This window comes from Aricia agestis, chromosome 16 (genome assembly GCF_905147365.1).
Source record: "Aricia agestis chromosome 16, ilAriAges1.1, whole genome shotgun sequence".
Lineage (NCBI taxonomy): Eukaryota > Metazoa > Arthropoda > Insecta > Lepidoptera > Lycaenidae > Aricia > Aricia agestis.
In genome coordinates this window covers 7,563,777-7,785,336 of record NC_056421.1, presented here as the reverse complement: position 1 = coordinate 7,785,336, position 221,560 = coordinate 7,563,777, and the positions used below count along the sequence as shown (strand labels likewise).

The following is a 221,560-nucleotide window of genomic DNA, read 5'->3' as shown; positions in this document are numbered from 1 at the left end:
TTGTCAGGTGTGGGCCGAAGCTACGCGTGCAATGACCAGGAGAGGGACCCCGTGCTCTGCTTGTTGACCGGTCGTTGTAGCCTATGGCTGCCCCGTTCAAGCCAGACACGGGTTCGACCGGCTCGGACCTCCAACGCGGCTTATAGTCGAGGCGACCCGGTTATGCTTGATGTCTGCTGACGTGGTGCGGAGGGGCGGGGAGTGTTGATGATGATTAATGTCCAGAAGGATGCGTGTTCTTGTCGGTGGTCACCAATTTAACGTTGTTAGTGGCGGCCGAAAAGGAAGATCTTCCGACCGAGCGAGATAGCATGCTCGGTCAGGCCGAAGCCCACTGACGTCATTTCAGACGTTGTATATATCTTGCCGTTCTACGAAACTTCGATAGCGCGATGCAGGAAAGTTAGGCGAATTGTGGGTACCGCCACATGGTGAATAGCCTATTTGGCACTTATCAGGAAGTGGTGAAACAGGCCCTTAGTCAAAGAGCTAACACTTTTAGCAAACAGTAATTAGACAGTGCAATTATCTGGCGTGACAGATCTCGTGACAAATCTCACGACAGATCTCCCGGGCCATACATTAATCACGGGACCTTCAAATTAGTTACATATGAATTATGCCCGCATCCCGGCGACTGGCGAGCCTGCGGTCGGATTATGGTGCTGATTGAAACCACTTGCATATCACCAGACTATACTGTGTTAATTCGAGAAGGATTGTCTTAGTTATTGAATTAAATTATGTAGTAAGAAAACGCGGGAAAGTTGTATTATAATGAATAAGTTATAAAAAGTAATAAAAAAGTAAGGTTGTAGGTAAATGCGAGAAGGACTGTCAGATTAACATAATTACATTCAATATACGTGAATAATATATACGTGAAACAAAATCTTTGGACTTACGAAAAAATGCGCAGACGAACGAATATAAGATTCCGCACACTGCATAGCTTATACCAGTAGCGCTAGCACGGCGACCAGCGGAAATGCGAAAGTATGGACAAACTGTGGAAATAAACCTAAGGTGCCGTTCCGATCTTTATTCGTTCCGAAAAATTCAATTAAAATGCCACTTTTTGACACACTATAGTATATGTCATAATGTAGGATATTATTTGAATTTTTAGAACTATAGTCTGTCATAAAGTGGCTTTTTAATTGAATTATTTGGAACTAAAAAAGATCGGAACGGCACCTTAAGTTTATCTCCACAGTTTGTGACTATAGCCTGTCATAAAGTGGCATTTTAATTGATTTTTCGGAACGAAAAAAGACCGGAACGGCACCTTAGGTTTATTTCCACAGTTTGTGAATACTTTCGCATTTCCGCTGGTCGCCGTACTAGCACTACAGTTGTAACAAAACATAGGTAGGTGTAGATATTAGTCTCCAGTATATAGAGTTCACTGTGAAAGTAGTAGCTCTGAAATAATATTTTTTTTAACATTTGTATGAGCAATGTAATATGAGCCTGGGGCGCTATATACCCATACAATTCACATAAAAAATTTTGCTCTTTTAGCGCTGCTACTTTCACATCTGTAAAAGATATAGTACATATACACATATCTATAGTAGATATCATGTTAACTATGCACAGTACCCTATATTTGCTGAATATTATGTTTAATAATATCTCCTTAAGTCTGAATGGATTCAAGACTACTAAAGGACTTGTAATAATTAGGTACTAATTACATTATTGTAAATTGTAATAAAAAAATATAACAAATACCATACGCGCGTCGTGTTAATTAAAATGCTGCTCTGCAGTCTGCTAATTAAAATTACCTGGAATAACTCTGATCATATTCTGATGAGTGCGTAAAAATCGTTTACTGTTTGTTATTTACATTGTGGTTGTAGCCGATAGTAATTACGGCGTGAACACACGCGCGGAATCCGTGCTGCGGCGGGGGATGCGTTTCAGACAGGTGGTCGGTTGCGATTGCGGTCGGTAAGCAATGTCCACCGTAACCGCAATACCGCCTTGCGGTGTTTACAGAAGGCGATACGGATACGACACGATATTTAAATAAGTTTTTTTTTTTTGAAAATTACATTAAAATGGGAGATAATCTGGAATTTGCATAAGACTAAATAATCAAAATAAGCCTTATTGGTTGTATCAAGCTAATAATAGAATTTCATAGTATTTGATACAATATAGTCAAATTTTTAAATGTATTGCTATTATTATTCGGTAATAAACGCGACGTTTTAAAAGTTAATATCGTCTCGCGCTATGCTAAAATGACTTAAAAATGTATTACATTATGTTTTGAATAAACCATAGCATTAAGTTATAATAACATTAAGCAAACTACATCAAAAATGTTTAGGTACAATCCATTAGTAAAATAAACACTTTTTATTCCACAAATTCATTTCTTCGAATCTCGTTAAAGCCGAAAAAGCAAATTACTAGATAAACAGATCTTGGAATTTACTTTTAAATAATTTTCTTCGAACTCAGTGTAATGTAAACAATCAAATTACTTGGCTTAGATATCTACCTAATTTTAAAGATATTTTATCGAATCCAAATTTTAAAATAACCTTTTCGTAAAATGTGGGCTAAAAGTCCTTATGAAAAATTAAAAAAATACCAATACCTTAAAGATTCTTAAAACAATTATAATAGCGTAAACCTTAACGTTGCTTTCCTAATTAGGAACCACATAACACCAGGCACTGTGGTGTACGTCACGGTGATACGCCTGAGTGGTGTCCTTTTTGGCCGTAGACATGACAATGCACTGCCCCTACCGTTCTTCATGATATTATTATGCTATTATTTTTGTAATTATTTTTATTTTATTTTTCTTTATGTATTGTAATGTGTTTTGTCTTATGGTAGTGTAATGTGATGTCTAATGTTAAATAAACGTTATTATTATTATTATTATTATTATTATTAATACTACAAAGTGAAATATAAGACAAAATGGCTGGCAATAATAAAACCCATATTTTTGGATGCTATTTCTATTTTACTTACAGTTAAATATAAGTAACACTAAAAGCTCCTTACGTACGAACGCGGTATTAAAAAGCATTTGGAGCTGTTTGCTAATTCCCCGGCACAAAAGAACAATCGCAGCGAGTGAGTATGTGTTGTGCATTACGCTGGCGTATGGCGCAAGGACGCGCGATTCGCGGCGCTAGTGTACAAGCTTCTTTTTTTTAATTATTAGTAGATAGGAAGTGTAACACAGTTTAAACTGAAATCTGAATGCACTTATATGCCGTAGTGAAAAAGATTTTATAAAAGTAAATTAACATATTAACTTTTCTTTTTATAGTTTCTGCTAAATCTTATAATTTAAGAACTATTCTTTAAGTTCAACATAAATTTGTTTTAAATGTCATTGAAATGCTAAAAAATAAATATCGGTTGAAATTCCAGGAAATTATGATCCACCATGCAATTGTTGTACCTATTTTCTACCATGCAGACGCCGGGTTAAGTGATACTGGTAAAAGATGCCATATTATTATATAGTATATACCTATCATACCTTATATTTTCCCGATGTTATTAAATATCAATAATTGTTTTTACGTTTTTACACAGTTTCTCATTTCTTCTTTCTCTCTAGTCTTTCTGAATGAAATAATGTGTAATACACCTTCATAAAAGACTTTTATGAAGGTGTATTACACATAATTTACTTTATATATATTAAAAGTACAGTTATTACTATAGCAGATAAATAGAGCAAATCAATACAAATCCAAATATAGCTAGAATACACAGCTGTCACATTTTATCCCATAGTAACTCATAACTCGGACCAAGCGCCGCACAATAGAGATTAGGGTGAGGAAGAGATACAAACATGAGCCAGGCTCTCCACAGCTTTGTCCATTATTAACTTCACTATACACCTGCATTTAAACATGTTTTATTCCGCGAGGCGTTTGAACGAAATATTCACTTAATCGTCTACCGAGTGCACCCGCTTGAGTATAGTTTTATTTGTGGAAAATATATTTTGAATCGTTTCGAGTAAATCTTAATCGTAAATAAGATAAATAAGGCTTAGGAATACAAAATATTACCTTTACGTCAAATTATCTGTATCAAACATCTGTAAAATTGATGGCATTAACATTAAGTGAAATAGATTGGAGTGATAATAAAAAAACTGTAGCCTGTATACTACTGTAGTGTTACCTGTAAATTGTAGTGTTAATGCTTAGGGTCAATTTAGACCGCTAACGCGACGCTTAGATGCATTTCTAAATTTGTATTAAATTGACAGACACTGTGTGAGACGTCATGCAATGCTGTCAAATATAGTATAGTGTTGACCGCATCCGGACCGCCGACCTATTGTGTGCGGACCAAGCATGTTCGAAGATGATCTTCGTTCATCTTAGGACTTTAACATCTCCAGGATTTAATGTCAATATCTATAGCTTGCACCAATATTTCACTCCAAACTTCAGAGAGATAATTAGCTACAAAAAATGGTTACTTTTCTCATTGATATCTAAAAATACCTTTGTTATTTTCGTAATTACCTTTGTTTGATAAAAAAATTATATAAAATGTATGGACCGCGAAGGTCATTTCATGTCTTAAACAAGTCTTAAAACGGACCCCGAGTGAAACTAATTGGTGACCCCTGACCTAAGGCATATGGCAATGTCAAACCAGTTTTTTAGTTTGTTAGAAATTAGAATACTGATGCGAACGGAAAAACAAAACTGCAATAATGTTGCAAGAAAATAGTATATAATCCGGGTACAGATTAATTTTATTTGAATGAATTATAAATACATATAATTGACTTGACGATAAATAAACTGATAAAATCATAAGAGCTTATCAGTTATCACAATACTGTGAGCACCAAATTGACCGCTCATAGGGTATATCCTGGATGGAGACACTTCGCGTCACATTTGCAAACGCAACCCTACCCAATCTGATGTTCGCCCACGCGATAATAGTCTATCCCCACGTTTGAAGGGAGCGTTTAAGTATTACGTAACGCAATTTTAACTTTTAAATCTAAGATGAATAATAATAATTAGTAAGAATGGTACTGCAACGAGTGCTTTCGGATGTCTTAGGCCAGCCTGATGCAATTTAAATGATAATGAATTTAAAATAAATAAATAAATAAATAAATTCTTTATTGAGAGCTACTAAGGCCCAAATTGTTAGTAACAAATATCTTAATAACTAGGTTAGTGGGTATTATTTTATTAGTTTTAAATTATATAATATTTTATTTCCTAACTAGAACCCTTAAATGGTGTTCTAGTATTGGCGAGTCATATTTTTCAGCCAGCATCTTTAGAATACTGTTGGTACTCGATCGCAGTCTGCTCAGCAAGGACCATGTCTTTTTTCTTATGATTGCATAAAAGTCATCAGTATGGTCATTTGCAAACATACCCGACGCTGAGCAGAATCGTGGCAGTCCCAACAGTATTAAAGATTTCGTTTTCAGAGAATCTTTCTTGCTGTAGGAGATCTAAAAGCTTAGTTATATTTTATTCGCTAGTTTCGACAGCAACTAAGGCCGGCCATAGTCGAGACCGACTGCAAGATGCGGTCCGTCTATGGCCAGTATAAGATGTCAAAAATGGACGTAATTTGACATAACGCGTCGCAAGCGCCATGACTCGCTGTCATGACCTCAGAATACGATATGACCAAGCACTCTCCTCACCGAGTTACGTAACACTTGAACGCTCCAAAAGTCGGAAGATCGTTTGACAAGTTCAGGAGGCAGTATCTATTTTAAGTCATTTCCGTCGTAGATGGCGAGTCAGCTCTACCGTCCCTATCCCTCAGGACCCTATCGGACATCGGACGTGGTGTCATCGCTATGTTTACAATAAGAGATAAGCATGACCAATCCAAAACTTAGTACCATAGAGCTTAAATAGGTAGATATTGCTATTGTAATAATTATTGTATTTATGAGTTTAAAATGTTAATGTTATGACAATAATGTAAAATAAAGCACCAATAGTATTTTCCAACCACGCAGCAATAAAATAGGGCGTTGTACTTAAAATTACTTTGCACAAATATATTATATTCTTGAAATACAAATCTGATTTTTATTTTTATTTAGATGTTAAAATTACTTTAAATTTTTTTTAAAAGGACTCATTTCAGCGATTCCCTTAATTTAACATACTTAATTTAAGGGAATATTCTAGGGCCTGTTTCACTACTTCCTGATAAGTGTCGGATAGGCTATTCACAACTTAGCAAACAGATGGAGTATCTTCCAGATAAGTTGTGGATAGTCTATCCAACACTTATCAGGAAGTGGTGAAACAGCCCCTAATCCTTACATGCAACAATCTACGCCTCTACGACTACTCATTTCGTCATAATGCGTTGACCTAGGTCGGTCGCGGCCATTACTCATTGAAAATTATACCGGCCTAAGTGGTGTTTCGGGTTCCCCATGGACCGAATATCCGTTATTTACCCCATGACAAGGGCAATACTCACAACTCACAGCTACAAGTTTTTTTCAAATTTTACCATTTGAAAGCCATTTGGTATTGATTTCTCATACACAACTGTGTTGTAGATATTATAGTAGCTTTTCCTTTCTGCAAAATGACTGTAGTCATGGAATATAGACCAAATAATCAATCAAATATGTTAATCTTCAGTATGAAATGTAACTAATCGCGTGGTGTCAACAATATTTTTTTTATGAAATAAGGGGGCAAACGAGCAAACGGATCACCTGATGGAAAGCAACTTCCGTCGCCCATGGACACTCGCAGCATCAGAACAGCTGCAAGTGCGTTGCCGGCCTTTTAAGAGGGAATAAGGTAATAGGGGAGGGTAGGAATGGGAAGGGAATAGGGTTGGATTGGGCCTCCGGTAAACTCACTCACTCGGCGAAACACAGCGCAAGCGCTGTTTCACGCCGGTTTTCTGTGAGAACGTGGTATTTCTCCGGTCGAGCCGGCCCATTCGTGCCGAAGCATGGCTCTCCCACATATACGATCTACCTACGCTGTTAACAGCGTAGGTAGAGATCGTACTAATTTGGTAAAATTTATTATTGAAAATCTATTGTGTCTGTGATTCCCACGATTACTGCAGATCGAGGATCTATTGTTTAAACAACGCTTTATATAATATAATTATTATTCTACTGTCTTGTACACAGAAGTGGTACAGTAAGTACATTCAATACGTCATTTTGTAGCCATCTACCAAAATGTATGATTAAATATGTAAAAAAATATTGTACTCTTATTAAAAGCCTAACCAAAACTCTCAAGTCTCAACCAAAGATGCCTTTTCTTCTCCAATACAAGAATAAATCAGACAAACAAAACGCAAATAGTTCTGTCTCTACCAATTTGTACACACATTATACACGAGGTAGGGTAAGGTAAGACGTGGCTAATCCTTCGATTCCTTCACGCAGACTTACCCCAGGGAATGCCTAATCTATTATGCCTCAAAACCCTTACCATTAGTTAGCTAACCGGCGTCATAGCTCAGAGTGTTCTGTACAAATCAAAGTCTAACTGCTAGTTTTATGGTAAATGGTAAAGTAAGTTACTTTTGAGTTTGGTTGAGTGAAAAGTGTTTAACTGAGATAATTATTTTCTATTGTTAGGGTTGCTTCAGACCGAAACGCGACGCGTAGATGCATTTCTCAATTTATATGGATTCGCAAGACGTCTCACGATCACGAAATCTGTCAAATCCATACAAATTTATGCCACGCCGCGCCTCGCCGCGCCTCGCCTCGCCTCGCCTCGTCGCGTTGCGGTCTGAATTGACCCTTATAAGGTTGGCCGCATACACCTGTTTTCCGGTAATCTATGCATATAATAAAATCGTAGGAAACTCAATTCTGTACATTGAATATTTTTGAAAAATAACACTTGGAACGTGATCTACAAAAGATATGGAAGCCAAAAATATAGTTTTTAGAATTTTTATCTGTTTGTCTGTATGTATGTCCGGGATAAACTCAGAAAGTACTGGATGGATTTACTTCAAATTTTGCACGAATGCCCCCCTACCTCCCCCCCCATCCCAATTTTTTTTCTTTTAACAAAACGATGTCGCGCAGACATATTTCTCCTTTTTTAAGAACAAAGTTAAAAACTACACTAAACATACGGTTTAAATCTATCGATAACTTCAAATGGAATCTTGAAAGTTGGAACAACAACATTGATCATACTGTATAGTGTATGAATCCTTTGAACTAAGCCCTTCGGAAATCTGGCCACGAGAGACCGATGATGTATCGAGAATTAATGAATTATGATAAATAGTTGTTGGGTTCTGAACCTATATTCTGGTTAATAATCTCACAATTATAATACAGTTGCGATGTAGTTTTTGTGTAATAATAAATAGTAATAAGACTACATAATTATTATAATACCCAGCTGACAACGACCAATCAAACAAACATAGAATGCGTTCTGATTGGTCAAAACTCCAAAAATTAATACATTACCATGAAGTTAATATACCTAGCGGAATAGAGCAACAATCTCGAGCTGTCAAACGTAACCAAAATTGGTTTTGATCTATGTGAAAAATATGTGTACGTATACACTTACACAAGCATGATTGAACATGAATTCTATGAGATTAAATTGTCAACGTGCGGCACGTGCCGACTAGACGTCAAAAAATAGTGCTGCTGTCATGTATCACACGTCTCTTTTTACCACGCAGTGTTACTGATAGTGACATCTCTCTTGCTCAGGCCTTTGTTTCTCTATTCCGCTAGGTATATTAACTTTATGTACATTACAAATGCCCAAAAATTGTTTGTTGGTTTTTGTCTCATTTCATAGTTTCGACTTTAGTACGAAATTAAATAGATCATAATATTATATCCTATAACTATTAAATCCGAAAGTTGTGTGTTTTAACAAGACTTTGTATATAGAGACGTAAGTCATGAAACTAATGATTTCCCAACTTCCATTGATCAATATTTATGGTCATGGTAGGAGTGGGGGTGCCGACTCATGGTGATTTATAAAAATATAGAACTGTTGTGGCAAATAGCCAACGATGTCAATACTGGATATAGCATACGCCATCAAATCTGTAGCAATGTTTTTGCATGCAAAATGTGTATCGAGAAAATATTGTCGTCCTTTTTATCTTACAGTAATAGCATATACTACTTTCTCTTTCACTCATTTTACGCTTTCAATTAATACGTGGGAGAGCCATGCTTCGGCACGAATGGGCCGGCTCGGCCGGAGAAATACCACGTTCTCACAGAAAACCGGCGTGAAACAGCGCTTGCGCTGTGTTTCGCCGAGTGAGTGAGTTTACCGGAGGCCCAATCCCCTACCCTATTCCCTTTCCTACCCTCCCCTATTCCCTTCCCTTCCCATCCCTACCCTCTCCTATTACCCTATTCCCTCTAAAAGGCCGGCAACGCACCTGCAGCTCTTCTGATGCTGCGAGTGTCCATGGGCGACGGAAGTTGCTTACCATCAGGTGACCCGTTTGCCCCCTTATTTCATAAAAAAAAAATATTTTACGTAATCAATGCATTAAACACGTCCGACTGTCACCGCGTCCTATGGCACACTGCTCTCAGATGAGTGAGCTCACTCATTTCGAGGATGAGACATTTTCGAGCTGACGATTGTGCCTTTTCTAAAGGTTATAATTCTATGCAAATAGCTGGCTCGTGGTCAACAAACTAAAAACTTAGATTTTGACGATACTCCGTTTGCGCAAAATACTACTACTTAGTAAAAACTAGCCTATATCCTATAACGGGACTCAAAGTATATATCATTCCAAACTAAAGCATAATTAGGTGGTTAGATGTCAGAAAACCAGACAGTCAGTCAGATAGACAGACGGAGGCACGATTTCATTACAGAAAAACGTACGGTTGCCGCAAGATGATTTCACTTCAACGCAACGAAATTGCGGGCATCATCTATGACAGCCTTTCCCAAAGTGAGCGATAACGCCCCCTTGTGGGCGCTGAAGGTCTAAAGGGGGGGATCTAGGGGTTGTGGTACCCATAAAAAATGGGGGCGTTGTGTGAGGCTTGGGGGGTGATTTATTTCATCTGGATGCTTTTTAAATTAAAACATAATTTGTTCTCAAAGTGGGCAGTAGACAAAATAAGTTTGGGAACCCCTGATCTATGACTTATAAATTAAAAAAAGCCTTTTGGAAATAAGATGCTTACAATATTAGCCATAATCATAATACTAATATAGTATTACAGCTAATGTTGTTAGCGCTAACCGAAACTATGTTACTCATGACAATGTCGTCATAATAATATTATGTGCCACATTAAATTAATGCAGCATCAAATTTATGACATCCTGTGCATACAGAATCGTTAAGATGAATACATTAGCCGATAGTATCCAATATTCAGTAACTCATAGCTTCCACGATACGATTAGGTATCAGTTATATTATCAGCTACTTATAGTCTGTCAAGAAAGTGAAGAAATTAAAAAGTGGCAACATCGTAGTGTCATTCCTTTCAAATCAATCTAAGAAAAAAGGGATGACACTACGTTGTTGCCACTTTTTAGTTTCTTCACTTTCTTGACATACTGTACAATCATGAGAAGTAGATTTACCTCTAATAGTCGAACCACACTTTTCAAAGAAATTATCTACAATGAATACTAATATTATAAATGTAAACGCTTAAACCACTGAACCGATTTTAATCCTTCGATCGTGGATTCTTGGAAAGCTATTGTTATTCTATTGTGTCTCGCTCACCGGTGAGCTTATGGGGCTTGATGGGTTAAAGAAATTTGATATGGAGTTAAAATTGAACCCCGGGAAAAGTTGTAGAATAATTTCTATCACAACAATGATGAAAAACTCAAAGCAGATATGTTAGTACCGCGCGCGTTGTGAAGATTCAAATACGGCCCAATTGGGCCGTTTGTTGTTTAGTCTGCATCGAGCGCAGTCACGAACGTGCCGCGTCTTGTCTTACCTAAATAAATTGAAAATGACGTCGTGCGTGTTTCGAAAATGTACCAATTATTACTCGAAAGTAAACAAAACACATGGAATCTCTTACCACATGTCTTGATTGCAATAAATACCTCGATTATTTACATTTTCAATTATTTTTCGAACAATCTGGAAAAAATCAAATTTTCGTCATAGCTCAGGCGAAGAAAGAGACAGCGATACGATTCGATATCTAAAAATAGAACTGTCTCTTTTATGTAAATGGTTTTTCGTATCTTTTGTTTCACTTATCTGTCAAATTTGTCAATGTTTGCAATTTTGAATTTGAAAATTGTTCGGAAGAGATTTAAGCCGGGAAATAGTATGGACGTACGTAACGTATAAGTAGAACATCATTGTATCACAACAATTTGATCCACAATTATATGTAATAATAATATACTGTATATTATATTATAAAATTTGTTTTACGTATTTTTACATGAAATAAGAAAGTTTGTACGAGTAATATCTAGCTTACTACAATAAGAACACAACTCTTGCAAAGGGAAAAACTGAGCATTTCTGCCGCTGTTCTTTTTTCAACGCTTTCAAACTTCGAACTCGAATCGTTTAGACACTTTCGACGCTCACCTGTTTTTACTTTTTTACAAAACAAGCAATGAACACGACACAAAAATGTCTCTTTGTGTCAAGATTTTCCAGTTTTACAAAAAATAAACAATATTAATTACACATGTCTAATCGATTATTTTTATAGGGACGAAGTTCCTTATCGCGTATATGTATAAGGGGGCTAGACGAAAAGTTGTAACGACACAATAGTGTCGTGTGTCGCGTCACAACTCACACACGAAAGTGTGTGTCGCGTGTTTCTCTCTCCGTCTCTCTCTCTCTTTCTCTCTCACATTGAACAGTGTGGTGTACCGGCGATTTTTTTTTTGTTGAGTGTATACACTTATACAGGTTTTTGTACATAAGAAAGAACTTCGTTCCATCCGGGTGTCCCTTGACACCTCTCGAGTATTTTTTTAATTTATTTTTATAAATAATTGTACGTCAACAACATTAAATAAAACAAAAATTTCATCACGTCTAGATTTAATTTGACAAGTTTGATAACAATACGAGGTTGCTTATCATTTTGATAAAATTGAATGCTGCTGTTACAGTGGCGCCAATATTTTGTCCGAATTCTACAATAATAATTATATCACGGTCAACAACAACTGTGGTACATTTTGATAACCATGTAACTTAACCATAAAAAATATAGTCTACTGTGTTCTTACGAATGAGTGTCCTGCACAAGCAGTTTGTCATATTATCAAGATTCTGTTATTTTAAAAAATCGGCCAAGTGTGAGTTGGACTCGCGCACGAAGGATTCCGTACCACAATAGCGCAAAAATACGCTGAAAATTGTGTTTTTTGTATGGGAGCCCCCCTTGATTATTTCATTTATTGAAATATTATTATAAATTATTAAAGTACAAATAAAACTGAGTATTTTGTGAAAATTTCAAGTGCCTATGTATTGCCGTTACTGATATCGAGCAAAAAATAGCAAAAAAATCACGTTTGTTGTATGGGAGACCCCCTTAAATATTTAATTTATTTTGTTTTAGAATTTGTTGTTATAGCGGCAACAGATATACACAATCTGTGAAAATTTCAAAAGTCTAGCTATAGCGGTTCTTGAGTTACAGCCTGGAGACACACAGACAGACAGATGAACAGACGGACAGACATCGAAGTCGAACATCGAAGAAGTTAGTAATAGAGTCCCGTTTTTACCCTTTGGGTACAGAACCCTAAAAAGGGCAGTTTATTTTTAACGTTGTTAAAAAGCATTTCTGAATTATTAATCATTAAAACTGAACTTTAATTTCGTTACAATAAATTAGACATTGAATTGGCAGACTTGCGGCCCGGGTGAGGTTGCCTGTTCCAAATTTGAATGGCTCATTTAAAAACGCATAGGTACTTATTATAGATTATTTAAACTCCTACCAACTTTGCAATGTGGGTCACAACTCGGACAGTACTTAACAACCACTACTAGAGCCTGTCAGACGCAAACTAAAACTATTCGTCCCAGATATGAATATTGAAGTTAATATGAATCACTTTGAGTCGGAGAGTGGTCGGCCAACTTCACTCCAACTGAATTAAATAGTTTCCGCAAAACTGGGTTGTCGTAAACAATTTGTTTCGCCGGTTAAGACATTAGTGCATATTGCTATGTCCGCCCGAGTTTGCGAGTTTTGACGGCTCAGTTGACTGAGTGTGAAGGGGCGTCCGTTCGAATCCGATTCGTTATTAGTCGACTAAATTAATAATTCGTGCTACTAATCGCGCCTTTGATTAGCTTATTAAGGCGCTGTGGTTGTTGCAACTACGTAAAACACGTTTTTAGTAAAGGAAATGTCATAATTTAAGTATAAAATAAGTACCGTTTTAAAATTGAGAAAATTTCCTATACGCAAAGGTATATCAGTACCTACGCAATTTGAAAAATTCTGCTCGATGGAAAAGAATCTCAAAGATGACTGTTATAACGCTGTTTTTCATAATTAAATCATTTTATGGCTAAATTACACACTTTCTAGAAAAAACAAAAAATGTAGTACATGTGTCGTAACCTAACGTAAACGATTTGATATATTTGATTTGTGTAAAGTATTACTAAAAACAATAGGTTTTTACTCCTATTTTCTATTATCAAGGCACGCGGCGAGCGCGTAACAGCCACTGTACAAGGCGCGCTGATATGAATGTTATTTTAATTTCTTTAACGTCGATATTCGTACTGACAGACATCGACCTGCTTATTTTAGGGACTACTGGGCCTTAAGTTCTTTTTGTTCTACAAAAATTTAGTTTTCTTAAACCTCACTTGAATTTAAAGGCACAAAGAGCTCCTTAACACGCAATTCCTATGGGAGAATTCCTCTCAAAATATATACTCCATTCAAATTCTAAGCGGCTTAAATGCTACCAATTCAACGTGTAAACTGCGCGATAATAGAAAAATAATGACTATTCATTGATTCATATGAATATTCATTTGGCTGGATAATATTTTTGTTTACTTTACCCCTGTTTCTTATGTTATTGACTTCACCCAAATTAATTTAGACGAAGTGACATTTCAAAATTTAAATTTCGAATGGCCAGACATTATTATTATATTATTGTTGATTTTATTGAGATTTTTATTATTATTATTGTTGGAGTAAGGTGATTTAGATGATTTTTTCTGTATTAATTGCTTTATTATACTCTTGGCATCAAAATAATCTAATTATTACATACTTACGACGCATAGTTTTTATGAAATAACCCGTTTATTAAGAGATAAAAACAGAGAATTTTGATGAAACTGTGGTCGCTTAATTAAGAAAATGAAACATAATTAGAAAAAACTAATCTGCGCATTTTGAAGATGAGAATGTTGAGCTCATTATGCGCTGAACAGATTTTTAAATTATATTATTTATTGCCATAAACTAAGCGCACAAACACAACTCGAAATGACATTGGGCACGAAGAGCTGTTTTTAACGCTTGATTTACCTAACACTATCCACATATATGAACTTAAAAAAAATAACTAGCTATTACTTATATTATACGCAATAATAATATTTAGTGTTATTTCATTAGTTAGTGTTTGTATGTCCAAAAAAAAATATACAATAATGCGCAAATAATTCGCAGCGAGTGAATTTTACAAGACTGCAGCCTGACGACAAGGACTCTTTAACATCGCGGTGTTGGCGGACTTGGTGCTCATTGGATGGCTGTTTACACTCTCATTAATTTCATTTACAATTTTCAGGGTGACGATCATTACGGCAATTTTCATAAGTAGTTTGTAGGTGGTGAGATTTAGCAGAGAAAGAGACTCAAACTAAAAAAATAGATATAGTCGTTATATCCCAGAATACGAGTTATTTACACGACTAATATCGATCGGCCTATGTATCAATTTCTCTGGTGGTAGGTACATTGATCAAAAGTAATGCAAATAATTTACATGTAAAGTAGCTTGCACTTTGCAGATCGTAAGATTTAGTATACCAAGTCTTAACTGTCTTTAATTTGAACTTATACTGATGGAAGAAAATTCTCAGATTGAAAGATTTATTGCCGTTCTAAGCCTAAACTATACATAATTTACTAAATTGCGCTATTTCAATGATATCAGAATCAAAAATGGTACTAACACTTAATTGCTCGAGTCATTCAGTATTTTTTAAAAGACTCACATTTCTACATAAAATCTTTAACGGGTATTGTATTATTTCATATGAGATTTGCAAATAATTTCCAAATCAAATCCCCACGAGAAATCCCGACGAATTCTTTAACGTATGAAAATAGAAAAGGCCGTAAATTGTAATAAGCATCACATCACGAACAAAGGATATTAAATTGTACTCGGGACATATTAATATCGAGTGAGAGGTGTCAGAGTCGTCAACAAAATGTACGGGCTGAGTCAATTACCCCGTCAGCGGCATCGGCTGCCGGTCGATAACGTCAGCACGTAGAGTTACGACAGATATGACGTCATAATAGTCATTTTGAATAAACTAAGTTAGTAGTAGTCCTTTTTTAGGGTTCCGTTGTCAACAAGGAACCCTTATAGTTTCGGTCTGTCCGTCTGTCTGTCCGAATGTCTGTCTGTCTGTGTGTCCGCGGTTTTGCTCAGAGACCATAGGACCTACAAAGCTGTAATTTGGCATGAATGCACATTTTAATAATGCCGGCAAAATGGTAGATGAAATCTTAAAAAAGAAAAAGTTTTTATGGTACCTTCGCAAAACATACTGGATCGAAAGAGGAACACAGTTGCGTTAGCATTTTAGCATCAGGGTACTTATAAACTTAAGATAATTTAAATTTTTAAACTTGCATAATAATATACTCTTATTTGTATGTTGAAAATAATCTGGACGCATTTTCAACCAATGAGTTTCTAAAATACTAGAGTAGCAATGTCTTACAAAAGATTCTCAGAAATGCGTAACCACTTTTTTGTTCAAAAGGCAATGTCAAGTCATATATTCGTTATGTCATTATGTATGTGAGATATGCCTGCAGGCATCTTCGAAGTGGCAACGCGTTGCTACCGTACACTTCCAATCTAGTTACGTTAGTAACATAGAATATCATTGTTTTCAACACACACAACCATTTAGCAAAACTATAGTAGTTTATATTTAATCAATTATACCAAGATATTTTATTGGCATGTCTGTCTGTTTCCTATGTGCTCCTTATAGTATCGAGTAGGCTAGGGTCTGCGTACCTCGGTAATCTTCGCGGGGACTACTCGGGCACGCACCCGATAATATTCAACATCATACTACTATTACATTTTCAACAATGTCTTGTTATTTATGTAAACGTAAATATAGCCAGAACTACAAAAGATCAATCAATATTCTAAAGTACAATAATTGATATTGTTATAAATAATTTACTAATATTACGTATTAGGCAGATGTCAGATATAACAGATTATGTCTGGATAAAAGATAGTAGAAACATAAGTATAATATATAAATAGCTAAAATAAAATATAAAACTCTCCCGAATCAAATTATCAAAAGCACTTCAACAAATGACAACTAATTTGAAATTGTTGCATCGAATCTAAATAAGAAAATGTAGCACTAGGTTAGATTGAGTCCCGGGTCCCAGCGCTCCGCAGTATTAAGATACAAAGTTCTAAGTTCATTACAATGTAGTTTTGTTACTTTGTTACTTCAATACTATCGACTACTTTTTCGTCATCTCTATTTACATTTTATACTTCAGTTAAAGGCTCTACGTTCGTGATGGTTAACCATGATTGTGGTGATATAGCGTAATGGCGCGACGCCGATATACACTCTATGACTCTACGTGCATTGATCCATCATGGCCCAACAATTAATTAAGTACAATAATATTAAATAATAATTAGTACACACAGACACAAAATAGTAAATTTTATTCGATTGTTGAAGTACTATTTTTTATAAGTAAAGAAGTAAGTTGCAAAAATTTTAAATATTTGCGACTGCTTTTTATACAGATTCAAGTTGCCCTTAATTTAGTGACATCCATGAACGAACGTTTTGATGAGATAAAAAGAAACTTATGTTTTAAAAAATCGGCCAAGTGCGAGTTGGACTCGCGCACGAAGGGTTCCAAACCACAATAGAGCAAAAACAGGCTGAAAATTGTGTTTTTTGTATGGGAGCGCCCTTAATTATGTAATTTATTTAAATTTTATTATAAATTATTAAATTATAAATATAACTTAGTATTTCGTGAATACTTTAAGTGCCTATGTATTGCCGTTATTGATATCGAGCAAAAATATGTTTGTTGTATGTATATATAATAAATTCAATATTTAAGAGGGTCTCCCCTTAATTCAGAAGTCTAGCTATAGCGGTTCTTGAGTTACAGCCTGGAGACACACAGACAGATCGACAGACGGACAGATATTGAAGTCATAGTAATAGGGTCCCGTTTTTACCCTTGGGGTACGGAACCCTAAAAATTGTATATTAATTTTATTATTATTGTTATCGAACCAAAATTGTATAATGCAAATGCACGAATACTTTATCGCAAATTGTTCCTGCCTGGACCCACAATATTTACACTGTGCTCATAAAATTTAACTGAAAATACTGTAATTGGTTTAATTTGCGTACACCCGGGGAAGTCCCGGGTACACCCGTGTACAACCGGGTACACCCGGTAACTCCCGCCCGCCTGCACCGATAATGGACAAGAGTTAAGTACTCTAATGGACATCCTTTTAGCACATTAATAGGTTTTTCCGCGTTAAGTGGAAGTGTGAAGTGCCCTAATGCAAATCCTTTTTAAACGCCATTATTTTTGATTTTATTTACGCAATTAATTTTATGATCTTTGTCATGATTTTAAAGTAACTGGTAGAGATGTTTTTAATACTTTATGTCTAAAGTATATGAAGGAAATATAAATACTTTGATAGGTAATTTTGCATTTATATTTTTGAATAGGTATCCTAGATACCTTTTTTTTTCCTAAAATTCCTAAAATTTCGTAAAATTCAGTTTTAGCTTGATTATTATAAGATATGCGTAGTGTATATAAATACTTTGATAGGTAATTTTGCATTAATATTTTGGAATAGGTATCCTAGATACCTTTTATTTCTTAAAATTCCTAAAATTTCGTAAAATTCAGTTTTAGCTTGATTATTATAAGATATGCGTAGTGTATATAAATACTTTGATAGGTAATATTGCATTAATATTTTTGAATAGGTATCCTAGATACCTTTTTTTTTCCTAAAATTTCGTAAAATTCAGTATTAGCTTGATTATTATAAGATATGCGTAGTGTATATAAATACTTTGATAGGTAATTTTGCATTAATATTTTTGAATAGGTATCCTAGATACCTTTTTTTCCTAAAATTCCTAAAATTTCGTAAAATTCAGTTTTAGCTTGATTATTATAAGATATGCCTAGTGTATATAAATACTTTGATAGGTATTTTGCATTAATATTTTTGAATAGGTATCCTAGATACCTTTTTTTTCCTAAAACTCCTAAAATTTCGTAAAATTCAGTATTAGCTTGATTATTATAAGATATGCGTAGTGTATTATTGACCTTCCAATAAAAGTGATTTATTTTAATCTTATCAAATACGTGTTACGATTAAATAAGATTTCATTAGGGAAAATACAATACTACAGTTGATTAACCTTTTAATTCACAAATACTTTAAGTCGTCACATTACATTAAAAAATGGAATTTATATTATGACGAGCTTTTGCCCGCGGCTTCGGTCGCGTTAAGAAGTATTATTTACTATTTTAACCCCTTGGGGTTGGAATTTATCAAAATCCTTTCTTAGCGGATGCCTACGTCATAACATCTACCTGCATGCCAAATTTCAGCTCGATCCGTCCAGTGGTTTGGGCTGTGCGTTGATAGATCACCATGTCAGTCAGTCACCTTTGAGTTTTATATATATAGAAGATATATTTAATCTTAACTTGCAACTATGTTAAACACGTTGAACGTAAGTATGAAATCGGAATCGGTGGTATTCATATACTATTTAGATATAATAGTAAAACAAAATAGATTTCAGGTCTAGATAGAACTGAAATCTATTTTGTTTCAGATCCGTCCGTCGCCAGTAACAAATAAATACCACCGATTCCGATTTCAGAGAGTAAACGGGTGGACACATTTACTACATAAAGGTTATTTACACCTGACATTACAATCGTCCGTAAATGGAGCTTGAGCTCTCGGCATTCGTGCACCAACGTTCAGCACTCCTGCTGCCCAATATATATCTGATCCTGACCCTTGACATGCATTCTCTACATCTCGAGTCGATATCGAGTATCGAGCATTCGAGTTGCAGAGAAACTCGAGAGGTAACGTGAAGTCGGGGTATTTCACACAACGCACGATAAACGCAGCGGTAGTTAAAAAGAAGATGGGCCATATCATACCCACCGCTGTATCACGATGACGCACATTTCAGATGAAAAGTCTTATAATATGCCAAAAATTGTCCTTTCTGCTTTGTAGTAATATTTTACGGCTGTACGAGCAATTACAAAGCCAACGAAACGTCAATCGGTGAGAAACGTTGTACGAGGGTAGGTTCGTAGGTTGCTACGCAGGCTACAGTAGCTTGCTACGTGCTACGCTTGCTACGACATGCTACGCACCTCTCATCAATAATATGTATTATTATAATATTATGTCATTACTTTAAACTAGGGTTGCTGAGGATTCCTCTTCCTCTTCCTCATAATGAGGAAGTTCCGCAATATTTTGGGTTCCTCAACCGTTACCGCATCCTCAAAAATAAAAATACAAAAATCCTCTTCCGCTATCGCTTCCTCAAAATTTAGGAGGAATTTATGAGGAATTTCACTGCGCATGCGCGTCGCGTATCCAATCATGGCAACGCACACGCCAGAGCGCGATGCCAGACCGAACGGGCGAGGGAGACCTCCCCTCTCGCCACCGCGCTGTTCCTTGCTTGTTTGTTTTAATTTTATTGACATAATATAGCAAGCGTTGTTTTGTTTACGCGTGTACGCAGCTACGCACGCAGTGCGATAATCTAATAATTTGAATTCTTTTATCGAAAATCGAAATGAGACCGAAGTGTAGTGCTATATCAGGGGTTCCAATACTTTTTTATCCACTGCCCACTTTGAGAACAAAATATGTTTTAGCGCCCCCATTGTTTCACCTACTTTCTTTTCCTAATTTAAATTAAGGGGCTTTTGCCACAAATTTGCCGGTATTATAAGCCCCCCCCCCTACCCTCTACAAAACGCCGCCATTTTTTCTGAGTCCCACACTGCCCCCCTTTAGACCTTCAGCGCCCACAAGGGGGCGTTATCGCCCACATTGGGACGCTGTACTATATGGACGTACTTCCTCTTCCGCTTCCTCATCCGCATCCTCTTCCTCGAAAAAATATCCTCTTCCTCATCCGCATCCTCTAAATTTGCGCGTGACAATTCCTCTTCCTCCTCCTCTTCCTCATAATCACTTCCTCAACAGCCCTACTTTAAACATAATATACTGTATATTAATTAGTAAGTATATTTATTAAAATATAATGTATGATAATAATTAATAAGAGTAGATAGTTTGAATGTTATTATTTATTTTCTGTATATAGATTATGAGATTATGAAAGTTAGTGTTATAATATTATTAAATTATACCGTATCATATTCATCGGTTTCATTTACAGAAACTTATACCTGGGTCGCACAGTGTACGGAGGAGACGTGTCAATTCGAAATAGTTTTAATGCTACGAGCTACCAAAGTTTAACGTTTTTTTGCGGCCCGGAAGGGAAAAATCCATATTTCTCCAAAACTTTTACGTAATAAATAAAATTTTGTATACCACCTAAAAGCCTATTAAATAATTCATATTTCAAGCTGTTTTCCTGATTCAAAGTATCAATATTTTACAAACAATAAAATAATTTTCATTTTTAGCTTTTTATTTTTTAATCCAAAACTAAACAAAAGATGCAATCGAAAATATCAACAAATTAAAGGTATGCAAGCATTCTATACGCACAAAAAAAATCACCCGTGAGATCCGTTTACTACCACTGCTAAATCAATTTATTTAATTTACAAACTTAATTGTCAACAGGGTTATCAAACGACGCAACGCTGTAATATTTGTAGTCTTTTCGTTTTCGCGTGACCATCGCTTAAGTTGATTTTTTTAAATAAATACTAGAAATAATTTTAATTGTTTGAAGTATTACGAACTGACATCCGATTTTTTTACCGACTTCCAAAAAAGAGGTTTTATATTTTTTCTAAGACTTATTTTTGATAATTTTAAATATACTTATTAAAAGCGTATATAACTTTCATGCTATAAATATTAATATATTATGTGACTATTTCTATTGTATTATTGACTGCCATCCATTGAAAAACGTATGGTGGCAGCCCTAGCGTAGGATTTCACGATCAAATATCTCCAGTTGTAAACGGATCTTACAGGTAGTTTTTTTTGTGCGTATAGAATGCTTGTATACCTTTAATTTTTCGATATTTTCGATTGCATATTTTGTTTGGTTTTGGATTAAAAAAATAAAAACCTAAAAATGAAAACTATTTTATTGTAGGTAAAATATCGACACCGCGGATCAGGAAAAAAGCTTGAAATATACCTTATTTAATAGGCTTTCAGGTGGAATACAAAATTTGATTTATTACGTAAAAATTTTGGAGATATATGGATTTTTCGCTTCCGGGTCGCAAAAAATCGCAAAACTTTGGTAGCTCGTAGAATAAAACTATTGCGAATTGACACGTGGGTGTTCTTCTCTTGCATTCATTATACTAATGCCCATTCAAAATTTAAGAAAAAAGAAAATTTTTCGTCTCCTCCGTACACTGTGGGTCGTTATAAAAGGGTCAAAATTAGTGCTCTTTAATATTGTAAATTCACATAATTTATTACACTTATAATTATGAAGTCTTTCGATTCAAATATAACATCTGTTGATCGCATACGCAGACTTCGGTGTGAAGTACACACTTGAATACTTGATCGCGCTACCGAAGATCGAAATTCGATTAATGTTAGAGTCGGCCACTACTCACTTCGTTACAAAGTGCCTGCGACTAATCGAATCACGATTCCACGCAATCTACAATGTTACCTTAGCGCCGGCATGCAACTGCGATTGTACACGGAATTGAAAATACTTACTTTTTTATTACCGTTAATGATGGAAAAATATGGTCTTATTTTGAATGTCAACTGTCACGAAATATAACTAAGAATATTATGAAATGAAGTCGAAAACTCGTTGTGTTTTGTGAAAGAATCACATCCATTGTCATTTTAGGCCAGCAGCTTTGACATATTCGGCCCTTGGGCCGCATGTACCCCACCGGGACTTTTTCAGTGGCCGCGTGAAGTTAAATCATTACGAAATTCACCCCCACCGGTAAAATGAATAGAATAGAATAGAATAGAATATACTTTATTGCGTTCAAGATATTGTACAAACATAAAATACATTCATCAAAGATACAAGAACGCAAAGGCGGCTTTATTGCTATTGAGCAATTTCTTCCAAGCGACCTTTGGTATCTATAGGAGTACAATAACAATTAACTTAGGGTATACTGTGCTCTAATAAAAACTATAAGCATTGAAACTTAACAACTAACTTAAATTCTAATAATATTATATAATACATATATGCCTAATAATTACATAAACATTTACATTCTAATACACAAATAATAAGTATATTATAAACTAATAAATACTCTATAATAATCAAATATTAATATACTAAAAGTAATTATTGTAATCCTCTAAACATGCCTACATGTGAGTAAAAATAAAAATAAAAAGAAGGAGAAGGATAAGTAATTTGCGATGGCTGAATTACCATTACATTCAAATAACATTACTTACGGTACATATTATTATTGTTAGGGAGTGACTCTAAATAATGTTTTTTAATTAACGATTTAAAGTTAGAAATGCTCTTAGCTTCCCTTATATTAGTTGGTAAAGAGTTCCATAAAAGTATCGACCTGACCGTGAAGGACTGTCCATAAAAATTTGTTTTGTGATTTGGGATTTCGAGAAGGAGGTTAGTCGACGAGCGCAACTGTTTAGAATCCGATGTTCGGAAGTTAAATCGATCCTTAAGGTAAGACGGTGCCCTCGGATCGTGTAGCAACGTGTACAAGGAGGATAGAACACGCATATTACGACGTAGACGTATGGGCAACCAAGAAAGCCTAGAACGGTACTCCGATATGTGGTCAAATTTACGCAGACCAAAGACAAAGCGAATTGCCATGTTTTGGAGACGCTCTAGCTTATTTAATTTTTCTTCAGTAAGGTCTACAAAACATGTATCTGCGTAATCTAATATAGACAAAAATAAGGATTCGGCTAGCAAAATTTTGGTTTTAATGGGTAATACGTTCTTAAGCCTTCCTAGTGAGTGCCACACTGCGTACACCTTACTACTGATCATTGAGATATGATCTGACCATGAAAGATGTTCATCCATGAGAACACCCAGGTTCCTTACCTTTTTACTAAAAGGAACTGGAGTACCACACACGAGCACCGGAGGGAGTTTCACCCAGTCAATCCTTGAGACTAATCCCTGGCTGCCAATGATAATGACCTGAGACTTGTTTGGATTGATAGTGAGGCCGTTACACTTACTCCACTCGCAGATTGTATTCAGGTCACTATTAAAGTCGATAACTTTACTTGGAAGATTCTCTAAGGAAGACTGAGTGTAAATCTGGAGATCATCTGCATACAAGTGAAAGAGAGAAAACTTAAGCATAACTATAATTGTGTTGATAAACAAAGCGAATAGAGCAGGAGATAACACGCCACCCTGAGGAACACCAGCAAGTCTAGTTGACCAACAAGAGAATTTGTCATTTACTCGAACACGCTGTCGACGCCCCCCAAGGTAGCTTCGGAACCAACCGAGGACTGTAGGCGAAAAATTGAGAGCCTTAAGTCTAGCTAAAAGAATATCATGGTCAACGCAATCAAAGGCACAGCTGAAGTCTAGAAGGGCAAGTAAAGTGAGCTGTTTATTGTCCATAGCAGATCTTATATCATCTGTGACCTTGACTAGTGCAGTGGCAGTGCTATGGCCTGGTCTAAAACCGGATTGGAATATGCTAAGAAGACTGTTTTTATTTATAAAAGTCAATAGCTGCTGCTGGATTGACCTTTCCAGAACTTTTGACAAGAACGGCAGAATCGAAATCGGGCGAAAATCAGTTGGCAATACGGGTTTACTTTTTTTAGGCAAAGGAATAATTTGTGCCCTTTTCCAGATAGACGGGTAAACGCCATTCTCAATGGAAAAGTTGAAAATGTGCATTATGATAGGTGCGATTTCATTTATAACTAACGTAACCATCTTTCTGCTTATGTTATCGTCACCAACTGCATTCGATGAAATGGCCATGATATTCTTTTTTATTTCTTCCACAGTAACTCGGTTGAAAAGGAAGGGAGGATAATCAGGTGTAGGCGCGGATGAGAGTAAATGTATCAATTGTGATTTAGAATTAGGATCAAGAGGTGTATTGTGGGAGGTGAATTGGCTATTTAGGACATTAATATCTATGTTGTTCAGAGTTGAGGAGGAATCATTACTTTTACCAACGCCTAGGGTCTTGAGGAATTTCCAGATTTTAGCAGGGTCACTTTTGTCAAGAGAAGTGTGAATATGGCGTCTTTGTGCATCTCTAACAGTCTTGTTGCAACGATTTCTCAACCTTAAATACCTCTCACGGTGCTCGTCTGTGCCACTTTTTTTGTATTTAGATTTTGCTAAATGTTTTTGTGCTATTAATGTTTTGATTTCTTCAGTGAGCCAAGGTGCAGGAAGGTGTTTTATTTTTAATGGCCTAATCGGAGCATGTTTGTCATAAAGTTCAACAATTTTTTCATTGAAGAGCTCAACCTTTATGTCAATATCATCAGTCTCGAACACATTGGACCAATCAATTTTTTGGGCATCCTCTAAAACTAAATCCTGATTCATCAAAATGGTGCACAGTCGTGAAAAATTTTTCATTTTTGGAAATCACTAATTTTGAAGAACGTTATTTTTTGGGCCCTAAAAATGTTTGGTGTAGCCCGCCACACCAAGACCAAAGCGTGCTTGTGGTGCGTAAAAAAAAATGTTGAGTACCACTGTTTTGGGTCGCAGAAAAAGAAGATTAAAGAAGATAAAACATGATAAAATAATTTCAGGTAAATATTGATTACAGGCAGGCTTATTCTCCAAAATAGGACACGCTGCACAGTCCACCTTTTTTAAAATAAGTTTAAATGTAAAAATTAGAGCAGATTCGAAAAGAAATTTTCTTGCCTCAAAAGGACTTAGTATTATTTTCGTTCTATTCGAACTAGTTCAAAATAACTTACGTAAAATGAACGAAAATTAAAAAAAAACCTAGTTAAAATTAGTAAATAAGTAAAAACCCCTTTTAAAGGAAAAACAGCTTTTGAGAAGTTTCGGAAAAAAATGTTGTGCAGTACTAAAATTAATAAACCTTAAAAAACAATGCTTGATAAATTATTGGACAATGCTTGGTTATAAGCAATAACCAGAATAGTAATTACTTTCTCTTTATTTAAAAGATAAATTTTGTTTAAAATCATTCGAACATTTTCAAATACTTCAGATTAAGATAATACAAAAGTAAAAACAAAATGTTTTAACATCGTTTATAATAAAGAATAGTGTACAAAGAAAATTAAAATCACTTTTTACCTTTCACCCACTTCGATAGTACCTCCTACTAAAAATCTGACTTATTATTATGCTCGAATTTACAGAGATGGTTCCAATTATGGAGGCCGGAGGAATTTTCCTCCATTGAGGCACTGCGCTCACAAAGCCTTAGGTTTGAGCCCTTTCGTTTGAGCCCTTGAGGCCGTTAAAAATAATTATCGAATAATTATTCGTAGCGTAAATTTAATTAGAGCGATAATTGGTTGAAAACCAGCTAAAGTTATTTAGAGCCTGAAAACTCTCGCCCCTTAATGTACTCGGCTATCGAGAGCTCAAACTATTCGCAGCTCAACTTCAGCTTTGATAAATGATAAGTTCAAATTTTGTTAAGATGTTAGCATATTTGTTGAATTTGCTAATCGGTTCCCGTAAGCTATTTGTAGCTTTTACTTATAACTAGGTTCTAGTAGCCCTAGCACGGCCACCAGTAGAAATGCTAAAGTATAGACAAACTGTGGACATAAACTAAAGGTGCCGTTCCGATCTTTACCGCTGCCAATCGCGATCGAAAAAAAATCTATTAAAATGCCACTTTATAACAGGCTATAGTATATGTCATAAAGTAGGATATTATTTGAATTTTTAGGACTATAGTCTGTCATAAAGTGGCATTTTAATTTAATTTTTGAGAACGAATAACGAAAAACGACGATCGCTGGAGTAAACTTACTCTGGAATGGAGACCAAGGCTGGGAAATCGGGGTGTAGGTCGACCTCCTAGTTGGGACTACGATCTCCGCTTAGTTGCAGGCCCATGTTGGATGCGAGTAGCAGGAGATGGGTCATCTTGGCGTTCACTGAGAGAGGCCTATGTCCAGCAGTGGACGACTATAGGCTGATATGATGATGATGATGATGAACGAAAAAAGATCGGAACGCTACCTTAAGTTTATCTCCACAGTTTGTCCATACTTTCGCATTTATACTGGTGGCCGTGCTAGGGCTACAGGTGTAGAGACGGCAACTTCGTTACGTAGAAATGCGTTCATGACGCTGGAATCGCATAATTCGTGACAAAAACTATCATAAACTGTTCTGTTCTAGGAATCGGACCAGTGGAGCAGGAAGAGGTAATAGAATTTTTAGCACAATACGCTGTCGAGTGCTCTTGAAAATTAGGCTTCATTATCTTTGTTCTTACCAGACTCGTCATAGATTAATGATTCTTAAAATTAGAACTAGCTGACCCGGCAAACGTTGTTTTGCCATATAAATTATTTCTAGTATTGATACTAGAAATAATTTATATTGCAAAACAATGTTTGCCGGGTCAGCTAGTTCTAATTTTAGATAAAAAGGAGATAAAAACAAAATTTCATTAAAATCAGCTGAGCCGTTTTGGAGGAGTACGCGCACAAACACTGTGACACGAGAATTTTAATATTAGAAGAAGATAGAGCATTGGCAACTCACTGAGGCCGCCGTAATAAAAGAAGAAGAAAAACAAGTTATCAATCACGATATTATTCTATTTATTTGCTAGCTAAAAACTTGATAGTTTCACAGATGGTATCGCACTATCAATGCTTTTCAAAGCAAACATAATTAGCACGACGAGGCGTGACTAAGCGTTAAATATTCATAACAAATTTTCCATTTTCCAACTAAAACGAAATTGAGTTTGTTGCACTAAATAGCTTATTGAAATTGTTAAATTAACATCTATTAAGTGCACTTAATATGTACCGTAGAAGTGTAAAAATTATATTACAAAGTATTAGTTTATGAAGTTTTTTTTTTGTATACATGTGAATAACAAAAGACCTTCTCTAATCTCTTGAATATGAGAACTGCATGAAAATTCGTTAAGTAGTTAAAAAGATGTCACATTTTTAAGTACTTAAAACTTTGAAAATTCTTTTGAAACTATTTGAAAAGAACTAATGTTGTCCAAAAAATCGGTCAAGTGCGAGTCGGACCCGCACACGAAGGGTTCCGTACCGTTATAGACCGAAAGTATGGAAAAAATAGTGTTTTTTCGTATGGGAATCCCCCTTAATTATTTATTTTATTTAAATTGTATCATTAAACATTAAAGCACACATATAATTAAGGATTTTGTGACAATTTCAAGTGTCTATAATGTATGTTGCCATTATGGATCACGAACAAAAAAGGCTAAAAAAATTACGTTTGTTGTATGGGAGCCCCTCTTAAATATGAACTTTATTTAGTTTTTCGTGTTTGTTGTTATAGCGGCACCAGAAATACACAATCTGTGAAAATTTCAGAATTCTATAGCGGTTTTTGAGATACAGCCTGGCGACAGACAGACAGACAGACGGACAGACAACGAAGTCTTAGTAATAGGGTCCCGTTTTTACCCTTTGGGTACGGAACCCTAAAAAAAGGACATAATAATATTATGTATATATAGGATAGTTCCTTTTAAATCCTCAGAGTTGTGAGAGCAAAATTTTTTTCACTGTTTAAGTTGGTTGTCAATGGTGTCAGGTGATGATGCCGCTTAATAGAATTAACGGTAGAATTCGAATCGTGAAAAATGTTTCGATCGTGCAACTCTTGAAATTCAGTCGTGCAATTGCATTGCATAATTAAAATATGAGAGCCGTATGATACGAGTGTTGCCGCCGTGTGCCGTGCTAAACGCTGTGAAGCAACGTACGTACTACGCGACACGACATGGGGGATACAAATTAAAAATATATACAGCCGAAAGGAACCTTCTTCTTTGGAAGTCGGTTAATGTTATGATATAACAAAGTCAGGAACCATGACAGGACCACAAGTATGTTCATTGTGACTCCCATATTACCATCTGTTGATGCTGTAGTAACTTACACTTACTCTCAGAACTGCCATTCACAAATACGAATAATAATTGCACGAGAACGCGAAACGACTCTGCTTTTATTAAGATACTTTTAATAAACCTTGAGCTTTATGCACAAGAAGATGCACTCATCCATTGCAAGAGAAATAGAATTTAAAGCTGCAAATAAAGTAAAAATAAAAAACATAAACTTCATGACGAGTGATAATGAGCTTGTGGTGGACTTTACAAAGCCAAAATAAACCATTTATCATTCACTTCATTTTCGCCGAAGCTGGATTTGTTGTTTAATTTTTTACTGAATTATTAAAGACTAGATGACGCCCGCAACTCCGTTGCGCCAAAATTCGTTTATCGCGCGGGAACTGTACATTTTCCGGGATAAAAAGTATCCTATGTCCTTTCCCGGGACTCAAAGTATCTCCATGCCAAATTTCAGCAAAATCGGTGCAGCGGTTTGTGCGTGAAGAGGTAACAGACAGACAGACAGACACACTTTTGCATTTATAATATTAGTATGGATTAACCACTTTTTGACGACGCGTACGCAACAGCGCGTCTTTTTGAACCTCGTAATCAGTTTAAAATCACTAAATCTCGTCACGTTTCCCGACGTATCCCAGTGTGTACTCACCTTTACAGTTTATTAAATGTCAGCAGCACGCGGCCGTTATTACCTGCTTAGAGGAAATTGGCGAACTATGTGCACAATATGTTACGTTCTGCATTTACCCCACCATATACCCCCACTCTCCCCTAGCACGTAAAAATACGACGTTCTATTGTTATATTACTACGTTATTGTGTGTTTAAGTAGAGTTCTTCATTATTTTTATTTTAATAAAAAGAAGAAAGAAAAGAAAGACGTACCATTGACTTATATATTACTATCAATGCGTTGTACCCACATATTTATTGTAGTTTTAAAATGTTTAGTCCTTGTCTGAAACAAAATTGGCTTGATGGATAAATACAAAACATTTTAACTATAATATCTGTATGGACAATTTATAGTTTAGATATTATAATTAGTAATTAATTATATTATAAGGTACCCTGTTAGTTGTTAGGGTGTTTACATACGCGCCGCAGCGTCAGCGGCACCGCTGCGGCGCCGTTTGTAAAAAGCCAAGGGGGCGACTAACCCAAAATTGACGATTTTATAATTCATTTTTATACTTGAAAATAAGCCCCGAATTGTTTTTTAACCGACTTCCAAAAAACGAGGAGATTATATATTCGGCTGTGGATATATTTTTTTTTTATTTTTGTATGTTTAACCACTACTCCGCCGTTTGTGAACCGATTTTCAAAATTTTTGTTTTATTATATTAGGTTTCACTCCAATTTGGTCCCATTTTCACAAAAGTGGTGATCTGATGATGGGATCCATGAGTAATCGAGGGAACTCCTCAAAATTTATATGGAAACATATGGTGATTTTGGTTTTATGAGAAGCATCCTAAGCATATGCTACCAAAACGCAAGATTTTGCACCAAGGTATACTATGGTTCCGAAGATACTAAGAGAACTTCGGATTCCTTATAGATACAAGTTTGGGGGTTTAGGCGTTATTTTAAGAACTGAAAGCATATTATGCTCCTATGCAAATTACATTCATCATCATCATCATCATCACTACCATGTCAGGGTCACCAATGTCACAACTCACATGGTTGTATATGGATACAATATACACACAACACCATAAAATATCATCAGTCATCACGTTATGTCCTTATTTATTTGGTACATTTCAAAGCGATTTTAATACAAAAAAATATATACTTAATGTTGTTTCAAAATACATAATATTTCAAGTACCACAAAATTGAACATAAGTTACAAATTCAACCTTTACTCCAGAGCGTAAGGCACACATTTGGGTTGAACTGAAGGAAACGGGGCACTATGGAAAAAGTACTTTTTCCACAAAATTTTAACCTTTTATAACCAATCTTTTTGAATATACTAATCGATAGGGGCGCCAAGGGGAGCAACAAAGCTCAGATAAACTTTTCTCAAAAATCAACCCCTGTCGAAAGACAGACCGAAATGTGACCCTCATTAGCACGGAGAAAATACTTAGAAAACTACTACAAAAGAAAGTCGACGGGCATCCCTTACGACCCCTTTTTCCAGTAAAAAAATAGCCTATGTCCTTTCTCAGGCTTTAGAGTGTTTAGACTATCTGTGTACAAAATTTCATTACAATCGGTTCAGTAGTTTTGGCGTAGGTGAGTTATTAATTAATAACGTGTATAACAATCGAAAGAATCGAAATGTGCAGCTTATAATGGTAACCACATTATAGAAATACATATGAGCAAGCGATAGCGCGATCTAGGCGACTCTTGGCGCCATCTGCTATGAGTTTTTGGAACTAACTTAATTTGAACAAATTTACGCATTTTCACCCCCTTACAACCCCTTTTTCAAGTTAAAAAGTAGCCTATGTCCTTTCTCAGGCATTAGACTATCTGTGTACAAAATTTCATTACAATTGGTTCAGTAGTTTTGGCGTGAAAGCGAGACAGACAGACAGACAGACAGAGATACTTTCGCATTTATAATATTTGTATATTAGTATATAGTATAGATAAATGCGAAAGTGAATATTAAAGGAATTAGTAATAAATATTGAACCGACGATAATTTTATTTATATCGTTTTTTCAATTACAATATATTATTATACATAACACAATGGTATTAATACATAAAATAACTTGCACGTGATATTTTAGAAATATTCATGCGAGATTTAGATTTAAGCATGATTAATAATCGACATGTTGATTTCGATACGTTTCCCAATTCCATCTCAGAAACGAATAAAACGTTAATTCACGAATCCGAGATTGGGATTTTTTGCACCCTACAACACAACAGTACCTCGTACCGCCCATGTTTTCCTTATTCAGAGCACTTTTTAACATTTTCAACATGTTTTAATTTTTAACTAGTAAACCGTATTTCACAGCTGATCGCACTCTGACACCCACGTGTTGCCTGAATCTGCCACTCGCCGCGCCACTAGAGATATCTAAGAGGCCTATAACAAGGTTGCTTTCAGGTATTTTTTTGTAACGTTACTTGGTCTTACCGGTCTAAGAAGAAATCTCATCAGGGAACTGATTTTGTCTTCTTGGAACATAATATTGTTACGGTACATGGTATACGGACACGTGGTGCGCAAGTACATACTCGAACCTTCTAAAAAGGTCCAATGTTTGTTTACGTGTTTACCCTTTATTTGTTAGCGTGTTTGAATTTAGACCTTATGACTGAGTCCATAAGGTCTAAATTAAATTCAACTTACTGCACTTATCGCAAGGACGGCAGTTTTATTGTGGCACATTCCCGAGCCTACTAGAAATTTCCCACGGTTGTTTACTTGTTTACGTGAAATCGGGGAATTTCTGGAATTCGTCTCGCCATATAAAAAGAGCCGCAGGTAGGCCCGGCAATTCAGTTCAATCAGAGCGATCTTCAAGGCGACATCAAGTGATCAATAGTGAGTGAACCAGTGAAACCTGCGACTTGGCTACGACCTAGGACAGTGATAGTGCTTAGTGATTGGACCTAGTGATTAGTGTTTGGACTTAGTGCTAAGTGTTGTGACCTAGTGTTTAGTGCAGTGTTAATAAAGTCTTCAAGAGAGTCACCAGGTCTTTCTCTCCAAATCCTCGAACCCTAGCACGTAACAACTGGTGTCAGAAGTGCGATTTGGAGATGCCATTGACTCCGAGAGAGGACTTCAAGGGGAGTGTCAGGACAAGGGCGCAGCGAGCTGCTGCCATTGACTCCGAGAGAGGAGTTGCGGAGACCACACCCACTGGGGGCCAAGCTCCGCCCACTGAGGGACAGGCCCCACCCACTGGCCCCACCCACCAGGCTCCGCCCACTGACCACGCCCACCAGGCTCCGCCCACTTTGGGTGACGCCCCGCCCACTGGCTCCGCCCACCGGGACCCGCCCACAGGCCACGACCCCCAGGCTCCGCCCACTTTGGGCGTGGCCACGCCCACTGGCTCCGCCCACCAGGCCACGCCCACTCTGGCCACGCCCACTGGCCCAGCCCACCGAGACACGACCACTGGCTCTACCCACCTTGACTCGCCCGTAGCTTCTGCAGCCCCTCAAATGGCTCTTCAATTGGAAAGCATAATTGAGTTGATTCAGGCTTTGCAAGAGGCACAAGACCGCAAGCTCGGTGCTTTGCAAGAGGCACAAGACCGCAACCTCGGTGCTTTGCAAGAGGCACAAGACCGCAAGCTCGGTGCTTTGCAAGAGGCACAAGACCGTAAGCTCAGCGCGTTGCAAGAGTCACAAGAGTCACATGATCGCAAGCTCGGCGCTTTGCAAGAGTTACAAGAACGCAAACTCGGCGCTTTGCAGGAGTCACAAGAGCAACAAAAGGACCTCCAAGAAAAAGCGCTTTTGGCTATAAAGGATGTTAGTGACACGGTGACTAAGCTTCGTAAAGACGTCGACGTAATGGACGAACGCGTTACCGGGTTGGGAGTGGATGTGGAAAATGTGAAAACCGGCCTCACTGAACTACAGAAAAAAGTAGTGTGCCTGGAAACCACAGGAGTCGCGACGTGTAGTGGAAATTCTGGAGTGGCACATGGACCAAGAGTTAAAGTGCCACCATACGACGGCACTACTTCTTGGAATGCTTATCGTCAGCAATTCCAGACTGTTGCTTCTGCCAACGGATGGAATGATGAACAACGCCTGACCGCTCTCACTGTTGCGCTCAGAGGGCGAGCTTTGTCGGTCCTAGAAGCGCATACAGGAAATGGGTTTCAAGACCTGATGGAGGCACTTGAATCCAGATACGGGGAGCGACACCTGGAGCACGTGTTCCGTGCCCAACTGCGTGACAGAGTCCAACGCCCAGGAGAAGGACTACAACAATGGGCGTTGGAAATTGAAAAACTCGTCAAGAAGGCACACCCAGGAGCTGACGCCAAGATGGTCGACACGAATATTGTGCAAGCATTTGTCGACGGAATCAGGGACCTGGAGGTCAGAGCTGCAGTGAGGCTACGTCACCACACCTCGCTTAAGGAAGCATTGGCGCATGCTTTAGAGGTCGAGGCTGTTCGGCGTGACATACGGCAGACATATAAGATCCGCGAGGTCTCTGAGGAAGTCAAGGAGGTTAAGGCTCCTACGAAGAGAAGTTCTGGAGCCATGTGCTACAAGTGCGGCGAGAGGGGCCATCTTCAGATTAACTGCCCGCAGAAAGAGACCCAAATGGCAAGGATGAAAATGCTCGAGGAACGTCTGGAACAAATGGAGGAGCTGCAAAAGCAAGGGGCCTCGTTCCCTGCCCGGGATCAGGGAAACGAATAAAAGCCAGGACTAAGGGGCGAGTGCTGGCTGACACGGAGAAAGCCCCGATAACTGTTATCTCCCAAGCATGCAGCGGGAACAGTCTTGTGATTCAGGGGACTATTAACAGGACGGATTGCAAAATGACTCTAGACACAGGAGCCTCTAGAACGATAGTGAACCCAAATCTGGTAAAAGCCGCAAGAAGACATGAGAGGAGAATTAACTGTCGGCTCCTTACTGCCTCCGGTCAGCCAATACCCGTCCTGGGAGAAATATCAGTTACGATTAATGTAGGGGGATCCTCATACCCTCATGACGTTATCGTGGCTGAGATTATGGATGATTGCATCTTGGGTTTGGATTTCATGAAGAAGCACAACTGCAGAATTAATGTCGCCGACGGAGTGTTCAAGTGTGGCGAAGAAGAAATTTTCATCCTTGGAGGCGCTTGCGGGAAAGTTGAATGTGTAAAGAAAGTCATAATACCTGGACGAGCGGAAGCTAGAGTGCTGGTGAAACTACCGCCAGCTGGAAAAAAGAAGTTAAATAGATGCGTGTTGATCGAAGACTTACCTACCAAGATATCAGCGCAAAAACTAATGACGGCGAGAACCCTTGTTAGTGGTAGCAGTAACGCTGTGGTCAGGGTTTTGAATCTTGGTGATCGCGAGATCTGCTTGAACAAAGGTGACGTCATTGGAAAGTGCGAGGAAGTTGTCTGGATGAGAAAATGTAGTTCGATCACAGGCTCAGACTCAGCAAACACCAGCAACTATGGAATAGTGACTGAGCTACTCGATGACTGCAAGAGTAATCTGACTTATTCGCAGAGCATGAAAGCTAAGAAGTTTTTACAACGCCACGCGAAAATCTTCTCCAGTGAGGAAGGCGACCTTGGAAGAACGTCGATGGTTCAGCACAGGATAGATACCGGAAGCGAGAACCCAATTCGTCAACGAGCAAGACGAATACCCATTGCAAAGGAAAAAGAAGTTGAAGGCCTTTTGGAGGACATGAGAAGGAATAAGATAATTGAACCATCTGCAAGTCCGTGGTGCTCACCGGTTGTATTAGTGAAGAAGAAAGATGGCAGCACAAGATTTTGTGTGGACTACAGACGTCTCAATGATGTCACTAAGAAGGACAGCTATCCATTACCTCGAATCGACGACACTCTGGATACCTTGAGTGGCATGAAATGGTTCTCGACCCTGGACCTGAAATCTGGATACTGGCAGGTGGAAATTCATCCAAAAGACAAGGAGAAGACAGCGTTCTCCACCGGTAAAGGTCTATGGCAGTTTAACGTCATGCCCCTTGGATTGTGCAACGCACCTGCCACATTTGAGCGACTCATGGAGTGTGTACTGGCAGGCTTAGTTGGAGAGGCTTGCTTAGTCTATTTGGACGACGTCATCATTGTTGGCCGCGACTTCGAGGACCATTTGCGAAACTTAGAACGAGTTTTCGCCAAAATAGAGGGGGCCAAGTTAAAGTTGAATCCGAAGAAGTGTCGTTTATTCAGGAGTAAGGTGAACTATCTCGGCCATGTTATCTCCAGTGATGGAATTCAGACGGACCCGGAGAAACTAGAAGCAGTCCAAAATTGGCCAACCCCTAAGAACAAAACCGAAGTGCGGGCATTTCTCGGCCTATGCTCCTACTACAGGCGTTTTGTTAAGGGATTCTCTGAGATAGCCAAGCCATTACATCGACTGACAGAAGATAAACGACAGTTTATTTGGGACGAGACTTCCGAAGATTCTTTTCAGAAACTAAAGAATGTGTGAAACACCAATCCTGGGGTATCCACAACCTGAAGGTCAGTTTATAGTCGACACGGACGCAAGCAACACGGCCATTGGAGGGGTGTTATCTCAAAAACAGGGTGAAAGAGAAGTTGTAATTGCATATTTCAGCAAATCTTTATCTAAGCCAGAGAGAAACTACTGTGTGACAAGAAGAGAACTCTTGGCTGTCGTAAAGACGCTACAACATTTCAGCAAGTATCTCATCGGCAGACAGTTTCTACTGCGAACTGATCACGCAGCCTTGAAGTGGCTACTACAATTCAAGAACCCAGAAGGCCAAGTAGCTCGATGGATAGAACAACTCCAGGAGTATGACTTCAAGACGGAACACCGCAGCGGAAAGTCGCATGGGAATGCCGACGCACTCTCACGAAGGCCGTGTTCAGAAGACTGCAAACATTGTGTTAAGCAGGAATCTTATGAAGTAACATTAAAGTTAACGAAAACAAGTCCTTTGGGCCCATGGGAGAATGATGCTATGAGGGAGGCTCAAGAAACAGATGACGACCTTCGGCACATCATCACATGGAAGAAACGGCGTGATGAAAAACCAATCTGGAGTGAGGTAGCACCCACTGGCGCTGTCACTAAGGCGTACTGGGCGCAATGGGACAGTCTGATACTTCAAAACGGAATACTCTACCGGAAATGGGAGAAGACCAACGGCAGAGAGTTCCATCTTCAGATAGTTGTCCCAAGAACGAGAGTACCGGATGTTCTCCGTGAAATGCATGATGGCGTATCAGGAGGTCATCTAGGAGTAAAGAGGACGTTAACAAAAGTGCGAGAACGATTCTACTGGTTGCATTGTCGAGACGATGTACAGGATTGGTGCCGCAAATGCACTACTTGCGCTGCAGTGAAGGGACCACAGACAAGGAGCCGTGGGAGCCTGCGCTTGTATAACGTTGGCGCACCGTGGGAACGAATCGCAGTTGACGTAGCTGGGCCATTTCCTGTAACGGAATCAGGAAACAAGTATTTCATGGTTGTCATGGATTACTTCACCAAATGGCCCGAAGTGTTCGCCATACCAAACCAGGAAGCTACAACAGTTGCTTCTAAGCTAGTCGAAGAAGTAATATCTCGCTTTGGTGTGCCTCTAGAAATCCATTCCGATCAGGGCAGGAATTTCGAATCGCAGGTCTTCCAGGAAGTGTGCAGAATTTTGGGAATGCATAAAACGAGGACCACCGCGTACCATCCACAGTCTGATGGAATGGTTGAGAGATTTAACCAGACCCTTGAGAGGCATTTGGCGAAATTGGTAGATGACAAACAAAAGGACTGGGACAAGTATATACCGCTCTTCCTTCTGTCGTACCGTACCGCCGAGCATGAGAGCATAAAAGCTACCCCGGCGTATGTCAATTACGGTAGAGAACTGCGAGTACCAGTAGACCTCTTGACAGGAGGATCACCGGAAGAACCAACGACCGTACCAGATTATGTCTGCGATTTAAGGGAAAAGATGCGCTATATACACGCCATGGTTCGGGAAAATGGGTTACAGTCAAGTGAGAACATGAAGACCAGATACGACCGGAAATCGAATACAAGCGGCTTCGAAGAAGGGTCACTGGTGTGGCTGCATAACCCAACTCGCCGAAAAGGCAAATCTCCAAAGTTGCAGACCAAGTGGGACGGCCCATACAAAGTGGTTACCCGATTGAACGATGTGACTTACAGGATTCAAAAGCAACCAAGAGGGACATTCAAAGTGGTACACATAGACCGTCTGGCGCGATACCATGGCAGTAACAATGATGCTCGGGACGAGCATCTCTAAGAGGGGAGTAGTGTTACGGTACATGGTATACGGACACGTGGTGCGCAAGTACATACTCGAACCTTCTAAAAAGGTCCAATGTTTGTTTACGTGTTTACCCTTTATTTGTTAGCGTGTTTGAATTTAGACCTTATGACTGAGTCCATAAGGTCTAAATTAAATTCAACTTACTGCACTTATCGCAAGGACGGCAGTTTTATTGTGGCACATTCCCGAGCCTACTAGAAATTTCCCACGGTTGTTTACTTGTTTACGTGAAATCGGGGAATTTCTGGAATTCGTCTCGCCATATAAAAAGAGCCGCAGGTAGGCCCGGCAATTCAGTTCAATCAGAGCGATCTTCAAGGCGACATCAAGTGATCAATAGTGAGTGAACCAGTGAAACCTGCGACTTGGCTACGACCTAGGACAGTGATAGTGCTTAGTGATTGGACCTAGTGATTAGTGTTTGGACTTAGTGCTAAGTGTTGTGACCTAGTGTTTAGTGCAGTGTTAATAAAGTCTTCAAGAGAGTCACCAGGTCTTTCTCTCCAAATCCTCGAACCCTAGCACGTAACAATATCTTCTTGGAATATAAACCTAGCGGAAACAGTTTATCATAAAATTTTCTCGATACAAAAAGATCACGAAGATGCACCTAATTTTCACGAATTTTTTATATATTGCCATAACCGTGCATTACTCTAGGTTAGTATTTTAACACATTGTATAAAATTCTATCATTGAGAAAGTGATCTAGCGGATTTTTAAATGTTGTATATTTATCGAGTTAAACTAACTTGGCGATGATTCCGCGTCTTCCTATTTCACCTGGCATATGAAAGACGGGCGTGAGTGTGAAGAGAGAAGGACGATGTTTGATTTTTTTAGGTTAGTCGCCCTCTTAAGAGCTGTCTATCTCGCAGTAAATATAATAAACATTATATTTACATAAAAGAAATTTATTTCCCACTAGAATATGACCCCCGCAACTGCGTTGCACCAAAATTCTCGCGGGGACCTTACATTTTTCCGGGATAAGAAGTGTCCTAATCAAAGTATCCCCATAACAAAATCAGCAAAATCTGCTCAGTGGTTTGGGCGAGAAAGAGGTAACAGACACAGAGACATACAGACAGACAGACACACTTTCGCATTTATAATATTAGTAATAATGATATGAAAGTATGTATGACATTATATAAAATCTAATGTTTGTTGTTATTTCGATTACATAATAACGTCTACGTCACAGGTAATCTCAAAGATAAAATTAAATTGTATGATAAAATAAACATTAGATTTGATGCGCGATTAAATCTAACAAACGTTTTTATAAAACAAATTTGGTATGGTATTTGTTATCAAAACATTATTATTTAGTAGCAATAATTAAGTTTTGCGATTTATACTTTTGTTATCTACATACTTACCTACACTTTAAATAAATTAAACAGCAAAATATTGTTTTCAGAAAATAAATAAATAGTGGTTAAATAAGGGTGGGTTGCACCACAAGCTGTTAGAGTTACACTTTTGGTCAAAGTTAAGGTAATAGTTAAGGTTAACTTTACTTTAACTATAACTATAACTTCTGACCACAGAATTTGACAGATGTCAGTTTCTAAAGTTAATGGGGTTGAGAGTATAAAAAATGAATTATCCATACAAATTGACAGAAAAAAATAATTTGTGATGGCAATACTGTGAGCCTTATGTCAAATTTAATTTAGCGGTTAAGGTTAAGGTTATTGTCAAATATGGCGTCCATTTTTTACTTTAACCAGAGATTTGACAATTTATTTGACATTTTGTTATAGTTTAATATAGTTAAAGTAAGTTGTTGCAACCCATCCTAAGCAATGTATTCGCTAGCTCAAGTCGGGGACCGGGCTTAATCGCTAGAAATAGAAATAATAATTTGAATTTAAGAAAATTTGAAAGATTTTAAATGAAAACTTTCATCGTTTTAAAGTATAGCAGAAAGAATGTAAAAATTAGCAAGGATAAAATTAAGAGAAATTCAACAGTCAGTCTTCGGGCAGAGGTGCAGATTTAAATTCAAGTCTCGTTTAGCCATGGACGCTTCATTAAAAATGATTTGTACCTGATTTGCTTAAACACGGACATTCAATAAAATAGATGCGGCGACCGTGCGGGCTCTTTAAAAAATCATTGAACACGACTCTGCACTCTTGCCGCATGCATTTCCGACCTAGTCTGAACCACTATTCGTACATATAACCCCAACTATTTATAATTTTATGCCGATATATATAAGGCAGAAAATAGTAAACAGCAAGGTTTTATTCCCCATGTTTGCAGCAAGAATATTAAAGTAAATGTATTTTAATTCATTTGAGTATTCTCAGTTTGAATATTATGTTACTGAATATAAACCTTGAACCTTTTAAGATGTTAAGGAGTATTCTTTTAAATCTAAGTTTAAGTAAATCTAAGTTTATTTAATAATCACCTAATCAATCTTACGGTAAACCCTCAGACTGGTGTTTATATGTATTATGTATATAATGTATAAGACTAACTTAAAATTATAACTTATATTATCACTAGAAATTTCATATCGTGTAGTTCATAGCAGAGGACCTTCAAGCATGCGAACGGTATCACGTATTGAGGTCAATTAATGAAGTGCCCGCGTCTATATTGCCTGGACGTGGTATTTGATTAGGCTATAGCTTAACGAACAGCCCTTCGAAGACAGCCACGTAGCCAATCAGGCCTCATTGTATCCGCCATAACAGATATCGAACGCATCTGTTAGCAAACATGTCACTATTACGCTATTCATACCAATAATCCTTATCGGTGTCAATCATATGCCTGAAGATGGAAGCCAGCTGAATAGGAAATAATCGTGTTTAGCTGTGGTGTTTCCTAGAATTAATTGTTAACAGATATGTTGCTAGAAATTGTTAATAGGTATGCTACCAAGAATTTTATATTGAGAGCAAAAAGTTGCATATATTTCACACCCATCGTGATCTGGAAAGACATGACAAAAGGGCAGTTTAAATGCTGCATAATATTTGATAAAATTGTGGCTCTTTCTATCAGGATTAGCGGGGGTAAATTTGCGAGATCATGTTTAAAATGACAGCGCCGAGGATCGAGTTCGGAGCGGGCGTTTGAGTGACACTCCCTCGTGTGAATAGTCTGGCTCGGGAACAATGTTTGCAGAGCCCCGGGGAGGTGCACTCGAAACAATAATAAACGCTGAACTTATGATCTGATTCAATGTCTGGTCACGTCACTCAAACGCGAAATGCGGAAAACGGATGGCACTTTAGAATAATTAGCGATTATGCTTATTACCTGACACCCCTGCATGCAATCTGTCAATGAGGATAAATTGTGCATCGTTGGTTAGCTTAAATATTATACAAAAAAAAGTTTGGAAGGATTAAATATTTTTAACTAGCCTTAAAATATACAAATCTATAAGTACTATTAGCTTCGAGCTCTATCTTAATCGATAATAAAGCGATACGAATTAATTAACGAATTATCATTGTTTTCAATCATTTTTATCATAACCCCTGGTATAAAATTGATCGTTTCCGTCAATGGCAACTTGTGTCAGTCAGCATAATGGCCAAGTTACTGATTTTAGCAGCCCTCGTCTCGTTGGCGTATGCCATCCCCTCTGCCACCGAATTATCGGCCTTCGACTACTACAATAGGTATGGAATTCCCGAAGCCGAGAGGATCCGTCAGTTTGAGGAGTCCCAGGCCTCCGTAATCCAACCTAAGATCGTGGGCGGCGAAGCTGCTGCAGTTGGACAGTTCCCTTACCAGGTATGTGTATTGATTTTTTATGTTAAACATAAGTCAGTGCTTAATTAAGTGTTCATAAGAATTAAGCTTTGTAACAACATGAAGACATCCTCACTAATATTAAGTGAGACACTTATGCGGTAAAATGCACAGTTCCCGATACATGAATTTCGACGGAATACAGTTGCAGACGTCATTTAGATTCTTATATAGTACTAGCCCTATAAAGTGTATAAATTGAAGTGACTAAATAAGTAATCTATTTTACTAAAATATCATTAAGTGTATATTGGGAGCTATGTCACAGTTTTTAACTAGTACAGCTCCCAACGCTAACCAGTAACCAATGAATTTGTATATATATTGGTACATTAAAGAGCTTATAAATAAGAATTTATAAGCTCTTTAATGTAGGTACCATCGAGGATATTGATTCTTAGGCAGTTTACGGGCCTACGTCATGTGGTCGGCTTATGTAAATTCAATGTTAGCTGTGAAGTTAGCTGTCATCGGACGGATGGGTAACGCGACCAAATTCATCTGCCTAGGAATTAACTTCTCTGATAGTATGTGATTTGAAAATAAATCAATTATTATTATGCTTCCCAGGCTGGTCTAATCGCTGACATCCTCGGCATCACTGGTCGCGGTGTGTGTGGCGGTTCCCTCATCAGCGCCAACAAGGTCCTCACAGCTGCCCACTGCTGGTGGGACGGCAACAACCGCGCCTGGAGATTCGAGGTAACGACCACCAACTCCTACACCGGTTTTGGTGACGGTGGCTGGTTTCATTGAAACCAGGCCAGTTACGCAGGAGTAATTTTATAGTGCCCAAGTGTGTGCGCAGTACACAAGAAGCACTCTCAAGATTAGATCAAAATCGATCCACTCTTTAACGGCCGTTCCCAATATTTGATCTATCTCTGGTTTTGCCCTACTATAGTTTGTGCGTTCTAAGATGATATGGGTGACAGTTTTCACGTTCCTTGCTACGGGTTTTTTTTACAAGAAAACAAAAAAAAAAACAAAATGTAATAAATTATATTCCATCTACAAAAACAAATGTTTTCTATAATTGTAAATGAATAAAAATAAAAAGATGCTAAATGCTAACTTATTATAAAAATTATAAATATTAGCTGTGAAATAGAAGTATAAAATTATTGTTACGAAAACATTTGAAAAATGTCATATGCATGAAACGGAACTTATGTCAATAGAGATTGACTCTGTTGAATCGAAATCAAATCGATAAAAAAGGGCGGCCATCTTAAATCGCCGGCACAACTGAAATGTCAGTACGAAATCGATAATTTCGATTGCAATTCCTTTACGAAGTGATTCGATATTTTTAAACTATCGATTAATTTTTGTTAGGTAACTTCCCTACTATTGTCAATTATAATGTGTCACGCATATCATCATAAAACGCACAAACTATAGAGATAGGAATAACTCACATTAGACATTAGAGACATAATATATTTTATGTCAATTCAATGTTAGCTGCGATCGGTTGTATGTCAAACCAGAGATAGATTGAATATTGGGAACGACCGTTAGATACCACGACGCCACAGACAGACACACTAAAATCTTATTTTCTTTCGAAACATTGTCAATTTTTTTTTAATTAGGTCTTTAATACACTGACACTGGGTCACCGAGTCGCTGGCAGATGACCTGGACATGTCAAGGGAACGCAGGGCACTGTCAGTCAGGGCGAATATGTTGGCTCGTAGATTTGCTAAATGCACTGCAGAGATGAAGATTACTTTGTTTCGTGCCTATTGTCAGGCTTTCTATACGTGCAGTCTATGGGTCAAACATACGCTAGCAGCTTATAGTGCCCTGCGGGTCCAATACAATAATGGGTTCCGGGCACTGATGGGGCTGCCGCGATTCTGTAGCGCGTCAGGGATGTTCGCAGACGCCGGAGTGGACGGCTTTGCAGCAGTAATGCGAAAAAGATCTGCATCCCTGATGAGAAGAGTACGCGGCAGCTCCAACAGTTACCTACAACTCATTGCGAGTCGAATGGACACTGAGTGTCCATTCATGATAAAATGGACTCTAATGCATGCACAGTCACACAGTCTCACGTGATTATTTAATGTTGTGCAGTTATTGATATAATATTATGTAATTTTTAAATTTATAATATGGACCATGTCTGAAATAAACAATTTGAATTTGAATTTGAATTTAATCATTACACCACTGAAATGCACTCATTCTTCTATGTCACGTGATATAAAATTTATTAATTTTACTAATTTATGTAACTGCGTTCTTAAAAGTGTTTTTGTTAGTGCTTAATTATTCTAATTTTAAAATAGGTCATCCTCGGCTCCACAACCCTGTTCAGCGGTGGCCACAGAGTCTACTCCAGCAGCGTTGCCACCCACAACAGATGGTTCCCTTGGCTCATCCGTAACGACGTCGCTATGATCACCCTGCCCACCGCTGTGCAGTTCTCCAGTGAGTTTGTTAAGGTTTTATAATATACTTCCCGGCAAACGTTTCTTTGCCATAATATAAAGTATTTCACCCATATTATTTTATTGAAGTGACTAAATAAGTATATCACCATGGCAACGTCCATCGCTATCCCGTCGCGCAAACAATGGTCGCCGTCAGTCTCGAGTTGTAATAATTTACTATTATTTATTCAACAAATGCACTTATCAATATAAAAAGTGCCCAGTAGCCGATTCTCAGACCCACTGAATATGCATATAAAATTTGGTGAAAATCAATAAAGCCGTTTCGGAGGAGTACGCGGCCTACATTGTGACACGAGAATTTTACATATAAGATAATATCTATGGACGCTTCACACCACGTCAGTCTCGCCCCGTGCTAAGTACCTGAAGGACTTGTGTTACGGGTACCAGACAACGGAAATATATTTAATACTTTTATACTTTAGATATATTTAAGATTTTTATAATATGATACACATATTTAATACACATCCATGACCCTGGAACTTTGAAAACTTTTTGTTCACTCGGCGGGATTCGAAACCGCGACCCCCAGCTTGAGCTACCAACAGCCCACCAACTGAGCCACAGAGGTCGTCGAATCTAGATACTAGGTAGATTCTGTATGGGTTTGGCTAATAAAACCAAAAGTGTTCCTAATTATAAGATTTTATTAACTGTCCCACATAAGTTTGATATGCTATCAAGGTGCTATGGGAGCACTTGGATGCTAATTTAGTGATTATGAACGCGTACTGACGTTATACTGTCGGTAAAAATGCATTGTGAAGTGAAAAATGCCACGGTGTGATTTAAGACACCGTACAGATTCTGCGTCATCGTTTAAGCGTTAAAAACCTATACACATAAGTCCTTTGTCCGTTTCCCGGGACTCAAGGTGTCTTACCGAGTTTTATCTAAATCGATTCAGCGGCTTAAGCTTGAAAATGGCATTTTCACATTAATTTCAATTTTAATTTTACCAGTTCGATATTTTAGATACCTAAGTCATTTTACTTTCAAAAGAAAGTAATTTTCCAACATCAAAAAATAGGCATTTAACTTTTTATATGTCTCAAGCTTGTTTTATAAAATATTTTTTTCTAATATTTCGTTCAGTTTAATTTAGGAGATTTAATTTCATTATAATAATTATAAATTGTTATATTTAGCATAAGGTACCATGGGCTTTCTGTACAAAAATCCCTTTAAAAAAAAATAAAAAAAAATCATACCATATTAACTAAATTACCATAATTTCCAGGTGTGATCGCTCCCATTGCTCTGCCGAGCGGATCTGAAGTGGAAGAGTCCTTTGCTGGCGAGACCGCTGTCGCTTCCGGATTTGGATTGACCCAAGACGGTAAGAAAACTTATATTTTTATTTGTTGATTTAGTTTATCATGATAGTTTTGATTATTATTTTAATTGATATCAATACAAACTTGAATTAGTTTTAAACTAAGTATTTTTAAAATTAAAAGTACCTACTCAACAAATTTTAGTTACAAACAAAATATCATCATGTAATCCTAATATCCTTCAAGTCCCATAAGAGCACCGGCGATAACAATAGAATACAATAGCATTTCCAAGAATCCGCGATCGAAGGAATAAATTAGGCGTAATTATTTTTGCATAATCTCATAATAATATTATCTACCTACATATAATACCTAATCACGGAATCTAATTTATAAGCAAACTATTGTTTACCTAGTGTTCGTATCTCCATTCTCCTATCTATAATACCTAAATAAGGAATCTCATTATATTCTAAGTAAACGTGTTCCTATCTGTATAATATTAATACGCGAGCGAAAAACTTTGGATCCCTTTTGACGAAAAATGCGGAAACGTAGGTGATTGAAATTTTGCACAGATAGTTTTTATACGGTGAAGGAGTGCATCGAGCTAATATTATTATTAATTGAAAATAGATTTAGTTTTTTTATTAAGCCTTAAATACTGCATTAGACAATTATTACACGGCCAGTCTGTCATCATTTGACTTTATTAATCTGAGCCTGTCGCAGGAAGTATGTCTAAAAATAATAAAGTCTTTATTTTGACAATAGAATATCCGTTGTTTGAAACTTATAATTTACTTTTTTATTTGAGGTCGATTTTCGACCATTGGGCGATCTCTAGTTAAAATAAAAGGCTACATGCTTACAAATTAAATTCCCGACAGTACAATGTACAATATCTTAAGAGGATACACCAGGGGCTAGAAAAATGAAAAAAAAGTACGTGTAATATCTATAGCTGTCTCCCTTACCTCAAGCCTATACCGCAGAACGCGATAGAGACAACTGCAGAAAATCAACGATTCGTTGTCCCCTGATTCCTTCTCCAAAACTTAACTTAAGTGACATTCACTGTAGAAATACTAGAAATAAGCACAAGCTGGATATGCCAGTGATCAGACTTAGTAAAGTCAGTAAATCTTTTAAAGGTCAATGTATACGCCTTTACAATAAAATCCCAGAAAACGTTCAAAATCTTTCCATTAATAAATTTAAAAAAGTAGTCAAAGAGCGTTTGTGTGCCAAAGCTTATTATAAGGTCAATGATTTCATAGAAGATGGCACATCTTGGGAGTAGGATGGCTTCTTGCAAGGCTGCTTCTACATTATTATAATATTATGACTTACAATTATGTATGTTGACATTGTATATAATATTAAGTTACAAAATTGTAAACTTTATTTTAAAAGAACAATTTTTCTCTCACTTTTTTGGTAAAAAGTGGGACCCGTGCGAGTTTCTTACGCCGGTTCTTCTCGCCGGGGTAGTTCCCGAACCGGTGGTAGGCATCAGGTAGACCATTCTGAAAAAATTTGATTCAAATTTACTCAGAAATAAAACATTTTTTATTTTATTTATTTTTATTTTAACCGATTTAAGTACTTTTTTCATTAAAAATTAAAGAAAGGCTTGAGCTGTGTTCCTACGTTTTATTTTTTTTGTATAATCTAGCCAAATATGTTTTCTGGATGTTTGAACACAGCGTAAAATCTGGCCATTTTTTTGGGTTTTTGAACGTTTATATCTTATTTAATAATTAAATTATGAAAAAAAAAGAAAACATAGGGCAGTATTAGTGGCAGCAGATATTCAGGAAAAAAATTATAACTCTACTAGCATTATCCAGGGAGGAACAACGTTTGTATGGAAAAAAGGCGGTGTGGACTCCTCTTAATAACGCGCTCGCAGACACGCTAACAGCTAGTTTCGTATTTTAATTCGTCTTAAGTTACAATTTCTTACCCACTTTAACAGTCCCACTGTCTCCGCTGCGTTTAAAAAGCTTTTAAAAGTTATTATCTCTTTCATAATATCTGTCTTTCCATTAAGTTTTACTTGTATTACCGTAGAATGGAGTTTTATAATTATTTTTGTTACTACGTTATTTATTAGGCTATATTGAAAATTTTAAATTGTTGCAATATTAAGTTACTGCTAAGAATAAATTAATCTGCTGATTTTGTAAAGACGTGTCGAATGTAGTCACTAGTCAGTAAAAAGCTTTTTCATCATACTCGATGATTAAATCATTCTAAAGATAGTCTTTTGCAGACAATTTAAAATGTATAATTACGATTTCTCACATTCTCAGATATATTTCTCATATTCAACGTACGTGTTCAAAAAGTGTGTGTACTGACACGCTTAGAAAACTTCGATAGCGCGATGCAGGAATGTTAGGCGAATTGTGGGTACCGCCACATGTATATTAATACCTTCTTAGGTTTTTGTACCCTAAGAGTAAAAACGGAACCCTATTACTAAGACTATACGATGTCTGCCTGACTATCTGTCACCATCTTAAGAACTGCGAGAGCTTAACTTGCCACTAATTATTATGTACCATCGAAGAAATTGATTCATAGGCAGTTGACAGGCATACGTCATTTGGTCGGATTATGTCAATTCAATATTAAGGTGCCGGTTGGCAGCGGACGACATGAAGCAACCGCAGACGACGTGTCGCGACACTACTGGTTTGTATGTATTTCTATGAAATACCCTCCGCAACTAGCGACACGAAGCTAGCGACACTTATCGACGACACGTCGACTGCTGCAACTTTATGTAATACGAGCTTTAAGTTTAAGTTAAGAAATATTATTATGTACAAACTTTCATCCCCTATTTTAACCCCTTGGAGGTAGAATTGATCAAAATCCTTTCTTAGCGGATACCTACGTCATATCATCTACCTGCATGCCAAATTTCAGCCCGATCGGTCCAGTGGTTTGGGCTGTGCGTTGATAGATTACCATGTCAGTCAGTCACCTTTGAGTTTTATATATATATATAGAATAGAGAATAGATGTCCCGCGCGGCTTCGCCCGCGTAAATTAGGAATTTTACGGAAACCGTACATTTTCCCATTAAAAATAGCTTATGTCCCTACTCCCTTCACTTGGTTTACTCTATATCTGTGCCAAATATTGCCATAAAAATTGCTCCAGTAGTTCGTAATTTCTAATATTTCCCCGTTTTTCCCACATTTTTCTGAGTTTCTTCGGTCGTATTAGTCTTAGCCTGATAATATATAGCCTTACTCGATAAATGAGCTATCTAACACTGAAATAAGTTTTTAAATCGGACCTGTAGTTCCTGAGATTAACGCGTTCAAGCAAACATACTTACTCTTCAGGTTTATAATATTAGGTAAGTATAGATTTTTTAAATTATCGCTTGACAAACTCGAGTCTCGATCTAAAAGACTATGAAAAGTACCATTAACAGGCTCATTATATGCTCATAAGTCATAACCATGGGACGATGCATGGTATAATATGGTAGTGATGATGATGATGAATGTAATTTGCATAGTAGCATATGCTTTCCGTTCTTAAAATAACGCCGAAACTCCCAAACTTGTATCTATAAAGAATCAGGAGTTCTCTCAGCACCTTCCGAACCACGGTATACCAGGTATACCTCGGTGCAAAATCTTACTTGTTGGTAGCATATTATGCTTAGAATACTTCTCACGAAACCGATGTCACCACATGTTTCCCTATAAATTTTGAGGAGTTCCCTCGATTACTTATGGATCCTTCATCAGATCACCACTTTTGTGAATATAATACCAAATTGGGATGTTACCATATAGGGTAACAAATTTTTTTTACCCTATAGGGTAACATCCCAATTTGGTATTATATTCACAAATTTGGTAAGTATATATACCAAAAGAAAAATTTTGAAAATCGGCGGAGTAATCGTTGAACATAAGAAAACGAGCATAACACCTCCCCCATTTTAAAAGTCGGTTAAAATTGTAGCCTATGTGTTATTCTGATGTACTTATAAGCTATGACATTGTAAAGTTTCATTAAAATCCGTTCAGTAGTTGCGTGAAAGAGTAACAAACATCCATACATCTATACATCCATACATCCATACATCTATACATCCATACATCCAAACAAACTTTCGCCTTTATAATATTAGTAGGATTATGTAGTTGGCTTCCAACTTGTAGCTTAAGTCATGATCATGAAGTTGGCAGAGTTTGATATAACTCTACCAAATTACGTAGGCCCGCCATCTGCCTATAAATCAACTTCTCTGATAGTAAGTACCTATTTCTGTTGCCGAAATACTTTCTAAAAATTCGACTTGGCCTTTCTTAATTTTCAGGTGGTGATCTCCAAGATAATCAGTTCCTGAGCCACGTGGAGCTCAATATTCTGGAAAACCGCGTCTGCGCGTACGCGTTCCCCTCCGTCCTCCAGGACTCCAATCTCTGCACCAGCGGCCGCGGCGGCAGAAGCACCTGCAGCGGCGACTCCGGCGGCCCCCTCGCTGTCCAGAGGAGCGGCAGACCTGTTGTGGTGAGTTCATCAGCTCTTGTATACCATGGCCACAGTAGTATCTTTCTACGGTGCAGGAGACTAATTCCTGTATATACTCGTCTCCTGGAGGTTTCCACCACTCTACTCAACCTCAATCGTCAAAAATTATGACGTTTTGTTAAATAAACGACATCAATCTTTAGCAATGAGGTTGAATTGAGTGGAGCCTGGAGGATATCTCGAGGAAACGACTACGAACGTAAAAATTATAGATAGTAAAAAAAAAGCCTGTCAGGTTTTAAGGCTGATAGTCTCGCAAATTAGGCCAGCAATTCACGCCAAAACAGAATCCACCTTCAATCAGTTTGCTAAAAGATACACCAGGGGCGAGAGAAATTGAAAATAGGTATTTGAAAATGTATTGCTGTCTCACCAATCTCAAGTCTCCCACCGCAGAGCACGATAGAGACAACACGACAAAAGTTCTAATAAAAGAACAGAAAATCTTCGATTCGTTGTCCGCTGATTCCTTCTCCAAAACTTAACCGATTTAAGTAATTTTTTCATTAAGAATTAAAGCAAGGCTTGAGCTGTGTTCCTATGTTTTATTTTTTTTGTATATTCTAGCCAGTTTTGTTTTCTGGGTGTTTGAACACAGAGGAAAATCTGGCCATTTTTTTGGGTTTTTAGACGTTCTTATCTTTTTTAATAATTAAATTATGAAAAAAAAGAAAACATAGGGACATGCTAATAGTAGCAATAGATATTCAGGAAAAAAATCATAACTCTACCGGCATTATCCAGGGAGGAAACAGGGGACAGCGTTTGTATGGAAAAACGGCGGTGTGGAATCCTCTTAAGCATAGAAACATCTGATCAATAAAATACCCAAAAACTTCTGTAAAAATAACAAACCTCACTACCTGCAATAACAACGAATCATTAGATTGATAAGCGTAATTAGAGATAAGCTATATTATCTATTTCTATCCTATTACGTCCTACTAGTGTTTGTTTGTTCGAAACATCTCAAAAGAACAGCCAACGAAAAAACATTATACCTATAGTGATGACTGATGAAAATGCACATAATCATAACATACTGCTTTACTATTTATTAATTAATTGGCAGACAATTTCCATTCTTAAGATTTTGCTCAGCGAATGGGCCATCTCCGGCGAATTTTGTACTTAGTAAAAATGTTTTTTTTTACCCGACTGCCAGGAGGGTTATGTGTTTAGCGCGTATCTTGTATGTTTGTAATATTCTTTATTACCTTGTATCTCCAGAACCGCTAAACGGATTTTCACATTTTTTCAGGTCGGAATCACATCCTTCGGTATTGCCTTCGGCTGCGAGATCGGCTGGCCGGCTGTCTTCGTCCGAGTTACATCTTACCTCGACTGGATTAACGCCAACTTGTAAATTATAAAACATAATATTGTAATATTGCCTAAGTGATAATTTACAAAATTTGTAATTAACGTTTGACACATTAAAAATTTGTACATAGTATAACTATTTATTTTGTTGTGTTGCCCGAAACCCTTGTTTTCCTATTAAAAACGCAACTTTAACTTTTATTTGAGTTGATCATCAACATTTTTATATTCAGCTGTATGATAGTATATTGATAAATAAATAAAATAAAATGTTGAGCGGTAGAATTTAATAAACAATGTTTTCTTATATTAATTACCAGCCTATCAGGTAAATATTATAAAATTGATGGGGATTAAGTCTTCTACGAAATAAACAATATCAATGTGTTGAATAATATTTTGTACGACACGTAACGTACAAAATAGCAAGTAAGTGATATCCCTATTGTGCTCCTAGTAAAGATATTGCAGGATTTAACCTTTTATAAACCTCATTACCATGTTACAATATATTATCCTGTGTCTGTCTGTCTGTCTGTCTGTTACCTCTTTACGCTCAAACCGCTGAACCGATTTTGCTGTGGCATGGAGATACTTTGAGTCCCGGGAAAGGACATAGGATAGTAATTATCCCGGAAAATGTACGGTTCCCGCGATAAACGAATTTTGGCGCAACGGAGTTGCGGGCATCATCTAAGTCTATACTTACTAATATTATATTAATATTATTATAATTGGGAAGAGTTTGTTTATTTGTTTGTTTGTTTGAACGCGCTAATCTCAGGAACTACTGGTCCGATTTGTAAAATTATTTCAGTGTTAGATAGTCCATTTCTTGAGGAAGGCTATATTTTATCACGCTAATACTAATAGGAGCGAAGAAATAGAGGAAAGTGTGGAAAAAACGGGGGGAAATTATTTGAAAGGGCTTATTTGAACGTTCTAATCTCAGAAACTACTGGTCCAATTTGAACAATTCTTTCAGTGTTAGATAGCCTATTTATCGAGGAAGGCTATAGGCTATATTTCATGGTGCTAAGACTAATAGGAACGAAGAAATAGAGGAAAGTGTGGAAAAAAACGGGGGAAATTATTTGAAAGGGCTTATTTGAACGAGCTAATCTCAGAAACAGTAATAATCGGACCAGTAGGTCCGATTTGAAAAATTATTTCAGTGTTAGATAGCCTACTTATGAATAAAGGCTATTATATAAGCTATATTTTATCACGTTAGCGAAGAAATAGAGGAAAGTGTGAAAAAAACGGGGGAAATTATTTGAAGGGGCTTATTTGAACGTACTGGAGCAAGTTTTATGTTATTTGGCACACATGAAGAATAGACCACGTGAAGGGTCATTGGTTTCTTTTTTTGCGGAAAAATGTACGGTTTCCGTGACATTCCTAAATTACGCGGGCGAAGCCGCGCGAAACATCTAGTAATATTATATTATCCCTCCCCCCGCGGACACCCCTCCCCCCGCGGACACCGAACGCTTAACATCGTCTGACGTGCGCTCCGGGATTAAAAATTATTTTCGGTGTTTTTAAATCGGTGAATTCGTGGTGAGTGTGTATAAATAGCTAGGTAACGGTGTAATCTACGTGTACTGTAAGTTTTTTAACACATTTGCTCGTTTTTTCTTGGATTTAACTCGGTAAGTAAATTATTTGTTCACTTTTTATTTAGGGAATTGTAGGTAGGTAAAATATTGTGTGTGTCGGTAGGTACCGCTCGCGCGGCGCCGGCCGGTCTTGCGATCAGCTGACTGTGATTATTAAGCTAAACTTTTGTTACGTCTAAAGTAAATTAATAAGTGTAATTGGTACATTTAAATTTTACATTAACTCACAATGTCGAGCCAAAATAATATGCCGCCTGATAAAGATACAAACCCGTTTAGTAGAAGTGACAAAACTCCTCGTTCTCCGACATACTCGTCCGGTAAACGTTTGTTGTCGGAATTATCCCCTTCCTCCTTGTCACCCGTGGAGAAGCGTCACCAACCCACTAGGGACGAGCCGCAGCTGTCCCCCGTTACGTCATTGTTAGATACAAGCCGCGCATCCGATGATGCTTGCAATTATTACGAGCTTGTCCGCGAAGCCAGCTCATACTTAGCAAAGATTAATGAGTTCGCAAACGATACCGTATCTCGTCGCAATAATTTTGCCAATAAGTCAGAAATTATGAGTATGACACAAAAAATAACTACAATCGTTTCACTCCTCGCTATTAAGAACTCGTCCATGGAAACCAAGGTAGCCAATATGGAGCGCGAATTACTGGCCGCTAAAACTAATCCCGTAATACAACCAGTCTCCGCCGCGCCTTCTGCCTCCTACTCGGACGCGCTTAAATTAAGACCAGCGTTGCCAGAATGTTACTTTTGTAACATTTTACGTTACTTTTGACCCTTGCATGTTACATTCATGTGACATGACTACAGATGTTACTTTTACGTTACTTTTGGTAATATAAAAAAAAGATGTTTAACACCAAAAATGCGAAAACGAAACGCACTAAGTTTTATTGAGTTTTGTCGTTATAGCTGACAAGGCTTTAAATGAACGTGGCGAAAAAAGGAACTAACACTGCCATCATACAAAAACGCCATTTTTGACAGTTCTCCTTTATCAGCAGCGCCCCCGCCCACGTTCATATAATTTAAGTTTTGTTTAATGACCGTCATGTAGGTAGACTTGGAGCTAAACAAAATAAAATGCCTTTGTAAAAAGAAAATATAATCGGCCAAGTGTGAGTCTGACTCGCTCATAAAGGGTTCCGTACCGTGATAGAGCAAAAATAGGCCAAAAATTGTGTTTTTTTTGTATAGAGCTTATTTTATTATATTTTCATTTTAATTTTTTTTATTAATTAATAAAGTACACATATTTAATAAAGGATTTTGTGGAGATTTCAAGTGCCTACCATTATAGATATCCAGCAAAAAATGCCAAAAATCAAGTTAGTTGTATGGGAGCCCCCTTTAACTATTATATTTTATATTTTGTTTTTAGCATTTGTGTTATAGAATACATAATCTGTGAAAACTTCATAAATCTAGCTATAGTGGTTCTTGCGATACAGCCTGGAGACAGACACACGAACAGACGGACGTACATCAAAGTCTTAATAATAGAGTCCCGTTTTACCCTTTGGGTACGGAACCCTAAAAATCACTTCATCTCTATATGTATAGTATTTTTCGTGCATTCTGGATTCTGGATCCACCCCCCGCATTTAAAATATTAAAAAAATACGAAATGTTACTTTTCCCCTCAAAATGTTACCTTTCGCATGACAAAATGTAACTTTGAAACATACATCACTGGCAACACTGATTAAGACAGTTTGCTAAGTCAGTGCCGCCAGTCGAGACGCGAAAACCACTTCCTTGCGTTATTGCCTATCCGACACAAGAAAAATCGGCGGAATTAAAATCGTCATCGGAGACTAAACAAGCTCTGATGAAAGTCTTTGATCAACCCGGCCGACGGCTTCCAATTTCACGGCGTCAAAAAAAACGCCAATTCGGGTGTGATCTTGCGACTAACTAGCGAGTCGCAAGTCAATAAATTAAAATCGGTGGAAGCACTCAAATCGGCCGGTCTGCGACTTGAGTCGCCGAAAGGATGTAACCCGCGTATTCTAGTAAAAGATGTACCGCAACATATGACGGACGATAATTTCTTACTCGCACTTTACAACCAAAATATAAACGGCGAAATTAATATGTCACAAGAACAATTTTTGCGCACAACAAAAATAGTAAGGCGTCGTATTTTAAATAAAGATTATAACAACAGGAAATGGATAGGCATTGAACTAGACCCTGTAGTGCGTAAACACCTGATCGATTCAAAAGAAAAACTTTTCATCGATTGGGCGATGTGTCGCTTCGTGGACGACGTCGAGCTCGTCCGCTGCGGCAACTGCCAACCGTATGGACACGTCGCTAAATTCTGTCCCTTTTGACGAAAAATGCGGAAACGTAGGTGAATGAAATTTTGCACAGTTATAGTTTATACTTTATATGGTGAAGGAGTGCATCGAGCTAATATTATTTTGAAATTACGCTTTTAACATGATTTTTTTTAACAAATAAAACATTACACACACTACAATGTACACACTACCTGCATTTATTTGAATGACAAGCCGTATAGGCGTTACGAATTATACTCTTTTGTTTATAGTTGAAACATGAAGTCTGTTGTCAAATTAGAAATGGATAGTGTTTCGCCGAGTGAGTGAGTTTACCGGAGGCCCAATCCCCTACCCTATTCCCTTCCCTACCCTCCCCTATTATCCTATTCCCTCTTAAAAGGCCGGCAACGCACCTGCAGCTCTTATGATGCTGCGAGTGTCCATGGGCAACGGAAGTTGCTTTCCATCAGGTGACCCGTTTGCTCGTTTGCCCCCTTATTTCATAAAAAAAAGTGAAAATAATTAACCCTAGACCTTAATTTATTTAAAAACAATCTATCAAAATTAAATTACAAGAATTGCAATAAAATATAGTAAAATATTTAATAAAAAACTGCCACGATGCAGGAATAAATTACACAATACTCGCAATTAACGCATGCGATTTATCATACTAATACCCGATTATCTCATTTATTGATAAAATGACTAATATCAGAGTTATCAAAATAATTGATTTCCGACCAGATTTAAATCTAAGAATCGCTGAGTATAAAAGGGCTGATTCTGATTCCGAATTAATCTTTCCTTATCATGAAGTCGGTTTTGATTCTGGTAGCTCTCGCGGCCGTGGCCATCGCAGACAATGTCCAGGTGGCGGAAAACTTCGTAGAAGCTCCCTCGGTCTTCGGATACTTGACCAAGTATGGTATCCCCGAAGCTGAGAGGATCAAGAAGGCTGAGGAGGCGTACGTGAAGAATCCCAGAATCGTCGGCGGACTTCCGGCCGCTCTCGGTCAATACCCCCACCAGGTAAATTCTTGTGACATTACATAAATAATTTACAGACCCTCCTTTTGGTAGGATAGCATCTGAAAAGATGTTTTAACTAACATAAAGTAATCAAGAGTGGTGCCTGTCAGGAGCGTTTCCACCGTATAAGAGCTGTGTTGCGAGGAATGTGTCTTTGAGAGCCGATGGAATCGATTCATTTGCCTGAACGCTAAGCGAAGCGATCTGCCTTGACATTATGATTTCCGTTAAATTCTATCATCAATTATAGGCTAGTTTCCATTTTTTCTCTTGTTACTAATTGAAGTAACTCTCAAAAATAGAAACATTGCTGAAGTAATGACTTTAATATGTTAAAAACTCTCCAAGATGTCACAATTTGCAAATTACATAAAAACCTTCCCAAAACGCTCCATACAAAATGTCTGCTAATCTTGGTAACATCCCTATTCCCAGGTCGGTCTAATCTCTGACATCGTAGGTCAAACTCTTCGCGGTGTGTGCGGCGGTTCCCTCATCTCCACTAGTCGCGTGCTCACTGCCGCTCACTGCTGGTTCGATGGTCAAAACCAGGCATGGAGGTTAGATCTTTTTTCTCTCAAGTATTATCGGAGAAGTTGATACATAGCTGATTGCATACCTACGTGATTTGGTCGGCCTATGATTGGCTAAGCCGTGATCTGTTGGACTTTACATAATCCAGCCAACATACACAATTTTGCCGCATGAGTAAATTTCTCTGATAGTAACTTTACATGCCTAGAGCTTAGGAACTATACTAAACGAAGAAAAAATGAAAAGTAGACCTTTAAAATTAGTATACCTACTAGAATTTCAGTTATATTTGAGTAAGAACACTGGCTGACTAATCTCAAGTAACTTTAGTTACCATTTTCCAAACATCCAGCTTCCAAACCTAATGTAATAGTGTTTTGATCAAGATGACTTATTAAACTAATCGAGCATGTTCATGAAAACAATTAATTTAATGGAACGTCACTAATATTCCAGGTTAGAGGTTGTGTTGGGCTCAGTTCTGCTGTTCTCTGGCGGCACCAGGATGCACACTAGCGCTGTAGTGATGCACTCCAACTGGATCCCAACCCTCATCCGCAATGATGTCGCCATCATCTACCTGCCTAACCCTGTGCCGACTTCAGGTAACTTTCTTATAATTATGCATATCGAATTTATAGTCATTACGTAGTGCACAGTACATGTACTATTGAAGAAATTGATTCATAGGCAGATGGTAGACCAATTTATTTTAAAATCGCCAATTCGGGTGTGATCTTGCGACTAACTAGCGAGTCGCAAGTCAATAAATTAAAATCGGTGGAAGCACTCAAATCGGCCGGTCTGCGACTTAAGTCGCCGAAAGGACGTAACCCGCGTATTCTAGTAAAAGATATACCGCAATATATGACGGACGATAATTTCTTACTCGCACTTTACAACCAAAATATAAACGGCGAAATTAATATGTCACAAGAACAATTTTTGCGCACAACAAAAATAGTAAGGCGTCGTATTTTAAATAAAGATTATAACAACAGGAAATGGATAGGCATTGAACTAGACCCTGTAGTGCGTAAACAGCTGATCGATTCAAAAGAAAAACTTTTCATCGATTGGGCGATGTGTCGCTTCGTGGACGACGTCGAGCTCGTCCGCTGCGGCAACTGCCAACAGTATGAAAACGTCGCTAAATTCTGTCGCGATCCTAATCCGTGCTGCTATCACTGCGCAGGAAAACATAGTTCGTTATCGTGCCCCAACAAAGATAAAGACAATTTTAAAACGGTTTGTGGTAGCTGCCTTCGTTATAAAAAACCCTCCGACCACTCCACGGGCTCCCCTGACTGTCCAACGTATAAGACTAAAATGGAGCAACTCATTTTAACAACTAGGTATGGATAGTTTAAATATAGGACAGTTAAACCTCCATAATAACAAGCACGCGACTTTAGAGTTAGAAAAGTTAGTTTCTGATTACAATTTGGACTTAGTACTTGTTCAAGAACAATATCAACTCGCGTCGTCTCGGTCGAAAATGATACAAATTAATAACCTAGCTCGCGCGGGTATATACACACCTCAGTTCAAATTTTCAATCACGGCCTTAACTAACCTTTCGACGTCGCACTGTGCAGTAGCCGAGGTATCGTGTCCTCGTGCGGTCCCGAGTGATACCGTAGTCAATTCTAATGACTATAAATACAATGTTAAAAACGGCGATTGGAAATTATTCCGCTCCCTCATTACCGCTCATGCCGGAGACTTCACTCGGCCGGATTTAAACGTCAATGAGTGCGCGGAAATTATGACAATTTTTTACTGTGCCGATGTAGCCTTGGTTCGTAGACCTCTTAAAAAAGATCACAACTGTAAATGGTGGAACAGTAAACTTCTTAATCTTCGTCGAGAATTTAGAAGGCCCAGGCGCAAAATTAATAATCTTCTTAAATCTGGCTTCGACCGTTCGGATGATAATTATATAATTAGTTTAAATAACCTACGCATTTCAAGGTCACGCTATCGTGCCGCCGTTACGTTAGCGAAAAATAATGTGCTGAAGAATGCCGCGAATAGACTGGATAGAGAGGGTCCCTGGTCCTCTTTATACCACGAGCTTAAACCCAGTAGTAGTAATGAGCCAAGCTTTTTCTCAAATATTAAAATTAACAACTCTTACACTTGTAGTTTAGAGGAAACGGCGAAGGCATATCTAAACGTTCTCATCCCAGACGACGAGCCCTCCTTGGATGATGAACACCAACGCGACATTAGGAGTAGAATGTTAGACCCCATTCATACACTGGTCTCAGATTTACCAACTTCGGAGGAGTTTATTAAAATAGTAAACCTTTTACCTATAAAAAAATCTGCGGGTGAGGATAAAATATCGAATATTATGATAAAGCAAGCGTGTTTAGCGGCCAATTCATCGATTCTATATGTTTACAACAGATGTATCGCAGAAGGTATATTTCCAAAAATTTGGCGTTCCGGTTGCATAAAATTAATACCTAAAGCGGGAAACAAACCTCCTGACGACCCAAAATCTTACCGTCCGATAACGTTACTGCCTTGCTTAGGTAAATTACTAGAACGTCTCATCGTACCTCGCCTGCTTCCTGGTGGCCCTAAATTTCATAGCCATCAGTTCAGTTTCACCACCGGGATATCGACTGTTGACGCGGCGTTAGAAGTAAGAAAAATAGTTAACTTGTCGGAAACTAAATATGTGGTCGCCATTTCATTAGATATTTCCGGGGCCTTCGACCATGCTTGGTGGCCGATGGTGCTATTAAAACTAAAAAATCGAGGGTGTTACTGTAATATTTATTCCATAATACATTCTTACTTTTCTAACGGTCAAACTAAGCTTCGTCTAGGACATTGTACACATGCCAAAGATTTAACTTGCGGCTGCCCGGATCAGATCAAGGATCAAGGATCGGTAATTTCGCCTAAATTATGGAACATCGGATTCGACGATTTGTTAAGTCTTCCACTTCCACCGCTTTGTATACTAGTTGGTTACGCCGATGACGGGTTTCTTATCGTTCAAGCAAACTCGCGTTCCGAAATTGAGTCTAAAGCCAACAGTAGTCTTAATTTAATATCTGACTGGGGTAAGCGTAATCGTCTGAAATTCGCCGTGCAAAAAAACTTACCAAATTCTTTTAAAAGGATCCCTTATATCTTCCCCTAGCATCAAACTTGATAATATTAACGTTAAACGCAAACAGTCACTCTGTTATCTTGGTTTTTACTTAGAAAATAAATTTACATTTTTAGAACATATAATTCAAACCGGTGAGAAAGCGAAACGCAACTTTTACTCCTTTACCAAAATATCTACGTCGACATGGGGCCTCTCATTCAAAACCTTAAAATTAATTTACACTGCTACTTACCTTGGCTGCATTTGCTACGGGGCCCCCGTGTGGGCCTACAGAGCAACTATCGGCGCAAGTTACTACAAAGCCAACGTCTTGCTCTTATATTCTTGTGCAAAGCTTACAAAACCACAAGCACCGAAGCCTTGCCCGTGCTAGCCGGAGTTTTACCCGTTGACCTTGAGATTCAGCGTCGTGCGACAATGTACTATCATAATAAAAACATTGACAACCCGTTTTTTTTTAAGAGCTCGGGATAAAATTAAAATAGCAAGATTGTTTAAACCTTTAGAAAACTATTTGCAAAGCCTAATCTCCGAATGGCAGACGCGATGGGACTGTTCCACCAAAGGGCGACATCTTTATAATTTTTTACCTAATATTCGTGAACGGCTATCCAAACATTGGATGGATATTGATCACTGCGTTTCTCAATTCCTGACCGGTCATGGAAATTTTAAGGCTTAACTCTACGGATTTAATCTAGTAGCATCACCCATGTGCGAGTGCTCGACCGAAGGCAACATGTTTGAACAAACAGCTCATCATGTTCTCTGGGAGTGCAGTCTCTGGCAGGACGAAAGAACTACAATGCTAAACAACCTACTCTGTACATCTGGAGTCGGATACTACGGTGATCTCGTGGACAGCGCTAGGAACTTCCGTGCCTTCAAGCGTTTTTGTCACAATTACTACTGGCAACAGTCTAACACAATAAATTAATTTAGCTCTAGCGTAGTAGTCACTATTATTATTAACGTTTATTCCCGTGGTGCTTCCCCCTTCCAGTTCTTTGACTTTCGGTCACTGCAACTTTGTGCTGTCTCCCGCTTTATATGGGGAGGGAATCTGGAATTCTTCCTACTCCTCCTATTTTCTTCTGATTAATTTCGTTGCGGGTCCCAAGACAGCTTTAGCATGTCCCTCGGGCTCCCTGAGATCATATCAAAGGGTTTTCGTGGTTGGATACCGCTGTCGATCCTGGCGACACAGGAGATACAGTGGGGGGAATGTGTGGTGGGCCAAAGCCCGTTAAAAAAAAAGAAAAAAAAAGATGAGAGACCAGTCTTAGTCTTCATCTGTCGTCTGCATTTGACGGTGTATCGGTATCATTCGCTTCTTATTCCTTTTAAGAGAATATTATCTTATAAATACATTAAATTTTTTTCAGCTTCCATTGCCCCCATCGCTCTTCCATCTGGAAACGAACTGAACCAAAACTTCGCTGGTGTACAAGCTATTGCCTCCGGATTCGGTGCCACAAGAGACGGTAAGATATTGCTCGTTCTTATATTAGCAAGTATGGTATTAGTCATGGTAAGGTTTAATAAATGATAAACTGCGCTACAATTTTTATTTCTTCTAACTCTGTCTAATAAAAAAAAAGATTTACAAACTTATTTTTATTAGACTGCAAGAGGTTTAGACAGTACATTCATGAAGCCCTAAGCGGCCGCATCCAGCCGCGATAACAATAGATAAGCTATTGTGTCTCGTTATTCCACGATCGATGGGTTAATTGATAGTATTACGGCGCAACACTCTCTATAGTCTATTAAAGTTGCTTTTGACTAAATTATGTTGCGCTACATTATAAATAGACATATTATACAGATCTCCCTTGGCAATAACTTTACAAAGCATAATATTTATTCCAACAGGTGTTGGTATCTCCACTAACCAGTACCTCAGCCACGTGACATTGAACGTGATAGCCAACAGCGTGTGCTCTGTGGCCTTCCCTTTCATCATCCAGGACTCCAACATCTGCACAAGTGGCATCGGCGGTACTAGCACCTGTGGTGGCGACTCTGGCGGCCCCCTGATCACCCATAGCAACGGCAGGAACATCTTGGTAATTACTTTTGTTGTAATGACTATTTGTATAAGGATTTTCATGCATCCGGATCAACGTCTGTATTCACAGAGACCCTGTCACCAACTTATTCATTGAGCGTCTATCCTGCATTTTAAAAGAATTGATTCCCAGGCAGTTGACAGACCAACGTCATTTGGTCGGATCATGTCAATTCAATTCTGTCGCCTAGGTTTGACGTAACGCGACCAAACTATGTAGGTCCCCCATCTTCCTAGGAATCAACTTCTTTGATAGTACAATACCAATTTTGATTAAAAATATTTGGCTGATAGGTAGGTAAGAGTTAAGACCAGCCAAACAGAGATCTTAGGTCATCAGTTTCTGTGTCAGAAATATCAAATATTATACTACCAGTAGGTCATTTATTATCTATTTAATTCTCGTTTTTTAGATCGGTGTAACATCCTTCGGATCTGCCATGGGTTGCGAGATCGGTTTTCCCGCTGCCTTCGCTCGCGTCACATCTTACATGAGCTTCATCAACCAGCACTTAAACTGACGAGACTGCTGTCTGGCTTGTATATATAAATAAATTTTAAGTGAAAGTCTTTTTTTTTTTCTTTCAAATTATAAATCCGTACATCGACTGCCACATTTTTAGCCCCTGACGAAAAGGATCTAGTATTTTTGTTTGTAAACTGACATGATTGAGAGTGTTCTTAGCCATAGTTCATCATCATCAGCCATGGACGTACCGAGGGGGGGGGGGGGCCTGGATCATGTTGACGTCCCTACTAAGTATCATCGAAATTGAAAATCTAGTATTTTCATAGAAACAATATCTAGAAAAAATATCTAGTACTTTCATAGAAACCTCCCTCCCCCCCAATGCAAATTACCCCCCAGAACCAGCCCACTCAGTGCTGAAAATTTTGGGTTTAACAAAGTTTAAGGTTTAAAAAAGTAATAAGCAACTTCCAGTGATTTTGTTTATTTTAAATCGGTTTAGTTATTTAATATTTTGTACCCAATATCAGCTTGCATCACATGGGTTCAAGTGGTATAAATGCTCTAAATTTGTATTGAACAAATAACTGAAAAGTTTTAGGTCTAAAAGAATGAATCTGCTTTCTCAAGTCCTTTTAATTTTCTCAAAACAAGATCTAATTTCACCGAAATTCACTATCAAAGTGCACTTCAACAGCAATATCTTAGCTTTGTAGCGTGTATTTCTCTCGAATAATATTGATGCAATAATCTTTCATATAATCTTCCAGCAGTCTCGAGTGGATTCATATTATCTCAAACGTGTTACGCAAGTCAAATACAAGTACATTTTAGGAATATTCTTGATAACTCAACAGTATCCTTTAGTAATGATGACAAAAATTATCCTCATTGTTTTTCTTTTTGGATGTGTTCCGAACATAAGTTCTGTTCCTGACAATCCTGTTTTCGGATACATTTCTAAGTATGGAATACCTGCCGCTAAGAGAGTGAAAATAGTGGAAGATAAGAATAAAATGGATGCAAGGATAGTGGGAGGTAGACCGTCTTCTCTTGGACAACAGCCTTACCAGGTCAGTTCAAATTAGGCAATACATAGTGCTTGTTAATTTTTTTTTCAAAGTGGGGGCACTTTTATGCTTTTACCAATACGAAACGAAATGAGGCGCGACGTTTGATGATGCAAAAAAGGAAAAAGAAAATATTATTTTGTTAAGTCTTGTTCTGTAATAAATTGTTGGTTTCTTTCTTAACGAAGAAAAAAACCAACAATTAAAACCGGGAAAATGTTTGAAAATTTTAAATGTATACTTACAGCATGACTGGTGAGACATGTTCAATACTCGAGGACGTGATATTTGGCTATTACATTAGATGAAAAAATAATAATATTATGAATTGATCACTGAGTAAATGTAGCTCATGGACACTGCGCGCAGGAATGCGACAGGAAGGATAGCGGCGCGGTGTTTCTTTCAGCCACGCCGGCCGCATAGTATGCCTATAACCCTACTAATATTATAAAGGAGAAAGTTTGTTTGGATGTATGGATGTATATGTGTAGATGTATGGATGTTTGTTACTCTTTCACGCAAAAACTACTGAACGGATTTTAATGAAACTTTACAATAATATAGCTTATACGTCAGAATAACACATAGGCTACAATTTTAACCGACTTTCAAAATGGGGGAGGTGTTATGTTCGTTTTCTTATGTTCAACGATTACTTCGCCGTTTGTTAACCGATTTTCAAATTTTTTCTATTGGTATATAGGGTATCATCCCAATTTGGTACTATATTCACAAAAGTGGTGATCTGATGAAGGATGCATAAGTAATCGAGGGAACTCTTCAAAATTTATATGGAAACATGCGGTGACTTCGGTTTCGTGAGCAGTATTCTAAGCATTCAACGCCTCCGTGGTCTAGTGGTTAGAGCGTCGCTCTCGACTCCGGAGGTCGTGGGTTCGAATCCCGCGTGGAAACATGTTATTTCCAAGTTTGGTTAGGACAATGCAGGCTGATCACCTGATTGTCTGACAAGTAAGATGATCCATGCGTCGGATGGGCATGTAAAAAGTCGGTCCTGCGCCTGATCTCTCGCCAGTCGTGTCGACCGTTCCGTCCCACTGGGTTATGAGAGTAAAAGGAATAGAGAGTGCTCTTGTGTACTGCGCACACACTTGGGCACTATAAAATTACTCCTGCGTACCTGGCCTGGTTTCAATGAAACCGGCCACCGTCACCGAAACCGGTGTGGGGAGTATTATTATTCTAAGCATATGCTACCAACAAGTAAGATTTTGCACCGAGATATACCTGGTATACCGTGGTTCGGAAGGTGCTGAGAGAACTCCTGATTCTTTATAGATACAAGTATGGGAGTTTCAGCGTTGTTTTAAGAACGGAAAGCATATGCTACTATGCAAATTACATTCATCATCATCATCATCACTACCATATTATACCATACATCGTCCCATGGTTATGACTTATGAGCCTATAATGACTCTGTTATTGGTACTTTTCATAGTCTTTTAGATCAAGACTCGAGTTTGTCAAGCAATTAAAAAAATCCATACTTAATATTATAAACCTAAAGAGTATGTTTGCTTGAACGCGCTAATCTCAGAAACTACTGGTCCGATTTAAAAATTTATTTCAGTGTTAGATAGCTAATTTATCGAGTAAGACTATAGGCTATATATTATCACGTTAAGACTAATACGACCGAAGAAACTTAGGAAAATGTGGGAAAAACGGGGGAAATATTAGAAATTACGAAGTACTGGAGCAATTTTTATGGCAATATTTGGCACAGATATAGAGTAAACGAAGTGAAGGGAGTAGAGACATAAAAGCTATTTTTTATGGGAAAATGTACGGTTTCTGTAAAATTCCTAATTTACGCGGGCGAAGCCGCGCGGGACATCTAGTTGCCTATATAGCTGCGTAATTTACTTAGTGTCCATGATTCCTTTATTTAAAGGGAAATTTGGTCAAAAATTAAGTACCTAATTTAATTACATAATTATAATGAGAATCGAGTACAGAGTACTCTCCTTAAGCATTGAACATGTCTCATCAGTCATGCTGTATAATTTTATAAATGCTTTTAAACTGTCTGTTAGTTATGTATTCACGCATGAGCCATAGTTGCAGTCGTACACGACAAAAAAAAACGAGGAAGTACTCTCCTTAAGTATTGAACTTATGATTGATGATGATTATTATTATTAGCTAAGACCCCATAAAATAAATACAAACAGATGATTGTGACTTTTTAGGCTGGTCTCATAGCGAGTATAATGGGGACGTCAGACAAGAGTTTATGCGGCGGATCGCTCATCACAGCTGATAGGATCCTCACTGCAGCTCACTGCTGGTACGACGGTATGACCCAGGCGTGGAAGTTCGAGGTGGTTCTTGGTTCCGTGAGGCTCTTCAGTGGGGGAACCCGAGTTAATACCAGTGCTGTTTCTGCCCATCCAGACTGGGATCCATCGCTCGTTCGAAACGATATCGCTGTAGTGTACCTACCGAATCAGGTTACATCTCCGGGTCTTGTAGGTTAGTAGTTCAGTCGTAACTTAAGTGTGTTTAAGTAAAATATAAGTATACAACTCTTTTAGCGCTGCTACTTTCATAGTAAACTTACATACAGTCTGGGCCGGATTTATATTTTATGTGTATAGGCAACTTTAATTTGCCGCCCCGTTTTTTTTTTAACATGGGGAAATGCTTTACGCATCCCCGGCAAATTGGGGATATCGGCTGGGGTGTGTGGGACTCCTGTCTACCCACTAAAACCCCATGGAACCTACCGCAACTCTACCAGCGATCATCTACAGACCCGAAACCACCCCGCTACTCTGGGGGCCGCGATGCGCAGGAACACCTTGAACATCACGGCTGTCTCTCTAGGAGCCGGTGCAATGGGCGGCGGTGTCCCCACACCACCGCCCCGAGTACCCGGCTAATGTAAGTCGCCGCAGCCACTCCGTAGCGTGCGTCTTCTCCTCGGCCGTCTCAAATTTATAAAATGTAATTTGCCGCCCCTAGATGTACGAACTCTGCCGCCACCCTAGAACGCCATAGGTCGCTGCCGACCATGGGCCATGGCCTATACTGCCTATATATAAATCCAGAGCTGTATACAGTACATTGTGCAATACATTTTATAGAGTTCACTGTGAAATTATAGCAGCGCAGTTTTTACGTAATATTTTAAATTCACGAAATAAATAATTTTAATAACGCCAGGCTTAAAAGAGTTTGTGATGAGAAGAACGTTGTCGGTTGCTTAGCATATTATGCTTCTTCTTAAAGTGACTCTAAAGTCTAATTACTTTAAGGTTAAGGCTACCTTGTTAACGTTAAAAAGTTAACTAGTTAACGTTAGCCAATAACACGTTTAAATAGATAAACTCCTATCAAAACACCTCCGTAACCCGCCATAAGTCATGCATACACATAATATAAAAAATTTCAGATGACAATTTAATATTTGTGTCTCCGAGACAGGTTCCTTTATTAAGTTAACTGGAACGATATAAAAAGAAATAAACAGAGTATAAATCAGCGCGTTCGTAATCGCAAGAGACCGGGACAATACGTTATTGCGCCAAATCTTTTTGCCCAACCCTTTGTTTCGTCCCTCGTAAATATTGAAAAAGGTAACTTGCGAACTCCTGAATTCTTTACGCTTCCCAGTCCCTTTCATTTTCTTATAGGGTTTATGACGAATAAGAAAATTTCGAATCCTCCGGGAAACTTGTATAATTCAGCAGGTGACAGGTAAAAATAACGTAAATAGATGCCGTCGAATATCATTCAGTTTTCATGGCCTGCGTGCGGACAATTTTATATTTATTCTTGCGGTTTTCTTATCTAATAAGTACATTTACTATTTAGATTCGTATGTTCCTTATCATCGGCACGCTTCTTTAAAATTATCCTTATTATTGATTCGTAATCCTTGAATTACGTTACGTTACGTTATGTCCAGCAGTGGATGACTATAGGCTGATATGAATCCTTGAATTTGCTAGTTGGAAAAATACTGTATAAGTACCTATTTTTTTTTAATTCCGCAAATAATTTACATACTTACATACTGTATTGTATTTTCAGTGACTATATCACCAATTGCCCTTCCCACTACGACCGAGTTGAAGCAGGATTTCGTAGGCACCAAGGCTGTTGCTTCAGGATTTGGGCTCACTGAAGAAGGTACGCATTAAGTCGGCACTACATATAGGCGAACGCGACGCGTTGGGCGGCGCGCTGGCCCAATGTGTAGAACGGGCGTTCGGGCGTTGGCGGTAGGTATTTCGCCCGTTCTACACATTCATGGGCCAGCGCGCCGGCGAACGCGTCGGCCAACGTGTTCGCCTATAATTATGTAGTGCCGACTATAGTCTTACCTACGTATGCTTTTAAGCATTTATAAAATAAAATTGTTGGTTACCTCTTCACGCATAAGCCACTGAAAAAAAAATATTGGTGAAAAGTATGGCCAAGTGCGAGTCGTACTCGCGCACGAAGGGTTCCGTACCGTTATAGAGCAAAATTGCCCAAAAAATTTGATTCTTGTATGGGAGTCCCTCTTCAATATTTGTTTTACTTTAATTTTATCATCAATTATTAAAGTACAAAATATATAATTAAGGATTTTGTACAAACAAGTGCCTAGCTATAGCTATTATTGATGTCGAGCAAAATATTGCAAAAAAATCACGTTTGTTGTATGGGAACCGCCTTTATTTTGTTTTTAGTATTAGTTGGTATAGCAGCAATAGAAATACACATTCTGTGAAAATATTGGAAGTCTAGCTTTAGTCGTTATTGAGATACAGCCTGGAGACAGACAGCCGGACAGACAGACACAGATATCGAAGTCTTAGTAATAGGGTCGCGTTTTTACCCTTTGGGTACGGAACCCTAAAAATCACGAAAAACTTACGATTTCTGTTTAATAACGAATTTCGGTACAACTAAGTTAAAGCGAGTGGGAAAACATAAACTATTAGTAACTATATTAGTAAGCTATTAATTTTCCCTTGCATCTAATTTTAAATAAGTTTTAGAGAATATTCTTCAGTACTTTGTCTTCTTGATTTGCAGACGCCCAAATTACCAGTGACCAGCAGCTCAACTACGCCAAATTGAAAATCATACCCAACAGTGTATGCTCTCTCTCCTACCCCTACTTCATCCACGCTTCCAACATATGCACCAGCAGCGAACAGGGTTCCACACCCTGCAGAGGGGATTCTGGTGGCCCCTTGGTAGTGAAAGTTGATGGAAGGAAAATCTTGGTAAATCGAAAAAGACTTAGTAATAAGGCCTTAATTTTGCCACGGATGGTTTCTTTTCTTTCCTCTGAAATGAATTGAAATTCAAACGGGATTTTTATAAATAAAATATAAGAAAGCCTCATTAGGAACCTGCAGTTCATATTGACTATGTATCCTAAATGAGTGGCCGCCCAGCGCGCTAAATCATACCCAATATTAATGATATTTACAATAATTATTATATAAGAGTAATCACAATAAAACAAAAGCTTTTTTTTTTTCATTAGTGAAAACGATTTCAGATTGGCGTGACATCATTTGGCTCAATGTTTGGATGCGAATCTAATTCTCCTGCCGTGTACACCCGAGTCACTTCGTATCTCAGTTTTATTTACCAACATGTATCATAAAATGGGAAATAAATGTTTGCTATCAGAAAATTATTTACTTTGCTTTAAATACTGTAAGCTTCGAACAATTCACCTACGCATGCCTATACTCGTAGTCAGTGATGCAGGACGCGAGACGCGATACGGGAGCGTCTGCAACGCGAAACTGGGCGTGCACATTTTATTATTTAAACGTAGCGTCTTATGCATAGATTTATTTTATTTATTTATTTAATTCAGGCAAGATGCCCATATTATAAATAGATAGACTAACATACATACAATTATACTGCGACGTCTGTGACGTGGGGCGCGACGTGTTCGGAAGTCATCCTCGGAACCTCCTGTAGACGACTCCAATCGGCCAGAACTCCTCCTTCTCGAAGGTCGGTAGATGGTGCGTCGGGACTCTCACCATAAAGGAGCTAAAATTCACTTTGTGGCGGGACTCCAAGCGCTCGACCCTCAAGACGAAGTGGGTCTTGCTCCTGATGTAGTCCACGACCTGCTCGACCGTCGTGGACCAGTGCAGCCTGCGTGCAGCCTTTATAGCGCGGGCTATTCGTTGCGAAGAACTAGCGCGCTATTTTTTTCAGCTATACGTTATATTAACCACCACTAGTGCCCACCACACAGGTGTGGTGTGCACTAGTGGTGGTTCTGCGCGACTACGGTGCGAATCGTCATTCGCCAAACTTCATTAATTTTGTTACTGAAGACGCGCGAGTCGCGACTATGGTGTAAATGCTAAATTGTTGTGGTAATGATATCCTCAATTCCTCATACTGATACATATCAGAGTCGGACGGGTCGGACGGATGGACATGAGGGTTGCGAGGTGCTAAGCTTGCTTTTGATTTGGAAGGTGCAGAGAAATAATACTCGTCGACAATGGTCAAGTCGAATTAATTTAGGCTCCACGTGCATGCTTGACGTTGTGCGTGTAGTTGGTAAAACGGCAGTATGCGTAAGGCCCAAAAAAAATTTAAAAAATCGTCAGTTCGCAACTGAATTCATTGAATTACTTATAAAAATCTCTGCTCGCACTGTGGAAGATCAAATCGAAAGATTATTCTGACGGGAATAAAAAATAATCGGCCAAGTGCGAGAAAAACTCGCGCATGAAGGGTTCCGTACCGGTATAAAGCAAAAATAGGCCAAAAATTGTGTTTTTTGTATGGGAGCCCCTAATTTTTTATTTTATTTAAATATTATTCTAGGCATCTATGCTCTCCAGCCTGCTCCAGAAGTTCAACATCATGAGGGCAGAGCTGGACGAGATGCGAAAACGAGAACGAGATTCATTATGTAGGTCACCCGAGCATCCGATCGACTCGATAAATATGCGTCGTGAAGCTCAACGCGACTCGCCGTTTTGCACGTCAGCAAAATCAAGTGGGTCAGCAACAGCCGCCGCCGTCAGCTCGCCGTCCGCGTCACCGCATGACGTCGACACGAAATTGAGGCCATCGACTCAAGCGAAAAACTATGCAAGCGTCGCTGCTTGCCCCGCACCACCTCCGCGGGCAAAAGCGAGGAGTGCAAAGGAGGGCCGCAAGGCTGAACATCTTCGACTCGACAGGGACGAGAGCAGGAGGTGCGATGAGGAGGGCTTCGTTCTGGTGGAGAGGAGGAAGAAGAGGAAGCCCACCGTCCGCAACCACCGCGGCACCGCACCTTATGTGCCCGAGCTGCGCCTGCGGAGCGAGGTGCCCGCGACGCCGCTCTACGTGTCGCGCCTGCACTGGTCCATGACGGTCGAAGACGTCGTAAACTACATCCGCGAGAAGACCACCTAAACCTTGAGGGTGGAGCGTCTGCACTCTCGTCACAAAGTGAATTTCAGTTCCTTTGTGGTGAGAGTGCTGACTCAAGTTTTATCCATCTTCGAGGTGGAGGAGTTCTGGCCCGCCGGTGTAGTTTACCGGAGGTTCCGGGGGAGGCTCCCGAACGAAGCGCGCATCACGTCGCCGAAAGAGACTTTTACGTGATAAAGTGTAGTGTGATTGTGTGTGTGAATGTGTAAATAATATATATTAGGATAAAATAGTTCGGCGTGCATCTGTTGTCTGATTGCCACAACACAAGTTTTTACTTAGCATGGGATTAGACGACGTAATGTACGCTACCTAGCTTTTATACTATTGTATATTATTGTATGCTTAATAAAGAATTTGAATTTGAATTATTATTAATTGTTAAAATACACACATATTTAAGCTCTTTATAAAAATGTTAGGTGCCTACCTGTTGCGATTATTGATATTGAGCAAAAACGGCCACAACAAACACGTTTGTTGTATGGGCATTGGCAGCGTCCGCCGCGCGGTAGACGCTCGCGCTTCGCAGTCGCTATGGTCGCGTAGGTTTGGCCTAAGCCTTATAGTTATAATATGGCTGAGTCAGAAAGTCCTCACAAGATTATTGATATCGCTAGATTCGTCACGCCTGGGTAATTAATCTACCCGTAGATTAAGTACCCAGTTACATTCCATATATTAAGTTTTCGATTTTAAATAATAAAGATTTTTTTTTCGATTTTTTTGTAATAAGTAAACTAGCAAATGGTTAGTACCTATCCATTTGTTATTCTAATATCTATCTACTAAACTCCTACTTAGTAATTAAGGGCCTGCCCTACGGAGATTCCGTAATTTACCGTATTTAGAGCCTTATAAACTCATAATTTGAAAGCTACAAAGTTATAATAAAAATACAGCAATAATTTTTAGTATATCAACATTCCTTTCCGCGTTTTAAATTTTCTATTTTTGTTTATTATACTCATGATATCAGCTTCCAAAGTAAAACCAATTTATTAAAATTCAAGCATACATTCAGCATCTCCTTAGTATTTACAGATTACTTTTATTTAAAACACACGCCAATAGATCGACAGTATCATAAACGACATATTCCACGTTTTAATTTTTTTTAGGTCAATTTTGAACTAAGATAAGTAATTATTAGTAAGTATAAAAATTTTTCGTCAAAATTTTGAAAATAATTTTTCCTATCTAATAGTGCCTTTTTCCGAATTCGGCTACACCTCAACTATTTCTGTACTCAATCTTCATAATTTTGAAGTCGGTGCCAGTTCCAAAAATTTCAAATATTCTGTCAGAGAACAAAAGATTTAGCTATCTGGTACCGTATTATTTAATACTTTTTAGTTCATATTATAAGGATGTTATTATTGTTTTTACCTTGGAAGTCGGTTTTAATTTTTTGTTAAAAATAATAATTTACGATGCTCGTCGTGGATTCCCACGACACGACGTCGCGTCGTGGTACGACACAAAGTCGTATCGTGTTTTTGTGTCCCGCCCCTAATTCGTGTTTGACAACCAATTTATTGTAAGTAAGTATTTTTTCCATAGTGCCCCGTTTCCTTCAGTCCAACCCAAATGTGTGCCTTACGCTCTGGAGTAAAGGTTGAATTTGTTACTTAATATGTTCAATTTTGTGGTACTTGAAATATTATGTATTTTGAAACAACATTTTTAAGTATATTTTTTATATTAAAATCGCTTTGAAATGTACCAAATAAATAAAGACATAACGAGATGACTGATGATATTTTATGGTGTTGTGTGTATATTGTATCTATATACAACCATGTGAGTTGTGACATTGGTGACCCTGACATGGTAGTGATGATGATTATGAATGTAATTTGCTTAGTAGCATATGCTTTCAGTTCTTAAAACAACGCCTAAACCCCCAAACTTGTATCTATAAGGAATCCGGAGTTCTCTTAGTATCTTCGGAACCATAGTATACCTTGGTGCAAACTCTTGCGTTTTGGTAGCATATGCTTAGGATGCTTCTCATAAAATCAAAATCACCATATGTTTCCATATAAATTTTGAGGAGTTCCCTCGATTACTCATGGATCCCATCATCAGATCACCACTTTTGTGAAAATGGGACCAAATTGGAGTGAAACCTAATATAACAAAATAAAAATTTTAAAAATCGGTTCACAAACGGAGGAGTAGTGGTCGAACATACAAAAATAAAAAAATAAATAAAAAAATATCCACAGCCGATATATAACCTCCTCGTTTTTTGGAAGTCGGTTAAAAAAATAGGGTTTTGGTGCGATCTCGGCAGCGCAGCAATTGGCAAATGTATGGTCAAGGTCGTTTGCTCGGGGGACGGCCTTAACTGTATTTTTTCCTTTAATCACACCTGCTAATTCTGTTTGATAATGTCAGTGTTTTGTTATCAACATTAATATCAAATAAATTAAACAAGTCAGTGGATTATCTGTTCTGATTGATTGTAACATAAAATATACTTGCATGCAAGTAAACAACTTGCACTGTTGGTTGGTTCACGATGAAGGTATCAGTGGTATTAGCTTGTGTTGCATTCGGTTGCGTCTGCGCAAGTCCAATCGAAGTGCAAGAGGTCGAGAGCCCAGTTTTTGGGTACATCACCAAATATGGTATTCCTCTGGCAGAGAAAATCCAGAAGGCAGAAGAGGAATATCTGAAGCCGGGATCCAGAATCGTCGGGGGAGTGCCAGCTGCCTTAGGACAGTACCCTTACCAGGTTGGTCTTCGCTTCCAAAAACATAGATTCCTATCAGCAGGATTAGGTCATAGAAATCCTTTGTTTTTACGATAGAATAGACAAAAACACGCAAAATTTTGGAAAACAAACAAAGGAAATTGTCCGTTTGTCTCTAAAATTTAGTGTTCCCATTCTTCACTACTGGCTTGGTCGAACTAATTGTAGCAGCCACCAGCAACAAAATAAACATGAGTAAGGTTGGGCACATCGGTCAAAGTTCAAAACAATATCGCCGTTAACCCATTACAGCACCTTCACATTACGTCGCAAGCAGTGCGGCAGCAGCGCTGCAGCCGCGCGACTGTCGTTTGTATAGAAGTCACGCGGCTGCAGCGCTGCTGCCGCAGTGCTTGCGACGTAATGTGAAGGCAGCCTTATCTTAATATCTTAAGTTTTTTTTCAATTGTTTGCATAACTCCTTTCTTCATTCCTAAACATTTTTCAGCTTTTCTTATAATTTATACAACTAAATCATTTCCTCATTTTTTATTGCCAATTTCAAATATCTTCCCAGGCTGGTCTTATATCAGACATCGTGGGTATATCCAGCAGAGGAGTATGCGGTGGTACTCTTATCAGCGCTTTGAGGATCCTCACAGCAGCCCACTGCTGGAACGATGGTGTAAACCAGGCCTGGAGGTTTGAGGTGGTCCTTGGCTCCGTTCTGCTGTTCAGCGGTGGCACCAGAGTCCACACTGGTGCTATAGTGATCCATCCAAACTGGAACCCAAATCTAGCTCGCAACGACGTCGGCATTACTTACTTGTCCAGTCCAATCACATTCTCAGGTAAGTGCACAACTACCAAGGACTCTAATGCCGCGGCCGCATATGTGTGGTGCTTCGCGCTATACGACGCTAACCGATACTATTGGACGATCTGCGTGTATCGTCCAATAGTATCGTCTCATAGCATAGCACGAAGCTTCGGACGATAGACGCAGGTGCGGCGGGGCCGTTAGCGTTACACCAAAATTAGACGAAACGTGTCGCAATAATTAATACCTAATACGTATTTCTGCATCGTGTTTTATTTTTGTGTGTTCTGACTGATTCTTGGGCAGAGGCAAATCTTAAAGTTATATTATGTAATCAGTAAAAAACATTTTTTTTTCGCAGCTACTATCGCACCGGTTGCTCTGCCTTCTAGCAATGAGCTGAACGACCTATACGCTGGAGCATCCGCAATTGCTATTGGGTTTGGAATAACGCGAGATGGTGAGTAACACTTCGAAAGCCTTCAATCTCTTTCTGTTGGTAATGAGTCTAAGACATATTATTATATTTTATATGCAAATGATGTGCAGGTGATGCCGAGCAGCCGGTATATAGTATACTATATACCGGCTGCTCGAATATTCCTTGCCTAAATGTCATCGAGAGCCGAAACGAACTTGTGTCTAAAATTGAGAATTCGTTAGAGAAAGTCCCTGAATGGTGTAGACTTAAATTAATCCAATTTAACCCCACCAAGACCCGAAGTTTGCGAGTTCACCACAAAAAATGTTATCAATGGTCGTATATCCTTGTTTTGAGGGCACCACTTTAACAATCTCCCAGTTCCAAATTCCATCTATAGGGTAAGGCCAAGTTAGCCTCGAAGAAGCTTGTTGTTTTTAACAGAGCGGAGCAGTAATTCAGTCCGATCCAATGCCTACAACTCTACAAGGTGCCGGTTCGGCCTTACGAATACTGTTCTCATCTGGGCAGGGAATAACCAACTTTTCCCTCTGAATCGTATCCAACGAATGGCCGCTAAGATTGTTGACTGCCATAGTCTTTCAAACAAGCTGGATCCCGTGGAATCACGCCGATATGTGGCTTCTTTGTGGCAACTTTATCTTAGATAAGTATTATTATCAATATGTCTTCGCAGGCGAGAACATCTCAACGAGCCAATCGTTGAACCATGTAAGGTTGAACGTGATCACTAACTCCATCTGCTCCCTGGGTTATCCATTCCTCATCCAGTCTTCCAACATCTGCACCAGCGGTCTGGGCGGCAGCTCCACTTGCAGCGGAGATTCTGGTGGACCTTTGGTGGTGGAGAGTGGTGGAAGAACTATTCAGGTATGAATCCGTAAGAATGATAACTTAAATAGCCACCTGCAGTCTGTGAATCCTGCTCATGTCGCGTTTCTTTAAAGGCCAGATAGTTGTGTTTACAATGCAAGCTCACCTATTTTCTAAATCATGTCTTTTAGGTATAGAAAATAACGATTTCCAACTAGGACCAAAGCGAATATTAAAAACTCCTTTCAAACAACGCAAAAATTGTCTTCTGTTATTTGATAATGAAGTAAATTCCACGAATGAAGTAAGTAAGGTCCCTTTAACGTTGAGGTTTTTTGTTTTCAGATCGGTATAACATCATTCGGTTCCACCGCTGGGTGGGTCCGGTTTACCGGCTGTTTTCGCTCGTGTAACCTCCTTCATCAACTTTATCAACCAGCACAAAGATTAAAAAATGATCAGAAAGCCATGCTTCTAAATAACTAACACATACTTCTAAATAAAAAATAACTAAAATATACTAATCGTGCCGTGTCTTCATCAGAAATTTCTCTGATTTTTCTGACTGCATATGCCACAGAACTGAGCCTACCTGCAAGATTAGCAATATGAGGACCCCACTGTAATTTACTATCAAGTGTTATACCTAAGAATACAGTGGTGTCTACCAAATTCATCTTCTCATCATTCAATAGTACATTGGTTTGGACTTGCCTAACATTGGACAAAGTGAACTTTACACATTTAGTTTTACTGGAATTTAAAAGTAATTTATTAGCATTAAACCAATGTACTATTTTTGAGAGAGCACTGTTTACCTCGTCGTAATTTGACTGTTGTCGCTTCACTTTAAAAATAAGTAAAGTGTCATCAGCAAAAAGTACTATCTCATTATCATTTTCCTTAACAAGGTAACATTTATATAGACGAGAAAAAGAAATGGGCCTAAAATAGATTCCTGTGGGACACCTAATTCTATTTTGGTTCCATTGGACCTGTTACCGTTTACTTCAACCCTTTGAGTCCTGTTTATAAGGTAAGAAGTCAAGAGGCTAAGAGCTGAGTCATTTATGCCATAGTGGCGCAATTTCCTGATCAATGTAGCATGATCCACACAATCGAAGGCTTTGGAGAGGTCGTCGCAAAAGACACCTAGAGCGTCCTGCGACTCCTCCCAAGCTTGAAATATACTACAAAGAAGACCTATATTTACCTATATTTTAGCATAATATGTATGTTTTATTATATTATATTATATATCTATCTATGTACTTATTTATAATTATATGTTTCAGTATTTAATTAATATACTTTTAGCACTATACCCGATTCCAGCATTCTAATCCTTTCGCTCAAAGGTTGCCTGAAAGAGATTGCTGCTAAGTAATAAGGCCGCCTTTGTGTGCTTTCTGCATTTATTAATATTATTTCTTTTTAAACTTTGTATTTTATGTAACTGTTTGTGCACAATAAAGTATATTTTCATTTTCATTTCATTCCTGCTCAAATACCAAAAATAAAGTATAATGTTCCAATGTCTTTATGATTTGTAGAAAAAAGGCTCATTGATGTGTAATGTGTCGAGCTAGCGAACGGTCGTGCTCCACGTTACACACGCTGCAAATATTAATTAATTAATATTTTCGCGAATCGCGCGGCATATTGCCGCTGCACGTGACTATGGCACTCGTGGCCAACGACACCATGGACGAGGTCAGCATCATGCAGATCTGCAAGTCCTCCTTCATAGGGATTGCAATCCGGATACTGCGAAATCCGAAAAATCCGGATAATCCGGATTTTTTGGGCCTCTGAAAAATCCGGGTTTTTATTTTTCAAAATCCGTATTTTCGATTTTTTCGAATAGTAGATAAAATTATGAAAAATAAGCTTTTACGTAATATAAAATTAATTTAAATGTATCCTGTAATATCTGACATACAAATTCACATTAAATTTGTTTAAAGGCGCTATCACAACTTTGTATGGTCTACACGTACCAAAGTCAGAATTTCGTATGTCTAACATTCCACTGTGTAGTTATTTGTTGGTTGTAATTAATTTCTTAACATTTTTTCATTTTATTTAAAAGAAATAACGACAATATTTTAATTTCTTATAACCTAGCTCTTATTTTACTATATGATAATATAAATGCAATGATGATAAAGGGTATGAAGATTTTTGTATGAACTGGCCGACCTACTGTCCGCCATTGTGTTTTTCCGCGTTCACAAATATTTTTTTCAAAAATGCATAGCTAACAAAAAATAATCTTGGACAAAACCGCGTAAAGTGTCACATTTCGAAGATTTGAGCTGCCAAAGTTGCTATATCTAAAATTAATAAATAATTTTAGTATATATATACTTTGTTTATACTATGTTTATAAATATTTTGTTTTTGTTCACATTGAGGTTATAATTATCCTACTACTTAATATTATAAATACGAAAGAGTGTCTGTTTCAGTCTGTATGTTACCTCTTCACGCCCAAATTATTTTAAGTCATTATTCTGTGCAATAGCCTTAATATAAATATAATATCCAACTGGTGGGCAATGGTGCCGCCCGAATCTTTCACTTATCTTGCTCCAGCGTCACCGTTTACCAGCCCAGCTGGTATGCCTCCAGTGGGGAGTTTATTCTAGCCTAAAGTCTTCGCAATCCTTGTTTCCTCATTGGTAACGTAACCACTGACGAGTTGGCAATTAAGAAAAAAAATAGAATCCTTACCAGAAGCATAACTGGACAATGAAAGCTCAACAAGCACCTTTACAGAATAGGTGTTAATAGCATTACGACCTGCAGATTCTGTGACACACCTATTCACCTTCTACTTGACTCTACTGCTCTACTACAGAGCAAAAACTCTCCTAATTTACCAAAGAGGAAAATTGTAGCACCAATCCCAATCACATCGTTAAATTTATGAGCAGCACTGGGTTGGGGATGGTACTTTAATACGAAAGATTCACAATAGATCCTCAAGGATCGTCGTTACGCCAGGATTACCTTTGGAGGAAAAAAAACACCTCCAGAGCATAACGCCTATATTTCTTAGGCCTAGATACCCACTCAGTAGATATCCAGCCTAGATTTATGCGGACAACGTGACCAGCCCAATGCCACTTAACCCGCCATCACTCGCGTGGGGTGCTGTCAGCACCCCACGCGTTTTTGAACGTAAAAATATATAATAATTTATCTGGTTACGAATTCGCGCTTCCCGATACCTTCAAGTGACCTTCAAACGTGTCGACACAAGGTGGAAGGGACAGTGTAGCGCAAGTGCTTGTAGCTTGACAAAGAGTTGAAAGTTGCGTGGGGTGGTCACGACACCCCGCGAGTGCTCGTGATATACTTTTTCAGAAGTTACATTACCATTTATGGAGCATAAACTTTTTATTTACATATTTTCTTTGTTCGTATATAACGTTTTTTTTCAGATATTTGTGTTTAGATGAGTTGGGAACAAGAGAAAGAGAAATAATGGGTGCCATTATTAGAAGAAGTAATTCTTTAGTGGAAAGCAATGCCAGAATGGATGAAGATTTTATTCAAGAATCTGATCATGATTCTTTGTCAGCACAGGATGCTTCAGCAGTTGAAGAGTCTAAAGTAGAAGAGGCTGGATTTGAGGGTCCTAGTAGTATACGTCTGACATCAATGAAAATGTTATCTACAATTGGAATATGGCGCAATCGCAAGCTAGCATGAAAAGGTCTGAGTTTGTGGAATCATTGGGTTTGAGCATTCTTCAGGGCCACCTTGAAAAAAGATATGTACAACCAGGGTTGCCCAAAGTACTCAAGATGATGTTGAATGCTCCTGGATCAAGCACCGAATGAATGTCACAATAAAAAAAGCAATGCTGTATATAAGTAAAGACACCATAACCTTGAGTCACTGTAATTTTCGCAAAAAATGTATGTGCCAAAAACATATAAAGTTAATTTTCAGTTCCTGTTCGGAAAAATAAGAAAAATTTATTTTATTTAATAAATTAGACCTTATATTTACGATTTTGAATTAGAAAATTTATGTGAAAAAGCTAGAAGTATTTGTTTTTTGTCTGTTTTCAGAAAAGATCCCAATATTACGACTAAAAAAGGCTGATACTTTAATGTTTTATAAAACAGCAATAACGTTGATTATACAATTTAAATGTTCTTATTTACATACATCAAACCAGACAAAATAATAATATGCTGGTTTAATTTCGTTGACTGATATTATATTGCATAAAAAATCACTTACAATATGTGGGGTGGCCACAATACCCCGCGAGCGCTCGCGGGGCTAAAAACCGCGCGAGTGATCGAGGGTTAAGCTTGGCCGTCTTGATTCCTACGTCTCTGATTATACTTTGGAAGCACATTATGTTTTTTTGTTTTGTTGAGATTTGAACTATATTGCTCTTTGGCAGACCCCGAGTTGGAAGTTTTGTAAATCGTAAATCGGTCAATGATAGAATTTGCGCATCGTTGGTTATGACGAGCGAAATACACGTATCAACGAGTCTAGGTAAGTCACCATTCTTCATTGACCAGTTTTTCTGCCTTTCTGTTGTCATAAGAAACTATAGGTCTACCAGGATCTGATGGCAAATTTTCAAAAAATATCCGTGATCATTGGATATTTTTTTTTATATTTCACACACAAAACAAGCCGCTATAAGGGAAAAAAGGATCAAAATGTTTTATTTCAATTACCCCGGTATTGCTAGAGTCAATTTCTTTTCTCACTTTTTGCTATCAGATCCTGGTAGACCTATAATTGGCCCAAGTACAGGTACCCGTTGACATAGTGGATTCCTTGCTCGTCTACCTCAACCCCACGTATCGTACTGTAGTTCATTGTTCGTGTCTTTGACTAATTTTTTGTCAGTTCCACCTTTAGGCTTGCAGATCTTGGAGCATAATTTGATGTTGTGCGGCTGACGGATGTAGGCGCAAAAATTACGAAGTCGTCCATAAAGCGGAGGTTGCTTAGGATTTTATTAACTAAAATTTTACATTTTTAAATAGATAATCAAATCAAGATACATTTAAGCTGTTAATAATATTTAAAGTACCAGATACTGTTATTTTAATCTCTTCCTTTTTACACCCATGTGAAAATCTCTAACGAAAACTGTTAATTTTTTAAGACGTTTTATTTTGCACTTTTAAAATTAATGTTAAATAAAGAAATAATAAGAAAATAACTCTTATTTAAAGCTGTTTATCCAAAATATTCATAAAATTACAAAAAATCCGGACTATCCGGATAATCCGAAAAAAATCCGAAAATCCGGATTTTTTTCAAAATCCGTTTTTTGCAATCCCCACTCCTTCACCAGTGAGGAGATTTTCAAGAGGAAGCAGCTGATGTATGAGACGCTTGGCCAGAGACTAAGGAGAGCCGCAAGGTGGAGTCTTCTCGGCCTGGCAAGGACGAGAGCAGGAGGTGCGATGAGGAGGGCCTCATTCTGGTGGAGAGGAGAAAGAAGAAGCCCGCCGCCCGCAACCATCGCGGCACCGCACCATATGTGCCTGAGCTGCGTCTGCAGAGCGAGGTCCCCGCGACGCCCCTGTACATATCCCGCCTGCACTGGTCCATGGAGGTCGAGGACGTCGTGGACTACATCCAGAAGAAGACGACACTGCGCCTGAGGGTCGAGCGTCTGCAGTCTCGCCATAAGGTTAACTTTAACTTCTTTGTGGTGAGTCACCACAGTTGGGATTTTGATATTCATTATTGGTAAAATATTAGCCATTAAATATCCGTTATCTTGCACAAGTACAGGTAAGATGTTGTCAAAACCAAAATGTATAATTCCTGTGACATTTGGTGTGAATATCGGTAAATAGGGCTATTTCTTCCATGAATTTTAGCTAAAACATCGTCATTTGCCACCCGGCGGTATGTCAAATCCCACCCCTGTCTGTCGCGTGCCGCCTATTATATATAGCCTATAGCTTATTCTAATTATATTAGTAATTGTAGCAATACATAAATGTTATTAGAATCGTAGAAAATCAAGTTTTAGTTAAACCTAACGGCTCGAAACCCGCGTCTGTCACGGTGCCGCCGGGCGGTATGACAGATATCAAGATGACGTCAGATTTTAATCGACAGACTAGAGGATAATAACAGCTTTATTATCCTATTCATTGGAATATTATTGCGTCTTTTTCAAATTGAAATGTATCAAGTTTTACATTATTTTGCCCAGTTTTGTAGCAATTATTGATGGTATTACCGATAGTTGTCTACCCATTCGCCATCTAGTTACTAAAATGGAAACTGTTTGACAATCAAATTAAAAAAATAGGAAAATCCCTCATTGTATGCAACAAAACTGTTTTCCCGCCATTTATAATACTTGACACTGGCCATGGTTATATAGCCGAAGTGCCATATCAAGAAGAAAAAAAAATTATGACAAATGACAGCATGACGGGACATTTTGCAATTTGTGTTTGACGTTTCGAAAATACAGCTATCGTTCTTGAAACAAAGTCATCTAATATTTCCCTAGTGAATTAATTTTATCAAAAAATGGAAGAAATAGGCATTATAATTGCAGAGAAAGTACGTAATGTCATTGAGATTTTGTTGATATTCTGTTAATGTGTAAATTCTCCTAACTTGGATGTAATTTCAGGATGAGCAAATCACTGATGCGAAAGGCGCTTCAATCGCGGGCCCCCAATCTTTTGAAGAATTGGAATCCGAAGATCTGTATACCAAATACAAAGTAAGTTTCTGATATCAGAAGAGAGACATCACTTTAGCACTTCATGTATTTGTACCCTAAGTCTGTTCTAGACTCTAGTACAATAATAGTAAATTAAAACTATTTAACGTTGTATCAATTAATTTTAATGTAAGCAAAGCACAGTATAAACTACACAGATATGCAGTACACTTTATACTAATGAATAAAAATTTTAAGAAAATGAATTTTTTAATCTCTTCAACTTCTTTTTTCAGAAACTTCAACGCATGCTAGAGTTTCTTGAAGTACAAGAAGAGTACATCAAAGATGAACAAAGGAATTTGAAAAAGGAATATCTGCATGCCCAGGAAGAGGTGAAAAGAATCCAATCAGTCCCACTTGTTATTGGACAGTTCCTAGAGGCTGTTGATCAAAACACTGGCATCGGTAAGTTTCTCATATCTATAGTTTACATTAAGGCGAGGATAAAGCCCAATTTGTTATTCCGCGACTTCCGGTTTACCTAGTTCCAATATAATAACGAGGTTTTAAAAAAATATGAGGTATAAAGCACTATATTTAAAATACCTTAAACCATAAACATTTTAATAAAACTTAATACTTTGGCTGTAATTAATTTACAAACTCACCTCCGATAAAAATCGATTTCATCGAAATATAAGTATTAACTAGGATAATTATACATTTTATTTGAATAAATTGTTAGTTTATCTATATTAAAAATTCCTTAACCGAACAATTTTGTTTCTTAATGTTTATTTCCAAAGATATTTAAAAAAAACATGAAAAATAGAGAAAATCCGCTCGAGTGATTTCAGTTTTATGCTAAGCTAAAATGAATCTTATTGCGATGAGTATACGTTTGGTCTTTGGTTGTGTGCAAAGTTATCGTTTTGGATTGAGATTAATCCCCGCCTTAAGGTAAAGTGAAGTGAAATGCAAAAAAAAACAACAATGTTCTAACTATAATCACATTAACCAATTCAAAATAAGTCTGATTATTTACTGCAAATGCAAAACAAATAATGTGCCCATATTACATTTACTTATACATCACTTTTAGCTTTAACTTTACTTTAATTGGTTTAATAAAAGTAAAGTTAATAATTATAAATGCATTGTTTCTTGTTATTATATTCTTATGTTTTTAGTAAATTTTTGCCCTAATATCTCATTAGTCACCATGGGCAGGAGTTACAAAGTAAAACTACTTACTGTTATAAATATTACATAATAACAACTTAAACTTTTCAGTTGGCAGCACCACAGGATCAAACTACTATGTACGCATTCTATCAACAATCGACAGAGAGCTGCTGAAACCATCTGCATCAGTAGCTCTTCATAAGCACTCCAATGCCCTTGTTGATGTATTGCCTCCAGAAGCTGACAGTTCCATCTCTATGTTGCAAGCTGGTAAGTTCCATGATTTTATATTAGAAGTTGATTCCAAGGCAGATTACGGACCTAAGTAATTTGGTCACGTTAAGTCAAACCCAACCAACCAATCACAGCTAACATTGAATTGACATATGCCGACCAAATGATGTAGGTCCATCAACTGCCTAGAAATCAATTTCCTTGATGGTACTTTGCGAGGAATCTTCTATGCAAGCAGGTGCCAAGTTAATTTCATGATTCATGTGTACTGCCATGCTTGACTTATGGCGCACAAACTTGGGCTCTTACAAAGAAAGAACACAAAACACTCAAAGTTTGCCAAAGTAGAATGGAAAGAAGTATTCTGAACATCAAGCTAATGGACACAAATAAACTAACAGAAATTAGAAAGAAAACAAAACTCATTGATGTCACATACACTGTAAAGAAACTTAAATGGAGCTGGGCAGGTCATATTATGATAAGAAACAAGAGAAACAAATGGTCAAAAGATATAACAATGTGGTATCCTCGGGATAAGAAAGAAAGGACACCCAAGAAAGAGATGGGAAGATGACTTTTAAAAAATGGCGGGAGCATTGTGGCAGAGGACGGCCACAGACAGACAAATGTGGCGAAGTCTAGGGGAGGCCTTTGCCAAAGGGCAAACTGACACCAATGTCTAATCATAATCTGAAATATTATTATTCTATGTAAAAATGGTATCAGTAAATAAAGGCTTTATTATTATTATTATGTAAACAAAAAGATCTTATTCTAGCTTTAAATGCTAACATCAGTTAGGTACTTTCCTTTTAGAAATTTTCTATTTTTCAAATCCAGTCCCAATGTGCACTTTGTTTTTGTTTAGTGGCATTAGGTATGATATATCTGAAAAATGAGTAGCTTTATTTACTATGCATATACCTGTGCATAGTAAATAAAGCTACTCATTTTTCAAATATAATCATCCAATCAAAGCTACAAAATTGTGCAAAAGTATCATTTTTATTTTAACAGATGAGAAACCTGATGTTCAGTACTCGGATATCGGAGGCATGGATACTCAGAAACAGGAGATCAGGGAGGCTGTAGAGCTGCCGTTGACACATGTGGAGCTGTATCGCCAAATTGGTATTGAACCTCCTCGAGGTGTGCTCATGTACGGACCACCGGGGTGCGGCAAAACTATGCTCGCTAAGGCTGTCGCTCATCATACTACAGGTTTGTACAAGTATTTAGAAGATGTCGGTTGATCATTTAAGCCATGCTTTTTCTGGTTTAAAAATCGAAAATGTCATGTTTGTTTTTTTTTTTTTAACATTGTAATTGAACATTTACTAACATGGTTTTTATATCAATACATGTAAGTAAAGGTCTAGTGACACTGATTATGCAAAAAATAAGCTTTATAACATTAAATATTGTATTACTAATACTTAATCTAAAACTGGAACATCTACTTCTAAACATAATCATTCTTTTGTAGAGCTTTTTAATCTGGGATAGAGGCCTGGTGTCCTGAAATACAGGCTCACGCCCAGTTTAGGCACCAGTCTCCCACATGAAACCTACCGATAATGAGCTATTTGTCGACCTATTTGTGTCTATAATTATACTACTTTATCTACAATTATCTATAATCATACTACTTTGTGTCTATAATTATGTACCTACTTTCTGTCTTTTAATATTATGTGGTGAGAAATAAATAAAATTATTATTATTATTATTATTACTTCCATATTGAATATAACAACTTAGTTCATAAATAAATGTCATACAATAAAACTTTTTCATTTCAGCGGCCTTTATCCGTGTCGTCGGCTCAGAGTTTGTACAGAAGTACTTAGGTGAGGGACCCAGGATGGTGAGAGATGTCTTCCGTCTGGCTAAAGAGAACAGTCCTGCCATCATCTTCATTGATGAAATTGATGCTATTGCAACCAAACGGTATGTCTGCTGTTAGTTCAAGGAAGTATTTAGGGTTCTGTAATCAATAAAACTTGCTTGACTACGGTACCCTAAAACGGAACCCTAACCAGCTGATTTTTTGTATATTGGTAGGTTAATAGTTATATAATTTAAGAGTAACATTGTCCTACAAATAGAACAATATTTGTAGGACAATGTTACATATTTTAAGACCATCAAGTTAAAGTATGAAATCCTTTCTATCTCTGTTAGCTACCACTTTCAAGATTTTTCGCAGATAAAAATGTTGTTTGTTTTATCAAAATGAAGCTACTCACAATAAATTAGCTTGTAATAAAAAAAAATTGTTCTACGGCTCCCTGACTAAAAGTAATAACATAGTGTAATATTATAGACTGATTTTTTTTTATTTTACTTACTTTACAGGTTTGATGCTCAAACTGGTGCTGACAGAGAGGTTCAGAGAATTTTGTTGGAGCTTCTCAACCAGATGGATGGATTTGATCAAACCACCAATGTCAAAGTAAGATTAAACAAAACACTGTTTTAAAAAACTTATCTTGTTATAAGTTATTGCTATATCATACAGTGTAATTAGTAGGTAATTAAAAAACCTAATATATTATGATTAAGTGTCTAAACACACTATGCCGAATTTCTACGGCGGAAGTTCGGCTTGATTCCGCCTGCAATGTATTTTAAATTACCGATGACACTTTATGCCGAAATTCCGTCGCGTTAGAGCTGGCGCGCACTACGACTTTTAGTCGCGTGATTATTTTATCGACCTACACAAATTCAAATAAAATGCCACTTTATGACATAAGCTATAGATTTCATTTTGCTCTACGCCATTGAAAAGCAGCGGCAGCATGGGTCGTTTTTTTTTTTTTATTAAATAAGGGGGCAAACGAGCAAACGGGTCACCTGATAGTAAGCAACTACCGTCGCCCATGGACACTCGCAACATCAGGCAACATCAACTCGCAACGCTCTTTTCTTGAAGGTTTGCAGGTCGTATAGGTCCGGAAATACTGCTGGTGACAGTTCGTTTCAGAGTTTTACAGTGCGCGGCAGAAAGTTACGCGAAAAACGCACGGTGCAAGACTGCCACTCATCAAGGTGATAAGAATGGTATGTTTTTCGCGTGGGACGATAGCGAAAAGTTGCAGGTGGTATGATTCCGAACAATTCCTCAGAGCACTCCCCGTGATACAACCGATAGAGGATGCAGAGTGAAGCTACATCTCCGCGTAATTCCAAGGGGTCCAAGCTGTTTGAAACACCATGGCAGTCAACAATTCGAGCGGCCCTTCGTTGGATACGATCTAGAGAGAGCAGTTGGTATTTTAGCGCCCCTGCTCAGAGATGAGAACAATATTCCATATGAGGCCAAACCTGCGCCTTATAGAATGAATTCTCCACCTTAGACACAAGTTCGTTTCGCCTCTCAGTGACATTTTGCCGCTAGACAGTCGCTAGACAAATGTCGGTAGAAAATGAAGTCTGTAGCCTATTTCATTAAAAGTAACATTTTATTTGAATTTTGGTCCGCCGGTAAAATAATCGCGCGACATAAAGTCATAGTGCGCGCCAGCTCTTAGAGCTGGCGCGCACTACGACTTGTATGCGTTTGACATTGCTGACGTAATCATGCGGAGTTTCCGCCGCGTAACTTCGGCATGGTGTGTTTAGACCATAAAGTTAATATGCCTAGCGGAATAGAGCAACAATCTCGAGCTGTCAAACGTAACCGAAATTGGTTTCATCTGTGTGTAAAAATATGTGTACGTATACACTTACACAACGGCCGGCCGGCAACGCACCTGCAGCTCTTCTGATGTTGCGAGTGTCCAGGGGCGACGGTAGTTGCTTACCATCAGGTGACCCGTTTGCACGTTTGCCCCCTTATTTAATAAAAAAAAAAAAAAAAAAAAAACAAGCATGATTGAACATGATTTCTATGAGATTAAATTGTCAACGTACGGCACTTGCCGACTGGACGTCAAAAAAAGAGTGCTGCTGTCATGTACACGATGACACGTCTCTTTTTACCACGCAGTGTTACTGATAGTGACATCTCTCTTGCTCAGGCCTTTGTTTCTCTATACCGCTAGGTATATTAACTTTATGGTTTAGACACTTAAATATAAGAACCAATACTCAGTTGTCAGTTTTAAGTGGTTGGTATTGTATGCAGTGGTTGGTTGGTATAGTGCAAACTACAAAAATAATACAAATAATATAATCGATTTACTTTTATGAAATTAATATTATGAGGGTTTTACGTTCTTAATTCTTGCAAATACACTGTTTATTAATATTATGAGGGTTTTACGTTCTTAATTCTTGCAAATACACTGTTTATTTAATTAATTTAAATATTATCATTATAATAACAACTAAATAAACTGATATTTGTGTACAGGTTATAATGGCAACAAATCGTGCCGACACATTGGACCCCGCCCTGCTCAGACCCGGCCGCCTCGACAGAAAAATTGAGTTCCCCCTTCCTGACAGGTAAAAAACTTTTTCATATTCTAAACTCTAATGCATATTTTTGGCTTTGCAGTATGCATTATGTAAATGTGACTTCACTGCCTTTCCTGTCTTAATGCAATTTGTGATTGAGTACAAATAATAAAAACTAAACAATGATGTTTGGTAGACATTGTATCACTGTATGGTACGGTTTTTACGGTCTACAATATTGCAGCAGTTGTGCCTGGTTCTTTTTTGTTTGAGATAATTTGTATTCAATATAGCGCTTTTTATTAGCGAAAAATATCAAATCAACTAAGACTAACTCGTAACATAAACCACAGAAGTTAAGACAATACAGTAACGCACTACTTAAATTTCAGACGTCAGAAGCGTCTGATCTTCTCGACGATCACGGCCAAGATGAACCTGTCAGAGGAGGTTGACCTCGAGGAGTTCGTGGCGCGACCGGACCGCGTCTCCGGCGCAGACATCAACGCCATCTGCCAGGAGGCCGGCATGCACGCTGTGAGAGAGAACAGGTGAGGAGATATTGCTATACTTTTCTAATGACCATAGACTATTTTTTTATAGACATCAACACCATTATTACTTTTTTTACTTTTACTCCTAGTAGTAATGTCAATGTAAATAACTTTGAATGCCATTTTGATGCTCTCCAACAACCTAAAAACTGTATAGTACCTATAAAGTATTATGATTACTAATTATTATTATAAGAAATAATATCACCAGTAACAAAGATTTTATGGTTATTTTGAAAAGTTTACTATCTTGCAAAAAAATTCATTCATAGAAAGATAAATTATATTCTAACCTAGACCTTTTTCTCCAGGTATATTGTTCTTCCTAAGGACTTTGAGAAGGGTTACAAGAATAATATCAAGAAGGACGAAAGTGAATACGAGTTCTACAAGTAAATCTTATAGTATTGTAATGCAAATCTTAATAATAATAAAACTGATTACTTAACTTTTACATTATTTCTTTTACTTTATTTTTTAAGCTAAGGTCAATGTGTCGAAGTCCGGCATACTTTTCTAAAATTAAATTTTAACATAATTTATTGACTTGAGATCCGCTTTTTAAAGTAACTTGTGTCATCGGAAATTATAGGCTATATAATATTAATTAGACCTATTATAATGATCTAAAAATAATCTTAGTTCCCGTATTTTTTTACTTACGTTATATTTTTTAAAAACTCGGCGTGTAGACGGACTTCCCTCACAGTTTGAGGTAAGTCCGTCTAGCAGCAGTATAGCCAAGATAACTTCACAAGTTATCTTGTGAAGTAAAATGCATGGCAACGGTTTCTAGCAAAGCCGCAAAACGGCCATTCAAATATGTGTTTAAGGTGTCGGTAATAAGGTTCGCATTCCAGAGAAAATTAATTTTTTATCATTTTAAGGCAAGTCCGGCATATCGTAAGTCTTAGTGGTTGCAAACATTTTCATTAAAATAATAGTGCATTTTTTGAAAAATTAAACACTAACCCTCTTATTAATAAACGCCCTATAAGCTTTGAATAGTTATATAGTGTTTTGTTCCTGTCACACAAGTGAAATTTTTAATTGGATTGAAGAAGACAAAACACTGTATAACTATTCAAAGCTTATAGGGCGTTTATTAATAAGAGGGTAAGTATAAACATAAATGTTTATTGCAACAAAATTATATTAATTAGTGCCGGTAAAATCAACAATTTTGCTTCATCATCATTTATGGGATGAGACATTTTTCAACATGGAGTATGTTGAAAAATTCATACTTAATTTTGATTTGATTATTGTTATTGATATGTCTACTTAAAACCTATTTTTTTTATTCCTTCATATTAATATTTAGTTAGTTAAAATAACTTTTTAGTTTAGATTGGGGCCATGCACGCGAAAGTTACGCGTTTTTACCATTATTTTCGCCGCTCAATTAAAATTATAAGGGTTGTTGGTCCGGGATGTAGGATTTTTTAACAAAATTTCCTGCTCTTTAAGGATCTTTTTTCAAATTTTGATTATCTCAAATAATTTTTTGGTTTTTGGAATATTAAAAAAACCAAACCCTTCTTTTTTACTTAGTAGTTTATAACTTTTGCAATTTTTGTCAGCCCCTCTTGTATGCTCTTTTCGTGCAGTAAAATTTGGGCAATGCTATGATTTAGTAGTCCATAGTTTAAATGCAAATTAACAATAAAGACATGTATATTTGAAAAGGTTGACAATATCTGATTCGAGGCAAGACCGGCATATGACGGCCTTTCCTTATGAAAACTAGACGGACTTCCCAATTATTGCATTTTTAGGTTAGACACATGTTGCAGGTGATAATAACGAAATTAAAGCGATATTAACGAATCGAACACCAGTAATAAGTAAAAGGATCACTAAATTACTTATGTAATCCAAGAAACTCCAAAAACTCCTTCGTATTAACTTTTTTTAATTTTTTGGCAGAGACTTACACTCCGATTGCAAGTACAAAACGGAAAAAAATTGAGATCGTTTTTTTCGTAACAGGTAGTTAGTAGCGACATGTCTGTTTCTTAGATCAAACCTACGAATAATAAATTTATTATTCGTAGGATCAAACTAACTTTGCAATATTGTTTTACCCACTGAGCCATATGAAACTAGTCGTTCAAATATGGAAGTAATTGCCGCTAGACGGACTTAACTCCCAGACGGACTTCGAAACATTGACCTTACTTAAAAAGTGAGTAGGCAAGAGAGAAATAGTAAAGACCATTTAATTGGAAAATCTATATTTATAACAGTTCTTATTTAACAATGCGATATTACAATATATTTGGCATGCTACCTTAGAAATTGATCTTATTAAATACATTGTCTGTCATGATACTTGTGATGAATAAATAGGCCTTATATTTAGAAACATGTTTCATTTTAATCAGTCACTCATCTAGCGTTTGCTAAAATACTATGCTATTTTTATCAAGTGCTTTATTATTTTTACACTTTATCAACCCAAAATTAGTAAAATTAAAATTGGCTCATAAACATTTTATCAAATATAAAAAAAATATTGTAATTTATTGGAATGTAGTACTGAATGCATATTAAGGCACGTACGATAGTCCAAGAACTCAAAATATGCTCGAACAGTATGTAGGTCGAAGGCCCATTATATTGGTGTATGTTTTTTTTGTCATCTACTTGAATTAGCCAACAACTAAATCCCTTTATTTGTTTGCTAACCTATATATTTCTTCATCATTAGTATAGCACTACGTCAAATATGTATTTTAACAGTTCTTGGTTCTTGTCAACAAATATATTATGATTTATGCGATTTCTATGAAACTCCTACACAACTTTAACAGGCATCAAGTTGGCTAGCCAATTCAAATAGCTGACTACAACATTCTTTAACGTTTTGTTCAAAAACTTATAGTGAATCATTCATCGTTGAAAAATGTATTCCGAAGAATTAAGGCGGATGTATGTTAGGTGACCTTAAGTACACTTATAAGTACAATCTAGCTGCCTTATATCTAAATAAAAGCATAAATACAGCTAATAGCATAAACGTTAATCTCTTTAGATAATAATAAGTAGAAAATTACAGAAACAATACTTAAGCTATTTATCTTAATTTCTAAATGATTTTGGAATGATGAAGAAAAAGTATTTTGGTGAGATAAAAATGAGTAGCCAATCATTACTTTGCAAAAATTAGTTACCCTTTAGCATTGGGTACATTTTGCTTTGAGGATTTCAAAACACATATTTTGTAAAATTTACGTAATTTCATACATTTATAAAAATAATTTAATTTCAATTTCATAATACTGATTTAAAAATTCGTCGAGGCACATTTCTATAACAATTGTAAAGAACATTTCATTGATATTATAACAACAATCTCACAAAGTTTCACAATTGGACGGGAAATAAGAATATAGAACGTTACATAGGTCCTTAATTAGAATATAATCAAACTTTTATGGCCATATTGTAACAATAACATTCAACAATATTCATCTAATCTAAACATTACACAATAAGTTAAATATTAATTTATTTAAAACGTAAATTACTCCATAATATTTAAGAATATGAGGGAATGATTTCACTGGATTTTTATGATTAGTGTGAACCACAAAACCATTACTATGGTTTTTTTATAATGCACAAAGATTGCCTCTCCTCTGCTTTTTATAACAAAGTATTTTCATACTTATTTATATTACTTTTACTACAATGGAAACTTCGTTAAAATCTGCCACTATTATGGAATGTTTCATATAATTAAAGGTACAATAAGTACATTTCATTGTAGACACGAATTGGTCTGAGTATTTAGTATTTTATTACGAACGTTTGTAAATATGAAAGATTGATGATTCTTTCTAATATATCGACTACAAATGTTGTATATAATATTGTTCTAATATTCTAGAGGTGCAAAGTTACTCTTAAAGGCACAATGTGGACGTCTAGATACTATTTTCTAAGGATAGGCCGTTGATTATAAATATTAAGTGACATATTTTCTGCTATAGTGCTATAGTGCATTTATATTAGCGGTGGGTAAGCGGTACAATGTTAGACTGTGAATCAAAAGTGCCAATTTTACAAAAAATATAGTATATAAAAATATTTACATGATATTAGTTACTTGGGTGTACGATCCTGAGTATAGACAAGATGTTGTGACGTTGTTGCGTGCACTGCATAACGTACATAAGTAAGACATAAATAACTGAGTCTTACTGCCGCACTCAGAATCGAATATTAATTACTGAACAGCTGTACAGTGCTCCCTAAGTGATAATGCGCTATGCGCATTATCACTTAGGGAGCACTGTAATTTTCGTAATTTTTCGGCAACGATCGTATTTCCCGACCATCGGAAGACGTCGCTGCAAGCACTGTTTTAGCCCGGCCGCACATTGTCCGAATTCTGATCAGAAACAGTTGAATTTCGCCGGACCGCCGCCCCGCACACTATCCGAAATATCCTTCCGGCGAGTTCGAGCTCACTCGGCTCAGTACAAAATGTAAGAGACAGCGCGGACGTTCAACTGTTTCTGATCAGAAATTTCGGACAATGTGCGGCCGGGCTTAAGCTTAACTTTAAGAAAAACAGCGCTTTGCAGTGACGTAGAGGCGCCTGACGTTGCTTGGACGTTACCATGGTAACGCCGCGATGGCTTCCCAGTGAGACAGCGACAGCGGACAGCCACCGGCTATATGATATAACTACTATTTCCTTCGAACAAGGTGCAAAATGCAAGTTTCATAGATTCGGGTGTTTGCGTGATTACGAAAATTAGCGAAGATTTCCATCCGCATTATTAATTTGGGAGTACTGTAATGAAATGAATAGTTTGACAGATAATGTACGGGACTTATGTCAAAATCTTCATTTAACCCATCAACTCCCAAGCGACATCTGGGTGCAGCATAATAATTGAAAATCTTTTGTCTATGATTCCCACGATTGAGGTATTAATTGCAATTTACTGTAAAGTAATTAATATTCGTCTCTGAGTGCGGCAGTTTGTCCGTTTCCACTAAACTGGCAAAGAGACAACGCCGATTTTTTTTCAATCGCATATTCATGCAACGGCAGCTTTGAACTGCTATGAACTCACGAAACAAATATGCCCCAGGTGACAGATGGATCAAAGCGATATAAATTGACTTTAGTTAAGCACTCATAGGCTGATGTCATGATTATTGATTGTTTGAATCATGAAAAAATGTCACAACAATGTGTCGGGCATTTTTTCCTGCCAAGTAATTCCGTGCGGGATCGCGCGCGACGACGCACCGCAGCGCACTTTATCTCCTTTTAGTCTGATATCATGGTCATTGATTGTCGAGCATAGCGCACGGCCGCGCACGGCGACGCACTAATTAGGCGGTTGATCGTCCGGCGTCATGAGGGGCACGAGCAGCGCTGGCGGGCCGGCGCGGCGCAGGAACGAGTGGTGGAGCAGACGCGAGGCGGTGTGACGTTGCGCAGGATCGCGCACGAGCGCGCACTCCAAGAACGAGAGTAGTTCGGGGGGACAGGCGCCCGCGCGCCGCGGCCTCGGCGGCGGCATGTCGCGGATACGACGCATCGCCTGCGGGGAAAATATATTGTAATTTGTATTTAAAAAAATTAAATTTAATTTATGAGGGAGATGTGGGACCATCAGACAAATTGTTTCATATTTCATATGCAGATGGCGGACTTATGTCATTTGAATGGGCTATGTCAAACTCAGCCGACAGATTACTATAATAATTATTACCTGCAGAGGTGGTTCATTGAAAAATGGCGGTTCTCCATCGACCATTTCGATCAGCATGATGCCGAGAGACCACACATCCACTTCCGGTCCGTACGGCAGTCTGGATATCACCTCCGGAGACATCCAATATGGTGTACCAACCAGCGATTTGCGTTTGGGAAGCTCCTGAAAATGTTAAGAGAAATGTTTGACATGAATTTCAATATAACAATTGAATACAATTGAATGCAAATCCGACTTATTTTACAACATTGACATGTCGAGAAAAAATTGACAAAATATAAGTTTAATTTAAGATTCCTTTGTTTTTTGTTCAAATTTTATTAACTGGGATTTTCATTCACTGATATTCTGTAAATGTAGGGCAGTGCAAAAGGCACATAGAATACACATAGACTGCAGGTAGGTTTCTTTTTTACTTTATACTTTACGCATTACACAAAGTCATTTTATGACGAACAAAACATACCTGAGAGACTTGAGCACAGAATCCGAAGTCAGACAGCTTGACTCTGCCGTCGGCTGTGAGCAGGATGGAGTCGGATTTTATGTCGCGGTGAATCACTCCTTGACCGTGGAGGAACGCCAAAGCCTGCGACACAGAATAGACAATTAGTTTGTTTGCTTAGGATATTGGTTACAAGACAAAATATTGATCATATAAGTTGCGGTGCCTTCTCAAGTGAATACTTTACTATTTTGTAAGTACAATATTACTTTTACCGAACTTGCCTAGCACATAATATTCTTCACTGTTTTGTTACACACTACCTATGCGTTGTATTTTGTAGTAGTGAAGAAGCATGTAAATCTTGGCGAGAAATAGACAAGGAAACAAGCAGACGGACACTTTAACAGTTAAACAATTGCCGCTGCATTACTATTTAATGCAATATAAAATCGGAGCACTTGCGTTGTTGGTTTTAGAACCCCAAACCTCCTTTTATAAACTAACTCAAAATACAATTATTTAAACATTATTTCGTGTGTTTTCTGGGTCAAGCCAGTTCATCTTTGCTGAAACACAGTATACCTATCTCACCTATCTCATGGGTTCTTCTGATAAGAAACCTGATATATTAGTCTGAATAACAGCCACTACAGTCGGGGCATTTTAATAGGTCACATTTGACATCTTTTTTTTTTTCGAAAGGGTCTAAGCTACTGGTCTGGTTAAGACTTGTCGTGGCTATAACTAGTCTGTTGCTAGTTGGTTTGGAGATAAACAATGAGAGGGGCCTGGCCCCTACCCCTAAAGTCACACGTGTGACATTCTAATCGGGCAATATTGGGGAGAGCTACGAAAATAAGCTATGTATTTTTATCAGCGTGGGGACACGGGTCCCCCCTGGTTTGACATCTATCAGATTAATCTCCATAATAAGGTGAGCTGCTTAACCCATCAAGCCCCATAAGCTTACCGGTGAGCGAGACAATTGTGTGAATAACAAAAGATTTCCAAGAATTCACGATCGAAGGATTAAAAACATCGACCAAAACGAATAAATCGATACGGACTTGAAATAAAATATTTGTAATTTATAAGTTATTTGTAAAACCAAAAACGAATTCCTGTCCTGTTATTACTTTTTCTTTTGTAAATTGAAGGAGCAAAATGAGACAAGTACATGATTCACAAGAAAAATTATAACGTCGTAATAAATTAATAAATTTATGGAGATATTTCATTACCATTTACAAGTAATCAATGCATATGATTCTACTTATTCGCTTTCGATTTTAGGGCTGGTATAAATAGTCAGTACTCAAGATGCATCCCGGTCTCAAGACACGGTTCAGGCTCTGTGATTGGTTGGCTGTCAAAATTTGGACCAATCACAGAGCCAAACCGCGTCTTGAGACCGGATCGCATCTTAAGTACTGAATATTTATACCAACCTTAGAGAAACATCCCTAGAGTTTAAAAATAAAAAAGGTCAGCTGACATAACATTGTAACGACATACAATTATTAAGATCAGAATTTGTTTATTACGTTTAGAATTGTTTATCAGTGAAAGCAAATCGTTAAATAATTCGTATCGGTCATATTTACAATAAATATGTAATCGTAATTGATAAAAGTTAATCAATTGATAAAAGTTAATCAATTGTGCAGTTATAACAAAACGAAAATATTTATTTTTTATGCACGTCGCTACAAGGTTACGTTGTGCAATTTTGATGAACTGTCAAAATATGTGACCCAAGGGCGTCGCCAGGGGGGGGCAGGGAGGGGCAGCTGCCCCCCCCTAGAGACTCTAAAAAACGTTGCCAAATATAATGCAAAAGCAACAACCACTATAATATTAAAATCTGGTAATAGATGTAAGGCTCGTAGTACAAGTGAAAAGTTTCATATGCTGTCGACTTTACCTACAATTCATACCTACTTTTCTCATTTATAGAGAGTGAGTAAAGTATGAATTGTAGACTGTAGTAGGTAAAGTCAACTTGCCCCCCCCTGCGCCATCGGCTGGCGACGCCCTTGATGTGACCTATTAAAATGCCCCGACTATAGCATACCTTGCTTAGGCCTTGCGAGTAAAAATAAGGCCGTAACATCGTTAATGGCGTTTTCGGCATCTAGAACTACCCAGGGACAGAGCAGGCAGGGCAGGCCGAATGGATATGGAAATAGCCGAACAAAACCGGAATTTTACGAAGCACTTAATAGATTTAGTACTATAGGTCTACCAGAATCTGATGGCAAAAAGTGAGAAAATAAATTGACTCTAGCAATACCGAGGTAATTAGAATAAAACATTTTGATCCTTTTTTCTCCTTATAGCGGCTGATTCTGTATGTGAAACATGCAAATATAAAAATTTATCCAATGATCAAGGATATTTTTTTAAAATCTAGCATCAAATCCTGGTAGGCCTATAGTAATACGTAGTAATTTAAACTTCGGTTATTTTCGTATCCATTCGGCCTCAAACCTGCACCCCAGAGTAGTTCTAGATGCCGAAAACGCTATAACAGCTTACCTTCAGGCACTGCTTGCACACGGTGGCGATCTGCTCGGGGTCCATGCGCGTCCTGGTGACGATCTGCGTGAGCGACGCGCCCGCCATGTACTCCATCACCACCCACAGCTCCTCCCCCACCAGGTACGACGCGTGCATCTCCACTATGTTCGGGTGGGGGTAGTCGCGCATTATCACCTAAACAAGAAAAAAGTTACTAACCATCGAAATAATATACAGCATCTAAGAATATAACATACATTGGATTAAATATGGATCTAGTTGTTGTCATAAAAACGTAAGTATGGCCAACTCGAGTATGACAATCAAATAAAAGTTAGATATTGTTCTTTTAGTGTACATTTTGCTAAACACGTTTTTTACTGCGTTACTTTTGTAGTATTTATTATTCGTAGTTAATAAGCCTTAAATCTATCATGCAGGCAGACCGTGTCAAAATAGATAATCTTCAAAAGCATAACTCTCCTTCTGGCGCAATGAGAACTAAAAACTCAATAATCTCATAACTAAATGCAAAAGACATTAATCATTGTATTGGGAATTTCAAAACTACATTTAAATTATTATTAGCCTTTTTGCTGGTACCAACGATATTACATTTTGTGTCATAACAAAGTTGGAGTGTCTTGTTCTAGGTTGGTAATCAGCGTGTCCTGCGACACATAGGCCTCCTCCAGCCTTTTCCATTCATTTCTGTTCCTAGCCACTCTCATCCATGTTACTCCTGCTATCTTTTTTATGTCGTCGGGCCACCGTCTAGTTGGTCTTTCTCTTTTCCGCTTCCCGTCTCTGGGTTGCCAGTCTGATAGTATTTTTATCCATTTTTCTTTCATCTCTCATGTGTCCTCTCCATCGCCATTTCAGCTGTCTTATCTTCTTTATTACTTTATTTTATTAGTCTTCTACTTTTGTTGTGTGTCTAATTTTTCTGTTGCTCTTTTTCGATGTTATAGTGTGACTCCTACCATACTCCTTTCCGTTGACCTCTGACACGTTCTGAGTTTGAGAAGATGTTTTTTTGTCAAAAGGTAAATGTTACTCACCACTTCATTAAACAGCAGCTCCCTGCGCTGTTGGTTGAGCAGGTTCATCATCTTCACGGCGACTCGACGTCTGGTGCGAGTGTCAGTGGCGGCGCAAACGATGCCCGTGCTGCCTTTCCCGATCTTGGTGAAGCCAGTCAGAGTTGAACGTGGGTCCCCTTCGCTTACCACCAGTCGGAGCGCCGCACGGAACTGTGGAAGTATTTTGTTTGTATTATATTTTTTTAACGGGCTTTGACCCACCACACATTCCCATTTCCCACCACTATATTTGTTGTATTATAGCTATGTTAATGGTGGTACATGAGTTAATTTACGTCTAAGGACTACTTGAAATTGCAACGTGACGCGTCGATAAAATACAAATGACCGATTCAGGACTAAACTTTATTGACCATACTGGCCTCTTCCTTTAAATGGCTCATTTAAAAATGCACCGTAAATTGACCCTATATGCCAAGGACGTAAAGACAACTCTTAAAGAAATTCAGGTTGGATGATCAAGGAGCCATAATTCTTAAACACAGGTAGCGGCGTTGGGCACTAGTAGTGCTAAAACCGGCCCTGCATAAACAGGTAATAGAACTATGATTAATATTGATAAGAATAAGTGTCTAAACACACTAGGCCGAAGTTACGCGGCGTAAATTCCGCATGATTACGTCCGCAATGTCAAACGCATACAAAATACGGACGGAACGCGACGGAATAGTGTGTCATCGAAAATTTAAAATACATTGCGGGCTTAATCATGCGGAATTTACGCCGCGTAACTTCGGCCTAGTGTGTTTAGACACTTAGACTATATGTACCAAGATATAAGTTAACCGGCAGTCATCCAATAGTCGGAACCATTTACTGCAGTTATGTTGCTACAACTCCTGTAGCTTGCATTTAAAATAGCTCCCAAGAGATTTGAATTCAAAATATTATTGCGCGGTAAGTCTTCGTAACCGTGTCAAATAGTCATTGAGTCGACTCGTGTTTTGAATATTGATCAAGATGTGCTAGATAAGGTCCTATCACCATGGTTCTCTCACATAATGTCAATGATAAAATAGCTTTATATGCCAAAAAAATATAAAGCGACATAATTTTACATCCTCTTTTCATGCAGTTGGCCTCATAAAGGAGAAAGGATGAGGAGGTCAAGTAGTTTTCCCTCAAATGTTCCCGAATGATACTAAATTGGAGCACGGGCCATTTCCCGGGGCGGGACGAAATAGGCCGCCGCTTCCTTTTATAAACTAGAGCTTGTATGAAATACCTACTATTATTATAAACGACTAATGACTAAATACTTGTCGGTATATTCATTTGTACTAGAGCCCTAGTGAACATAGTTTTTAGCCGAAGTGTAAAACGAAAGTACTGTCGAAACCAGCACCAAATTGGTCGGATTCTAAACTACTATTTTAATGCTTCCTACAATTTATATTGTAGTAACTGGCTGTCCCGTTGTTTTGCCATATAAAGTATTTTGTCCATATTATTTTATTGAAATGACTAAATAAGTATGTTGCCATGGCAATGTCCATCGCTATCCCGTTGTACAAAAAATGTTCGCAGTCAGTCTCGAGTTGTAATAATTTACTATTATTTATTCAACAAATGCACTTATCAATATGAAAAGTAGCCAGTAGCCGATTCTCAGACCTACTGAATATGCATATAAAATTTGGTAAAAATCAGTAAAGCCGTTTCTGAGGAGTACAGTAACAAACATTGTGACATGAGAATTTTATATATAAGAAGAAGCAAAGGGCTGATATAATATGAATTAGAGTCGCAAGGCAAACTCATTGTATGACTTTGTTTCTAAAAAAATCAGCTGTTATGCAAAAAAAAGGATGAAAACCTTAATAAAACAAATAATAATTTTTAAGCTGAGCCATTTTCAACATATTGTGCTCTGCTTAAGATCGTAAAAAAGTGCATAATGTTAAACTTCACTAGGACAACTTATTCAAATATTATATTTCCAACAAATACAACCCAGAAAATTTTTTATAGCTTAAGTATAAACACTACGTCGATTCCCCTTCTTCTTAAATACTTAATGGAAAATAGAAAAAAAAAACTGACCTGTTCATGTGTAAGGCGCAGCTCGTGCTTGGAGGCAGAGAGGGGCAGGTGGGCAGCTGCTGGAGCCCCTGGGACCAAGTGTTGATGGCGGACAGACGGGTATGGATCACCTATGAATTAAATACAAAAATGTACGATCGAGAAAATTTATTCCCAGGCAGTTGATGGACCTACCTCCTTTGGTCAACTTATGCCAAATAAATGTTCGCTGTAATCGGTTGGATGGGTTTGACGTAACGCGACCAAATTACTTCCACCTGCCTAGGAATCAACTTCTCCGATAGTACAGTAAGCAAAAATAAAGGTGATGATGCAAGTTCCATACAAGTTTGAACCAGATTTCCAAATACATATCTTCTTCTATTTCTTAAGCCAATGATTATATAATATTTAAGCATCACAAATCAACATTTTTTGGATTAAAAAAAATATTTTTTTAGTCTGACATAATTAATTAAATGTATACATTCCTAAGCAACCAGAAGATATAGGCCAAAATTAATCTGGTTAAATTATTTAAAAACAAGAAGAGTTTGAACACCTTTTCAAAATTAATTTGAAATTAAAATGATTGTCAGAGTTAAAAAAGAGACAGGTAATAAAAAAAAATCTAGCTTTATAGCACCACTTTCCTTTCATTATAAGTATTACTCTTACTATATACACACCTATTTGACAATTTAAAATTAAAAGCATTTTAAACATGGACATAGCCAGGATTCTATATAGGGGAGGGAATTTAGAAAATCCTAGACTTCGAATTTGTGATTTTTAACATAATATTATGAGTATCTCACAATCACACAATCAATCAGAGCGTACTGGGATTGAATGCCTCCCCTCTCACCCCGCAATTCTCTCTGCTCCACGTTCAGGTTTGAAACTCATGAGCATTAGCGAGCGATCGCTCTTGTAGGCCCCCCCCCTTCCTGTACCTCGCTATGCCCTTGTTTTTAAATATAACAAAGTGATAATTACCCATATTATTGTTTCCATTAATGCCGTGTCCTGGCATCATTTGAGGGGGATGGCTATGTGGATACGGTACATTTGCATTCTGCACACTCGGATAAGGAATTGGTGGTTGATTGTCAATAGGCTCGGAAACCGGTCGCACTGCAGGCTCATGATGACTATGAGACCATTCGATAGGAGAGTCTGATATTGGTTTGTTCAACGCATAGTTACTCTGCTCCCTCCTCAAGCTCGGATATTGAGTAGGAGCCGGCGGTACTGGTGGTGACTCTTCAGGCACAGATGGGGGAATGTTTGGTTGATTTCTTAAGTCCCTTCTGATTCTAGGCGGGCTAGTGCTACGCAGAGAGTTTGATCGTGCCACATTTGATGTTTTCGGCAGAATAACACCATTTTGTACAGGTTGAGTGGACGGGTTGGCAGACACTGGTCTTGAAATTGAAGCGACTGATGTTGTTCTGTGATCCCCACGCACAATGGTCTTCAAGTCGAGGATCTCTGTAGGTGTTATTTCAGATGGGTCGACCAACGGTAGAGGTCTGTTTGTCGATTTCAAAATCTAAAAAGTCAATCATATATTCGGAATAGTCTTATTAGTTTTATTTATGAAACAACCATTCTGATTAAATTAAGGCAAACTCAAAATAATATTTGACAATTAAATGTAGATTAGAGTGAATGTTACTATTATCTAATGCAATTAAAATTCATTTCTTTGCATATTATTGATGATATAACATTTTTTTTTAATTTACCTGATTATTTCCCACAAGAGAAGCCCATTGTAGTGGCAGTCCAACAAACTTTCCTTCCCTTTTATCGAAACCAGTATGCACCCTATGTTCAAAATTGCTTGGTGGAGAAATAAGTACCTTCTTCTTTTTCTTTGAAAACATAATGCTGTTTTAAATCTAAAAACATAAACGGAAACGAAACCTGTATTTATTAAAAGACTTAACTATCGACGTAGTCATATAATTTGGTCGTTTCCGCGACTATGCAATAGAAAAAGGAAAGCGAAAAGAGAAATTACTTTAGCTTGTCGAATTGTTTGTGTTGGCACTTCGATCTAAAGATGTACGAATATAATACATTTCTTGTACTACTTAATATAATACACTTACCTATAAATAGCTTAGCATTCCTCGAAAGAGGCCTTTTTAATTAAATTTTGCACCTTTAAATGTATAAACATGTAACCATGCCCTAAGCTTGTGATAACGTTGTTCGTCAATTACAAGTTGACATTTGTTATTAGTAGCCCCTAATTGCTGTATTTACAAAGTTACATGCAAATATTGCTGAAAACTGTTAAAATAATTGCGCAAAAATCTGAAATCGCACTGATGTTTAAGAAATTCCTTTCTACAATCCACAATGATCCACAATCACTGAAAAACGAATGACATTTCACGGTTGTCAAACAAATTGAGACCATAGACAACAACGCCACAGATTACAAAAATTTATAGCTTAAGGGCCCATTCACAAATCACAATTTATCAAATATCACAGCAGTCCGCCGCGCCGGCTTATGGCTTAAGCAGCAGGATCGGCCGGCGGACTGCACGGCGGACTGTAAAATTGCAAATTGCAATGCAGGACAGTGAATGGGCCACTTAAAAAAACTTCAAGCGAGGGGAAACCTCAAACCTATACAGTATTTAAATTTTAAGCATTGATGGAAGCGTGTTCCTTTTCTCGTTCTTTAACAGCCTTGTCGACAGTCGACACTCGACAGTCGAACTGTCTAGACTCTAGAGTCTAGACACTTTGTTGTTTCAATGGATGTTGCTAAATTAAAAAAATAAATGTCATAATTCATAAACACAGTGTTGCCAACTTAGTGGAATTTCCACTAGATCTGGTGGTTTAGACGTACCTTTCGGCAGGAAAAATTTGGTTTTAGTGGCTAGTGGATTTCTTAGTGGATTAGATTATATAAGTTAGTGGTAGCTTCGACGTTAAACCACTAGTTTTTTTTATTATGTTTCTAACCCTTGAAGACGCACACTGGAAACTTAATTCAGTTTCTCTGTTAAGTCTTGACAACATTCATCATGCTAAACAATCGCTCTATATCAGCGTTATAATGCGGCAAAACGAATAAAGATAATAATATAAAAATATAGCGGCATATAATGCGGCAAAACGAATAAAGATAATAATATAAAAATATTATTATCTTTATTCGTTTTGCCGCATTATAACGCTGATATAGAGCGATTGTTTAGCATGATGAATGTTGTCAAGACTTAACAGAGAAACTGGATGAAGTTTGATCGCCTTTCTTTCGTGCAAGGTTAGCACGCAAAGGCAAATGCTGTAATAACAACATACCAAATTATTATTACATAATAATAATAATTATTATTATTATTTCATAATAATATTGTATTATTTTCAAATTATATTCAGTTAGGTTGTTGTTGTCTTTACGTTATTTAGTGGAATTCTGGTGGTTTGAGAGGTGGTTTACGCTGCTGAATTTGGTGGGTTAGTGAAAAAAAGTTGGCAACACTGCATAAACAACAGAATTAATTTTTGGAGCAAAGGGCTCGTTTCCAGCTCCCAATAAATAAAAAAAAAATAGAATTAATGTAAACCATAGACATAATATATACTGTTATATTATGTCTATGATGTAAACACCCTTAGTAGTCTGCGTAGTCTGTGAATGTAAAGAAGAAGTAGAAATACAAAGTACAAACATAAAATTGCTTTAATTTTCATTAGGTATTTATTTCGGTTTTATTTTATACCTAACTGATTTATTTATATTATGAAAGAAAAACACCACAGTAAAAAGCATAAAAAACACAAAAAGCATGGAAAGCATAAAAGTGAAAAAAAGAAGAATAGACAAAAAAGTGTAAGTACTTACTTGTTTTAGTGGAAACTAAGATAAAATCATGTTCCCTAATCATATTTTTATTTATTAAGTCTTCAGATTCTTCCAGTGGTTCTGATACCGATAATTGGGTAGAAAAACCTTCTACAAGTATGTCTTCTAATAGAGATGACTGGATGTCCATGACAGGGATGTTGAAGACATACACAAAAGACGACATACGGGAGAAAAGGGAGGAAAAAGAAAAGAAAACTATTGACTCATATAATCCGGCCACCAGCAGTCGTGAACTCAATCCTTATTGGAAACAAGGTGGTACTGGTGTGCCACAAACTTCCCAAGAAATTCGAACAACAAGGCAATTCATTAAACCCTCAAATGATTTCGGATTTACAAGAAAATCTACTGGAGATTATAAAAAAGAGGATGAAGCCAGTGAGTATAGAAGGTCATACAACTGGAAAAGTAGAAGTAAGGAAGAAAAATATAAGCATGAAGTTAAGGATGATAAAATATATCAACATGAAAATAAAATTGAAGAGAAAACAGAAGTAGTTGATGAACCAGTTTCAAAACCCAAAAAAACTACATCAAATTTATATCTATCAGATGAAAAAATGAATAAGCTGGGAGCAAAAATTGTGAAAGCTGAAATTATGGGTGACACAAAACTTGTCGATGAATTAAAAGCCAAATTGGAAGCAGCTAGAGAATATAGAAAGAATAATCCGGATGCAGGGCCAGAGAATGAAGAAGATAACATCATGCTGATGTCTACATCTAGTACTGGTAATACTAGGCCACTGATGAAACCCCAGAAGAATATTGATAGTGGGAAACGTAAGGCCAAAACCCATGACCCCAGTGGTAGAACAAAATATTTTGCTAGTGATGACCAATATGATTTGAATGAAATGGTAAGCGCAGTTCAAATTTGTAAGTGCAGTAATTAATAATATTAAAGTGCCAATGTATTTTATATTGAAATAATTAGCTTAAAATATTGAAATATTTTAACCTAACTTCTATTGATGGTATGGTGATGGCTATTAGACTATGCTCAAGTCTCAAGATATTATTTTGACTGGGTTGTGACTGGTTAATTATTTGATATAATATAAATGACTGTAATTTTTTCTATTTGTAGTTCCAACAAGAAAAATATGGTTCAAATTATGATGAAGATGCGGAACTAGCTAAAATAGCAGGGAAAAGCAAAAACCCCAATGATGATTTGGAAGACATATTTTTGGATGAAATAACTAAAAACAAATCTAATGACGCCGAGAAGGAGAGGCAAAGGGCTATAAAGCAGCACACTAAATTAGAAAAATGTTTGGAAGGCTGTGAGCACTGTATAGATTCTAAAAATATGCTCAAACATCTTATCATAACTTGTGGCAAGAAGGTGTACATGGCATTGCCAGCAAGAAGGTCTCTAGTGAAAGGGCACTGCTTGATAACAACATTACAACACTCTACTTGTGTTACTGGTTTAGATGAGGACATTTGGGAAGAAATTCTAGTAAGTATTATTGTAACTACCTAGCAACAGTAAAATTACTGTTTTTACAACATATATTACTTAAAAATCAGAAACATCTTAAACTGGATTGTATACAAGGACTAAAACCATGTTGAATTTGTTTTGTCATTTGAATTTTTTAATGATTACTGTTACAGAATTACAGGAAAATGATCACGCAGTTTTACAACCAAAAGAACCATGATGTAGTGTTCTATGAAACAGCAACCAGACTTCATCGGTTTCCGCATATGGTTATAAACTGTGTCCCACTACCAAGAGATGTTGGAGACATGGCATCTATATACTTTAAGAAGGCTTTATTAGAATGTGAAGCGGAATGGTCTATGAATAAAAAAGTGGTTGAATTGAAAGGAAAAAATATTAGGAAGGGTGTACCTAAAGGCTTGCCATACTTTTGGATTGATTTTGGAATGGATCCTGGTTTTGCTCACATCATTGAAGACCAACAACTGTTCCCAAAGAACTTTGCAGAGGTAACTTCTTGAACTAATACTATGTTAACATTATTTTCTGCCATCATATTTTGGTTGTGTAAGAAACCACTGGCCACTGGAAGCCGCCTACTTGCTATATTCCTTGCCTTGCCTTATGTTATTTTTGTTATGCAAATAAAAAAAATAGTTTAGTTAGTTAATAGTTTTAACACCTCCATCATGGATATCGCAGACAATTTTCAATTATTATGCGGAAGCCGGCTGCTGCTTGGGGATTGATGGGTTTTAAATAAAATCTTTGCTGTAAAGTAACATTTTGTGTTTCAGGAAATCATTGGAGGTATGCTTGACCTTGATCACACCACATGGAAAAACCCTCAAAAAGAATATGGAGATTTACAAAGAAAAAAAGTTTTAGAATTTCTGCAAGAATGGAAGCCATTTGAAAAATCATTTTCTGAATAATAATATTAACTGTGTATAAATTAAATCAGGTTTTTTTTAAATATAGACTTGAAATTATTTTTAACACCAAAGTTAACAATAATAACAACTATTTATGCTTAAATTATGTTTAATTTTCTGTTATTTAACATCACCATCTTCTTTCATCATTTCTTCTATTAATCTTTGCCGTTCAGCTGCTTGCCTCATTTTTGTCAGAACCAAAGATTCATAATCTCTATCGTTAACCAATGTCGAAGCATGTGAAGCTGACTTTGGTGTATAAAATGGTCTATCTTGAAGCCACTTTAATGTCAACGGGTTTTCTGACAAACCTATAAAAAGAGAAATATATTATAAAATATATAAAAGTTGTATGTAATACTTTTAATTACTTATAGCAGGATGCCTAATTAAGAGTTTGGTAATCAATTAAGTATTGTCTTTTCTCATAATAACATTTTCATCTATGGAAAAACATACCTAAATATACCCATAAAATACATACCTTTTTCAAACTCTATTGCCATCTCAGATGCTTCTTTACTTGCAAACTCAACTAAAGCACTGCCTTTCTTTTTTGGTGATATGATCAATGCCACAATTTCACCATACTTTTTCAAGAATCTCCTGAGGTTGTTTTCATTATAACCCCCATTATCTGGATCATTCTTTTCTGCCTTCCATGATATTTTAATTCTATTTAAACTTGAATCCCATACTGGTTCACTAAGGTTATTGATAGTTTTTTTTATTTCTTCTCTCATTCTTCGCTGCTCTTCCTGTAAGAGGAGACTGCCTTCTTTCTGTAGTCTTGCTATTTCTGCAGCTAGTTTTTGTTCGTCAGTTAAATTGCTTTTTGAATAACCAGATGCAGCCTCATTTTCTCTTCTTTCCAAGTCTTCTTTGAGCTTTCTTCTTTTGCTATCTAATTCTTTGTCTCTTAACTTAGCCGCTGCTTTTGCTTTAATTACTTTATCATATGCCGCCCTTGCTGATACATCGGTAAGTATTTCCAAGGCTTGCGATAGCTCATGGAAAGTTTCAGCAGCTTTGGGGTTGTCTGGATTCTTATCAGGATGGCATTGTAATGCTTTCTTCCTGTACGCTTTTTTGATCTGCAATTATGAAATATTATTAATGTATCGCTAGAATTAATTTATCATAGTAAAATTAAATAAAGTAAATATATTAATAAATCGAAACGTACCTCTGCTTCTGTAGCTGTAAATTGAACATCAAGAATTGCGTACAAATCGAGATCCTCTATTTTTTTCTTTGCCATTTTGTAGTAAAATAATAATCACAAAATTATAATAGAGTTTATATTTTATTAAAATTTTGATTTATATATTTTAGTAAAAAGTAATTTTTTAGCAGAATTTTCTAATGTTTTGCTATCAGTCACTATTCACTTTGCAATTTCTTCTTCTTCGTAAATCGTATTTTTTTTTTTTTTTTTAAAGATTTAATGGCCTGGTAACGAGACCTTTAAGCCAAGTCTTTTTAAAGGGTTTTTAATTTATTTTATATTTTCGTATCTATTTTTATCATAGACAAACCAATAACCTTTTTTTTAATTCGTCCTGGTCGGGACAGGCAAAGGGAGCGTTGCCCATACAGCCAACCAATAACCATAATAAACAACAGACATTGACGGTTTTATTTATATCAATGAAATTCTACTTATACAGATATGTTACGTCCATACTATTTTCCGGCTTAAATCTCTTCCGAACAATTTTCAAATTCAAAATTGCAAACATTGACAAATTTGACAGATAAGTGAAACAAAAGATACGAAAAACCATTTACATAAAAGAGACAGTTCTATTTTTAAATGTCGAATCGTATCGCTGTCTCTTTCTTCGCCTGAGCTATGACGAAAATTCGAGTTTTTCGAGATTGTTCGAAACAATCGAATTTTCCTCATAGCTCAGGCGAAGAAAGAGACAGCGATACGATTCGACGTTTAAAAATATAACTGTCTCTTTTCTGTAAATGGTTTTTCGTATCTTTTGTTTCATTTATCTGTCAAATTTGTCAATGTTTGCAATTTTGAATTTGAAAATGTTCGGAAGAGATTTAAGCCGGAAAATAGTATGGACGTAACAGATCTGTATAAGTACAATATCATTGGTTTTTGTGCTTTGTCCAATAACTAGTACTGTCCAATCACTAGTCATGTTTTTACGAAGTTCTCCACAAAAAAATACGATTTGTCAAATATTATTATTTATGGTAATTTGTAAGTTTGTCACTGTCAAAATAATTCCAAAATAAATGTGGTTAGGTTTTTAGATGTTTTTATTTTATTGAAATAATTTCGTTATTTAATTAAAATATAAATAAATTTACTAGAAATCGAAATAAAATGCTTGCAAAACATTTGAGTAAGTTTTAGTGCAAGAGTTTAAGTTTATTTTCTGATAACAACAATGGCAACTTTCATAAAAGTTATTCCTTTTTATCTTCAGGATTTCGGGCGTGGAATATCATATTTTCGCGTAAAAGTTCCACTACGGTAGAAGCGAAGCCTATAGAAAATACTGAAACAAGTAAGTTAAAAATGACCACCAATAAAATGCCACAATTTATCTGTCAAGCAATTTTTTACTTATTTTCTATTAAACTAAATGTTTAATAGAAAATAAGTAGGAGGCGTCGATTGACTGAAAACTAAGCTAACTAGTGACACTCCTTTAAACTCTTCTATTTCATTATATTTACCTATCTGCAAATAACAAAATGTGTATCATATGTAATACAATAGTATGTGCTGGTGTGGTGTGCAAACATAGTACAATCTGTTTTCATAATCTTTTGTATTGTTTGTATTTTACAGCTACTGTATCGGAAAAGAAAAACCCTTTAGAATATCCTGATTACTTTCAAGTTCACAATTTGTTTACTGTGAAAGATTTGTTTGATGCCAGAGTACATTATGGTCACAAAGAAGGTTCCTTGAATGAACAAATGATACCATATTTATATGGCTCCAGACTTGGACATTTAATCTTCGATTTAGACGTAACAGCTGAACACCTAAGAAAAGCTTTGAATTTTACTGCCCATGTTGCTTATAGAGGAGGTATAATATGCTTCTTTAATAGAAATGCACTCAACGCTCATCTTGTAGAGAAAACAGCAATAGAGTGTGGTGAATATGCCCACACAAGATTCTGGCGGGGTGGTATATTCACCAATGCAAATCACCAATTTGGTGCAATCACAAGGTTGCCAGATTTGTGCATATTTTTGAATACACAGAATAATATTTTAAACCAGCACACAGCAGTGAGGGATAGTGCAAAGATGTTAATTCCAACAATTGGTATCGTTGATACTAACTGCAATCCCAATCTTATTACGTACCCTGTGGCCGGAAATGACGACACACCTGTGGCTATAGAACTCTACTGTAAACTATTCAAAGGAGCAATCATGAGAGGAAAAGAGGCAAGGATGAAGTTCTTACAAGAGGAAAGTTAATAAATACACTGTGATGAAGCCAGTAACATATTTTATATAGTAACAATTTCATTAGCATAGACTATAGAATAAAGTAAAATTAACACTTGATTGAACTATTTTACTTCAAAAGATAATATAGATTTTTAAAGTCACCCATGGTAAAAGTATCCTTTTAAAATATTTTACAATATTATGCAAATTATGATTGAAAAGTGAGTATTATGCATTTATCCCATTTTAGCTTTTACCACTGCTAAATAATTTTAAGTATAATGGTTTTTTAAAGAGAAAACTTTTTGGTGTGATATCACAAAATGAACTATGATAAACTGTCAATTTAAAGTGGGATTAAATTTTTGGTCCACAAATTCCTGTTTCCTAAAATTATTTTATCCCAGAAGAACTTTACGCATCATGTGGGACGAGTGAGGATTGCTGTCAACCTCTCTGCTCTCCCAGCTGCCTGTGATGCATTTGGAACTGCATAGATATTGTAATAGCGGGATCCTATAGCGACCACAGAAGTCAACAAACTTGATATGCTCCACACGGTTGTCGAAAAATACACCTGAAATAAAAAAAAAAAAAATATTATACGTTATGAAATGGACCAATGGGGATATCAACAGTCCCTACGATTCGGATATGGAAATTAAACGCGTTATTATTGGCAAATCAAAGCTAAGCGCAAGCTTTCATTAGCTGTTGGAAAGTTATCGAAACCGTATCGAATTTCGTGTTATGAATCAGGTGAAGGTCCCAGAAGACTGTCAAGACGTATCATAATAATTATGTTACTAACTCCTCTGATTTTGGACCTTTTGGTTACTAATTGTATGACGCCAAACAGAACGTAAACGGTATTTGAAACCCCTAGTCGAACCGGTCTTGATGCTATTGGCACTACCTCATGAATAACCATATTTTAATGTCGTAAATGGACACTCGCAATACTCTGTTAAAAGTAAAGCCCTTTACCCCTTAACTAAGTTTAAGTAAAACCCACACCTTCTCTTGGACAATGGTGAAAAACGTCCTTATTACGCGGCAGCGAAGCTACGCGACACTAAACAATATGTGAATTGTGAAGTGTTGCATCTGCTGCTGTGTGGCTTGGTCATGAAGCGGACAATTTTATTACATCCATACTAATTATTATGTAGATACTAACATTTTATATTATTAATGCGAAAGTGTGTCTGTCTACTACCTCTTCGCGCCCAAACTGCTGAACCGATTTTGCTGTTTGGTATGGCTTTGAGTCCCGGGAAATGACGTAGGATACTTTTTATCCTGGAAGGTGCGGTTTCGCAATAAACGTGTTTTGGTGCAACGGTGTTGCGGGCGCCATCGAGTTTCTACCTTTGCATTTGGGGTTGACACAGCACTGTGCCTGTTTCAAATAACCCATTAATGTAACTGGAATATCCCCGGTTCTGATGGGTATTTCGTGTAGTTTGATGGAACGAGCTGCTAGTTCCAGGAGCGAGGGCGGCTGGAGAGTCATGTCTCTCACGAACCGCACGACCAGTGGATTGTCTCGGAGACTGAGCTGAAATATCAAAGATATCATGGTCAGTTTCGTTATTGAAAATTAGAAGACGTGTCAGGGTATGATTTAAATGGCAAGATTATGGTGGTAAGTTGTGATGCTAATTATTGCTGTTAAGTTGTTAACCTAGATCCTAGAAGAATTGCCGAAGATCGCCGATGCGAGAGAGAGAGGCATCAACAACGCTATCTCACCGATAGTTTCGTATTAAAATTTTGTTAACATCGAAAATCGAAATACATAGACTATTTCGCGGCTCGTGACTCGACGCATCGCATTTTCAACTTCTATAAGCTGTTGATTTTTATGCATGGATAGGACGCCACTTTAGTCGTACCATAATATGCACAATGCATGCCATTATAGTTTATTTCTATTCCTCTAGTAACGAGACATTTCTATTTTCTGGGTCTTATAACTCTTATATCTGACTAGGCATTATCATGCGAGCGCTCGAGAAAATGTAATCTCAATAATATGTCATGTTTGTTTAAGGGTTCTTATCAGTCTTGGTGTTTTATACTCTTATATCATACCTAACGATGATTGTGCATAATACAAACCTCTGTCAAACATTTTAACTTGATAAGTTGGGTTGGCAAGGTCTTTAGTTTGTTTTTGTGTATGTGCAGGGATCTCAGTTGGTTCAAATTAGCGATGCTAGCTGGTAACTGCTCGATGAAATTATCGTTTAAGACCAACGCTTGCAGCGATTTTAATGCTCCAACCGAATCCGGGACTTCGGTCAGTTGATTTCCTGCCATCGACAGAACTTGCAGACTGTAAATGAACAAGAGAACAGAAGTTGATAAAATGTTTGCTATATTGGGATAATTAATAACTTATGTAACGTTTAAGTACAAGAGCATGAGTTGTTTTAACAATGTAGTTGGACTACAATCTACATAATTTAGTCAATAGGTTAGATTGTTTCTTCGGCTTAACGGCAACTTTGTTTTTGTCGCTGATCGCTTCCTCATTATTATTCATGTTTAAAGGTTATCAAAAATCTTGTCCTGCGGTATCGTTCGCGTGCCCTGTCGGTCGTCCATATTATTGGGTGTAACTTGTAACTTATATTATCATTTAGTTATGTTTAGACTTTAGAGATATAAACTATGAACACGTTTAGTTTATCTTTATGAGACAAAGGCCTAATCTTCTAGAGTTACTTAGTCATCAGTACAACATAAAAATGCCAGGGCAATAAGGCCAACCATAACCTGCAGTAATTGCGCATTTATAGTACAAAGACGTAGCCGTCAATACTATAAATTGAACGGCACTATTATCCTATTAACGTTTGGTCTAATCTGTTACAGGTCGAGTCCCCGCTTTTAGTATTCAAAGCAGCTTTATCTGAATATCACGCGAATACTTCGTGACTCTTTTGAATCTCGTATGTATCACAGTCTGCATACTTTTTAGCACACACTGATAAATTTGAATGTAGACTGCTGTGTAGTGGGCAAATAATGATAGGCTTTTGATAACAGAAAGTACCAGAAATGACAATAATTTTATTTAAACAGTTTTTAAGAAACCATTTTATTTCATACTTCATTATTATGAGGCGTTTGGACCAGATTTTTATTTCCACAAAATGAGAAATGGATTTGATTGGACCTCACCTTTGAGCTCTTTTTAATGATAACATCAAGCTACTTGAAAATAATTATTTTCATGTACTTTTAAAGGCAGATATGAAAAATAATTATAGTTTTTTTTTTCTATGGACGCTTCACATTACACCACGTCAATCTGGCCCCGTGGTAAGTACCTGAAGGACTTATGTTACGGGTACCAGACAACGAAAATATATTTAAGTAATACTTTTATACTATACATAATATATTTAAGATTTTTATTAGGTATATGATACAAATATTTAATACACATCCATGACCTAAGAACTTAGAAAACTTTTTGTTCCGTCGGCGGGATTCGAACAGCCCACCAACTAAGCCACAGAGGTCGTCAAAGAAGATGAAGATACTTTGAGTTCCGAGAAAGGTTAGGATACTTTTTATCACGGAAAAATGTACGGTTCCCCGCGATAAACGAATTTTGACGCAACGGAGTTGTGGGCGTCATCTAGATGTAGATAGATTCGCTTGTAATTGGTTTTAACTTTTAATACGCAGGTACGTAGGTGATTACTTACTACGTTTTACGATTACTTGCATCGTGAATTGCGACTGCTAATCTGTTGTTATTAGTATTTCTAGGAATGATTCAGCTTTAACAGAACCATAACAAACAATATCAAGCTAGATAAGTTTATTAGCAATAACAAACATTTAGTTAATTTACACTTTTCCTATAAATTTTGAAATGCTAATGATTTTTTGGTCATGGAGTTAGTTAAGTAGTCTAGGAAGTTAGCTTCCTCAAAATGTTGAATAGGTTTAACTCCAGTGACAGTGATATCGTGTTGATTTATATACTCCTCTGCTTCGTAGGGTGATCTATTTAGTTCATCAGGGGATAGTAAAAATATTTTTTGAGGATTGTTGTAGTGACATGGAGCTTCAGTCAGAACAACGAATGTTTTGTCCGCCGGAAAACTCTTTCTTCCCAAATACATAGTTAATCGATTGGGCTGTAAGCGAAAAGATGCATCATTATATTATCCCTCTTCGTAATACCACTTTTCTCAAGTTTATAAATCGTTGCAGTTTGAACCACGATATATAATTTAAGGGGATGAGAGCAGAGCAGCGTCCGACTACGGTCTACGAAAGAATACCCCGCGCTCGCTTTCCTCCCAATATTTTTGAAAAATCCTTGGAACAGTCGGGTGGAGTATGCCTCTATCGTGACTTGCGAATGGCAACAGGTAGTATCATTAAGGATTTGTTTGTTTTGTTTGAAAATAGAACTCGGTCATTGTTTTTATTTTCTTTTTGAAAACTTATGTCTTGGATACAGAAGAGTTTCTTAGTTCGTCTTTTCTATCCCTATGTTCTTTACTGTTTTGCGCCTTAGTGACAAACCCATAACCAGATACTAGCCTGTAGCAGTAGGCTGTACCTAAAAATCCTCCAAACGGCCGGATTACGTTTTATTATATTTAAGTTAAAATCATTGGTGCCACGACATTGTACTTGCAAAAGTTACGTTCCTCTTTTAGTTTTAAGTACTTTTTTGGCCGTATACGATCTTGCTGCACTAACACGCAGATAAAGTTAGACGTAACAGCTATAATGAACCTTTTCTACACTGCACACTACATAGTTAAGCAGTTGAACTTAGAAGTGTGTGATAATGTACGCTTTTGCAATGCAGGAGGCGACCCCGAGACGAATAGGCCACGGCCTTGGGCCAGTGCTTTTGCTTGCTGTATTTGAATTTCTAATTTAGGCAAAGAATACATAACAAACGTTAAGTAACTATTGTTAGGTATTCTTACTCTTGTCTTAGATTCCAAAAGAATATTAGTTACCTACTTAGATATTAGCCCAAGACTATTCTGGAATAAACAACAGCAAAATATAATTTCTAAAGATTGTAGATAATCAGTTGAATAAATTATTTATGTTCCTAAACTTTAATTAACTAAAACAAGTAATCAATAACCATTAGCCAATGGATCTTGTGTGTGCACAAGTGATCAAAGTACTGGCTACTGCACTATAGTTCTGCATGATCTAAGGTACCTGTGACTTATGAGGTTAAAATTGTATTGTAAAGATTAGTTTTCTTATTATGTTTTATAAGTACTTATGTGAGTAAATAAGCATTTTAAAAGTAAATATATTACTTACCCATTTAGTTTCCAGACATCTTTGGAAATGTTTACTATTTTATTAGCTGCTAAATAAAGAAACCGTAGCGACGATAAGTCTAATATTTGTTCTGGGAAAAAATTAAACTTGTTTCCACTCAAATTGAGTTCCTTGAGCGTGTTTTTTGAGGCACTGAAGCATTTCGGGAGCGACTCATTTGTGAGATAATTGTGTTTTGCCCTCAAAGATGTAAGAGGACAATATTTAAATACGTCAGGTAGAGAGGTGAGACGGTTGTTGCTGACATCAAGCATTCTCAAATTGCTAAACTTGTTTAAGGATTCTGGTAGTTTCTGTATTCGATTGCCATGAAGAAGGATAATTTCATAGTTTTCTGCACAATCTTTCTCTTCAATTATACCTATTAATTCCGTTGATATTGTGGTACAGTCTGCGAGTCGGCTGGATAGGTCGAGTGTTTTTTGCTCCCTGCTATCACTATCGCAGCTGTCTGATGTATAGCACTCCATATTGTACGAAGCACGTAATGTTGCCTTACAAAGTTTTTATCTTCAAGTTATGAAACGCAGCATCAAATTCACATTATCAGTAGGTACTTAAATGTAATTTACACAAACACACAACATGATCCTTCGCTGCGCACGCGCAACGCGCAAGTGCGCAACTGTTTGACTGCAGCTGAATAGTTAATGAGCGAATGGTGTGGTTATACGTAAATAATAATATACATAACCTATTTGATAAGATTACGCTAGATTGAGAACACCAGTGGGCGGACGACAGCAACAATAATTCGTCGTTCATTTAAATTGCATTTTAATATTATGTATTTAAAGTTTAAAACCAAAACCAAAAAACAGGTTTTAGTAAGTATGCGTAAGGGTTTTGGATGTCCAAAAATAAAATATTTATTATACCTACGGTGAAATACTGTCATCATCAAACATTACCGTTCATTGCATTATAAATTACAATAAAATAAACACAAGACTTCTCTTAATTTATATTTATTTTACTCCAAGAAATTAAAATATCAAAGGTTAGACTACCCAGTAAAATGTCAAAACCCAAAAGTTCAAAATTTCAAAACTCAAAAAGAATCAATTATTTTATACTGTGTTGTAGTCTATGACCATAGACTACAAAATCAAAATTGTTAGGCATCTTTTATGTTCAATAGATGGCGCTGGAACGAAATATCTCTTGAGCAACGTGCAGCTTGAAGTAGGTATGACGTCACATTTATTCATTCTTCAGTAGAGTGCGTTTCATCGAATAGTTCCTTTGCCGTCATGTTGGCATTACTGTCTGTCAATAACGTAAACACGGCTGACATGCTCTGCGAGTATGCATAAGTTTTACTGTGATTTCGTGAGAAAATCATGCCGAAAACATTAAAGAGTGGTGAAAGAATGATGGTGTTAAGAGTGAAAGTATTTTGTGAACGTGAAAAACGTAACGGGGGCCCAATAAATGTGAATAACTCAGGTTGCCGCCATTTCAGCTTAGTGAAATAGGGTTACCAGCATCAGTTTAATCACCCTGAAATATAGTAAAACTTATGAATACTCGCAGAGCGTGTCTACCGTGCTTACGTTATTAACAGACAGGAATGCCAACATGATGGCAAAGGAACTATTTAATTAAACGCACTTTTAGTGACGAAAACTACAAACATGCGTCATGCGAACAAAGTCGCGGGTAAAAGATAGTACTTATATTATTATTATCAGGGCGAGCGAAGCGAGACCTAGTATATCCCACAACCTGTACATTTTGTGGTACACTTTACGGAAAAACTATCACGCCTATTGATTTGTGCTTTAACATAGTAATTTTTATTTACATAATATGTGTTATCATCAGTCAGTCAAGGTGTAACGACGCGAGCCCTCACAAAGCTAGGCTTTTAGCTAGTAAATGCGAAAGTAACTTTGTTGTTTGTTTGTTACGCCTTCACGCATAAAGTACTAAGCGGATCATCATGAAACTTTCATACGTACACATTGTCTGGGGTATGGAGAAGGACATAGGGTACCTTTCATCCCGGGAAAAGGAACGGTCCCCGAGGGATAGACGTTAACGCAGGATAAGCCGCGGGTGAAAGTTAGAATTATATAAAATTAGGGAATTATTAAAAGTGTTTTGTGATAACATGTTATTATCTCCCCTAATTTAAGGTAGCACAGTAAAGATAATGAGGCAACACTAATTTGCATTAGTGCCAACATGACGGCAAAGGAACTATTTGATGAAACGCACTATACACATTACGTTCCGTTAAAATTTTGAAAATTAATAGTATCTAGAAAATAGTTTTATCAAAGGAAGAACTTTGAAATTTTAGAGCGCGGAAGGTATGAAGACGGATTTTTTTGAGTTTCCAGCATTGTTTTCATAGAAAAAGTTGTTCATTTTGACGGGCTCATTTGATGGTTTTAAATGTGCTTAAGCACAGTCTGTCAAAAAAGACAAAAGTGGTAACATCGTAGTGTTCGCGCCTTAGCTGCGAACACCTACACAATCGTCGAGCGCGGCCGTTGGCGTTCTTCCATCCCACTCACACGCACGAGAACATTCGCGGCGCGGTACGAGGTACACCGCGAACCACTTCTATACCGTGGACGCTCATATTTCAAAATCATTAATATAATGTATTTGTATATATTGTATTTGTATAAAAAGTACAGTTTTCATTTATTCTCTTAAGTTTGAACGAACAGTAGTGTCATCCCTTTTTTCTTAGATTGATTTGAAAGGGACGACACTGCGATGTTGCCACTTTTTAATTTCATGACTTTTTTGACAAACTGGAACATAATTGAACTTTATAAAGATAATGGCGTATCTTTGTAGTAAAAATGACAAAAATTAAGATCAATTTTTTGTTCCTTTGACAGAACTGGAGCCATTAAGAAGACGCCTGGCCGAAGTCGCCGCTTGGTCACAATTGATTTAGTCACTAAATTAGGACAAGTGGAATCAAAAGCTTCTAATTAGTCTTCTTTTTAGGATCCTAATTAGAAGAACTTCTAAATTTAGTCAAATGGAATAAGTGCTTTAGCTTTACCCACTGAGCCATATGAAACTATAAAAATTTAAACTACTTTATAGTTTAAAGTCGTTTAAATATGGAAGTTACTGTCGCACTCGCTACTCGCTAGATGGACTTTACCCTCCAGACCATGAAGCTATTATAGAGAGGAGATGGCCTAAGCAACTGTGCACTGTGATTTTCAACTAGGTCCTGACGTCATCATTGTGGGCGGGGCTTAAGTCAGTACACTTTCAGCGTTTGTCAGGTGCACACGTAACGAGACTCCCAAAAAATTAGTGTTTTTTGCGTTGTTAACAAGGAAAGGATGAAGTATTGTGTTTTATAATGTCGAAAACACTCAGACAGACGTTCTGAATTTCTGATAATATAAATACCATCATATTTCATTTGTAAATAATTTTAAATGTAATTTACATATAAAAGTTTTAGAACATTTTAGCTTTCAGCGTTAATTATACTACTTGACACTAGATGGCCAGACCTTTGAAAGATAATACAGACGTAAATGCTTATAATTTTGCATAAGTTTATTGCAATAATCATACTTGAATACTTAAAACCGTGATACACTTTGTCTTAAACACATTTAATAGCTAAAACCGTAGGTACTTATATAGCTTTTATTATCATATTACTTATAAAGCGCCATCTGTCGTCATCTTGGATAACTACTATGAACGTAACAAATATCCAGGGCCGTATTTAGAATTAAATTATTAATCGACTTCCAACAAACGAGGGGGTTGTATTTTTATTAAGTATCGCAATGACACTTTGTTTGCTAATGTTGATTGTTGACGCGCGCGGCTGATATTTGGCCAGCCGTAGGGTCGACAAACAAAAACGTTTTTAATTGCGGACATTTCTTTTAAGTTTTTGTTTTTTTTTTTTTTGTGATAATAATAGGTAATATGTGTTATTATAGTAATTGATTAATAAAATAATAGCTGAATGAAATAAAATTATCAATGAATGTGTCATTGATAAAATATTACCACAGATCTTTTTCATGAAAATTTTGGATTCGCTCAAAAATAAAAAAATAAAGTACTTAACTGAAAGAGTTGAAGCTGCCACGGGGTTGACCAAAAACAAGGTCATACCTTAAGGTTGGGTTGCACCAGAGGCGTGGTTAAAGTTAAAGTTAAGGTTATAGTTAAGGTCAATTTAACTTTAACCTTAACTTTGATCGGAGAAATTGACAGGTGACAGCTGGTCCAACAAGGTTATAAATGAACGTGGGTGGGGGCGCTGCTGGTAAAGGAGAACTGTCAAAAATGGCGTTTTTTGTATGATGACAGCGTTAGTTCCTTTTTTCGTCACGCGCATTTAAAACCTTGTCGAGCTCTATGGTTATGGTTAAATATGGCGTCTTGATGGCGTCAATTTTAAATTTTAACCAAGGATTTGACATTTTGCATTGTAGTTAAAGTTACACTTAAAGTGAAAGTTAGTTGGTGCAACCCAGTCTTACGGCCGTTCCCAATATTTGATCTATCTCTGGTTTTGCACTACTAGAGATAGGAATAGCTCACAATTGACATAAAATATATGTCTCTAATGTCTAATGTGAGCTATTCCTATCTCTAATAGGGCAAAACCAGAGATAGATCAAATATTGGGAATGGCCGTTAATGTACAGAATTGGTCGATTACTTACCTATAAATTAATGCTATCAGAAAATTTTGCTAACGCTACTTTTTTAGCAAACAAAACTATCATTGCGATCCCATTCTGATCGAGCGTGGATTATCATCTTTCATGTACTTACCATCGAAGAAATTGATTCATAGTCCATAGGCCGCCCCCCCCTCCCCCTATTACCTCTTAAAAGGCCGGCAATGCACCTGTAGCTCTGCTGATGTTGCGAGTGTCCATGGGCGACGGAAGTTGCTTTCTATCACCGGTGGTAGGCATCATGTAGACGTTCAGAGAACATTTGAAAAAATTTATTCTGAATAAAAAAGTTTGAGTTTATCAGGTGACTCGTTTACTCGTATGTCCCCTTATTTTACATTAAAAAATCGGTCAAAATACTAACCCTTACTTTATTAATTGCACTTATTTAATAATTAATAATATACATTTTTTAAAGTTCTGAGTACGTCCCATAATATTCAAGAATTTTGACATCTAGTGTTAGATACCTAGCTGAACTACGTAGTAACATCAACATCGACCTAAGCTAGTAGTTTTGCTTTTAGCCGATAGATGAAAGATTGAAAAGTGGGCGGAGCTTGACACCCCCTCACCCCGCAAATTGTTACGCGTCGTTTCTTAAGGAAATTCGATTACGACACCTCCTCTCTATATTAGCTTCATGCTCCAGACGGACTTCCCCAAGTTGACCATACATGAGATTTTAATAGTAATATGATTATTATGAACTATGAGTATTTTCGTGAATTATTTATCATATTATTTACAATTATTCAATACAAATTACAATACATTACTTATAAAAATAACTTTCGAATATTTTCGAAAGTGCGTATAGTGAAACGCATCGGTCATACGTCACAGATCGAAGATGCGATCAAGCCCGAGCGAAATCCGAAATGAGCCGAATGAAGCGAACATGTCTGTGAAGTCCGAGAAACTAAAAATTTGTCGTTCACTGTATTGATGTAAATTTTAAAAATCTAGGAAAATGATATTGTAAAAGTTTATTGAAACAGTTTTATTAACATTTTAATGATATAATAGTGTTAGTTTTGTTAATATAGTCCAGAACGTTGTAAAACATCGGTAAAGTGCGAGAGTTTAGTGCGAGTGCTAGCAAGGGTGGTAACGAGAAATGTGAAGTAGTATCTATGAAGTTCAGGATTCGGCCGTTTATTTTATACCTATAATAATGAGCGGACGCCCTAGGACCACATCATTCGCCGAGGGCAGCAAATCCGTTCGAAAGACATTCGATAACAATCAACCACCCAAACCACCTCTCGGAGGAGTAAAAATTAGCAGTGAGTACCACCTAACCATTCTTTGTCGGCCATCGTGATTTCTTAGACTGACGTTTCCTAATTCTGACACTAGTATGGCTGCTATCTACTAAATCTGCGTAGTATTAAGATATTTCAATTAAAGTTTATTATACGAGTATAACATACGATATGTTTCAATAAGATATGGCTGCGGGATCGAAGCTAGATCTGCCACATAAGCTCCGGCTTGCTTTGTGACAGACATCGATATAGTGTCAAAATATATTAGAAAAGTTTCAAACGTCATTTTTTGGTTAAATATTCGTATGCTTTTTATACTTTATCCGCTTGTTCTACTTCGTATAGTACAGTTTACCCGCCTGCCAACTAGTTTTAGGTCTGAGGTTATAAATTGCACACTGAAACCAATTGCTAGAAGTAGCTTCATATTTGTAGTAGTTTCTACCCTAATTGGTCTTATTCTTGTCCTTTTAACACCAGATATTAATTAAAAATGCAAATTATATGTGTAGCTATATCTATTCCATAGTAACTTTTCTATTCCCAATATGCTATTGCCTTCCTTCCTCCAGATTTCTTGAAAAGAATGATGAAACATGCATGCTTATTTGACCAGGGCAAGGCATAGGATAGGATGATTTTTATAGTTGACACATCATATTCATGTTTGTATTATCACAGCATGTAAATTACTGGTTCCATTTTAATGAATTGAGGTATCAGTAGACGAAATAGCTCAGGGTAACATAGGCTTCAAAAAAATTAAGACAAAGGCACACAGTCTAACAAATAGGTCTCTTACGGCCGTTCCCAATATTTGATCTATCTCTGGTTTTGCCCTACTAGAGATAGGAATAGCTCACAATTGACATTAGGGACATATATTTTATGTCAATTGTGAGCTATTCCTATCTCTAGTAGGGCAAAACCAGAGATAGATCCAATATTGGGAACGGCCGTTAACCCATCAACTCCCAACTCCTCGCGATAACAAAAGATTTCCAACAATCCGTGATTAAGTGATTAATTAATGCAGCCCAATAAAAGGTTGCTTATACCTTCAAAATAACATAGAAGTCATAAGTTTTGATATACATGTACATTTTGTGCATATTCATAATACTTTTATTGTGACATGTCAATAGCAAAAAAATCATAATTTTGGCAGAACCCCGTTGAGTATGGAACTTCTGTAATCTTTAAAATACTTGTACTACGGCCAGCCATAGACGGACCTTCTTGCAGTTGGTTCTTGACTTAACACTGTCTGGCTGACTGATCTCTATACAGCAACCGCTGTACGATCAGGCATAGATCTGCAATTTCCATACTAAATTCATATACAGGCCACTTGAGCAGTTGTTGAGTGTTCGGTGCAAATTTCAACCTCTCTAAAGCATTCGGTCCTGACTGCAACTTGCGGTCTGTCTATGGCCAGTCTTAGTTATACTTATAATATTATCATTTGGATTGTAAACAATCTTTTGTGGTTTTTTTAATCTTTAAACTTTTTTTTATTGAAACTTACTTCTAACATAGTTACACAACATGTTTACAATCAATTATTTATAATAATTTATTTATTTATTTCAATTTAGAGCATCGTAAAGTGTTTTGGGCTCTATCATAGCATTCTGTTAGTATGGAATGTATAAAATAACAATCTGTATTATAGTGAACACATAAGCACACAGCTCAGTTTTAAATTTTACCTTAGCCCCTCATTTTTACTTGCTACTGTATCTTTTTTCAATAAATCTACATTTAAAAATATATATCTTAAATAGATATAAGTATCGAGGAACTACTGGTCCGATTTGAAAAATTATTTTACTGTTGGATAGCCCATTTATTGAGGAAGGCTATAGGCTACATTTTATCACGCTAGGACTATTAGGAGCGAAGAAATAGAGAAGAAAGGGCTTATTTGAACGCTAATCTCAGGAACTACTGGTCCGATTTGAAAAATTCTTTCAGTGTTAGATATCCCATTGATTGAGAAAGGCTATAGGCTATATTTTATTACGCTAAGACTAATGGTAGCGAATAAATAGAGGAAAATGTGGAAAAAACGGGGGAAATTATATGAAAGCGCTAATCTCAGGGACTATTGGTCCGATTTAAAAAATTATTTCAGTGTTAGATAGCCCATTTATCGAGAAAGGCTATAGGCTATATTTTATCTCGCTAAGACTAATAGGAGCTAAGAAATATAGGACAATGTGGAAAAAACGTGGGAAATTATATGAAAAGGCTATAGGCTATATTTTATCACGCTAAGACTAATAGGAGCAAAGAAATAGAGGAAAATGTGGAAAAAACGGAGGAAAATTATTTGAAATTGCTTATAATCTTAAGAACTACTGGAGCAATTTTTATGTTAATTGGCATTTGCCAATTAACATAAAAATTGCTCCAGTTTCCGCAAAAAATAGCCTTTGTTCCTTCACGTGGTCTATTCTTCATATTTATGAAGAATAGACCAAGTGAAGGAACAAAGGCTATTTTTTGCGGAAAAATGTACGGTTGCCTGAAATTCCTAAATTACGCAAGTAAAGCCGCGCGGAACATCTATACTTATATAATAAAATCGTAGGAAAGTCAATTCTGTACATTGAATATTTTTGTACAATAAATAATACTTGGGATGTGATCTACTATGCTAACGCGGACGAAGTCGCGGGCAACAGCTAGTAGATATTAATACCTTTCAAAAAATTCCCCCCCCCCCCCCCCGTTTTTTCCACATTTTCTTCGCTCCTATTAGTCTTAGCGTGATAAAATATAGCCTTCCTCCACAAATGGGCTATTTTATATCTAAGGCATCCATTATACGCTCATGCAAGCGTCAGTCAATTCCGTCAATCATGAATTATGTTTGACTGATGGTGACTGATGGACTGATGAATGTATCCAGATTTTCGTCAATCAGCTTCATGCAACCGTCAGTCACGCTCTTATACAGTAGGTTACCCATGACCAGTCACAGTCATGACTGTGGTAAAACTGACAGCAAAACCTACCGTCTAATGGATGCCTAGCACTCAAAGAATTTTTCAAAACGAACCAGTAGATCCTGAGATTAGCGCGTTCAAACAAACAAACTCTTCCGCTTTATAATATTACTGACATAATATTATTATTTATTAAGTATATAAAATTCTCTTGTCACTATGTTAGTTACCATACTCCTCACGGCTTTACTGATTTTTACCAAATTTTATATGCAATATTCAGTAGGTCTGAGAATCGGCTATTGTGTACTTTTTATATTGATAATAGTGCATTTGTTGAATAAATAATAGTAAATTATTACATTTTTGTGCGACGGGATAGCGATGGATGTTGCCATTGTGCCATACTTATTTAGTCACTTCAGTAAAATAATACGGGCGAAATACTTTATATGGCAAAACAACGTTTGCCGGGACAGCAGCAGTATCTATATATTAATACGTGAGCCAAAAACTTTGTATCCCTTTTGACGAAAAATTATGCTCTTTTATTTATGGTTGAAGTCGGTTGACAACAAGTTGACAAATTGAAAAAGGATTATTGTTTTTTTTATTTAATTTTAGATACTATTAGACAATGCTTAAACGGCCAGTCTGATATATCAGCTGAGTCCCAGAGACAAGAATTGAAAAAACTATGATGAAGTCAATATTTTTTACAAAATATAGGTAGCAGTCCTAATGTCGTTGCAAGTAAGGTCGAATTTCGACCATTGGGCGATCTCTAGTTAGTATAGATTTTCAGACAAATAGCTTGAAATGTAAATTAAAAAAAACATAAAGATGTCATGATACTGTGAAGGTCTAAAACTCACACTATCTTCAATGACTTTTCTGTCACACATTATTATAAACAAAATGTGTAACTTGTGACAAAATAATCGTTACCATACCTTTATAACTCCCACACCGGTTTCCGTGACGGTGGCCAGTTTCATTGAAACCAGGCCAGTTACGCAGAAGTAATTTTATAGTACCCAAGTGTGTGCGCAATACACAGCAATCTCTATTCCTTTTACTCTCATAAGTCATAGCCCAGTGGGACGGAAGACCGACACGACTGGCGAGAGGTCAGACGCAGGATCGAATTTTTACATGCCCATCCGACGCATGGATCATCTTACTTGTCAGACAATCAGGTGATCAGCATGCATTGTCCTAACCAAACTTGGAAATAACATGTTTCCAACGCGGGAATCGAACCCACGACCTCCGAGTCAAGAGCTATGCTCTGAACCACTGGACTACGGAGGCGAGATATACTGATTGTAATATATTATTTTGTGTGAAATGTAACATCTTGTGTAGAAAAATGCCTATTACCATATTATGCTTGCGCTAGCAAGCTAGTAAAAAGCTTATTCTAGGACCAATTATGACCAATAATATTGGATTGGATAGATGCCTGAGTTAAATAAATAAATAAATAAAAATAAATAAATCGAAGTCCTGAAATGCTTTATTTTGAAAAAAAACTATATTACAAAAAGCTTTTTGAAAAAAAAAGGTTTTAAATGTTTCAAAAGAAGAAAATAAATTCAACTGGGCATTTTCTGAAACTCAACTGGATTTGACTTGAAGCCAAGTCACGTCATTTCACGTCACGTCACGTAAAGTCACGACACGACACGACACAAACCGATACGACACGACACGACTTGACTATTACTTTTCAATTTACTCTCAATGAGCCCTTTTATTTGATAAGTACCCATATTGCAGAGGTGCATTAAAAATAACTATTCCCCTATCTTGGATGAGCCGCCATGATAGATGTAGAATGAAATTATATTCGTTTTCGAGTTACTTTAAAAAAGCCCTTTCATTTAATAATATATTATTGTAGGACTGCATAGAAAATAATTATTTCGCCATCTTGGATGGTCGGCCATATTGGATTTAGAGTGATGTCACATACCATATCGTGCATTGTCATCCAAACTAAACGCGCATGCAAAATTTTAGCTCAATCGGTTAAATAATATATCTACTTCAAAATTGAGTTCCAAAATTCCACCGCAACATACTAACTGTATACATACAGAGCAAGTTAAATAAAAGCTTTTAAAAACCATGCGTTGATTTCTTTGCCAGTAGGTCCCTTGAGATTCGCAGTACTTTTCAGCCCAAATTCCAACAGTGTGCAGGAGCATAATCTTAAAAATATCGGTTCTCCGAATGAATGATGTCTAATAGCGTTTGATATTACATCCACTTGTCGATGTTATCAGGCCGTTATCAGCGGCTGGCGGCGATCTCGCGACTCGCGACCGAGCTGCTGCCAGTTGCCACTCGTCATGTAACTGTGCCAATGTGCGCTGCAAATTGCAATTCGCCTTTCGCTTAATTCATAAATTCGCGGTGGCCGGTCGCAGTAGCATTGCCAATCGATCGTTACTCCCAACTGTGATTAAAGTTTGATATTAAGAATGATAGAACGCGCGAACGGTTTTGATGGTTGTGATGTGATGTGATAAAATATGTTGAGACGTCGAGGCACCTACACTGTGAATTCTGATGCGAGCATTCGTCATGCCATCAAAACTACTACTACTAAATCAAAATCGGGTGAGTCTCGAATAATGCACATCAGCAAGGCATTGCCTTCGCATGATAGCTATGAATTTCCATAAAATATGATTTAGCGACGTCGCTATCGATTTTATAATACCTACTCTAACTTCCTGTGTTCACAATAACAAAAGTTGCGTTTGAATCATGAATGTGATATTTCTGTGGATACACAGAAGATACCGTTAGTATAAAACATGTTATGCGGCGTTTAGATAAAAGCTGTCTTAGTTCACATGAAAATTCGCCAATCGTGTGTAAAATTTAAAATTAATTATGAACCCTTTATTTAAATAAACTTTAGTTAGACCTGTTAGAAGATAAAGCTTCTTAAACGCTCTTGATTTTACAAGGAAAATATGTGGTAAGTTGATAACCAAATTATACAATCATGCAAACATTTTTGGTCCAGCGTCCTTTATTATTGGTAAATAAATAAGTTGTTGCGGTTAACAATAGTAGATATTTGTACAGCTGTATGTTACTCTCACTAAAATATTACATACTTTTAATTATTACTATGTACCTACTTTCAAAAATCGTATTATTATATTTTTTATGCATGATACGTAACAACGAGAAGATTTTTATGGTCACCCTTTCTAATTCCTTCTTACTTTTACCTGAACACTTGCGTCAATTGTGTATGATACCATATTTGAAAAATATTATCTATCTATATCTTAATATATATATTTCTTGTGTGCGTGTGTATGTGACTGAACTCCTCCTAAACGACTGGACCAATTTTGATATCTTAATATATATATTTCTTGTGTGCGTGTGTATGTGACTGAACTCCTCCTAAACGACTGGACTATAGTTGCAAAACTTCTGAAAAATTCCGAATAATTCCGGAATACTTCTGGGAAAGTTTCTTTAAATTTGAATTATTCAAAATGAATTTAATAAAAAAAAATATGAATTTTTATTTATGCTGAAAAATCGTATATTGCATCAATCATCGATCGCCGCCGCGCATAGAGCGTCTCCCGCCGGCCGCTATCACCGCTTCGCGCGCGCCGACTGCCACGGCGAAATATTCGACGGAAACATTGACAGAGTCGTGCGAGCGGGCGACGGCGCGCGGCGGCGCGGAAGGGAGATGCTCCCCGGAGAAGTTTTCCCTCACCCCGCGGAAAGATTCGTACCCCGCATTCGAATGTTTCCGTCGAATATTTCGCCGGAATAATTCAATGGAAATATACGTGTTTGTTTGTGGTTTGTGGTGGTTGAGTGAATTATTTGTTCAGTGGCACATTACGTACTTAAGTAAAATATAAATTGTTTATCTATACCTACTTCTAGGTTTAATATTATAAATGCGAAAGTGCGTCTGTTTGCCTGTCTGTCTGTTACCTCTTCACGCTCGAACCGCTGAACCGATTTGGCTGAAAATTAACATGGAAATACTTTGAGTTCCGAGAAAGGACATAGGATAGTTTTTATCCCGGAAAAATGTACGGTTCCGGCGCGATAAACGAATTTTGGCGCAACGGAGTTGCGGGCGTCATCTAGTTTTATCATAAATTAGTAATGGCGAATGGGATAGATTAATCTCTACTTACCTACTTATTACTTATATCCTATATATCCTATTGTAAGTAAATCAGAATAAAAACCATAAAAAATAAACGAACTTATATGATTAGGTATTATCAAAGAAAAGTAACCAGCCGCTATTTATCGCTAGTAATGATAATAAGCCAAAAAAGCCGTTTCTCGCCGCTTGGCTAATAATGTTAGTAACCGGCATCACATATTCTTAGATACACAACTAAAGATAAATAGTTTACAACTTCCAAGCGCAATTTTCCTCGTTATTTTTGACAGTTGAAATATTCCCAAAGTTTCGGAATATTTCGGAATACTTCCGAAGTATTCGACGGGAATAATTCGGAATCTTTCCCGCCAGCATCTATAGACTGGACCAATTTTGATGAAATTTTTTGTGTGTGTTCGTGGAGATTCGAGAATGGTTTAGATTTACAGTTTGGTCTACTGGAAAATGTTTTTTCAATTAATTTCTTATTTATAAGGAGTTGTTGATTTTGGAATGTTTACATTAGATCCGGCGGACGGCGCTATCATCGCATTCAATATTATTCTATTTCAATTTTAGTTTGTCCTGACAGATGGTGCTACGATTAATTTGAAAAAAATTTTGTTATTCAATTCATGTGCTGATTAAAATATTAAATAAATAACACATAGGCTACAATTTTAACCGACTTTCAAAATGGGGGAGGTGTTATGTTCGTTTTCTTATATTCAACGATTACTCCGCCGTTTGTTAACCGATTTTCAAAATTTTTCTTTTGGTATATAGGGTATCATCCCAATTTGGTATTATATTCAGAAAAGTGGTGATCTGATGAAGGATCCATAAGTAATCGAGGGAACTCCTGAAAACTTATAGGGAAACATATGGTGACTTCGGTTTCGTGAGAAGTATTCTAAGCATATGCTACCAACAAGTAAGATTTTGCACCGAGATATACCTGGTATACCGTGGTTCGGAAGGTGCTGAGAGAATTCCTGATTCTTTATAGATACAAGTTTGGGAGTTTCGGCGTTGTTTTAAGAACAGAAAGCATATGCTACTATGCAAATTACATTCTTCATCATCATCATCATCATCATCACTACCATATTATACCATTTCATAGTCTTTTAGATCGAGACTCGAGTTTGTCAAGCGATAATAAAAAAAAATCTATATCTACCTAATATTATAAACCTGAAGAGTATGTTTGCTTGAACGCGTCAATCTCAGAAACTACAGGTCCGATTTAAAAACTTATCTCAGTGTTAGATAGATCATTTATCGAGTAAGACTCATCATTTATCGAGAAGGTTATATTATATTATTACTCTAAGACTAATACGACAGAAGAAACTCAGGAAAATGTGGGAAAAACGGGGGAAATATTTTTTATGGGAAAATGTACCTACGGATTCTGTAAAATTTCTAATTTACGCGGGCGAAGCCGCGCGGGACATCTAGTAGGTATATAAATACGTGAGCGAAAAACATTGTAACCCTTTTTACGAAAAATGGGGAAACGTAGACGTGCATGAAATTTTGCACAATTATAGTTTATATGGTGAAGGATCGCATCGAGCTAATATTATTTTGATATTATGCTTTTATCATACATTTTTTTAACAAATAAAACATTAAACACACAACAATACGCTACAATGTGCACACTCAAAAAAATGACAGCTTTTCGAGTGACAAGCCTATACATACGAATTATACTCTTTTATTTATGGTTGAAGTCTGTTGACAACAAGTTGACAAATTGAAAATGGATTGTAGTTTTTTTAATTGAGTCTTAGAAACTATTAGACAATGCTTACGCAGCCAGTTTGAGGTCAGCTGAGTCCCAGAGACAAGAGTTGAAAAAAAAATACGATAAAGTCAATATTTTTTTACAAAATATAGTAGTTCTAATGTCGTTGAAACTAAGATCGAATTTCGACCATTGGACGATCTCTAGTATTTAGAATAACTTCAGTTAATCTTTAAACTGTCTTATTAGCGAAGATTAAGACAGGTCACAGGACTAACTGATCCATGTTGTCTGTCATGAAAAAGCATTATTTGACAAATAGCTTTTCCAACGTATCACAAAAAAAAAAGACTTCCACAGGAGTAAGAGCTGGCGCGCACTACGACTTTTAGTCGCGCGATTATTTTATCGACCTACACAAATTCAAATAAAATGTCACTTTATGAAATAGGCTATAGGTTTCATTTTGCTCTACGCTATTGAAAAGCCAGCATGGGTCGATAGTGAATTGTCGGTAGAAAATGAAACCTATAGCCTAATTCATAAAGTGACATTTTATTTGAATTTTGGTCGTTCGGTAAAATAATCGCGCGACTAAAAGTCGTGGTGCGCGCACGACTTTTTGCCGCGCGATTACTTTACCGACCTACAAAAATTCAAATAAAATGGCTATAGCTTTCATTTTCTACCGACATTGGTCTAGCAACCCATGCCGTCGCTGCTTTTCAGTGGCGTAGAACAAAATGAAACCTATAGCCTGTGTCATAAAGTGACATTTTATTTGAATTTTTGTAGGTCGGTAAAATAATCGCGCGGCAAAAAGTCGTAGTGCGCGCCAGCTCTAAGTCATTTTTCAAACTCATCTTTGGATCAGCAGAGAACGTAGTCTCTTTAAATTTTTTTTACAGTCTTGGATCAGATTATGATTAGCGTTTATCTAGTTTATCCAGCTTCTAATCTAGTTTTTGCGGTAATCTTAAACGTAATCAATATTAGTAAAAGCGATTAACGAGTAACCACCCACACAATATCTATGGGCAATTTGTGTGCAAACGTCACATGTTTTATAGTTGTTATTCGCAGCCGACATTGACAACTGATAGCATCTGATAAGTTGTGAACGCTGTTTATAATCGAGATAAAAACGTGTATAGGGACCATCAATAAATTACGTCTCACGATTTTCATGATTTTTAGACCGTGTATATGTGATACCGATATTTGTGGGATCCCCCCCTCCTCCCTATTGTTACGTCACAAATTTGCAATTTTACATGAGTGGCCTGTCTTACCATTTTGGTGGTCAATATTTAAATGCGTGCTTATTGCAGACTAATTTCCTGATTTTGGGACTATCTTTGACTGACTTACTAGCCCTTTGTTGTTGCATTATTACGTTTGCACCGACGTCCTTTGCCTTCTGATTTCTGAGCAGGACCTTCTCTCACGTTACATGTAATATTTATTATTACGAGGGCTGCTATTTATGTATCCGGAACTGGCCACTTACAAGAACAATATTTAAAAAGTAATTACAACATTTGAAAATAGAACTCTTTGGTTGAAGAATACATTTTGTTTCATGTGACTGTCAATTATTTTTCCATTGTGGCGTCATTTTGAAAATTGCGTGTCTTCATTTGCCATGGATTTAACGCGTGAACATTTTCGTGCAATGATTTACTACGATTTTCGGCGTGGGCTAAATCAACAACAGTGCTTTATTCAACTCACCGCAACTTTTGGAGATGAAGCACCATCAAAAACCACTGTTTATCACTGGTACAGTGAGTTTAATCGTGGGCGGTCTATGCTCACGGATGAAAATAAAGAAGGTCGCCCAAAAACAGCTGTTGTCCCACAAAATATAGATGCTGTGCGGGAACTAATAATGCGTGATCGTCATGTTACATATCGCGAGATAGAGGCGTCCTTAGGCATAAGTATGACGAGCATACATAAGATATTACACGAACATTTGGCTGTAAAAAAAATATGTTCGCGTTGGATTCCGCACAACTTGACAATCGATCAAAAACGGGCTCGTGTCGATTGGTGCAAAAAAATGATAAAAAATACAACCGTGGTACGTCAAAAGCCGTTTATAATATCTACACAGGTGATGAATCTTGGATCTATGCATATGACCCCGAAACTAAACAACAGTCAACGGTGTGGGTGTTCCAAGATGAGCCGAAACCAACAAAAGTTACTCGTGCGAAAAGTACTTTGAAGCAAATGGTCGCCTGTTTTTTTGGAATTAATGGACATGTGGCTACAGTGCCATTAGAGAATCGTAAAACGGTTAATTCTGAATGGTATACGACCATTTGTTTACCAGAAGTCTTTCAAGAAATAAGAAAGGACAACCGACAACGCAGAATCATATTACATCACGACAATGCTAGCTGTCACACCTCAGCTGAAACAACTCAGTTTTTGGAGGGTCAAAAGATCGAATTGACTGGTCATCCGCCGTACAGCCCTGATTTGGCACCTAACGATTTCTTTTTATTTCCATACGCGAAGAACAAATTACGTGGTCAACGTTTTTCGAGCCGCGAAGAGGCTGTTGATGCGTTCAAAATGCACGTTTTGGAGATACCTCAATCAGAATGGAAAAAGTGCCATGAAAATTGGTTCCAGCGTATGCAAAAGTGTGTTGATCATCGCGGCGAATATTTTGAAAAGCAATAAAACCATATTAAATGATATATGTCTGTTTCTTTTTTTAATTCCGGATACATAAATAGCAGCCCTCGTATTTATTAATTATTATCGCAACTATGACGTTCTATCTTATCGTGAGTTAGAATATGCTGCATCACTTCAGCACTCTAAAACCTTTGCTTTTCAGAGCATTGGAAAAGAAGTGCCCATTGAGCCCAAACTTTAACCTCGTTGATTAGCAGAACCACATAAAATTTGTGGAAAGCTTAGTACTTTAGTTTAAAAATTATGAATAGGTACGGTACCAATGTTTCCCATCTACAGTACGGTGTTGTGTACGGCCTGATGTGTGCCGTAATTTTATTGGCCGAGAGCACTGCCTCGCAAGTCGCAATTCCACTCGGCAGGTGTAAAAGGCCCTTATGAGATAAAAATCACTGAGCAACGCCGTTTCATTTTGAATATTATGCACAAATCCTCACCTCGGAGAGATATTGACGAACTATCGCAGCAACGTGCGGTGGAGCATTGTCCTGCATCAATATAAAACCTTCACCAACAAACTCGTCATATGGCATGTTATGATATCCTACCACGCCCTGGATGAAGCGATCGGCAGTCAAAGTGCCAAGGCACGGCCCGGTTTCGAACTCAAGATCGGTTTTTGCATCAAAAGAAATACCGCCCCAAACAGTCCACGAACCCCCGCCAAATGGAACCAAATCGTTCTCATTTCCTACTTTCCTGCGACCATTGCTACCATAATGATTGATTTTGTATTCATCAGAGAAGAGTACGGCCCGCCATTCTTCCAACAACCAATCAACGCGAGAATGGGCGAAATTAAGCTGCGCTTGACGGTGTGCTGGGGCTAATCTTGGGCCGTTTTTGTGAAGTCAAACAGCTGCAAGTTTTTGTTGTACAGTTTACTCACTTACTGTAACTCATCTGACTCCCCTTAGTCGTCGTTGCAACTGAACTCCAATAAGATGTGAATTCCGCAAGGACATTGACACCCTTAAACGGTCATCACGTTTAGATGTAGCCCGATGTCATCCTGAACCTGGCCACCTGATAAAGTTTAGAGTCTAAAAACTTCGGTATACTCTTCTAACCGAAGGTCACTTCTAGCCACAAATCGCCGGCTAAATCCAGCTCTTAGCAAAGCCACTACTTGAGAGGCTTTATTTGGAGTACTATCCATATTATCACAAAGAAATTACGTCCAAAATGAACTTAAATGAACAGTTAATTAATAAAAATCGAGACATAACAGAATCAATAGCATATTTTGACCAATTTTATCCATAGGACAAAACCGATCAAGTAGCAATTAAAATGCTGAGTGATGGGCTTGCTTAGTGATTTGTGTCGTTTGTAGTCAAGCACGTTGATACGTATATAAGTAAGTATATATTATAAATTATCAGTTATCACTGATAATTTATAATATATATATATATATATATATATATATATATATATATATATATATATATATATATATATATATATTATATATATATATTTATATATATATATTATATATATATATATATATATATATATATATATATATATATATATATATATTATTTTTTTTTATTTTTTTATTTATTTAAATTCACAAAACACATTACAATCTCAACTAAACAAAAATATACATTTAAATGTAAGATCTAAATCGCAACGTAACAAATATGTGCACACATTAAAATTAAAATATTAACATAAAACTAGCACAATTTTTTGGTTCATATTTTGGACGTTACTTATTTCACTCATAACTTGCAGAGGTAAATATGCTATGAAGGATGTCTTTGACGATTTTAATATATTTATTACGGTTGTTTTCAAAAATGTCCAACTTTAAGCTGTCTTTAGCTAATTCATTATAATATTTTCTAGCCATACGTGTTAAAGGGTTAAAGTAAGAAATATTATTCTAGTAGTAGACCTTTAAAAGCAAATAAATTTGAACGATGAGCTCTACGTGCACTAAACTTGGTATTTAAGCTAATTTCAGATAGTAATTCCGACCAATCAACAATATTATGCAATTGTGCATAATATTGTTGATTCGTATAGAAGAACAATAAGTCAAAAAATATATGCGTCTATTTTCAAGGGTCTCTATTTTGAAATACATAAGCCTATCATGGTAATTTAAATTTGATCTACCGGGAAAATGACGATACCAAATGATTTTAAGAATTTTTCTCTGGGCACTTTCAATGTCCTCTATATGTATTTTGTAATTAGGGGACCATATAGGGCTACCATATTCCAACGTAGTTCTTATAAGAGCGGAAAATAAGTATAAGGCACAACTAGGCTTTTTAAACTCCTTTGTATTCCTTAAAACAAATCCCTGGAGTTGGTTAGCTTGCTTTGAAACTGGCGAATGCATTTTGACTAGGCGGCCAGTTTTACTTACGATACTATTTAAAGGGTATACTTTTATACTATACCTTTTAAAGCTATCCAAGAAACAAATTGCTGGTTAAAAAGTAAATTGGTCGTTCAAAATGACCTTAAAGAATGGCCGTAAATAAATTAATTTCTTACGTAAATCTACGTTACTACGTGGTTACTACGTTGCGTGAAAACTTTTGGATTTGCGCCCAGAATTATTTTGGGCGTAAATTTGCTGTTTTCTTTGTGGTTTTAACAGCTTATTAAGAAAATGTCTCAAAATATCCTTCCGTGTCATATTCACAGAAGTATTTTGCTGAGTAACAAACGTTTTGTCTTTTTTGTAATGCCTTTGTTTTCGTTGTCCGTATTCAATTTTGGAGCCTATTTATTACCTAAAAATTTGCATGTTACGGTCCATGAATATTTTAGGGTTTTAGTAATTATAGGTCCTAACTCCTAGAATATAGGAACTATTAAGATTGTAACTCTGATAAAATCGATCAATTATAGTTTGACATTGTATAACGTGCTTTTAGCTATCGACTTATCAATAACAACTACTATAACGTAATACGCCGATAAAATATACTAATTCCTTAAGTAACTTAAGCCAATTCGGTCTCTACTTACTGGGAAATGTAATTACTAATTATTATTATATTATTATGGGAGGTAAAGTTTGTTGTCTTGCTTTCGTCTTTCTTAAGTCGATTTAAATTAAAGGGGTTTGGGTAATATTGGCGTCATTTTCAAATCTCGCGGCCACTCACCAAACCGGCATATTATGAAAGAACAACATATCAAGGGGAGTAAACTTTATAATGGGGGACATATAGCTAAACTATATCGGAGCCGACATATTAGGCATTTTAAGTTCGTATTTTCAACTAAAAGTAAATTCAATCATAACATGAATACTCAGTAAAATACAAAAAAAACTGCATTATTTTTTAGCTTAAAGCCTTCCTCGATAAATGGGCTATCCAAAAAAAAGAATTTTTCAAATCGAACAAGCAGTTCCTGAGATTAGCACTTTCAAACACACAAACACTTCAGCTTCATAATATTAGTATACAAGGTATAACAAAACTAAGTGATAATACTTAAGTGTATGTACTGTGTATGAGTCCCGTGTATTAAGTTTACTGTAAAAGTAGTAGCGCTGAAAGAGAACTTTTTTTTTTTCGTTTTTGTATGGGGAAACTCTTTACGCCAGGGCGCTTGCCCATGCAAATCACAAAAAAGTTTTTTAGCAGACGAAAGCATAAAGGTCGTAGTTGACGGCGAATGCTCGGAAACACAGTCTGTTGATGCTGGTGTCCCTCAGGGCTGTGTGCTATCGCATACCTTATTCATACTGCATATCAATGACATGTTACAGACCAACGGCATTCATTGCTATGCGGATGATAATACAGGTGATGCTGTATATACCGGCTCCCCCAATATTTTTCGGCTAAATGTCATTGAGAGTCGAAACGAACATGTGTCTAAAATAGAGAATTCATTGGAGAAAGTCTCTGAATAGGGTAGACGTAACTTAGTCCAATTCAACCCCGCCAAGATACAAGTCTGCGCGTTCACCGCTAAAAAGTCACCAATGGTCGTACATCCTCGTTTTGAGGGCACATCTTTAACCATCTCCCCTAGCATTGAAAGACTTGGCGTTAGCATATCGAGCGAAGTCCAGTTCCAATATCATCTAGAGGGTAAGGCCAAGTTAGCCTCGAAGAAGCTTGGTGTTCTCGACAGAGCGAGACAGTACTTCAGTCCGGACCAACGCCTACACCTCTACAAGGCGCAGGTTCATCTTCCTACTCCTCCTATTTTCTTCTAATTAATTTCGTTGCGGGTCTCAAGACAGTTTTAGCATGTCCCTCGGGCTCCCTGAGATCATATCAAAGGGTTTTCGTGGTTGGATACCGCTGTCGATCCCGGTGACACAGGAGATACAGTGGTGGGAATGTGTGGTGGGCCAAGCCTATTTAAAAAAAAAAGAAGCAGGTTCGGCCACATATGGAATATTGTTCTCATCTCTGGGCAGGAGCGCCAAAATACCAACTGCTCCCTCTGGATCGTATCCAACGAAGGGCCGCTCGAATTGTTGACTGCCATATTGTTTCAAACAGCTTGGACTCCTTGGAATTACGCCGAGATGTAGCTTCACTCTGCATCCTCTATCGGCTGTATCACGGGGAGTGCTCTGAGGAATTGTTCGGAATCATACCACCTGCAACTTTTCGCCATCGTCCCACGCGAAAAATATTCCATCCTCATCACCTTGATGAGTGGCAGTCATCCACCGTGAGTTTCTCGCGTAACTTTCTGCCGCGCACTGTAAAACTCTGGAACGAACTGTCACCAGCAGTATTTCCGGACCTATACGACCTGCAAACCTTCAAGAAGAGAGCGTATTCCCTCTTAAAAGGCCGGCAACGCACCTGCAGCTCTTCTAATGTTGCGAGTGTCCATGGGCGACGGTAGTTGCTTTCCATCAGGTGACACCTTTGCTCGTTTGCCCCCTTATTTTATATAAAAGAAAGAATTATCACTTACTTATATAGATACAAGCATAATAATTATTCATTACATCATTTATTTTTAATTTTAGTTATTCGTACATTTTAGAAGAATGACCAACCAAAATTAACCATTCAACATACAGTTCGACAAGGCTGTATATGACCGTGGCGAGAAAAGGAACTAACGCTTCTATCATACAAAAAAGTCATTTTTGACAGTTCTCCTTTACCAGCAGCGCCCATTGACATCATTAACATAATATTCATATTTGAAAGCCTTGTCGAACTGTACAACTACGCGCCGTCATTTAATGAGTTTTTTAACTATTTATTTTTCTTTTGCAAAAAAATGCAAATCCATTTTAAAGAGGCCGTTTTGTTTTTTTTTATATATTTTGTATAAGTAAATAGTTAATCTATACTAATATTATAAATGCGAAAGTATCTCTGTCTGTCTCGCTTTCACGCCAAAACTACCGAACCGATTGTAATGAAATTTTGTATACAGACAGTCTAAAGCCTGAGAAATGACATAGGCTACTTTTTAACTGGAAAAAAGGGTTGTAAGGGGGTGAAAATACGAAAATTTGTTAAAATTAAGTTAGTTCCCAAAAATTCATACTAGATGGCGCCGTGCATCTCTTACATCGCGCTAACGCTTGCCCAACATCTTTCTATAAGAGGTGGTATCATCATACATTCAAGTTTCGATTTTTTTCGGTTGTCATTTCTTTTTTACGTTATTTAATAAGTCAGTACTTTATATTATAAGGTTACGTCACTGTATATACAGTGACGTAACCTTAAACCTATCAATGATAAATATTTATTGGGTAAAGTTGTGTAATTGGGGGGCTAAATGAGCTTTAAAATTTGGCATAAAATATAAAGTTTAATTAAAAAAATGAAATACTATGTGCACACACTGCACAGCTGTTTTGATTTAAAGGGTACCAGGGTTTTTTTTTATAAAAGCTTTTGATACCAATTTTGTTGACATCGCGCGCTATAAACTGAAGTCCACGCGTACGAAGTCGCGGGCAACAGCTAGTATTCTATAAAACATTCCTGCAGCAGCTGTACTTCTATAATGAGCCGGGAAGTAGATTAAAAGCTAGACTGATAATTCTGCCGAAAGGTGGCGTCCAGCGTCATACAGTATGACGCTAGACGCCATCTTTCGGCAGGTATGACTCATAGTGCACTATGGTACAGAATATATTATATTATACTACCAAACTATGGCCAAAATTCGCTAAATAGTGGAAATAATCGATATTATATTATGGGAATAACACCCTAGAGTCATTTTACCCACAACACATTAATACAAAAAAACAATAATTACAATTACCTAATATTGCATCCGGCCCTTTGAAAACCACTGTCTAATGAAAGACACGAGAAAGAAGTCTCAATTCTGGCTATATTTTAGTCGGACAAGAATTTAACCCAATGTGAAAATATGTATGAAAAATTATTCATATTTGACGCGGACGAAGTCGTGTGAGTCTCTAGTGAGAAATATATATCCAACATATTAATATACCTTTTCTACATCTATTTGTTAAGGATAGCTCCATAAAGTAACGTTAATTACTATTGATTTTGTGAACATAAGGTGCAAAAATAAATATACTAAAATAATCGTAGCTCAGCTCCGATATTACTAAGAATAATTTTTATTACTAATATATGTTTCTCTAAATATGTAGTGCTACAAAATAGTAATGGTTTTATCCTTGGCCGCTGGAAAAAAAAAATGACGCCACAGGTCCATACAAAGTTACCCAATGCCCTTTACATAGATATATAGAGTAAACCACGGGAAAGGAAATAGGAATTTTTTAATCATTCTGTATTAATCGTAAGTACATGTACGATTACCTCAGGATATTTTTTTACGCGGGAAGAGCCGCGCGCAACTTTTGGTAAAATAACTAGATGACTCGGTGAACTTCGAATCGGTTTCCTCCTAATACAGGGTGTAACAAAAATAAGTGATAATACTTTAGGGTGTGTACGTGTTCCTTGTAAAGAGTTCACTGTGAAAGTAGCAACGCTGAAAAACTACTTTCACAGTAAACAAGGAACACGTACACACCCTAAAGTATTATCGCTTATTTTTGTTACACACTGTATAAACCTTCTTGGACTTCCACGAATGTTTCAAGATTAAGCCCGGCCGCACATTGTCCGAAATTTCTGATCAGAAACAGTTGAACGTCCGCGCTGTCTTACATTTTGTACAGCGGGGCTAAAATGGTCGCTTTGTAGAATCATGATATGAATCATAATATGATTCATTTTTCTAAAATCGCAAAATGCAACTCTGCTTGCAATTCATTTCTGTATTTTTGTACTGATTTGACATTTGTCAGTTTGACAGTTTTGACAATTAATTTGCTGAATTGATTCAGAGGAATTACTAAATGTGACCATTTTAGCCCCGCTGAGCCGAGTGAGCGTGAACTCGCCGGAAGGATATTTCGGATAGTGTGCGGGTGGCGGTCCGGCGAAATTCAACTGTTTCTGATCAGAATTCGGACAATGTGCGGCCGGGCTAAAAACAGCCAAATCGATTCAGCCTTCATAATATCAACTCCTGGTTTCTATTCTCTTGTTCCTGCCGCCTGCGTCGACACTCGACAGTACTTGCATATTTTATGTTGTTGCAAGATCGATGCATGCCAATGTCCTTTGGCTCCGGTCTATATTACCTTGCTTACATCATATTATCTGCAAACTTTATCAAGAATGTATCTTTTATCGTTATATATGTAACATATATATGTATATATTACGATAAAATAGGCTATATATGCTATATGATAAAGCCATATCGTTTGTTACGGTAATTTCGTTATTTTATTCGTAAGGCGCTCCCTCACCGGGCGTTTTTGAGCATTACATTACAAAAATACCTCACTGACCAACGAGCATTCACGTGTAATGTAATGCGACTTTAAGCATTCCAGCGCATTGATTTACACACTGTATCATTACTAGGTGCGCATTGTAATGCTCGGCTCTCCTCCCTCACTAAAGTAATGCTCGACTCTGTAACGTTACATTACAAGTTTTTCATTACAAGTTACGTTTAATTTCTTCCCTCACCGGGAACACCTGTAGAAATGAAACGTAACTAAATCTGAACAAATGCCTGATCATCGTTCTATTTTTTGATATCATCTGGAACATGGCGCTATATTTTTAATTATTTTAGAATCAATTATTATATCGTCCTGCAGATGTTACAATGGATACTGCTTTAAGTTCTAACAATTGTTTAAGATTTTTTTTTAGATAATTTTTAAAGATAATTCGTTTTAGATAATATTAGCAGATCATTTTATAGTAAGGCTAGGCGAGGTTCCCGTGTAATCGCGGCCTCCCGTGTAGCGGGGTGGTGAGGGCATGAGGGTCTGCAAAATGTGGATGATCCGCTGGTAGAGTTGCGGTAGGTTATATCGTACCCGCAACTCTGCCTTAAGCGAGGAGTGGAGCACCATGGGGTTTTAGTGGGTACACTATACGCATGAGTCCCACATACCCCGGCCGATATTTGCCAGGGATGCGTAAAGCATTTCCCTTTGTAAAAAAAAGCAAGGCTTTTTAGGGTTCCGTACCCAAAGGGTAAAAACGGGACCCTATTACTAAGACTTCCGTTCGTCTGTCTGTTAGTCTGTCTGTCTGTCTCCAGGCTGTATCTCAAGAACCGCTATAGCTAGACTTCTGAAATTTTCACAGATTGTGTTTTCATATCGCTTTGAAACTACTGTCTGATTTCGCTGAAATTTGGCATAGATTTAGAGTAGACGACGGAGGACAGATCGCGGGCCGCGGGATGAGTACTGTTTTTACGCACGGGGCTTCTATTATCCTTACTCCTTAATGTGGCTTTCGGATCTTTGCCGCGAACGACCGCGACCGGTGAAAATTCAAATAAAATGCTACTTTATGACATAGAATATAAGTGTCATTTTCTACTGACATTTTGGTGGCGACCCACGCTGCCGCCGGCGGCGGCGTAAAAGCTAGTTGGTAGAGTAAAATGAAACCTATCGCCTATGTCATCAAGTGGCATTTCGTTTGAATTTTCGTCGGTCGCGGTCGCTCGCGGCAAAGATCCGAAAGCCACCTTTACTTCCATAATAATGTCAGTCAGTGAAATTTGGTATGGAGATACTTTGAGAGACGGGTAAGGACATACGATGGCTTTTGTTGTGGAAAAATGCACGGTTCGTGCGCGAAAAAGGAATTTCGGCAGGCGTCATCAAGTTAGATTATAATATAATTGCATCATTGTGATGCATCAGCCAGCAACCGGTTTGTGTGTTGGAGTGTCCCACCTGGGAGTTGCGACATTCGTTATTCAGGGCGGGAACGGCGCGTGTCGGATTATGTCCCAAAGGCCAAAAGGGCATTACTAACACTTTACAATCCCATTTCATTCCCTAAAAACCTAAAAGATTTTATTTGTTTGAAGCCGCATACGAAACGCGTTCTTGGGTTTTAAATTTTACGGATAATATATCTCAATCTTATATCTTTAAACGAGCAATTCTTGTATATATATATATATATATATATATATATAGCTAGGAATCATTTTTAGAAAATTTTATTTTATTCGTGTTTTGTCGAATACCGAGCAAAAAGCTCGGTCAAATAGCTAGTATATTATTATGAAATATCATAATATAGTATAATATAACATATTATGATATATATTTCATATATATATTATTATTTATTTTCTTTCATATTTATACATTATTATGAAATATCGTAATAATATAATATTTTTACTTTGATATTTCATAATAATTGTTTTAAAATAATCTGAAACTATTTAAGTTATTCATCAAGCCCCATACTGTCACCGGTGGGCGGTGACCGAGCACATTAGAAATTCTACTGTGTCTCGTTTTTCCACGATCCACGGTTAACCCATCAATCCCCAAGCGGCAGCCGGCTGCCGCATAGCAATTGAAAATCTATTGTGTCTGCGATACCCTCGATGAAGGTGCTATACGTAGATAGACTGTTTTTTCTGATTCTTTGCGAACTATTCAGGATTGTTGAATAATACTTTAACTTTGTATTCTTCTCAGGCCGCTCGCGCTAATATAATTATAATTTTCAATCTCTAAATTTTTTTTGCGTCGGCTATGTGTAATTGAGCCTAAAGGTTAGGTCAAGTTCTTACCTACGCAAGATAAAACGTTGCTGGTGGCTCACGTGCGGGGAATCCAACTAACTTCGCCAAATGTTCAATCCAATTACACGGTTATTATGAGTGTATAATCTCTTTAACATCACTAACACTGTTACAATGCATACGTAGTAAACTTTGATGAGATAGCACTGGAGTTCAATCCCAAGATTTTTAACCTTCATCCTTAGATGTTGCGTGGGACGAAGGTTGGAGCGCGAGAGTTTAGACTTTAGACAATTGAATAAACTTTCCAGTGTCGTAGGTACTGCTTACAAAATCTGGTAAACTAGATGAAGTCCGCAACTCCATTGCGCTTAAATTCGTGTATCGCACGGGAACCGTACCGTTTTCCACAACAGAAACTATCCTACTTATGCCCTTTCGTGTCTCTCATTTCAGATTTCTATACTCGTATTAATCGGTTTAGCCATTTAAGCATGAAGAACTAACAGACAGACACACTTTCGCATTTATAATATAAATAAGGATAAGCTAGACTCTGTCTAGAATCTAGGTTTTGATTTGTGGCATTAGACCTATTACGTGGGCAGTTATATTTAGAAGTATAACAAATAAATCTACCGAACGCTAAATATGATGCATTCGAATAGCTTGTAAACGTGTTGAACTAAAGTTTATTTACCCATTATAAGTTTCGTGTATTGCACTGGTTTGTTGTGAGAATTTATATATACCCAAGTATTTAGCACATTAGCCGGTTTAAAGGTGTGACGTCATACGACTTAAATTATCATCAATATTATAAAGAGACATGCACGCGCGTTTATACACAGTCTTAAAGCATCTGTTATATGAGTGATCAAAATATTACCGACTTTGCGTTGCGTTTTTATGCGGGGAAATTTTTGGGGGCGACAGAAAAATATTCCTTGGTGTTTCTTGATGCTAGTCAACTGCTTTATTTAATCTGGATTCTGGAGCATTCCTAAACGTCCCCAAGCAGCCTTTCAAAGTCCACGAATGTAAAGCAGCCTCTAGAAACTAAGCTAATGTAATGCATAATTGACTTGATCCCGTACGTTTATGCTGCTTCGGTGTTCCAGTTGCGACAGGGTTTAGAACAATTAAGAGCATTTGTACAATAGCCCGTGTTACAATAAAAGTATGTTACATAGACCTGTCCTGAATGCTCGCATGAAACGGCTTCGGTAACATGCACACATCAAGAATTGTGTCTGGAACTCTGAACTCTTGGACCTCTCGCTACCAGCTATTTTAAAAAGTTTGAGATAATGGCTGATGGCTCCTTATCTGGGCTGGGTCTGGAAAATTATTTTTAAATAACACTTTTAATTACCCATATCTTGATCGTTATCATATAATATCTTCTCGCTGGCGTGTTTTTGTTTGAAACTAGACATGAGATAATGCGATTGTTTTCGTAAATTCCTTAGTAGGTAACCTTAAATATATTTTCTGCGAAATGCAAAAACGATTACAATAATATAACTAAGATTTAAAATATTATGAGCATGCTCGGTAAATAAATATCGTCGGTAGCGTAGAGCTATGGCAACAAAAAATAAAGTGCGCACCAAAAGAGGCGGAATTGTTTGAATAGGGCTTTTAGTGTCGCTCGAATATAGCTAGAGTCGGCGTTCGGCGGGCGGGGCGAGGTGTCGCGGTTCAGTTTACCGTGGAGCGCGCTCGCGTGTGATTGTCCAAGCTGGAGTGCCCCCCGGGTCCAGTATGCGTGGACGCCAGCTCCGACGCCGCCATGGCCCTCCAGCTCCGTCCCGTGAGCGAAGTCACGCGCTCCGAACCCTCGCTCCTCCGCCTGCTCGATGCCGACAAGAGCGGCCAATTGAGCCGCGCCCGCGACCGCCTCTCCTCCTTCTGTAAAAAATTACGACGCACGATTAGTGAGTTTCCGAAATGTGATCGATGTTAATGCTCTCTATTTCGATGTTCTAATGTTGCTTTTGTGTTTTGCGGCATGCAGGCGACGTGGACACACCTAAGACCGAGCTGGCTTCGGAAAAAAAGACATCGCACCGTAAGTGCTCGACGTGGCGCACTAAATTGATTTAATTAGCTCGGCTTTAGTGTTTATTTTGTCACCATTTTCACTGCATTCGGAGCTCATCCTACAAAATGTGAGCTCAGTTCATTTCTGCATTCTTCCAAACGAGAATGAATTGAAACCTGAAAGAGGTTAAATTTCAATAGTTTAGCAAAAGGTTGTTAACGTTTGCTAAACTGTTGAAATTTTTTACTCTCTTGGATGATTTATTCTTATTTAATGGACTGTGTCTTGAATTATTATGATTTGCGATGTCTGTCTTCTAGTGATCACATCATTCATATCAATTAACCTACACATCACAGTAGAATTGATGTTAGTTTAGAAATAGCTGTTCGTACTTAGTTAACATAGCAATGTTTAGAACGCAATATTTTCCTCTTTTTACGTCATCGTTAGTTTTGAGATAACTAAAAATATCATTTTTGTGTGTTTTGGTAATTACCTAATTATTACTATCATCACAATTTATGTCTTTGCATAATTAGTAGATACGTAAAGACCACGACGGTAATAGCTTTCGGAAATTGTATATTTTTAAGCATTTTTTCCATTTCTATTAAAAAGTAACAAAATTGCCTAGAACCTTTTAGCGACGCAGTATCTAGAATCTAGATGTACAGATGCAGCGAAACCAAAACTACAATATTTTCTACTTAAGTTGACAGCTAACTTAAAAGCATAAAGTTTTAATATTAGGTCATTGTAGAAAAAGTAAAGGCCGGGCTAGATTTTAACCTAAAACAATCTGATATCCCGATTTTCAAAGATTTTATCATCTCAAGTGTCTCTACTCTCTTGGAAGGTTTCGATGTCTATCAGAGAATTTATTTTAAGCCATGTTTAGGAATTAGGCATCGTAGTAATTCTTACTTTCAATTTAGAAATACTACGATGCCCAACTCCCAAGTAAAAGACACCATTGTGACACTATTAAACAGAGTTGTTAATTGTGATAATCCCTAATGCGTAGGCGCATTGTAGGCGATTTTATTAGTCATCGTTGTAACAAAGGGCGTGATGTGGATTATCAGTATAACATGCAATTACCTATTTACATTTATTATTACATAACTAGAGCTCATCACATCAATGTTAGAAACGTCTTTACTAATTTTAACCAAATTTTATATGCATATTCAGTGGGTCTGAGAATCGGCTACTGGGTACTTTTTATATTGATTTGTTGAATAAAATATAATAGTAAATTATTACAACTCGAGACTGATAGCGACCATTGTTTGTGCGACGGGATAGCAATGGACGTTGCTATGGTGACATACATATTTAGTCACTTCAATAAAATAATACGGGCGAAATAATGGCAAAGAAATGTTTGCCGGACAGCTAGTATTTATATATATGTAACATACATATTACATTTACATCCATTTCCATCCATTACATCCTTTATTTATCCTTTGCCCAGCGATTGAATGATCCATCGATATTCTATCTTCCTAAATAAATTTCTTAGGATTTTAAAGACATTTTTCATGTCTAGTTTCTACCTCAGAGTGCTTTCTACTAGGCTTTACACTCTCCAGTCTCCATCTTCTTAATAATTCGTCTTTTATTCAAGTAAAACTAATTTGGCGATGATTCCGCGTCGTCCTTTTTCACCTGGCTTATGAAAGACGGACGTGAGTGTGAAGAGAGAAGGACGATGTTTGATTTTTTGGGTCAGTAGCTCTCTAAGAGTTTTGTCTATGATTGCTCATGGTCAACGTTGAGGCCTATACTTCTACCTAAATTCTAAGGCGTATTATGTGTCACTTTATCTCTCTGTTTTCTTAATCGGTGGGCGTCTCTTCGCAATTCACATTCATTAACGCCTGCTCGTACCTCGGAGCATTCAACTTTAAATAATTGTGAGTCGCAATTTTAAGGCTTAAAAATATATTAAACCAATATTGGCTACTGCCGAACGATAGTTTTGGGCACTAGTCTTTTTGCGGATTTGGAGACTTAAGAGGAGTCCACACCGCCCTTTTTTCTATACAAACGCTGTCCCCTGTTTCCTCCCTGGATAATGCTAGTAGAGTTATAATTTTTTTCCTGAATATCTACGGCCACTAATACAATGTTCCTATGTTTTCTTTTTTTTTCATAAATTAATTATTAAAAAGATAAATGAACGTTCAAAAATCCAAAAAAATGGCCAGATTTTCCGCTGTGTTCAACATCCATAAAACAGATTTGGCTAGATTATACAAAAAAAAAAAAAAACATAGGAACACAGCTCAAGCCTTTCTTTAATCTTTAATGAAAAAAGTACTTAAATCGGTTAAGTTTTGGAGAAGGAATCAGGGGACAACGAATCGTTGATTTTCTGCAGTTGTCTCTATCGCGTTCTGCGGTATAGGCTTGAGGTAAGGGAGACAGCTATAGATATTACACGTATTTTTTTTTCATTACTCTAGCCCCTGGTGTATCCTCTTAACGTGACGTAAAATATCGCAAGTCTTCTCCCGCACGCAGGTTTTCTACAGCTTTGAGCATCCGTCTGTGTCTTGCTATAAAAAATCTGCGTAGTTGTTGTACTGTTGACAGTTGACACAGTCCTTAACCGAACCATCTCATGCAACCCGATTTGCAATTTGGCTACTCTCTCTTCAAATAGGTCTGATAATATTCTATATTTAAATAGCTATTTATTTATTTATTTTCAATCGTCAGATAAATTTTACCAATCGAATAAATCATATTTATTCTCAGGTTAATTAGTAAGTAATAACTTGGTATTAAGTTATCTGACGATTGAAAAATCTGCCATTAATAGGATTTAAACAATACTCCACGGGCTTACGTGATTCATTATCTCTTAATTCTACTGTTTCTATAATAAGAATAAGTGAACTATCTATTAATTATTAAGAATCGAGTGCTTCGACCTTGGAATCTACAATGTCAATTTAATTACTACAATCAGCATTATGAGTAACGTTTACGTGTGCATTTGCACTCTTACATAATTTATTGTTATTGGTTAGAAAAGTATAGTACTTGTTACATAGCAAATTTTTGGGTGTCTGACTGAAGAAAGGCAGGTAGCTCATTGTGGTTTAAGCCTTGCACCGATAAAGCCAATATTATGAGATTTTTTTGACATGGGAAAATGCTTTACGCCGGCTGATTGGCGATATCTGCCGGAGCATGGGGGCCTCCCCTGCATAAGATCTGCCCATTAAAACGCATTGGTGCTCCAGTCCTCGCTTAGGGCGGAGTTGCGGGTACGATAGATCCTACATATTATGAGATCCTAGAGCTGTCTTACAGCATTTCGAATGTCCACTGAGACATTTTGTGGGTTAAAATCATCATCATAAAAGCTCAATTGAGAGCTGGATGATCTTTTGCAGATTTTTTCCCCCGAGAACAAAATATGTAGTTCAATAATTCTAAAGGGACAATATTGAAGTAATATTATTATTATAGTCGCGTCGCAGGTGATCCAGAAAAGGAGACGTGTTTAATGATTATTATTGATAAGGCAATTATCACATGACATGGCCATAATAATGTTTGGGAGCTTCTTGATGCAATAAAAGTGTACTTTCCCATTTACCTCTTCAGTGATTTATCTGAGCAGTAGGTGTTGACCAGGCGGCAAAATACACTGAAATTGCCAAAATTTATGTAGAAACATGCCAACAAATGCGCACCCAACCAATTATTTGCTGACCTTGATTTGATAGTACATAATATAATGAATTGTTAACATTGGGAGCATTTTTTTTATTATCTGAATGATTTTACTATTGGTAATTGGTATATAGACGACAACACAATCAGTGTATAACGTCATCTCTATAAACTTATAAAGATGCATATTTAATGATTAATCATATCAATGTTGCACAAATGGTCAATGTGAAAAATGTAATCCTCAGCTGATAGTTTTTTGGCCTTTTAGTCTACCAAAAATGAAAATTAATTTATTAGAAGAGTTACGACTTACAAAAAATCGTACTAACTAAGCTCGATTATAATTTAGGACCAGGAATAAATTAATAACTACTGCTAAACTGAAAATAAACACTTGTAGTTAATGTTTCATGTGTAATAAAATTATTTATAGTAATAAATATACGTGTATAACACGAACTAATGAGGTTGTAGGTAAATGTAGGTCAATAGCAAGTGGCCGGGTCTTAAAAGTCGGGCTTACTCGCTTTGCCTTCTTAGTGACATTTATATGTATTGTGTACGATATTGGTCCCAGTTGATCACCTTATACGGTTGGATATAAGGTATTTCCTTCTAGAACATTGATATTATACAAAGTAAGGACTCTGGACCGAACCAAGAATTACCAAGTAGAGAAATATTCTAGCAATAAAACATGTTTTATATAAGTGGATACGAATATTACAATAACCGATTTCACAAAAAAAAAACTTGCAATAAAGGTATTTTTATGGATAGACGAATGTTCGTCCACGTAGTGCAGAAATCCTAAAATTATGCTAGAATTGTAAAAAAAGACTGAGAGAGACTTGAGAGCTGAAGTAAAGCCTGTAGCCTGTAATTAACTTTTTCTGTAATGACAGTATACGTTCAAATCACGCTTTCAGTTTAGCTACTCACTGTTCTGGTCAACACAAAATTGCTACAAAATCGTGACTGCTCTCTTATAATAATATTTTTTATGTTACAAGTTGAAGTCCAAGATTTGTCTCGTAGGTTAGAAATTGTTCTCTTGTTTTTTATCAAACGCCTTATTAATGACGATTGATGCATGCATTTGTAGGTCAAATGTCACCGCGGTTAAGAGACTGGCATATTAATGAATAGCAATTATATTCCCTGTTTTCCTTATAAAGCTTTTTAGACCTGAGTTTATTAAAAATAAGAGTCTAAAAAATATGTAAATATGGCAGAAACTGGGGTTTCTGGAACTAATTTAGGGTAATCCAGTTTTTGTATGATCATTGATCTCCAAAAGGATCATATACATATGATTAGTAAGATTGCAAGCACATCATTTAAGAATCATGTGGCCATGCCATATTGACTGGTGTTCCTGACTTCCTACATAGTGAATGACATACCTCATTCGAAAGACCTTCTGGGGAATCTGGCGAGCTGCCAGGTATCAGGTCGTTGCTTCGTGTTGACGTGTGCTTCATAATTGCCGCTCATGGGGATTGGGGATGACAATTTCAGTACAGCTGATAGAGCTATTCGGGAAAATGTATCACCCATTGCTTTCAACACCTCCGCGTTTCTTGCTCCAAAAACTTGACATATTATTATCTAGGTAATAGGTATGGTATTTTTTTTAAACGGGCTTTGGCCCACCACACATTCCCACCACTGTATCTCCTGTGTCGCCAGGATCGACAGCGGTATGCAACCACGAAAACCCTTTGATATGATCTCAGGGAGCCCAAGGGACATGCTAAAGCTGTCTTGGGACCCGCAACGAAATTAATCAGAAGAAAATAGGAGAAGTAGGAAGAATTACAGATTCCCTCCCCATATAAAGCGGGAGACAGCACAAAGTTGCAGTGACCGAAAGTCAAAGAACTGGAAGGGGGAAGCATCACGGGAATAAACGTTAATAATAATAGTGACTACTACGCTAGAGCTAAATTAATTTATTGTGTTAGACTGTTGCCAGTAGTAATTGTGACAAAAACGCTTGAAGGCACGGAAGTTCCTAGCGCTGTCCACGAGATCACCGTAGTATGCGACACCAGATGTACAGAGTAGGTTGTTTAGCATTGTAGTTCTTTCATCCTGCCAGAGACGGGTATGGTATGGTATTTATACGACAAGACTTTTCAAAGTCAAGGATGGTAAATGCTCGTTGGACTTTTGTACTTGTGGTACATAGAATGTGTCATATGATGTCCCGTTTTTAATAAATGCAACTCTTTGCAATGCTCCTACTTTAATTGGGTGCGTTTCGGAAATCTCGAACTTTAAAATAGAGGCAATTCAAAACCAAATAGAGATGTAAAAAGTACTGACAACTTTAATTAGTTAACATTCCAAGGTCTCTCTCGTAAATGTAGCGCGCAAAATAATAAAAGTAATTGCTTTATTGGTCCTTGGATGCGTATGACGTGAACTCTATACATTTGTCAACAGAGTACCGACGTAATATGGTTACGTATGACCTCCATTATTAAAGGTCCAGCGTTATGCACGATAGAAGTAGGTTTTTGTAGTAGGACGTTTTTACTATCTATGTACTTATTAACATTGTACGATAATATGTAATTATTATAACGAATTGTTTGATATTAAATATATTATGCCAAAAATATTATTGTATCTACAAATGAAAAGCATCTCTTGCACTCTTGAGTAATGGCTCGACTCTTCTCAAAACGTGCACTGTCAATCAAATTACGTAGAAATCTTTATGCAGCCATTTAATTGTCTCCTTTACTGTCAGAATTGTTGTAGCAAACTTAGTCACACCTGGCGCCTGCGTACACTATAACAGTTTGGGAAATCCAGCCTTGGATATCGATATTCGATACGGCTTGCCTCATGATGTATCGAGTCAATATATTCGAGTACTTGTCCTTTATACTTAGTGTCAATGGTATTGATGAGTTTTCCATGGCGCACCCATGTCAAGTTTGACGCAAGTCCCAAGCCACCCCTGTTTATCGCGATGTTGATATAACAACTCTATTCCTTTTTATAGTTCGCCCCCTGACGCGGTGTGTAGTTCCCTCGTCAGTAGGTAATAAACGTTAGTGTACATATATTTATTGAATTAAAGTTACGTTGTTTTATTTACGAAGAAGCTAGTCTTGAAGAAATAAGTTTTTCTAAAACGTCAGCAAAAAGTTTTATAAATCTAGAATTGCACCGAGGTTTTTGTGCGAAGTTAATTTGCATTGAAAAGTTGTGTTAGAAAAGTTAAACGTTTAAAAGGTTTCGCTCAAACAATGTACTCATTTTAATATTTTAAACGTGTATAAAACTCGAATTGTTTGAGTCTAGTGTGAGAAATCTGTTATTATCGATAATAATTAGCAGTGTTTAATATACATAATATTATAATTCTTGAGGATTTCACCGGCAGAATATTTAAATAATGAGCACGGTAAATATAGTTTCGTCTTATATCTATAATGGCTAGAGTCACTCTAGTCAGGTGATTTGATGCTTCGAGTCTTGTTATGGGAGATCGCAGACGACAGACTTTTTGTGCGATCGAGTCTGCGGTCTCCCTAATGCAAATTCTTTGTCTGGGGTATTAAAAGTTAAAAAGTTTTAACTTTTAATAACAAATGACGGTCAAACTAAAGTTGGACGCATTTTGGTTTAATAGATAATAATAATATGTACTTAATAAATAATAACCTAAACACAGTCATGTTATTCTACCTACAATACAAGCTAGCGCTTCCCTATGCTACGAAGAACCGCCTATCCTTCGCCACTGGTCTATAAGGATAAAGATTTAGGAAATATTTCACTGAAGGAATCCATGCACGCTACTTGCTCCCAAATAGGTAACACACAACCCCAAGCAAGGAAGCAGGAACTTAACCTGTACAGATTACAATCTCATAGTGGCGCCAAAGTATGATAATATAAAATTATATCTTATCTTATATATAAAAATGGATTTTTAAATGTGTTAGTCGCGCTAAAACTCGAAAACGGCTGAACGTATTGGGCTGATTTTAGTCTTAAAATATTCGTAGAAGTCCAGGAAAGGTTTTAAAGTGACACGAAGTTCACCGAGACAGCTAGTATAGGTATAAAAATGGATTTTCAAATGTGTTAGTCGCGCTAAAACTCGATAACGGCTGAATGGATTGGGCTGATTTTAGTCTGGAAATATTCGTAGAAGTCCAGGGAAGGTTTTAAAGTGACACAAAGTTCACCGGGACAGCTAGTTATGTATAAAAAAATTTCAAAATTATATTTTGTACCCAATGGAAATGGGCATTATGCACTAACGAATTTAATGTACTGCAGGCATTGTATGTAGAGCTGTTTAATTGTCAGTTAATTTACAGCGCGTATAAATGGTGCGAGCTTTATTATTAACTGTGTCCTATATTCTTTGAAGTGGTCAACTGTACCGTAAATAGACTTATACATCCGACCGCACGTAGCGCCAATCTAACGCTACATGCGTGGTTTTGTTGTAAGTGGTTTTGGTCAGGGATGGATATATCATATTTTTTCATCGATATAGCTATTTTATAACCATTAATAGCAACATGTCTAAGGCATTTTCTAAATGTAGGACGACAAAAAAAATGATGATTAGGTAATCTAGGTGCCTTTAGGGTATGAAGATTATTACGTCTTATTAACCTAACCTAACCAAACAATAAAGTTATAACGTAAAAGATCTTATTGATTACCTACGAATAATTAAAAATAAGATATATGCACATTTCCAAAGCATCCCATGGATGGCATACATTTGCGAATTGTAACCTGACAATTACAGCTGGCCACTAAATGTCCTATTTTTTGTTGGCAGGCAAGGACGGGTCGAAGGTGACGACGGTGGTAGCGACGCCGGGGCAGGGTCCCGACAGACCCCAGGAGGTCAGCTATGCCGACATGAAACTGATCGGTAACGGCAGCTTCGGTGTCGTCTACCAGGCCAACTTATGCGATACCGGCGAGCTCATTGCCATCAAGAAGGTGCTCCAGGATAAAAGGTTTAAGGTATGTCTTGTTATTCGAGGATTTGCAGGGGAAAATCGATGGAAGGAGGATTTTTTCCAACTGGAAGTATGCGCATAATCCCACCGCATATTCCCTTGCTTCGGCTTTGGCAAAGTACACCCAAGAGCCAAAAACCAAGAAAAAATAATGCGCGTTGTGCATCGATCCCACCGCCTATTCTTTTGCTTTCTTTATGGCAAAGTACACCACCGTGACTGTGCCAAAAAAAGAAAAAATACGCATTGCACAATGCACATAGATGTTTGAAACGGATATTTGGCTTTTTAGGCATCGTAACCGCTTGATGGTGCTCTACGAGTCTATACAGACTATTTTCTTGTCTTGGGCGATGAGAAATATTTCTGGTCGAAACTGTTTATTGTATTGCATATAAGGCATCTTACAAAAGTAAGATGGCTTTGCAATCCAATTTTGAAAAATGTTTTAAGGAATGAATCGTACAATTTGTAACACCATACAACAACACCATACAGTAATGCAAATCATCCGAGCGCGTCATCCCCGTCATTCAAAGCGATACTTGTGCGTCGCCGGGAGTTAAAAAGTCCTTTGAAATTTTCTGTAGCTGTAATCGGTGTCAAGTATCCAGGGGATAATGTTCCGCATTTCATCCTGCCTCTCCTATACCTATTCAATGGTCATTTCCTAACCGACTTAACCGTAAACTGAAATTAATTATTGTGGGCAAGGACTTTTTCCAATCGTGGCTGATAAATGTTGGCCAATAAAAGTTATTTTGTGTAAATGGTCAAGAGATATGCCTGATATTGACGCCATTAAACGCAAGACTCTTAAAACCTAAAGTACGCTTCTTAAGGCGTGAAAAAAAATTTTTTAAGAGGACTTACATTTTTAATTGCGGATCTAAGTACATAAAGTGCAGACTAATAATAATGACTGTTCCTGCGGAGCGCGGTCTTACTGCACATTCCGGTGGGCGGTGACGTTCCACTGAGATGAACAGACAAAATCGAGATTGGTTTCACTTACCGCAAATTAACTTGAGAAATAGCATTTGATGACACATTTTTATTGTTCTGGCTGCAACTGAGTTTTTAGATCTATTTTGTTTAATTGTTTATACTAATAAATATAATTATACAATTTTGGCTTTACTTAATTAGTTTCCAAATAAAATACCTCAATTAGCAATTTTAGCCTATCCACAACAACCAATCAAATATTAATCGAATTTCACCACCACAGACCAACAATTAAAATTCAATTATCACGCAATTAAGGTAATTCGATGATTGGTGATAAATATCATGGAATTATGGGGATAAATCCCATCAGATCGAGTTCAATAGCCGAGCCATTCGAATAAAACAATAGGCGGCGACCCGATCTCGGTGTGATGGGTCAAAACCGAATGTGACAGCCAATTAATAGCTCGTACACGCTAATAAATTCAATAATTTTGTGGCATCCAATACCATTATCGTTAATTTGGCGTGACTCATGCCAGGTTTCTGAGGTTTTTTGACCGAAGTTTATCTATAACATCTCTTAGGGCTAGGACACTGCGTTGCGACATCGCATCGTAAAAATCTACGACGCCGCACAACGCATGGTGGAAATTTCCGATGTACTTCCGATGCATTTCCGCAAAACCGACGTCGCATCGCATTTACGGGCGATGTTGTTTTTGCGATACGACGCCGCAACGCAGCGTTGTGGCCTGGCCCTTAATTGGCTAACGTCAAGTTTTAAACCAATAAGCAACGCTGTTAAATAGATAAACTCCTGACAAAACCTCAGAAACCATTAGAACATCTACACTCAATGCTTTTAAAATCCAGTAAAGATCTAAACTGAACTCTCATTTTGATATTCAATCGAATCCGTTTACAGGATTTTAAAAGCTGCTACCAAGTCGAGTGTGCGATCAATAGAACGAAGACTACCCGACGCCAGGCTATTAATGTCTTCGAAGCCCAAGCAAATGTTACTAGAACAGAGAACTTGACACAGAGATCATATTTTGATTCTACTGTCTCTACATATTCGATGTGTAGAATGTTACAAATTGTATTGATCCCTTTTTATGTTCGCTTTGTTATGCTAATGAACGGATTGCAGCGAATAGAACATCTCGAAACTCCCGTCCGTTTTAGATGGCTTTAAAAGATTTACTTTAATTGTCTTACAGAACCGAGAGCTGCAAATTATGCGACGACTGGAGCACTGTAATATTGTCAAATTGAAATACTTCTTTTACTCCAGCGGAGAAAAGGTAAACCCATCTTCCACCTCATTCCGTAGTCTTAAGTTCAATAACAATACTTATAATATGAATAACATTGAATTTTATTAACTAGTGAATGTATATGTATGTTTTTATTTTGGTGAAAAGGTGACAGTGCCCGATGCGGATAGCTCACTTCTAAACGCAATGCAGTCTCTAGAAGTCGCAGTACGTGCAAAAACCAATTAGATAATGCTAGTGCTAACGCACAGTTAGGTGTTAAGCCGAGGTTACCGAAACATGTGTTGAAAAAAATATTCCACGTTACTGTCCTAGTTATTGTACGGTACCTTTTGCAATTGTGTGTAAATGCGACTTAAACGGGGATTCCCCTAAGCTTTACTTCGAACCGGTCTAAGCTCGTTTTTCCTTGCATCATCATTCTGTTTCGTTCGCTCGTGATCGGTGGAATGATGGTCCTAAAATTGAGACAGCTTGGATCATCAGCCATGAAACCCAAAGACATCGGGTGGCAAGCTGCTGTCTCAGTTTTGGGAGCTGGTTTCTTCCGATGGCGGACGATTTAGCAATATTCACTGACAGTTTTTCTTTGTGATATTGTGTTGTGTTTTTTGTGTTAACTGAGGTTCGCACAGCTTTTTTATCAGTCATCATATCATTTACCTTGAACGGTCTTTTAAACACTTCCGTAAGTAGACTGTAGGCTCAATGTTGGACTTATTGTTCAGAATACTTCTTTTTCACAAAATGTTCACTATTGCGAGTTAGGAGCATATAAAAAATTAAGGTCCCAAACAGAAACCAGAATCTTATCCACTTAATATCCTTTGGACTCTCACTTCGTTTTTGATTTGGTTTGAATAAAAATAATAATTATTAATTAATTTGTGTTAGTATGCAATTCTATATACCAAAATATTTCAAGTTCGATAGATGTAATCGTAATTGTTTTTGTTGAAGAAGGCCAAAAATACTCGTAATATTTCGTTACAAATTACATTATATTTTCATTCTCCGTAAACAAAGACGGCCAATTATTGTAACGAAGGTGCCTTACTGTGCCCTATATTGAGAAAAACGAGGCGAGTTTTGTTTACGACGCCATTATTATTCGCGTAGGTAGGTATCTATAGTAACCTCTTATCGTACGAAATTTGCGGAAGACTTTAATTTAATGGGTCCGTTCGACCCGGGGCCCAAATTAGAGAGTATAGCACAAGTTGTAACATTTAGGTTTGATGAAAAGTTTTGTCTTTTAATTTGGGAAAGCAGAAAGTACTTAATACTTATAGACTTAAATAGTGGTTAATAAAATAAGAAAGACAGAACTAACTAGTCCATGCTGCTATCTTTGTCTTTTACGTTTGAATAGCCATTTGAGAGATGACAGTCCCTTGTATTAGTTAGTCAATTATCTTCGTTATCTAGATTTTAGAAGGCCGCAGACTCTCTGCTTCTCCCGTCATAAAATCAACCATGTAGCAAATTTCTGATCCAAACTCCAAAACATGTTCTTTGCTCTACATTTAATATGGCAGGTAGAGCCTATGAATTCTTGTTGTCTTAATGAATGTCATGACAAATAGGCCAAATTACCTTAGGATTTAATGAAAGTCAAGTGTAATACAAAATTACCTTGTAGAGGAAAGATAGGAAAGTAAAGGTTAGTAGATAATCTTCTTGAACGTCAACGGTTCGACCGTTCTTGACCTCTCGATACGAATTGTCACGCCCAGTCTCCTACGCACGACCACGTTATCTAACACGCAGATATATCTGTAACGCTTTCTTCGAGAGTGAGGATTGAGGAATATGCCACAAAATGAAATTTTGTTATTGCAAAATGTTATGAATTATGATATTGAACTAAAAATATATTTATTATAGAATGGCGAAAAATCTCTGACTTGTGTTGGATAATGAATAATATGTTTGCGATTTTAAAGCAATTTCTTTCTCGTGGAATAAATAGTATGGACTTTATACACACTATGCACTGTGCAGTGTCTGTGATATAACGTTACAGTTAAACATCAGATCTCTTTTTCATAAAGGCCTATAACTTTGTTTACATTTTATCAAAAAACTAATTTGACTACATAGTATAGTTCATCAAAAAATATAGATTTATTTGACTAAGTACGTAAAATTAATAACGTCATTCACATTTCCTGTTAATGTTGAGACTTGAGCTAAAAATAAGCATTTAAAATCCCAGATACGAATAATAGTGTTATTTATAGAATGGTAGGGCGAATCTTAGATGTTTGTGTAGGTAGGTCGGAATCGGAAGGGATTTATTAAAACAATCATTTTTCTAGCATAAGCTCTCAGAAAAAGTTCCCGGGGTACGATTCTCATGCCTCGAATGAGGGCTCGGAAACCAGGTGGATTACGCGATCCTGTTCGTTAGAAACGCCATACATTTCCAATAGAGAGTTTTCATTTCGATTCCGCTATGAACGGACCGAAATTATCCCTGGTTTTGATTAAAGAGCAAAATGAAACTGGTCTTGCTCAAAATACCGGTTAGAACCGTTCGCGATATCGTTCGCCCCGCCCACTCACACCACACCACGACCCTCACCCATTGTCCACACAAGAACAAGTTATGGCCTATTGGCTATTAGATGGTGCACTAGAATGGGATAGAAGATATCACTGCACTAGTTACTTTCCGCGAGAAAATTAACCGGGTTAATTTCAGAAGCAATACCGCTCGCATCTCGATTTCGCTCGAAGCGAACAAAAATCCAAAAATCGCTTAACGAGCGCTTTAGGCCCAATTTCACCAACGTCTGTTAATGTTAACAGCTTGTTAAAATGTCATGTCTTCTCATTCATTCGTATGAAAAACGAAAGAAGTAACGTGATTCTAATCCGAGCGTTAACTTTAACAGTCGTTGGTGAAATTGAGCCTTAACCTGGTAAAAAAATACCGGTTCCGAGCCTTGCCTCGAATGTCGTTTCGATTGCTGTCTATCTTACTCACGTACACACATGCTGTCTTACGTGCCGAGTGAGACGGCTTGCGATCGAAATGACATAACAAAGCTTAAGAATCGGGCCCCTGCCTGCCTAGCATACGCCAAAGAGATATCTCACTCTCGAGATAATTAAAAACTACTCGTCTCATAATGTCAAATTCTCGACATTATCTCGACAAAACTCTATAAAAATGTATTATTTCGATGATAGATCTACGCGAGAAAAAATGTTTATCATGCTAGAGTCAATAAAGATGAAGAGACGAACCATCAAACATCGAGAAAACATATAGAGTGAGATATCTCGTTGGCGTATGCTAGGCAGGCAGATCGTAGAATTCACGTTTTAAGAGAAAATACTTGATAGTAAAATAAATGTAGAGCCTGTCTCTATCAATTACATAATAATATTGTTATAAACAAAGGAGGGTGTACTAAAAGGGTGCAAAACGGGTTTAAAACTAAGGGCAAACCACAGTATATAGTTCAAGGTGAAGACGTTCGCGTTAGCACAATCGTAGAAAAGACAATACTGAACCTTTGGAACTGTGCCAATTTAATTTGTTTTTTTTTCTTTACTATGTATGTCAGATGATTCTATTTTGACTAATATATGCATTTATGCATTCTTTGCCATGCATCAAGGATTTATGATAAAATATAATCCTCTCATTACTTTGATGTACTTATAAGAAAAATGCAATCACAAATTCATGAAAATGGCGTTGAAAATTTTTAAGATACTTAGACATTTTGTTATATTACTTATATAACAAAATGTCTATCTAAAATTTTTTGTATACAGTGTACATACTTTAGGGTGTGAACGTGACACGTGTTCCTTGTAGAGAGTTCACTGTGAAAGTAGCCGCGCTGAAAGACCGATATGTTTTACTTTTGTATCGGCAAGAGCCTCAGCATCAAGAGTTTCCCCATATAAAAGTGAAAGAAAAATGGTCTTTCAGAGCTGCAGGTGCGTTGCCGGCCTTTTAAGAGAGGATAGGGTAATAGGGGAGGGTAGGGAAGGGAAGGGAATAGGGGAGGTTAGGGAAAGGAATAGGGTAGGAGATTGGGCCTCCGGTAAACTCACTCACTCGGCGAAACACAGCGCAAGCGCTGTTTCACGCCGGTTTTCTGTGACAACGTGGTATTTCTCCGGTCGAGCCGGCCCATTCGTGCCGAAGCATGGCTCTCCCACGTAAAACTCTAGGAACGTGTTATAAAGTTTACTACTTAATTTGACGCATAAAGGTAATCATCCATAATCATCTTTGGGTTCGAATGTATTAGTATGATTAAGCGGTTCGTCGTTACACATATTGCTATTATAATACCCAATCAACCAACTAAACTGTAATTATTAATATTATAATGAACATTTCTTTCAGTTTCTAAGGACCTTTCTATTATAAGCTAATATTTTATTTATTTAACTCTACAATTTTAGACATAAATAAGGTATTATGTAATAATTGTTGTACCTATTGCAATTTAAGTATTTTTTTGTATTGGTAAACGTATAAAATGCACAACAATAATAAAATGCAGTATGTCCTAGCTATATTTTAAAGTGTAATATAAGTACTTAATTTTAATTTAACGAAAAAGTCTTATTAATAAAAAGATCTACCATGTTTACAGATGTCAGATGTTATAGTTATACAATAGCTTTGTCCACACTGTGCCTTTTCCTGTTCCTCAAGGGCATGCGTTATAGCGCAGTCAACAGCGAAAGTGAGGCATGCCCGCGACGCATGTCCTCTGACCGTATCCAAAAAACAAAAATGACAATGTTGGCGTTGCGTTCGTTGACGCATTCAATCATTGAATGAGCCGAAACGAAAGTTAAATATAAAAAGATGTCGAGAATTGAAGACGAAAGCGCATAGTGTGGACATAGCTAATGTTTTGTTTTTGTCTGTCAAGTAACTTTTCTAAAGTATTGCAGACAAGGAGATGGTTTTGTGTAACTACAATTTGTGGATGTTTTTTTTTCTAATAGGTAAAGTAGATAGTGCAAAGCAATTAGTGCTCTCATACTCAATTAAAATTGCATGTGAATAAAATAGCTTCTTTAATATTCGCCAACATGCTTACATAACTAACAAATTAAGAAGTCACAATTCTTTATAAATTCAAGCATTTCTTAAAATATTTAAAATACTTAAAACTATTGCAAATTGTTATGATGCCACACAAATTATTTGGACCAAATGTTTGCTAAATTATAAACAACTCGAACTCAATCTAAGAATTAATATCTGTGTTAATCAAACTCATATTTAAAATAAATAATATTTATTTTAACATTGCTGTTATTGTTAAATAAATAATTATCTCAGTGTTGTTCTAATAACAGAATAATTGGGAGCATATTTTATCAGATATTATTTTTTTTGTTGTACATACTACAAGTAGGCTGCGCAAAAATTTAAGATTGCTTAGCAAAAATAAAAAGGGAAGGTGCAATGTTAATAGGCGGATTTCCTTTATCTAACTGTCACTTTGTCTACTCTTCCGTAGAAAGAAACCGCTTCTATGGTGCTAAGCCTGCTGTAGTCAGAATTCAGATGGTATTGATAGATATTGCACCATCAGAGAAATAGATTCATAGGCAGATGGTGGATCCACCTAGGGTTATGTCAAGTCATTGACAGTCATGATCTGTCATCTGGACTTGACATAACCCAACTAAATAACGTAGGTCCGCCATGCCATGTGCCTATAAAATCTCTGATAGTACATGATACGCTTCCATTGTCACTTCTAGTTTTGCTGAGCGATTTTAAATTTGTGCGCGGCCTATTTAAATAAAGATTATGATTGTGTATATAATTTAATACTTTTTGTAATTGTATATCAATTTTGTTTGCAGAAGGACGAAGTGTACCTGAATTTGGTGCTGGAGTTTATACCGGAGACGGTGTACAAAGTTGCACGTCATTACTCCAAAGATGAACAGACCATACCTATTAGTTTTATAAAGGTAACAACACTTGCCAGTAATTATAATAATAGTATAAATTCTATTATGTTCAGTAGATCATCTGCATACTCATAGACAGCCAAAGTCGGCGCACTCACGCTTATGCGTGATTTCCTAAATTAATAACTTGAGGAGCAGAGCAGTGTCTGCAATCTGCATTGAACAAATTTGATTTTTCAATGATGCAGATACTGCTGCATTTACACTGTATAACAATCCTGGTCCTGAGGAATGGCTGGCGATATAAAAATTAGTCCCACTTAACGTTTTTTACATAATTCCTATGTAAGTAAATAAGAAATTGATAATCACTTTAGATCTATAACTGAAACTGTTCTAAATAGATCGACAAGGCGACTATAATTCCATTTAGGATTTGCACGTCATGCACTATTAGAGCCCTAATTTTTATAGAGGCAGCATGCATTTCAACTTACGGCCGTTATACATGGTATCGGTTTTTTTTACATATCGTTGATACGAAACCCAAACGATTACAGTTCTACTGTCTCACACTTTCAACAGTAATTCGTGTGTTGCATCTCGCTTTACCTTTCTACCCACCCATTCTTCGTCGGTGTGCAAACAGCTTAAGCCTTCAGATTCGGTCGGTCAGATGATTTGCAGATACGTAGATAGGTTGAGTCATTGAGTCATGTCAATTGATTTTTTTTCACGAGAACGTGACCTTGCCATCGCTGTTGTAAACAACGTGACCGCGGTCGGTGAAAATTGGTTTATTTTATGTTTTTTTCCTTCCATATTGTTTAAATAAATCATAAAATTCTCAGTGACTCCTCTATTCGTATTATAGGAAATTTCCCAAATTCTAAAACATTGTAAAAGAGAAGGCATATTATGTACCTTTGAGTATTGCTGGAGATTTAGCAGATTTTAATTGTACCTATACAAAAAAGATATGTAACACAAGAAATACAAATATCGCCTTGAGACCTCTCTCTAAAATTGAGCGTTATAATGGACATATTAGGTCCAGGCTATTCTTTTTCCATTAGCCAAAGTTACAGACGTATTGACTACCCATTCCTCTGGATAAGGCTAACCATGTAGCGTAAATGCCGCAAAGTTATCCCAGCTCGGGCAAACATACTTTTAAAATCGCCTTAATAGGCAATGCAGTAGGCAGGTAGGCAATTTGGTAATAATGCTCTAAGTAACTAGTCAATATTATGGAGAATGAAAAATATGAATGCCTGGTACAGTCCACAGCATGAAGCGTTACACTTTGGAAGTCTTACCTCGATGACGATTGTAATAAGAATGATTCTAATATCAATAATAATGTATAAAATTTTACTACATTCGATACCTCCCTTGGCGATGCCCTTGCCCACACCCCTTGGTACCATCAGAGAAGTTTATTCCTAGGCAGCTGTAGGCAGATGGCGGACCTACTTATTTTGGTTGCGACTTGCGTTATGTCAAACCCAGCCGACAGATCACACTTAGGCCCGGTACACATAGGGCGTTTTGAAGCGCGCGTTAGGCGCGCGCTTTGCTAACGCGCGCTTTGAGAACCCCGGATTCTATTGAAGCGTACACATGTGCATGTGTACGCATACGCTTTATTAACTAATTCCACGTTTATCGTTTCCAGCTATACATGTACCAGTTGTTCCGGAGCCTGGCGTACATACACTCTCTGAGCATCTGCCATCGGGACATCAAGCCCCAGAATCTGCTCCTCGATCCCAAGACCGGGGTTCTCAAGTTGTGCGACTTCGGTTCCGCCAAGCACCTAGTGCGAGGCGAGCCCAACGTGTCCTACATATGCTCGAGATACTACCGCGCGCCGGAGCTCATATTCGGCGCTATTGACTACACGACGAAGATAGGTGAGTACTGGATTTTGATCAATTGTATAATACGTAGTATTATAGCTATGCAAGCATCACGCGCCTTAAAATGGTAGTATGTATAGTGTCAAGAAAGTGAAGAAATTAAAAAGTGGCAACATTGTAGTGTCATCCCTTTTTCCTTAGATTGATTTGAAGCGGATGACACTACGATGTTGCCACTTTTTAATTTCTTCACTTTCTTGACAGGCTTCAACATCTCTGTATTAGTGAATTCTGGTGAGGAGTAAGTGGTTTGAATTGAATTATCTGTATGGCCAGGAATATAATAGAACTCCACCTGAATTAGTTGAGGAATTCGTAAAAAGAATTCGTGTACCTCAATTCTACTTTATTATGCAATATTAATGTAGATTCGTTCCTTTCCATCGACGCCCAGTTTCTGAAGTTGTTCGACAGGAGTCTATCCTTTTAATGATGATTGTTTAACTTTTTGATATTAGCTAAAGCAGTGTTAGTAAATAAATGTCGAGAAACCATCAGACCGGATATCGGTCAAATGAACTGATTTAAGTATAGACCTAAATAATATGAAGTTACAATTTTATCATTCGTTTAAGGTTAAAGGAAATACTTTTCTGTTGTTTAAAAAGGAAAATAAGTATCGACTCGCCATTAATGTTCCAAAAAATAATAGAATCTAGGTACTGAGCAAAAACGATACAGCCGAAAATCGAACAAGCGAGCGTCGAGTTTGTGCCGAATTGTTTTCGAGTGCCGTGTAGTCGTTTTAACTCTATTGTAGGTAGGTACTGGCCCAGGCTTTTCAGTGTTTTTTTTCTGGCCGAAAATAATTCGGAGAGATGTAGTTTTAAACGTAAATCGAAATACATAACCCTCTATTGAAAACGCATTAGACTTTAGAGCAGTCTTTCCCAAAGTGGGCGATAACGCCCCCTTGTGGGCGCTGAAGGTCTAAAGGCGTTGTGTAGAGGCATGGGGGTAGAGTTATTTCAACTGAATGCATTATAAATTGAAACAATGGGGGCGCTAAAACATAATTTGTTCTGAAAGTGTGCAGTAGACAAAATAAGTTTGGGAACCCCTGCTCTAGAGTCTAGATGATTCCTTAATGTGAAAAGGTTTAGACTTAGACTGTAATCCACCTGTGGATGGCATTTCAAATATTGGAATCTTTGTTTCTTAATTTTTAAGACCAGCACTTGGTGTCCAGATTCGTAGTAAGTATACTTTAAAATAAATTTTAACATTATGACATATTGAATGAACGATATCTAAATAGGGTCATGGTCTAGTTGTAGGATACGTCATACGATAATGTATCTTCTTGCTTGCATTAAAATGCGTGTTTATAAATTAAACTTAATGATTTGTATTCGTTAACTGTTAAAAAACTGTTTTTACTTATTGTTATTTACTGTACAATAAACCATGACTATAGCCGGAGCCCAATTTAAAACAAAGTTTTTGTTAATGCCGTAGGAGCGTAACGAAGAATGTGTTATCAAGAAATGAGATCCAATAGAACCGCAGCATTTAGCGAGGCCATGCAAATGTAGCGGTTTTCATTTATCAAAAACAACTTGCAACTTTTGCAACTTTTCGTCATCGTCCCACGCGAAAATGTACCATCCACATCACCTTGATGAGTTGCAGTCTTGCACCGTGCGTTTCTCGCGTAACTTTCTGCCGTGCACTGTAAAACTCTGGAACGAACTGTCACCGGCAGTATTTCTGGACCTATACGACCTGCAAACTTTCAAGAAGAGAGCTTATGCCCTCTTAAAAGGCCGGCAAGGCACCTGCAGCTCTTCTGATGTTGCGAGTGTCCATGGGCGACGGTAGCTGCTATCCATCAGGAGACCTGCGGGGCTAAAATGGTCGCTTTGGAGAATCATATTATGAATCGTAATATGATTCATCTTTCTAAAATCGCAAAATGCAAGTCTGCTTGCAATTCATGTCTAGCAATTCGTACTAATTTGACATTTATGAGTTTGACAGTTTTGAGAATTCATTTGCTGAATTGATTGAGAGGAATTGCTAAATGTGACCATTTTAGCCCCGCCGTTTGCACGTTTGCCTCCTTATTTCATTTAAAAAAATAAAAATAAAACCACATTCCTTGAAAACTAAAAGCCTATAGCCCTATACCTATTTGTTATTCCTCAAGATATAATGTCATATTATGTGTGGTGTTTCAGACGTGTGGAGCGCGGGGTGCGTGGTGGCGGAGCTGCTGCTGGGTCAACCGATATTCCCCGGCGACTCCGGCGTCGACCAGCTCGTTGAGATCATTAAGGTACTATCAGAGAAGTTGCTTCATAGGCAGATGGCGGACCCACGTAAATTGGTCGCGTTATCAGTTGTGTCAAACCCAACAGATTACAGATCACAGCTATCATTGAATTGACATAATCCGACCAAACCCGTCCGTCAACTGCCTATTAGGCTGCGTTTCCACTGAAGCGGAGCGGAGCTTAGCGGTGCCGAATTGACCAATCTCCGTGCTCGAAATCTTCGCTGTCATTCCGCTGGAATAGCACGATTTGTCAATTCGGGCACCGCTTAGCTCCGCTCCGCACCGCTCCACTTCAGTGGAAACGCAGCCTTAATCAATTTATGTCCCTTCTCTGAGCCTTTGCCGATAACGACGACCTAGTTCGGCGAAAATGACTTGTGCGTTTATATTATTAGGCATTGTAAGGGAGCCCAGAATGCTAATTGTGTAAATGCTCGACCGTCGTGATTCGTGGAGACGTGTGGGTCTACTCAACGTAATCTGATAGATGGTATTTCGATCTTTAAAATTGATTTTTTAAAACCAATCAAACAGCTATCTTACCACTAATGTTATTTTGTGCCATGTTAACTTGAGACATTGGGGCGCCTATATTATTAATCTGACACGATCGAGTATCTGACAAAAAAACCCACTTGGGCTCCCCCAATAATAACAATTCATTCAAGTAATTTCTGTTATAGTTCAGTAGTGGCTATTGTCCATTTTGTTTATTTTGACTAATAAACGAATCTTAAACAGGTTCTAGGAACACCGACAAGGGAACAAATACGCGAGATGAATCCCAACTACACGGAATTCAAGTTTCCACAAATCAAGAGTCATCCATGGGCAAAGGTGAGAGCTGAAGCTAGATCATAGTTTTAGGCCAACACGGCCAGTCCGGGTTGCTCATGCTTTCTCTTTCACAATAGGAAGGAAGAGAGGAATGACATAATATGATATTAATAAAGCCAACCTGGCGCATTTGGGCCGTAGATACTAGAGGCAGAAGTCATCTTTTGACTCGTTCACTCTTTAAGTCATAGTCGCTAACCATAGATGCTGTTGCGCTTCTTCTCATTATATTATCAGGAAAGTGTACACTCCGCGCAAGATCTCAAAAGATCTGTCAAAGATTTTGAGCAAGGAGTGCAGTATATTTTGTTATAGTTGTATACTCCTCGGAATTTGCGCGCGGTGTACATTTCATGCTTCGCAAATGGTTTAATCAGTTTCTGTCTAATTTTAATGTTAAACAATACGGGTGACTGAAGATCATGATCATTACAGTACATGTTGGAGCGAATGACGATGCCCAAGTCCACCACTGACCACCAACGCATCAGAGTAAGGGGATTGCTCTTAACAAACTAAATGCCTTTATTATCTGTCCGTAACAGAGTGTTCGAATGTTCGAGAATATTCCAAACATTAAAGAAGATCTAATATAAAAATATTTTATTTAAACCGAAAATATTGGATTCAGAATGAATTAAATACTTTACTAGGTTGTTTGAAATTGAAATAAGTTTTTTAAATAATTTCCATAATCTGTCTGAACGGAAATCGAGGCTCAAAACGTCAAAATGTACGATTGTATGAAATTATGTGCCTCGATAGGCCTCGATATTAAGTACTTATGAATTATGAGATTATGAGATTAAATTTTTAGTAACAAATTCTGTAAAATTTTAGAAAAAAAGAAGTTTTTTTCTAGAGATAATAGATATTCTTATGCATTTCGAATACATCTGTGTTGTTATAACATATTTTGTCGAGTCATAACAATATGTTTATAATAAAACTGCAATTTAGTGTAGAAGTAAATTAATTTATATTTTGGAGTAACATTTGTAAGTATTAACTTACATATGAATGTTTTGACTGTAAATGAAGGCATTTAGTAGGAGTTTATTCGCATTATGAGGTGTATGCAGTATGACCGAGCTTCCCACCAATTTGAAATTGTTTTAGCATACACTTGTGTCGCTTCTATATTGTTTAAGCGTTGCGTTTGAATGTTTCACGACTCGATTAACAGATTCATAAATGTAATAAACATTTTGCTTGCTTATATGTTACATAATGCGAATAAAGTATCAAAAGTCATAGACCAGCATGACTTTAATAGCCCCGAGTTGTGTTTGTTTTGGACAGATTCCGTGTTTTTTTAGATAAAAGTAAATGTCAGTAATTTTTATAAAATGAAAATTTAAACTTTTTGAAGGAAATTTCTTGGGTTTTCTAATAAAACATTGCGCCCCATATCCTTAGAACTTATTCACTGTAAATTTTAAATGCTTGAAGATATTTTAAATAAGATAATAAATATTAAATAATATGTTTGTTATAGTGGTAGTAAAGTAATCATTTTTTATTTTATATTAAAATTGGGAAATTAATAAAAAAAAATTAATTTCTTGGGTTTTCTATTAAAACATTGCGCCCCATATCCTTAGAACTTATTCACTGTGAATTTTAAATGCTTGAAGATATTTAAAATAAGATAATAAATATTAAATAATATGTTTGTTATAGTGGTAGTAACGTAATCATTTTATATTTTCTATTAAAATTGGAAAATTAATGAAAATTTTTAAAAGATAAATTCTTAAAGTAATATACTGAAACTCTCCAAAATATACATAATAAACGTCGATTTACTGTTACTACATAAATTATGAATCCGTTTGTTGGCGTTCAGTGTGCGTACTTGCCATTCAATAAGGAGGATATCTAGTGAGAGATTCTGGCAATGAAGCTTAGAGGATATGTGTTGTCGTTATATCATCTGCTCTCATCAACACGTTTTGTAATTGCTTCTGAATCTATCGGAACATTTCTTTTGTATATATTATGATTATTTAATGTTTACTAATTATCTTTTTAACAAAATCAAACGGTATAAGTGTAGGCAACTCGTCGATCAAGAAATACATTTTTGGCTTGTGTATAATAATTAATCAGATAAAGCTAAATTAAACAAATGAAGCGTCAAATCATGACGATATAAATATAATGTGACACCAAATAAACTTAATTAAACTAAAAATTGAAAAGTGTATATGAAGACGTGAGTGGAAGTTCCAGATAAGTAACAGTAAAAAATGCAGTTTTTTTGCATAAATGTAAGTTTTAGGGCCAAAAAAAAAACATTTGAAATAAAAAGCTGTGAACTTTCTGAGTAGCTAGATATATTAGCCAGGTAATGAAGTAGATAAGTTACAAGGTTTGTTCAAATTATAAGGGAAAAAATGAGTAAATGTCCGTATGTTACAAAATGTTATACTTATCGTGTTTATCCACTCATATCTTCAATTCATACTTTCACTCACGTCTTTAATTTATAATGCAACAAAATGTGCGTATCCGTTTAGGTGTTCCGCGCGTGCACGCCGCCGGACGCGATCTCGCTCGTGTCCCGTCTCCTGGAGTACACGCCCGGCGCGCGCCTGTCGCCGCTGCAGGCATGCGCGCACGGCTTCTTCGACGAACTCCGAGAGCCCGGCGCGCGCCTGCCCAACGGCCGCCCCCTGCCGCCCCTGTTCAACTTCACCGAGTACGAGCTCGGCATACAGCCGGCGCTCAACGACTTCCTCAAGCCGCGCGCGCCCGCCGACGCGCCGCCACCGACCGACGACGCAGGTACACAACATTACAAATTAGGTAAGGCTTGTTTCCACTTTGATTAGTGCACTATGATTAGTGCGAGTGTTAAGTATTTGTGTTAAGTGGTAAGTACAAAACACGTTTGGACAGCAACTGATTATGCAAGTGAAAGTTGAAATGAAACTCACTACCGTCAACAGTTTTTTAGTTGCGCAGCAACCAAACTATATTGGACAGCTGGTACTCCCACGAGCACTAAACACTAAGCACTCGTAAACATTACTAAACACAAAACACTCGCACCTGCACTAATCAATGCGGAAACAAGCCTTTAGTAATAATTTGTACTATCAGAGTAGACAATTAAGGAGTAACTCGATCTGAAACAAACGGACCAATCTACGCGAGTTGGGCGCGAGTGTCGCTTTTGACATGTTTTGCAACGCTGAGTAAGGGCGGCCACTAGGGCCCCCGCTACCATATGTGCAATGTGTGCAATGCACACGGGCGCCATCCTCTAGGGGCGCCAAATCGCCATCTCAAGGGGCGCCAAAACCAAGGACCCAAAAAATTTGCCTAAATGGGCGCCAGTAGCCCTTAGGCTGCGTCCCCATCAGACACGGCACGACGCCACCACCGTAATACGGTACGGCGCCGCACCGTGACACGGTGTCGTGTACGGTGCACCGCGCGCCCCTATTCTGGTGAAACTTCCGAACAAAATTTGTGTCCAAACTTAAACGAGGCATAATATGAAAATACATATCAAAGTCGCGTAATGCAAATATTGTCATGTATACCGAGGAAGTTTTATCTATAATAAATAATAGATAAAATTTCCTGTTTCTTTTTAACCGACTTCAAAAAATATTTAATAATTCTTTTTCAATCTTCGTCTTAGTAACAACAAGAGAATAAATTTTTCGCGATCCATATCCATTATCCAGACAAGCACTCTCGTTCGAGCGCAAATATCGACTGAATAGGGACGCACCGCACGCGGCACCGTGACACGGTGCGGCGCCGTACCGTATCACGGTGGCGGCGTCGTGCCGTAACACGGTGCCGGCGCCGCGCCGTGTCTGATGGGGACAGAGCCCGGGGGCCCTGGCGGCCACATACATCAGTTTTCCGGAATTCCTGACGGAAAAAAACAAAATGGATGCAAAGCCTACTTACATTTTGTAGGGCCCGCCACATACATTCGAATATAACGAACGGAACGCTCAATCAGCGCAGCGCGATCAAGCTGAGAGAACGCGTACCGTAGGCATTGTTGGGACACCCACGAATACGACTATTGACGTTGAGTGATATTGAACACTTAATCATTACTGTAGTGAGTGTAGAAGGGTTCCCATGCCTGTGGGATCTAAATAACGAAGATTATCATAACAGGGATATTGTTTTACAAGTTTGTCTCTTATTTTATCAAATAATTCGTCGAAAGAGCTTATGGTCATTCGATGATAATCAAAATATCTTTCTGGATAGGCTCTTTGCACATAATATTGGCCCTCCGTTAATCTTTGTGTGTTTAGTGGATGTACCCAGTAACAATGACACTTTTTCTTTTTCTGAGAAATTAATAATGCTATTGCAAGGAGGAAATCCATGGTTCTTCCAAACATATGCATTCTACTGAAGCTACTCCAAGACTAATCTAGGTATTCCGAACGGAAAAAATCTGATGTGTGTGGTAGTTATACGGAATTTTTCATGATACGGTCTCCGAATCAGGAAACCTGATGTACCATCGAGGAAGTTGATTCCTATGCAATTGACAGACCAACGTTATTTGGTCGAATATGTCAATTCAATGTTAATTGTGATCTGTCAGCTGGGTTTGACGTATCGCGACCAAACTACTTAGGTCCCCGATTTGCATAGGAATCAACTTCTCTGATAGTACATCAGTTCAGTCAGCAAACACACCAAGATTAACGGAGGGCCAATTATATGTGCAAAGAGCCTATCCAGAAAGTTATCTTGACTATCATCGGATGAGCATAAGCTCTTTCGACGAATTATTTGGTAAAATAAGGGAAAAAAACCGTACGGAAACTGATCGAATGTGTGTGACATGCAATAATTACTTTTGTATGAATTTACTGCGTTTGGAGGCCCGGTTTCGAAAAACGGATCTGGAAATCGAATCAGGAAAACTGATGTATGTGGCCGCTCTAACACATTACAGTTCGACAAGGCTTTAAATGAACGTGAGCGTGCAGCGCGCACGTAAAGGAAAACTGTCAAAAATGACGTTTTTGTATGATGGAGGCGTTAGTTCCTTTTTTCGCCACGTTCATTTAAAGCCTTGTCGAGCTGTATTTACAATAATTATTTTTTTAAATAATATAATTTTTAGCAAACGTCCAAATACATTGTTTTCATGATTTCAGGTGAAAACGCAGCGGCTAGCGGCCCCAGCGGTTCGCCGGGGACGTCGTAGAGCAACGCGATGCCGAGCGCCGGACCGCAACCGCACGCACCGACGTACATACACTAGACGGACACGCCAAACTCAATCCTACCCCGCACTTATAAAGCTCGTTGTCGCATACGCCGCGCTCGTGATTTAAGCCGTCTAGTGATGGACATGACCGATGTAGCGCTACATCGGACTGGCACCGCTTCGAAAGAAATCGATACGTACCCTACCATTATTACAGCTCATTATTGCGTACACTACACCACATACGTAACTTCTCATTATTGCATAATAATATATTCGGGACGATCTTAAGACCGTTTAATGCGAGCACGCACCGAGGTAGCGCTACATTGAGCCCCGCACTAGACGAACAAATCAAATTGAACCGTACCCAACATGTGTTGAAGTTCATTATTGCATCTACTTATATAATCTGCATAGAATTGGCTCAAAAAGACCGTCTAGTGCGATCGAGTGTGAAGTCATTACGTACAGGCATTTTTAGTGTAAATTTATTTTTATTTCTATCTTTTACCCGATTAACCTATGTAGTGCCAATAGTATGTTGTAATAAAGCGGCTTTCGGACATTGAATTTAGAGGCGATTTATTCTTAAATGCGTCGTAGTGTATGTGTTTAATACGCAAATTTATCGTAACGGTACGTCGTTGCATATAGCGTCTGTAGATTCATTATTATTATACGAGTGAATGCGTCGCACCTCTATGCTATCGATATAAATCGGTCTTCTATTTTGCGTCCCTAGTCGAGAGTATCCGAACGAATTGAAATATGTACATACTCGATACTTGTCGTATGTTAGAACGAATAATTATACTGTCTTCTGTAGTTCTGGATCGTGACGACGTCGGATCCGTTATACGATTGAGTACGTAGGCCGTAAGTCGTGTGAGTGTTAGGGCGGCGCTGTAGAGGCGAGGTATCTATTTCTCGGTATTCGAGTCGGTTCGCTGCTTAGTGATAGTATTCTTTTCGTGTTGGCCATCGGGAAAATTATGCATATAGGTGTCTTCGACGAGTAATCGTGTGATACTGTAGTGTAATCGTCGATAAAGCTTGAGCTGTTGTAGTCGGTAAGAAGGGTAAAATCCACAGTAGATTCTAAACCGTCGCAATGTGATTACTTTGTACTTTTGTAAGCTCAAATTCCTTCCTTCTGTATATACCTTACGCTGTTTTTGATGTCGATATATCCGCTCGCGATCATCGAATATTCATTCCTACACGTAACGGATCCGGACCCTCGTTAACGTAGCGGACTCCTATGTATCGTAGTGATCGTTTCGCAATGGTAAAGTAGTCACGTTTGTCGCGCATCACGTCACGTCGAGGGTAGCCACGTAGCTCGTAGACTCCGTTCGCGCGAGTGCAACGCATAAGTGACGCGTACTTGTAAATTTTTATATATTACTAGTATAAACTGATCTCTCAGGATAATTTTAATATTTAACTATATCTCAGAATATTATGTATTTGTATAAACAATTGAAACGATATAAATTTTTAGACTCGTACTACACATCGGTTTCTTTTATGCGACAAACCTTCGAGTGTACGTCCGCTGTTGTGTACCTCACCCTAAGTGAACGCTGAATGTAATGTATCTAAATAGCACTGTCGGCGTCCTATTGTAACGTCGTAGTTTTTCGATAATATTGTATTCTATATTCAATAAATGGTATTTCTGCTATGTAAAATTTGTCATTGAGAACGCGTTACTAGTAGTCATTTATAAAAATAATGTGTTATTATAATTAAATTTCATTGTCATAGTTTTTAAGCATTTGAGCGATTTCATTTTGCACTTCGAGTTGGCATGCAATTACAAATTAGGAAGGTATTAAATTCTAAGTATAATTATATCTATAAATTTAATTCACGGTTTAGATGTAGCCTAATCGCGTCAGCTGCGGTGCGGCTAGCGCCTGTTATCGAGTTGGGCAGCTGGAGTGGCGGATTCCTTACACCCGGATCTCCTTGAATCTTCAATATGACACTCGATTCACTCTCACCACGTGTTCCGTACCGCGCCGCTGACAAAGTGCGGCCGCGTGCACGCTCGACTGCGTGCGCGCCCGTATCGCGAAGCGACCACGTGGTACAGTGGCCGCGATGGCGGTCACGTATGCATGCATCCGCGGTCACGTATATTATATACGCTCGTATTACTACATATTTGTATGTACTAATTACTTATAAATTTTTTTAGTGTACTAAGAAGTGAAGGCGCTCGGCGCTCGATTTGAAATCACACATAGTAGAGCTTAGTTGTCGTCCTTGCGGCTATTATTTTGCTGACACCTTTATGATTCGTGTAAATATATTATTATAATTATTATGTATGGTATGACTTATATCGGTAGGAGGCGCTCCGGAGGATTCAGTAAGGGTTATGATAGTCTAGATATGCATATTTTATTAAGTCTATGAATTTTATAATCGACGTTGCTTCTGAAGACCCTCTGTGTAAAAAGTTAAGACATACTAGTGACCTGAATGTTCGAAGCGATGTTAGAACTTAGAACGTCTATATTCCCACTGAATTCTCACTTTCACGTTTTGCGTGCACATTTACGTCATGAGAATTTCCGGTTCAAATGTTTCGAAATGGGGTTGACTTATATAAATTATTTAAAGTAAAAAGAGTTTTCTTATTGCTAGTACTGTAATAATAAATTTAATAGTGAGTGAAATTTGTATTTTGTTTTAATTTGTTTTACAGAATTTGAATACATCGTAACACCCATATCGTTGTTAGTTATGAATGAAAATAACATAATTATAAAAGTAAATATTAAATGAATAGTAGCATGGTTTTTTATTTTACATATAGAACCCCATCAACTATTTTATAGTTTGCATGTTATTATTTTGTAATGTTGTAGGATAATTTATTGCTAATTATTATTAGTTGCAAGTAACTATTATCCCAAACAAGAAAAGATTAGTGCAAGAATACTTACCTATAGAAAACCTTTTTGGTCGCTTATAATAATTTGCTAGTCTAGTAAGCTTTAAGCGTTATGTTTTACACTTAAACTATTTTTTTAATAAATTGTGCTGGCATTGAGTTCTATAAACTTACTTATACTGTACTCGGCGAAACATGGCGGTAGCGGTCATTGGCTCCCTGTCAAAAACTTTTCATTTTCTATATTATACAGTTCGACAAGGCTGTTTAAGAACGTGGCGAGAAAAGGAACTAACGCTTCTATCCATAAACCTATAATGCTAAAGACCAACAAAGAATGCGAGAGAGAAGAAAATCCTTTATGGAATTATAACAAGATAAAGAGAGAGGCAGTCTAATGAAAATTGTAACAACTTTTATTTGACAGGTCGTCAAAAGTCGTCAATCGTTTTTATGCCCTTTCGGTATTTGCAATTTATTATTTAAATCGCTTATCGTATGTTATTTTCAACAAATACTATTATATATAACAATAATAACTTGTGCTGTGAGTGATTGCAGTGTAAATCATAGGAATAATCCTGAAAAATATACATTTCACCCGTAATTAATCTTCATGTCCTAATTGCTACGATGTGTTTATTTTTGCTATATTCTGGTCTTTAGTTCTCTATTTCAAATAAAATATTGTGAATCCTCCCTTTTACTTTCATATTTTGCGTAACTAAAGGTACTATTGTTCCTATATTACACAAATTTTGAAGAAAAATTTTTCATCCAAATTTCTTACATATACGCTAGTGCTTGAATCAAATTTATCGATATGCTTATCGATATTTTACAATAACATAAATCTAAAATAAAAATCATTTACCTTTATATTTATCACCTTAAGCCCGGCCGCACATTATCCGAAATTTCTGATCAAAAAAATTCGGACGCCCGGCGGAACGCACTCGGTTCATACATTTTGTTGTAGACCCATCATACTAAAAGAATTTCTGACGTGTCAAAATATATGAGCGGGGCGGGGCGTCCGATTTTTGTGATCAGAAATTCGGAAAATGTGCTACTAAGCTTTAATTTTGTTGTAATCGGGCAGTGTATGGCGTCGGGAGAAGGTGCCAAATATTTGTTTCAGTTATAAAAAAATAGTCGTTATCAATAAAAATATTTACTTAAATAGCACATCTAGAGAATTAAATAACTTACAATTTTCCAATTTTTAAATTAAGGATTTTTTTTTCTAGATATCGCGATCCAAAAAAATTTTTTGTCTGTTGTCTGCTACTTTCAGGGTCATAATATACGTTTATATACGTAACTTAAAATTTGCAAGTTGTTCATAAAAGTAAAGCAGATCCGTTCTATAAAAAATGTTAACAGTTCTTTTATTTATAGATAAGCATATATGCTTATATACAGCAACAACTTTTCTAACATTTTATGAGTATGAGCGGGGCGGGGCGTCCGAATTTTTGTGATCAGAAATTCGGAAAATATGGGGCGGGACTAAAAAGGACATATTATCATATTTTAACTAATATAATAAAGTATAGTATAATATAGCTAACATAATATAACTACTATAATATAGAGTGACTCTAAAACTAGAGGAAGGTTTATATTTATATATCATAATCATTTGTTTTACAGATTCCCTCAAGATCCTCTAATAAGAGGAAAATGGCTGAAATTAATTGGGCGTGTTGGTTGGAATCCCAAGAAAAATTCAACAATATGTAGCAAACATTTCATTGAAATTTTTTAAAGAAAAATTAGAATAAATACTATTTTGGTTAAAGGAGCTATCCCAACTTTATTTGTGCCAGTAAGTTTGACATACTGTTGCACTTGTTACTGAAGCAATTATTAAAAATAAGCAATTATAAGCAATTAATGCTTTTTAGTTCATTTAAGATTATACTTATATGAACTAAAAAGTATTAAATAATCCTTATTCTGTACTCAATCTTCATAATTTTGAAGTCGGTACCAGTCCTAAGTATATAAGTTGCTGTTATACCTATTCTGTCAGAGAACTGGCGATTAGGTTAGCTGGTACCGATTGCAAAATAATGAAGATTGAGAACAGAATTATACTGAGTACAGAATAAGAATTATTTAATACTTTTTAGTTCATTTAAGTATAATATTACTATTGTCATTGCCTTGGAAGTCGGTTTTAATTTTTTGTTTAAAAATAATAATTTTACTCATTTTAGCTGTCCTTAACGTTTTCTATACTTACAGTTGGTGTTTTAAAAAATCAAAATCAAAATTGCTTTATTTCTGAACAAATCTAAAATAAAATATATTTTCAGAATACATGGTGCCTACCACCGGTTCGGTAACTAAGCCGACGAGAAGAACCGGCGTAAGAAACTCGCACGCCCACTTTTTACCAAAAAAAGTGAGAAAAAAATTTATCTTTTAAAACAAAATTTACAATGCTGTAACTAAAAATTATACAATGTAAACATAGATAGATACATAATAATTGTAAGTCATGTAGAAGTAGCCTTGCAAGCAGTCATTCAGCATTCTACTCCCAAGATGTGCCATCAATTATGAAATCATTTTGGCTTTGGCACAAAACGTTCTTTGACTACTTTTTTAAATTAATCGAATCGAATTAATCGAAAGATTTTGAACGTTTTCTGGGACCATATGTTCCCATTTGAATATCAAGGAGTCACTTCGATTTCTCATTGTTTCCATTACCAGACCACCACTTTTGTGAACATGATACCTACTCGGAACAATACAATGTACAGCAAAAGAAAAAATTTGAAAATCGGTTCATAAACGGCGGAGTAATCGTTGAACATACATAAAAATATATCCACAGGCGAACGTCTAGACTCCTCCTGTTTGGAAGTCGGTTCAAAATAATTGTAATAAAATATTGTTTTTTTTTTTTTTAATGAAATAAGGGGGCAAACGAGCAAACGGGTCACCTGATGGTAAGCAACTTCCGTCGCCCATGGACACTCGCAGCATCAGATAAGCTGCAGGTGCGTTGCCGGCCTAGGGATTGGAAGGGAAGGGAATAGGGGAGGATAGGGAAGGGAATCGGGCCTCCAGTAAACTCACTCACTCGGCGAAACACAGCGCAAGCGCTGTTTCATGCCGGTTTTCTGTGAGAACGTGGTATTTCTCCGGTCGAGCCGGCCCATTCGTGCTGAAGCATGGCTCTCCCACGTATAAATTTTATAATATGTATTTAATTTAAGAATAAAATATAATATACTATGTGTGTTGTTTACTTTCAACGTTTACTTTCAATGTAAGGACTGATTTACCAGATAGATTTTACCTGAGTAATAAATAAGTAACTTTATAATGTGTTAAGTGTAAATTATTTACCCCTATAAGAACCTCATGTCATAACATATCCGACGATTGAAAAATCATTCCAAAAGAAAATGTGTATCTACTTTTCAATCGTCACCTTTTTTTGCCAATTAAAATTTATGATACCTAATTTGAAATACAAATCTATCAAAGTTGCATATTATTTATTTCTTATAGAAACTCAGGTAAAATAACTCGAACGGACTAAACTATCGATAGCAAAATACTATACTATCGATAGTAAAATATACATCACTAGCACACGCACACATTGACAGATCAAAAATGGTCACGCATTTTCGAGTTGTCAGGTGGTCTTTACGACAGTATATATTATGTCTATGGTAGGGACCATTATACCGAGTCCACTTATAAAAGTCAATGACAAAGTCAACTAATTAACCATCGCGTTTTGCGACATTCTGCCATGCCAGTGTCAACTGTCAAGTATTGAAAATTGAAATAAAAAAATATCGAAACGAATAAGTAAAAAAACAGTTGGGGCGATTGTCATGGCCGAAGTGCCATAATAAGAAAACAAAATGTCAAAAGTCATATTGATTGCCGTGAATTGTCAAAATATATTTCAATTTTCAGGAAATTATTTACTTGTTCTAAAATAAAATCATTAAAATTAAATTCACCTTATCAATATTAGGAAAATCAAAATATTTTAGTTTTTTTATATGATATATTAAATGAAATAGGTAACATATTACTTATAAGTTATAAGTAAGTTTTATCAAGTGTAAGTTTTGGTGGAAATATACATACGCCTATCCTAACAAATCACAATAATTGAAGACAAATAGAATTCTGGAATCATGCATGAAGCCTACGGAGTAACTCATTTGTTAAATGCTACAGTTCAAATAGAAACTATTGCAGCGTATGGTACGTAAATAAAACACTGCATGATTGATTGAAGATAACGAATAATAAATTTTTGTTAGTAACAATGTTGTATTTAAATTTCAGATGATTATCTATTTTTGGGCACACGTCAGGGCTCCTTATTGATGTACTCATGTAATTTCAACAGGGAGACACAAAAGTATGAGTTGCAAATACTTCAATTACTTAAAACCTTTAGCAAAAAACCTATTCAACAAATTGAAGTTATTCCTGGTGAGTTCTTAATAGATTACTTAATAGAATGTTAGTTTAAAAATTGGCCATTAATAAAGTATTAAGAAAGAACTACTACAATAGAACTAACAACCTTTGTATAGTGTCTACATACTACAATAATTAAAAATGCAATCTTTCAGAGGACAAGCTGTTAATATGTCTAACTGATAATGTAGTCTCTATACACAATATTAGTGGGGTGAATATATCACTAGCACAGACCTTTGAGGATACAAAAGGTGCATCTCTTTTTGCAATAGCAAGAAAGGTTGGTTTGTAATGAATGTTATTGTCATTTATGTATATACTAGCTGTTTGACCGAGGTGACCGAAAATTACATTTTCTAGAAATGATTCCTAGCTAGATCAATTTATCGCCCCCGAAACCCCCTATATACTAAATTTCATGAAAATCGTTGGAGCCGATTCCGAGAGATATATATATATATATATATATATATATATACAAGAATTGCTCGTTTAAAGATATTAGATAATTCTAATATGTTATCAAAAAAACTTACATTCATAGGTACATACAACAATGGATGTTACTCTAATGCTTCAACTCCCAAGCGGCCACATACGCCCACGATAACAATAGATAAGCTATTGTGTCTGGTTTTTCCATAATGGGGGGATTAAGCTATGTATTCTATTAACCCATCAATCCCCAAGCGACACCCGCATAACAATTGAAAAGCTATTGTGTCAGCAATTCCAATGATCGAGATATTAATAAAAATGTATGAAGATCAAAATTATAGATTAACATCAAAATTTTTTGGGCTAATAAGCCAAATAATTTTACCTTTTGGCTTATGTTTAATTTTATATCTAATCATGCTAAATTGTCATTTCCAGTCAGCAACATCTTTAAGTGGAGCACAAAACTCTGTTGTACAATTATGTGTGGCAGTGAGAAGAAAACTTTTGCTTTATTACGGGAAAAATGGCGAATTCAAGAAACATCTATTTGATTTTACTGTTGCTGATGTACCAAAGGTTCTGGCTTATGGTAAACAGTATCTATGTGTTGGATTCAAGGGAGAATACACAATGTTTGACGTAAGTTTAGTATGGCCTTTTACCAGTAAAGAGACATTAATTATTCATTTTCAGACTTAAGAGCTGAGCTTTGTCTGTTGAATAATTAATTAGCATATATAATCAAAAATAATTTGGCATATTCTGCCTATTGATATTAAAATTATTAAACTTAAAGAAGAATATAGGAGCTATTTTTAATCACTGCACCTTCTCAGTTACATGCACAGACACAAACAGAAGCCAATGACTAGTTTGCTATGACTAATGACTAGACATTGGATTATATGCACGATCAAAGTACCGAAATATGCATGCAAGTATGCATGATAAATGGCGAAAATATGCACAAAATATGCACAATCAAAAGTCACTTATTATTAAAATTTATTATTTTTTTAAGAGCTTTCCGGCGGTACCGTTAATAAAAGCGTAAATTTTTAAAATTTCATCAAATCCAGGATTTTAAATTTTTTATACAGCACCAATAATAATTTTCTACCCACATTTTCCGATTGCAATCTTAATGCCCATGGAAGTTTTATGAATTGGTAACTACTTAAAATTTTTTTTACTAATGTTGCCTACTACAAAGAAAAATTATGTTTCTAGAATGATATTGCACCTACCGGGTGTATTGCATTCTTTAAATGGGGTTGGAGCCACATATTTGAAGTGTTTTGATCTATCATACCTCTGTTTTGTGGCCTCAGTGTGTGTCATGAATCATGATATATGCACTATCCCCTAAAAAGTGCCGTTATATTGCATATGCAAGTATGTAAATGCATATAATCTGATGACTACTAATGACTATCTCACAAAACACCATGTCTTAATAATGACAGTACATATTCTCTTAAATAGTAAAATGTGATTACACTTTATTTTAATCTTAACAATGCATTGGTTATAAAATAATGATTAATGACTCTTATAGAAACATCATTAGATTATTATTCGTTTTTATAGCTCACATCCAGAAATCCTGAAGAGCTTTTCCCAACTAGTAGTTCCAAATCTCAAGAGCCAACTATAGCCAAGTATTCTGAGACCTCATTTCTTCTTGGCCGTGACAACACTTCCGTTTTAGTGGAAGAAGTTGATGAGGAGGAAATTAAGAAAACTATGAAGGAGAAAGAGGCGTCCAACAAAGGTAATAAATATTAAATAGACTATTAAAATACTTTGTTCATATTCATATTAAAGTTAGTGTGATATGGAAATTTAAAATATGCACATACTATTTTGTGCCATTGCAAGATGGACAGTGGTTTCTTTCATTACCAAGTTCTGTAAGGCGTAAACATTAGCTACGATTATTTTTATAAGCTGTAGGACAGCCCTTTATTCAAAAAATAAAATAATAAGTATCATAATCAATACATTACACATCTTTCCGAAATAAGAAGATAGGTTAGATTTTCCATTGCAAGTTGCAACTTACCACTTATCTTGGCCTAGTCAATTTAATATTTTAAAACATTCTACTCATTAAGAAGCATTAACACTCAGGTACATTATGTCTGTTGCATTTTTAGAGCCATCATTTCTTCTTGGGCGTGATAAAACTTCAGTTCCAGTTGAAGAGGAAATAAAGAAAATAGCAATCAAAAAGACCATTAAATGGAAAGACGCGCCAGTTGCTGTGGGTAAGATAATATTTAAAATCAAATTTTAATATAATGATTATTGCTCAAGTAAAGTATTACAATTTATAACAAAACAATGACAATGTATGTATTTTATGAATAATATTATTAAAATACATTGTCATTGTTATATTATGTTGTGTACAACACCTTATGTGTTAAAAAGCCTGCGGGGCTAAAATGGTCGCTTTGAAGAATCATGATATGAATCATAATATGATTCATTTTTCTAAAATCGCAAAATGCAACTCTGCTTGCAATTAATTTCTGTATTTTTGTACTGATTTGACATTTGTCAGTTTGACAGTTTTGACAATTCATTTGCTGAATTGATTGAGAGGAATTGCTAAATGTGACCATTTTAGCCCCGCTGATAATATTTTCAGTGTGGGACGAGCCATTCCTCCTAGGATTGTTGCAAGACAACAAGGTGGTCGTACAGACGGTAGAGCCTAGTCTGTTCATACAGGAGCTGTGCGAAATTAACAAAGCAAGGCTTATGTATAGGTATGTATATTTTCATTAATAATAATAATTAATAAGTATTTAGAACAGGGCACAGAATACATAATTAGTACCTTACTGTACAGAAGTTTCACTCCCGAGTTTAGGTATGATAAACGCAAGCGTCCGGTCACAGGACTAGTCTGGCACTCGCTCGACTTGTCGCTCACACAGCGCACGCTTCTGCGTGCGCTGTGTGAAACAAAAGTAAGCTGCCCGGCCCCGCGCCGCCGCGCCGCTGGCTTGACAGCCCTATCAGATTGAAGCGAGACGGCAGACAGTTATTGTACTATGAACGCTAAACGCAATGCAAAAGGTTGCAATTAGATTGTTTTGTTTTGAGGGGAGGGGGGGGGGGGGGGTAGTATTAAAACTTGAGCCCATCCCCCGACCCTAGGCGATACCGTTATAATATATAGCCTATGTGTTGACCCGACCCCTAAGTAATATTCGTGCAAAATTTGAAGTAAATCCATCCAGTACTTTCTGTGTTTATCCCGGAGTCCGGACATACATTCAGACAAACAGACAAAAATTCTAAAAACTATATTTTCGGCTTCCATATCGATTGTAGATCACGTCCCAAGTATTATTTTTCAAAAATATTCAATGTACAGAATTGACTTTCCTACGATTTTATTATATGTATAGATTAAATGCAGCTGGTTAGATCGCGCACAACTTTCCCCTTCTTTTAAAAAATTCAAACCACAAAAAAACCTCACACAGCTCGTATTTTCTCATTTACATGCATAGACCATAATAAAAATGCTACCTTACTTTGTTTCAGGTGTAAGCGAGGTTTCGTATATGTAGCGTCGGTCGGTCAGGTGTGGTGCATCAACTCAGTCGACGTGGAGACACAGAGGAACCAGCTTCTCAAAGACAAACAGTTCCAAATTGCTATCGATTTGACGGTACGTTCGCTTAGACCAGCCTCTTCCAAAGTGGGCGATAACGCCCCTTTGTGGGCGCTGAAGGCGTAAAGGGAGGCAGTGTGGGACCCGGAAAAAAATGGGGGCGTTGTGTAGAGGCTTAATTTGTAATTTCTTCGTAATTGGTTCTCAAAGTGGGTAGTAGACAAAATAATTTTTGGAATCCATGGTTTAGACCGTAAAGTTAATATATCTAGCGGAATAGAGAAACAAAGAGCTGAGCAAGCGAGATGTCACTATCAGTAACACTGTGTGGTAGAAAGAGATGCGTGATTTGAAGTGGCAGAACTTTTTTTTCATCTGTTTTGACAGAAAGTCTGCACTTATCGCCTATCGGCACATTGACAATTTGAGCCCTAAGGGCCGTTCCCAATATTTGATCTATCTCTGGTTTTGCCCTACTAGGGATAGGAATAGCTCACATTAGACATTAGAGACATATATTTTATGTCAATTCAATGTTACGAAATCCGTTCATAAACGACGAATTTATTCGTGAACAAACATAAAAAAAGCATTAAATATGTTATGCTTGAATTGCAAAACCTCCTTTTTAAATCGGTTACTACCTACTTTATGTGCTTTCCAAAATTTCATCAAGTACAGTTAAATGGCTGCGTAATAAGCTAACATACGTTTAATAAATTAATAATAACACTTTTACGATCATTTATTTGTCGAACGCTATGCATAACTTTTATAGCCCATTTGGTTGTGTTAATGTTAACGATTGCTCATTAAAAAAACACACACAAATATTGATAAGTTAGATTGACTTATCAACATTTTGTTATGAGCTAGTTAGTGGTTTATACATAATTTTTTTGCTGATTTAGAAAATTGCTTTGTGCTCAAAAATGTTTAGTTTTAAAGGCAAAAGGCGCCAAGCTACCATCATAGGGCATATAAGTGTAAGTAAAAATAGAAGTGAATATTATGTAAGTGCTTACTTCTTCGCTCACTTACATAGAAAACGAGATAGGCTAGATACATCAAAGGATAACTGAAAACAAACCATCTTAATAGTAAAATATCACACTGCGTACATCATTTTAACGTTGTAACTTGTAAGTATGATTGTGCGTGATTTGTCCTTTTACAAATTGTTTAACAAGCATAATATAAATTATGCTTGTTAATTAAACAAATACAATACAGTTTTATAACGTGTTTTAAGTTTGAATAAGCAGTGTATTTTTATTACTGATATAGGTTTCTAAAATACATAATACTCAACTAACTAAATATTTTATTTTTGTTACAGAATCTCTCAGAATGTTCGGAGGAGGAGAAGAAACAAACAGTTCGGCACATACAGATGTTGTTCGCTATGGAACTCTTCGATAGCAAAGAATACGCTAAATCCATGAAGGAATTCATTAAACTTAACACCGATCCATCGGAAGTTATTAAGCTATTCCCCGAGTTAGATAACAAGCCAGGATCGGAAAACAATAAGAAGTTGCAAGGGAAAGACCTAGAAAATGCTTTAAATGCTTTGATCTCGTATCTAGTGGAGCTAAGACTGAATATTGGTAAGAAATCAGACGGAGAGAGCAGTAAGGATGACGGGCCAAGCCAAAGAAACAGTGCGCAACAGTTGGAGTTGATAGATACTACGTTATTAAAATGTTACTTACAGGTAATGTATACCGATAGGTAATTACAATATTTAAGTATTATAGATTTGCTTCTACTAATAAGTATGTATGCCATTGCGTCTTAGACTGTATATGTTTATTAAAAGGAAAAAAGTAACGAAAGGCCATAAATTGGTTACAAGTTTCGGCTTAAATCATTATCTTCCTTTTTATATCTTATCTTTCTTCCATATAGTTACATGACTGTCCACATCTCAGTGTTATTATTTTGTAGTTCTACATTCACACTACCTATTTATAATTTTAATTTTCCAACATATTTTTCTTGCCTTTTCTCCCGTTTTAGGCTCCCTATTTGTAAATATAGGCAACCTTTACTGCACTTTTACTTACAACACATTTTCCTTTCAGACTAACGATGCAATGGTCGCGCCGTTACTTCGCCTCAACAACTGTCGTTTAGAGGAGGCAGAGAGAACTCTCTTACACCACGGGAAACACAGCGAACTAATTATACTGTACCAGTTTAAGGGACAACATACAAAAGCCCTTCAGTTGCTGAGGGATCAAGCGAAACAACCAGACTCCAGTTTGAAAGGGTACAATCGAACAAAGAATTATTTGCAGCAACTAGGTATGATTGACATTTTAATTAACTGAAATATAAGGCAGTACGAAGAAACTGTCTCGAAATATCTGTTTTTAATTTAGAGTTTTTTATCTTTATGTTGAATAAATAAGAAAAAAGTAGCCTGAGCGTGGAAAGAGAGAAAATTGTTGATTACCCTATCGCTGCTTGTCTCTTTTATACACACGAAAGTATTGGTCTCTCGTTTTTACGCATACGTTATGCAAGCCGCAAACCAATAATATTATGGTGCATGTGCGAAAGAGACAAGCTTAAGAGTGCGGGTGCCATCGCAGTTCTCATACAAACGTAATACCAAGATGTTTTTATATGGGAAATTATCTTGGTATTACGTTTGTATGAGAATGCGATGGCACCCGGACTCTTAAGGCTAATAGCCGATTTTCTCAATGCGGCTACCAAACTTTACAATATCAAATTTTATCATATATTTAGGTGCGGAAAATCTCAATCTAATATTCAAATTCTCCGATTGGATACTCAAAGAGCATCCAGAGGAAGGCTTAAAAATATTCACCGAAGATATGGCGGAAGTAGAGAACTTGCCAAGACCGAAAGTTCTAGACTTTCTGCTTAGAGAACACGAGTCTCTAGTCATACCGTACCTGGAACATATCATACATAAGTGGAACGATACAAACTCCTGTTTTCACGACGCCTTAATACGTATGTACAGAGAGAAGATAACCGATAAAAAGGCTAACACAACAGAAGAAGAGCTGCAACATATTAAAGCGAAGCTAGTAGCGTTTCTAGAAAAATCCACGCATTATACACCAGAGATGGTTATTCTACATTTCCCCAATGATACGTTGTTTGAGGAGCGAGCTATTATACTCGGGAAGTTGGGGAGACACGAACAAGCTTTAGTTATTTATGTACAAATATTAGGTAAGCTAATATTAAATATATTGATTATAATGTGGAATAAGTTATAACTTATAACACTATTGTAAATTACTAAAACACTATCTACAAGTAGCTTTCATTACAGTATCGTTAGTGAAAATTTGTTATTGTTATTAAGAAATAGTTAGTGTTAATCCAGAGTTTCTAAAGTTAAATTACTGCCATTCTAAGTTTAGTTAAATTAGTTATGCAGTTTTTGAATTAAAAAACCAAACACAAACATTTATGTACCAGCTTTATAATATTAATAGCGAGCTTGTAATTGTTAATTATTATTCCTGTTATTTTTATAGGAGATGTAGAAAGAGCAATTCGCTACTGTGAAACGGTCGGCGAAAAGTGTACAGACAAGAATGTAGATGTATACGTCATTCTTATGAGGATACTTATGAACCCCGAACAAAACACCTCTCTTGTTGGCCCTCTATCCAATGTACAGAAACATCCCAACTGCAAGAAACCAGATTTGGAAACAGCGCTCAGCATATTAGAAAAGCATTCGGACAAAATATCTCCATTAAAGGTGAGATAAGATGAGTAATTTGCATACATACATATTCTGCCTATGCCTGGTTCTTCTATTTTGGCCGTGTTATATATCTTCTGAAATAAAATTACAACAAGCTAAGATTGCACCTTGATAACGACATTTACACAAGGTGCAAAATTAGCTTGGACAAGTTAGTAGTAAAGTAAATCTTAGTAGTGCAATTTCTGTATTTTAATTTCTATCGGTTTCTATTACCCGTTATGTATTGAAGGACGATCCAAGTTTCTACCTATTCTATGAGCTAGGACTATGGTCTTCTTTTGGTAGATCCAAACGTTCTCAACCGGGACCAAAACAAATGGCAAGGCACGTGCAGCTCTTGTAATGTTGCGAGTGTACATGGGCGACGGTAGTTGCTTTCTATCAAGTGACCCGTTTGCTCGTTTGCCTTACTTTAATATAAAACTCCATGCATTACTTTTTAGGCTCTAAGCGTATTACCCGACGAGGTGCCTCTCTCCCGGCTCAAACACTTCCTGAGTCACGCACTCAGCAACCAGCTGACCGTCAAGCGCCGCACTCAAGTGCTCAAGGGGCTGCTGTACGCTGAACACACGCAGGTAACATACACTTTTCTCCTTCTCCCGGAGGTTAAAGCCGAATTTACATTGCGAAACTAGTGTCTTGAAATTAGTAACATGTTACATGACATCAATTTCATTAATAATTTTACGTTTCCTTACCATTATGAACACATACGACACTGGATTAAATTAGTACCATACGCATATATTTTGTAAAACTAACGTCACGCAACTACTGTCGTGTTGAAATGTTACACGAAACTAGTGTCGCGAAAGCATTCGTACTATCTGAGAAGTTGATTCCTAGGCAGATGGCGGACGTAAGTTGTTTGGTCGAATCCACCTGATCGATCACAGCTATACCAACATAAGCCAACTACATGACGTAGGTCCGTCAACTGCCTAGGATTCAATTTCCTTGATGGTACATTATTTCGATATAAAAAGTGTCCTTTGAGCTTAACCAGGACCTTAATTATGTTACCATACCGATTGAGCCTGTTAAGGGTCAATTTATACTAGCGCAGAGTCGAAGCGCATCGAAGCGAATTATTAAAACTGAACATAACAAATTCAACCTTAACTCCAAAGCGTTAACGCACACATTACTTCTATGAATTTATAAAGCGCGCACATGCGCGCGCACTTTCGCTAATTCGCTTGACCACCAATTCTATGGTGTTACGTTAGAAAAGGTATTCTATACATTCGTCAGCGCTAAAATGTGTCACCCTCGAAATGAGTGAGCTCACTCATCTGAGAGCAGTGTGCCTTAGGACGCGGTAACAGCCGGACGTGTTTAATTCATTAATTACCGCGTTGTTTTTGCTACATTTCGCTCCAGAATGCCGTCATGTGCTTTCCGACACTGTAGTAACAAAACGAGGAATACAAATAAAGCCAAAGGTGTAATATTTCACACGTAATTACTAAGATTTTATTAATATTCAAATTATTGTCTTCCATGTTAAGAGAAAAATCAAAGCGAAGCGTAAAATGAGCGAAAGAGAAAGTAGTATATGATATTACTGTAAGACAAAAAAGGACGACAATATTTTCTCGATTCGATTAAAGCGTAAAATGAGCGAAAGAGAAAGTAGTATATGCTATTACTGTAAAACAAAAAAGGACGACAATATTTTCTCGATACACATTTTGCATGCAAAAACATTGCTACAGTTTTGACGGCATACGTCGTATCTAAGTATTTTGATATCGTTGTTGACCACCGCTTTTTGGTGCGCGCGCATTCTCGTGCATCCAAGCGCACACAAGCGAATCTACGCGTCATCACTGTAGGTACTCTGGCGAATCCGTGCGCATTCGTTCGACTTGTTGCGAATTTGTCGCTTCGACGCGCTTCGCTGCGCTTCGCTGCGCTTCGACTCTGCGCTATAATTATAAATTGACCCTAAGCGAGAAGAGGTAATAGACAAACAGACATACACACTTTCACGTTCATAAAATTAGTCTGAATATTTTTTATGTTTGTTTCAAAGGTACAAGAGATGAAGCGATATCACGAATCGAAGAGTCTAGTCATCAACGACTACAACGTATGCGGCGTTTGCAAGAAGCGATTTGGGAATCAGAGCGCCTTCGTACGGTATCCTACTGGTGAAGTTGTGCATTACTCCTGTAGACTCGATAAATAGAAGCTATTTATTTATTTATTTTATTTAACTCGTTATTGTACCATCGAGGAAATTGATTCCTAGGCAGTGGAAGGACCAACGTCATTTGGTCGGATCATGTCAATTCAGTGTTAGCTGTGAATTGTGATAGGTTTGACTTAACGCGACCAAATTACTTAGGTCCGCCATTGCTACGCAGATGAGCAATGAACTTCTCTGATAGTACACAAAAACACATAAATATACAAGTAACATTGAAAGACTACAAGAGCTAGTTGTTAAAAGCTGAAAATTATTAAGGATCCTACTGGTGAAGTTGTGCATTACTCCTGTAGACTTGACAAATAGACGCTAGTGCTAAAGCCTAAAAGTGGTGAAAATTATGGGAGTTTGTTTACCTCTGGTTGGTTTGTTTAAAGATGGCTGAGTCACTGTCAAAATTAATGAGAACCAGACGTATTTGCAAAATTTTAATGGAGACTGTGAAATTCGGACCTAAACTTCTATTTTCTGTACAAGGTTAGGTCCGACTTTCAAAGTCTAGACTCTAGGCAATTAAGGCTCTATTGAAAAACTGGCGAAGTCACCACTGTCCACTAATGTAATGTGTTGTGTATTTTTTTGTTGGCTGGATTGGATTGGACGCTCTTAGAGTTCGGGGCAAAATTTCAAAATCTCAGCCTCATGGCCCAATTTTTTTAATGTCTAACATTTTTAACCCCCGACAAAAAAGAGGGGTGTTATAAGTTTGACGTGTCTGTCTGTCTGTTTGTCTGTGTGTGTATCTGTCCGTGGCATCGTAGCGTCCAAACGGGTGGACCGATTTTGATCTAGTTTTTTTTGTTTGAAAGCTGACATGATCGAGAGTGTTCTTAGCTATAATTCATCATCATCAACCTGCTCAGTGCTGGACAATCAGGGTTTATCTGGTTCATGAAAGGCCGTTAGCAACTTGTAGTCGTTTGATGGGTTTTATATTTAATTCTAGTTGTAAATATATAATATACGTATACACAAACACAATAAACAGCATCAGCTGGTAATCAATAGGATATCCAACTCCTCGCCAACTTAGAGCAGAGGTTTCGTGTTTGGGCTCATTTTGATTGCAACAACCAGTAAGAAGTAGATAAACACTAAATATTTACATGCTGCTGCTGCAGCATCGTATGAACCCAAAGTAGAGGTTTCATGTTTGGGCTCATATTAACGGCCTCATCGAAAAGGACATTGATAAATGGTAATTATGAGAATATGATTCTGTTGATATTAATTAATTTTCTGCAATATAACCAACACAAGTTTAAAAAGTATGAAATAAAATTAAATTAAGAAATTAAAAAAAAACCCCGCCAAACGACTTTAAAAAGTAATGAAATAATATTTACTGCCTTCAAGTTCAAATAATTCCTAACTTGTGTAAAGTAATATTTTAGTCCATAATTGTTGTCAAGGTGTGTCGGGGGACCGCTAATGTAGATGTTTGATTTCACATAATAAGTTTAAGGATCAATTCACAGCGAACTGAATCGAGATAATCAGCGACTTGGCGGTTGTAGGTTGTAGTTTACTTAGCGGTCCCCCGACACACCGTGACAACAATTATTGACTAAAATATTACTTTACATAAGTTAGGAATTATTTGAACTTGAAGGCAGTAAATATTATTTCATTACTTTTTAAAGTCGTTTGGCGGGGGTTTTTTTAAATTTCTTAATTTATTGCCGAGTATTAAATGTAATGAATTCTCTAAAACTGTACGGCAACTTTTGAGTTACAACAATTTTACATTCTTTAGTTTCGATTCTAATACAGTTGATTTTTTGTATCATATTTACATTTTAGATATTTCTATTAACTAGTTACCTACGTATTACATTGAAAGTGTAAAAATTTGTAAAAAAATATTTATATTATAGTTTATTAAATTTTAAATATATTACATATTTTGTGTCCTAAGTTTTATACGCCTGAATTTTTTAAACTTATAAAAAAGACACATCACTGTGTCTTAAAATAAAAATCATTTTATTAGACTTTAAATGAAACCTAGTATCAAATTATTACCATTAGTTCCATCTCATTTATTGTAATAAATTATTAATAATGTAATTTGAGTACTTTTGAGTATTAATTACATACATATTTTATGAACATTGTAACCAAGTAGTCAGTAGTTCTTTATGCTTATTTGTGTATATTGTGTATGGAATGTGCCTAAAGGAAATATAATATTTTTCAAACAACTTTTTCTTCTAATTGCTCCCTAAATCTTTACTCAAATCATTTTAGGGCTCCGTAGCTTAGCAGTATTCCTGTTACAACGCTACCGTAAATATAGTTTTTGTAGATTGTAGCCTTTACTCTGTCACATACCGTTTAACAAGTTAAAGAGCCATTTAATATTATATCTATGACTATTGACTGCACAAGAATCATGATCGATATCGATATTGTATGCTAGAAACAGCTTCGCTATCATGGTGGCCATTACGGGTATCCATCATGGCCCAACGTGAAGAGGGACCTTTACTAATTAAAAGCTAAGTAAAGTTTACTTGGTCTTTAATGTGTCATTGACTGTCAAGTTGCTTTACCGATGTTTCAGATAAAGCAACAGGCATTAGGGTAAGAGCCTGTTCGCACTGCGAATTTTATCCGCACGGAATTTTTCTCGCTTGAATCTTAAGAGTATCCGCACTGTCGTTGAAAAAATTATATGAAAAATATTCGCGAGAATAAAAATGCCTAAATAAAAATGTAGACAAGCCCTAAGCGAGGAGTTAATATTTTAATTTTTTTTATTAATAGGAGGCCAGAGTTTGGGAGTTCTATCAAACTTGTCTAAATTGTCTAAGTTGAAGAGAAATGAAAAGCTATGATGACGTGAGCTTGGTTTTTAGGGTTCCGTACCCAAAGGGTAAAACGGGTCCCTATTACTGAGACTTTGATGTCTGTCCGTCTGTCTGTCTCCAGGCTGTATCTCAAGAATTGCTATAGAGAGACTTCTGAAATTTTCGCAGATTGTGTTTATCTGTTGCTGCTATAGCAACAAATACTAAAAACAAAATAAAGTTAATAGTAATGTCTTTCGGGGATCTTCAAGACTTCAGATTTCTATAGAAAGCTGAAGATTCAAGTACTCAGACGTTTTGACAAATGAAGTTAAAATTATTATTAAGTTAGAACTGGACGACTGGACGTATTTTCTTTAAAAGTAAAAATTATATTATCAGTTGATTTTCTAGTAATTAGTGTATTCTGAGTATAGTATGACATGTATGTCATACTATACTCAGAAGTTTTATTAATGTTTACATTAATTGTTAGATACAATAGCATAAGAATAAAATATTATGTTTTTTGCTAAAAACAAAAAGCAAGATTTATTTCGACACAGTCATACTACTGAATATCATAGCCTCACGGAAAACCGGAGAATTTTCTCGTTTAAAATTTAAGTAACCAGCAAACGATGCGGCTCATCGCAATCGAATTAATACTGTAGCCACACAGAAAACCAGACTGAAAATATAACGATTGATTGTGGAGGCCAAAGGCAAGTTGTAAGTAAGATGGGTACTGTTATGTAGCCAGTAGCTAACGTCTGGTGTGAGGTGGTATGTCTGCTCGTTTCTTTCTAAGGGCCTGTTTCACCACTTCATGATAAAGTGCCGGATAGGCTATCCACAACTTATTTGATAGATTCTCCATACTCTATCCGTCAAGCTAAGTGGGGGATAGCCTATCCGGCACTAATCAGGAAGTGGTGAAGCCCTTAGTATTTCATAAAAAGCACGGGATTATCTGAACTTATATTAATAATTAATTTATTAATATTGCGTAAATAAATAGATGATTATTTAATTAACTAGAAACAGTGTTTTTTACTTAACACGTTCATTTAATTTAGGCGCTCGAGTTACATATTGCTATGCTTGTGGGCTATTGTAAATGCTGTGTCACCTACTGAGGTACATGCATCAGCTCTTCTTGACTATTTATGATAATTTCTATAAGTTTTTTAATGTATGTACTGTTTGGTGTCCTTACAACAATAAATAAATACATATTAAGATATTAATGAATGACCAATGTAGATTGTAGAGCACAGAATCTTTGTGTTTCACACGCTATTTCCATTTAGTAAATTCATAGGAAAATGGAAATGTTGGAAATCGGTTATTTACCAACATGGCCACCCATGTGGATATTTACTTTAGTTATAAGTACATTGACAGTGCTATTTTAATCCAACATTAAATAAAACCGGCCAAGTGCGAGTTGGACTCGCCCATGAAGGGTTCCGCAGCAACAATAAGGTTTATGTTTTATGAAATTAAAAGGTTTTTGATTTATTTTTATGTTTCAGTTGATTTAATGAAAGTTAATTTAAGGTTTACCATTTATGACGTAAGTATAAAAAAAACTACTTGGTAGATTTCGTTAAAACCAATTTTCGTTGGTAGTTTTAATAGTAATGTACATCATATATTTGGAAGAGTCTCTCTCGCAAACTAGAAAAAAATGATATAAGAAATCTCAATATGATTTTTTAAGACCTATCCATAGATACCCCACACGCATATCTTAGATGAAAAAAAAATTTTTTTGTTTCAGTTGTACCTATGGGGACCCCTAAAATTTTTAATAATGTATGCTCTTATAGTTTTGGAGAAAAGTGGCTGTGACATATGGACGGACAGACAGACAGACAGACAGACAGACAGACATGACGAATCTATAAGGGTTCCGTTTTTGCCATTTGGCTACGGAACCCTAAAAAGCGTGAACCAGTCCTGATTACGTCATACAAAGCCAATTTTTTGAAGACATGAGACATCTGCAACACTGGAGGAGCTATAGGTGCGTTAGAGTTGCTAGAGTACACTGAATGACATCGAATATCCATATCATCATCCATCCATCGAATCTATATTTAATAATATAAAGCGGAAAAGTTTGTTAGTTTGTTTGTTTGTTTGAACGCGCTAATCTCAGGAACTACTGGACCGATTTGAAAAATTACTTTGAGTCCCGAGAAAGGACATAGGATACATTTTATCTCGGAAAAATGTACGGTTCCCCGTGATAAACAAATTTTTGCATAACGGAGTTTTGGGCGTCATATTCTTGTTTTTCAATAGTTGCCTGTTTTGGATATAAGGAAAAATATATTTTGTATATTTGATAACATAGTAACGCGTATATTTAAACTGATTGGTATGCGCGAAGCTTGTTTGTTGAGAAACAGGTTAATGAACCCTTATGGCATCTATGTCGTAATGTGTGACAAACATATAAGCGTTATAAAAATTAAAATAAAAAATTGTTTTATTCCAAATTGATTATAAACTGTAACACTTTCGGAATCGTCCTAAATGCCAGCGGTTCGGGAACTAGCCCGGCGTAAAGAACCGGCGTACGAAACTCTCAAGGGGCTACTTTTTAGCAAAGATGGATTGTTAAAAATTATTTATATGAATGTATTCTAATAAAATGGAGTAATAATAATGAGTGGATTAAAAAAATAAAAATAATACAAAACAAAACTAAGTGATAATACTTTAGGATGTGTATGGGTCTCCGATGTAGAGTTTGCAGTGAAAGTAGCAGCGCCGAAAGACAAAAAATTTGCGATATGTATCGGCAAGCGCCCCAGCGTCTTGAGTTTTCCCTTATAAAAGTTTAAAAAAGTCGCTCTTTCAGCGCTACTCTCTACATAAGGAACACAAATATGTGTTCCAAAACTAAGTGATAAGTAATACTTTAGTAAAAGTATTATCACTTACTTTTGTTACACCTAATTGTATAGCAAAGTGTGATTAGTAAGAAATTACCCGTTGCGTTGGCGTTGCGATCGATGGTGAAACTGGATATAGCGCGGCCGTCTTGATACTCGTGGATCGTGTGTGATAATTTATCAGTTTAGAGTTAATTGCGGTAGCGGCGTGACGCGCGATGACGTCACCGCACGCGCAGGCGATCCGCCTCTTGCGCCGCAGCACGTACGCCTCTGTGGCCCAATGGATAAGGCATCGGCCTCCTAAGCCGAGGATTGTGGGTTCGAGTCCCACCAGAGGTACAGCTGACACTTTTTGTGATTAATAAAGTTGTTGCTATAAGACGAGATGTTACATACAATTAATGAGTGGAAGTTTCTTGGGAGGAAAATCTCGGTGGAAATAAAGTTAGAGCTACTTATGGAGAACATTTGCGTCTTGCGTTTGCCTTTTTTGTTTTGTAAGGCGTTAAGATTTTTTTTATGTTCAACGCCTGAATAATTAGCAAAGAAAAGTATGTTGTGTGGTATTGTATGAACATGATATTATAAGTAGATATTAAAATGCTTTTGGTAATAAAATTTAAGACTATTGTTCTATTTACTTGAATACCTGCATACGAATTAAGTTTCCATTAATTTGTTAATAAAGTTTATGCAGGGTGTAACAAAACTCACCGCCGTACTCAGAGACATTTAATTGTGATTAACCTTCAATTTATTTGTATAGAGTAAAATGTGATGGTAGTAGCGCTGAAAGGGTAACTTTTTTTTAACTTTTGTATCGGAAAGTTCATAACGCTGAAGCGCTTGCCCATACAAATCCCAAAAAATCTCTTTCAGCGCTGCTACTTTCACAATCAAATCTATTTAAGAGTGTGTGTCATTATCACTTAGTTTTGTTACACTATGTATAAGAAGGTAGGAAAGTAGGTAGTACCTTCTGTATTTCAACTTTTATGAAAAATATAGATTGCGTATTGGCTATTCCCGTAAAACGTAGGTCAAACACCTTAAACATTATAGTAAATATTCGCACCTGACAGCGATAACCCACAATAATGGCGCCAGTATAAAACTCCCATATCACGGGGAAAGCTGGCCGATATGATAAGGAGACAATTTTATTGATAAGGCCCGATCCATCGATCAGTCGATATGGTCGGTCGGTGCAGTCTACAGTGAGTGAGTGATATGAGAATGATGGGTGAAGAGATGGGATACGGAGAGTATTACTACGAGAACAGCTGGCCAGTTGTTCCGACGGAGTATGGAGGTGACCCTAATGTTAGCTGCCAGTACCGACAGCCAGAGGAGGATTACCGATGCAGCTATGCGTGAGTATTCGAATTTTGAATGTTTGAAAATAGAATTACTTTTTTTCTTGGCTGTTGAGGCAAAAACGTTTCTACAAAAAGTTTACTCAACACATAAAAGCAAAAATAACTTTTTTATTATTATTTTATCAGTAATTCCTAACCACTGCTAGATAATTTATATAGTAGCGCGTTATGGCGGTGTTAAAGATCCCTGTATGATAGCTGATAAGTATGAATCATTGGTATAAAATTGTAAATGTTCCTTAAGAGGGATTCCCTAGCAAAGGTAGAGTCATGAAGTTAACCTATTAAAAACCAAAATTATTTCAAAGCGATAGTAATAATGTAGATTATTATAATGATGTCAGAGTCCATTTTTTGGACAAAAAAGTAATGCTTTGTATTTTATGAAAGCTTAACTTGACCAACAAATATACAATTATTAACTCATAAATAATAATACTAAGTAGAAAAGTAGTAACCACAAACACACCTAATAAAATAAATTAAAAAATTAAGACTCTACCTACATTCTACAGTTTTCTTATTCCGAACGATTTATTTGTATTTTGTATTCCGTCGGTATAACCTTTAAATTTTCGAATGTTAGATGAACAATTATTAGTGTTCTGTTTTTTCTACACTACTATTATAATCAGAAGCATCACGAAAAATCCTGAAATATGGCAAAAACCGGGCATCTCGTGGCACCGCGCCGCGCGCCGACGGCGTTGAAAAGGGTACTTTGCCAGTACCTACGATTTACTTAGTTATTTTATTTTATAATATATAATCTTAACTACATGTATACAGTATACTACATAATATTATATAAAACAAAGTCGCTCTTTGTGCCTTAATCTTTCATAATTAGGTATTCACAACGGATTTTGATTTTCTTGAATAACTAGAATGATTTAAGCGAAAGGATACCTATAGGCTACATTTTAAAGCAAAAATAGGTAAACAAGGGGATGATCACTAGTAAGCTAAGGTTAAGGTATATTCTGTTGTTACTCCACCGCTACCACAACAAACCCATGACATGAAAACTCGAGCCGCTCTATTGGGCTCGCGTGACTTCCGCCAATCCAAGCCCAAGCTCGTGAGAGTGAGTACCATCGAGCCGTAATCCATCAGCTGTTACCTCCCAGGGTTTGGTGGAGCCCTTAATTGGTTCCGAAGCCCTCTTGTCGTGCCTCCGGCCGTTTAAAGTCGGCCTAACTAGTAACCAGCTCGAACCGCGACTCACTAGTCACTTTCCACGTTTTGCGCGTAATTTCGACGTAATCGCAATCAATTGTTTTAATTTCGGCTGTCACGAATTTTTTGGCCATAATTTAGATATTGAAAGTAGACTTTTTTATATTTTTGGAGTAAATGATGAATAATATAATTATTTATCTAGTAAATTGTATTTTATAATTAGCACAAGTAACTAACCTACTTTTAGGCTTACTTACTACATGAAATATTAAAATATAAGTGAATGAGCTTAAGAGAAGAAGCGCTATCAAAATTATTTACTTATATAGCCTACATTAAAAAAAAATCGCTGTTCTATCCTTGGATTTAAATAGTCTATATTGTTCGGGTACATTATTCTCGGGTTTGATATGAAGGGTCCACTGCAATAATGATGAATGTCCTAAAATGTTAGTTTTGAGATAATTGGGTTTTTAAATTTAGAACGGTATACCGAAACTTGGAATTACTTAAAGATTATTTTAAAGTAAACGTGACGTTACATGGCATTACTCGTTAAGATTTTAATTTTTTGGACGTTTAGCATTATTGCAGTGTATTCCCCTTCATAATATAGCACTGGATAGAAACTGTGGTTTGAACATTGAAAATTGAAATATAAATAGTCCTATGGGAAAAACATTGTAATTTGTACCTCATCTACTTTCCTATAAGATTTAAACGTTTAAGCCTATCTTGAAAAAGCCTATCTTGAAAATACTTGTGACTGCAAACCTTGTTTGTTAACTACTAAGATTATAGAGAAACTTGCAATTTTTTCTTACCTTTTTATGAAGGGTAAAAAAATAAGTATTTCAAATAAAGAGCACAGCTCTATCGCGAGCTTTCACTTACTTTCGACTTAGACAAATTCAGCGATTCGCGAAACAGGATCATTAGGGACGTAATTTGTCGAGGTTTGGCCATGAAGTAATGGGAGTTGGTCACAGGTTTTTTTGGCGCTTGGTACGGCCCGCGCCGCCATACTCAACTTTACTTATTACTTTCCTATCGTGCCGGCGATCAGCCCCTATTATTTTATCATTAGGTACCATCGCAATATCGTATTTATAACTGCCGTTTTAGTTTTCGGAATAGAGCCATCCATTTCCCGAGTTGATGGTAGAGTATCGTGGACTTATCCTAATTTTATTCATAGAATTTTTCGGTTGATCGTTAGTGTGACATTCAATAGGTATTATGAACATTAACTTTGATATAAAATAGGTATACAATAGCTATAGCTCACCGATTGCAGTTTGAGTAGTAAAATAAAGTCAGCTATGCTGGTTTCGTTTTTTAAAACTTTTTGTTTTGTTTCCCAAGTGTGTGCGAAATTTTGCTTATCTACTGGACTTAAGTCAAGAACTAAAATATTTACCAATTCAGTATAATATTTATTTCATCTCTTATATCTAAACAATTTAATCAGTATAAATTTAACAAAGAAGTAAACATTACCATTACACTTACAATTGGTAGAGCACACGAAAACTTTGATCATTCCATTCGACTGGCGAAATGGTACTAAATCCGACTTCATGCAAACAGGTAAATCAATTTGTTCGGAGTCTCGGAAGCCAATCCATTAGGTGATTTGAGTGCTTATTGCTGTCTGTGACAAACAAACACATTTATTATTTTTTTATTCTTTGATAGCATTTTTTTCTCTCCCTACCGTTTTATTCAGTAAATGAGTATTTTATTTCATGATTACTGAAGAACTATTTATTTATATTGCTATGTAATAATGTAGGATTATTTTAATACTGATATTTATTCCCATTAGACACAGATACATAAGAATCGTATTAGAATTTTGATGCATTCCCATAGGATTTCTTCTAAGAATGGATTGTCTTTCTCTACATCTTACGTAGAGAAAAGAAATTTGAACATCACGCTACCCCTATAATTTTTCAACTATCGGTCGGTTCGGTCTTTAACATAGATTTAGTATTGACGCATATTTTTACGAAGTACGCATATTTTAACGAAATAAAATTAGAAAAAAAATACTGTTTTTCTTGATAATAATGTTGACTTTATACTATACGAGCTTTTGCCCGCGGCTTCACTCGCGTTAAGAAGTATTATTATATACAAACTTTCATCCCCTATTTGAACCCCTTGGGGTTGGAATTTATCAAAATCCTTTCTTAGCGGATGCCTACGTTATAACATCTACCTGCATGCCAAATTTCAGCCCGATCCGTCCAGTGGTTTGGGCTGTGCGTTGATAGATCACTATGTCAATCAGTCAGTCACCTTTGAGTTTTATATATATAGAAATCTAGAGATCCTTACAATATTATAAAATCCATGTAAAAATGTTATAATAACAGTATAATAATAAAAAATAAATCATACATAATAAACGATAGGTAATCAATTGTATCGATGATCACGGGGTGAGCGGGCGCGGCGAGGTGTGAGTTGACCCGTAGCGGAGGGCGATCACACCTGCCCCGACCCTCACAAATCTGGATAGCAGCTTACCTCTATAGTATATTGAAAAAATTGAGATAAAATTGTTAAAACCTAGACCCCATTCACGCGTTTCCGGCGTCCATGTTTCCCGGCGGCATACATAATATGCAAAAAAAAAGATTTACCGCCGTACTCAGAGACATTTAATTATGATTAACTTTCGATTTAATGAAGAGTTTTGCAGATAATATATGGAGCTTTTTTTTTTATGAAATAAGGGGGCAAACGAGCAAACGGGTCACCTGATGGAAAGCAACTTCCGTCGCCCATGGACACTCGCAGCATCAGAAGAGCTGCAAGTGCGTTGCCGGCCTTTTAAGGGGGAATAGGGTAATAGGGGAGGGTATGGAAGGAAAGGGAATAGTTGAGGGTAGGGAATGGAATAGGGTAGGGGTTAGGGGATTGGGCCTCCGGTAAACTCACTCACTCGGCGAAACACAGCGCAAGCGCTGTTTCACGCCGGTGGTATTTATCCGGTCGAGCCGGCCCATTCGTGCCGAAGCATGGCTCTCCCACGTATAAAGCTTATGCTACGAATAATAAAAACTAAGGAAAAGTAACTCCGTCAAAAAACATGCTCTACAATACTTGTCAAAAAAGTGTACCTTAGGTACACTTTTTTGAATTTGCAATATTTAGGTGACCTTGAGCAGTACTAGGCTGACGTTACATGAGTCATGACAGATCAAAAGGAACCAAATTTAAAACGGTAATAGTATGGGAGTTACGATTCCTTGGTTTTTATTATTCGTAGGGCTTATGTCAAAATTTTGAATTAATTATTAAGTAATTAATGTTCCACTCTGAGTATGGCAGTTAGGTAATAACTAATAAGTGAGGCAATAACAGTATAGTAATTTTTCCTTACCTAATAAACTTAGGTTATTTTCCGTGGATAACAATTCACGTGTTAATTAATTTTATAAAAATCAGTAGGTATAGTAATTTCGAAGTTCCTCTCTTTGTGATATATAAAATAGTATACAGGGTGCAATTAAACCTTCCTGCCAATTTTTTTCCAGGGCTTAGGTATCTTTAGGAGAGTCCATTTAACCAAAGCAAATTGGGTGTTATTTTTTTTCCAATGTCATATTTATCCCAATTAAAATCGTTGCAGAACGGTCACTCGCGGCGTGGAGGAATGAGAGGGGGTGACGCGGGTGGAGGCGCGCGCGCGGGCGCACGTCACGCGCGGCCGACGCATCGTGTCCATTAATTGTAGTGTTTCTTAGGATAACTTTCGGAAGGTATTTCTCAACATTTTAGTACTGAGTGACTATAAAAGAAAAAATACGTGTATTTTTATTTTTAACAAGGATCAATATATCAAAATTTGGCAGGAAGGTTTAATTGCACCCTGTATTATCTCCTTTTATTATCCGAGACTCAAAAATTTACAAATATTATACGATCGTTAAAAATATATAATTCATTATACACAGTAGGTATGTCCTCCTCGCAAATTACAGTATCCTAAAGAGCAGCGCACTTTTTGGTAATAAGACGTGTAGTGTTAATCATTCAGATTAATTTGAAGACAATTGATAATATGTTTTTTTAATACAATTATTTAAGATTTATTCAGATCAACTTACACCTGTTAAGTCATCTCCACCAAAATCCCGTAACCAATGTTTTATCGTTCACTGATGCGTATACTATAAACGTTTTTAACTCATCCTTCAATAAGTTAAATTCGATCAGACCTTACTGTGCACGCCACTTACGGTACATTCAAAAATATTTATTCCTTGATAGGAGCTTTATGTCGATGATATAAGGGTCAATTTCTAGAAACTTCGAGGTAAAATATTGTAGGGGATTCATAATTGCTCTTTGTGAGCTGCCCTTTAATGTTTAAAAATTATCGTGAATCATATCGTACCTGATTTTGAAACATCTGGCCCTATTGTTTTTCGTCTGCGTTTGTTTAAAAGTTAATCAATGAGTTAACAGATGTTTAGATTTAAAGTTTGTTACCAAGAAGGTGTCGATCCTTGTCTTTTATACATACTCGAAATATTCTTTCTTTATAAAGCCGAGTTTGTATGAACATGAGGGTCATCAAAATATGATATAATATTTTGATTTTGAGTTTGGCAATTAAATACATTAGTGGAAGAAGAATCTGGGGCTCCATTTAAGAAAAAAAAAGGTTGCCGTGCACCTTTTTTTTGCTTAAATGGAGCTTCCATAGAGCCGGAATTATGATTTGAAATCATAAAACTGTGGATTTTATGTGACGCCAGATATATAATTAGCTAGATGATGGAGTAGGTAAGTTACAAGGTTTGTTCAAATTATGACGAAAATAAAATCGGCCAAGTGCGAGTCAGACTCGCGCACGAAGGGTTCCGTACCATTATAGAGCAAAATTAGGCCAACATTTGTGTTTTTTGTATGGGCATTGGGCCCCTCTTAATTTTTTATTTAATATTAATATTATTATTAAATATTAAAGTATACTTACATAAAACTAAGGATTGTGTGAAAAATTCAAGTACCTACCTGTTGCTATTATTGATATACAGCAAAAAAGGCCAAAAAATCACGTTTGTTGTATGGGAGCCCCCCTTAAATATTAATTTTATTTTGTTTTTAGTTGTTATTTGTTGTTATAGCGGCAACAGATATACACAATCTGTGAAAATTTAATCTCTCTAGCTATAACCGTTCTTGAGTTACAGCCTAGAGACATACAGACAGACAGACGGACAGACAACAGAGTCCCGTTTTTACCCTTTGGGTACGGAACCCTAAAAATGAGTACCTAATTGTCCTTATGTTACAAAATGTTAGTTACATATCTGGTTCTTCGACTCTCGTCTTTAATTATGTAATTAAATGATAGCCAGACTCTTATAAGGGCCTCTGATATTTATCTTAAGTTAGATTTTTTTTATACCTACTGTAGGTTTACAATAGACTGTTTTCCAAATTCTCTTATTTTAGGTGCGTAGAATAGTCGTTTTCTCCTAAAAATAATATGTACTGACTACTGTCTATTGGCATAATAATATCACATTTTTAAGAGTAGGTATCGTGACAGAGCCTTTATTATTTGATATGAAAATATCGTTTTAAACATCTGCATCTCTTTAGCTTTAACAAGAACTTTAAATATTTGTAAAACAAATATGTACGTACATATTATAATTCCTCTAAAAACCTTCAAAACAAGTTTTCTTGTAACTCTGCTAGGTAATAGAGTCGAAAATTAAACTACTTAGTTTTGAAATTCAGCAGTCAAAATGATATTCCAATAAATTACCTAATTACTCATCAAGTTCAAGTCGGTACTTGAACAGCAAAAAAAATCCTAAAGCGACCGAAAAATCGTTTTGACTCTACCATTGTTCTATGTGCCACGCAACATCTGTATCTTCTTAACATTGTTCTTAGAGAGTCAAACAATAAGATAGATGAGTATTACTTAACAATACACTTGACAATAATGCTATTGTAGTAATAGACTAGGACAGTTATTGTCTTAATTATAAGCGGGTTATATACCGCATGTGTTTTAGATTTAGGGCTATGAAATTGCCCTTACTAGTTTTCTATTGTTGGTTGAACACCTGTGTTTGCTTAGTTCTTAGCTTGAATTACTATGTCTACTTACCTATAACGTGAAATATCTAGAATCATTTATATACGCTCTATTTTTTTACATTTAGAAAAACATGTTTTACTTTTTAAAAGCTTTTATTTAACTTGCTCTGTATGTATGTAGATAAGTATGTTCGGGTGAAATCTTGCAACTCAATTTTGAAGTAGATATATTTAACCGATTGAGCTGAAATTTTGCATACACGTTTAGATTGGATGACAATGCACGATATGGTATGTGACATCACTCTAAATCCAATATGGCCGACCATCCAAGATGGCGAAATAGTTATTTTCTATGCAGTCCTACAATATGGATATTAAATGAAAGGGCTCATTGAGAGTAACATGAAAACGAATTTAATGTCACTCTACATCAAATATGGCGGCTCATCCAAGACACGGGAATAGTTATATAAAACCTTTTTCTCAAAAAGTTTTTTGTTTATAATTTATTAATTGTTATGTACCTAGAGTTCTAAATAACAATTTCGTAAAAACTCTCAAATTTTTCTGAACTTCAGCAAAACAGATGACTTAGTATTATCAAGTCTATTTCGTAGGTAGCCTAAGGTGATCTACACGCAAAGTGCAAACACTAAAGGTATTTTAGAAATATCTCTGACGTAGGTAGAAGATACGGTACTTTCAGCTCACTTACAATTATTTTTAGATAAAAGTACTAAGTAAATTAGGCAGATACACATGAAATATTTTTGCAAGACTCAGAAACTACGAATCATATATCATAATCATCAACCGAACACAAGTTTGCCATTATAAATAAATGTCATTTTTTTTTTTATGAAGTAGGCATATTGTATTAAGTATAACCAAATTTTTTCCCGTGGTGCTTCCCCCTTTGTTCGGATATCAATGTCATTACAATTTGGCTGTCTCCCGCTTTGCTTGGGGAGGGAAATTGGTATCTCCTACTCCTCCTACATTTCTTCTGATTAATTTCGTTGCGGGTCCCAAGACAGATTTAGCTTGTCCCTCGGGCATCCCTGAGATCATATCAAAGGGTTTTCGTGGTTGGTTACCACTGTTGATCCTGGCGACACAGGAGTTGCAGTGGTGGGAATGTGTGGTGGGCCTTTTGCCCGTTTTAATAAAAAACTACGAATCATATCTTATATCTTTAAACGAGCAATTTTTGTATATATATATATATATATATAATTGGAATCTCGGAATCGGCACCAACGATTTTCATGAAATTTAGTATATAGGGGGTTTCGGGGGCGATAAATCGATCTAGCTAGGAATCATTTCTAGAAAATGTCATTTTCATCGGATACCGAGCAAAGCTCGGTCAAACAGCTAGTTATTAGATTATTAGATATAGAATTTATTACTCCTAGCTTTTAGAACATTTTTAATAATAAAACCTAATTGTCCTTATGTTTTTATTTATTTAAAACTATAACATAAAGCAAAAATCGCGCTCGACTTGGAGGGACACTGCCGTGCCCCCAGATTATTAAATCCGAAAACATTAGTTTTTCTATTCTAATAAAAAGGTGTTGTTTATTTTAAAATTAAAACTATGATAATTATATTATATAGATAAACGTTATTTCCAAAAAGGGTACATTGACTTAGCACCTTATTGTTCTCCGGGTATAGGTGCGAGTGTCTATCTAATCCTCTGCAGCTGTGTATCATTATTATTTATTAAATAGCTGGTTATGTCGCTTTAAGAAACCAGGGAACCTTTTCCGAGAAGAACGAGTTTTAGAAAATTTAACGCAACGATTGAATTGAAAGTCCGAAGTGTTATATCTTGTAAAATGTGTATAAGGATTTTAATAAAATTATGTAGAGAACCCGGAACCGCCAATAAGGTAACAACACATATAAAACTTTGAAATCTAAAAATGTTTTGGATTGACAACAATGGATCCATACTTGGGAATATTGGAATAATTGACGTTTCAAAATAATTTCCTGTCCCTACATAAAGCGGTCACCGACATAAAAACTAACACGGGCTTACGTCGACTTATTAAAAACACTCTAAGTGAAAATCGTTATCCGGGCGTCCGTAGCCGTCGACAATGGGCTTAACGCCGCTCTCATTACAAAAGGAGCATAACGTAGCTACGTCGAAAGCTCCTCTATTCGGAGTGTATACTCCAATTTTTTTGCAGCGAAGGCTGCGACGGCGCCGATTGGTCGGGAGCGTTCCCGCCCAGCGCGCGCTCGTTTCCCATTGGTGGGTCGCTCGAGCACCCTTACTCGCCGAGTAGGCCGTCGAGGGCGGTGGGGTCTTCACCCGAGGGCCACTCGAGGGTTGTTTAGTGCGGGCGCGGCGTCGAGAGACGCAGCACGTGTTACGCAGGTGTTCGAAACGGTTTCCAAGATTATTCCGAAGGCGAGCTCTCCCGGACGGGAGATGAAGTGCGAGGAGGGCGAGAGTTCCCCGCCGCCGGTGCCCTCGCTGCCGCCGGGGCTGCTGGCGTGGAGCCCCATCCTGCTGCCACCATGGGGACCGGCCTTCCTGCCGGCCCTCTACCCGGCGGCCTTCCGATCCGCTTTCCCCGGGTGAGCTGATTTGTAAAGTGTCAGTGATTCAGTGATGAGAATGTTCTAGTACGATACCTTTTATTTCGGTGTATCAGAAATATCTTTAGGAGTATTTAAGTAAAAAGGTAGCGTTAGTAAAGAAAATTTCGGACTACATGCAAGAATTAACATTGGTACCTTCTTTCATAGTTTCTTTTGAATAAGATACCTACTTAACATCTTCATTACACGGAGATTATACGCGAGTTTTATTTTTATATGTAGTTAGACCATCAGAAAATTATAAGATCAAGAATTATCAGTTATAATAATTATTGAAGGTATCTTGGGTATATAATGTACGAGCTTTTGCCCGCGGCTTCGCTCGCGTTAAGAAGTATTATTATATACAAACTTTCATCCCCTATTTGAACCCCTTGGGGTTGGAATTTATCAAAATCCTTTCTTAGTGGATGCCTACGTCATAACATATACCTGCATGCCAAATTTCAGCCCGATCCGTTCAGTGGTTTGGGCTGTGCGTTGATAGATCACTATGTCAATCAGTCAGTCACCTTTGAGTTTTATATACATAGATTAAAAATATTTGATCATCTTTGCATAAACTTGTTTTATTTTTTAATCAAATGTGTAAACATTATTGATAAACAAGCGAATATTTTATAATTAAAAACCCTGAGATCAAGTTTTTGCTAAATTATAAGCGTTTAACTAACCAACCTTATTAAGCTTAACTATTTAATTACGCTACAAAGTTGACTATTTTTATGTCTGAATTAGACTCAGCGCTTAACTTAAAAAAAAAACGGATTATACTTTATTCATCCAAGATCGGCATTTCGTGACATATCACATATTCCAACAGTGAGAACTTGTTAATAGCGATGTCCACAACCTGTTAAGGTTCTATCCGCCGCCCTTTCACGCCGTCACGTACGGGACAGACAAACATTCACGAGTGCGTGTAATTCTCTTGTTAACAACTATAGCACCTCCAGGCTTTGTCCCGGTCACGTATCTGAAGAGGTTCCCACTTAATCAATCGGCGGATTAGACGTTCCGCCCTCACTTGTTAAGTCTGTGTTAATTGTCGGAATTTTGAGCCGAAGGTTTGGAATACCTGAGAAGGAATAGGCATGGGCTTACTTTTATAAGTCACCTATACGTGTAATATATTACAGAGTTTAATATTCATAGGTATATTAATTAGTGTTCTGACTAATAAAATATTCTCCCATGAGCTTTTATTAAAAACATTAACTGTTGAAACAAACGGTGAATAACAATTATTATAAAGATTTGTCGGAATTAGTTGTTAGATTTTCACGCATTTGAACATAATATTTTCTTCATTGCTTGATATTATTTCATTGATATAGACCATATAGACCCACACAAAATTGATCGCCGTAGCAATAATTTACCGTTTGAAAATTTTATAATAATAATTGTTATAAAGTTTCTTATCCTTCTCGAAGAACAATGTCATTCATTATTTACTTATTTGTTATTTCATTCATACTTATTATCGTAACTTTGCAGTTAGTACAAACAGATGTCATGCGTTTATGTCGTTTGTACTGCGCGACGTGACGGCTATTATATAAAGATATGAAAATATGTATTTAAATTAAAGTAATAGTTTATTATATCAGTATGGATATTGTGATCGAATAGCTAGATTTGTTAATTTGTTACTCGGTTGACGACATAATATTATTATGCTTCTAAAAATATTTACTTACGTAAAATAATTTTGCCATTAAAATTCATTGCCATCAAAACTGCTATAGGTACCTATATAGTTAAAAATGTTAACATATATAATTTTTACCATCAACGCATCCTACGGCGTACTATAATAATCTATTGCCCTTTTATTTATTAACCGACTTCCAAAAAACTAGGAGATTATATGTTCGGCTGTGGATTTTTTTTAACCAGTGTCAACTTAAGTTGTAGCGCCAAAATGAATCTGAAACTGAACGCGCCTTAACTCCTACTCAAATTTTAATGACTAAGATATAAAATAGATCCGCTATTTCGCCCTGCCTTAGTAGACAAGTATAAAGCGATTATCGTAAACGCTAACAAACTGTATGCGATTTGACATATCGCTTCGCTAGCGAATATTAATGTCAAATCCTGTACATTTTGTGGCATTGACGTTGGCGTTTACGATTATCGCTTGCCGCTTGGCTAGGCCTTAAGGTCCTGGCTCACAAACTATAAAATCTAATTTGTATAAAGTTTTGACCTTCTTATTCTAATTTACCCGTCTCTTACAGGTTGCTCGACAGTATGAAGATGCCAGGCCAGCGCGCGGGTTTCCAGATCTCCGACATCCTGGGCCTAAACGAGGCCAAGGGTCTGGAGCCGCCCGCCCTGGGCCCGGAGCTGCCGCCGTACCCGCAGCCCTACTCCGCGGAGCTGCTGCGCCATCACCAACCCTGGCTCAACCTGGACCAACACGATCATACTGGTGAGTTTTACTTCAAATTAGAAACTTCAAAAATGTAGAGTCAGTACTTTTTTATTTTTATAGCGGGTTTATTTAAAAATTAAGTTTATTAAATAATAATTAATTATTATTATCAGAGCGAGCGAAGCGAGCTCTTATAGGTATATTGCACAACCTGTACATTTTGTGGTACACTTTACGGAAAAACTATCATGCCTATTGATATTGTGCTTTTTATTTTATATGTAGATGTGTTATCATCAGCCAGTCAAGGTTTTTTATATGTGGATGTATCATCAGTTAGTCAAGCTGTGACTACGCGAGCCTAACAAAGCTCGGTTTTTAGTTAGTAATATTTTTTATGAGAGATGAAGATTTAATGTAGGTCACAAAAATGTAGAGTCAATAATTTTAGTTATGTCAGATTACTATTTCGTAATCCGTGATACTAAATAGAAACTATTTAGTTACAACGATACCTTTAGTTTTATTATTTACTAATCAAAGCTCACGGAAGTGCGCAGGTCTAGTATTATTTATAATACAATTAGGTTAAAACATTCTATGGCTTGGTTTTGTGACATTTAAAGATGATTATTAAATGGAAGGTTATTTTTCAAATAATTACCTATTAAATTATTACACGTACATGTATGTTTTCGATATTTTGTTAGGACGAAAATTAGTTGTGCAGATTATTAGTTTCAATTTTGTAGTCGTCTATTTATATTTTGTGTGTTGTGACATTTTTATACATTTATCTGGGAATCTGTTATCATTGTATCAGTATTATCAACGTCGGCATTCGGTAGGTACAGTTTCATAATTGTACCACACCGACAATAACCCAAAATATCAGTTCGATACGTGTTTGAAGTTTGTTCAAACACGTATCGAACTGATATTTTGGGTTATTTCAGAAATATGTTCTTTGAATGATTTATTATTGGAATTTTTAACGTTCAAATGTTGTGTGGCGGTGAACGCGAATCAAGTCTCTGCCAGACTTCGCAACGTTTTGTATTGTAAAAATGTCCTCTCAAGTATAATGTAAGTGCGCTGATACATCGAATATCTTGAATCATAAACACAAGTAGGAATTATCATACACAAATATATTAGCCCACTCGAAAATAATAGGTGTTTGGTAGTTGTGTCGAGAGGCCGAGATTATTTTTTCAAATGCTGCTCCATTGGAGTGCCTTGGCTAATCTGTAGTTGTCATTAATTATTTTTATCGCTTATCGTTTTTCGGCACTCATTCCGGTTTTCGATTGCTTGTTCGAAAACGGCTAATCCTATCAGCAATTATTTTGATTGATCACTTTTATCTATGACTTTGCAAATTCGGGTCTTTGATTTGTGTTAATCAAATCATTTCTTTTTGATTATGCTTTATTATTCTGAAATTTTGTCTACATAATCAAAATCTCGTTACCTAAGAAATTTTTACTTAATAAAAATATAATTCTTAAGTATCTCAGTATGCAAAAAGTTTATCAATTAAATAAAAGCTTTTTCACAGTGGTTAAACATGCATTTAATCATTTCAGACTTAACCGCCTTCGAGTTTTTGCCTCCAAACGTCGCTTAGTCTTTAACAAAAGATAACCAAATAAGTTTTTCTTTAACACAGCATCTAATAGGTTAATAAAAGATTCTCAGAGCGATCAAACGGTACAAATTGTGAAGGGTCACGCCCTAGCGCTACCAAACAGTGATTGTTTAAGTGGGGGACCGGCGTGGTGAATTTGTCACCAATGGTGTTGTGCCCTGCAGCTGCTATCAATTACACACTGTTTGCGGCTGTTAGGGATGCAATTCGTTCATTATTTGATGACAGTTATAGACTATTGTTACGCACGAATCACGATCGATATTTAGAATTGGGCATAATGGCGTTCTGTGATTCAAAGATATTATTTCAGTATCGACAATTAGTAATGATTTTGTTTTTTTGCTCACAAAGGCTTTCTTAGCTTAGTTTAACTACCTTTTACCTACTATAGGTGTCTAGGTCCTTACTGTTCATTACAAATTGTATTTAAAAATTGAAGTTTAGGTTAGTAATTAAGTAGGAACGATTTGGTGTTTGTGTTATTGTTTTCGTTAATCTGTTGTGCTTCGTTAAAAACTACGTTAAACACTGCTGTTTTAGTTTTTGATAAATTGGGTTAGCCGTTAAAAACGATACCTACTTAACAAAATATATGACTCTAGCAGTGAATAAGTAAAATAAAAAAAAGTAACGAAAAATCGTCACTGACAAAACGGACCAAGCACCACGCAGTTAGCGGCGTGAAGGATGATAGCTGATCAGTGAACAAAGAGGCAGCTGCGGGGTGGGAGTTTCCCCACTTCCCCCCGCTCAACCCCCTCCCCACAACACGCCCAACTCCCGCCCCGTGTGAATCAGGGGGGAAGCAAACAATTGCGGTGATTCTTTCCCGTCCCGTTTTGCTTCTCATTGAAGTCAAATAGACCCCAAAAGATTAACTCGAGCTTGAGCGTGTATGTTTTTGTTACTAACGGATGTAATTTGTAATTGGTTGCTTATTATTCGCTCTTGGGAATGGGGAGATTTCAAATGGCGGATATTATTTTTGTGTTTCAACTTAAGCCCACTTTTAAAAATGTTTATATGATCAGCTATAGATATTGGGTACCTACTTGCAAGACTATTAAAAAGCACCATAGATTTTAATTTTTTTTAACCTAAGTCGCGTTGCGTCGTCAAGAACCTATAGGTAAAATAACTCTGATCGGATGTAATTCTTACAATTTTTTCCATTGTTACAGGTATTCTTGGCCAACAAGCTAGTCCGGACAGCACGTCCCGAGCGTCGGAACTGTCTTACGCGGGCCCGCCGACCACGTCGCCCAACGTGGTCGACACGCGTCACGACCACGATCAAGACGTCGACCACGATCACGACCATGACCACAGCCTCGACCACGACGACGACGATCACGACCAACCGCTCAACGACTCCAGCATCTCGCATAAAAAGCGCAAGCGCCGCGTTCTATTTTCAAAGGCTCAGACCTACGAGTTGGAGAGGCGTTTCAGGCAGCAGAGGTACCTTTCGGCACCAGAGCGGGAGCACCTAGCCAGCTTGATTCGCCTGACGCCGACGCAAGTGAAAATCTGGTTTCAGAACCACAGGTACAAGACGAAACGCGCGGTCCAAGAGAAGGGCGTTCACGATTTAAACGTGGGCGGTTTGAACTCGCCACGGCGCGTGGCCGTGCCGGTCCTAGTGAAAGACGGCAGGCCGTGCCTCGGCAAGCCCGACGGCCTCCCCCCTCTGGGCCTGTCCCTTCCCCCCTACCAACCAATGCATCATCAGCCCCCGGTCCCGGGTCACCAACCCAGCGGCTGCTGGTGGTGATTCCAGAAAGTTCTCCAGTGGTTCCTAGTCGTATAGAGTAATTCACAGAATGTATACCTGTTCTGTAGATTGTACCTGTTATCTGCGTGACGCACTTTATTGCGAACCGATAAGCGATGAGGTCGCAAGAATATTGTGAAATCTATTTTACTGTAGTTTAACTCGAATAAGCGTCGTAATGGTATATTTATTATATTGCAGTTCCTATTCTTATTATTTAGAATTTTAAGTTTTTTTAAAGCTCAATTTAAAATTATGAAGTCATTATAGTTTCTACGTCATAAAAATATAAAAGTTAAATGTTTTGATACTCTGTAGTCTGTACTATACTGAGTATCAAATTAAAAAAAAATTAATAACTCTACGTTCAAATATGGAGCTACTCCAACTATAATTTTAACACCACATTCCATAACTTATCTATGGATATGAAGCGTCCATAGATATAATATGTCCATAGATATTCCATAACTTCATATTATGTATTTAAAACATTCCATTCCTAAGTATTTGTCATACTTTCTAACAAACTGGATAAGTACCTAAATATAAATTTCGTTTTCGACGATATTTAACATTCCATGAATACTGTAAATTTGGTGTAAAAAGACAATTACCTATGTTAAGATATATTTATATTATAACGACCAGATTTTTATCAGATTGCAATATTTAGGTGTAAGTTTCAGTATTATCATAGTCAAAGATAGCTAGCGGACAAGTAGATGAAGATATATTTATGTTAATTATAGTATAAAATGTATAGTGTACATAATATTTATAAATTATAAATGCTTGGACATGTTACCGTACCGTCAAATTCACAACTGCAAATATTGTAATATGACGTACCTAATAGATTTTGTATACCTTATATCAACCTTATATTATAAATCGTCAAACAATATTTTGTCTTAACTTTTCTATTTGGTTTACCTAAGGCTTAAATTAACTTCCGTCTATGTAAACTCGTCTTTATTTATGCCATAAAATATGTTTTAACTATATCATAATATTCTTACTACCACTAGATTTTATACAAAATGAAATAATTTACTGTGTTTTTACAACTAAATAAATAATACCTACGCTAAAATCTGAGCAAGTATGTATTAGAAAAATGTAAAAAGTGTTACAAATGTATAAATTATACTTATTAAATTAATAATTGTGGAAAATTGATTTTTCTTTACTTTTCCTGAATATCATATATCATAGCCTATGATATCAATGAACGAATAAATCTGCGAGACCGCGAACTTTCGTAATTTAAAGATAGACAAAACACGAAACTCTATTCAGTTTAATGAAAATACTTGGAGTCATCGCCGAAAAACCATTTATATTCAATAACATATTTTACATTTACTTCTTTCTATTTATTCATTTTACTAGATGACTCTCGCAACTCCGTTGTGCCAAAAATAGATTGTCGCGCGGGAACCGTACATTTTTCTGGGATCAAAGTATCCTATGTCCTTTCCCGGGATTCAAAGCATCTTCACACCAAATTTCAGCAAAAGAGATTCAGCGGTTTTTGTTTGAAAATGTAACAAACAAACGGACTTTCGTATTTATAATATTAAGAATGGATTGATAAGTTTGAGGAAAATCCTTGGTTTGAGGAAACTATGATTTTAGTCTCAGTATTAATAATACCCTAGTACCAAGTATAATAATATAGTGAGATGTATTGTTTGCCAGTTAAACAGCATTATCTAATCTACCGATACTGCGACCCGATTACTGAAACGCTATAGTAATGTTGTCTTACACCTGCAATGTATTTGTGACTATAAACATGACAGATAGTCGAGCCCTTGGTTATTGGCACCAAAGATACAGTAAAGGTACAGCAATTTAAAAGTAAAATACTTAGGGCCTGTTTCAATTTCCTGATAAGGCTTTCCACCAATTAACTTGACAGATCAAGTATGGAGAATTATTAGACACCTAATCAGAAAGTGGTGAAACAGGCCCTTAATGTCTTATTCAAAAGACGAATAGTGGACATGTTACCTTTTTAGTACGATTACTATTGTAATATGTAATCATAAAAGTCAGTCAAATGATCAGCAGATAAAAATTCCTTTAAAAGTACTAAAGTTTTAAGCCTTTTTTTTTTTAATGAAATAAGGGGGCAAACGAGCAAACGGGTCACCTGATGGAAAGCAACTACCGTCGCCCATGGACACTCGCAGATCAGAGGAGCTGCAGGTGCGTTGCCGGCCCTTTAAGAGGGAATAGGATATTAGGGGAGGGTAGGGATGGGAAGGGAATAGGGGAGGGTAGGGAAGGGAATAGGGTAGGGGATTGGGCAAACTCACTCACTCACTCGGCGTAAACTCACTCACTCGGCGAAACGCAGCGCTAGCGCTGTTTCACACCGGTTTTCTGTGAACTAGTCTATAAACTCTAGATTTTTTGACAATATGATACGATATTAATAAAAGATAGCAAATACGAAGTAAGTAGATAGGTACAAAGTAAAAAGTGTTCTGAATCTATTTTTTTATAAATAAATACTTCCAATAGATAATATGTACTAGGAAAAAAAAACTCATTTAAGACTATTTTACACTTGAGTACCTGCAGTAAAAAACCTGAAGACAGTTTAAAATAATCTTTATTTTTAATAATGTTTATTTTTCCATCTTTGTTATTTCGTAATTTTGCACCAAGCTCGAGGATACAAATTGAGTGCTAAGCCGGACTCAAACCCATGGTAATCTCTATCAACATTGGAAAATTTAGTACAAAGGCGGGTACATTTCCGACAAATACCTCCGACTCACAAAGACCTAACGCCTTCGACAATATCCACAAAGGTTCGATTAAATAAATACACAAAGAATTCGCCGTCGGTAGCGTACAATGGGCAAATAAACTAAGAATTAATTTTTCCTTCGATTCTGCAACAAAATAGGGAGAATAATGTGAGTGTCGGAGCGCAAGATAAGCCGATTATGCCAACAAATACAACCATTTCGCTTTTGACACATGTGTGATCTAAACATTTTCAATCGCAGCTACTTTATTTGTATTTCAATGGGCGATAGCAAAGGATATAGAGCAATTACATTTGATGGAGGCAAAATGTCCAAAATTCAATCAGTGACGGGTTGAAAATCTTATATCTTTAAACGAGCAATTCTTGTATAAGTTATATTAAGTATATTATATATAATTGGAATCTCGGAATCGGCTCCAACGATTTTCATGAAATTTAGTATATAGGGGGTTTCGGGGGCGATAAATCGATCTAGCTAGGAATCATTTTTAGAAAATGTCATTTTATTCGTGTTTTATCGAATACCTTTCCATCCACCATCTTTTCTTATTCATTGGAAGGATTTATTTCAATTTAGGATATAAAGCGCTAGAGTTGTTCATGAATCATGATGAAAGGAACGTCGTGTTATGAAATATATTGAATTTCGAACATTATTCAACTAAGTAACATTTACATTCAAATACTTAATGTTGTCTTTCTACACGACGTTTACTAAACTATGTCCATTAGTGAATCGGTTTTCATGGCTCAGTTAAATTTCATTGATTTTAGTAACTCGGAAGTATTATTAAGGGAGGGTTACGGTGACAGCGATTAATATTGCACCCTATGGGGTATTAATAGGGTCGAGAATGGGGTGCGATGAGGAAATATGAGACAATATTGTTGATGTAAGCAATAACGTTATGATGGACGACCGCTAGTATCTGGTCAGTGCGCAGTCGACTTGAAACGAGATAAGGGCACTACACACGTACACTTGCTATACAAAAAACTATGAGATGTTTCGAGGTCACTCGTTCGATTAGGGTTCTGATAAAATCTGGTTTCGAAAGGAGGTCGGCGAATTCTGCCCTCCGAATCCGTCAAGACTCAAGAGTATATTATGGGCAGCATAGGGAGGTGGTAAATGTATGGCGACTTACCAGTTATCAACCTTCTTTTGATTAAAAGTGCCATAGGTAATTTATATTATAACATTCGCCTCTAATGCGGCAGTCAGGGATTGATCCTTTATTGCCGCACTAAGAGGAGAATAATAATTAATTAGCTGTTATAATTAAATTATGATTTTCACATAAGATACATCATGTGTCAAACTTTTCATTAAATTGAGGTTTACTTAATAATCATTAATTAATGTCTCTGAATGCGGCCGTAACTCCGTAACTTGGGAATCGTAAATCTAATACTTTACTGTAGTAGTGATAATAACAAGTTACGTAACATTTATTCTGTCAGACTTGCCAAATTTAATTTCACACACAATTCATTCCTGCAAATGAATTCATCACTAATAGCGCAATCCTATAATGCCCAGCACGATTGTAGCTTGTCTTGGTAATCCAGTAAGTAAATCAAAGTCAGTAGTCTACATTGAGAGCTTAGCAGCCACGCGCCATTGTGGCTTGCCACCCGCACGCTAATAAACACGTTATGCTTAATGCTAGTTCTAACGAATATTAATAACATCGCTTCCTCAAGCTATGAATCGCAGAATATGCTTTCTAATGTTATATTCAAATAGGGGAGCGCTTCAGAGGGATTTGTAGAGTTTTCATTTAGCTTATATGCACAACACTATTTTCGAAAAGCCAATTTTGACAAAAGTGCGCTAGAAGTTTGTGCGTATTTTTTTCGAGAAACATGGTTTTGAAATGTTGTCGTTTCATTAAGTGAATGTCGTATGCCATGCAGCACAACACTATTTTCGAAAAGCCCATTTTGTCAAAAGTGCGCTAGAAGTTTGTGCGTATTTTTTTCGAGAAATATGGTTTTGAAATGTTGTCGTTTCATTAAGTGAATGTCGTATGCCATGCAGCACAACACTATTTTCGAAAAGCCCATTTTGTCAAAAGTGCGCTAGAAGTTTGTGCGTATTTTTTTCGAGAAATATGGTTTTGAAATGTTGTCGTTTCATTAAGTGAATGTCGTATGCCATGCAGCACAACACTATTTTCGAAAAGCCCATTTTGTCAAAAGTGCGCTAGAAGTTTGTGCGTATTTTTTTCGAGAAATATGGTTTTGAAATGTTGTCGTTTCATTAAGTGAATGTCGTATGCCATGCAGCACAACACTATTTTCGAAAAGCCCATTTTGTCAAAAGTGCGCTAGAAGTTTGTGCGTATTTTTTTCGAGAAATATGGTTTTGAAATGTTGTCGTTTCATTAAGTGAATGTCGTATGCCATGCAGCACAACACTATTTTCGAAAAGCCCATTTTGTCAAAAGTGCGCTAGAAGTTTGTGCGTATTTTTTTCGAGAAATATGGTTTTGAAATGTTGTCGTTTCATTAAGTGAATGTCGTATGCCATGCAGCACAACACTATTTTCGAAAAGCCCATTTTGTCAAAAGTGCGCTAGAAGTTTGTGCGTATTTTTTTCGAGAAATATGGTTTTGAAATGTTGTCGTTTCATTAAGTGAATGTCGTATGCCATGCAGCACAACACTATTTTCGAAAAGCCCATTTTGTCAAAAGTGCGCTAGAAGTTTGTGCGTATTTTTTTCGAGAAATATGGTTTTGAAATGTTGTCGTTTCATTAAGTGAATGTCGTATGCCATGCAGCACAACACTATTTTCGAAAAGCCCATTTTGTCAAAAGTGCGCTAGAAGTTTGTGCGTATTTTTTTCGAGAAATATGGTTTTGAAATGTTGTCGTTTCATTAAGTGAATGTCGTATGCCATGCAGCACAACACTATTTTCGAAAAGCCCATTTTGTCAAAAGTGCGCTAGAAGTTTGTGCGTATTTTTTTCGAGAAACATGGTTTTGAAATGCTGTCGTTTCGATAAGTGAATGTCGTATGCCAAAGTACAATATGTGTTGTTTAGCTATTCAAACACTTATATTATCTTGTATACAGTCTTACTAGGTATACAGTCAAACTATCCAACGTAAGAATTAGGTTATGCGTAAAAACTAGTAAAAAAGTTACCTACCTAAATACCCAGGTAGCACGAACACTATAATCTGCCATTAAAGAATTGATTTCGGGAATTTCCAAGCTTCTAATTTCAGTTATTAAATTACAAGATTGTAACTAATATTTTCGTTGATAAGCTCCCTAATTAGCATTTTTGAATTGATAGCCCTGACCAACTAAGTATTACTTATTAGTTATGTACTTATGTATTACAGGTGTAGTTAATTTGAAATCATTTATATTTTATCAATTTTGTTAATTCTTTAGGTAGGTACCATAAAAATCGAGATGTTTTCGAGGTGGCAAAATGTAGTTTTATTATTTTTCATTGAGAAAGGACAGGATGTTTCGTTTTGAACAGTAATTATGATGATGAATAAATGATACATCGTTGGCTACCAGCCATTTAATAAAAAGCACATAAACTTGGTATATTTTTGATAGCGTGCTAAAGGAATTACAATGAAAGTAAATTATAATGTGCGTATTAAAATTGTTGATTTAAAATTTATTCAAATATACCTCATATTATAGTAAAATTATTGCGAAAAGCAAGATGAGTTTTCACAACAGAACACTTCCCAATTGCCGCATCGTGTTTGAATTAACCGAGGTCAGCGGTTTGTTTTGCGGACATTAAAAACTTCGAGTCTGTCTCAAGGATATTTCCGGAATTCTTCATCAATATGTCCCCACGTATCATGTTTCCGTAAGACCGCGTTTATCGAGAAAATAGTTAGTCTATTTGTATCGCGACGCCATTTTTCCCGTGCCAACTTACATAAAGGTTTACGTCATATTTATGGGCTATTGTGATGTTTTTTTTGTGTTTCACATTAGGCTTTATCTGAGTTTCCGCTAAATCAAGTAGCTACTGGCCGTCGGGGATGGCCCCGTATATCATCGTTTGGGGTTAGGGCTATCATTTGTCTTTGCCCGAATATTGCTTTTGCCTTCTAGTTTTTATAATGGAAATGTCATCGGGTTATTTATTTGTGCCATCAATTAACTTCTATATTTTACCTTTTGTTTCATGGATACTGGATTTAAGTACAAATGTTTTTACTTTGTACGACTAGATTTAAAAATAGACTGTATTGTCGTTTATTTGGAAATTACAATATTTTTTTTTTACTACGAAAAACTACTAAGGTGTTACTTTTTTGTTGTTTTTCGTAACTTTTGAACTCAAGTAGACGTTTATCTGTATTTCGGATAATTTCGGAGTTTCGTTTCAATATTTCGATATTTCATTTTCAATAAAAGATTCAAGAACTAAAAAATAACAAATGCATTATCGAACTCCATAAGCATATTATTAGTGTCCAGCCCCCGCTGCGATGAAATTTATTTCCTGCCGAACTGGACGATCGAGTAAAAAGCGAAATCCCCTCCGAGGGGTCCCGATTAAGATGTCTCGCGCCCTTTTTAGTGAAAAAAAGGGAAATCGAACAGTTCGGCGGAAATATTACTGAGTATAACGGCATTTCCGCACAATAAATTGTGCTCCAATCAAAGGAAAGCGACGCGTCGTAGCTTTATTGACGTTTTTTACGGCATTGTCTAATTGTCTGGTATATTTATTAGTGTATTTTATCATCTTTATTTCTATACAGATTATGTTTTATGAGGATGCTTTATAGGATCACAATTCACACCTGTCTGCACGGCAGTATTTTTTATGGTTTATGTCACTTATGATTCTTTGTTTTTTTGTGGAATGGGGGCAAATGATCCTACTGATCACCGCTAGTGTTGTAGAGAAGGTGTGTTAAAAGTAACTTTTTATAAATTCAAGGCAACAAATATACAGTACAACTTATCATAAACAAAGATAATAAGATTATAAATAAGTAATTTTTATTTCGTTTATCTCAAGGGAACCGTACATTTTTCTGGGATTAAAAGTATCCCTTTCGCGGGACTCAAGGACGTATCTTCCTACCAAATTTCAACAGAATCGGTTCAGTGGTTTGGACGTGAAGATGTAACATACCTAGACATACCTTTGCATTAACAATATTATTAGTAACTATATTAGTATGGAATATGCATATCAACATAATGTCATTCAGTAAACGATTCCGCAGTGTAAAGCTAGTGAATCATATGCAATAACAGTGTTACCTGTACGCGTTATCAGAGGGGAGGTAAATCAGAAAATCGATAGCGCCTCGCCCACAGCCGGTCTTCATTATACTCGCGGGTAAAGGCTAAGCGATATTGCCCTTTTAACTCGTGAAAAATTGAGTTTGGTTTGTCTGATAGTCGTTAGTGTTTAGTTAAGTTAGAATTAGTTGGAGTTTTTGTACTTTCTTACAAGATATCAATGTATCGTCCAATGTTTAGTGGAAGAAAATTAGGGAAAGGAAAACTGCTTGCATTGCTTGAATATTGGCCTTTTTTAGGTTTCCGTACCCAAAGTGTAAAAACGGGACCCTATTACTAAGACTTCGTTGTCTGTCCGTCTGTCCGTCCGTCTGTCTGTCGGTCGCCAGGTAGTATCTCAAGAACCGCTATAGCTAGACTTCTGAAATTTTCACAGATTGTGTATATCTATTGCCACTATAACAATAAATACTAAAAACAAAATAATATTAATATTTAAGGGGGGCTCCCATACAATAAACATGATTTTTTGGCCTTTTTTGCTCGTCATCAATAATGATAAGAGATAGGCACTTGAAATTTTCATAAAGGTCTTAAATATATATGTACTTTAATAATTTATAATAATATTTAAATAAAATAAATAATTAACGGTACGGAACCCTTCGTGCGCGAGTCCGGCTCGCACTTAGCCGATTTTTATTAAGAAATTAGCTTTTAATGGGTCCTTAAGTTTACGAGAGTATCACTCATGAGTCATGATATTATAAGGTTGAAACACTTACGAATTTTCAAATTCAAAATTCAAAATTTTTATTTGCAACCAAGTACATTCAGTAAGTGTTTCAACCTTATAATAATCACAAATTAGCTTTTATTAAAACTTACGGTAACATTTTTGATAATTAATAAGACGAAGTTTAATTTATAAATTAAATATAAATAAAATGTTTTATTTACGCATTATGCAATCCAAATGACGCACATTGTGAG

General features: G+C 36.8%; 11 protein-coding genes, 1 long non-coding RNA gene, 1 other non-coding gene and 1 pseudogene across 21 annotated transcripts; 10 read left to right on the top strand and 4 right to left on the bottom strand.

Moving 5' to 3' along the window:
- The first annotated feature begins 41,191 nt into the window (after positions 1–41,191).
- LOC121735031 (transmembrane protease serine 9-like) lies at positions 41,192–62,335 on the top strand. The gene is made up of 12 exons (XM_042125697.1): positions 41,192–41,398; positions 41,987–42,118; positions 43,717–43,858; positions 45,128–45,226; positions 49,525–49,718; positions 51,001–51,101; positions 55,803–56,022; positions 56,458–56,582; positions 57,013–57,161; positions 61,078–61,176; positions 61,568–61,761; positions 62,177–62,335. Exons 1-12 carry the CDS (start codon positions 41,192–41,194, stop codon positions 62,282–62,284), a joined length of 1,770 nt encoding a protein of 589 aa, XP_041981631.1. The 3' UTR covers positions 62,285–62,335.
- Positions 62,336–63,104: 769 nt separating this feature from the next.
- LOC121735030 (collagenase-like) lies at positions 63,105–68,943 on the top strand. Its single transcript, XM_042125696.1, has 5 exons — positions 63,105–63,305; positions 65,522–65,804; positions 67,368–67,466; positions 68,361–68,554; positions 68,836–68,943. Exons 1-5 carry the CDS (start codon positions 63,105–63,107, stop codon positions 68,941–68,943), a joined length of 885 nt encoding a protein of 294 aa, XP_041981630.1.
- A 1,205-nt stretch (positions 68,944–70,148) lies between these two features.
- Positions 70,149–75,966, top strand: LOC121735028 (annotated as a pseudogene).
- Positions 75,967–81,970: 6,004 nt separating this feature from the next.
- LOC121734575 (26S proteasome regulatory subunit 6B) lies at positions 81,971–89,040 on the top strand. Its single transcript, XM_042125149.1, has 10 exons — positions 81,971–82,094; positions 82,168–82,260; positions 82,497–82,668; positions 83,497–83,658; positions 84,643–84,846; positions 85,428–85,575; positions 85,984–86,080; positions 87,986–88,080; positions 88,425–88,583; positions 88,898–89,040. Exons 1-10 carry the CDS (start codon positions 82,062–82,064, stop codon positions 88,980–88,982), a joined length of 1,248 nt encoding a protein of 415 aa, XP_041981083.1. The 5' UTR covers positions 81,971–82,061; the 3' UTR covers positions 88,983–89,040.
- Positions 89,041–90,571: 1,531 nt separating this feature from the next.
- Positions 90,572–90,764, bottom strand: LOC121734576. The gene is made up of 2 exons (XR_006036756.1): positions 90,652–90,764; positions 90,572–90,615 (listed from the first exon to the last, which is right to left on the bottom strand). It is a non-coding gene; the product is annotated as an uncharacterized LOC121734576 (long non-coding RNA).
- Positions 90,765–93,462: 2,698 nt separating this feature from the next.
- Positions 93,463–102,805, bottom strand: LOC121734813 (serine/threonine-protein kinase PAK mbt). Its single transcript, XM_042125429.1, has 9 exons — positions 102,544–102,805; positions 102,175–102,330; positions 101,423–101,978; positions 100,445–100,554; positions 98,360–98,551; positions 97,317–97,493; positions 94,797–94,919; positions 94,328–94,492; positions 93,463–94,156 (listed from the first exon to the last, which is right to left on the bottom strand). Exons 2-9 carry the CDS (start codon positions 102,313–102,315, stop codon positions 93,941–93,943), a joined length of 1,680 nt encoding a protein of 559 aa, XP_041981363.1. The 5' UTR covers positions 102,316–102,330; positions 102,544–102,805; the 3' UTR covers positions 93,463–93,940.
- Positions 102,806–104,201: 1,396 nt separating this feature from the next.
- LOC121734845 (CWF19-like protein 2 homolog) lies at positions 104,202–106,753 on the top strand. The gene is made up of 5 exons (XM_042125472.1): positions 104,202–104,291; positions 104,363–105,187; positions 105,418–105,795; positions 105,954–106,292; positions 106,581–106,753. The coding sequence occupies exons 1-5, from the start codon at positions 104,202–104,204 to the stop codon at positions 106,716–106,718; spliced, it is 1,770 nt and encodes a 589-aa protein (XP_041981406.1). The 3' UTR covers positions 106,719–106,753.
- Positions 106,754–106,804: 51 nt separating this feature from the next.
- LOC121734673 (dnaJ homolog subfamily C member 17) lies at positions 106,805–108,013 on the bottom strand. The gene is made up of 3 exons (XM_042125271.1): positions 107,908–108,013; positions 107,206–107,815; positions 106,805–107,032 (listed from the first exon to the last, which is right to left on the bottom strand). The coding sequence occupies exons 1-3, from the start codon at positions 107,980–107,982 to the stop codon at positions 106,839–106,841; spliced, it is 879 nt and encodes a 292-aa protein (XP_041981205.1). The 5' UTR covers positions 107,983–108,013; the 3' UTR covers positions 106,805–106,838.
- Positions 108,014–108,969: 956 nt separating this feature from the next.
- Positions 108,970–110,279, top strand: LOC121734731 (28S ribosomal protein S2, mitochondrial). The gene is made up of 3 exons (XM_042125332.1): positions 108,970–109,090; positions 109,175–109,255; positions 109,543–110,279. Exons 1-3 carry the CDS (start codon positions 109,072–109,074, stop codon positions 110,187–110,189), a joined length of 747 nt encoding a protein of 248 aa, XP_041981266.1. The 5' UTR covers positions 108,970–109,071; the 3' UTR covers positions 110,190–110,279.
- Positions 110,204–116,174, bottom strand: LOC121734730 (leucine-rich repeat-containing protein 58). The gene is made up of 4 exons (XM_042125331.1): positions 115,491–116,174; positions 112,287–112,503; positions 111,534–111,723; positions 110,204–110,739 (listed from the first exon to the last, which is right to left on the bottom strand). Exons 1-4 carry the CDS (start codon positions 115,979–115,981, stop codon positions 110,561–110,563), a joined length of 1,077 nt encoding a protein of 358 aa, XP_041981265.1. The 5' UTR covers positions 115,982–116,174; the 3' UTR covers positions 110,204–110,560.
- A 4,912-nt stretch (positions 116,175–121,086) lies between these two features.
- LOC121734914 (glycogen synthase kinase-3 beta-like) lies at positions 121,087–175,099 on the top strand. Of its 9 annotated transcripts, none has more exons than XM_042125545.1 (11): positions 121,087–121,497; positions 145,158–145,211; positions 153,712–153,902; positions 156,076–156,159; positions 156,280–156,339; positions 161,995–162,105; positions 163,724–163,961; positions 166,148–166,245; positions 166,987–167,082; positions 169,605–169,872; positions 172,239–175,099. In XM_042125545.1, exons 1-11 carry the CDS (start codon positions 121,386–121,388, stop codon positions 172,286–172,288), a joined length of 1,362 nt encoding a protein of 453 aa, XP_041981479.1. In that variant the 5' UTR covers positions 121,087–121,385; the 3' UTR covers positions 172,289–175,099. The 9 variants fall into 9 exon arrangements, with proteins under 9 accessions (XP_041981479.1, XP_041981483.1, XP_041981484.1 ...); XM_042125544.1 differs by lacking the exon at positions 121,087–121,497 and adding an exon at positions 144,805–145,077; XM_042125549.1 differs by lacking the exon at positions 145,158–145,211.
- A 4,164-nt stretch (positions 175,100–179,263) lies between these two features.
- Positions 179,264–189,730, top strand: LOC121734913 (vam6/Vps39-like protein). The gene is made up of 14 exons (XM_042125543.1): positions 179,264–179,453; positions 179,538–179,687; positions 179,831–179,958; positions 180,555–180,758; positions 181,710–181,893; positions 182,279–182,389; positions 182,776–182,896; positions 183,684–183,810; positions 185,093–185,470; positions 185,841–186,063; positions 186,514–186,969; positions 187,281–187,510; positions 187,963–188,097; positions 189,561–189,730. The coding sequence occupies exons 1-14, from the start codon at positions 179,384–179,386 to the stop codon at positions 189,714–189,716; spliced, it is 2,673 nt and encodes an 890-aa protein (XP_041981477.1). The 5' UTR covers positions 179,264–179,383; the 3' UTR covers positions 189,717–189,730.
- Positions 189,731–195,707: 5,977 nt separating this feature from the next.
- Positions 195,708–195,780, top strand: Trnar-ccu. Its single transcript has one exon. It is a non-coding gene; the product is annotated as a tRNA-Arg (tRNA).
- An 862-nt stretch (positions 195,781–196,642) lies between these two features.
- LOC121734916 (homeobox protein Nkx-2.2-like) lies at positions 196,643–212,759 on the top strand. Its single transcript, XM_042125554.1, has 3 exons — positions 196,643–196,814; positions 208,958–209,151; positions 211,930–212,759. The coding sequence occupies exons 1-3, from the start codon at positions 196,672–196,674 to the stop codon at positions 212,520–212,522; spliced, it is 930 nt and encodes a 309-aa protein (XP_041981488.1). The 5' UTR covers positions 196,643–196,671; the 3' UTR covers positions 212,523–212,759.
- The last annotated feature ends 8,801 nt before the right edge of the window (positions 212,760–221,560 follow it).

Bases quoted from the DNA above. Each gene is read 5' to 3' on its own strand.
- LOC121735031 (XM_042125697.1), top strand. From the start codon at position 41,192: ATGGCCAAGTTACTGATTTTAGCAGCCCTCGTCTCGTTGGCGTATGCC. The intron at 41,399-41,986 runs GTATGTGTATTG...TATGCTTCCCAG, and splicing joins TTGGACAGTTCCCTTACCAG to GCTGGTCTAATCGCTGACAT. The intron at 45,227-49,524 runs GTAAGAAAACTT...CTTAATTTTCAG, and splicing joins ATTTGGATTGACCCAAGACG to GTGGTGATCTCCAAGATAAT.
- LOC121735030 (XM_042125696.1), top strand. From the start codon at position 63,105: ATGACAAAAATTATCCTCATTGTTTTTCTTTTTGGATGTGTTCCGAAC. The intron at 63,306-65,521 runs GTCAGTTCAAAT...GTGACTTTTTAG, and splicing joins TTGGACAACAGCCTTACCAG to GCTGGTCTCATAGCGAGTAT. The intron at 67,467-68,360 runs GTACGCATTAAG...CTTGATTTGCAG, and splicing joins ATTTGGGCTCACTGAAGAAG to ACGCCCAAATTACCAGTGAC.
- LOC121734575 (XM_042125149.1), top strand. From the start codon at position 82,062: ATGGAAGAAATAGGCATTATAATTGCAGAGAAA. The intron at 84,847-85,427 runs GTTTGTACAAGT...TTTTCATTTCAG, and splicing joins TGTCGCTCATCATACTACAG to CGGCCTTTATCCGTGTCGTC. The intron at 88,584-88,897 runs GTGAGGAGATAT...CTTTTTCTCCAG, and splicing joins CACGCTGTGAGAGAGAACAG to GTATATTGTTCTTCCTAAGG.
- LOC121734813 (XM_042125429.1), bottom strand. From the start codon at position 102,315: ATGTTTTCAAAGAAAAAGAAGAAGGTACTTATTTCTCCACCAAGCAAT. The intron at 97,494-98,359 runs GTGAGTAACATT...TTTCTTGTTTAG, and splicing joins AGCTGCTGTTTAATGAAGTG to GTGATAATGCGCGACTACCC. The intron at 94,493-94,796 runs GTATGTTTTGTT...TAACATTTTCAG, and splicing joins TCTGTGCTCAAGTCTCTCAG to GAGCTTCCCAAACGCAAATC.
- LOC121734845 (XM_042125472.1), top strand. From the start codon at position 104,202: ATGAAAGAAAAACACCACAGTAAAAAGCATAAAAAACACAAAAAGCAT. The intron at 104,292-104,362 runs GTAAGTACTTAC...TTATTTATTAAG, and splicing joins AGAAGAATAGACAAAAAAGT to TCTTCAGATTCTTCCAGTGG. The intron at 105,796-105,953 runs GTAAGTATTATT...TTACTGTTACAG, and splicing joins ACATTTGGGAAGAAATTCTA to AATTACAGGAAAATGATCAC.
- LOC121734673 (XM_042125271.1), bottom strand. From the start codon at position 107,982: ATGGCAAAGAAAAAAATAGAGGATCTCGATTTGTACGCAATTCTTGAT. The intron at 107,816-107,907 runs GTACGTTTCGAT...TCATAATTGCAG, and splicing joins TTACAGCTACAGAAGCAGAG to ATCAAAAAAGCGTACAGGAA. The intron at 107,033-107,205 runs GTATGTATTTTA...CTCTTTTTATAG, and splicing joins GGCAATAGAGTTTGAAAAAG to GTTTGTCAGAAAACCCGTTG.
- LOC121734731 (XM_042125332.1), top strand. The intron at 109,256-109,542 runs GTAAGTTAAAAA...TGTATTTTACAG, and splicing joins TATAGAAAATACTGAAACAA to CTACTGTATCGGAAAAGAAA.
- LOC121734730 (XM_042125331.1), bottom strand. From the start codon at position 115,981: ATGGAGTGCTATACATCAGACAGCTGCGATAGTGATAGCAGGGAGCAA. The intron at 112,504-115,490 runs GTAAGTAATATA...GTTCATTTACAG, and splicing joins GATGTCTGGAAACTAAATGG to TCTGCAAGTTCTGTCGATGG. The intron at 110,740-111,533 runs GTAGAAACTCGA...TTTTTATTTCAG, and splicing joins TGTCAACCCCAAATGCAAAG to GTGTATTTTTCGACAACCGT.
- LOC121734914 (XM_042125544.1), top strand. From the start codon at position 144,933: ATGGCCCTCCAGCTCCGTCCCGTGAGCGAAGTCACGCGCTCCGAACCC. The intron at 153,903-156,075 runs GTATGTCTTGTT...ATTGTCTTACAG, and splicing joins TCCAGGATAAAAGGTTTAAG to AACCGAGAGCTGCAAATTAT. The intron at 166,246-166,986 runs GTACTATCAGAG...AATCTTAAACAG, and splicing joins AGCTCGTTGAGATCATTAAG to GTTCTAGGAACACCGACAAG.
- LOC121734913 (XM_042125543.1), top strand. From the start codon at position 179,384: ATGCATGAAGCCTACGGAGTAACTCATTTGTTAAATGCTACAGTTCAA. The intron at 180,759-181,709 runs GTAAGTTTAGTA...TCGTTTTTATAG, and splicing joins GAGAATACACAATGTTTGAC to CTCACATCCAGAAATCCTGA. The intron at 188,098-189,560 runs GTAACATACACT...TTTGTTTCAAAG, and splicing joins TGTACGCTGAACACACGCAG to GTACAAGAGATGAAGCGATA.
- LOC121734916 (XM_042125554.1), top strand. From the start codon at position 196,672: ATGAGAATGATGGGTGAAGAGATGGGATACGGAGAGTATTACTACGAG. The intron at 196,815-208,957 runs GTGAGTATTCGA...CGTCTCTTACAG, and splicing joins GATTACCGATGCAGCTATGC to GTTGCTCGACAGTATGAAGA. The intron at 209,152-211,929 runs GTGAGTTTTACT...CCATTGTTACAG, and splicing joins GGACCAACACGATCATACTG to GTATTCTTGGCCAACAAGCT.